This window comes from Sitophilus oryzae, unplaced genomic scaffold, assembly GCF_002938485.1.
Source record: "Sitophilus oryzae breed Bouriz unplaced genomic scaffold, Soryzae_2.0 scaffold_857_pilon_pilon, whole genome shotgun sequence".
Classification (NCBI taxonomy): Eukaryota; Metazoa; Arthropoda; class Insecta; order Coleoptera; family Curculionidae; genus Sitophilus; species Sitophilus oryzae.
This window is the reverse complement of record NW_022147480.1, coordinates 1,153,650-1,442,007: the sequence shown is the minus strand read 5'-3', so window position 1 is coordinate 1,442,007 and position 288,358 is coordinate 1,153,650. Positions and strand designations below refer to the sequence as shown.

Sequence of the window (288,358 nt, the reverse complement as noted above, 5' to 3'; positions counted from 1 at the left end):
GAGAAATCCAACTCTGAAATTGGGACTAGTTTTTAGTGGCCGTTTTTTTTGCCGGTGAGTGTATTTGAATAATGTTCTAGGTATGTGTAAATCATGTACTGTGTAAAGAAACATACTATAGGTCCAAAGTTAATTTAATTAGGTAGAAATAGTGCTAAAACAATTGATTTTATTTCTTTTGTTTATATTTTCTTACAATAAACTTAGGTCGATTTACCGTTGGTGTGGTTTCAAGATACAAACAAACAAGTACCCTTAGCCAGCAAGCACCTATAATCATAGTATGCCATGCGTCAGGTTACAAAAACCAGTTATAATTAAAATATTTTAGGAAATGCACAATCTCGCTCTTGGATCACGTTTGAAGGACATCCTGTATGTATTAACTTCGTCTTCAGCTGAACAAAGAAAGGCAGAAAAAAATGCTCAGTTTTTTTACTTAGATTTATTTTTATTTATTTTTAATTACATTAATAATTACTGATGAAGTTATTATTACTTTTTCTTTATTTCTTTCTTCGACAATATTAATTCATTTTGCAATAATTTTGTTGATAGGGCTTATTTCTTTTTTTTTCATTTTATTGAATACAAAAATCAAAGGATTATATAAAAAATCGTTATTTATTATTTCATCATGCAAAATAAAATACAATAATAATATTAAAATAAATAATTTATTTAAATTTATTAATCTTCTATCGTCAAACTTTTCAAGATAGTACTTCAACCGTTGATCGACCAATTCTGTACCCTCCCAGGTATCCTATATCGTTGAACACTAAATTGAAGGAAGTATCGTACACTCTGTCTGGTGTTCTAAACGAGTAGAATGTGTTTGAAAGGGGAGCAGTGTGTACACAGGGAACACTCGAACATAAATACAGCATCTAGAAAAATAATATACTAATTAAAATAAAGATCTAGACCATCTATCGTTATAAAATTATTTCAGAGTCATACATACATATAAATAAAAGATACATATATATGAAGATACAGAGTGACTATTTCTAAAGAATTCTATTTTCCTGTACAGGGTGTCCCATTTTTTTCGTGCATTTTACAGGGCTTCTGCATATTTATAGATACGGTTTTCACAATATTTTGCTACTTTTTTTATAAAACTAAAGATGCTACACACAGATTTGTCCTAGCCCTTTTAGTTCCTGAAATACTGGGCGAATTTGAAACTGTTGCATTTTTCGAATCCCTTGGTATCTCGGTTAGCTTATAACTATCGAAAAGGCGAACACTGAGACTCATACAGTTTTTTACGTAGAGTTCAGTGGCGTGACTAGATTTTCACTGAGAGTTGTCATTCTTGAAATATGACCCAAACATGTTTTTTTTTAATGGAAGACCCAGTATATTATTTATTTATTTTATTTGCCCTGTTATGAGATTTTTAAAAATATAATATACTCTGTCATGTGAAAACAGCATCTTTGTTACTCTGCTCATAAAGGGGAAACCTCAAAAAACATACAAAAATGGGTCACCCTGTACACAATATAAAATATTAGAATCTATCAAGAGAACTATACAAGTAAACTCTAGATTAATCACAAATAAATCTTTCAAAAAAGTTATGTGTAATGTTGAAAAAGAATAAGAAAATATATTTTAAATTCCTTTTTTCTTAAAAAAGTTGTTCTTTTAACAAAGTGGATAAATTTCTTTTATGTTTTCCAATACTTTTAAGCAAAATAAAGTTGGGTAAAAATTCAAATACACAAACGTTTAACTTTTTTTATTCAAAAATTGATCGATTGAGCTTCCATGATTTTTTTTCTAGTTTTTTTTTAGAAAATTATTTTAGATCATATTAAAATTTGAGACAAATATAAGATTCTTTGGGGGAGTTAAATAATATTCTTTTTTGTTTCTTTAAAAATTTGCCATATTTTTCACGACACTCAACCTCTAAAAAATGTTTAATTCAAATAATGTACAGTATGTCTCCGGATTTGTAAAGACTCAAGAGAAAAAAAACTTTTTTATTATCGACATTTAGGGGAAAATGCATTCTTCATAAAAATTTTTGCTTGTTTTAAAATGGTTAATTCCGTTTATACTTTTTGAAATCTCCATACCGGTTTAGAGAAAAATTGAAAAAAACTTGAAAATGTCGTTGATTTTTTTCTAAATCTAAATTTTATTTAAAAAAAATTAAATTAATTTTGATTAACGTCATATTTTTTGTTGATGTTAAACGTATTATCACCCTCTCCGTAGTATTGAACTAAATAAATTTTGTGCTTCTTTAAATATTTAAAACAGTAAAAATAACATGTTAATTAAAATTCTATCAATAACTATCTGTCAGAGAATGAAATCGAAATGATATAACCATAGAAGCGCCTTTTGATTTTTAGGAACTATTTTTCATGTTTTTTTTTTAATTTTCTCTAAAACGGTATGGAAATTTGGAGAAGTATAAACGAGATTAACCATTTTAGAACAAGCAAATTTTTTTGTCAAAAAATGTCAATAATAAAAAAGTTTTTCCTCTTGTAAAGACAATTCGGGGACATACTGTATATTACGGATATTTTTAAATAAGAAAAAGTTTAAAAAATAAAACAAATTTTGTAAAATACGTTAAAAAACAATATACTTACAATAAATAAAACAAAACGCAATACGTTAATTTTGAAACTATACATTTTAAAACTAAATTAATAATAATACTATGTAAATCAATGTTTCTTATTGTGAATAATGCGAGATACAGATTAGGACTGACTCTGGTCTTTAAAAGTTTCAAAAACAAACAACAGTTTTGATCGATTGAATAAAATAAAAAGGATTTAACAACAAACAACTACGAAGTTTATTCATGAGGATATGTTCTCTGAATGACAATTCGGTAGTAGTTTGTTAAATATCAACCACTATTGTTTAGATCAATCTTTTTTTTATCTCCTTCATTTCAATGTCAAGTTATTTGACTTGCTAAATTAGACCCATGAAAAAAGACAGTTTAGGAGCTATAAAAAGTGATCCTTAGACGAGATAAATTTTATAGTTTGCATCTTGAAGTAGGTATTTCGAAGCATTCGAGAATTGTTAAAGTTTTAAATTAAGAAATAGATAAAAGAAGTTAAGACTACCATTAAAATTGGGGTGTTTGGAACAATTGTTTGCTAAGTTTATTGTCAAATAAATTGAAGATATGTCTGGGAGATAAAATCTTCTAAATTATATTAAAAAAAGAACAAGTGCGAGTCCGTAAAAGACTCTATGTTTTATGATTTAATTACAAACGTATGTTTTTCAAATTTTTCCCTTTTCTTGTAGTACAAGATGGTATTAATTGCCAAATTTCATAGTTTTAGATCAACGGAAAATAACTACAATACTATAAATTTTGATTTCTTTGAGAGTGTCAAAATATACGTTCTCAACTTGATACCTCCACGCGTTCCCGAAATAAAGAATCTTGACAGACAGACGGACGGACTGACTGACAGACAAGAAAGTGATCCTATAAGGATTCCTTCTTTTTTCCCTTTTACACTCAGTTACGTTCCTGAAAAAACCTTGTATATCAAAACAAACATTTTATTAAATAAACTATACAGGGTGAGTCTTAAATAAGTACAAATATTTTAGGAGTTGTGTATTTTGACCCGAGAATCACGTCTATGAGGTTTTTTTTCCTGAAATTCCAGCAATTTCTTTAATTTGATCTCTGATACCATGCAGAAATGTTATATTTAGCTTTGACTCACCCTGTATATATCTACCAAGCAATGTAGCCTTTTTAATATGAAGATTTGTGAAGCGAAAATGTGATTTTTCAATTTTAAGACAATAGTATTTTTTTAATATTTGTCATTTGTGTTTCTTTTTATTATCTTGTTTATTATTTTCTCTTTTTATAATTATATTTTCTTAATAATTTTCAGATTTTTACTATGCCTCTTTTTTTGTTTGACTGGTTTCGAAAAAAAAATACTTATACAGGGTGAGTCTTCAATAAGTGCAAATATTTTTAGGGGTAGTATGTTTCGATCCTAGAAACATGTCTATGAGTTTTTTTTTGACTTTTTTTTAAATTAGTAATTTTTTTAAAAGAAAATTTAAATTTTTTTTTAACTTAAAACTAAATCAAAAAACAATAAAATACATTTTTAAAGAGTTTATTAAAGCCAATAATATTTTTTATACATTTTAAATATTTTCATTGAAAATGTACATTTTATTATCTATAATCTTATCATATTTTTGGTAGGTGGTATTGCGTAGCTGAAATCCGGTGGTATCCTCTTAGTAAACGTAAGCTGCAGGGTAAGCTCCATAAGCATAGGGAGCGCTGTAAGCTGAGACAACGGCTGGAGCTTCAGCTACAAAGCCAGAGCTGTAGGCTGAGAGCACAGGGGCGGCTACAAAATCGGGTTTGGGAGCTGCAAAAGCTACAACCAAGAGAGCGGCAAACACAAGAGCGATCTGGAAAAAAAATCGTAATTTTTATTTGTAATATACTCCCTAGTTCTTATATATTTTCTTGATTAAATATACAAAACATAGAATACTTCATAACACTTTGTATTATATCAAACATAAAATATTATTTGAGTAATAAAACTACTTACGAATTTGAACATTTTGGAGTTGTTTGGTTATTGGTACCTTGATCTGTGCAAGATGCAAATCAAACTATGCTTGAGCATTCTGTTTGTGAAGTATTTATAGTGAATCAGTTGATTGAAAATTGATGAACATTAACATACAGTGCACTGGTGTGAGTTTTTTTTCAAAATGGGTGGGACTTTTTATTTTAAAAAGTATATAGAAAAAACAGGAAGAGAATATGAAGAACTGGTTTTTGATTTATGTTAAGAATAGATTATAGACAATGCACATATCTTGTGTAATTTTCTTGTTATATTCTTCGTTAATACTAAAAAATCTTGATGAACTATTATTTTGTTTACTATTTTATGATATTAATTATATTTATTTACATTTTAATTACTTTTTCGTATTAAATTATACAGGGTTGTTACATACGACACGGAGTATTGTAGCTAAACGATTAGATTTTTACAAATTGTAAGTTTTGGGTTTGTTGAAGGACTATTAGAGCTACAATTTAAAAATATTTTTACAATATACAGAATGTCCCAAATAAATAAAAAAATATCAAAGTTGTATTTTTTTAAAGGGAACACCCTGTATATTATTACATTTTTAGTTTCTACGATTAAAATAAAGGTAAATTTGATTAAGGTTTATTACACTTAAACCTTACTGTTTTTGAAATATTTTCAATTTTGTGAAATTGCAGTAAAAATGTTAAGGCTTCATTTCTCCAAGGTATCATTGTTTTTAATACTAAATAATTACTGAAGTTTATTTATTGATCAGTTATTGTGTTGCAATAAGAAAAATAATACTACCTCATACAGAGTGTCTAAAAATTTATTTCAATTAATTTCTAGATGTGAACGCCAATAACTTGTTTAATTTAAATGGAACGCCCTGAATATTTTAGGAGAATCAGATGCACAATTTAATTGTCTATCAAATTGTATTATACCATTGTTTACCTATCTGTTCAAGTTTTCATCATAGAAAATGCATTTTCTTATAATTTAGACCTCATTTATCAATATACCTATGGAATATTGACATTTTAGATTGTTTTTAAAGCAACAAATGTACAAAATGTAGCAAACCGATAATATTACTAGCCCATTTGTATGCAAAAAGAAAACTATTTAAATCTTTATAAAAGAGTATACCATTAATTAAATATACCACCATTATTTTCGCCGAAATACTAATTAATTACATACTTAATTGTTAATTATTCTAACTAAATGTGGATTTGAGTCAGAAATCAATATAATTATTATTTTATAAGTTATAAAAATGAACGTCTCTGTTGTTATAAATAAGCATTTGTCAAAAAATGAAATATAATTTTTAAGGTGTTACTTTTTACCATACATACAAAACTCAGTTTTTTAGTATTTGGGGCAATTATTATTAATCAACTCAAACAATCAATTAATTTAGTTTGGATACTGGAATCATATTCATTGGTCCTCTTTAACAAACATCTAAACAGTTTTTGTTTATTTTTTAATGAAATAAAGGAACTATATCGACAATATTAGTATCTGTACTTTTTAAAAATTTGGTACATCTTTAAAAATAATCTAAAATGTCAGTATTCCATGGGTATATTGATAAATAAGGTCTAAATTATAAGAAAATGCATTTTCTACGGAAACTTCAAGAGATAGGTAAAAAATGGTATACTACAATAATTTAATAGACAATTAAATTGTGCATTCTAATGAAATATACAGGATGTTCCATTTATATTAAACAAGTTATTGCCGTTTAAAGCTAAGAATTATTTAAAATAAATTTTTAGACACTGTGTACAAGGTAGTATTATTTTTATTAATGCAACATAATAACTGATTAATAAATAAACTTTAGTAAATATTTAGTATTAAAAGCTTTCATACCCTTGGAGATATGAAGCCTTAACATTTTTACTGCAATTTCACAAAATTGAAAATATTTCAAAACAGTAAGGTTTAAGTGTAATAAACCTTAATCAAATTTACCTTTATTTTAATCGTAGAAACTAAAAATGTAATAATATACAGGGTGTTCCCTTTAAAAAATACAACTTTGACTATCAAAACTCTTTTATAAATTATAGCTCTAATAGTCCTTCAACGAACCCGAAACTTACAATTTGTAAAAATCTAATCGTTTAGCTACAATACTCCGTCACAAATTACCTATACTCCGTGTCGTATGTGGTGAACAACCCTGTGAAGATAAAGCAATTTTAACAAATGATATAAAAAGCTAGAACTTTTTTTACGTAAACAGGTGCTCTTCGTTTAGTTCGGAAAGGTAAATGTAAAGGTAATAAACAATTAAAATGGTATTTGTAATATTATTTGTATTATATTATTTAATTATGTAAGCTTCAATGTACCAAAAAAAAAAGAAAAACCAATACAAGAACTGCTGAAATGTCATCAGTTGTAACAAGATACTTATTAATTTCCTGATTGCCTGATTGTTGCGACGTATTAAGACAAGTTATTGTTTTCTATCGGTAAGATAGAAATGAAAAAAAAAACTGGATTATTGGGTACATTGCCACACCTCCGCAAAAATTTGATATTTTAATTTGAATTCGCTATTAGTGCTACTTGTCACTGGATAGTATAAAATAGCTGTGATTTTAATCGATTGGTATCAGTTAGATCCAAAGTCTAATACAACAAACAACCAAAATGTTCAAATTCGTAAGTAGATATACATTTCTTATTTATCTATTTATTTAATTAATAATAATCATTATACATTTATTTATTATTATATTAATATTCCCTAACATTAAGACACACAATAACTTAACACAAATTACTTCTTGAGACCGTTTTTTTTCGATCGTACATGCGTTCAGACTGTTCTATATTTACTTATTTCTTTAGAATTTTATATATTTATTTTTTATACACCTCTTGGCAAGTTATTTATCACTATTAATTTAATAAAACAAAGTAATGTTAATGAAACAAAGCAGTTTTAGTACAAAATCACGAAAATATTAAACAGAAAATTAAATTTTAAATTTATTTAGTTTTTAACTCCGCCATTTTCTGAAAATGACAGCACACGTCACGCAATCTCGGCAATCTTACAGCTTATTTGTAATAATTGATACACATTGCAAATCAGTGATATACTATATATTATAGAATAGAAACTCAATAGAAAATAGTTGGAAAACAGCTTATTCAAATCTACAAACATATTGAAAAAGACAAATCTAGATACAAATGTAAACAAAAGTATTAACAACAAATGACAACAAGTGTCAAATCGTTTGGTCTAAATCATTCCAGATCAGTTGGTCAATCAGTCATCCATAAGAAATTAAAGAGTTTTATTAATTTGATTAAATAATTAAATATTTATTTTACGTTCTTTAGTCAAGATATTAAAATATATACCGGAAGCGTCTCAAAAGCGGCTCAACCCTCTAAATTTTTATTTTTTTAGTTAAAAAAACGAAATTTGGTATTTTAGTATATGACATAAATTAGGATTGATTGACATATTCGATTGTTTTCGGTCACTTCCGGTTTCACAGGAAATGACTACAACTTTTGATTTTTAAACGGCACCCCCGGTATTTTTTTACTTTGTTCGATAGAAAATGTCACTCTAATTTGACATTTTCGCATATGGTTTATTTGAAATTATAACTTGCGGTTCGTAACGAAAATTTGACTTGAAATACCAAGTGTGTGGTTTCAAATTATTCGTAAAAAAATACTTTTTCCAAATATGCCAATGAGCCACCCTCGTTCCATTTGAAAAAATTGAGATACAATTAAAAATACGATTTGAGCAGTTTCTAACTGGCCAGGACAAGACACTAAATACATTAGACGATCAAATCTATTTTTCCAAGGCTCCTTGATGAAGAATTAGTGTTTCTAACATACACATGGCACTCTAGATTGAATTTTAAAAAACAATTTTTTATTAAGCGAGAATGTCAAAAGTTGACATGTGATATGTCATTCTATCCAGAATGTCATTTTCTATCGAATAAAGTAAAAAAATACCAAGGGTGCTATTTAAAAATCAAAAGTTGTAGTCATTTCCGGTGAAACAGGAAGTGACCAAAAACAATTGAATACACCAATCAATCCTAATTTGTGTCATATACTAACATATCAAATCTCGTTTTTTTATCTGAAAAAATAAAAGACGAGAATTTTGAAGACGCACCCGGTACCATCTGGTCAGTTAATCTGCGTGGTCTGTATTTTAATGCATGCGACTTTATACGACAGAGATAAACATAAATGATCGGTTGACAGACAGAGAGACAAAATAAAAAGCGGTATGCGGTGTTGCCGGTTTTTACGTGTGTAGGACAATGCGATAGAAAAAAACTATTTTAAAACTTTTATGTATACTACTTAAATAAAGATAATATATCCAAGCTAAATATAATCTATTACAGCTGTAGTAAAATGAGTAACCTAATTGTGTAAAATAAAGGTCCAACCCTAGATGCAACATTTTTCGTAAACACCTACTTGTGCGGTTTGAAATTTTGATGCAAAATCCGTCAATACCGCATAGAAGAAATATATCAATCCAAATTTATCTCTTTTTAATACATTTAATTTGTCATTAAGTTCTTAGTCTTACACATTAAAATCCGGAACACGCAGTTTCGATGACCAGAACGGTATAAGAGATATAAAAGTTATTATATCTAGGTTTAGTCTTATGGGCGTGCTAAATGCAGGAATATATTTATGAAAAACAAAACTATAACAAATATTTTGAAGTATTTTACGTCAATTTCGAATTTATTCGTGATCAAAGTATTGTTTACTATGGTTTATTTAAAAAGTAAAAAAATAAATATTTTTTAAAAATTTCTCTATATCGCTTTACAAATACAAATACGGACTATTTTAACAGAATGTGTTTGTTTATCTGTGTACCCCGTGCGTAATACTACGAAAAATAGTTATTTACCGTTTTAAGTCCCGTTGTTTACTAAAACCTTTTCAGTTTGCAGGAAAATTACTACATGAAAATTTTATTTCAGCTTGAAAAACCAACAATAAGGACCCAATTTACATATTTTTCGATTGAGAGAAAAACATTTTTTTAATTTTAAATTAGTTCATTAAATGCATATTTAATAAATTTATTTACTTAACATTTTCTTTGTTTTTTCAAGAAAAATCGATATAACTTTAATATTAATTTGTATTTAAATTTTTGAGGATTTGCGAAGGTTATTAATTTTTTTCAATATTTTTCACTCTTTTCTTTGCTTTATTATTTTAATCTATTTAATACCGGATGGTCGAAAAAAAAACAGCGTCCAGTTAGCTTAGAAATGACGCGATCAATGACATTTACCATATAATTTTACATGTAAGGAAGAAGCTTTAATTTATTTTTAGCTTATTTTAACACTATTTTTTATTTCTTTACAGTTCGCTATTGTCTTCGCTGCCATCTTGGCCGTAGCTTTCGCCGTTCCCACCCCTGACCCTGAAGCCAAACCAGCAGTGGTAGCTGCTTACAGCGCACCCTACGCTTACTCCGCCCCTGTTGTGTCCGCTTACGGAGCCGTACCCTACGCTGCCGCCGCCTATGGAGCTCCTGTAGTATCAGCCTACAGTGCTCCATACGCTTACTACAGATAGATGACATCTTGAGCTGGCTGTATCTTTTGGAAAATTAAACAATGACTCTATTTTATTTTTCTACTTTTTGTAAAAAAAACTCTTTTTTTTTGTAAAATTTAAATTCTTCAATTTTTTTCCGCAAATTTAAAAATGAAATAAATTAAAATTCAATAAAAAAAAATAAAAAAAAATGTGTTATTTTATTTCCGTATGCAATTTATGAAGTGTTTAGGTTTTTGATTTATTCCATTTGCTGGAATGATATCATACAGGGTGATCTAGTTTCTAGTTTTAAAACGTCAACATTAAGATTATTATTGAGATTTATGTCAACACATTGGGCAATAAGAAGCATACTGGCGTTTAAAGTAAAAAAACGCAACGGAAAATTTTTTGTCAAATTGAAAGTCTTCTATTTTGTTTATTTTTAGCCATATTTTCATAATTTTTTAGCAAATTGTATACAGGGTCGCTTTTATGTATGGCAAATGTCGATTATTAGATAAAATAGGAGCTACTGCAAAAAGTTAAATACAAAAGTATAACTTTTAACAAGACAAGGTGGTCTTTGATAGTTATATCTGATGTACAGGGTGTCCCACTAAGAATAGCTCTCGGCTGTATCTCGGAAAGTATTAGCCGTAGGGGCTGCGAAAAAAAAATATTTATAACTAAAGTGGCTATGGGAAATTGCTGGAAATTATTTTCAAGTTTGTAGAACGACCGCTAGGGGGCGCAACTGCAACAAAAAATAAGGAAACGGAGTTTTTACACAATTTTGCTTAGATAAGGTGTACTATAAGTAATAGCTTCATAATCTTCAGTAAATTTTGAATATTTTTTGTTAAAGCCATTTTCCCCTATCTACCAAATTAAAGTGGTGGGGGAAGGTTAGATCTGTTTTTATTTAAATATTAATAACTCTGGACTGGATAATCGGAACCCAACAATCGAGGGCTCGTTTGAAAGAGCGTTTCTTACTCTATATTGTACCATACAAATAATAATAATAAGCTTTTAAACCTAGACGCTAGGGGGCGTTGTCTTACAATTTAACAAACATTGCGCGTTTTTTCAAAAAAATTAAATGCAATAGTATATGTAATTTTAGCTGATAGTAAAGAGTAGTAAAAGCTTAAAAAGTCAGCGAAAAGCAGTATTCTTTCAATGCGAAGATATTAGCAAAATTATAATAAATACCAAAAAATAAGCCCTTAATTACTTTATTTTTACAACACGGTATCAGTAGCCCTCTTAATTATTCCCATTCTAACAAAAAATAAGATAAAAACAGTTAGTTTATTTTAAAATCGACGAAATACCAGAATACCATAATACCAGAGGTATTAATATCTAATAATTAAGATATTAATAACAATGAACAAGAAACGATGATTCAGTGAAGTCATGGTAGGCTTTGGAAAAAAGTTGCTTTTGACGTAATAGTATAAACGTCAAATTGTTATTAGATCAACATTTTGATAGTCTTATCAGCGTTTTTTATCTTTTGATTGCTTTTTCAAAATGCCAATAACTTCAACTATTTCAAATAATAAAGGTCATTTTGAAAAAGCAATTAAAAGATAAAAAACGCTGATAAGACTTTGTTGATCTAATATCAATTTGACGTTTATACTATTACGCCAAAAGCAACTTTTTTCCACAGCCTACTATGACTTCACTGAATCGTCGTTTCTTGTTCACTGTTATTAATATCTTAATTATTAGATGTTCTGGTATTTCGTCGATTTTAAAATAATCTAACTGATTCTATCTTATTTCTTTGTTAGAATGGGCATAATTAAGATGGCCACTGATACCGTGTTGTAAAAATAAGGTAATTAAGGCGTATTTTTTGGTATTTATTATAATTTTGCTGTTTATTAAAATATCTTCGGTTTGAAAGAAGATATCAAAATACGGTTTTCGCTAACTTTTCAAGCTTTTACTACTTTTTACTATCAGCTAAAATTACATATACTATTGCATTTAATTTTTTTGAAAAAACGCGCAATGTTTGTTAAATTGTAAGACAACGCACCCTAGCGTCTACGTTCAAAAGCTTATTATTATTGTTTATATGGTACAATATAGAGTAAGAAACGCTCTTTTAAACGAGCCCTGGCTTGTTGGATTCCGATCATCCAGTCCAGAGTTATTAATATTTAAATAAAAACAGATCTAACCTTCCCCCACCACTTTATTTTGGTTGATAGGGGAAAATGGCTTTAACAAAAAATATTCAAAATTTACTGAATATTATGAAGCTATTACCTACAGTACACCTTACCTAGGCAAAATTGTGTAAAAACTCGATTTTCTTATTTTTTGTTGCAGTTGCGGCCCCTAGCGGTCGTTCTACAAACTTGAAAATAATTTCCAACAATTTCCCATAGCCTCTTTAGTAATAAATATTTTTTTCCGTAAACCCTACGGCTAATACTTTCCGAGATACAGCCGAGAGCTTTTCTTAGTGGGACACCCGGTACATCGTTACACATCGATAGTTATATCTGAAAATCATGAAAATAGGGCTAAAAAATATAATATTTTAAATTTCAACGAGAACAAAGCATTTATTTAGTAAAAAAATAATTATTAAACAGATATCAGCGAATTATTTTAAATTAAAAGTGAAATTACCATAATAGAATGCGTTAGATTAATGAAATAAAATGTTATGGGCTGCATAAAATTGTTTAGTTAGTTTAAACCTCCTGGGGTTTAAATTTTCCATCAGGTTTTGGCATAAAATTTTCTACGAAATTTTTCCACGCCAACTTTCCCAGTAACGAATATATCTCCCACCTGGGTCGTTTACTGCAATATTTCCACCGTTCATTTTAATATAGCCCGCTAATTTTCTTTTACCCGAACGCTCAAGCCAAGTTTCTGGGATAATCTGGAAAGGCGGGAACTCCCGCAGCTGCATTAAATGTTATCTAGCCGTGCATATTCTCTCAGAAGAGTAATCAAAAAGACTGGAAAATCGTTTTATTTGTCTCCTTCGCACGAAATGGTATTTGTCGAACGTCTGATGCATGAAAATAAATCTAGTTAGGGAAACCTTTGGATTTAATGGCTTAAAATGAGTTTGTGGTAATGAAAACCAACCACTTCAAATGCAAAAAAATGCAACGGAAAAGTTTTTCGTAAAATTTTAAGTATTATATTTTTGCCCTATTTTTATGAATTTTTTACCAAAATGTATACAGGGTGGTCCGAACTGTATTCCGGAAACTTCGGCAGCATATTCTGCAGATAAAAATAAGTAAAAAAGTTCGTTTAAAGGTATGTCCCAAAACGCTTAGTTTCGGAGATACAGGGTGCAGAAGTTTAATTTTTATTTAGATTTTTTCCAAATAATTTCTGAAGTAACGTGAATATTTGGATGAAAATTGGTGTCGGGAAGTTTTTTGGCATGAGAAATTTGGTTTTGATTAGCGATGGGAACTATCGAATGAATTAGACTATCGAATGGTTACTGAATGAATGATTTCAACTATCGAATGGTTTCATTCGAATAAAATCATTCATTCATTTGTATACTAAAGCATATGTGACAACCTCGCCGTGCGACTAAATGGTTATCGTTAAGCCACGACTATCGAATGCTTTTGATAAATGAAATTTAGTATTCGTTTGATTTTTGTCTGCGTCAGTGCATTATTAGTTCTTCCAAATTTTTATAACTTGCCTTCTAAATACTGTGCTATCTTTGCGTTTATTAAAATATTTAAAATACTAAAGTAGTAGTATTTTTTTTTAATTGACAATTGTGTACGTGTGCAGTGGTCAAAATTTTTCCGAAAATTTGTGTGATTTTCCGATCTTTCAATTATTTAATTTTATACGGTATATGGTCTATTTTTTTTAATGGAAAATTTTGAGAAGTAAAAATTTTTAAGAGAGATAAGGTGAACTTACAATTAATTTTAAAAATACATATGTATTTGTATTTTAGATATTTTAGTAATATGAATTAGTTGAACTTAATAATCATATTTAAGTAATGTGGTAATGTGGTTATAAGCTTGTTATAAGTAAATGGTTATCGAACTCAAATTTTGGGATGAGAAAATTAAATTGATTGATTAAAGTTTTACACGTGCCAATTTAAAAAAAAAGTTAACGATATTTGTATTTTCTTTATGCTAATTCTCTTACATGTAGATTTTTGCGGAAAAATATTTCATTTATTTTTTAAAGTAAATGCCAGTAAAAGCAAATATTATTTTTAAATACTAATACAAAGTAATAAAAAGTAATACACATATATAATTTTGATTTCTAATTTTTTATTTATATTTTTCTTCTATTACACTGCATGCTTAGAAAATTAATAAATGTTTATATTTCATGATTTTAAAATTTGTTGTTAATATAACGAATTAGTTCTGTAATTATTATTATTTAATAAACCAACGTTGCCAAAAAAATTTAGAGACTATATTATTTTTAAATAGGATCTAATATAAATAATTTTGACTTCTAATTTGTTGTTTATATTTTGCTACTACTTAAAATAATGTTTATATTAAATGATTTTAAATTTTGGTGTTAATAGGTATAACAAATTATTACTGTTATTATTATTTATTAAACCTGTTTTGCTTAAAAACATTAAAAATCATTGTCCTATATCCAAAATAAAAAGTATTATTGCAGTGTAACAACAGAATATTAATAAAAAACATGCAAAATATATAGTTATACTATCCCTAACTAATTATAATACCAAAGAATAATATTCTTTGCTAATACCAACTAATACGAATATACGGCAACAGCGCCGTTCATAATGTATTTTCTGTGTAAATACTAGCACATCAATAAAAAAAAGGTGTCCTTATCTTTATCTGACTCAAAATCAAAGATGCCGGCTTTTTTCATAACATTGCCACCGAGCGCCGATCGCTGTCGGGTTTCTAGGAAAGAAACCTACGTCGCCGGGCGACAACTAAAATCCAGTTTATATATTTTATTATAATCGATCCTGACGAATAAATGAATTTTACAAATGAATGAATTTTATAAATGAATGGTTTTTGCTGCCGAATTAATATATTTCAAGGCAGATGACGCATCTATTCGATATTTTTATTCGAATAATTTTCGACGAATGTTTTCTTACTAGCTATCGAATTATTCGAATGAATTGCAACTATCGAATGTTTCGATAGTATTCATTCGATAGTTCCCACTACTAGTTTTGATGTCAATATGCTTCCTATTTGTCGGGGACTCCACCTACATGTGTTTCAACTGTTTTGAAGAGTAATAACTTTTCGTCCGTACCTGTATAGAACTACTGAGTTAAAAACTCTACATTTCCTTGACTTTTTACGTAAAAATGTCTCTTGGTAAAAATAGCTGCGAGCAACCGTTCTCAAGATATTTAGAATACATGTTATTATTGACGAAAAATAAACACGCTGAGTTAGATAGTTATTTCACTGAAATAATAAATTTGGGATTTTTTTTTAAATTAATCATAAATTTTTCTGCAAAAATGACGATCAAACAGTTTCTTTTGAACTATTAGCACAAAACATTTCAAATTTATGATTTCAGTCTAATAACTATTTAGTCAACATGTTTAATTTATGTCAATAATGACAGGTATTGATAATTTCGATTCTAAATATCTCGAAAACCATTACTCGTAGCGATTTTTACCAAAAAGACCTTTTTCACGCAGAAAACGTTGTAAATGTATATTTTTTACTCAGTAGTTTTATACAGGTACGGATGAACCAGTTAAAAAACTCTTCAAACCAGTTAAAAAATATGTAGGTGGCGCCCTCTACTAGTAGAAGTCATATTGACATCAAAATAAAATTTGTCATGTCAAAAACTCCCAGAGACCAATTTTCATCCAAATATTGACGTTACTTCAGAAATTATTTGGAAAAAATCGAAATAAAATGAAACTTCAACATCCCGTATCTCTAATATATCCGAAACTAAGCATTTTAGGACATACATTTATACGAATTTTTACTTATTTTTATCTGCAGAATATGCTGCCGAAGTTTCCAGAATACAGTTTGGACCACCCTGTATAAGTATATCAAGTTTAATGCGTAAACTCAGATTTTTATAAACTGTAGTATTTGGCACATTACAGTACAGGGTTAGAATTTAGGATAAGTGGGAGGGGGTTAATCTCTGCGACCTTACAGATCTATTGTGTCCCCCTTTCTTGAGTTATAACTCATCATACAGTCCCAGGACTTCCTACGGAGACCTGTGTCCTTCACAGTCGAGGAGCTACGACCCAGGCCGGGTAGACGAAACGGTAGCTTGTGTCGCCTGTTGGGTTTAGAGGTAGGATGTAGGCTCCCGACCCTTGGAGGAGGTGGTAACTTGTATGCCACTTGCGGAGGATGGTCTCACGCAAGTGTCACCCACCTCTCCTGTAGTTCTCTTTGGGTTTGGCCCCTTGGAACTTTCATTGTTACTGTTCCCAGTGTTGCTAGGGGGTTTCCCCACAGCTTCACCGGTGATGTTTTTATTACTATTATTACCAGATCTCATAGTGTTCCCATGAGTCGCTAGGGACAGTCGGTCCACTTCTACAGAGCTTTGCATGTAGAAGTAAGGGGTAAAATACAATGGGGTGTCCCCCGATGCCCCAAGGTTGAGGCTGTTCGTAGCCCCGCTCGGTGTCGTTATATGTCTTGGTGCAATTCCCTGGCCACGACACTACAGTCAGGGACAAGACGATGAGTGAGATGCTTCTTAAACCAAGCCAAGCGCTAGGGGGGATTCCCCCCAGCACCTGACCAGGAGCTTCCCCACCAACGACAAGACACAGGAAGACAGTACAGGGTTTATCGAAGGGTTGTTTTTTCTTACGGCTTTTTTTATAGCTCGAAATTATTGCACAGGGTGTTTTTAAGTTCAGGTAAAAGAACAGTCCTTCCATTGACACTGTTTAATAAGCCAAACACTAAAGTTTATAATAAACTGAGTTTACGAATTGAAAATTGATATATTTAAATACAGTTTGCTAAAAAATATATATAAAACTATTTTACAGTTACTAGATTCTCATAGAGTTTCTAGTTACACAATAAATTATCTTTTAGTGGTAGGCATATCCCAAAATTTTGAATAGCATTATGCAGTCATAGAGGAAGTTATCTAAAAATAGTGATAAATTAGAGATGTAATAATGGGTTTCAAAGCAATAATTCTGTATTGTATCCAAGGAGTCAGGAAAGATTTTGACAGACAATATCCAAGAAATGACAGAAAATACAATTTGCCTGTGAATTAGAATGATAGACACAACTGTTACTGTCACAGATTCTCTTATTGTCATGAAAAATTATATTATTTGCTAATTGGAAATATAGTTAATTTTTGAAATATTGGGGAATTCTTAGAAATTCCAAGTCTATTTTTATATCTTTTTCAATTAGTATATTTTCTTTTTAAATAATATAAAAATATACTAAACGAAAACATACATAATAATATCCTTATTAACGTAAAAAAATATCTGTCTCAATTCTTCAAGCATATGTAAAATATTATTAAGTCACTTTCAAGTCATTCCTAATTAATTAAAATAAATATAACGAGCACAAAAATATATAAATATTTATTCATCTTCTTCGCCTTTTCGGGAATTCTAAAAATAAATGCTTTAAATCAAAAATAAACTTATTTCAGTATAAGCTTATTATATAAAAAACAAGTAGGTTTAAGTACCTATATTTTTGTTGTTGAAAATGTATATTTTTATAATTTATTAAAGACACTTTATGTTAAGAAAATTAATCAATAGGAAACAGTCATTAAGCTAATTACTAGAATGCATTTCAATAATTTTACTCATATATTGGCTACTTGCTAGACCCCCTCTTACTTGTTTTAAAAATAACGAAGAAATACGCTTCAATAATAATTGATCTTTTGGTTGTCAAATTCTTATCATCTTGAGGAAAAAATTACAAACAAATCAGTTTGAGTACATTTTCCGCATTTCCTTTTTTTTTAAATTTCGCTTACTTCTAAAATATTGATAACACAACTCACAAGTACAAGTATCCAACTAAGAATAGCTCTCGGCAATATCTCTGAAAGTATAGTGCCTACGAAAAAACATCTTGATAACTAAATATGCCATGAGAAATTGCTGGAAATTATTTTCAAGTTTGTAGAACGGCCGCTAGAGGGTGCAGCTGATGCTATGGAAAATGGAATTTTTAAAAAATTTGGCCTAGATAATGGGTACTAAAAATCAAAGCTTTATAATATTCAGTAAAGTTTCTATTTTATAATACATATATATTAATAAGCTTTTCAACGTAGACACTGGTGGGCGCTTTTACAAACTTGAAAATAAATTCCAACAATTTTTCGTGGCCTCTTTACGTTTACATTTTTTTCCGTTCCCTACGGCCAATACTTTCCGAGATACAACCGAGAGCTATTCTTAGTGAGACACCTTGTACCTGCTGATACTGCTCTGTACAGGGTGGGTCAAATTCGACGCTTTTAAATGGAAACACCCTTTTTTATAGGAGATAGACAAAAGCTAATATCAGAGTCTGGAGCTCAATAATTTTTGTCAAAATTATGATAGTGAAAACCGCATATCAATATCTGTTACCGTTTCAGAGTTACGGGGTGTTTTTCAAAAATATGCATTTTTAACAAGTCGCTGTAACTTTTTTGCTATGGAAAATTTTGTATTTTTATGAAAACATTTCCAAAGCACCATTTTACGTAGATTTTAATGGTTTAAGTATAATTTTTTTAAAATTAATAATTTAAGGATTATCAACAGGAAATTTGATTTTTTTATATGGGACACCCTGTATATTTTTAATTTGTTGAAAAGAATTTAAAATTACCTTTCCAAAAATATAACACACTTGATATTTTGCTCGATTCCTCTTCGAGATATAGAGAATATAAAAATTCGCCGGCTTTAAATAAGTAGGTTTTGAACGGGGCACCGGCTAGGTAAAAATTCTAGCTGTGAGCATCAATTAAAACGAAAATAATATTTGCTACGAGAGATGCAGAATTTTATAACAATTTAAAATATATTTAACCAACATCAACACATTTAAATTCATAAACATCAACACATTTAAACTCTCATAACTGCTAAGTATTTCTAATTCTTGTCTAGATTATACGGAAGAATAAAGAACCTTTATTCTTCCGCAAATATATCCATAGGATTAGATCCATGGGCACTAAGTCAGGCGGCCTCGACGGCCAACGGCTGGGATCTTGGTTAGCTATTCAATAATTCTTGAAATTGGCTGCAAAAATTTGCTGATAACTTCAGCGTTCAGAGACGGTGCGTCGTCTTGCTGGAAAAATATGTTTTCGAATTCCATTAAGGGCATATTATTAATAACGGGTCCAAAGCCTACTAGTTAAAAGTGGCGAACTTTTAAAAATTCTGTATTTCGAAGGGGATTATAACAAAATATCAAGTGTGCTATATTTTTGGAAAGGTAATTTTAAATTCTTTTCAGTTAATTAAAAATATAGAGGGTCTCTGAAATAAAAAAATCAATTTTTCTGTTGATAACCCTTTAATTATTAATTTTAATAAAATTATACTTAAACCATTAAATTCTACGTCAAAAGGTGCTTTGGAAATGTTTTCATAGAAATACAAAATTTTCTATAGCAAAAAAGTTACAGCGATTTGTTAAAAATGCACATTTTTGAAAAACACCCCGTAACTCCGAAACGGTAACAGATATTAGTGTGCGGTTTTCACCATCATGTTTTTGATGAAAATTGAGCTCCAGACACCGATATTAGTTTTCGTCTATCTTCAATAGAAAAGGGTGTTTCCATTTAAAAGCGTCGAATTTGACACACCCTGTACAGAAAAGAAGAAATTGTAAATTTAAAACACTTAATATCCCCAATATTACCCAACATAAATTAAACAAATTTTCAAAATACACCTTTATAAACGCAAATTTCTTTCACACTAAATCCCATTAACAACCCTCAAGTCCCCGACGCGTGTTTCAAACCAAACACAACCCCCGTTTTTCACCGCTAGTTTCCCCAACAAACCCCCGTCTCACGTGTATGCCACACCAAAGCCCATGCGCCCGCATTTTCCTCCACCTTATAAATAGCGCTCGGGAACGCGCAAACCGTTTAGTTTTCCCTCGAACTTTCCACGAATTTTCCCCGATGATTGTCGCTTCGCGCCGAAACGATTTCGCCACGATGTCACCGGTTAATTCCGATAATTCTCTCCTGATACTGAGCGTTCAAGACGGTTCAGAAACGTCCGGGAATGTCTCGCCCCTAACCCCTTCACCAAGAAGCGAAGTTAAAGGAATCAGATTGTTTAGAGTGATAAGCAGAAAACTTGCCAGAAGATCGACAGAAGATTTTCAAAGCACCGACGAGAGCAGATCATCGAGTTCAGACAGTTCCTCTTGCTCAACATCTGTAGGACACACTTCACGCATCGAAAAAGAACGTTCTTTATCACCCAATCACATATCATCAAGCTCGAGTGACTCAGGCAGCGATATCCAGACGCTGAGAAGCCGACATCACCACTCTACGTCAGCAGAGAGCTTGAGGAAAGCTTTCCAGAACCTGAATTTGTACAGTAGGTCTCAAAGTTGTTCCAACACGAAAGAGTTAAAGAAGAAAAAAGAAAAAAGAGTTCAGAAAAGTATCCTGAGGACACCAACGAGTTATGCTTACTTGAAAGGAATGTCTGGGTTGCCTACTCAAAGGATTCCTCGGCATCAACTTCAAGCCTACAACAGTTGTTCGTGTAGCATGCATTATTTAGGGAGTCTGCAACGATAAACTTTGTGAAATATATCAAGTAATTTTAAGGGTAGTTTTAAACAAGAAAAAGACTGTTAATGTTATAATGTATGAGGGTTGTTGTCGACTGATTTTTAATGTACTATAAGAAAATTTCGTTCACTAGTTTTTAGGTAAACTAATCACCTTGTAAATATCTGTTTTTATAACTAACTGGTCAATCTACACCATATTCTAAATGTATATTTATAGATTATAAGGTTTAGGGACTAAATTTTTTATTACACTGGAAAATGTAGTGTGATATCACAAAACTGTTCTTTTGTTTGTTATTGTTTACTCTAAGCACTTTTATTGTTCACCTGAATTATACCACGTAAAGGATATAAACATGAAAATGTTTCAATGAAATTCTTATTAAAAATTGTATTGATTTTATGTTTCCTACTGTAAAAGTTTGGAATTATAGTGCCTTGTAGAGGTCCCAAAATAAATAATACTAAAAATATATTTGAATGGTTTTATTTAACAAACTTTGGAAAAAAAAATACCAAGGTAACATCGAGTATAATATTACATTTTTGGAAACTATACTGTCATTTTTCATAATTTTTTTGTTATACTTATACTATTCTCTACCTATCCCTAATAGTCTCCAAAAAAAACATGATTTTGAATTAAGTAAGTATTCTTAAAATGTTGAAATCATTAATTAAGCTTAAAAAATATTGCTTGAAAATATTAAGATTACTTCTAGCATTGTCCGTATCATGCTGTACGTAGCCCAAAAAGTAGATGGCTTTTTCTGCCTTGCCATGTCGCTGAAATATGCCTTCAAGATGTCTCCAAAACAATATTCTTAGCATTTCTTTCGGCACACCATTTTTCGTATACTTTCAATGCTATTTCATATCGCCCCCTGCTTTTCTCTGGAAGTAAATTGGCTTCTGCTCTTTTTGCAGCTTCTGTAAGTTCTGGCGGAGTACCAATATTAAAGTAGTCTTCATTATCAGAACTTTCCGACAACATTCTGGCTTTCTATGTTATGTAAATTCGAAAAAGCGAACGAGAAATTCAAAACTGTCACTTAGTTGTTTGTTTTGCTGTTGAAGGTTTGCGCCATAACAACCACTGGTACCGGTAACTATAGATATGGAAATGCCAAAACAGAAAACGACAAATTTTCGCATATTTATATTTTTTTCAAAATAAAATACTGTCCCTATTTTTTTTTAATTAATGGTGTGGTTGTAAATAAAATAGTATGCAAACCTCGGAGGAAAGTTTTCATTATTGTCTCGAGATTTAGTTAATCTCTCGACAGTAATGAACCACTTCCCTCCTAAAATTCCCCAATTTTCTTTAATTTTAAAAATATGCATATTATTTTATAAAAATCGATACTAATAAAATTGATATTCAATCAAATATTTTGTCCATAATTAGTTTTTTTGGCAAAGAAAAAACATTAAATTTATTCAACGGTTCACATACACCCGGGAACTTATTGAAGAACCTCACCTGGTAATAACGTAAAAAACAAAAAAAAAACTATATTATTACCAACAAACAAAAAAAAACAAATAGTAGGTCTTTGACTTTGGGGATATATCAATTTTCAGTATTCGTTTTTTCCTCTAGTCTGGTAAATGAACTTATTAATCTTGTATAAGACAAGCTATCACTTTCTTTTTTGTGTAATATGGAACTTATAAGTCCATAATATTATTTAAACCCGAAAAGAAACGTTCATAATACATTATTTTCATATTGCTTTCTATTTTTTTTCTGCTGTGTTTTTCTGTCTCATTGGTTTGGTTACTTGGCTAGTTACTAATAATTTTTAGGGATATCACGATTTTAATGTTTGTAGAAAAAATGTTGTTTGCAACTCGTGCGCGAACTACTTTGGTGATCTCGACTAATTTTTCAAAAAATTCAAGTATTGATCACCAAAGTAGAACTTCGCGCACTAGATATAAAAATAACTATTAGTTTAGCTGATTTAATTTTTTTAACCGTCTTTAAATATGCCGCCTAAAACGAGAAACTCCTGTATGTTAATAATATAAAATCTGTGGGTAGTTTTACTCTATTAAAATGGACTTTACTAAACGCTGGAGTATTATAGGAACAATACAGAGCATACAAAGTTCTTATCATGATCTTACAGCTTTCATATTACGTCCCGCTTGTTATATTTATAGAATAATACATATAATCGTAACAGATATAATCTTCTAGAGTCATTGTCTTCCACCAACCCCATTCAGACCGACTAGAGACGTAGAAAATGGCGGAATCTCAATGGTTAAGTGTTTTGTACGTCGGGTGACGTCATGCGTGTCTCTATCGTCTCTAGTTCTTTCTCAAATTTTATATAGTCTTGTTTAAGATAATTTTAAAATTATGTTAAGCAGATAGAAGTGAGAAGTAACTTGCTTATATGGTGTTTTAGAAGAAAGGGAGTAGTTGAACGCTTTATACACTTATCGGTATATTTTTTTAGCAAGAACGGTTTAAATTTTTGAGATTTTTTTGGCTTCCTTAATTTTTGAAGATACTGACTTTAACAAGAGAAAGATTTGACTCCTTGTTTTTGGGTTGTTTCAACATTCTCATATCCATCTCTCAAGACTCATATCCTAGGATTATGTAAAGTGATCTGGAAGGAAGCCAAAAATACAATAATATACAGGGTGTTTCATTTAAAATAATTCATCCCAATTCACTCACACTTTTCTGAGCCACCTTGTAGAAGTGAAAACATTTTCCTGAAATAGATCCAAACACATATAGTATTTTTAATACCCATTTAGAATAACACCATCCTTATTTATTATTAATAAATCAGTTGAAACAAAAAATTACCAACAAAAATGAACGTCGATTATTAATAATTTGTTAGATGTCACGTTTTTGAAGTTACGTTTCACGTTAATGTCATAACGCAAAATAAGATTTAAAATGCCATATTCTGATGAATCCAAAAAACTTATGCTTAATGTAGTAAACTATTTTCAAAACGATTTAGGATCTCGATTTAAGGCAATTCAAAAAGCGTCCGAAGCACTAAAAGTTCCAGAATGCACATTATATAATCTTTGAAAAACCAAACAGAGCTTCAGATTTCGAATTTAGAAGAAATATGTCTGCAAGCGTTTCCCGGAGCAAAATCCGAATTACAAAGAATACCCTACATTGTTTGAGGGAAGTAATTTACAAAATGTATGCGCGAAAGGATAAAATCACAGTAGAAACTATTTTCCGGCAATTTATCGAAGAATTTCCAGAAACTAAGATTTCCAAAAGTTCGTTATATTTGGGAATTAAAAAAATGGGTTTTCATTTCAAAAAACGGTTATTGGAAATGCCTGGAATCAGATTAAAAAGAATATTATTTTTGAACAAATACCATGCTGCTAAAAGCGAAAAGCTCCTTACACCTGATTTTCTGTAGAATTTTTACTTAAACGAGCCCTTAAATAAATATTATTACTGCTTGCTCGACTTCTTGTTATATTATTTATTATACTTTTAGTGCTTCAGACGCTTTTTGAATTGCCTTAAATCGAGATCCTAAATCGTTTTGAATATAGTTTACTACATTAAGCATAAGTATAAGTTAAGATATTCTTTGGTATAAGCCTTAAATCGAGATCTTAAATAATATAGGTATTTTTTTAAGAAAACTCGGTATCTAGTTAATAAAACAATATTTTTAAAATTAGTGCGCTTCTTCTATATTTTTTTTATTATGTCAACATCTTTAGAATTTCATAAAATTAATTTTTATTATTATAAACCGCCACTGATAATATGAAATTTCAAGTCACTCCGCCAATGCAATAAGAAATATGTCAAGCATTTGACATGACAAAGGTCATAACCTAATTTTTTCATGCGGGTGTAGATGGTGCAAGAAGCCGCATACGTTAAGTTACTAAAACGGCTGGTACCTCTAAATAGGTATTAAAAATACTTTATACTTTAGGTTCACCTTTATACAAAATTTCCAAGTTTTTAAGTTTTTTATTCTAGGAGCTACAGATGCCCGACGCACTTTTGCCAGACCCTGTATGCTATAAATGTCTAAAGTTTGACACAACTCTTAATAATCAATCAAATTTTCATTACTTACATTCTCTTCCATGAGCAAATTCAAAGATTCTTTTTCAAAGTTAAAAGAAAGTATGCAGAATGATACATTTAAAAGACGTTGTTCTAGCATACGCTCTTCAAAATATTTTTTAGATAAAGAAGATTTAGATAAACAATTTTTGACGGCTGTGCAGAGAGACGATCTTCATTTCGTTAATTATTGTATTGAAATCGGTATTGATGTTAATTGTGTCAATGAGAACCATCAGACTGCGTTGCACTTAATTGCAGAAAAAGGAAACAAATGTATAGGTACTTTCGAAATAATAACATTCTAAAACTAGGGAAATCCAAAAGATGCAAAATTTATTTGTGTTACCTATATGTGCATATTTTTTGGCATGTTTAGATTTCCTTAGTTATAAGATGCAGCTTTATATTTTAAGACAAAAAAAATGATAAAAATCATAATTAATATAAAAAAGAATTGTTTTATTTTATAGGAACTATATTATTAAAAGCACCAAATATAAACATAGATGCTAAAGATAGCATGGGAGACACTCCCTTGATGTATGCTGTTTCTAACGATCAGCTGAAGTTTGTCAAGCTTCTGTTGAAGAGCAAAGCAAATCCAAATATGCAGAATCATTTTGGTATATTTCTTTTTCTTTTTCTTTTTCTTTTTCTTTTTCTTTTTCTTTTTCTTTTTCTTTTTTTTTTTCTTTTTCTTTTTCTTTTTCTTTTTCTTTTTCTTTTTCTTTTTCTTTTCATTTTCATTTTTATTTTCTTTTTCTTTTCTTTTCTTTTCTTTTCTTTTCTTTTCTTTTTTCTTCTTTCTTTCTTTTCTTTCTTTTCTTTTCTTTTCTTTTCTTTTTCTTTTTCTTTTTCTTTTTCTTTTTCTTTTTCTTTTTCTTTTTCTTTTTCTTTTTCTTTTTCTTTTTCTTTTTCTTTTTCTTTTTCTTTTTCTTTTTTTATTTATTTTTATTTTTCCGTTTTCTTTTACTCTTTTTTTCTCAACTGATTAGATTTTATATATTTGACTCTTTTTGTAGAAAAGACTCCTCTCCATATAGCTGTATCACAAGGTGACGCCAACCTCGTCACGGCATTACTGGACTATAATGCTAATCCAAACATGCAAGATGCTTACGGAAATACACCACTATCATTAAGCACTATGGAATACCATAACGAGAATATAGCAAAGATTCTTCTGATGTCTGGTGCAAATCCGGATTTGGAAACTCAGAAACCTCAATGCTTGCTTACAGGTTACCATTTTATATAAATTTGTAATGGTGATGATAAAGCAAAGCAAGCATTTCCATTAACATACAAACTGGATAAAATTTTCTCACATTTATGTCAGCATGAGAAAAAACAATATGGCGATATTATTATATAACTTGGTAATATTTGAGGGGTAGTTTCATCTCGTTCGAATTTGACTTTCGAAGAATCAGTTTGCCAAAAATAAGCTTTTTACGTCAAGCAGTTTAAGCAGAATCGTGGTTAATCAATTGCCTAACTTTTTGGGACACCCTGTATGATTTTTTTAAAAATTTCAAAAGTATTGTTCAAGCGTTTTCCCGAAAGACCAGCCGTTTTTTAAAAAACAAATATTGTAATATTTGAGGGGCGTTTTCACCCTCTTGGAATTTGGGATTTAAGAAACCCCTCCTTATCGAACCCCTACACCCCACAGTTAATCCGTTGGCCAAAAATCAGCAGATTAAGCAGAATAGTAGTTGCAGACTCAATGGTCATATTTTATAAAACACCCTGTATAAATTTTTAAAAAATCTTAAAATATGTAAAACAACAAAACAAAATATACGTGTTTAAGAGTTTTTTCAAAAAAACTCACCGGTTTTTAAACAAAAAATATTCTAATATTTGAGGGGTGGTTTCACCCCCTAAGAATTCGAGTTTCGAATAATCGCTTCTTATCGAGAACCTTTACACCCTAAAGTCAATCCGTTTTCCAAAAATCAGCTTTTTACGTCAAGCGCTTTAAGCAGGATCGTGATTAATCAATGACCAGATTTTTCGAAACACCCTGTATATATTTTTAAAAAATCTTAAAATATGTAAAAAAACAAAATAAAATATACGTGTTTAAGCGTTTTTTTTTCGGAAACTTGACCATTTTTTAAATATAAAATATTGTAAAATTTGAGGGGTGATTTCACCCCCTTGGAACTGGAATTTCGAAAAATCCCTTCTTAACGAAACTCTACACCCTAGAATCAACCTGTATGCCAAAATTGAGCTTCTTACGTTGAGTGGTTTGAGCAGGATCGTGATTAATCAGTGAGTCAGTCACTTAAGGATTTTATATATTAGTATAGATTAGGAATATCAATAATTATCTCTGCTACAGGATAACTCTTCATTTTCTGACAAAAAAAATAAAACTGGTTGTTAATGTTGAATTAATTTGGCATCTAAAAAGAAAAAGAAAAAGAAAAAGAAAAAGAAAAAGAAAAAGAAAAAGAAAAAGAAAAAGAAAAAGAAAAAGAAAAAGAAAAAGAAAAAGAAAAAGAAAAAGAAAAAGAAAAAGAAAAAAAAAAGAAAAAGAAAAAGAAAAAGAAATACACCAAAATGAAATTCTGCACATTTGGCCAGTTTAACGCAGGTTCTCAAGTGCAAGAATTCACCGCTATACAAAAAATCCCACTTCTGATGTAAGGAATCTCTTAAATAATAATATTGTTTCCACGAAAATAAGTATTTAATAGCAACAACTGATCTCTACAACGGATTCTTATTGTATAATGAAAATTTTTCGTATTCTTACGTAACGCAGTTTTTTGGAGACTGACACAGGTTAAATCATTCTAATGTTAAGAGAACTTATAGATAACGGACGCATTGTTGCAGGACCCTGTAGATCATTCTACTTTAATTCAATTAACTTGTGTTCTTGGTGTGTACAGTTTATCTACTTTAAGTATTGGATTGGACTATAAAAAAAATGGCTGGTCTATATCGGATATCGGAATTCAATTTAATTTCTTTTGTTGTTTGTTACACAAGCCTAAATACGGCGCAGTTTACAGACAAAAATATATCATATTAAATCCGTTTGGGCGGAAACATCAATATTGTTTTGTCTGGAAAAAGCACACATTTGTTTTACCAAACAATCTGATTGTTCAAAGGAAAAACAATGGAGATTTCAGCTTTTAATTTCATATTTTATTCTTTCTCATACAGAAAATCTGTTTAATTTCCTTGACAACAAAATACGCATTATATAAATAAAAGGTTTAAATATTCCTCTAACTTGAAATATACTTTTTTCCATAGCAACTGTTAAAATTGCCTCATATCTATCAAAAATAGTAGTTAAAATAGTACTTTAACCGCAAGGGTAGATTAAATGATACTTTATCAGCGAGGATAGGTTAAAAACTTTATTTCTTCTCGCACGTTTTTTAATTGCTTCCATTTTTGAAAATTTTTAAAAAGTTATTCGGGATTTAAATGGAAGTAGTTTGGATATGGCGTTTGTCGCCTCAGCCTGAATATCTGTTGGTAATTTACTTATTTCGTTTTGAGGCATTTCTGGCTCCAATTCAATCAGCAATCGACACGAAAGAGAATTAAAAAATATTGACTCAAAACTGACAACTAAAGAGACAGCTTTATTTATTTGTCAAATTACATATAAACCAACGGCAAACCAGTACAATATTTTTGCTACTCGTAATAAATTCCTTGAAATAATAATTTCTGAATATTTTTTAAAACGTAACTCGCTATGGAAAATAATATTCGAATTTCGAATTGATTGTTACTGAGTTGATCGCTCTTAAGGCTATGACAAGCCCAATTTAGTAGCATAGCAGCGGAATACTGGGAAATTTGGCATGTGTCCATTAGCAGTGAACCAAAAAAGTATGACGTTGCGTTAGAAAGGAAAAATACTTCAAAAAATCCTTTTTAAAATATTAAAAAGTAAGAAAAACACACTTCAGTAGAATAATTAGCCAAATACTGTTAAATACAATTACTAATTTTAATCTACACCATTTTTTAATACAATAAATAATTATTTTCAATTACGTATTATAAGTTACAGTCATAATCTTGGATTGTATGAGACACTTTTCTTCATAAAAATTGTCAGGCAGCGCTTTCAAATAACAATCCATCTTACTCTGTCTTTACTCTATTGTTGCATTGTTATTTCTCTAATCAGCTAATAAAAAAGAAATATCTTTAGTTGAAAATCACAAAAATAAGAAAAAAATGTCATACAAAAATTCCACAAAATAGTTTTTAGTCAGTTTAATAAATTTAATTAAATATTCTAAATATCTTAAGAGTGACTGAAATAAACTTCTCAGCTGAATAATAGTAAGCCGAAACCCGAAATAATTGAAATAATATTAAAGTTAATTGGATACGGCACTTTATATCCGATTTTGTTTCAAACGGAGCTAAAATTAGAGAATATTTTATTAAAGCTAAAAATAAACCTTAATTACACGCGGACCCGTATTATCTTAGGACTTAAGTGTTGTTTTGGTTTCGAGTAAAGGATTTAATGAGGAGTATTAGTATGTAATCAATTTTGTATTAAAACATGATGAATTTGTTGATACAAAATTTCCATTACGGCTAAATAAACATTTAAACAAAGATATACACTATCGGACAAAAGTAGAGCAACAAAGTTCATTTTTATTCATGTTTGAATAAAAAAAATATTAGGTTGTGATTTTCGGCTATGTTTACTAACACACTATCCTTACACTATTACTATAGTACTATTTTAGTACTAGTACTATAGTAATAATAATAATGATAATAAAAATTGATGAGAATGGGGGCGATAAAAGTAGAGCAACAAATTTTATTCAACAATTTTATTGTGTCTTATTTCAACAAAAAATATTTAACACATTTAAGAACAATAATAATTGAAAGTAATACATTAGTAATTGATAGAATATCCATAATTATTAATACATTGCTGACAATGGCGCGGCATTGAAGCAATTAACTTCTGAATGACATTTTCGGGAAGATTTGTCCAAAGTTCATTAATTTTATCTATCAAGGATTGTTTATTTGGAAATATTTGGGTACAAATACGACGTTCTACTTCTTCCCAGAGATGGGGTTAAGGTCTGGGGATTTTGCTGGCCATTGCAAAACTGGAACGTCATTTTCCCTAAACCACTGTTGAACAACTTGTGAAGAGTGTTTTGGATCGTTGTCCTTTTGGAAAATAAAACGCAGTGGCATTTCCCATTCTGCATAAGGAAGCATAATATTCTGCATGATATCCCTATAAACAAATCGATCCATCGGGCCATTAATAAAGTGTATAGGGCCTATCCCATTCCATGAGAAACAACCCCATAAAAATACACTGCCTTTACCGTGTTTAATTGTAGATGTTACGTATTTAGGATTAAACCTTGTATTGATTTGTCGCCTCACACATCTCATTCCATCAGAATTGGATTTTGTAGCGCGTTTCATCACTGAAAGAACTATTTTCCAGTCATTAACGGTCCAGTTTAAATGCCGACGTGCGAATCCCAACCTCGCTGCTCTATTTCTCTTTTCTGCTCCTAAATAACTTTGCATCTACTAATCTTCTTTGTACTGTTCGTATACCAACCGTAATTTCTGGAATTTCGGCAATAATTCTAGGTGCGGACTTCCAAGGATCATTTTGAGCAATTCTTTTGATGCGTCTATCGGTCATTACTGTTGTTTTCTTTGGCCTTTCCGATTTTGGCAACTTTTCTAAGTGTCCCCTGTTATTATACGATGAAATTATTTTAGATACACTGTACCGGGGTAACACAAACTGTCTTGAAATATTGGCTTGTTTGTTACCTTCCATGAATGCATTCACAACTCTTTGCTTCAAGTCTTTGGAAATTGAAATTCCTCTTGGCATGACTAATCCAGCATAGAAATGTTTAAAAAAACATAAAATAAACCTCGCACTATTATTTTGGTCTTTACTTTTGCTAAAACCCTTCTTTGGAATGAATTATTTGAATGTTGCTCTACTTTTGACGCGTTACTATTAAGCCTTTAAAACTAAATGTCAAAATAAAATAATTTGTTTTGTTAGTAAAAATTCTTATTGTCATCGATACTCATAGCCTGCTTCGTAGTTTTTAAATTTATTGTATTTGTATACATTATCATGCATGGTATAATTAAAAAATCGCGATTTGCAAATATTTCTCGAAGTGTTGCTCTACCTTTGTCCGATGGTGTATAATAATTTCTTCAAAAAATCCTATATGGGTATTTCGCCATCGCAAGAAAATCTACAAAATGAAATAGTTATTTTTTGTAAACATTTATGCGTTAATCTGTTTGTTTTTCTGTATTCATTGGTTTAGTATGTGATAAAATGGATCTAAGTGTATTTTGTGTTTTGAAAGATGTTCGTATGTTATATTGTTTTCCTATCTTCCTATTTACCTATCTATCTTCCTATCTATCATATCTATCTTGCTATCTACCTATTCTCCTTCTTATTTTTTTTCCGAAACGCCTCGTATTTATGGAATTGTAAGTTGTATTGAAGGTAAATTAGATATAAACAAACGAAGCTACAACGGAAAATGTGATGGAATAATATTCAATATACCTAAGTATATTTTTTGTACTTTCCGGGACAGAAACGTCATTTTCCGGGGGCAATTTACCCAAATACGGAATTTTCCGGGAAATCCAACAATCAAATATTATTTATAACATCGTTTATTCCCATGCATAAATCCCTACCCAATAATAACCCTGAATTATTTTTAGACACTGGATAAACCCGGATTTCACCTGTCCAAAAAAGACATCACATTTTCAGGCTGTGTGTTTTAATGCAAAAGGGACACAATGTCGAGATACCTCTGGTCTCACAGCGGTTGTATAGAATTTATTCGTATAGGGCTAAGTTAAAACAATCCGAATGCAGAGAAAGCGGTTTATATTTAGGATCTTGTGTGTGGGGTGACAGCATGGGGTAGTCCTGTTACGATTTGCTACAAGGAAAAGCACTGGTGTTTATTTTTGTAAACGTTTTGGATAGATATATAAAAAGGAACGTGTGTTAGCTAAATTTGTACACACTGAACATACTAAAAATAAAGTATTGTTTGGAGGTTTGTTTTGAAATAAGAGTTATGTAATAGTTTTCATTCAAAAATATGAAGAATGCACTAAAAATATAGTTAAAAATACTAATAATACAAGAAGGAAATCTGTACTTTTGTGTTGAAAAATTAAAAATGTTTGAAAGAAGTGTTTCCTCATCAATCATCAATTCAACCTAAATTTATCCAACGACATTTCTTGAACATCTCTTTCAAAATTTGGAAACAATGGCACAGAAATTGATAATTCTGTTAAATAGAGTATGGTTTGGTTTGGTATGGTATACATATTAACCCTGCCTTATTTTATATCCTATTATTGCCTTATTTTATATCCAAGAATACAAAAATGAAATAAACTACTGGGTGTTCCATAAGAAGAAATATAACTTTGGTATGGATCGTAGTTCTGGCACACCCTGTACATTTCAAAATAACTTTAAATTATAGTCTGTCCAACGAGAAGATCCTTGACAGTGATAGATGTGTCTGTTATTTTAATTTCAAAGTAGTTTATTTTATTTTACAAAGAAATAAGTTGGTACAACTGGAACGCATAGCAGGAAATTAATATATTTAAAATTTGACTGACAAGTGATTACTTCAAAATATTGTGAAAAAAAACTGTATAAAACTGAAAAAATGTAATCGAGTTATCTTATTTAATAAAAAACGGTATGTGTTAATACAAAACAAACAAGAACAAGACACCACATACCAAAAAATATAAAAAAGAACTATTTCTTACTTTCAAGCTTTAAGAAACTTCCCGCATTTATGATTATATTTATCAATATAACTTATGTACAAATACAAATTTGTAATATTCCATAGGAATAAATAAAACAACATAAATAAAACAAACTATTTTATTAATAATAACACTTACCAAATTTTGTACCTTAAAGGTTGATAATTAACTTTAATCTTAATTTTTTAAACCAGTACCTTTTGACATTATTTTTCTGCAGTACTAAAATCCATTATTTACCTATCGTGTGATGTCGATATTTTACAGCTACCCCAGTTTTTAGTATGTGTTTAGTATGGCCCTTCTAGTATATTGGAGATGCACTTATCTACGACGAGATGGTATACGAACTTTAACTTTATTGGTGTATAAGACTTTCTGCCTGGGCAGCGAGTATTAACCATAAACTGTGCTCTGGGTCTACAATTAATTATCACTCGATTTTTCCTACACTTGACTTCAAAAGACACAAAACACATGTAATAACACAAATCAAAATGCATCATCTTCCAAAACGCATGGTATTTGACAAAAGTTGACACAAAATTATAACCTATAATTTGGCAAGACTTTGACAAGCGTCAAAAATCTAAAGGCGAGTTCATACGCATCGGCGCCCGTTTGTCGTTCATCGTTCCGTCAAACCAATCAAATTGAAATACGATATGTCATTTTTGAAATAAACCAATAAAACTGGTTAAAAACAACAAGAGACGACGTATGACGGATTTATATTTAGACCCATCCATAGTTAACTTAAAAATTATTAGAAACTTTTTTTTAGTAAAATAAATAGATTGGTATGGGACGTCATCTGCTTTTCTTCTGTCATTGTCTGTCGAAATCTTACCTGAGAAAAAAAACAGAGTATATGAAACTGTTTTTTTTCTCGGAAACTTCGGCCGCGTATTCTGCAGATAAAAATAAATAAAAAAGTTCATATAATTGTAGGTCCTAAAATGCTTAGTTTCAGAGATACAGGGTGTAAAAGTTTCATTATTATTTCTATTTTTTCGAAATAATTTCTGAAGTAACGTCAATATTTGGATGAAATTTGGTGTCTGGGAGTTTTTTGACATGATAAATTTGATTTTGATGTCAATATAACTCCTACTAGTAGAGGGCGCCACCTACTTGTGTTTTAACTGTTTTGAAGCGTAATAACTTTTTGTCCGTACCTGTATAAAACTACCGAGCAAAAAAATATATATCTCTGTGACTTTTTACGTAAAAAATATCTCTTTGTAAAAATCGCTGCGAGCAACCGTTCTTAAGATATTTAGAATGGAAATAGTCAATACATGTCATTATTGACGAAAAATAAACACGTTGATTAGATAGTTATTTCACTGAAATAATAAATTTGAAAATTTTTATATTTTTTTAAATTAATCATAATTTTTTCTCCAAAAAATAAAACAGTTTCTGTTGAACTTTTGGCACAAAAATATTTCAAATTTATGATTTCAGTTTAATAACTATTTAGTCAACATGTTTAATTAATGTCAATGATGACAGGTGTTAATAATTTCGATTCCAAATATCTCGAAAACTATTACTCGTAGCGATTTTTACCAAGAGACCTTTTTTACGTAAAAAACATCGTAAATGTAGATTTTTTTACTCAGTAGTTTTATACAGGTACGGACGAAAAGTTATTACTCTTCAAACCGGTTAAAAAATTTGTAGGTGGCGCCCTCTACTAGTAGGAGCCATAATGACATCAAAATCAAATTTCTCATGTCAAAAAACTCCCAGACACCAATTTTCATTCAAATATTGACTTTACTTCAGCAATTATTTGGAAAAAATCGAAATAAAAATGAAACTTCTACACCCTGTATCTTCGAAACTAAGCATTTTAGGACATACATTTATGCGAACTTTTTTACTTATTTTTATCTGCAGAATATGGTGCCAAAGATTCCGGAATACAGTTAGGACCACCCAGTATACGGTCAAAGCGAGTTTAGAAATAAGCATAGCAAACAAACTGGGCGATAATACACTTCTACGTAACTGATTAGTTGGTTAAATTAAAGTGGTCGATTTGGCGACCAACAACCTATAACGGGTTAAATAGGCTCTTTTTCTACTTGCTGCGGCATTGCCTCGTCACTGTTCATTGAAGTTTTTGCACCGGATGGTGAGACTTGCAGCATTCCGGATTGACCTGATTCGGGATACGTGGAGAGCGCGATGTGAATGTGTATGCGTAACTATTACGTATTTGGCGAACGACCCGTTTTAAGGGCATCGCCCTTACGGCCACTGGGTCGATGCAACGCGGTGAAGGGATGAAAGACGGGAGCGCGAACTTTGCCAGAGATTCGGAGAGGTGCAGAGAGATATAAAGGTTGATTCTCACCATACCTTCCATATCAGCTCCCTTCCGTTTACGTAAAATATTATACCATGTAAATGAATAGGACATTGCACAATATCCGTTCCATATCCTTTCTTTCTATACATTTTTTTGACTGAAGACGGACTGAAGCGTATCGGAAACAGCGTTGTCAAGTTTTTACATTTGTACCAGCTCTGTTAAAATTTTGCTGATATTTATTTATTCTTTTACCTCTTAATTAAATCTTTTACCCTTTTCAAAAGATGTAAATTTTTAAAATAAAACTTTCGTAATGATCTAAATTGTACAATAAAAAGTATGGAACTGATGCGGAACGGAAGCTTACGTATAGCTCAATACAATAAAAAATACGGGACGGATATGGAAAGGAAACGGAAGGTATAGTGAGAATCAACTGTAAAACTTGGAAAATAAGTTCGTTATAATAATGCTTTTATTTATTCACTATTCTAATAAAGAATATGCATTCCTTCGGAAACTCTCTATTTATTTATCTAGTAATGCTAAAAGACTCTATTTGAAAGTCGATTAGAAAAAATAGTATGATTCATTGGCAAGCGATGTAAATATTTGTGATCAGGTAAAATTGTAATGTAAGAGGAGGCTTAGCTTGCCGGCTGCGAGTCAGTAGTAGACGGGCCGGCCGGCTCGGCTGTTGTGTTGTGTTTTGTCACAGAGCTGACATTTGGGGGTTGCGAGTCTTTTGACTATAAAAGTTGCATGTCGTTTGACTGTAAGGCAACGGGTCTTTTGACCATTCCTCCCTGGTTGCAAGTCGACTGTAAGGCAATTGAGAAGAAAACCTCTTGTGACTAGCGATGGGAACTATCGAATGAATTAGACTATCGAATGGTTAATGAATGAATGATTTCAACTATCGAATGGTTTTATTCGAATAAAATCATTCATTCATTTGTATACTAAAGCATATGTGACAACCTCGCCGTGCGACTAAATGGTTATCGTTGAGCCACGACTATCGAATGCTTTTTGAAAATGAAATTTAGTATTCGTTTGATTTTTGTATGCGTCAGTGCATTATTAGTTCTTCCAAATTTTTATAACTTTGCCGTATAAATACTGTGCTATTTTTGCGTTTATTAAAATAGTTAAAATACTAAAATAGTAGTTATTTTTTAATTTTATTTATTGACGATTGTGTGCATGTGCAGGTGGTCAAAAGTTTTCCGAAAATTTGTGTGGTTTTCCGTAGTCCGATCTTTCAATTATTTAATTTTATATGGTATATGGCTATTTTTTAATGGGAAATTTTGAGAGGTAGCAATTTTTAAGAGAGATGAGATGAACTTACAATTAATTTTAAAAATACATATTTGTATTTTAGATGTTTTAATAATATTAATTAGTTGAACTTAATAATCATATTTAAGTAATGTAGTTAAGTAAATGGTTATCGAACTCAAACTATGGGGTGAGAAAATTAAAATGAAAGTTTTACACGTCCCAATTTAAAAAAAAAGTTAACGATGTTTGTATTTTGTTTATGCTATTTCTCTTACATGTAGTTTTTTGCGAAGAAATATTTCATTTATTTTTTAAAGTAAATGCCAGTAAAAGTAAATATAATTTTTAAATAGTAATATAAAGCACCTAATATAAATAATTTTGATTTCTAATTTTTTATTTATATTTTCGTTCCATTACACTGCATGCTTAGAAAATTAATAAATGTTTATATTTCATGATTTTAAAATTTGTTGTTAATATAACAAATTAGTTCTGTAATTATTATTATTTAACAAACCAACGTTGCCAAAAAATTTAAAGACTATATTATTTTTAAATAGGATCTAATATAAATAATTTTGACATCTAATTTGTTGTTTATATTTTGCTACTACTTAAAAAAATATTGATATTAAATCATTTTAAATTTTGTTGTTAATAGGTATAACAAATTATTACTGTTATTATTATTTATTAAACCAGTCTTTGCTTAAAAACATTAAAAATCACTTTCATGTTCTTACATCCAAAATAACAAGTATTATTGCAGTGTAACAACAGAATATTAATAAAAAAAAATGCAGAATATATAGACATACTATCCCTAACTAACTAAAGCCAAACAATAATATTCTTTGCTAATATCAACTAATGCCAAAATATGGCAACAGCGCCCTTCATAATGTATTTTCTGTGTAAATACTAGCACCTCAATAAAAAAAATAATGTGTCCTTATCTATATCTGACTCCGCAAAAAATCAAAGATGCCGGCTTCTTTCATAGCATTGCCACCGACTGCTGTCGGGTTTCTCGGAAAGAAACCTACGTCGCCGGGCGACAACTAAAATTCAGTTAATATTTTATTATAATCGATCCTGACGAATAAATGAATTTCATAAATGAATGAATTGTATAAATGAATGGTTTTTGCTGCCGAATTACTAGAATACAATATTTCAAGGCAGATGACGGATCTATTCGATAATTTTTATTCGAATAGTTTTCAACGAATGTTTTCTTACTAACTATCGAATTATTCGAATGAATTGCAACTATCGAATGTTTCGATAGTATTCATTCCATAGTTCCCACTACTACTTGTGACGTCTTGCCTTCGAGGTTGGTCTTGAGAGTTTGAGGTCTCCCTTGTCTTCTCGATTGACACGATGCGGCGTTGGGGTAGTGAGGTACCCCAATTAGCCTATTCGATTGGGATGCGAATCTGTTTAGCGGCAGATTTGCGTCCGGGGGAAGCCCCTATACTATTTCAGGTGACACTAGCTAGTTGTTGAAGATTATTAACCAATAAATCCGAATGATATTTGAATTAGATGGAAGATATGGAATGGAATATATTGAATAGAATGTCAGTGTTGTCAGTGGCTAGGGGGCGGAGTACCCCCGGGCGAGTTTTACTATTTAACTATCAATTTTATCCAGATCAGTATATGTTTGTTTTGTTATTAACCAACTAAATGGATATTTGAGGTGAATTTTCATTGTGAGACCCGGTTGAGTAAGCCCCAGAAATAAGCGATTTTACACAACCTTAAGACGGAGAGTTGTTTCAAACATATAAAGGTAGTCGGTGACGAAAGATTTTAATTCCATCAAAAAAATAAAACATAAAAGTTGGAAGTCTCGCATCACAATTTTTCCACTACAAAAAGTTGTAAAATCTCCTGCGAAACCATGTTAGCAATTTTAGTTAGTGTCTATGAAAGCATTTAGTCCACATCTTTATTTCTACAGGCTGGTCCGAACTGTGTTCCGGAAAGTTCGGTAGCAACAAACTTGCAAATAAAAATAAGTAAAAAGTTCGTCTAAATGTATATATCCTAAAATGCTTAGTTTTGGAGATACAGGGTGTAGAAGTTTCATTTTAATTTCGATTTTTTCCAAATAATTTCTGAAGTAACGTCAATATTTGGATGAAAATTGGTGTCTGGGAGTTTTTTGGTATAAGAAATTTGATTTTGATGTCAATCCCAACTAGCAATTATAGTGGCAGATACGTAACTGCTACTATCAAAGCCACTACAAAGTGGGCGGTGACCATCGGCGGCTAAGTCGTATATTCGTAGCTGTTAAGTAACTGCGACCAAAATGGGGAAAGATTTTGAGTAGCCGGGTAGTGTCTTGGGTAGTTTTTGCCACTAAAAGAGTTACTATGATGTATTACTATAAAGTAGCCTACTGGTGAATGCGACTTATCGGTTACGAAGCTGCCTAATCGCGGGTTCGTAGCAGCCAAGTGTTAGCCACCGACATGTGGAACTTTCGTCAAACTGTTGAACTTTATTCGCAGCGACCTCTTCATGCAATTTCACATTTCATAAAAATAAATGTCATGATGGAAAATAATTATGGAAGCCATTATTTTTTCGTTTTACCGTGCGATTTTAACGCCTTTTTTAGGTAAATTCCAGAACGCAATCAACTTTACTGAATAAAATAGTGGGTTTATATAACAAAATTTTCGAGCGCCTCTCAAAATATTTTAAATTATTATATTATTTGCAATCGAAACTCATGTTTGTAATTAAAAAATAATAATAATTTGTTTGAAACCGGGGTCAAACTTTAAAATATTACTCCACCGTCAGAAATAACAAAATAACTAAGTAAAAAAGCTTTAATCTAGGTATATTTAGCTTAAAAACGCATAATGTTTGAGCCATTTGGCTGATCGTCTAAAAATTCATGAAAAAAATATGGCCGTTTAATCCGAAAAATACTTTATAGTTCCATATGCTTCCACAAAGTACCGGGAACAATAACATATTAGGCCAACCCTACCCGTTTGGACCTTTAAAATCTTCGGATTGATAAAGTGACAATTGTAGCTATCCAAAGGCGACTTTATAGAAACAATAACTTTTTTGGAACTACATGGGCAACGATTCTTGGTAACCATAAAGTGATTTTTCCAAGAAAGTTCCCTGCGCTACCAAATTGCCACTTAATTGGAGCGCTGCTACACCAATCGCGGTGGTGGCGACTATACATTCCATTGGTGCCACTATAACCTTCCGCCTTGTCCTTTGAAGTTATTTTTTACTTATTGTGCATTTTCTATTATTAGTGTTTCTTTATTATTTCAGAGCTACATGAGGTATAGAGTATTTTAACGCCCACTCTTTTAGCTCTTGTTTTATATTGTTGGTTCTCAAATTAGTTCTCCTCTGAGATTCAGTTTCAGATGAACTAACACTACACTCATCTACAGAAACAGCTTCAAAAATGTCTCAGTCACTACCTGATTTATGATGTTCATCAGTAGGATTATAGAAAGATGTAGTTTTTTTGTTTTTTGTTTCTGATGTTGATGCATCGGCTCGCAGTGATTCCTTTTGTTTAATACTTCGGTAGAAAGTACTAGAATATCTAAATTTCTTTTTATTCACCTTAGGGATTTTACGAAATTTTAATAAAGCTTAAAAGCAAGTAAAAGAAAACTCTAAACCAGAGCAGCACACGATGCAATCTGAGGCAATTACATTTATTAGGGTATATTAAGTTACGGTCACTATAAAGTAGCCGTTTTTGACCTCCGTGTCTTTTTAGTGGCGATGGATGAGCGACGGCTACTTTATAGTGACCTAGGATGGTAGCAGTAACCATTTTGCTACTTTCAATGCTACTATAAATTAGAAGTAACTAGGTGTCGTGGCCGCGCCTACCCCGTAACTACAAAGTAACAAAAACTTAACCCCTACTTTGAAAAGTTACTATAAAGTTTTTGGTCTTTTATGGTGTCATATTCGAAGATTCGGGTTGCAGCCACTTCTTTAAATTACAAGTTTGCGACTTGCAATCGGGATGTTTATTTTCCACTTTTATGGTAAGTAGGGACTAACCGGTCACTCTCGAAATATACTTCAAAGTGACTATTCCTTATAGAGTAACATTTTAAGTGGTAGAGTGAGCCTAGGGGCTAACTATACTTTAGGGGCAGTGACATTTTAAAAAGGACTGGGAACTATATTTGCTAGTTGGGATATGACTCCTACTTTTGTAGGTGACGCCACCTACATGTGTTTTAACTGTTTTGAAGAGTAGTAACTTTTCGTCCGTACCTGTATAAAACTACTGAGTAAAAAATATACATTTCCGTGATTTTTTACGTAATAAATGTCTCTTGGTAAAAATCGCTGCGAGCAATCGTTCTCAAGATATTTAGAATGTAAATAGTCAATATCTGTCATTATTGACACAAAATAAACATGTTGAGTAGACAGTTATTTGACTGTAATGAGTAATGATAAATTCGAGAACTTTTTATTTTTTTTTAATTAATCATAAATTTTTCTTCGAAAAAATGATAAAACAGTTTCTGTTGAACTTTTGACACAAAAACATTTCAAATATATGATTTCAGTTTAATATCTATTTAGTCAACATGTTTAATTTATGTCAATGATGACAGGTGACATAAATTCGATTCCAAATATTATTCCGATTTTTACCAAAAAACCTTTTTTACGTAAAAAATATCCTAAATGTATATTTTTTTACTCAGTAGCTTAAAACCCTGTTAAAATATATGTAGGAGGCGCCCTCTACAAGTAGGAGTCATATTGACATCAAAATTAAATTCCTCATGTCAAAAAACTATTTTTATGTGAAGAATATGCCGTTGAACTTTTGGGAATACAATTCGGGCCACTTCTGTATAATATTTTAAACTTAAATACAGTCCTTTCATAACCAATCAATCAATTTTATATTTCTTTAACAATTCATTTTAGGACTTTCAAAATCTCCACTTCTATAACAAATTGTATAATAATTAATTATTGTAATTGCTTCCGGACTGGTCTATTATGCGTCGTTCATGAATGATGAACGTTATACCTGAATGAGAAGCCGAATCCCGCTTTTCTAGGGCACTAGGCCATCGTCAAGCTGCTGGGCTTCAATGATTGCTACGTCATAGTTAAGCCGGACCAATCACGAGACAGCGCCTAGAAACTGTTTTTTTTTCGAAAATAGCGAGTGACACAATTTCAACCTAAAATCAATTGGAAATGCAGTTACGGGGTCTAGAAATCTTACTGGAAAATTAAAAAATATTTTTAAAACTAACGAGAATTGTTATTTTCCCGTTTTGAAAATATTCATTTTATTCGAGAGTTGTGAATGATTGATTTTATCTAGCTTCCTTTGGCATTAACAGTCGAACCATTTCGAAGATTTTTTCGAAATAATTTGTGAAGTAACATCAATATTTGGATGAAAATTGGTATCTGAGACATTTTTGACATGAGAAATTTGATTTTAATGTCAATATGACTCCTACTTGTAGAAGGCGCCACCTACATATTTTTATCTGGTTTGAAGACTAATAATTTTTCGTTCGTACCTGTATAAAACAACTGATTAAAAAAATATACACGTTGTTTTTTACGTAAAAAAGGTCTTTTGCTAAACATCGCTACGAAGAATAGTTCTCGAGATATTCGGAATCTAAATTATCAATACCAGTCATCACTGGCACAAATTGAAGATGTTGATTAATAGTTATTAGACTGAAATCATAAATTTGAAATGTTTTTGTGCCAAAAGTTCAACAGAAATTGTTTTATCATAATTTTTTTGAAGAAAAATGTCATATATAAATCTAGTCTCGACCGTGATGATATAAATAAGGAAAATACCGTATGATCGAAAAAAAAACGGTGTCCAGTTGGCTATGAAATGAAGATCGCTGTCATTTTATATGTAAAATTATATGGAAAATGTCATCGATGTTCATTTCCAAACCAACTGGACTCCGTTTTTTTTTGATCATACGGTACTTTTGAAACAAGTAGCGGTTTATTCATTATTCCACTAATTGCGATGTTCCGAATGAAACTTTAAGCTTCATTCAGAACCTCGCAATTAGTGGTTTCAAGTACACTTTATACTTTTTAGTTATCTTCTTCTTCTTCTTCTTAAGGTGCCGACCTCTTGCGAAGGTTGGCGACCATCATGACTAAAAAACTCTTTTTGGCCACCTGTTCTCCGGCATACGCAGAACATGTCCAAACCATTTTAAGCTGGATTTTTCGATTCGATCCAGTACTGTCTCCTCCGATGCATTCATGATACGCCTGACCTCGATGTTTGTCTTTTTTTCCATCCTAGATATACCTGCACTTCTTCTAAGGTAGTCCATATGAATTAAACAATAGCGGGGAAAGTATACATCCCTGTCGTACACCACGTTTGATGTTGCTGTTTACCGTGTATTTATTGTCTATCTTGATGTTTGCTGTTTGGTCGTAATATAGGTTTTGAATAATTCTGGCATCTGTGGTATCTATTTGCTTTTCTCTCAGAATTTTGATAAGTTGTTAATGACGGACTCTGTCAAATGCTTTCTCATAGTCCACAAAGCAGGCGTACACATCCGTGTTAACTTCCAAACAGCGAGTCAACACGTTTATACTAAATAATGCTTCTCTGGTGCCAACTCCATTGCGGAAACCGAACTGTGTATCGCTTATGTCGTTATCCAGTTTTTTATACACACGGTTGTGAATTATTTTTAAATATGCTATTTCATCTGTTGTTATTTCTGGTCCGGTTTCTATATCATTTTCTGGGGGTAAAGGTCTATTTCTGTCATCCTCTTTTAGTTTATAATCATTCACAATGTCTAAAAAACACAATTAAAATTAGCAGAATATCCTAGCAACAGCTTGCGGTAGTAAATTGTATTCATAGAGAATGCCTAACATTTATCTTATAAAACAATAAACTTTTGATTTCTAACCATAATTTCTTTTGACAGATTATAATCAAAGGCCAAAATGACATTCATCCCAAACTTTGAAGTATAATTAATAAAAAATTCAAACATTTGTCAATTTTTTGTACTAATTCAAAAATACTACCACTAATTTTGACTTTCTGAATGCTTAATTGATACTTAAAATGTTTGAATGTATGTCATGGTAACGATTTTCTTTAAACGAAACAATTATAATAAAATTATTATCTTTTAAATGGCTTTACTGATGAAGCCAAAAGGCTTAAGTATGGGAATATGTACTAATATATAAAATCCTTAAGTGACTGACATACTGATTAATCACGATCCTGCTCAAACCACTCAACGTAAGAAGCTCAGTTTTGGCATACAGGTTGATTCTAGGCTGTAGAGGTTCAATAAGAAGGGATTTTTCGAAATTCCCGTTTCAAGAGGGTGAAACCACCCCTCAAATATTACAATATTTTTTATTGAAAAAACGGTCAAGTTTCCGAAAAAACGCTTAAACACGTATATTTTATTTTGTTTTTTTACATATTTTAAGATTTTTTAAAAATGTATACAGGGCGTTTCGAAAAATCTGGTGATTAATTAATCACGATCCTTAACCTTATTTTTGGCAAACGGGTTTTTCGAAAGTCAAATTCCAAAGAGATGAAACTACCCCTCAAATATTACCAAGTTATATAATAATATCGCCATATTGTTTTTTCTCGTGCTGACATAAATGTGAGAAATTTTTATCCAGTTTGTATGTTAATGGAAATTCTTGCTTTGCTTTATCATCACCATTAGAAATGATTAATTCGACGCGAACGAAGTCGCTGGTACACGCTAGTATGATATAACGTTGAAAAGCGATTTTATTTGGGTTTCGATTTTTTAATTAACATACATAGGCTTGAATTTAAAATAACAATAATTTAAACTATTTTAACAAATGGAAATAATTATTTTCCGATCTTTGATATCACTTGATTTAGACAGATCGAATGATAGCGATCTTCATTTCATAGCCGTCGCTGACGCCGTTTTTTTTTCGATCACACCCGTATTTCTTTAGAAAAATAGATGTCTAGACAATTCTCTCTATCCAATCTAAAATAATATTAATTATACAAAACGGAAAGCTTTGCCATAAGGTGCGTCTTTTTCATACAAATGAAAGTATTTTCAAATTTATCAAGATTTGTCTCCGCTTTCCGGAGATTGTAATTTACGGACATTGAAAAATATAAAAAGCCCTCTTTCATTCTTTATTGATGGTTTCCTCTTGATTATTGCATTTTTTATAGTCCCTATAATCCAGAAATTGCTAAAATGGAGGTCGTCGAACCAGTATTTTTAAGGATGCTTATTCCTTTTTTTCAATTGGAGGAAATATTTAATTTTTCTTTTTATTTATCGTTTTTATGTGCCTGTTTATGGCTTCCTTTTCATTTATTGCTTGTTTGAGAGACATTCATTAACAGACGCTTTTTTAGGATGAGTCAGTAGAGAAGAAATCACACAAGAACTTTCCATAATATAGGCAGTGAATACAAGTTTTGTTGTTGACAAAAACATTTTAATTTATAAAAAAAATTCTCCTTCTTACAGTGCAGATTCTCAAGGACCTGAAAGACTCCATGCCTAACCTGAAATATGAATCATCCAACCGTCTAAGACACTCAAAGACATTTCTGAGGACTTACTTGATTTAAGTAAGAACGATCTTCGGATTGTCACGGGGTTTCTAACAGGACACTGTCTCCTCAACGAACACCTCAGTAGGCTGAAACTGAGAAACAACGGCGAATGCAGATTCTGTGGGGAAAATGGGAAAACACCAGAACATCTCATCACTGAGTGCTTAAAGACGATACCCATTAGTGTCATAAACTTTGGTACGACTGTTATCGGAGATGGAGAACTAACTTCTATAAAACCGCATCAGATATTGGCTTTTGTTAAACCCCGAGACTGTATGATAAGTCAAGAAAGGGGGACACAATAAGGATAGATCCAAAAATAACTGCCAAATGATTTAAGGAACAGTAAAAGTTTTCCAATATTTAAAAAAAATAAAGACTTTCTACTCAGGAAATGCTACTACGATGTTGAGTCTTACATTATTGAGTAAATGGATAATACATTTGTCTGTTCCATATTCTCTTTTTTGTTTTTTCTTGAACGTGGTACGTCTTTTTTTACAATAGAATAGTCGTGTTAAACTGGGTTTATTAAGCGTAGTGTAGAGTAATTGTTATTTGTAATATTTTGTAATATATTATAATAGTTGTTTAACATGATGAACTCAATGCACTATGTGTCAATTTGTCATTAACAAGCTTTGTTGAACTCATCAATACAATTCATTATTTTTTTTAATCTACGACAATGTCATTATGACCCATTTAACATTGTCATTTGGATGTCATTATGGCTTTCATAGTGCTAACTAATGCTATTATGAATTCATAATAACACGCAAATTTTAAAATAAGAAACAAGCAAAAAAAGGTACCTAAATACGTTTATTTATTGTAAACATGAATTATAATATCAGTACAATTGGTTAAATTAATTCCAGACGATGACAGGTGAGTTGAATTTTTAGAAAGTAAATTTATTTCCTGAGTGCTTGAACTTGTTGAAGATCCATCATTGCCAGAAATGTTACCCAAAATATTACATGACACTTTTTTCTTATTTTCTTTGGAATTTTCTATATAGCTCTCTGCCACTGTGTTAGAGCGCCAACCCATGTCTTTTAACCTCGCTTTTAACAGTTAATAAATCCACTCCTGAATCTGCAAGCAACGACGCAGACGATCTACGGAAACAATGTCCAGTGTATTGTTGTGGATTTGGATGACTTAGAAACAATGCTATTTTATACGGCATTTTCCCTGAAGTATTAATGCCAACGGGTTGCTTAATACGTTTTCCATTTCTGTACCCCACAAAAAATCGAGTATGCTCTGTGTTGCTTGGCCACATAGCTGTATATCTTCGAACCATTTCCACCATATTTATTCCTTCGACATTCATTTTCGTTATAAAAAATCTCGTGATATCTTTGGTTTCGTAAATTGGAAGAATGACATGAATGCATTGTCCTTCATCTTTAACATTTTGCAGCAGCAGATTTGTCAACTCGATACGCCGGCAGGCTCCCGCAAGTTCCACTATGTAAGTTCCACTATGAATGAAACTTTTGTCGGGAAATAAGTTTTATCATCAGCTTCCAACAAAAAACGAGTTATGTCTTCTTTTCTTAAAATTCTCGTTTTTTTTGACCGAAATCCTTCCGATTTTCTTTTTAGAAATGCAATTAAATGGACGTACTTACTAATATCTGTATTTTTCTTCACTGATATAACTGAACGTAGCATGGAATAATATACCCAAAGTGATGAAGCCTTCCTATGTTTTGAAAGATGTTCAAAATATGCCAGGAGAACCTTTTAGTTACTACTATTCTTGATTCCTTTCCCTTTACACCAATCTTCAAGTTTTTCATAGGCTTGCTCGTACGTTTGTCTTCATTTTTCGGGAAGTAGGGAATCGACAACGTTTCGCGAAATGCCTTCCATATCCGAAGGGACACTTTAGAATCAGAATCATCTATATTAATATTATTTTTTGCTTTTTTCTAAAATTGAACGTTTAACACAAAATTGAACATCAATAATTGAGTTGTCAAAGTCAAAAATCAGAATTGTATATATTTACAGTAACAGATTAAATTTTCCAAAAATAATCATAATTATGTCAAAAAAGTTGAAGAATTTAGGAATTTACCGAGTGAGAGAACTTTAACCGTGAATAACTTTTGAAGGAGTAGGTTGATCGAAAAATAGTGAGAGACTTTTTTTGTAGAGCGTGAGAATAGTGAGAGGCCTTTTTTAATTTTGTACAAGAATATGTAATTGTCATGGCTGCGAGAAACAATATCGAGAGAAAAAAAATATTAGCCAAAAGTGGCAAATTCCTATGTAATTTAAATGAGAAATTAATCGTCTTTGGGGCAAGGTTTATTGTGAATTATTTAGAGTTTACAATGGTCTGTTATTTTTTTTAGACGATAAATTAAAAATTTAGAGGGCATCGTGAGAGAAATGATCAACTTAGTAAATAACGGACACCCTAGTGCTCATATTGATATTCATACTTTAATTCCTCCTAAAGCAACACGTTTTTGCTATAGCAGTAATAAGTACCACGTATTATACACTGTTCTAGAAGCTTTAATTGTTATGAAAAGCGAAAATCGATTTATTATAATTGCCTGAAACAACTGAAATAAGTCAGGTGTCGCGATTTTCGCGATGATATTTGCCACGAGAGTGTGGGTCACGTGTACGGCTGATTTGCACCTTGATTTTCGCTTTCAAGCTTTCAAACAAACGCCTTTTGCCTGACGCAGTTTGTAAATAAGACAAAGCCTACTGAGAAAAGAAGTAACAGGGTGGTATCGGCTCTTAGAAACGTTAATTAAACGTTTTCATTTTCAGTTCAGAATAATTTGATAATTAATAGTTTATTATTTAATTATAATTTAGTAGTAATAATTGGTAATAATAATTACCATAGTAATGACCTTAAAGAGTTCAAGAAGTATTGGAATGAAATAATTAGATACAAATAGACTTTTCCTTTTCTTGTTCTTCTTCTTGCGGTGCCGTGCCTGTCTTCAAGCGTTGGCGATCTCCATGACTATTTCGTTGAAGAATTCTCTACCTTCTGCTGCATGAAACAGCCTCTCCACCCCCAGACCGGTCCAGTTCCGTATATGCCGTTGCCATGACAGTTTTTTCGACCTACCTATCTTCTACTTTCGACTTTTCCTTGAATGATCAAACGGGGAATATAATATTTGGTGCCACGCATTATGTGTCCGAAGTAGCTAACCTTTCTGGCCTTGACGGTGGTTAAGAGTTCCCGATCTTTATTTAGCTGTCCAAGAACTAATTATCTTAACTTAGTTAAATAAAAGAGACTCTAAACACTTTAAATTAACTGACACACTTTTACAGGAATTATGAACATGAAAACGAGAAGTTTCAACATGTGATATACAAGTGTCCGTTCCTTGGACAATTAAAGAGGGAATTCTTGGTAAAGTCTGGATGGTTTTTTGTTGGTGACTTAGACGAATTGTGTCTCACTTGACTTGTGACCTTTTCAGATCCATTGTTATCCTCTTCTGATCCTTTTACACATTATCCAATTCTATCATTTTCACAAATTCTAGTAACGTGGAGACTGAAGCTTCCATGTCCATCTGTTGTCCGTTCTTCTTGCCAGGTGTCAAAAGTTGATATAAAATGAGTCATTTTTTTTTCAGTGTCATTTTCTATCGAATAAAGTAAAAATATAGCGAGGGTGTCATTTAAAAATGAAAAGTTGTAGTCATTTCCGGTGAAACAGGAAGTGACCAAAAACAATTGAATACGTCAATCAATCCTAATTTATGTTAAATACTAACATACCAAATCTCGTTTTTTTATCTGAAAAAATAAAAAAGTTATAGGGGGTGAGCCACTTTTGAGACGCACTCGGTACTGTGGTATAAGTGATATGATATTACGCTCATGTAACGCCAAAGGTTACAACCTTAATTACTGTATTCTTGAATGAATACTTAAAGAAGGATGACTATGGAAGTAGAAGTTAAGAACACTTAATCATTTTCCAACTTTATTGCAGAAATTTAAGGCAAATAATTTTCACTGAATACGACCCATGAAAATTATTTAACACGTTGAATTCTAAGTTAGGAAACGTGATTTGCATTTTCTAAATCAAACCTTAATTATTTCTCTGCTTTCCATTGTGTTCCAGAACGATGGGAGTAAAAGCAAATAAGAAAATAAGCCAAGCTTAGAGTAAAGGGATATACTTATTCTTTTAATGACCTTCGATTTTTTTTTATTTAAATCATTTTAATCTTTGTTTTACATTTATTTTATGTACATATTAATATCATTAATTACTCAAAAAAATATTTACTGAAGTTTATTTATTGATCAGTTGTTGTGTTTGGTTTGGTTTTTGTAATAAAAGTAATACTACCTCATACAGAGTGTCTAAAAATTAATTTTAAATAATTTCTGGTTTTAAAAGGCAAAAACTTGCTTAATTTAAATGGAACACCCTGTATATTTTAGGAGAATCGGATGCACAATTAAATTGTCTATCGAATTCTATTATACCACTTTATACCTATCCCTTCAAGTTTTCATAGAAAATTCATTTTCTTATAATTTACGAGTAGACTTCATTTATCAATATAACCGCATGGAATATTTTAGATTGTTTTTAAAGCAACAAATGTACAAAATGTACAGGTGCTAAAAACAATAATATTACTAGCCCATTTGTATACAGAAAGAAAACTATTTAAACCTTTAGAAAAGAGTATACCATTAATTAACCACCATTATTTCCGCCCAAACATTAATTAATTCCATACTTAATTGTGTTAATACCATGTATACTTTTTTAAAATTACCAAATCATTTTTACAAAAAACGAAACAAATCCATAGACCACCACTTTTTTTCTCTGTTTATTTTTACCACACCCCCTGTCTAACCTTTTCATCCCCCCATGTCTATTTTTAGAACCCGCTACCGCCGTTGCATATCTCGCCGTCGGAAGTCAACGAACCCTCCGTCCGACGACCCAGTTTCCTGCAGGGATTTGACCCATTTACCACCGCCCCTCCATATCACCAACGAACATCCCTTGTATCCCCCTCCCCCTCTGTACCTTCCCCACCCTCGCCGGGGAGACAGAAGCGGCGGCATCCCTGACGTCACTGCCGTAGTCTGACGTCACCGATCAAAACACGGTCTCCATGACGACTGCGATTCCCCCCTGCCCGCCATCTTTTATTTGACAAGTCTCGGTTTTGTATCTTTTATTTGTTCGAAATGGTTTTAAAGGATTTAGGGGGTTGATGACAGGTTACAAGAGAGATGGCCAAAGGTTAAAGAGATGGTTTTAGTCAAAAACGTCTTTCCCGAGATATTTGTTTATCCTTTATTTATTTTATTAACCCGATTTTGTTTATCCTTTATAAAAGCATTATGCCAAGAGGAACAGAAGCCAAAAATGACTTATTTACAATCAACTATCAAGGCAGCAGATACAGAAAAGGTGGTGACTAAAGATGTTTTATCATAAAACGAGGATCCAGCGCTCGACATCGATTGTCTTGTTATACATAGTACATACCCATACAGCACATCAAATCACATTTACGATGTGTTTACATTATTAGATGTAGGCAAAGGGTGACACAATTCCCCCGATGTAAATATGCTGCGTTTACACATTGTAGTTCAACACGTATGCGCAAAGGTTAGACGTCCGCCTCACAATGTAGCTACAGTATAGCATTTACGTATACACAAAGTAAGGGATACACAGTGTGCCGTAGGATACACAGTGCTTGTGTATTACGTTTAAACTCTGTTTACACATTGCAGTTGTGACTACCGCGTGTATACGTATGTATTTTGCTTCGTATATACATCTTGTGCTAGATAAAACTACTTCTTATGAACGAATTTAGGAAATAATACAATAAGTTTTGATGCCTAACTTTTCGTTCTTTTTAAGAAATATTTATTCAATGATACGAATTATATCTTCTTAGAACGAAAATTAGGAATGTAAAACTTCGTATTTTCCAAAAGTATCTCGATCGTAAGTTCAAGAGAAGTAGCCTTAAAATTGTTCCATTTTTGTTTTGTATTAAATGTACCATTTTTCTTCCATAAAATGGATTAAGTGGTTAAAAAATAAAATTCTTATATTTCTTTATATCATGGAACGTAATAGCGCACACTGCAGAAACCAGAAGTAAGAAAACACTGTAAAAGAACAGAATTTGTATCAAAATGTATTAAAAATATAAGTACCTAGTATAACAACATACTAAAATGGTAAACACTGGTATATCGCCACGATTTGGTGGACCTCGTTTAGTCATTTTTTTCTCCTCTTTTCCCTCCAAGCAGTTGATTATTAGCATACTCATTCATCGAGCACTCTGTTGGACTTTCTTGTATTTTATTTCCAGATTAACAATCTCACCGTTAAATTTTATATGAAACTGATTATTGAATATTAAACATATCCATCAATAACTTACCGAATATCAGTGTAAGAAGTTCTTTGAAGTGTTTAAATCTTTCTTTCTCTGGTCCATTTAGATTTTTATTATTTCCAAATTAAAAAAAAAAATATATTGCAGAGCTAACTCAGCTAACATCTTTATCATTATACGAGAATATTTTGAGTTTTCATTCATTGGAGTCAAAATTTGGTAAATTGGGTATCGAGTAAGGGAAGAGTCGCTGCTATAATATTAATAATACTCTTAGGAAGGTGTAACAAGGTAATTAAAAACTTGTGCTTATCTTAAAATCTCTTTTAAACTACAAACAAACAGAACATTTACATAGAGCTTCCGAATGATAAAACACTGCTGCTAACCACTCCTATAAGATACACTTGGTCGGTGTGTCTACGCTGAGGCTATCCGCGCGTGCGCACACCTTTATTTCATGCTAGAATGTAGACACAACAGTACACTATTACAAAGTGTCTATATAGATAATTATAATATGTGTATACGTCACATTTTTACAAGGTGTGTACTATAGGCACAACTATGTTACGAAGTATCATACATACATATGACTTATACATTGTATGTCTCATATACCGACGTCAGATTTCATCATTTTAATAATTATTTGTTACGTTACAAAAAACTCTTTAGAATCTTGAGTGCATACGGTATACAACTAGTAAACACTGTATCACACAATTCTATCAATATAAACCTGCGTGTATCTCATATATATATGTTAGAACTAGATGAACACTTAGGTTCACTTTAACATATTTTGTTTCTCATGTGTCTCCCTTGTAGAAACGTAATTTCATTTGGACGTGCTGTATGGGAAAGAAAACAAGGTATGATGTTGCGCAGGTTGGTCACTACGTCACAGGTGATAAACGGCACTCTTGGTCGGCAAGCTCCGCGCGCCAATTTCAAATTGTCAAACAGATGACACATGATAAACATTATTTCTTGATAATATGGCAACATAGGTAGTGAGGTAGTAGATTAAATTTACAAAGAAGAAAGCCCAGAAAAAATTCAGTGGTTCTCAAAATTTTAGCAAAAAGTATATTTTTTCGATTTTTAAAGAAAAATAACTCAGTTATTTTGGGCTTATTTAAAAAATGGCAAAGAGAAAATATGTTTCTTTTATCGAGACCTACCAACCCTATCAACCCTGAAAATATTTGCAGTTATTTAAGACTCACCCTGTATTAAAAATATTGTCATTCAAAAAAATATAAAATGTGAATCAGATACTAATATATTATGACAAATTATATATTTCTAATTTTAACCCAAGCAGCATTTGGACTTCGGGACAACGTTGTATCACGCGACCAAACGTCGGGGCGCAACGTCGGCACAACCTCGTGCCAACCCTAGTTTGCACTAGTTGGGGAATAATTTTTGGGTCGAAACGACGCCGACGTTGGATACCTACGTTGGCTAGCAGCCTAATTTAGCACAAACTGCAACGTTGTTTAAAATCCTAATTCACAGAAGTACAAAACTATAATAATATGGCGTCTAAGTTGCGTTTTATCCTAAATTGGGAAAATTGTAGTAAAAATGTTATTTTTATGATTTAGTTCGAACATATGCCAGATGGCAGGAAAGGAACACAAAACAAACCTATTTAAGTGTGGAGGATGTTTGAAGATCATAATTATTGAAACGCTTTAACCAACTCTGTAACTCGTTACCCAAGGCAAAAAAGTTAAACGCAAACAACTTTATTGATAAATGTATTGTTTCTACTTTAAAAAATACTAATGGGCCTTAAAATTAAAGAAGCTTTAAAAAATTTCGTACTTTTTTTAGTAAAATGAGAATAATTTATTCACAGTCGAAAAAAAATTGTTTCCGCGTGTTGTTTAGGGTCAAATATTTCAAGTTAATGTATTCAAAAAGCAGGAATTGCTATTTTAGGAACGAAACATTTTCTTATTCAACAACATGGCGGCTTTCGCTTTGTTGTTTTGGAGATTAAGATGGAGTAGTTCGAGTAGTCGCATACTGGACTAATAAAGTCGCAGTTAAGCCTTAACAGGTAGTATACTAGTCACAAAATTGCCTAATTTAGTCATCCTAGAGTCTAGACATGGCCATCAATTGTCAAACGTCAAAGCAAAATTTGCTTGTCCCGTCCTCTATATTCTAAATAAACGAGGGAGTGGATAAGGTATCGGTAATATGTCGATGTATATTTAAATTTAGTTTTATATGTGCCTTTCTTACGTCCCATTTTAATTAAGTTTTTTTATAAAAAGAAAAACAGCACTGAACTATCTGACTGAACAGAACGAGGTGAAAACTTAAGATTTAAGGTTATGGTTCAATACAGTTGCAAAAAGGTAGTGGCTTGACAGGCTCGACGCCCTACCAACGTAAGAAAAGGGAAATCTGAACAACGTTGGAATTAGTAAAACAGACGACGTTTGCATAACGTTGGAATAGGTCCTGAAAGTGACGTCGGAAAACTCTTTATTGCCCAACATTGTAACTACGTTGTCAGAATCACCTAAAGATCACTTAAGCAAAAAAGGTTTGAAAGCAACGTTTCTTCGACGTCGCAGAAGCATTTACTTTGTTGTTGTACTAGTTCAACGTCGGCACAACGTTACAAAAACGGTTACATTTATTCTAATACCCAAGGTACGGAGCTAACTATTTTTTGTAACTAATCCTACGTTGTGTTTAGTAAACATGTGGTGGCAAGTCGTAAAAATGCTACTTGGGTAGCATACTTATTTAGAAGATTTGCCACAGAACACAAAATAATTTGAAAAAGTTAAAATCAATAAATAAATTTTGAAAATTAATGGCCAACAATTTATGACTAGATATAGAAAAGTAGTTTAAAATGTATTTTTAAGATAATTAAATATAAATAACCTCATCGTGCATGAAACTAGAAAGATGTTGGCATCACTTATACAGAACTGGTCGCGACAAAAATGTTTGTATCAGTCTATTCGGATTTATAAAGTTATTGATGACTAAACTCGAATACAAATCAACTTTGTTTACCAAATTTAAATTGACAACCTTGAACTTCAGCAAGAACTCCAAGATTACTGAAGTGTAACTCTGCCTCCTTCAAAGAGCTACATTTTAGTTCATTGCCTTCTGTTCATTAAGAGATTGCGAAACAAAAAACATCAAAAAACAGAAAGGTAATAAGCAGTAATAATTTGATGTCTTTGCCTTAGCAAGGTCGACCGTATAAAAACGATATATTTGATATTTCGAAGATAATTTGGTGAAATAAAGACAAGGGCGATGTACCTACACGGAATAGTTTCTTATATTGTCTGATATAACTTTCGTTTTTTAGGGAGTTAATTACAGTTTATAACGACTGCATTGAAAGTTACTAATAGTTATTTATGGTACTAGTGTGTTATCTTACATATAAATTACGCTCGGAAATGTTTAATAGTTAGAATTTAGGGCTAATTTTCTCAAGTGACTTATAAATATGTTATAACACGAGAGTGCCATACAAAATTTTATCCAACAGCAGAACTGTTTCATGTCCAATCTCTAAAGAATAATTATTTTAAAAGAATCTACCAGTTCTACTTACATTGTTGCGAATTAATAAATTATATTTATATTACTATACAATATAGATGTGCGTTTTTTTTTTGTAAATAATAAATAGCACCGACATTAATATGTCATTTAGATAAATCGCGATTTTTTAACGATTAAATAGTGAGTTATCAATCAGCAAGTCAGATTTTAAAGAAAAATAATTCAGGAAGATCTTCCGCAAGAAATTATTAACCAGGCAGAGGCAACTACAGCACAAATACTGCCAGAAAAGTCTCGTGGCGTATATGATAGGGAATTCAAGGCGTTTGAAGAGTGGATGAAAGTAAAACATGTCAAAGAATAATAATAATTGAATTAGTAATCTATACTAATATATAAAATCCTTAAGTGACTGACATACTGATAAATCACGATCCTGCTCAAACCACTCAACGTAAGAAGCTCAATTTTGGCATACAGGTTGATTCTAGGGTGTAGAGGTTCGATAAGAAGGGATTTATCGAAATTCCAGTTCCAAGAGGGTGAAACCACCCCTCAAATATTACAATATTTTTTATTTAAAAAACGGTCAAGTTTCCGAAAAAACGCTTAAACACGTATAATATATTTTGTTTTTTTTACATATTTTAAGCACAAATTACCTATAACAGATGCGAAAGAAAGCGACTGCATCGGAAACCGTTCGGCAAACCCGACACGCCTATTGAGTGGTGTAAATACACCAGTCGTTTAGTCCGGAAACCCATGCTGTGTCGTATTCGCTTGCTGGAGTTACATAGTGCGTGGTTATATGTTTCTTTTTAAAAACGCGTGTAGGATTTTTGTTGAACTTTTGAACTGTTATTTCTAAGTTTTGGTCATTTGTATATCTTATTTAAAATGGGATACAAATGTGTTTTTTTATAAGGAAAAATAAGATATTTATAGTATAAAAAATTAATTTATTTAACAAAATTTAATTAACAATGTGACAAAATAGTTAATACCTTTCTATTGGTTCTATCGGACTTTTTTCGACTATATAAATCTTTATTTGTAAACTTTAATACATCAAATATTTTCAATCTAATATATCATTTAATGATGTAAATAAGAGGAAATTTCTCACATGGGGGGTCAAATGCTATAGTTTTCATTATATCAAACAGCCTCTGAGAAATGTTTTCAACTCAAAATGCCTTTAATTATGTTTGACTACATCATTAAAAAGGGTCTTCAAATACATCAATGTGATATTTGTCTAAAATTTGCAAAAGAATCCGAATCTCTGGATAACTCGAAATTATTTACCCATTTAAAAGCCTTTGATCATGAAAGTGGAAAAATTTGTTAATTTTATTTACAGGCTGGAAAAATTATTTATATTAAATTTTGATGAGTTTTGCACTGAAGAAAACATTCAGAGGCTGTTTGATATAATGAAAAATATAGAATTTGACCAACCATGTGAGAAATTTCCTCTTATTTACATCATTAAATTATTTATTACATTGAAAATATTTTATGCATTAAAGTTTACAAATAAAGATTTATATAGTCGAAAAAAGTCCGATAGAACCAATAGAAAAGTAACTATTTTGTCACATCTTTAATTAAATTTTGTTAAATAAATTATTTTTTTATACTATAAATATATTTTTTTCCTAATCTCCTACGAACTGATATGATATGACGAGTAATCTATTAAATTACTGTGAGATTATATGCCTCGATAACATATTGGTGCAGATTATTTTCACCCAAACAAGTAATAACCCAAACTATACATTGATGCGGATTGTCTATGAACTCTTTCTGAAGGTCACAGAAACCTGAACGCGGAATTCGGTGTTCTTTCGCATCTGTTATAGTTAATTTGTGTTTTAAGATTTTTTAAAAATGTATACAGGGTGTTTCGAAAAATCTGGTCATTGATTAATCACGATTCTGCTTACAGCGCTTGAGGTAAAAAAGCTGATTTTTGGAAAACAGATTGACTTTAGGGTGTAGAAATTCGATAAGAAGGGATTTTTGGAAACTCGAATTCTAAGAGGGTGAAACTATCCCTCAAATATTAAAATATTTTTTATTTAAAAACCGGTGAGTTTTTCGGAAATACTCTTAAACACGTATATTTTATTTTGTTGTTTTACATATTTTAAGATTTTTTATAAATTTATACAGGGTGTTTCATAAAATATGACCATTGGGTAATCACGATTCTGCTTAAACTGCCTGATGTTTAAAGCTGATTTTTGGCAAACGGATTGACTGTGGGGTGTAGAGGTTCGATAAGGAGGGGTTTCTCGAATCTCAAATTCCAAAAGGGTGTAAACGCCCCTCAAATATTACAATATTTGTTATTTAAAAAACGGTTAGTCTTTCGGAAAAACGCTTGGACAAGCATAGTTTATTTGATTTTTTGACATATTTTGAAATTTTTAAAAAAATCATACAGGTGTTCCAAAAAGTTGGGTAATTTCTTAAACACGATTCTGCTTAAACTGCTTGACGTAAAAGGCTGATTTTTGGCAAACGGATTTTTCGAAAGTCAAATTCCAACGAGATGAAACTACCCCTCAAATATTACCAAGTTATATAATAATATCGCCTTATTGTTTTTTCTCATGCTGACATAAATGTGAGAAAATTTTATCCAGTTTGTATGTTAATGGAAATTCTTGCTTTACTTTATCATCACCATTACAAATGATTAATTCGACGCGAACGAAGTCGCTGGTACACGCTAGTTTACGAATAAAGCTTAATAATCTCTATAAAATGGTGTCGCTTTGAAGTTATAACACACTAGTGTGTTATTATGTATTTTATATGCATGTATACATGTGAGTAATGTCTGTATAAGTAGTGGCTGTTGGATAAAAGAATTTTGACTTCCCGCATTATCTTTAATTTAATTTATCTTACCTTATAATGCTTCGTTCAGATGTATCCTGACTGTTATTAAGTGTGAACTAATTTATGTCCTAAAACTACTGAGATTAAAGTGTGCAAGTAAAATAAAACATATTTTATTGAGAATTATTTAATTTAAAATTTTAAACAAGACTTGCCTCCATAAATTATTGTCAAACTAATAAAAACCGAATTGATATTATTTCCTTCGACACATGCCAAGTATATAATGTACTCATGCGGACAAACCATGTGCATAAACATTTTTAAAAATATTTTCCGTAATATACATATGTCTGGGCTGTCCGTTTCATAAGCCCGCTACTCAGTTTCAAGAAGTTCGTGTTGCACTGACACGTGACATTCCTGAGAAAAACACAGAAACTCGATTCAGCTGGCTAAGCGAAATATTAATCTGATTAACGCTTACACAGAATAGAAGAGGCGTTGTAATCGATAAGGAGTCTCTGATTGGAACTTTTAATATCTCTATAAGGCTGTAACCTTTATTTATACTGTATTATGCATCGATGATTTGAAGATAGGAAGTCCCACGTAAATTCTAAAAATGAGAAACAAAAATTTCACTTTTTATTTTTGTATTTTAACTTGTATGAAACTTTTTAAAGGACTCATTAAAATAATAGTAAGTATTAGGTCTGTTAAAACGCGGAAACGGTAGTTTGGGCTTTTAATTCATTTAAGTGGATAAAATACAATTAAAACACGAATGTTAATACAACGTTTAATCTACAAACAAACGTATACAGGGTCCAGCAAAAGTGCGTCGGGCATCTAAAGCTCCTAGAATCAAAAATTTAAAAATTTTGTTTAAGTACAAATCTAAAGTATGTGCAAGGAAGTATTTTACGAAAATATTTTAACTTCTGTAGGGTGGCTCAAAAAAGTGTCAGTGGATCGGGATGATTTTTTTTAAATGGAACACCCTGTATATTATTGCTTTTTTGGCTTATTTTCGGATCACTTTACATAATCCTCAGATATGAGTAAATATATCTCGATAGTTTCAGAGATATTTATGAATAAATAAAAAGTATATTTTTTTAACCTTACTTAAAAAATTATTACGAATAGAAGAACCTGTCCTGAAATCAAAACTATATTAGGTATTTACTTTAGATAGTGTATACTTACTTTGTTAAAAATATCATAATCTTAAATCATACAGGGCGTTCAAAATTCTACGCCAAACTTCCTAAAAAGGCTAAAATTTAAAAGAATTTTTCTTTGATTTTTTAAACGGAACACCTTGTATATTATTTTTTTAGTAGATGTAGAGTTAAAATATGAGCATTTTTTCTATTTAAAGTATTTCAAAATTTATAATAGTTTCTCAGATACAGGTAGTATTGTTTCATATGGCTCTTTCGACGGTAAAATACGAGAGAAAAATCATTGGGTGGCTTTGATAAAAAGTTACTGTGGAAAATGCCACATGAAATATAAAACCGCAAATATCTACAAAACTATATATCTACGTTAAAAATTTTGAAATTCTCTAAAAATAAAAAATGTTTTTTTTAATTCTCGATCAATTGAAAAAATAATGTACATGGTGTTCCATTAAAAAAAACGAAGAAAAATTATTTTATATTTTAGAAAGTTTGGCATAGAATTTTGAACATCCTGTATGATTTACAATTAAAATATTTATAGTAAAGTAAGTACAGATCATCTGAAGCAAATAGCTAATATAGTTTTGATTTCAGAATAATTCTTGTAATTTTTTAAAAAGGGCGAAAAAAAAAATATATATATATTAGGATTATGTAATATGATCTGAAACGAAGCCAAAAATGCAATAATATACAGGGTGTTTTAGTAAAAATTAAAAAAAAAATAATCCCGATCCACTCACACTTTTTTGAGCCACCATATAGAAGTTAAGATATTTTCCGGAACTACATTCTAGTAGTGATGTGCCGGTATATGAGTAACGCGATTTTGGAGCGGTATTTTTTGTAACGTCGTGTCGCGCTCCACAACGAATCAGGAACCGGTTACTGAAGAACAACAATCATAATGACGACAAAATTATAAATTATTTATATTTTGCAAATAAATTATTTATAATCGCACTTGAAGTTAACTCAAACCGTAGTAACCGTATAGCGACGTGTTTAGCTCCAGCCGTCGCGATTTTGTCGGTCGCCAACAGTAGTATCTGGAACTGGTATGTCCGTAGCGCCGCGCGATCTCGATCGGGACGTGTTCGCTCCAGCCGTCGCGCTCCTAGAGTTGTAGTTCCCTGTCGCGAACAGAAGTAACTGCTGTAACTGGGCATCGACGCTCGACCTCGGCGGCGACCTACTTCGCTCCAGCCGTCGCGTCGCGCTCCTAGAGTTTTAGTTCCCTGTCGCGACCAGAAGTAACTGCTGTAACTTATTATCGACGCTCGACCTCGGCGGCCACGTACTTCGTTCCAGCAGTCACCGGAGCGCTTCTAGGGTTTCGGTTTTGCCTGTCGCGATTTGGTCGGTTACTATTGGCGTTGCGTTGATGCTCCCGTCGCTACGTTACTTTCAAAATAGCGATTTTTGGTATGTACTAGGTATGGTATAAAATAACGTTGTTTGAAAGATGAAACGCAAAAGCAAATAAAATAAAATAAAAATATTTTATTTTCTTTTATACATTTATATAGGTTTTATTGTTTATATCTATTTTTAAGATTAGATTAGACCAATATACAGTTTTTTACAGTGGTTTGGACTTTGTTCTTGATTTTAACATTAAATATATTATATTGTAATACACATAAATATGAGCCGTTCATTTTATTTAAACGAAAATTGATAAAGAAAAAAAATAACAAGGAATGTCACCGTTTTTCTAAAAATGAGATTGATTGGCTATACACAATTATAAACTCGATATTTGGAAAATGAGTGGCGGATAAAAGTTACATTAATCTACAAATATAGATAAGTTAGATATATTATTAGCGAGAACCGCAAAACTTTGGAAGTCGGAACTTCGGTTACAAAATCGCGGTATTTTGTCGCGGTATTTTTCTGGAACGGTCGCTATGGTAACGCGACTCATGTGGAACCGGTATTCCCATCACTACATCCTAGTATACACTTTAGGTTTCTACTTAAAGAAAATTGCCAAGTTTTTTTTTATTCTAGGAGCTACAGATGTCCGACGCACTATTGCCGGACCCTGTATAAACAAGTCATGAAAAAATTCCGTTACATTTTTAATCCAGACAAGGGCCATGTCTGATACTGGCCACATATAATGCGGCAACATTTGCCGGCAGATAATTGTGTTTATGTCTGTTGAGATTGAGAATAATGATCTCTGATTATAATAAGGCTCTATCTCTTCTGCGTCTTTCCATAGGTCAGTAACTCTGTTACAATTAAGCTAGGGATAATGGCAGTTTCTTTATGGAAAAAGAAATCTGGATTAAGGTCAACAAGGATAAGTGGAAAACATGTGGAAAGGGAATCTGTTTTCCCTTGTTTGTGTTGAGTTGGTAGGGGACAAAATAATTTTTTATGTAACATGTATTTCAAAATCATTCTAGATTTGAAAATGTTATTTTTCCACTGTTTCCAATTTTCCAATTCATTTTATGTATACTGGCGTGTACCAGCGACTCCGTTCGCGTCGAATTGATCATTTGTAATGGTGATGATAAAACAAAGCAAGACTTTCCATTAACATACAAAATGGATAAAATTTTCTCACATTTATGTCAGCATGAGAAAAAACAATATGGCGATATTATTACATAACTTGGTAATATTCGAGGGGTAGTTTCATATCGTTGGAATTTGACTTTCGAAAAATCCGTTTGCCAAAAATAAGCTTTTTACGTCAAGCAGTTTAAGCAGAATCGTGGTTAAGAAATTACCCAACTTTTTGGAACACCCTGTATTATCTTTTAAAAAATTTCAAAATATATAAAAAAACCAAATAAATTATGCTTGTCCAAGTGTTTTCCCGAAACACTAACGTTTTTTAAATAACAAATATTGTAATATTTGAGGGGCGTTTTCACCCTCTTGGAATTTAAGATTCGAGAAACCCCTCCTTATCGAACCTCTAGTCAATCCGTTTGCCAAAAATCAGCTTTAAATGTCAGGCAGTATAAGCAGAATCGTGATTACTCAATGGTCATATTTTATGAAACACCCTGTATAAATTTATAAGAAAATCTTAAAATATGTAAAACAACAAAAAAAATATACGTGCTTAAAAAAAATATACTACGCTTAAGAGTTTTTCCGAAAAACTCACAAGTTTTTAAATAAAAAATATTTTAATATTTGAGGGATAGTTTCACCCCCTTAGAAATTCGATTTTCGAAAAATCCCTTCTCATCGAACCTCTACACTACTCTTTTAACTAAATTTATTAAAAAACTATTCATTTATCCAATAAATTTAACTGACTGTATGACAACTGGATAAAAAATGATTCATTAGAAAACGGACTAGGTATATATCTTTTTGTTTTTGTTGCTACCACGAAGATTGACAGCTAATGGTTAAAAATTAACAATGCTTGTGAAACAGATAACTGAAAATTGGTTTACTTATGTAAAATTAAAGATAAACGACTTTTTCAAATATAGTTTTCTATTAATAAACCTATTTTTTAGCCATTTATTACTTTAAATGTAAAATTTGTTTAAGTTTGTTGGTACTTATTTATGTTCATCCTTTATACCTATAAGTTTATAAGTCTTATTCACATTATTTAAACGATTCTAAGCCATAAAAAGTAAAAATAAAAAAATACTCTCCATAAATACCTTCTTCTTAATTTATCCAGCATAGGCCTTCATAAAAATACATAAAGACGTTGAGAAACCATAAGATTAGGGGTTAACAAACCAACAAGCATTATCCTACACATTATAAATATACGTTGTTCGCTGTTAAATTGCTGAAACAAGAAAATGAAAGGCGCTAGAATAATATGGCTATTTTTCCTGGAACAAAAGCAGGAGAAGAATGAACTGAGAATAAGTCGCTATGGGGCTTTATTCCTTTCTTAAAAGGAGTATAGATTTATGACCTCTTTAAAAATGAACAGATATAAAAATAGTATAACTAAACATAAGATTATACAGTACCAATAAAATTGATACTAAATAATTCAAATTAATCGAAATAATGTGAATACCCACCGGAGATACCCACCGGATAGGCACACTATTTTTTCGACACCATGTATAATAAAAATAAACAAACTCATATCCTGTGTATATCTCAACGAATTTTACACACTTTCTTTCAAACAACTGCGCGAGAATATGTCCGCCCGTCCAAAAACGTGTCTGGACTAACGTCGCTTAACAACATTAATAAAGGTAGAACCGATTGACGTATTGACGTAACTAGACGGTTGCCAGAGATTTATTTTGCTCATCCAGATATATCTACGATTTTCCAAAGTTCACTTAATGAACAGGTACAGATGACAGATTTTCCGCCTTTTAACTGAAGTTATTCCTTAATGAGATTTAGAACAAATTGCGCAATATGGCGTGAAACTCATTAATGGAGTAATTTTTCGAATTGGCGTTCCAGAAATTTGATAGGAAGAAGAAGTATTAGGGGTTAAAGCCCTAAAAGGAAGTTTAGTCGTTTATTTTGCGTCGTGTACAAGGTTAGATGCTTAAAACAATGATCTTAAATCTCGATTGTTGTATCTCGCAATACAGTATATACAGGGTGAATCGAACTATATTCCGGAAACTTCGGCAGCATATTCTGCAGATAAAAAGGGTAAAAAAAAGTTCGTATAAATGTATGTCCTAAAATGCTTAGTTCCGGAGATACAGGGTGTAGTAAGTTTAATTTTTATTGCGATTTTGTCCAAATAATTTATAAAATGATGTCAATATTTGGATGAAAATTGGTGTCTGGCAGTTTTTTGACATGACAAATTTGATTTTGATGTCAATATGACTCCTACTTGTAGAGGGCGCCACCTACATGTTTTTTAACTGGTTTGAAGGTTGAATATATTAATTTTTTGTCAATAATGACATGTATTGACTATTTCCATTCTAAATATCTCGAGAACTGTTGCTCGTAGCCATTTTTACCAAGAGATATTTTTTACGTAAAAAGTCATGGAAATGTATATTTTTTCACTAAGTAATGTTATACAGGTACGGACGAAAAGTTATTACTCTTAGAAACAGTTTAAACACATGTAGGTGGCGCCCCCTACAAATAGGAGTCATATTGACATCAAAATCAAATTTCTCATGTCAAAAGACTCCCAGACGCCAATATCTGAATATTGACGTTACTTCAGAAATTATTTGGAAAAAATCGAAATAAAAGTGAAATTTCTACACCCTGTATCAACGAAACTAAGCATTTTAGGACATACATTTATACGAACTTTTTTACTTATTTTTATCTGCTATCTATATTTCGTTTTTATGCGGAAATGGAGTTTTCCCATCACTAGTAAACGCCTACCCAAGGTTTCGCTTGCCAGCAGGGTATACTGGATGTTTTATTGTTTTTTTATAAGTGATTTCAAGTAAAAAAAAACTTCACCTTGGACCATTAGCGTAACTAGCAATTCATCCTGGGGGGGGGCCTAGGGTTGAACCCAGGGAGGGGGCTAGAGATTTTGTGTTTTAAAAAATGAAGAATAATATCATTAAAAATTAATACATTTTTTGAACAAAACGTTTACATGAATTTCTCCATTAATAAATTTGATAGACTTGGTTATATCAGTCCGTATTCCCGTGGATTACTTAAATACCTATACAAATTTTGCAAAAAAATAAAAACTAACACACATTTCTTGAAAAATAATATTAACTAAATAAAAATGAAAAATTATTTTTACTACATCACAAGCAAATAAAAATTAATATTTAGCGTTTAGTCAAAATTCAAGATTTCTCTGGAGGGTGCCCAGCAGTACCTCTGGGGCATTCCTGTAACTACGCCAATGCCTTGGACAGGTCTAACCACTGCCGTTCTTTAAACGATCAGCCTCGGGGCCGACTTTTGTTTACTTCATTAGCTGTACATACTTAGATATTGGGTTAGATTCCGTTTGGATATTTTGTCGGTTGATTTTTGGTTTTAACTCTCTGATTTTTGGTATTATATTTATTATTGTAGTGCAAAAAACTAATTATTTTGGTGTTTAAGTGACATAAACTACTACCAGATATATGATCACTCTCGGTTTCGCATAAAAAAATAGAAAAATTACACTTGTGTAAGTGATTTAACCTAAAAGTGCCCATACATTTTTTACTTATCGTGATATTTGTGTGTGTTTTTTAAGACTCTAACAATTCATCAATAAAGCTTAAGTGGAGTGTGTTTTTGGTGCTATGCCTCATCATTGTTGTGTTCCTGGAGGAAAGGATAGTTATACTAGGCAGCCGAAAGTGTCCGGAAGAGCAAGAAAAGTGGGTACGAGTTATAAATCAAGAGAATTCTATTGAAAATATCTTTAATAAATTTAAAAATAATATTCTCCCATGATGGTTTTAATGAAAACTGGACAATTATGTTTATTCTATTCATATTGGTGGAATCTCCACTCCAAGTACGTAAAACACGTAAGTAGGTATTATGATCTAGGGAAAAATAAAGAATATACGTGTATTAAAGATCATGAAAAAGATTATTATTTTGAGTTCAAATTTTAAAAAAGATTTTTGTAAAGACAAGACTGATACAGGTTAAAAGAAGAATGTGTTTTTTCTTTATAATATATAATGTATGTCAAGCATAACATATACATTTGTTCAGTAATTTTTAATGAATAGTGTTGATTATTTATAATACCAAATTAATATCAAATATTTAAGTGATGGCTAAATACAATATGAATAAAATAACAATAAAATTGGTATATTTGCATAATACAAAATTAAGTTTTAAGAATAAAGGTGTTACTAAAAATACTAAGAAATTCATATTTCTTTGTTTTAACTGGTCTAATGTTATTTACATTTTACGTAAGAATTATACCGTATCATCGAAAAAAATCGGCGTCTAGTTGGCTTGAAAATGAACATCGATGACATTCCCTAAAAAACTGTACACATAAAATAATTAACTAGAATTTTACAATCTTGGAAAATTTGATATTCTTGAACCTTCTTTCTAAATATTCTAAATTTTTTGATTTTCTTGGGATTTAGGTTCGGGAAAATCGCTGATTAAGTTTTCATTTGGTTTTTCATTATTTTTATTTGCTTTAAAAAAACGTTTCGGCTAACATTATAGCCTTCATCAGTGTTGTGTCAAAAAAATAGTGTCGAATATAATCCAAAAAATTACATATAAAATATTCACACCACGCACATAATGTTTACTGCGTACTCCATAGTCAATGTAGATAATTTTAGTGTTAAGAATAATAATTTTAAAAAATATGTGGTCATCTTTTGATAAGTTTTTATTAGTTTATTAATTGCAGTAAACATTATGAGGTGTGAATTATATTGTATATGTAATTTTTTGGATTATATTCGACACTATTTATCTCATATGACACAACACTGATGAAGGCTATAGTTAGCCAAAACGTTTCTTAAACCAAATAAAAATAATAAAAACAAATGAAAACTTAAATCAGCGTTTTTCCCTGAACCTAAAAATCCCAAGAAAATCAAAATTTTAGAATAATTTACATATAAAATGCCAGCGATCTTCATTTCATAGCCATCGCTGACGCCTTTTTAGATAATATTGTATTATTTGTAAATATAATTTTTCGAACATTGATACTTGCAAAATATACATATAAATTTTGTGAATGCAAATAATAATACATCACTATTAGTAGATATTGAATGTTTTTGTTAAATTAGATCGATTTTCAAACCCCAAAATTTAAAATATATTTACATTTTACCCATTACCTTATGTACCTATACATTATTTGTACATTGTAAAATATTTGCTGCATTTGTATGGTAGGGTTCATAGTTTATTTGGCAAAGTATTTATTACTATAAATAGGTATATATGTTGTAGTTGTTAACTGTATATTATGTATATTTCATGTAAACTATATTATTTTTAAAATACAAACCAAAAATCTGAGGAATAATTATGTTTTCCATGTATTCTACAACATATTTATTAATCCGTTATATCTAACTAGCGTGACGTCATAAATCTCGCCCGTAGGCTGATCTTTTAATAGAAGGCACTGGTCTAACATCAATTGAACTATTCCGAGCTGTTCTAAACAAGATAGGATGGACAAGCGCGTCATCATTAGAAGAAGCAATTATTATTATTAAAGCGATTCGTAAAACAATATTGCTAACTGTTGATTCTATAACTAGGTAACAAATCTAAAAACAATCTAGTTATCTCAATTACGAAAATGTAAATTGCCAGACCTGCCCGCCTTGTTTCATACGTGTGTATCGATCATACGACACGAGTCGATCTCATTTAAATATTGGCAGATCAAAAAAGCCCGTTTCCAATAAATACAGCGGCGTAATTTCGGGGACAATCGCACCTTCTTTGAATTCATTATACCGATGTCCGGTGTTTGTTCGACGGTCCACGTGGACCCCTGGAAAACCGACACGGGTTTCCTTCTTTAGCCTTTCTCGTTTTTTGTTTACCCCTTTTCCGTGCGGGTATTTATTCCGGACTGTGTGCGACACTTTTGCGCGTCTGCTGGACCGTTTCCAGAGAACCTTATAAATTATTCATGAGATTCAAATCGGCTATGGAGAGCGTTTATCGGTAATTTTTAACAGGTTCATTTTTAGCATTAAAACTGTTTCTATTATAATAACCCAAGTAACATTTTCACGACTTGTTTACCACATGTTTACTAAACACAACGTTGGATTAGTTACAAAAAATAGTTAGCTCCCTACCTTAGGTATTAAAATCAATTTAAACGTTTTTATAACGTTGTGCCGTCGTTGGACTAGTACTACAGCAAAGTAGAAGCTTCTGCGACGTCGAATAAACGTTGTCATGTAACCTTTTTTGCTTAAGTGATTTTTAGGTGATTCGGACAACGTAGTTACAACGTTGGACAATATAGAGTTTTCCGACATCAGTTTCAGGACCTATTCCAACGTTATGCAAACCTCGTCTGTTTTACTAATTCCAACGTTGTTTAGATTTCCTTATTCTTACGTTGGTAGGACGTCGAGTCACTACCTTTTTGCAACTGTATTGAACCATAACCTTAAATCTTAAATTTTCACTTCATTGTTCTGTTCAGTCAACAGTTCAGTGCTGTTTTGTTTTTATAAAAAAAAACTTAATTAAAATGGGACATAAGAAAGGTACATATAAAACTAAATTTAAATATACATCGACATATATTACCGATAGTTTATCCACTCCCTCGTTTATTTAGATTATAGAGGGCGGCACAAGCTAGACTCTAGGATGACTAAATTAGGCAATCTTGCGACTAGTATACTACCTGTTAAGGCCGAACTGGGACTTTATTAGTCCAGTATGCGACATGCGACTACTCGAACTACTCCATCTTAATCTCCAAAACAGCAAAGTGAAAGCCGCCATGTTGTTAAATAAGAAAATGTTTCGTTCCTAAAATAGCAATTCCTGCTTTTTGAATACATTAACTTGAAATATTTGACCCTAAAAAACACGCGGAAACAATTTTTTCGACTGCGAATAAATTATTCTCATTTTACTAAAAAAAATTCAAGAAAATTTTCAAAACTTCTTTAATTTTAAGGCCCATTAGTATTTTTCAAAGTAGAAACAATACATTTATCAATAAAGTTGTTTGCGTTTAACTTTTTTGCCTTGGGTAATGAGTTACAGAGTCGGTTAAAGTGTTTCAATAATAATTATGATCTTCAAACATTCTCCACACTTAAATACTTTTGTTTTGTTTTCCTTCACTGCCATCTGACATATGTCTCTCACTAAATCATAAAAATAATATTTTTACTATAATTTAGGATAAAACGCGACTTAGACGCCATATTAGTTTTGTATTTCTGTGAATTAGGATTTTAAACAACGTTGCAGTTTGTACTAAATTAGGCTTCTAGCCAACGTCGGTATCCAACGTCGTTTCGATCCAAAAATTATTCTCCAAACTAGTGCAGACTAGGGTTGGCACGAGGTTGTGCCGACGTTGGGCCCCTTTGTTGCGCCCGACGTTTGGTCGCGTGACACAACGTTGTCCCGACGTCCAAATGCTGCTTGGGAATATGGAGTTCTAAACCGTAAAAAAAGGTTATGCAATATTATTTCATACTAGATTCTTCGACGTGTGATTTTCAATCGAATAATGTAAAAAAATTCCGAGGGTGTCATTAAAAAGTCAAAAGTTGTAATTTCCGGTGAAACAGGAAGTGATGAAAAACAATTGAATACGTCAGTCAGTCCTAATTTATGCTCGAATTTATGTCCTATACTATAATATACCAAATCTGTTTTTTTTATCTAAAAAAATAAGAAGTTATAGGTGTGAGCCATTTTTGAAACGCACCCGGTATACACATATCAAGATATTTTCAAGAAATAATGCACCACATAAACTCAGTGTTTTAGATTTATTATTCATTTTAATATTCATAATATTTTAAATAATTTTTTGTGTATGATGTAAAATTTATTTTAATGGACTTCTTTCAGGTTTTACACTTAGACGCCTGAAGTCAAATCAAAGCAGAGAAGAAACCCAACCCAACGATTGTTCTTCTCTGATCAAAGTCTAAATAAACAAAAGGTTTGTTTGTATACCGGGTGCGTCTCAAAAGTGGCCCACCCCTATAACTTTTTTATTTTTTCACATAAAAAATCGAGATTTGGTAAGTTAGTATATGACATAAATTAGGTTTGATTGACCTATTCAATCGTTTTCGGCCACTTCCTGTTTCACCGGAAATGACTACAACTTTCGATTTTTAAATGGCACCCTCGGTATTTTGTTAGTTTATTCGATAGAAAATAAAACTCGGAATAGAATGATATACCATATGTCAACTTTTGACATTTTCGATTTTTTTTTGAAATTGCAACACGCGATACATAACGACAATTTGTCTCGAAATACCAAGAATGTGGTACCAAATTATTCGTAAAAAAATGCTTTTTCCAAATATGGTAATGAGCCACCCTCGTTCCATTTGAAAAAAACTGAGATATGATTAAAAATACGATTTGAGCATTTTCTCTAACTGGCCAGCACAAGATACAAGATACTAAAAACATTAGACGATCAAATCTGTTTTCCAAGGCTCCTTGATTAAAAATTAATGTTTTTAACACAGACATATGGCACTCTAGATTGAAATTTAAAATAAAATTTTGTTTTAAGCGAAAATGCCAAAAGTTGACATAATATGATATGTCATTCTATTCTGAGTGTCATTTTCTACCGAATGAAGTAAAAAAATACCGAGGGTGCCATTTAAAAAACAAAAGTTGTAGTAATTTCCGGTGAAACAGGAAGTAACCGAAAAGAATTGAATACGTCAATCAGTCCTAATTTATGTCATATACTAATATACCAAATCTAATTTTTTAGTTGAAAAAATAAACAAATTATAGGGGTGAGCCACTTTTGAGACTCTATTCTATCTGTCTCTTGTAAAAAGACACCATGGTACCCATATAACCTTAAAAAATGGTGTCAGAGTTGACTTGTAAATGAAGACTGCTATCATTTTATAACTAAATTTATATGGTGAATGTAATCGATCGTCATTTCCAAGCCAACTTGATGCTAATTTTTCGATTATACCTACGGTATTTTTATCCAATATTTTTGTCTTATATCGCCACATTTTGCACAAGAGTACGCATTTCATATCCAGAACATTAGACCGACTGTCAACCAAAATAAACCAGTCATACCTTAATCCGTAGTTACTTTAGGTATATTTCGAGAACCACAGATGGACTGCAAAAACTCATCGTCGAAGGACAAATTAATGGCAAACGACCAAAAGGAAGGACTCCGACGCGCTGGGTGGACCAAACTAAAAAATTACTGGTCATGGTATACAAGAGGCTTCTGTAGCGCACAAGTAAAACAGGGATGGGAACAACATTTCGCGCAATTGAGAAAGAAGATCTTGTAATTTTATTTAATAATTTTATTTTGTTTTAGGATAAAATAAGGACTAAGAAAAAAACACAATTTCTTAAAAGATTTCATTCTTTATTTGCAATAAAACATAGATTGTCTAAATGTACGTGAGACAAAAAGTATAAAATAATAAATAAATAAACATTTTATACAGGACCGCCATAAATTAATTCAACAAAAAACATCTTTTTTTTCTCTTCTTGTATAGCAATAACAATATAATGGTATATTTAACAGTGACTATATTATCGTAATTATTACTCTTAGCCATATTCAACTTTTTTTTTCTTCAAAAATCGACGAATTTTAAAACTGTGCGTGATTAAGTCACTTAAGGAGAATCTAAGTAGCGCGAAAACCCAGAGAAATACTTAAACGTAGATGAGTGATTTTAGAGCTCCTCTATGATTACTTATTTTTCTGGGCCTAATAACGAAATCTAATTAATATGGCTAATGTTCTATTCGTAACTGGAGAGTTTCTTGGCACCTTCTGAAGAAATTCGCGTTCACAATCAAAGTAGTACCTCTGCGCATCTTAGGTCTGCGCAGAACCGTAAGTACCGGGTGGGGGTTTGTAGTATTTCGGAAACGTCAAAAGCTGCACAGAATTGAAGGCGAATTTTCGCAATCCTATGTTTTTCATGGTGTTTTCTATCCTACATCCCTCACTGAGAAGAAAAGAAAAAAAATATTTTAAATCACTCGCATATTTCCTCATAAATAACCTTAGATCTTATAAACTTCGCGGATAAAGCTATGCCATTATTATTATTTATATTTATATTATTGTATAAGCCTATCCTTCTCTCTGAATACGGTAATGAGCATGCGCAGAACGATATTAGACGCGAATGGTAACTTGGAGCGTTTTTTCGTTGCGTTGACAACAATCCGGTGTTTAACCATAATTTCAATACAAATTTCACTGGTTTGAAATGACGCGTAGAAAATTGTGACGTCACCTATCAGCATTTGACTGAATAGTTGACAGAGTGCGCGAGCCTCTGAAGAATAATATATATAATATCTTAAAATCACGTTAGAGTTTTTTATTTTTATTAAGATCGTTAAAAAATACGTTTTTATGTGGGATTATTCTTTATTACCCCAATCTTAAATTTACTTTTATATTTTTTACTACTAGAAATTAAAACTTTTTATAATTAACAGGTTACTGCCATTTTTATCGAAGCACTAAACACCTACCAAAGTTGTTCGGATGGTGGAGGCGTTCGAGGGTTCGAGGATAGATTTGTATTTTGTGGATTTTACGTTTGGTGTTAAATACTTTGAGTTTTCAATTTTGTTTTATTATACCTCTTTATTATTTTTGTAATGAAGGGTGTTAAAGTTTGTTTTGTTAAGGGCTGTCTAAATAACTATAAAATGTCTCAAGAAAAAGTTTTTATAACTGTTCCTTGGGATGAAAGCCGTCAAAGAGCCTGGTTTGAAGCGGCAAGACAACAATATGTCAGCAAAAGTATGAGATTTTGCTGTGAATATCATTTTAACGTAAGTTTCTTACGTTTTATTTTACAATGAATTTTATATATTTATGTTAGAAAAATGGTTTTTATTTACCTTCGTATCTGGTGGCAAACCGTGACACTTTTGATAGGTGATTATTTTTTTTAAAATGGGATGAAATTGAAGTAAAATAAAAAAATACGGAGCATTATATGTACAAATTATTTAATAAAAAAAATTAAATAAAAATAATTTTGTCATATTACTTTTATTTTTAAGAACTCAAAGTGATGGAACTTCAAAAAAAAAAGAAAAAATCTTGTCTAAACAAAGTTGAACTAAATGGAATTCAAAGGACCACAATACAGATGTTTTAGCAAGGTTTAGCTAGAGAGTTACTTAAAAAAACAGCATGGAGAAGAGATGTACCGTATGATCGAAAAAAAACGGCGTCAGCAATGGCTATGAAATAAAGATTGCTGTCATTTCATATGTAAATTTATATGGGAAATATCATCAATCATCATTTCCCAGCCAACTAGACGTCGTTTTTTTTCGATCATACGGTATAAGGTACATAGTGTAAGAAATTAAACTAAAATTGTAACACAAAAGAAATAAAAGCAAATGTGAGTTGAATAACAGGTTTTATAAGGTCCCTGTTATAATATTAATGAATTAAGATATGCGAATTAAAAATGAAATAAATAGTTTGATTTAAAAAGTTTTATTTATTTTTTACCTACTTTAGAGCTTTATTAAAAACTAGTTGAAGCCTGGCGCATCCACCACATCAGGAAAAAAAAAACTTTTTTTTTAATTAAATGAAAAACAAAAAATTCGGCGACTACAGTTTTTAGAAGAGCCATTTAGCTATCTTTTAGTAAAAAAAGCAACTTTCTAGAGCAAGTCGTTACTTCAGTAGAGACGACACAGATAAACATTAGCATTTTATATAATATGTAGTAATGGTTTATAATTGAAAGGATTTAAATAAAATAATTTATAAATTACTGTTTTATCACTATTATCCTAACTTAATGCATTCTCTTCGTTCTGATGCTCTAACAGAACAGAGACTCTCTTTATTTTGTAACAGTCCTTATAAAGTCCGGCACTAGCAACAATAGTTTTTTGCACCATTTCAATGTGTTTATTGGTGTTTATACCCCATACGTTCTAAAATGATTATAGCCTACATACTCAGAATAGGTAAGTCTTTTCCAAATAATCTAAAATCGAATTTATTGGAATAAACGAAATCTTCAATAATAACAATGTCTTGGTTATGTTAAGCAATTTTGTCAAATATCAAATAAAATCAATATCTCCTCATGCCTTTGCTCATGCGTCAAATTTTTATCCGACATATAAAGCACTATTTGGCAGTTCGGGCGCCAGATAGGATATCTGGAAGATAAGTTTAATTTATATAATAGATACTGTTATCTACAGGTGAAGATACGCGTTTTTCTGCTATCCGTCAAATAAAATATATCTGGCAGATTATAACACGCTATCCGTACCTGAAAACACCGGGGGTAAAGATTATTAGGTAATTTACCATTGAATCTTTTTTCTTTAAATAATTAATATACTAGTAAACATAATCCAATAAATAATTAATATCCCAATAACAATATTTATTTTCTGTAATTTATATATTTATATTTTCTATTTTATGACATAAAAATGACATATACACAAAAGAAAGACAGACCATTGGTCAGTCAGTGTCAAAGACAAAGATAATCAGATACTCGAAAGTCTCTGATGTGTCTTCAACAGAAATGAAGCGAATTTACTTATCCACGAAGTTTATAAGATCTAAGTAAATAACCATGTATATTATGAAAAAAATACCTTCTCATACAGTCCAAAGCTTTCTGGAATTCGTGTTCTGCCAAATGATATTCATCAGAAAGAATCCGGCACTGTTCCAAGGTAATTGACATCCCTGTCCTGTCTTTGGCACTCTTACAACTCGTAAAACGTATACCTGTAAATTAAAAACGTTATTATCTAGCTACTAATAAAAGCTGTCAATTATACCTTTCATTTGTCTACATATCTGCGCGGAGAGCCTCAACACTTCGACGTTTTTGGATTTGCCGCTGTCCACTTCGGTCCTCAAGGCCATCAGCTGTTCTTGTAGAGGAAGCCCCTGCGCTCCGCCACTGGCAGTGCGTGCGTTATCACAATTATTATTTATTTTTCTGTATCGGAGAAAGTATTCGTAGAGTCTGACGTAGTTGTCGATGTTGGATCGCTCCTGAGGTCTGGTGGCGCCGATACTTTCAGCTATGGAAGCCATTTCGTTTATACCTAAAACAGGTTTTTAAGTCTGACAGTATACTCTGTTTTTTTTTCTCATGTAAGATTTCGACAGACGATAACAGAAAAAAAGCAGATGACATGGAGTTTCTAATATTTCTTAAGTTAACTATGAATGGGTGTATATATAAATCCGTCATGCGTCATCTCTTGTTGTTTTTAACCAATTTTATTGATTTATTTCAAAAATGACAGATCATATTTCAATATTATTGGTTTGAAGGAACGATGAACGACAAACGGACGCCGATGCGTATGAACTCGACTTAAGATTTTTGAGAGTTGTCAAACTCTTGCCAAATTATAGGTTATAATTTCGTGCCAAATTATGTCAACTAGAAATGATAAGTATTTTGAATTTTGGACTGTATTATTACGTGTGTTGCGGGTTTTTTAAAATTAAATGGAAGAAAACTCGAGGGAAAATTAAGTGGTGACCCAGACCACCAGTTTACAGTTAATATTCGATGCCCAGAGACCGCCAGAGACAGTTTGCCAGAGAGTTATATTAGCCACAAATATAGTTTGTATACCATCTCGTATATGGTACTAAAAACTGTAGTAGTACTGCAGAGAGATAATGTCAAAAGGTACTGGTCTACAAAAATTAAAATTAAAGTTAATTAACCAACTTTTAAGGTATAAAATTCAGTAAGTGCTATTATTAATAAAATATTTAGTTTTATGTTGTGTTTTATTTATTCTTTTGCAATATTTTTTTTTTATTTTTACATAAGTTATATTGATAAATGTAACAATAAATGCAGGAAGTTGCTTGAGCTTGAAACACAGGAAACACAGAAAGCAGGAAATCTTTTTTATATCTTTTTTTGGTATGTGGTGTTTTTTTAAAATACACCCTTGCTTGTTTTGTATTAACACATTCTGTAATTGTTTTTAATAAAACAACTCGATTCGATTTTTTCAATTTTATACATTTTTTTTCACAATATTAGTCACTTGTTACTCAAATTTTAAATATATTAATTTTCTGCTATGCGTTCCAATTGTACCAACTTATTTCTTTGTAAAATAAAATAAACTGCTTTGAAAAAAAATGACAAACACTCATCACTGTCAAGGATCTGGTCGTTGGACAGACTATAATATCTGAGATTCTGCAAATAAAGCTGTATCGAATACGGTATTACACACAACTTTGCTTCTATGAGCACGACATGCATTTTTTTCTGTTTACTTCTTTCTAAAACGAGGTTAACGAGCTATTTGAGCTTGCGCAAAACGATATTAAATACGAATGTCAACTTATAGCGAATTTTGGCCGCGTCGACAAATTTGATAAAAATAGGGATCATTAAAAATATTTTATCACAATATAACTGATATGTGTATACAATATTCTAGCAGGTATTTTTTATATTATTTGAATTTGCTTTAAATACAAATTTCAAATAGAAATAAAATCATATAATGATAATTTTGTGTTTTAAAAATGTTTTAAAATAATTCTTGGAACAACAAATTGCAACATAAAAATATGTTTGCCATTTAATGCTCTATACCATCGCAGTAAATATATCCAATAAATAACTAAATTAACTATAATTTGTTCCATATAACTGTAATTGACATTTCATATTGTCATTCATATAGCTATGAATGACGTACACAAAAGAAAGATGGATGATTGATCAAGTATCAAAGACAATTAATTGTAAACGGGTATAGTCTGTACAACGATCGTTCAACGTTGCGTCATCATCTTAGTTACTCAATACTATTTTCCCTTCCTTTGTTGCAAATTTTGGGAATACTTTGTATATTCTCTCGTTGAAGAGGTATATACACTATGTCACTATATCAAAAGAGTATATAATAAAAATTGTTTCTTACCTATATTAAAAAATACAGGGGTAACATGGAAGCTAAACGGTTGCTTGGATGGCAACAAACTATACAGATTATCAGGTATAGGTAGCGATACTACAAGACTATTTCTGCACCCTGAGACCCTGTAATAAAAAAATATAATAGCATCTTTATTTTTTATTAAAAGAATTTCGAACTTGGTCTTTATTTAACTTTTTTCAAGTGTAATCTTTACTTTTTACTTCATATCAGCATTTACGAGCCCTAACAACTAAATGTTCGGACAAACAAAAATTTATTAAAAACCTTTATTTTAATTAACTGAATTATTTACATTTAAGAAATACATTAAAAATATATTAAAATCTAACATTTCTAATGAGTATTTAAATAGTTTAATTTCTATAAACATTAAAATAAACTGTAGGCCAATAAATAAACAAAAAGATTGCACAATATCGTGACAACTAAATGTTCGGACACTTTAAAAAATATCTGTTCTAATATGGCGTTACATTGGCATGAATTTTTGCAACCACTTCAAGCCTGTTTGGCATTGTTTTTATTAATGATTGACATTCCACCAATTGCCGTGCATGTATACCATATTAAAATATGACCTCTGGAAAAAAATGTCATGTCTCTTTCGCGTTGTCTGCCGGCAGTTTAGCGACGAGAAAAGTGTCTGCCAACATTTTTCCACGTTTCTTAATAATAAATAAAAGCTATTTTCGCAATTATAACTCGTGTACCGTATAATATTTTCAGTGTCAAAATTTCACCCTTTCGATTTGCCGCCCCCGCTTTAAGCCCCGGGATTGCGCTGGCAGACATGGCTATGTCACAAAGGCTACACAAAAGGATACTTCGCAAGAAAAATTAGCCATGTAACGATGATAAGGTTTTTTTATGTAGCCAGCTTTTAGACTAGAATGATAATGTCAGGAAATAAATAAATAAATGGCAACTTGACATTTTTTACAGCAGAGCTACAACCCGAATCCCAGCGGGAAATTTAAATTCCAGTTAGTCAGCTCGGCGCCGAACATGTTTTGGTTAGCATCAATGAAAAATCGATAAAAATCGCTAACTAAAAGTTTACTTGGTATCGCTCATAGTTAACTAATATACTTCTAGGCAAGTTCTAAACACACTATCACACAACCACTTACTTTGGTGAAGGCACAGGTTCGACGGAAGGGCTAGCCCCCCTGACTAAAACGAAAAGTACTGTCCTTAAGTCTTCTATGGCCACTGACATGTCGCCCCACATGTCCACTTCGTTGCCGTGGTAACTGAGCAGGCCCTCGAAGTGGGCCAAGGGTCCCAGCTGGCCCAATGTGGTGACGTAGGCTGGGTCGGGTTTGTGACACCAGAGTTTCGTCATTAGACCCGTCACCAAAGCCGTGAGCTGTTTAAATGTTTATAAAAGAAGTTAGCTTCAAACATCTGCTATTTGCAAAATAACAATTTTATAGGTATCAAGTTTGAACAAATTTTCCAAAAGTAGCTATTATTGTTCTAAAATTAATTTGTCTATTACTCATCTTAGAGGCCATGTCCGCGGACTAAAATGCAAAAAAATTGTTTAAAAATTTAAAATTATTAAAAATACTATAGATAAAATACTATTTTTTGTAAAAATATTATGCTATTTGGACTCAAAAATAAACAATCACTGTACAAACGTATTTATAGAGAAGGTTTTCTTTTGTGCTCATTCATGTTCCTATTAAGGGAACGTACCGCCGAAACACCAACGCCCTCTCGTCACGAATAGGAATATTTTCTCTATTACAACACTATACCGGTGTTTCTAAAAAGTCGCTAACCCCTATAACTTTTTTTTATTTTTACAGATAAATAAATGAGATTTGGTACGTTAGTGTATGACAAAAATCAAGACTGATTGACGTATTCAACTATTTTCGGTCACTTCCTGTTTCACCGGAAATGACTACAACTTTTGTTTTTTAAATGGCACCGACGGATTTATTTTTACTTTTTTCCTTTGAATAAGAAGACTAAGGAAGGAGCATATCAAAAATCTTAGGTACACCGCGATGGGCCTCAAATATGGCCGACTTAAATTCCGGTTTATCAGTGCCGTTCTAATTTTAAAATGTAAAACGATGATGTAGGGTAGACGTGCGGTAGACTCAATAATTTGTTATTTTATTTTACGTTGTGAATAAATGTTGGTAGTTATTAAAATTGTTATAAAAATATATAATTCTAATAAAAATAGATAAGTTATAATAAGTATTTATTAACACAAACATCTGATACGCTACTGAAGCAGGTAAGTCAAATTAACGTATCAAAATTCTTTGACATCTGATCTTTGACAAGTAGTAAATAAAAGCTAAAATGGCAAGAAAATATATAATTTAGTTAATTTAAGTAAATTTCATAAATGATCGGTTTACTACACGTATGTATATTATATAGTCACTTACTAGCGAAAAGTTGTTCCATTATTTCACTCAATTTTTGCCGAGATCTAACGCGCGCTACACAACCAACTATTTTAGAGTCTTTTTCGATAAATCGCGATAATGTCACTGTTAATTTAAGTTCTGCCACAATTTCCATCTAGATTTACTACCTTTATACAACTATTAATAGTAGAATAAATAATAAATAACATAAAATAAGCTCCGTAAAGACTGACAAATCCACAAAATTTCAAATCAAATTCAAATGTGTCAAATGAATCGTCAAACAAAACTGTCAAGGATCCCCACCCTAGAGAGCTTTTTCCGCCCACCATGCATGAATACATGGATAGCATTATGCTCCTTCCTTAGTCTTCTTATTCAAAGCTTTTTTCAATAGAAAATGACACCCAAAGAATATACCAAGAAAAAAAAAAGAAAAATGCCTTACTAAAAATTGGTTCCATGTTAGTGACGCCATCTATTGCGAGGGTCTGAATTTAAATACGCTCATTTATATAATTTCACTTGAAACTATCATTTTAAATATAAAAACCTTCTTAAAAGTTATTTTTTAAAAAATACTAACAAATCTAATGCAAAGCGTTACTACGTGTTGTGTAAAAAATCAAATTTAATAGAAAAATGTATACATACAAAAAATAGTTAAATATATAAACATCGTTAATTATAATAAAACCAGACTAACGTAATACGCCCTACGTTTTGTAAATGGAGTTCAAAATATACACTCTTACCGCTTGTGAAAAACAAACATCCCTCCTATACCGCACATTGCAAGCCCTCTGCGCCGCCTTAGGGTCCTCCTGCACCCTAAACACCGAGTGCGTCAATCTGGCCGTCTTCAACAGTCCGTCCATCGCTTGACGCAGTTTGCGCATGCTCGGCCGCAACTCGGCCGCCCAATCGTTGATCTTCGTCAGGTCCAGGCCGTCGGTGAACTTGTTGCCGTTCCTCACCACTTTGTTAACGGGTTTCGTAACGTCATCCGTTTGATTTATCACGTTTTTGCCTACCGGCTGCGGGACGGGGACGATTTTTTTACGGTTGTTGGCGTTCTGTTTGAGTCTGACGGCTGGGCTACCGCATCTTCCACAGAGAAACTGAGAAATATCGTATTATTTTAGTATTTTAACATTAACACAGCTCGTTCGGAACCAGCTGGTTATCTTTGCTTGTTTTGTCTCGGCGCTCTGATTGGTCATAACGCCACTTTTCATCCGTAAATTTTTTACTCCAGTCCGTCAACGGTGAAAGATCGTACGATAACGGACGTTTTGTTTTGACACTTTTTGACAAATTTAATCTAACTTTAATAAAAATATAATAGTAAAAGAGCTAGCAACGTCGGGAAAACAAAAGAATTTTTTTTAAGAAAGCTAGTTCTTTAATATATCTTTTGCTGTGCTCTCCTGACCAAAGTACGGGCCGTCTGGCTGCCGGTAGACTACTGCGGTTCACTACTGCGCATCAAATCTGTACAGGGTCTCCTATTTTCATGTGATTTATGATTTCTCGTTTGTGAGTAGAGACACTGATGCGACATACAATGATGCGATTTTCACATTACTTTCCTACTTTTTTATGAAACTAAATATACTATACATAAGTTTGTCCTAGCCTCCTTAGTAGTGAACAGATGTTGAATACAAATATGATGCGCAGTAGTAAATGCAACGTCTACCGGCAGCCAGACGGTCCGCACTCTGTTCAGGAGAGCATAGCAAAAGATATATTAAAGAACCAGCTGTCTTAAAATTCTCTCTCGAAAACGTTGTTAGCTCTTAGACTATTAGTAAAACAGCGAAATCGTTATGGTAATGAAAATATAAAATGACATCAATCACAAGCAAATCGTATATTAAATGAACGGAGGCATGAAAATGCATTAAATTTAAAAATTGCGTAATTTTCTAACCAATCTAAGTCTTTAAATTCAACCAATAAAATTAATATTGTATCATCGTATCGTCGAACAACGGATGCATGAAAATCAAGCTTAAAGGATAGTATATGATAAAGTGTGTCCAATGAATCAGGAAGGATTTTGACAGACGACTGCCAAAAAAGGACACGAAATACCATTTACCTGTAAATTTAAATGACAGACACAATTTTCACTGTCATGGGTCCTCTAATTGGACAGACTATAGAGTGATTTTATTTGAATTCAACTGTAAACCCTAACCTACCTTAACTTTACTGACTAAACACATAACACTGGCCTCTATATTCAGTTGGGTGATGTCCCAAGGTTCCGGTTCATCCGTTGGCTTGTAGTAATTTGCCGAAGGTGAATTGCACATGGCGTTCGTGTCTAAAAACAATCTGGTACCCGTATCTTGATCAACAGCCTTTGATTCTTCGTTGTTGTAAATGGTAGGAACCTCAAGTTGAATACTGTCCATGGATGTCTTCAAATATAGATTAAGTTAGTTAATATTCGTTGATCCAAATATAATAATAATTAGTTAAGACTCCTGCAGACGTCGTTCTTTTCTTATCACCCTCGTATATTTTAAACTAATAACTTTTTAACCACCCTCGTAAATTCAGGTATTACAGGCTGAAAGCTAGCTCAAATATGAGTGGAATTATTGTAATACTTTTGTATTTTTTTTTAATTTCTTACAGAATCACGAAAAAAAAATTAAAACGAAAGCAATCACACCATATTCATTAGTCAGTTCCCAGACTATTAGCTGGGCGGACAAATCTGCCCAAAAAGAACGACGTCCAGGGGTACCTTTATATTCACCTCCAAATTCGAATCTTCCACATCGGGAAATATTACAAAATTGGTTTCATCAGGAGTGACCATGTTGGAACACAACGACTTTAACCCATCGCTAGTATTCAACAAATTCTCAGTTCTTTTTTCTGGAACCTTCCACAAATCCTCCATGGTTTTGTGGACGCATGGAGTGGCAAAATCTTCCAGTTCTGGACTTTTTAGGTCCAGAGATGTTAGTTGTTGAGTTATTCTTTTGAAAGGTGACAGAAGCAGACTTGGTCGACCACCTACTGCAGAGAACAAGTGATTTTATTTACAATTTATACAGAAAATAACTATTTTGTATGAGTATAAATGTCCTAAAATTAAGATTAATATTTTATTGTATAATATAAATAAAATATTAACTGATTAATAATATCTAATAATCTTACTGCTATCCAGACTGAAGTCATCGCAAACCCCTGAATCGTCTGTCACAACCAGTTTGTGTTCTTCAATGAAATTAAGAGCTTCTTCAACTAATCCTGGATCCCAGAGACTGAGGAGTATCCTAGTTTTGTTGATCATGTCTTCGCAAATTGGTAACATGCCGTTGGTTTGTTTTTCTTTAGCTAATCGCATCAGAGTCTTCATGGCTTCTACAACTTCTTTGCGCAACTGCTTTATTGCCTGCGATAGAGTAAGAGACACTCAAATGGGTGAAGGAATGAGATAAACCATATAATATTTATTCTAATTTAGAAATTAAAAAATGCTTTAAATGCGAACTCGAAAAGAACAGCGCTATATCTATTAAAAGGCACAAAACAGAGAGCGCTTATAGGGACTAAGGGGAAGAGTCAGAACCTATTCATTTTATGAACCTTGGTGCCAAATAACCTTATTTTTGAGAATAGACTTATGTACAAAATATGGTACGTAAGTTTTTCTAGTGTTCACCCTCTTCCAGAACTTCCAAGCCGCCAATGAAGCTACTCCTCTACAGCTATCTACGGTTTGTTTTTCGATCCTTGGCAGTTACGTCATCATTTTCGACGCCATATTGGTTTTCACGTATTTCCTGAATTGGTACGTAAGTTTTAAGCTGTTAATACTAGCGTCTTTTTCTATTCGTGCACATTAGACAAGGAGGCACGATATTTTTTCCGTAAATTTGGTGATCAGTATATAAAAAGAAAAAATAATCATACAATCTAACAAATAAAAGGGACTCACGTTTACGATGAAGAATTTCTGTTTCATGTGATAAACATGGACAAGAGAGAGAGACAATCTGTGACTTATCAGCTAAGAATCGAAAAATAAAGCGTAAGACGTTAAGTATGATGTCTAACCAAATTGCTTTTCTTCTAATTTTTACACGTCTTCTGAATAGGACAGCGTATTAATACTGCCGGAGATCTTTGTTTTTGGTTCACACTATATATATTATTATCACGATAGTCGTGAGTAGTAAAACCTTACCTGTATTGCATCATTGGCCATTGATATCTTTGTAGCGATTTGGTAGTTTGTACTTGACTTAATTGGAGATTCCTTCAATTGCTGAACTAACCTAATAATGGAGAAATATATATTTTAATTATAATATCTCTTTTGATAATATCTTTTGTATAATTATCTGTTTTCTTAAAAATAAAACACACTCAAAAAATTCAGTTGGAACAGTGGACGATCCTATATACAAGGTGCTTAAAAAGTAATGTGAACGAAGCGTTACCTAATAAGACCTCCATTCTTGGATCTGTGCGAGTGCGCAGTGAAAGCACCAACTGTTATCCAATCGTAGAAGCCGGATTTATTCAATGTGTCATTGTGCACCCACATCCTTTGCAAATGCATGTTGATAGGTGCGAATTCTAAGCTCCTGTCCGTTTTTCTTGAGCTTTTTTTGAAGTAAGCCCCTTTGTGCGCTTGTAAATTCTCCCTGGCCTAATTAGAGACAAAGAAATATGATTTATAAAATATTTACCTTAAAGATAAACCAATTAATATTAAAGTAGAAAATTACGAGAAGTAACTATGTATGTAATTGCTTTAGATGTAGTTGAACATTGTGTTAAATAAAATATTACAGAAAAGGTTTTAAAAGGACCGAACTTGAAACTTTACCTGTGAATAAAGTCGTAACAGGTGTAAATGCCTGTCTAACAGTTCCACCTGTCTTGAATGCCACGGTTCTCTTAGTTCACCCATCCCTGCGACTTCTTGAAGAAGTTCTTTTTCTTGATGAATCCATACATCCCTATAATTACATTATAAAGGAAATGTTTCTATGCCCTTTATCCTAAAACTTATTACACTATAATTACACTATAGCTTGTACAACGAGAAAATACATATACGACAGTTTTTTCAGAAAACTTTTGGTTAGAAATCAAAAGTTTATTGTTATATAAGCTATATATTATTACAGAGGTCAAATTTATAAAATTTTGTAAATTTGACCTCTGTAATTGTTTTAGCTTTTGGGCCTGATGATGGGAATAGTTTAAATTCCCGAAACATGTCGCCTCCCTTGCTTTTTTGAAGCATTAAAATTTAAATTAAACAACTTAAAGATTGTGAGTTATTTGTCCTTTTACCCGCCTTCAAAGATTTTGCTTTGATAATATGTACTCACACTGGGTTAGAGAACGTTTAGTTTTATATATTATGTTTTCTCTATGGATACAACAGGCTACCGCAAGCTGTTGCTAGGATATTTTATTAATTTTAATTGTGTTTTTTAGACATTGTGAATGATCGTAAAGTATAAAGTGTAATTGAAACCGCTAATTTATTCCACTAATTGGGAGGTTCTGAATGAAGCTTTAAAATGAAATTGGTCCTATCTTTTAGCATGTCACACTGTCACAACAAAACGCTTTTTGCATTTGTAATGAAGGTTTTGTGGTATCAAGCTTTAAGAAATGGACTATAAAATGACACAACTGTCAGCTAACATTTAATAAATTTAAATGTGAACTCAGGAAGAATGTATTACTATCGTACCCAAGCAGCATTTGGACGTCGGGACAACGTTGTGTCACGCGACCAAACGTCGGGGCGCAACGTCGGCACAACCTCGTGCCAACCCTAGTCTGCACTAGTTTGGAAAATAATTTTTGGGTCGAAACGACGTTGGATACCGACGTTGGCTAGAAGCCTAATTTAGTACAAACTGCAACGTTGTTTAAAATCCTAATTCACAGAAATACAAAACTAATATGGCGTCTAAGTCGCGTTTTATCCTAAATTGGGATAATTTTAGTAAAAATATTATTTTTATGATTTAGTTAGAGACATATGTCAGATGGCAGTGAAGGAAAACAAAACAAAAGTATTTAAGTGTGGAGGATGTTTGAAGATCATAATTATTGAAACACTTTAACCGACTCTGTAACTCGTTACCCAAGGCAAAAAAGATAAACGCAAACAACTTTATTGATAAATGTATTGTTTCTACTTTGAAAAATACTAATGGGCCTTAAAATTAAAGAAGTTTTAAAAATTTTCTTAAATTTTTTTTTTAGTAAAATGAGAATAATTTATTCGCAGTCGAAAAAATTGTTTCCGCGTGTTTTTTAGGGTCAAATATTTCAAGTTAATGTATTCAAAAAGCAGGAATTGCTATTTTAGGAACGAAACATTTTCTTATTTAACAACATGGCGGCTTTCACTTTGTTGTTTTGGAGATTAAGATGGAGTAGTTAGAGTAGTCGCATACTGGACTAATAAAGTCGCAGTTCGGCCTTAACAGGTAGTATACTAGTCGCAAGATTGCCTAATTTAGTCATCCTAGAGTCTAGCTTGTGCCGCCCTCTATAATATAAATAAACGAGGGAGTGGATAAACTATCGGTAATATATGTCGATGTATATTTAAATTTAGTTTTATATGTATCTTTCTTATGTCCCATTTTAATTAAGTTTTTTTTTATAAAAACAAAAGCAGCACTGAACTGTCTGACTGAACAGAACAATGAAATGAAAATTTAAAATTTAAGGTTATGGTTCAATACAGTTGCAAAAAGGTAGTGACTCGACGTCCTACCCACGTAAGAATAAGGAAATCTAAACAACGTTGGAATTAGTAAAACAGACGACGTTTGCATAACGTTGGAATAGGTCCTGAAACTGACGTCGGAAAACTCTATATTGTCCAACGTTGTAACTACGTTGTCCGAATCACCTAAAGATCACTTAAGCAAAAAAGGTTACAAGACAACGTTTATTCGACGTCGCAGAAGCTTCCTACTTAGCTGTAGTACTAGTCCAACGTCGGCACAACGTTATAAAAACGTTTAAATTTATTTTAATACCCAAGGTAGGGAGCTAACTATTTTTTGTAATTAATCCAACGTTGTGATTTAGTAAACATGTGGTCGCAAGTCGTGAAAATGCTACTTGGGTACTAAGTACACAGTTGTAGTTTCTAAGACTAGATTAATTAACTGTCTAATGTATGAATATTGATCTACTTGGCATAAATAATAATTTGTTAGGCACATTTATATAGCAAAAACACTGGATGTAAATGCATTTTAAAAAAAAATGTGACTAAAAAATTACTAAATGTTTATGATTACTAATTACTAAATAGGTAAAATTAATAGGAAAAAAAAAAGGTTTAATTGACGTAAAAATAAATAAAAATCTTACAAAATCTGATGTGGAAACGAAAAACAGAGCTTGCTCTCGGCCATGTACTCGTGCACGCAAATGTCTCCACCCAATCCCGAATGAAACCTGTAAGTGTGCAAATATGGCGAAGAAAACAGTAGTTTCAGTTCCGACTGGGATGGTAGACGCATTTTTACACCCAGACGTGGAGGTAGCGATTGTGATCTTCTGTGTGACCAAATCTGTAAAATAGAAAATAAAAAATCATCCTGTATACTTGACTTGAAAAAAAAAATCAATGTGATTGGAGTTAAAATGGCGTAGAAGATTTTAATTTTAATCAAACAAGACACCTGCTTGGTCTCACTCTTTGAATAAGAAGACTAAGGAAGGAGCATATCAAAAATCTTAGGTACACCGCGATGGGCCACAAATATGGCCGACTTAAATTCCGGTTTATCAGTGTCGTTCTAATTTTATTTAAAAAATGTAAAACTATGATGTAGGGTAGACGTGGGGTGGACTCAATAATTTGCTGTTTTATTTTACGTTGTGAATAAATGTTGGTAGTTATTAAAATTGTTGAAAAAATATATAATTCTAATAAAAATAGATAAGTTATAATAAGTATTTATTAACACAAACATCCGATACGCTACTGAAGCAGGTAAGTCAAATTAACGTATCTAAATTCTTTGACATCTAATCTTTGACAAGTAATAAATAAAAGCTAAAAATGCAAGAAAAATATATAATTTTGTTAATTTAAGTGAATTTCATAAATGATCGGTTTACTACACGTATGTATATTATATAGTCACTTACTAGCGAAAAGTTGTTCCATTATTTCACTCAATTTTTGCCGAGATCTACCGCACGCTACACAACCAACTATTTTAGAGTCTTTTTTCGATAAATCGCGATAGTGTCACTGTTAATTTAAGTTCTGCCACAATTTCCATCTAGATTTACTACCTTTATACAACTATCAGTAGTAGAATAAATAATAAATAACATAAAATAAGCTCCGTAAAGACTGACAAATCCACAAAATTTCAAATCAAATTCAAATGTGTCAAATGAATCGTCAAACAGAACTGTCAAGGATCCCCACCCTAGAGAGCTTTTATGGTGGCTTTTCCGCCCACCATGCATGAATACATGGATAGCATTATGCTCCTTCCTTAGTCTTCTTATTCAAAGGTCTCACTAAATAAAAAAATCTATGGAAGGAGATCAATATATCTACGTCTTTTCTCTTGACAGTTCAATTTGACAGACAAATTTGAATTGTTGGAAATATCCTTTGAATAAACAAATTAGGAAAGGCTGACTTCTTACGTTGTCAATAAAGGTTGGTAGTTATTACAATTGTTATAAAAATATACAACTCTAATAAAAATAGATAAGTTATAATTATTTATTAACACAAACATCCGATACGCTACTGAAGCAGGTAAGTCAAATTGACGTATCTAAATTCTTTGACATCTAATCATTGACAAGTAGTAAATAAAAGCAGAAATGCAAAAAAAAAATATAATTAGTTAATTTTAAGTGAATTTCATAAATGATCGGTTTACTACATGTATGTATATTATATAGTCACTTACTAGCGAAGTTTTTCATTATTTCCCTCGATTTTTGACCGAGATCTACCGCACGCTACACAATCAACTATTTTACAGTCCTTTTCGATAAATCGCAATAGTATCACTGTTAATTTAAGTTTTTGGAGATAGCGTCCAGTGCATGAACGAATTGGGGTAGTTTCATAATTTTTGTTTAGTTTCACAAATTTACCAACTTAAAGGTGTTCATATTAAAATTACAAGCAAACTCCACAATTTCAGCAACATTCAATAATTTCTTGCAAATAAAACACGAATCCATTTTCCAATAGCACTTGTAAATTTCCTGAAAAAAAAGACATTTAAAGCTACCACCGCTTGTTCATGATCTGGGCGCTATCTCCAAAAATAGTCAAGTTACAAAAAAAGTTCATAAGGCAAAGGTATATGTACTCTTATTTTGAACGAGTTTCCTAAGGTGAATTTGCTGAAAAAAGAGTAACATTGAAAACTACCCTAATTTGTTCATGAACTGGACGCTATCTCCAAAAATAATCAAGCTACAAAAAAAATTCATGAGGAAAAGTTGCTTGGCCATTTATTATGAAAAACCATACAGGTCAATATGCTGTAAAACACTTTTTGAAAACCACCCCAAAGGGCTCATGAAACGGCCGCTAAGTCGGGAAATATTAAAGTTATAAAAAAATCATTAGGCGAACTTATAGAGAATGTTCTTATGTACAATTTGCGTCTAATTATTTTGTTGTAGTAGTTTAAAAAAAAACACCCCTATTGCTCAAAAACTGCAAGGGGAAAATTTCCGATGTTGTTAATTTTACACTCAGAAGACAGTGACAAACTCTGAAAAAATCAGCTTGCCGTAATTTTTTTTTCACTCTCTATACGGCGATACAATTTTACTGGATTATAGTTTTATGCAAAGTATATACATCTGGCAATACATCGTGTCTGAACTTGAATGACAGTGACATTATTGTAATTCTTAGGAAGATAATTAAAAAATTGTATAGCTTGAGATAGTAAGTTATTAAATAATATACAGGGTATCCAGAAATGCATAGTTTTAAAGATATGGGATGTTAAAACTTTTGAGCGTGTACACAGGGGTTACAAAAAAAATGATCAACGAAGAAAAAAAAACAGTCACAAAGAAATGAATTGGATACATATAAAAATATCCCCTGTATTATCCTCTTATTAAAAAAACCCTGTATACATATTAAAATTATCAACGAAAAAAAAACGTTATCTAATCTTTTTCCATTTCTTAATTATCAAACACAAAAAAGTAGTATTAAAAAAATAAAATTAGGTGACCTAATTTTATTGCTGTTGTTTATTGTTATTTTATTATCCACTTAATTTCAATTAATTTCTTACTTTCTCTGTAGAACCAAAAAGCCAGAAAATTTCTCTAACATATTTAACAACAACGAATTTTCAGTTTAATGATCAAAATATCTTTAAACGCCCCAACGCACAGCCGTCAAACCATGTAACGACAATTTTAAATTATCTTCGTTACATTTAGGTCGAAGTACTCATCGGTACTCATCGACCATATGCTACTTGCGGAGGTAATGGCACAGATACTCGACACCGGCGTTTTATTATCATAACTGTGTTTATACCACGTTCTTCATTGATTGGTACGACCAAAAACAATTAAAAAATAACAAGAGAGAGAAGATTGGATATTATTAAATCCACATTCTTAATGATTTGTTCTCGATACGTACGCGTATGCTGTTAGGTTTTTGACTTTGATTTTTTCCTTTGTAATTATTTTTTTCAAAAGTGAAAACGTTTTGGACAATTATTGTTGTTTAAAGACGAGGTATGAGTGTTAGTATACTGCAAGAAGTTGATGAGGTCGAAACGATGGGTCACAAGTCGGTGATTTTTGTTGTTATTCTACTACTTTTTCATGTAAGTACCTAGAAATATACAGGGTGGGGCTGTTTACCGAAACAACATTCATATAACGCTTTCATTTTCAGTGGGATTTAGTTTGTACAAAATATACGAACAATGGTATAAGAAATTTTAAAAACATTTATATTTTTTTTTCAAATCCCGGTGTATAAAATGATTATCCCCAAAATATATAAAAATTTGAACGCACAATCTAAAATATTTCGACTTTATACACTTTAGTCTTTTTAAGATCATATTTTATTTATATTAAGTAGAACGTCAATATTTAAACAAAAATTGTATTTTTTTTTAATTACTAAATATGAATGTTACTTTGAGCTATTTTAATCAAACTTTTTTTTAATTTTCTTTCATATTTTTTCATATGTACAGGGTGGGTCAAATTCGACGCTTTTAAATGGAAACACCCTTTAGGAGATAGACAAAAACTAATATCGGTGTCTGGAGCTCAATTTTTGTCAAAAACATGATGGTGAAAACTGCATATCGATATCTGTTACCGTTTCGGAAAAATATCATATCTGTTACCGTTTTTCAAAAATATCGATATCTGTTACCGTTTTTTAAAAATATGCATTTTTAACAAATCGCTGTAACTTTTTTGCTATGGAAAATGTTGTATTTTTATGGAAACATTTCCAAAGCACCTTTTTACGTAGAATTTAATGGTTTAAGTATTTTTTTTTAAATTAATAATTTAAGAATTATCAACAGAAAATTTTATTTTTTATATGGGACACTTTGTATATTTTTAATTTACTGAAAAGAATTTAAAATTACCTTTCCAAAAATATAACACACTTGATATTTTGCTCGATTCCTCTTCGAGATATAGAATATATAAAAATTCGCCCGCTGTAAATAAGTAGGCTTTGAACGGCTTCTACCTGTGAGCATCAATTAAAACGAAAATAATATTTGCTATGAGAGATGCAGAATTGTATAACAATTTAAAATATATTTAACCAACATTAACACATTTAAACTATATCTAATAACAATAGAAATAAATAGCAAACAAAGACATGAGATTTTGCTACAGGTGTTCGACATATCGATCGTCTTCTGTTATGGACAGACAGGGCAGTTCTTGAATATTTCTCGCGGAATTCATTAACTCAGTGGGGGTGAAAGATACTCTCTCATAACTGCTAAGTATTTCTAATTTTTGTCTAGATTATACGGAAGCATAAGGAACCTTTATTCTTCCGCAAATATATCAGTAGGATTAGATCCATGGGCACTAAGTCAGGCGGCCTCGACGGCCAACGGCTGGGATCTTGGTTAGCTATACAATTATTTTTGAAATTGGCTGCAAAAATTTGCTGATAACTTCAGCGTTCAGAGGTGGTGCGTCGCCTTGCTGAAAAAATATGTTTTCGAGTTCCATTAAAGGCATATCATCAATAAGGGGTCCAAAGCCTACTAGTTAAAAGTGGCGAACTTTTAAAAATTCTGTATTTCGAAGGGGATTATAACAAAATATCAAGTGTGCTATATTTTTGGAAAGGTAATTTTAAATTCTTTTCAAATATAGAGTGTATCCCAAATAAAAATCAATTTTTCTGTTGATAACTCTTAAATTATTAATTTTAAAAAAATTATACTTAAACCATTCAATTCTACGTAAAAAGGTGCGTTGGAAATGTTTTCATAGAAATAGAAAATTTTCCATAGCAAAAAAGTTACAGCGATTTATTAAAAATGCACATTTTTGAAAAACACCTCGTAACTCCGAAACGGTAACAGATGTTGATGTGCGGTTTTTACCATCATGTTTTTGGTGAAAATTGAGCTCCAGACCCCGATATTAGTTTTCTTCTATCTCCTATAGAAAAGGGTGTTTCCATTTAAAAGCGTCGAATTTGACCCACCCTGTACATACAGGATGGTCGCAATTGGTCTGTTTTAACAGAGAAAACCTATTTCCTGACTAGATAGAGCAAAACCGACGTAGATCTCATGGGCTCGATTTCTGAGACACGTTTAATGTCATAAACCGCCTGTTGATATTTTCACTGCCAACTGAGATACGAGGTCTTTTTTAATTTTTACCATTTTGAAAATTACCCATAATTTTTTCATTTCGCGGAATAATAAAATTCTGTAAAGACGTTCTTAAGGCACTTTTTTAAGCACAATCCAGTGGCGTAGTCAGTTGTTTTCTATACTTGCTCTTTTTGTCAGAAATAATAAAAAATATAATTATTTAAATAGAATTCATAGTTAACCCTTTCAAACGATATAAAGTTATGGGTATTTATTTCTAAGAATGGAAGAAATATTAGAGTTTTTTATCTTTGTATCGAAGCGGGCTTTGATTTTGTGTTGACCTTATACCCAGTGGTAATTTACCCACCGCCCATCACTGCTCTAAATAGACAGATATATTTAATCTATGCAGACAGATACAAAAACAATGATTATTCAAAGTTTTTCTTTAATTTTCAGTCACTCGAAGCAAAAAAGAAGAAACAAAAACCTTCCTTTGTTAAAAATGTCACCACCTTTTTTACCGACATAGCAGAGCACTTAGGCGACGCTTGGGAAGCCCTAGTTGACTTTCTACCATCATACACTTCACAGAAACCATCAAAAAAGACAAAGAAAAAGAAGAAAGACACTTGGAGTGTTGATTCGGTCCTAAAACTGACCAAGGACAACTTCAAGTATCTTTATAATTCAGTGTTTGATACATGGAAATTATTTCCTGTTACAAGAACAAGGTCGATAGGGTATAGTGATGAAGAAGAGTTCAGGAAGAAAATCGAAGAGAATTATTACAGATGGCTGGACAAAAATTTGGTGGAAATGGAGCAAAATCAATCTAGAAAAAGAAGACAACATGAAATATAGAGTATATCTTAAAAACGTATATATTTTTTTTATTTTTTTTTACCCCAAAGTACCTTGGACAAAAATATAAGTACAAGTATAGTAAATAGTAGGTATATAAAACATAGATAAATGCAACAAGTTTAGATTGGAAAGCCCGTAAAAATGTTAGGTCGCGAAATTATTTTGGGTCGCGACCGTTATATGCGATCTGGCGCTGCTACAGCGGTCGCTAAGAACAACGGCAAACAAAAACAGAAGTAATTTTCTCTTGTCAAAGTCAGAATCTTCAAAAATCATAATAAGCTTTCAAAATCTAAACCGCTCTCATTAAAGAAATTCCGAAAAGTGTTTATAGTGTCCATTTTCAAAGTAATTATTGCTATCTTGTGAGTTTAATTCAAGTTTTATTTACTCCAACCGGTGATAATTGTGAAAAAGTGGCATTAATAACTTAAAAAGCTGTGCTGTGAACTGTGAACTGCAAAAACCATCGTGGATCGTGGCATAACGTCAGTTTGCAATGTTTCATAGGTATTTCATACATGCGTCCTTATATAAAATAAAGTTTGTTGTACGCAACACACTGTATTTTATTTATAAAATTAAACGAAAATAATAGTAAATTTGAATAAACAATATTTGGCGATATAATTCCGGAAAAAGCCGAACCGCTCCGAAATTTTCAAAAGTTTTGGGTCGCGACCGTTGCAAGAATAGCGCCAAATAGTGTTTATATTGTCCTTATGGGCACTTTCCAATCTAAACTTGTTTCATTTATCTATGATATAAAACTTTTGTGAAGACAATTTTCTTACCTGTGCGTGATTGGCATTGATACTTGGAATTCTAGATGGCGTGTGCTCTGTGGAACTACCACGATCCTCGGCCTCTAAAGACCATGCGCTGATGGTCAGAAAACCGGCAGTTGTGTTTTGTCTGGACATCAGGGGAATTCTTAACCTAAAACATCAGAAATTATTAAATTAATTAAAAAATAGTAAACTGTTTTATCAGGAGTAAAATGACACTTTTTCTGGCGAGGCTGTACGTTTGACTTGGAGACAACTTGACACAATGTCATTTTATTTAATGACATACAGGCGAGCCACAAAATGTCATTTTTACTCCGAATAGAACATGCTATTTTTTTTCAAACGTTCCAAGTAATAAGTAATTAATTATATATCGAGAAACTATGGTTACACTCGTTGAATTTGACACTTTATGTCAGTTTAATAATATATTTTCGTACTTTTGAGCTTAGGGGTAAAAGTGCTTTATTTTTATGCCTAGGCGTTAAAATTGCATTTTTATATTGTCAATCATGTCGCAAAATTTAATACTTCAGTGACGTTTGAAAAAAAAATCATTTTTTGAAAATTTTTCAAAATATTTAAACTTGGTGTGTAGACGTAGATCTTTTTCACTTTTTTTGGATATTTTGTCATCTAACCCTACTTTTTGCAGATGTAAAAAGGACGTTTTTAATTATCGTACACATCCCTAATCTAAGGTTAATTTCTTACCTAGTGGAATCTTGTATGGCGCTCAAAAGAACACAGGAAGAGCCTAAGGGTATGGCCGTGTGTGACACTCGTTCCTGCACGTCAAAAACCGTGAACCTCACACGCGATTCACCTGACAAACCATCGGATGATCTAAAACTCACTGTCCTCAAAAATTGAGGATTACTGCTTTTCTGAAAAAAATAAAAAAAAAACGTATTTTTCTGCGTGATTAAAATTCACCACATAAAAAATACAAATGTACTAAAAAAATAAATCAAGTACTTAAATAACCTAATTTCAATTTTTACATACTTTGGATAGCTTACAATCAGTTGTTACTGTCAAAAAAGTCAATAATACACTAAACAAAGAGAGTAGTTCAAATCAACCACCTAATGTATTGACGCAAAATCTATGAATAGCAGCATAAATACGTCGATAACACATTATAAATTCAAAGAATGTGCATTCGTTGATAATATATAAGTATGGAAATGGATTCAGACACGTAAAAATATACAGGGTGACACAGTGTTCTGAAAAAATAATATATCAGATTCAATATTTAATATTTTCAATAATCTTCTTTTTTTTATAAATAAAAGTAAGTTTTAGTAAGTAAGTAGTAAGGTCATGATAGTAAAGTTGAGCATTTTTATAAAATATAATCAGAGATATACAGGGTCACTGAAATATATTTTTCCACTGAAGTTGTAGTTTTTTAAATTTGATGCTGTATATCTTTTGCTCAGTGAATTTATTATAAAATTTCCGTTTCTAAAATACCATACAATCGAAAAAAAAAAACGGCGTCAAAAACAGCTGGGGAATGACAATCGATAATAATTTTGGTGAGGTCAAGCCCTAGACGTCTTAACGCCTTTTCTATCACACGGTACTATGTTATAATACTTAATAAATAGGAATCCTGATACATAGTATTTTTCGGGGTCGCCCTGTGGATAAATATATGAAAAAAACTTCTATATGGATTTTATAAAATGTACCTCAATAATTTCGGTTCTTCCGTATTGAACCCACAACTTCTGCTCTGGCATATAAATATCTACAGCTAACGAAGGATTTGGGGGTCTACCATGGCCGTCGCAAAGCAAATTATCGCAGGACATCGAAATCTCATACAGAGGTACTTCATTAACATCTGTAAATAATAATATATTGATTATTTACATCATTCTGATAAACATCAAATTTTTGATCATATTTCTTACAAAAATATCGTTCCATTTACGTAAAAAAAAACGTCGTAAATGTATATTTTTTACTCAGTAGTTTTATACAGGTACGGACGAAAAGCTATTAGTCTTCAAACCAGTTAAAAAATATGTAGGTGGCGCCCTCTACAAGTAGGAGTCATATTGACAACAAAATCAAATTTCTCATGCCAAAAAACTCCCAGACACCAATTTTCATCCAAATATTGACGTTACCTCAGAAATGAATTAGAAAAAATCGAAATAAAAATGATACTTCTACACCCTGTATCTCCGAAACTAAGCATTTTAGGACATACATTTATAGGAACTTTTTTACTTATTTTTATCGGCAGAATATATGTTGCCGAAGTTTCCGGAATACAGTTCGGGCCACCCTGTATAATAAACAAATAAAACTAGATGATGTAAATTACGTTGGATTTTCCAAATCAATATAAAATATTTTTTACCGTTTTTACGTACCTAGAGTGCAATTCTGTTGTAATCTCCACGTTGCCAAATCTACATTCGGCTTAGAATTCCTCTTCCTCTCTATGCACTGTCTTAAAGCGTTCAATTCCGCCCTAACCCCTTCGTAACTGGCACATTTTATCGCGTCTATCCAGCTGGACCGTTCCATTTCCGACGTAGAAGCCAATGCCTGGCACAGACCACCGTCAAACACTAGCAAAAATAAACGAAAGTTTAGTTACTTTAATATATAAAGACTTACATATACGTCGATCGATTTCGGAAAGTTTTGCCCGCCCGTGTAAAAAATTAACAGCGAAAAATTGACAGAAAAAACAACTTAGCTTGGAACCTGAACCTTGTTTTCCCTGTCAAAATTCTAACGATAAACAGACTATACGTCCACACACTAGAGATTTTTTCCGCGCAAAACTTACAAAAAAGAACGCCGTCTAGGAGATACTTTATACGCGCCAATAATAATTTTAAACACACATGTTGACGTTCAAAAAATCGGTGAAAAGGCTTGAGAATAGTGAGAAAAATGTGTTTTATGTGTATATTTTTATAGAAAACGAAGTAGAGTGAGAAATATTTATTAGTTTTGGAGTCACGAACGCGTCATTACAATTTCAAATAAGCTGGAGAGATTAACCGCAAAACGCGTCTACTTTATATCCTTGTTTATTGTTTGTTTATAAATTTAAGATATGGCGCAACAAAATATATGATTTTTATGATTAATTATTTAAAATTATGTAACGTAAGATTATAGCTAATGTTTTTTTTGTAGTTAATTAGCATATTTGTAAATTTAAAACTTCTGTTACTACAAATAAACAAAATAAAAATAAATAAAACTCTTTATTTTGATAAACATTTAGATTAGAGAAAAAATGGTAATTTTTAACCAAAGATTTTTTGAAAAACACCAAAGTCAAATTTTAAACAAAACAAATAGTTCAGTCATTGGGGATCAAAAAAGGAGCCTGCTTGGAAAAAAGTCCGGAAGTTTTGAAACTTTGCAGGTTTATAGGTTTTGGGGTCCCTAACTAAAACCCTTGTATATGAATTTTTAAAGTAGCTCAACCTAAGATGTTTATGGATGTAAAGCACCAGATGGCGGGGCGTATTTCACAGTCTTTTACTACAGAAAAATATTTTTTGTTACTCTGAATTTTGAAGCGACCAATAAAAACAGAGAAAATAAAAATCGATAATTTTCGGACTGTGCCAATTGGTTACTAATCGACCAGATACTTTTTGTCTATTAGATATGCTATAAGAGCTGGTAATTATACAATTCGACCATTGTAAATACCCGAAAAATTTCGCAAGGCCGACGAGGCCGATGCTTTTCACTGATAAGAATAAAAAATGTTTGTTTAGATAATTTTCGAGATATTTTTTCTTTCTGAATGCACATTTTTAAAGTATTTTATATTCTTTGTCCGCTTGATCTATTATACTGGTTGCACGTATCGAGGTTCAGTTTCTTCTAGTTTTAAAAAATGTTCTTATTTCTTTGTAGTTGTAGTGGTTGTAGTGTAAAATTAGATTAATTTTATTAAGTTTAATTATAATGTTTAGTGTAGAATACCAGAAATAGTTTAGTAGTGTTTTTATAGTTTATTATTTTGCAATTAAGTAGTAGGTGAAAGGATAATTTGGTTATTTTTGTTTGATTAATTAGTAAGTTTGATACTTTTTTCAGTGTAGAAGTGGTTGAAGTAGTGAAGAAGTAGTTGTGTAGTATATTATATTAGTTTACTTTGTAGATGAGTAGTAGGTGAAGGTATTTGGGTATTTTTTCTTTTTGTTTTTCTTCTAATTGTAGTAATTCTATTAAGTATTGTGATAGATATACTATATCTTCCTTCAACTTCGTTGAAAAGTGCGTTATCATATAATTTTGGTTTTCTGGTAGTAGAATATACGAAGAAAAAATCTGATCAAATTTATTTTAAATTAAATTAATCGAGTTTTATTAATCAAATTAATCTAGTCAAATAATAATAATAGTTAGTTTCTAAATACTAAACAGGGTGAGTTTCCTACGATGTTCTTTATGGGTATCTCGGAAACTACTGGAGATAGAGTCGGTTAAATGGGGAAAAAATTGCAGTTTTGTGGGGTCATAAATATGCGCCTTTCGGATTTTCGGAGAAATTCAAGGCTTACTAGATATTTGGAAAAAAACAAATTTTTGCTATTTTAAAACTTTGTCTCTAATTCCATTATAATCTACCGTATGATCGAATAAAAACGCCAACGATGGCTATGAAATGGAGATCGCTGTCATTTTATACCTATGTAAAATTATATGGGAAATATCATAGATCGTCATTTCATAGCCATCGCTGAAGCCGTTTTTATTCGATCATACGGTACTTTAGACAAAAACTTTTCAGATAAAAGTTGTAGATAATCACATACCTAATGAGTTTGTGTTTTCTGTTTTTTTTTTCTAAAGCCTGTCATTTTTGACATATGACACAAACATTATGTTTTTTTTTAAATGGAAACCATAGTTGGCCATGACTTCATAAAAAGCGCCATTTTTTAAGCTTTTCAGCGATATAGGTATAATATTTTTTTCGAAAAATTACAAGTTATAGCCAATTCTTTTCTTTCTTGGCTAATTTCCATACCAATAATACCATGCCAATTAGTTGGCATCAAAAATGTAAAAGTTTCATGTTTTCAAAAAAATATCATAAAATTCGTAAAGCACTCAATTTAGAATAAAATAATCTAAGAATGAAATGGTTCTTTTATAAACCTGCATTAAATCAAATTAAAATAGGTATGTAACTTTTTTTAAATATTAATTAACAGCAATTAGCATTATCATAAATTATAAATAATGTACCAACATATCGAAATAATAATTTCTTTGTTAATACGGTTTAGAATTCTTAAAATAACAGGCAAAAATAATCCACAATTTACAATAAAATAAAAGTTTCGTTTAAATTTCTTAATCAGCTGATCACTATTAAAGTTCGCAGAAACCCGGGGCTATATTATTACATTACTCTGAGGAAAATAACGAAAATAATCGATATTTTTGACTCCGCCCCGATAGGTTCACGATTTGTCCTCCTGTTGGCAGCACATTTTGTCTAGTCGGTTGGGCAACTTTAAGAATATATAAACAAGACTAAAACCCATAAAATGTACATTTCCAGACTTGCCGCCGGCGCCGCCACCTTACCAAGATGGCGCCCAAAATCGGTATTTTGTGAATATCTCGAAAACTATGCGTTTTTCGCAATAATTTGAGGAGAGCAAAATTAAAGAGAATAAAATTTCCTATAAAAAAGGTTTTATGAAGATTTTCGCTAAAGTCAACCGTTTAGGCACAAAATCCCTGGAAATTTTACAATTTTGCGTAAAATATGATATATTATGTATAGTCGATTTTCCGAAATCGAATATCGATTAGGGTTCACTAAAACTAGTTTTAGTTTAGTTTCTTCAATTTTGTCATGAAACAGTGGCGCGAGGGGTAAACCGCAGAGGAATTATGGTGTACACTATGAAGGAATTCTACAGGAATTCCAAGGAATTACCAGGAATTCCAAGGAATTCCATAGAAATTACTAGGAATTCCAATTATTTCCGTAAGAATTCCAATGAATTCCAAGGAATTCCTTAGAAATTTAGAGGAATTCCACAGGAATTAAGAGGAATTACAAGCAACTTTATAAAAAATTAACGAACATTAGTAAACCATGAATACTATAATAGGTAGTACTAAATTTAAAGAAAAACGTTTTGCAGGCGATTTTTTACTATCCGTTTTTCGTTTTCGCTTCCAAAATTTCCCAATATCAAATATCTACAGGTTAGATATTCTTTTAATTTAATATTGTACCCTCGATTATATATCTAAAATATTTTCCAATAGTACGGCCGAACCACCCCCGAGAGATCTACTTATAACGTTCCCTGATTTCGCCATTTTAAAGAAACCCTCATAAGATTTTTTTATTCAGTACTCCAGAAAGTGTAAAGTTGATTTTTTCATTTCCTCGGAATAATACCTAGGTATATACTATAGGGAAATTAATACAACTTTAGGTGCACTTCATCAATGATACCATGCGTAATCTTATGGAATTTACTGGTGATCGTATTATGACGTGCAACTGAAGTTTTATTAATTTCCTTTCCTATAGATACGAGTATAACTAGGTACCTATCATTTTCAAAAAATCCCGAGAAAAATAATTTTAATAAGTAAGTGCCGACATATTTCCAGTATTTTATCTCATGATCCCCTATTAGTCCTAAAATTTAACTAAAAAACGTAAATCTCGTAATAGTACTTTTTATTGTTAATCTAGTACTTATAGAGACATTACACATTTATAAAAATCACCAGAAAATTCATAGCGGAACTGCGAAACCGAGGTGGCAACGCTGGTTCAGACTGAAAGAGTTACCGAGTTCGTACCAATGAATTCCAAGGAAGACCTTGAATGATTGACCTTGACCCTGAAGACCAGGAATTCCAAGGAATTCCGAAGGAATTACGAGGAATTCTGAGGAATTATTTGAGTAAAAGGAATTACGGTGTACACTTTTCCCTCTGCGGTTTACCCCTCGCAGTGGCGTATCATTAATACGCTCATTAATTTATGAATAAAATTGTCGTGCTGGACAGCATTCATTGCGAACTTACCACCAGGTTCAGCATTGGTCTGGTTGTACCAAAGATGCTGAAGAATGGGGTCGGAAGAAAACAAAAACAGGCATTACTCCAGTCACAACGTTGAAAGATCCAGCTCCAAAATCCCTGTTGGCATTTTTATCCTGTAAATGCAAAACCAACAACTATGGTAAAGCCTGCGGATGCAGAAAAGCACGATTAAAATGTTCAATGATTTGTGCATACTGAAATGGAAAATCCTGTGACAACGTCACTGAAGTGTCACTCGACGAATCCGATGAAGAGGAGTTGGACTTGCCTGTAGATATCCCTCTGGTGGGTGAAGATGAAGAGTTGGACGTATTGAGAGACCACCCTGATGAGCCCAGCACAGCAGACACGATCGACTTTGACATCAATGGGCTTGTGCAGATAAGTTAAAGTTTTAAATTTATCTAGTGGAGTAGGCCTCCGGGGAGACCACGTTAAAATAAACGCGCCATATACTTTACCTCTTGGGTGGTGTGGAAACAAGTACGCATTATCAATAATCAAAATTAATTATTCATAAATTAATGGGCGAATTAATGATACGCCACTGTTTTATGACAAAATTAAAGAAACTAAACTAAAACTAGTTTTAGTGAACCCTAATCGACATTTGATTTCGGAAAACCGACTATACATAATATATCATATTTTACGCAAAATTGTAAAATTTCCAGTGATTTTGTGCCTAAACGGTTGACTTTAGCGAAAATTTTCATAAAACCTTTTTTATAGGAAATTTTATTCTCTTTAATTTTGTTCTTCTCAAATTTTTGCGAAAAATGCATAGTTTTCGAGATATTCACAAAATACCGATTTTGGGCGCCATCTTGGCCGGCGGCAAGTCTGGAAATGTGCATTTTATGGATTTTAGTTAGGGACCTCAAAACCTATAAACCTGCAAAGTTGCAACACTTCCGGACTTTTTTCCAAGCAAATATCCCCAACGACTGAACTAAAAGTAATAAAAAAAACTCTGAGACTATAAATGAAAACATATATATGAAAACGAATACATTATATTGATATTTTTGACCTTACCTAAATAAAATGGATAATGCCCATCGTTAGTCAGTGGCGGCGAGGCCATGGGCGGATCTATCCTCACCTGGCATTGTTCCAGAACAACCACCCCCAACGGTTCCGACCATGGGTCCTTACTTTTAAAATAAAATAACAAATTGCCCCTCAGCCGACACCAGCGTTCCAAATTTACTAAAAAAATAAGGACATATGCTTTGCAAAAAATTATTCACCGTATAAAATAAGCTATAAATGGGTAAAATAAGCAATAAAGCCGGTGATTGCATACGTACAAGTTATTTAAACATAATATTTGAAAAACGTACTATAGTTACACAGAAATCTCTCCTAGACTGAAGATTATTTTTAGAAATTACTGCTTTTTTTAAGTAACGGTTCAAGGAAATTCTATAGAATTCAATGAAATTGAAATATGATATTATTATTTTTCTTGAACCAAAAATATTAAACGTTTTAAAAAGGATTTACATTTTTGTTCAAAATAAGATTAGTTCTTAACTTTGAACTATAATGGTTCAAAAATTTATGATTCAAACTATCTTGAATACCCTGTATATAAGTACACGTACAGAAATGTGTGATCAAATAAAAATGACGTCGTACTAAGCGCACAAATATCATTTCTCTGTTCAAACCTTACTATATCTATCGCAAGTTTTTGAAAATGGCATTCGGCGATCTTAATGTTTGACAAGTTTTATGTCAATTTTTAGTAAACGACGTCTAGAGATTGATCTCGCCAAAATTACTATCGATTGTCATTACTCAGCCGTTTTTTTTCAATCATACGATATATTTTTAAACTAAATTTAGTATTTCTTTATTAATTAATTAGTTATACCATATGATCGGAAAAAACGGCCGTCCAGTTGGCTTGGAAATGACGATCGATGACATTCCCCATATAATTTTACATATAAAATGACAGCGAACTTCATTTGTCAAAAATTGACATATGATATGTCATTCAGGGTGTTATTTTCTATCGAATAAAGTAGAAGTATACCGAGGGTGCCATTTAAAAATCAAAAGTTGTAGTCATTTCCGGCGAAACAGGAAGTGACCAAAAACAATTGAATACGTCAATCAATCCTAATTTATGTCATATATTAACATACCAAATCTCGTTTTTTTTATCTTAAAAAATAAAAAAGTTATAGACGTGAGCCCCTTTTGGGACGCACCCGGTATATCTATAAAAATATACTTATTTTTTTAAATAAACCATGATTTGTCTTTTCAAATTTATTTCACTATAGTATGCGTTTTTTGTAAAAAAGTGACATACCTACTGCACAAAATTTATTAAAACAGGATATCTGATTTTCTTTATTTTAGGCACATTGGGCCACCCTGTATAGAAATGATAGTTCCCACACAAACAGCAAATATTTTAAATATTATTTATATTTATTATACTAAATATTGAACCAGGTTTACAAAAAAAATTACTAGCTGTCACTGCCATTGTCAAAAATTTACATAATGACAGGAAAGCTTGAATGTAAATGTGTAAATGCCATTATTAAGCTTACTATAACATCGTTTTCACTCAATCACACGGTGTATTATTAAAAAAAATATATTTAGTTGAAACTTTATATATTTCATCTTATTATTTACTAAATTAATGAAATAATAATATAAATACATTTATTTTCAGTGACACAGTGTAACAAATGTGCAAACTATTAAAACCAATTAAAACCCTTGAGCTGATTTAACAATAAACAATAAGCAACAATAATTGTTAGTATTGTTAGGTGTTAAAGAAATTATTAAGTTAGTGTGTGATTGTGTTAGAATGGTTAAATTTTACCAGTATACTTAGAGGTAACTAAATTTTAGCATAATGATCAAGCTGGACCTTATAATTTTTGATCGCATTGTATTTCTGGATAAAGCTGGATAATATCTAAGTAAACCGGTAAATTTTGTTGTTAAGTGCCTTTTGATTTAATACCTCTAGTTATTCCCCCCACACAACTCAAGTTTCTAAGTCTTTTTTCGTGTTTCTCCATTTTGCTTCGCTTGCCTCCTGTAATAACACATTGAAAACAAAAAGAAAAAAAAAATCATAGGAAAATAAATAAATAAACAAAAGAATATATACAATAAATACAAAAGATTATATTAAAGTGGTGACATAATAAGTTAAATATGTAATAGATCTATGTGTGGCTTAAATCAGTATATTATAAACGAATATCAAATATTTAAACAGATGTCTCGTTAAACCACGAAGTTTGTTAAAAAAATAGATGACATGAGCATGCAGGAGAAGATTATAAAGTTAGAAAACATATTTTCTACATGCTCCACAGATGAAATCAAATATGACACCTGGGTAAAAACAAAGCCAAGTTGATATATTTACATACAACACAAATCTTAGCTCATGATTTATTTAAGTGGCTTGAATAAAACAATTGACAACTAACATAAATCATCTAAGGTGACTAACACTCTACTTACTTTCAGACTTTCGAAAAAACCCTTCCTGTCGTTCTCTTATGTACAAGATGCCTTCTTTCTCGAATTTTGTGGAAGGCTGCATAGCTAATGTGACCAGTTCTTGTTTGTTGAAACGCATCGTAATTTGAAGCACGTATACACATATAATAGCAATCCACAATTACTAAAAATTATAATCTTTAAGCAAGTGATTTTGAAATATCTCAGATAAGAAAATTTGTGTGGGTTAAGTTCAAGTAGGCTGAGGAATCATATAGCTTAGCATAATCTCTTATATTGCTAATGAACAGTTATGTAATTTTCGTAAACAAAAGTTTTATGTTAATGAATACTTAATAATTCCTGTATTGTCTGGGACAGCCGTTATTTTTTTATTAACTGTAAAATGTTTTCTCACACACGTTGCTCACCTTCAATAACACTAAAAATAACAATGGCACGCATAAAATACACAAATATAATTTAGAATCACATTATAATCAACTTAAAGATTATTAAAATATAAAATAAATATAAAGATCACCATAATTTACTTTTTGACATAGAAAACAGACGGTGAAACGTCAACAAATGACCTAATTATCGCGATTTATATCAAAACTTTTTTCTTTTTATCCTCTGAAGTTAGCTGGATATAACTGAAAATCAATCAAAATCAATCTGTGGTGAAATTATTATCACTATTATTATTACAAGAAATGTCAAAAGAAAACAACAAACATCTGCATCGGTATTTTTAAAATATTAAATATTCGAAGAACAATTTTTTTATACGTTTATAATATGTAAAAAAGTGTTTTAAAATTGCACAAAATGTCAGACCATCAAAACGAAAGTTCTGGCCAAGATACAGGTTTGATATTAAAGATTTATTTAATTAGGGTGTATCAGTCTTAAAATAATTGTGATCCAATTATGCTTTTTAAGTCAGGAAGCTTAAGAAATGCATGTTGTTCTAAATCAGGGAATGTAATGTACATTATAAGTTCTTTGTGTGTCTTTGTAGTTGCTGAACGAACAGAAATTCTAAAAAAAATAGTAAAATTGTTCAATTTTAGATCTTGTATCCAATGATTCGGATGTGGAAGGTTCACAAAGTGTATGCTCTGATACACATTCTGATAACACATCAACGTCAGCACATACTGAAAAAAGTACACTATCCGAATCCACTATTCATGCACTGAGTGGAGGCAGTGATGCTGAACATATTGCTGCCTTGCCAAATCTATCGTTAGGTAAGTGATGATACTATGAAGTAATCAATTGTAAATATTTACTTTAAACAAACATGGTTGCTTATGTCCCTAACTGAACAAATTTTAATGTCTTTTTTTGTATTTAATGTCATTTAATCAGATCTTGTGAAGTACCAACATATTTATTTATTTCCTGTAATTTATAACTTTTTATTTGATGTAATCTTATCTTTCTGATATAGTAGCAAAACATTTTTAGTTTTCTGCTAGTTTTTTATCTTGTCTAATTAAAAAAGATAAGCTATCTTTAATCGTGATTTTAACACAGGCACAATTACTTGTAAATCTAATTTGACTTAATCTTTTGATCAATTTATATTGGCTGACAGTTATATTTCTGCAACAGGCTTCAGTACATTTATTGTTTTGTTCAAAATGTTTATTATTGCTTTGTTAGTTGTGTTGTTTTTGTAATTTTGTGGTGATTTTAATGAATTTAAAAAATGTTTGGGAGAACATTGTGGGGTAATTTTTTACCAAGAACTTATAATATTGCTCAGACTGAACACAAAGGTATTTATGATTGTCATTTATATATAAATAAACTGATTAATATATGGTCTATAGTTTTATATAAGTTTAGTATCTCTATTACATACCAATCATGTGTTTACTGTTTTCAAATAAGAATATGTTGTTGTTATGTTATTGATATCTTAATTTTGATATTGTCATCATTTTCAGCTTATTCAACCATTTCCCATTATGGTGTAGCCTCTCTTATCCTTATAATTTTTCCCATTATTGGCTATCGAGGCTCCAAGTTATCCCTGCTAATTTCCTAATATCATGGCCCCATTTTATGTTTGGCTTCTTCATGCATAGGTCATGAGTGGTAGTATACATTGATTCAATGTTTGCTTCTTTAGATAAAGTGGCTTTCTACATACTAACTGATTTCTTCTGTTGATTTTTGGTAGTAGAGATCCTGAGGTTTGTATTAGATGTCCCAATAATATATACTCTACTATCCCAGTGTTTTGTTACTTATTAGAATGTCTTTTCTGTCTCCCAGTTTGTTGTACATTACTTTAGTTTTTGCTAAATTCATTTTGAGACTGACTTCATTGCTGGTTGTATTTAAGCTTGTAGTTTTTCTGGACTATTAGTTGAAAGAAAATTTATTCTAGTATTGCTGTAAACAGCTTTTGGGGTACCGCGTCTCCCTGTCGTACTCCTTTGCCAGTTGTGAATTCTGGGGTTGTTTTATATATCATTACTTTTGCTGTGATAGTGTATACATATATTAATGTTTTTTAGAGAAAAAAATTACAAACATCTCTGCTATAAATCGGAGCATGTTCTTACCATGGGGCGCCCAGAAAGACAGGGTTGTGGCACATTTAATTTTCGTACAGAACACAGAAGGCGAAACAAGACCTGGCGAGTTTGTTATGAGAAATTTGTTTCAAGAATTTACTATTTTGGCTGAAAAGAAAATAGAAAATGTCATGTTAGAATCTCAAGTATGCTATCAAGCTTGTGTCTAGGTTAATTTTGATAAATAAAAATGATTTTTATAGGAAAAACCACTTTCTAAGACACTACAGAGGGGCGAAGATGCACAATTTGATCAGCTTTTAAGTGCTTTTGGTTCTGTAGCTGAGCATTGTTTGCCTTCATTGCTGAGAGCGTTGTTCTCGTGGTATGAGAGACAAATGGCAGAAGCATCAAATCCAGAGCAAAAAAAAAGTGACATCAAGCAAAAAAGGTAGCAATTATGTGACTGCCTCAAATATACAGGGTTATTCACCTCATTTGACTCGGAATATTGTAGCCCAAAGGTTATTTTCACAAATTGTAAGTTTTGGATTCCTTGAAGGACTATTAGAGCTACAATTTAAAAATATTTTTACGAGATACAGAGTGTCCCAAATAAATCGAAAATATCAAAGATGTATTTTTTTAAATTGAACCCTGTATATTATTACATTTTTAGTTTCTACAATTAAAATAAAGATGAATTTGATTAAGATTTATCTTAGCTACATCTTACCGTTTTTGAAATATTCACGATTTTGTGAAAATGCAGTAAAAAATTAATTGCTTTATTTCTCTAGGCGTGTTTAGGTTTTTAAAACCAAATATTGTACTGAAGTTTTTCTATTTTCTAAACTTTGTGTTGCAATAATAAAAATAATACTACCTTATACAGGGTGTTTAAAAATGTATTTTAAATAATTACTAGTTTTAAACGGCAATAACTTCTTTAATTTAAATAGAACACCCTCTATATTTTACGTGAATCAGATGCACAATTTAATTTTCTGTCAAATTGTTTTATACCATTTTGTACCTATATCTTGAAGTATTCGTAGAATATGCATTTTCTTATAATTTAGAACCTCGTTTATCAATATACCCATGGAATATTGACATTTTAGATATTTTTTAAAAAGTAACAAATATACAAATGTACAGATGCTAAAAACGATAATATTGCTAGGCCATTTGTTTGTAAAATAACTATTTAAATCTTTGTAAAAGAGTATACCATTAATAATTAAATATAGTACCAATATTTCTGCCCAAATATTGATTAATTACATACTTAATTGTGAACGTGAACGTCTCTGTTGTTATAAATAAGCATTCGTCATAAAATGACATAAAATTTATGTGTTACTTTTTATTACATTGTCTAATACACATACAAAATTCATTTTTTTTAGTATTTGGAACAATTATTTATCAAGGCAAATAGTCAATTAATGTACCTAGTGTTTGAAAATTTGTTACATGTTTAAAAGTTATATAAAATGTAAATATTCCATGGTACCTTAATCAAATTTATCTTTATTTTAATCGCAGGAACCAAAAATGTAGTAATATACAGGGTGTTCCATTTAAAAAAATACAACTTTGATATTTTTATTTATTTAGGACAATACCCTTTGCAAATACCTTTAAATTGTGGCTCTAATAGCCCTATAAGGAACCCAAAATTTACAATGTGTAAAAATCTAATCGTTTGACTACAATACTCCGTGAAAAATGAAGTGAATAACCCTATATTTACTAACACTTCTTTGCAGTATAATAAACATTGTGGCTGGTAATACAACAGAAACACCAGAAAGATCCGAGGCAGACATACAGAAAGAGAAGAGGGACCTAGCTGTGGAATTTATTTTTTGTTTAGTATTAATAGAGGTTCTTAAACAACTCTCATTCCATCCTGGTCACGAAGATCTAGTCCAGTACATCGAGAATTTAGCCCTAAAGCATTTTAAACATCAGGAAGGGTCAGAGAGTTTAATAACGAAGAAATAACTTAAAAGTTACGAATCTTTTATTAATTTTCAGGATTCAAAACAATCCAAACAGCGCAAACATCCATATGATATGCGATCTGTATGCTGAGGTGATTGGTGCTTTAGCACAAAGTCGTTTTATGTCGGTTCGTACGAGGTTTATGGCAGAATTAAAAGAATTGAGGTCAAGGGAATCCAGTCCTGCTACTACTCAGAGTATTATAAGTCTTCTGATGGGGATGAAGTTCTTCAGGGTGAAGATGGTGCCCATTGAAGAGTTTGAGGCTTCTTTCCAGTTCATGCAGGAGTGTGCTCAGTATTTTCTGGAGGTGAAGGAGAAGGATATCAAGCATGCTTTGGCCGGCTTGTTTGTGGAGATTTTGGTACCTGTAGCAGCGGTAAGTGCTAGGTTAGGAAGGAAAAATGAATATTAAATGAATTTATTCTAGTAAATTTGATATCTGATGAAATATGCGCAATCTGAATTTGTTTTTTAAGTATATTTATACTTACTTTCGCAATTTTCAAACTGAAAAATGGTTCAATACATAGTATACCTTTTTCTATGTGTCATTAGTAGTATATTTTATATTTTATTTGTCAATCTTCCAGCTGATAAAATTATATAAATAAAATATTTATTTTAGAGAAACTTAGGTCATATAACATCTAGATACGCTCGTTTGGCAGGTATTTTGTTGCCAATATATTGCTATGACATCATTTCGGGGCAAAATAGTTTTTCAGATAGCTATTTTTGATGGTTTGTAATAAATATAATAAAATATGTGTTATGTTTTAGTAAAAATAGTCTTTCATTGGTAGTAAATATTTTTTTAGTGGATATTTTTTAAATTTTTGCTTTTTAAAAGAAGTTAGATCATAAAATGTATAGATGCTCTCTTTCAGCAGGTTTTTTTGTTGCCAACATATTGCTATGACGTCATTTCAGGGCAAGATTATTTTTGTTATTGTTTTATTAAATAGTTAGATAGCTATTTTTGATGGTTTGTTATAAATATAATAAATATGTGTTCTATTTTAGTAAAAATCATTTTAGTGGATATTTTTTAAATTTCTGCTTTTTAAAAGAAGTTAGATCAAAAAATGTATAGATGCTCTCTCAGCAGGTCTTTTGTTGCCAACATGATAATATGACGTCATATCAAAATAATAAATTCATATTTTTTCTTAAAAAATAAATAGCTATGTTTGATGATTTAATTTCAAGTTAAATAAAATATGTACTACATCACTCTGGGTACAAACTATATTTTTTTTCTGTGGGTTATTATCGGTAAATTAATAATTTTGCTTGCGATAAAGAAAACTTTGATCATAAAACACCTAGATATGTTTCTTCGTCGAGTATTTTCTTGTCGAAATAATATTGTGACGTCATTTCAAGGCAAAATCAAGTATTAAGATTTGGTACAAATATCTATATTTTATATCATAAAATTCTGAAAACAAAAAAACCTAGATGTCATGTGACAACTGTCAAATTATAAATTTGCATTTCAGATATTTAAAAATGGGATTATATAACAAGATATTGCAAAATATAAAAGATAAAACTTGTTTAGAACTGTTTAATAATTTTTAATATTTTACGATGACTTTAAAAGTCAGTTTTTATTCATTTTGCTGAATGATTAACACATAAAAATAAGTTTCTCTGCGATTTTTCTGTATATCTTGTCATGTAACCTCACGTTTTACATTTTAATCAGTTTTAAGAAGGGTTAGAGGTACTCCTACAATTTTATTTTTAACTTTAGGCTGTGAAAAACGAGGTAAACGTTCCCTGCTTGAAAAACTTTGTAGAAATGCTGTACTCCCAAACGGTAGATGCCAGTACTAAGGCTAAACATCGTCTAGCTTTATTCCCTTTGGTCACCTGTTTACTTTGTGTCAGTCAAAAAACGTTTTTTCTACAAAACTGGCACTATTTCCTAGCTATGTGCCTATCCCACTTGAAAAATAGGGACCCTAAAATGTGCAGAGTTGCATTAGGTGAGATTATGGTACTATACCCTAGATCAATATAATATACTTTGTGGATACTGCTATACCTCAAAATTTCTATAATAACTATGTTGCTACATGTTTATATCAGTTATTAAAAATGTGTTATTTCTGTATTGTATTTTTGTATCTAACAAAAAATATTTTTACAGCTTTATCCATGAAAGTATATATATTTTGAGGTTAATATTCTCTCAGAACACTAAAGTTTTTAACATCCTGTCTTTTAGAATCACTCTATCGACTGCTGTGGGTCTACATGATCCGAATAAAATGCGAAAGCAACTCTGCCACCCAGTCTCGTCTTCAAAGCATCGTAAACTCTTTATTTCCCAAAGGATCCAAAGGCGTAGTCCCTCGGGACACTCCTTTGAACATTTTCGTCAAAATAATCCAGTTTATAGCGCAAGAAAGACTGGACTTTGCCATGAGAGAGATAGTTTTTGATCTACTCTCAGTAGGGAGACCAATAAAAATGATTTTGACCCCTGAACGAATGAGCATTGGACTAAGAGCTTTCTTGGTGGTGGCTGACAGTTTACAGCAAAAAGAGGGTGACCCTCCGATGCCTAGATCCGTTGGGGTGCTCCCTAGTGGTAATACACTGAGAGTACGAAAAACTTTCTTGAATAAAATGCTCACTGAAGATACGGCGAAGAGTATAGGAATGAACGCTTATTTTCCGCATGTTAGGAGGGTATTTGTGGACATTTTGAGGGCTCTGGATACGCAATATGGACGGCCCTTGATGATGACGAACACGCAGAACGTAAATAAAGAGCCCGATGAGATGATTACTGGCGAGAGGAAGCCTAGGATCGAGTTGTTCAGGACTTGTGTAGCTGCAGTGCCAAGGTAGGTATACTAATTTCTTTGTAACTTTCTCAGTAATAGTAGTTAAAGTTTTTTTTAAATAAAAATATAAAGTACAGCGCGGTAAAATACAAGTATGGCGCAGTCGGTAGGATTACTTGAATTTATAATGTTATTTAAATTTCTCAACATATATATTTTACAATTTAAGAGATTTTATCAATTTAAACCATTTTTTTATTCTTTCACTTTCACACGCTGTATAATAACGGTTTGGAGTACATTATAATTTACAATTTTTAACAAAATAGGTTGATACCAGATGGCATGACTAGTAGCGAACTAGTAGACCTTCTTAGTCGTTTGACGGTACATATGGACGAGGAACTAAGAGGTTTATCATGCTGCAGTCTACAAAGCTTAGTGGTAGACTTTCCAGAATGGCGACAGGATGTGCTATGGGGTTTAACACAATTTGTCGCCAAAGATATCTTAGACACCTTCCCTCAGCTCATGGACCATGGTTTAAAAATGATTTTGACACTTCTATGTGCCTGGAAGTCTGCCCTAACCAACACGCCTTTGAACAACACACTTCGCGTCGGTAAGTCTTGAAATTTGGGGTTATTTAGTCTTTGACTTGAAAGGGTTTTCAGCTAAAGATTATTCTGACATGAAGAGCTCCACTCCTGATCCAAATTTGACCAAGAAGACTGACGTGGGTAAATCTGAGCCACTCTCATCCGTCCTACACTATGCCGAGGCTTTGGCTTTGGTTGTTTTGTGTAATTACCGACAAACTTCGCGTAGATTGTCTGTGCTGATCCTCAAAGAAGTGAAAAGTCTTCTGAAAATACTGAATTGTTCGGATAATGTTCCTGTGATCGATGTGCTGGATCAGAATTGTGGAGCTGTGCTGGAAAGGTGTCTTTCTTTGGTGCCTGTTGCTGAAAAGACTGCTATTCAGGCTGTGACTAATATAGACTTCCAGTGGTATGTGTTTAGTAGTTATTGAGCATAGGATTTTGATTGATTTGTGAATTTTTGACATAGGTTAGCTGATAGAAACTCGTCAACCTGGACTGTAGGCTTGGTGGACGAGGGCTCTAATAAAAGCCAAGGAACCTACAATTTTAACGTAATAGATCCTTGGAGCGTATGCTTATTCGGATTTCTAGAAAAAGATAAACTAATAAATTCATGTCCTATGATGACTATACATTCCTGGCCAATAGTTTTCAATAGGTTAAATGCCTTGTATTCTGTGGTTGATCCTACGTAAGAATAACTTTTTTAAAGGCATTTATCTTGTGTATAATGGGGTATTTTTTTGTTTAGGCCATTAAATGATAATAGAGCATCTTTGTTAAGGAGTGCTACAGCTGTGAAGAAACCTCCAACTGAAAGAGATGCCTACATGCACCTTTGGAAGAACTACATAACCTTTGCATTTAAGGTCGTACCTTTGATATCAAATCCGATTATTAGATGTGCCAGTCCTGATCTGAGTTTGAGGTAATAATACAGTGTGATCGAAAAAAAACACCTCACAATGAGCATAGAAATAATATTTCAGTTCGGCTCTGTCACTCTCCTTCAATTAAGCCATACATTTTTGATCTGTACCATGAAAATTATGACTTTTGTCTTGTTTATTAAAATAACTCCATACTGTTATATATTTTTGAACAGCTAGTAAAAAGGAAATGATATACATTGGTCAACGGCTCAAAATTAAAATTAACAAAAAAAGTTCTATAAGTATCAGTTTTAAAAACATTTCCAAAACCACCCTGTATCATGGAACCTATGGAGGCCATACAAAACACATTTTTAGAGTTTTTGTGTCTCTATACACGTAGGATAAGTAATATTAAATATGGCGCAGTCGGTAGGATGCACTCCAATTAGTGATGTGTTGGTATTTGAGTAACGCGATTTTGGAGCGGTATTTTTTTGTATCGTCGTGTCGCGCTCCACAACGAATCAGGAACCTGTTACTGAAGAACGACGATTATAATGACAAAATTATAAATTATTTATAATTTGCAAATAAATTATTTATAACCGCTCTTGAAGTTAGCTGGACCCGTAGTAACTGCATAGCGACGTGTTTAGCTCCAGTCGTCGCCGTCGCGCTCCTAGAGCCGTACATCCGCCTGTCGCGAACAGAAGTAACTGGTCCCTGGTCCCTGCTGTAACTAGCTATCGACGCTCGACCTTCGTTCCAGCAGTCGCTGGAGCGCTTCTAGTGTTCCGGTTTTGCCTGTCGCGATGGTAACATCGTGGGGCATTTTGTACATCCGCGTTCTCTAACAAATTTATATTTATCTTTAACATATAATTTTAACATAGCATTTTAAATAATTCATGATCAGCTGTTCAGAATTTTATTAGTATAATGGGCTCTTTCGCAAAAAATAAAATACCCAATTCAATGCCAAAATCTGAAATAGAAGACTATTTTCAGTATATTTATCCAAAAAAATAGTTCCATGACATTGAATAATTTTTTTATAGGCTCTCAAAATTGCTTTAATTTGAAATAATTTTAAAGTGCCAATTGATGATGTATGAAAAATAGGCCTAATCACATTGCAGAACCGTGCTCGTGCGCCAGCCAACAACTGGTAACATTGCGATTTGATTTGACCAGCACCACCTCAACTCAAGGCCAATCAACATGATATGGGCAAGGCAAATATGGCGGCGAAGGCAGCGCATTATTAAATTGTTTACCTTTAACCTGAAAAGCCGGTAGTGGTTTCTCGTTCCGATTGCATACCAGAAATAATTAATTATCTCTAGTTTGTTGTGCTTCTGGAACACGTTTGTTTAGTTCTTAGTGTTCAGTGCATGGTGTGATCAGAAAATTGTGATAACAGTCTAATAAAAATCCAAACCAGACATTCCACATAGGGAACTTCAAACTTTTGTGCTTGTCGTACTCCTCTATTATTAATTATTTATCAAGATATTACACCTAAATGAGTAAAAAGCCTTCGCCGCCAGTCTGCATAGTACTTTATAATGGTTACTTACAATAATCAAATGATAGGTATTAAAGGGTAGGTATTAACATTTTATTGTAGCATGCCTTTTACATGCTCTGTTCCAAATTGTCACGGGAATTATAGAGGGGGTCCCAAGGTTTCTGCTTTTATATTCCCCAAAAATGACGAGCTTTGTAAAAAATGGTTGACAGCTATTAAAAGAGATAATTTCACTCCTACTAGTAGTTCTCGGGTATGAAGTGCATTAAATATGCCTCAAGAAGGCCAAAGGCCAAAGCCTCTGTTACCCTAGTGAGGATGTAGTTATGGCTACTGCTTACAGTTACCTCACTATAAGTAAAATATTGGAAGAAGAATCAAGCTTTTTACATCAAAAAGATCACAGAAAGATATTGACCACATTGACATTTGAAAATATAAATGGCCTGGAAGTAAGTCTTTTTTTATGTTACAAATGCCCCCCACATACGTCAGAATTTATTATTAAATCCATCTTGTTCAGAATATCCAATATTTTATTGAAGAACTACGCAAAAAAAAGGAATGACGTCTTTACCACAAAGATGTATAAATGTATAATAGATATGTAAAGAGAAAAAGTAAAGAAAACTAAGCTAAGCGTAAGTTTTACTTACGAACCCCCCAAAAAGGTATTTAGTTTTTTTTCTATATAAAATCTTGAAACACATATTATATTTTTTATTTATAGTATAGTTTAAATTTATTCCCATTTGTGTAATGCTGCAAAACATAGAAAAAATATTCCATATTTTTTGACCCAAGCCAGTGTAGTTTATAATTCCAAGAGCATTTACCAAGGCTTTTACCAAGACAAGTAACTTCCTATACTGTCCATAATAGTATATATTTATCAAACGTTCAGTAAATTCTAAACTATGGTAGTTAAGTGCTTGCAATTGAATATTTAGGTTATTATAATTATTTGTGGTTATTTCTTTTTCCGATGATTTTGAACACCCTATATATGCTACCTCAAGTTTGAATATTTTAACACTACCTATTTTCTGAGAAAGGAGACCTTTTTATAAACAGTAACTAACTGATGTTTTCATAAGAGTAATAATACAAAAAATTCCATACTTATGTGGAGAACTTTAAACTCCCTGTATATTAAAAAATTAGTGAAATATTACGTAATCTAACCCGACATTTGTGTGAAAAACGTCTATTTGGAAATGAAACAGGTTTTAAAATACGCGCCAAATAAAGCACTTCTGTCTCCGCCATATTGGAAAAGGTTGAATAGCGTTGTGTGGAGGTGGTGATGGGTCAGCATGGAGGCACAGAACAGTTACAAATTTATATATTTTTATTTGTTATATTTTATTAATACACAGAACAGATACGATTGTAAACACAATGTTAAAAATAAAGTGCGGATTTTTATTCTGGGCTTTTTTGTTTTTATTTATTTACTTAAGAACGACTTCAAATTTTTCGAAAGTGAGATAGCAGAAAATTCTAGAATTAATTGCTTTATTGAATTATGCTAATTCCAAAATATAGTAAAAGAGCCCATTTTGAACTGAAATGTACTTTCTTTCTTTATTGCGGGTAGTTTTCATGATGATAGATAAATATTAGATGATTGGTGGTTCTTATCATGATATATTTTAGTTCTTCGCCTGACAGTCTTAGTCAAGAAAAGAACGATCCGAAGTTTGCGGCAAATGTATCTCCTACTGCGCTTTATAAGTTGGTAGTACCTCATTTAAGATGCGAGGTGACTGATATTAGAGACTCTGCAGTTTATGCAGCTGGACATATTAATGACACAGCCCTAAGGTATGTACATCACTTTAAATTGTTGAATATGATTATGAATACATTTTTCTATTGGCATATTCTTATTGTACGGTAACTTTGTCTCACTAGGGACTTACTTGAAGAATTGACAGTTTATATAAGAGAGGCAGTCGATAAAAAGCAAGAGAATGTCAGAAGAAGACGCAGAAGAGATGCGTTAAGGCTACAGATTATGAGGTTATTGGAATATATCGCTGAAAATGAAACTTATGGTGTTAGGTAAAATATTTTTTTTAAATCTTGACGAAATTAGATGCTCATAGTTTTAATTTTCTTTTAGTTCATGCGCAATTGATAAAGATTCGCAAGGACTACATCCTCTTTTAGTTGAATTTATCGAAGGTGTAAGATATTATTTGGAAAATGAGCCTGACAAAAATTCCAGCACTGTTAGAGACCTAACTTATCATTTTTGTTACTTTTTACGGAAAATGATTAAAAACTTTAGCCGTAAGTATATGACATACATAAATAAAAGGATTAAATGAACCCGTTCACATTTAACGTTCAAATGAATGTTAAATGTAAAAGTAATGTTTTTACATTTTGTGCCGATTACTTGATCAACATATTTCTGATAATTTTTGTCCCCCTATACAAGTAGAATAAATAATATTACATATGGCGCAGTCCGTAGGATACACTCTAATCCCTTTGGTGTTTCTTTAATAATAAATAAAGGGGTGATTCTTGAACCTATTTAAGAAAATAGCTTCATATGAATGTATGCCCTAAACAAGTTTGGAGATACAGAGTGGTAATATTTTCTAAAAAAATATTCCCTTTAGAATAATTCAATATAAAATCCGTAAGGACACCACTGGTTGAATTAAATAAAACTGTACATCAAAAAAGCAATTTTAATGCATAAAAAACTTGTACCCCTCCAAAAAAATTCTTTATGGGTATTTCGCCACTGCATTGCAAGAAAAATCTACAAAATAAAATTGTTATTTTTTGTAAACACTTCTGCGTTAAACCTAAACGGACACTGCTTGTCATAACTTATGTTTACAGTAATAAAAATTTGCCTAACAAAGAAAAAAAATGCTTAACGTTCGGATATTTTTTAAAAAACTTGTAGTAGGATTCATAAAGATATCTATATGGAAACCGTTATTATGGAAAAAAATATAGAAAAATTACTACTAAACATCTTAAAAGTTAAGACATTTAGTACAGTATTTTTTTTTTTCTTAGATTAGATTCAACAATCACTCCCTTAAATATTAGCATGTCATTATGGAACACCCTGTGTGGCGCAGTCGGTAGGATACACCCGAATACCTTGTGAATTTACAATTATTGAGAGAGACATATAATTTCCCAGTCCAAAATAATTTGTATTAAATATATTTGTATTTGTTTGATATTTGAAATACTTATAAATCTGTACAACATTTATATTTATTCCTTTTTAGTTGACATTCGTCGTAGTTTGTTAAAACGCGACTTAAGAAAAAACTTGTTTGTCCTATTCACTTACTGGGTAGGCAAGTATACACTGCCCAACACAAAAATATCGCAACCTGAAGGCGACATGTCTAACAAAAAACACGCAGAACTACAGTTTGCTTCGCTACAAGCTATGAGCTCTCTATTATGTTGCGGGCCATGCTTTGACGGACTGACTGAAGAAAGTCCTTATTATTTATGGTTGGATGGTCTGCTAAACAGTACCGATGAAAAAGTAGGTGTTATTTTTGTCATATTTTTGTCTATAAAGATATAACCCTCCAACTGAAAAATAATAAAAAATTTATAGGTATATAAACTAGCTCAAGAAACAGTTATTTTGTTGCTCGAATCAAACTCCGATGTGCCTCAACTATTGGATTGGTTGGTTGATAAATGTTACACCGGAAACTCCAAGGTTGCTGATTGTTGTTTCCTTGCCCTAGCCACTATTTTCAGCGCTAGGTATAGCCTTAAATATTAACACAGATTATAAGCTTTGTTTTTTCTTTATTGTTTTTCGTGGTTCCAATTTTCGAAATCGGGCACTAGTTAGGTTACTAGTTTGCGCACATAGCACGCCCACTTATGGCTTATAAAATTGTGCATAGCGCCTGACCGGCACAGTTATTAGAGAGATATCGAAAAACCGAATAGCGTCATGCAGTATTTACGCGTACCTTATCATGGTTACGATATGCGCGAGTCAGTTTTTAACGCAACACCCGCTAATAACGTTACCGCCTGACGTAATTTGCGGATCAATTACACCAAGCGCTATTTCTAAATAACGTTTAAAAATTGCTTAAATGGGCATGTGCGGGTATTTGACAACCGGGGCCGGCCGGCGAGATCTTTTATTTTAGGTTATGTTTGAATTGTTTTGAATTATTACTTTAGTTTTATTAGGTAATTTGATATTTAAGTAGCTGGGAATAGTTTTAATTAAATAAATATGGCCCAAAATATGGATTCCACCTCTTCCAATATTAAAGAACCTATAAAGAGGCTTAGGTTTACAGCAGATGACGACTTAGCCCTTCTTAGAGAATTTGTTGCTTATTGCCCTAAACCATAGACAAACTAACAAAAGCAAGACGCGTCAACGCTGTACTGCAAAACGGTAACAAGTTTGATAAGAGTTTATTACCGCGCTTGCGTCAACTGGCCTTTTAGACGAGGACGGTTTACTTATGGATTGTGTATTTTGTAGTAACCTTTTAGACAAGGATGTTTAATTAAAAGCGTTTATTAAAAATCAAATAAATTTATTTCCATCGGTAAAATATACAATAATTTCTGGACATAACAGATATAAAACAAATGTTAAATAAACGAAAACGTATTCCTCTTAATAAAATAACAAAAAGATGATAAAAAAAAACAACAGTTATGGTAAACGAAATAAAAGCATTATTCTTCAAAAGGTACAAAAAAAATAATTATGTATATTATAATATTAATAATAGGAACAACAAGAAACATCTTAAAAATATACAACTTTTTCAAATATAAAACAAAAACATAAACTTCACATTTTCACAAGAATTTGCAAAAATATTAACATTTCGAGTCTATTATAAAATATAAAGCACGAAAATTCAAATCATAAAACGATTAAATAGATAAAGATTCTTATAACTTACAGTCAATTTGTAGGACCTTCGTTTTGTCTACGTTAGCGATGTAATCACAATAATATGTATAATCACAGTAATTATTATGTTCTTCATAAATGTAAAATATATTAAATTATTTGTTTTCGTTTTGTACGCTAATAAAATAATAGTAATAACCAAACAAAACGCAAAATCAGGAATTCAACAGTTCGTTCAAGGATGGTTCAAGGCAAAAACGTTTTTCGTTTTATTTAGGTTAGGTTTGACGAGTGCGACTGCGCGATGATTTCTGACTCAACTGGCCAGCGCAAAAACAATAATTCGACTTCCTCAATCCTTTGAAAAGTCTTGCTTTTGTTAGTTTGTCTATGCCCTAAACCCACTGGCAGACGTTGAACAGTAAAGCACTGGAAATAAGCACTTTAGCCGAGGGGTGTCTCACTATTGGAATTACATGTACATTTCCCTTGCAGTCGCTGGCAGTCATTAGCAGTCTTATGGCAGTCACCTATAATAATTACATGGCAGTCATAGGCAGTCTTCTTCATAGTCATTGGCAGTCGCTTAGCAGTGGAAGGATATTTTGGCAGTGCGTGTACATTTTTTACCCGAGTGAGACACCCCTCGACTTTAGCCCTTTGGTTTTAAAATACCTAGTAAACAAAACAATTTCAAAGTTTTAAATTCAAAGTTAGGTTAAGTTTAAATAGCGGACGCGACGCGAATAGAATTCTTTCCGATCCGATAACTATAAATGAAGAGAGTTAATACCACCTCACGTAAAGGAAATAACACCTGGCCTTATTAACGTCCATGCACGCTATTCGGTTTAGCGATATCTCTCTATTACGCTGTTTATTGTTATTTTACGCGAGTTTATTTTTGCGCACAGAAAATTTTACTCGTTTGCACATCGTCATAAAAAACAATTTTCGTACCACGAATTAGGGACAAGATTTCTATCTGTATACTTATAGGATACCTAATCTGTGATATTAATTTCACGATATTTTTTTATAACACTGTGTTTTTGTAGGGAATATCCTTGCGATCATTACATAGCGATCATAAACGTCACCTTAATGAATACAGGGTGTCCCAGACAAAACGTCAGAGACACAGCTTTACAGTTATTGCAGCTGTTGGATAAGAGGTTTTTCGGTAGTGTTCCATTACCCGAAAATGATTTAGGTAAAAGTTTTTTTTTCAAAAATGTTACAGATGTTACAATTATTTTTAAATTAAATTTTAGCTGAAGGTGATAGAGGCAGAGGTACACTTGACGCCATTTTGGCAACCTCTTATTGCAGATCACAAATTCATTTGTCTAGGCAACTTGCCTTATTACATCCTGAACTTACTATGCCTATGTTTTCAGGTAATGCTTGATTTTTGATATTTTAACTAGTCTATTCTTATTTTATTTTTATTTTTGCCCAAAGAAATAACATATAGGTTCCAAACTGCACGTCCAGAAGTTAGACAGCTGCTTCTACAGTACCTTCTTCCGTGGTTACACAATATGGAGTTGGTTGATCCAAATATTCCACCAACTAACGCACACATGTACCAGTTTTACGCCAATGACATGGGAGCTGAGAGAAAAGAGGGCTGGGGATCCGCAGAAGCCACAGAAATGGTGTTGAACAATATATTTTATATCACAGCAAAGGTATATCAATTTTCTTTATATTTATAGAGTATTTCTTAAAATTATTTTTTTTGTTAGTTTGGTGATAGTCATCCAAAAGAAGTAGAAGAAGTGTGGGGTATGCTGTGTACTTCATGGCCCAATAATATGAAAGTTATCATAAGATATCTGATTATTATATCTGGAATGGCTCCTTGTAAACTTTTGACATATGTAAGTTATAGATTTTTTAAATAAATAATTTTAAAAACCTGAAAATTATTTTAAATTACGCATAGTTAATTTGAAATTAGTAATTATAGTTTAAAATTGTCTAAATATACATTTTAAATTGTTTTTACCGTACAAGTAGGATAAGTAATATTAAACATGGCGCAGTTGGTAGGATCAGCTAAGATAATTTGGCTGAAACGGTGTTATTTGTGCTTATACTTTTAAAACTAAGATTTTTCTTAAGTAGAACTTTTTTACGCGTGCTAGGAGTAAAAATTCAAGGTCGTGACACACGAGCTAGCGAGATGAAAAGTGGTAAGGACCGCTGATTGCGCGATTGCGCAAACACATTTGGTTTAAAGCTAAGAAAATCATTTTAATGAACTTGATACTATACTTGTGCAAAGACTGTATATATTCTAAAGGACTGTTCGATCGCGTCAAATCGCCGCTGTCGTAGTCGCCGTGGAATGCTACGTCACGCGCTGACCAGCGCTCCACAGTGCGGCGGATGGCTATTCTAGCGGGACAAAATGTTTGGGACTTAAAATCTAAGATCGTAGCAAATGGTCTAATATATAGCAACTATATGGTTAAATTTATTTATTTATTAACAACTTAATTTATTAATAAATAAATACAAGATAATAAAACTATGATATTATTCGTACATGACACACAAAAACCGTATTATAAACTATTGCCAAATACATAAAATTATGATATCAAAAAACTCTTTAGCAGTTTTTTTTTTAATTAATTTGTAATCTTGTGACACCCTCTATAATTTATTTTAAAAAAATATATTTTATTTTGAAAACAATAAATAAGATAGATATTTTAATTTTAATTTTAACACTCGGTAATTGTAAATTCATATATAGTAAGTATCTAAGACAATTTTAAACTCAGTGCCTTTTGATGGAGTTGTTTTGTTTTTATACTATCCGATTGAAATGAATCTTTTTGGGCATTCACCTGTTAAGCTTGAACTCCCTGTGACTGTGACTACCTGTGTTGGTAACTATTGGTAACTCAAAAGATCTACATCATTCAATATCGATATTTGAAAAAAAAGTGAAAGTTTGATATCTGCAGAACAAAGGCACGAAGGATTTTAACAAATAATATACGTACAGTAGAAAAGTACATACCTTTGGTAATCTTCAACATAATTTGGCTTTCTAATAAAATGTATAAGCACTTGTAAATATTTTGTTTTCGTATGATCTCTGCCTTGCTGAGCAGAAAATGACCAAATTTGGTTGATAAAAATGTATCGAAATACAAAGAATATTCATGCATTTTTGTATCAATTGGAATGTCTACTATTTATTATCACTACACATTTTTTGTCTTATTTCTAACCAAACGCTTTTGTCCCGCTAAATTTATCTTCCAACGCACTGTGCGCTCGTCCGTCAAATGCAAAAATAACTGTCACTGTCTAAAATCTTTAGCGCCAACTTCAACTCGGTCAGTAGATGACGTAAAAAAACTGACAGTGCAGGAAGATAGGAATCGAACTATCCTGATACTTCTGTACCAATGTCCTCTGGTTGTGCTAGGAAGTAAATTTTCATGCATATTTTCATGGATAGGTTTGTAGCTTCTGAATAACGGTCTAGGTAAAGCATCTAGCTCGTTTGCTAGCTCAGAATTAGAAATATTAGAGTTAAGCAACTTACATTTTTATTGGAGGACATTGTCATATTTATTTTAAACCAATAATCGACTAGAATGTTCGTATAATTTAACTAAATTACTGTAAATCACTATAAATAATGAACAAAACATGTAAACAAAAACAGACCACACGAATTGTTGGTTAGGTTCAAAATTTCTTCTTTTCTTAAATAAACTTTAAGGGGCGTTAACATCATAAGTTAACATCATTAGGCATTTGCATAAAAGTTTGTATTTTGGGAGGTATTCTACAAAATTTGCAGGATATTGAGGAAACAGAAAATGTACATATTACAGAAATAAATTGAAAATAATATTTATATTAAAACAGCATTATATGTCACTTTTTCAAACGTGTCCTTCAATTTAATAACCGTTAGTAAGGAATTTCACTTTAAATATGCGCACATAGTGCACACACTTTTTTTTTAATAAATTAATAAAACAAATTTTTAAAATAGGCAAAGCGTGTTGTTCTATATTTGGCTCGTGTCCAACCTGTTAGACTGTTGGACGAAATGATGTTGGAACTGCAAACAGTGGAGACTTTAAACTGTCTTATAGAAAGGACAGAAACCCCTCCTTTCTATAGGTTGACAGTTATGCGGAAAGCGTCAAGTCACTCGGACGGTACCAATGGTGTAGCTGGACAGAGCGACAGTAGTAGCAGAAATGATCTGAGTTAGTACATATAATAAATTATTGCATGACCGTAGTGTATTTAAATGACACTATCTCAAATACTAGATAGATAATTTTTTCGAGATAATAAATAGAACATTATTTTGCTAGGTATAGAAAAAGGTACAATCCATACAAAAAGACATAGCGGAGAGGATCCTTCAAAATCTTTGGCTAAATCCGAATCAGCGTCAAACATGTTTGCTGATTTCAACAACAAATCGAGAAACCAAGACGATTTGAGTAACTCAATTGAAGAAGTACGTTGGGATATATGAACTACTACTGGGCTTTGTATGTTTATTAAAATATAATTTTGATATATTTCAGGCTTCTGGTGGGGACGAAGTTATTTTAAGAGAAAAACTAGACATTCCACAGCCTCATCCATTGCCTATGCCTGAATTTGGAGGGTATTTTGCCCCTTTAACTGAGTATTTACCCGATAGTTCCCAGCCGATTTCTGGGTTCCATAGGTAAATACTTATGAACGATCTTAATCATATAAACTATCATATCCATATTATTTTATTTTACTTCTAGATGTAATGTCGGGGTTATGTTACTATGTGACATAGTTGTCGACGGTATAGAGCTAGATTGGGCTATCCATGTTCCATTGATGCTACACATTCTATTCTTGGGCCTAGACCATACCAGAACTATAGTGTACCAACATTGTAAGCGGTTATTACTGAATTTACTTACAGTGTTAGCTCAGCATAATGATCACCTGACTGTAGCCCATATTCTGCTAAACAGCCAATCAGTTCAGCTTGAATTAGGGTTATCTACACCATCATTATCTGTGGTTAGACATGTATTCACGGGTAAAAAACATTAATATTTTATATCATTTTTTTTAACTATTCTAATTTTTTTTAGAATCGGATTCAACATTTGATGAATTTCTTTATAACCAGATAACATCAGCTGTTACTACCGAAGCTACCAACAAAGTTAGTTTGCAAAGTATTTCTTCTAAAGAGGAAGAAATTCCAGGTAATTGTACTTAAGTTTTTTTGTTATTTTATTTAAAATTAATTAGATTTTTCAGCTGAAGATAAGGATAGTTCTATAACTCCCGTTATAGTACTTCCGGAAAATGCCGAGCCTGTGGTTCCAATAAAAATTGAACTTACAACATCCACGGTTATAAAGTCTTTGGTTGATTTCTTGGCTACTAGACAGACGCCTCTTTGGAACTATGAGGATATAACAGCAAAAGTGTTTACTGTGAAAAGTGCTGAACAAATTGACGTTTTTCTTCAGTATATTTTGAGAATCTTTAGAGATTCGATTCCTAACGCTCACATAAATGAGAGGTGGGCTCAGACAGCTTTACAGTTGGGTAAGTAAAGTAGGGTTAGAGGTAATATACTGCAAGTGATATTTGTGCTTAATACTGCTTTTATATAGTCTGTCCATCAAGAGAATATAGGATTTTGACAGACGTCATTGTAACGGATCTTAAAATGACAGAAAACTATCAGTCGTTTATTCTTTTGGTAAACAAACTATATAAATTCAAGTATATCATTGTTTTTTTACTTTTTAGGTTTAAGTTGTTCATCTAGGCATTACGCTGGAAGATCTCTACAGATATTTAGAGCTCTCAGAGTACCGATAACTTCGAGAATGCTGTCTGATATTCTCAGTAGATTGGTCGAAACTGTTGCAGAACAAGGAGAAGACATGCAAGGTAACTGATCGATATTTTAACTACTTTATTTAATGTTAACTTTATTTTTTATTTTTTTTAGGTTATGTAACTGAACTATTACTTACTTTGGAAGCAGCCGTCGAGGCGCTGGAGTCAGATTTTCGACCTCTGGACCTTACTAAGGAAATTTTTAAATCAACGCCTAATTTGAATAATAGAGATGTTATAACGTACAAGAAGAACCCTGACGGTACTACAAATGTCACACCTGTGTTTAATCATTCCATTTCAGGTTAGTGAATTCAGCTAATAATCTTATGGCTAGATTCTTGTTATCATTGAATAAAAAGGCTAAGTTAAAAAAGAAGAAAAAAGGCTAAAAAAAGCGATTGTTTTTTTTATCATTTTTTTTTTCTTTTTTATTTTTTTATTTATTTTTATTTTTTCTTTCTTCTTTTTTTATCTTTTTCTTTTTTTTAATTTATAAATCGGGTCACAAAAGATATAAGAGTTCAGTTTTATTATACACTGTATATATTATTTTTTTTATATTGTTTGTTTAATTTCTTTGCAGTCGGACATGCAAGAAGTACTAGTTATTCAGTGTCTTACGGACTAAAGAAAAACGGGCAGTCCAGTAACGAGATGGAACGGAGAAACAGAAACAGTGCAAACGATGTAGAGCAAAATAGAGCTAAATTTTCATCAAACTTGTCCCGTTCCAGGTCGGCTCAAAGCTTAAAAATGTTAGGTAAACAATTTACTTTTTTTATCATATTTTTAAACTTACAATGAAAAAAATATTTTCCCTAGGTGATTCGGCAACGCAGGATGACAAATTGACTATTCTAGCTCAGCTGTTTTGGCTGGCAGTGTCGCTGCTTGAATCGGACTACGAGCACGAGTTTTCATTAGCCGTAAGACTGTTGACCAGGGTCATGCATAGGCTGCCTTTGGACAGGCCCGATGCCAGAGATAAGGTTGAAAAATTGCAGCAACAGCTGAGGTGGAACAGTTTTCCAGGTGTCCACGCTTTGTTGCTTAAGGTAAGTTTCTAACATACTCGTATATCCTTATAACGTGCTTTATTAATATTTGTCACTTTTAATGATCGTCTACTACCGCTTACCTGTTCAAAATATTCTAATAAGGTTGCGATGAGTTTTTTGCAACGGCTATTAAGTTATTTTGTACACTTTGTACTAAAAGAGGTTCTACAAAGAACACTGTTCGACTGCAACGTATAATTTTTAAGCTTAAAGTATCACAGCACAATTTATTTAAACCAAAACTCGTAATACAAAACTAAACCGTCAAAACGAATGACAATGTCATGAAATATGTAAATAAATATGACAACTTGACGTTTTTTGCAGCAGAGCTTTGACGTTTTTTACGGCAAGACTGCTTAAAAACAACAAGAGACCGACGCATGACGGATTTATATTAAACCCATCTATAATAGTTAACTTAATAGTTATTAATGATACAAGTTCGATACGAACATCATAATGAAACGCGTGTGAACAGTTACACAAGTTTCATTAAAAAGTTCGTATCGAACGTGTATCATTCAAAATTTAATCTACGACGCGACACGAGGGACGATCCAAAGAGATTTGATTTAATTTAAAATATCAGAGATATCCTCATAAAAATTAAAATTCAAAATTATCATGTGCCCATATTAGTCGACGCCGTGGTAACCGTGCTTGTTGATTGTTTCAATTTTGACTTTGACAACTTAATTATTGATGTTCAATTTTGTGTTAAACGTTCAGTTCATAGACAAACAAATAAAAAGAGACTGACAAATCCCATGGTAAAGAGTGGGACCGCGTTCTCGTAGCGCAACTCAGAATAACAATTTTGAAACCAATTAGCAGGACCATGGCAGGACGTACGTCTTTATTGCTATCTTTCTTTATTATGTGTGCTTTATATGAAAAAGAAAGAGATAGGTATAAAACGTATCGTAAGACGTTATCGCACATTCTGGCTGGCGGAAAATTTAAATTAGCCATTAGTAGTATTCTTTCATTCTGAAACTGAAAATTTTCACTTAAACTGATTTACTCTTTTACTCTATTGTAGGGAATAAATCAGTTTAAATGAAAATTTGCAGTTTCTTTTAGAATGAAAGAATACTACTATTATAAGGGAAATTATAAAAAAGCAAAAATTGTACTGTTTTATAAACATATTTATTTATACATAAAAATAAATAAACTTTTTATAATGTAATAACAAAAAATAACAGTGTTTATTCCACCCACCTACCAATTTTAAATGCAGAAGAACTGACTGTTGCAGGAAACGATTGGCCAATTTTTTTAAAGGGCATTAAAAATCTCATTTTCCAACCAAACCAAACCATTTTCAAGTCCAGTTTTAATCCTAAAACATAAGTAAAATAGATATATTAATTATTATTTCTGGTTACTATAAACCAGCTATAAACTACCTACCCAAAAAATGAAAAAAATTAATTGTATTAATTTGTTATGTTAAGAGAGGTTCTAAATATTTTTGACACTACTACTTCTACTTTTTTCTTAATAAGATGATAAATATAACTACTTACTTTTATTTTACCGGGTGTCTTTAACATATCTATCAGAGAAAGGGGGCACCAATACATTTAAAAAATAAATGATACTGGCTCCTGCAGCAAATAAAATAACAAATAGTATAAACGAAAATTATAAGTAACAAGATATAAATACCTATATGGAACAAAGGAATTTGTTTCCTATCCATATTCATAAGTCAATAAAATGGAGAGTTTAGAAAAAAAGGTAAATCACCAAAAGAAAAATTAACAAACATGACGAATTGTCATGATGTTGTCATCTTGGTTGTCATGACGAAAACGAAAGGCTATTGTTCTAATTTCTATTTAGAAATTACGTTTTATATGGCTGCTTCTTTCTCTCTTGTTATATTAGATTGAGATAGTGGGCCCAATAGACGCAATGCGCAGATCAACATAAATAGAACGAAATTTTGCGTTCTGAGTTGCGCTACGGGAACGTTGTCCCTCTCTTTGCCAGTCTCTTTTTATTTGTTTGTCTATGGTTCAGTTTTAGCAAAAAGCAAAAAATAATATGAATATGGGTATTTCTGATTCTGAAAGTGTCCCTTCGGATATTGAAGGCATTGCGCAAAACGTTGTCGATTCCCTACTTCCCGAAAAATCAAGACAAAAGTACGAGCAGGCCTATGTAAAACTTGAAGATTGGTGTAAAAGGAAAGGAATCAAGAATAGTAGTAACGAAAAGGTTCTCCTGGCATATTTTGAACATCTTTCAAAACATAGGAAGGCTTCATCACTTTGGGTATATTATTCCATGCTACGTTCAGTTATATCAGTGAAGAAAAATACAGATATTAGTAAGTACGTCCATTTAATTGCATTTCTAAAAAGAAAATCGGAAGGATTTCGGTCAAAAAAATCGAGAATTTTAAGAAAAGGAGACATAACTCGTTTTTTGTTGGAAGCTGATGATAAAACTTATTTCCTGACAAAAGTTTCATTGATAGTGGGACTTGCGGGAGCCTGCCGGCGTATCGAGTTGACATATTTGCAGCTGCAAAATGTTAAAGATGAAGGACAACGCATTCATGTCATTATTCCATTTACGAAAACAAAGATATCACGAGATTTTTTTATAACGAAAGGGAATGTTGAAGGAATAAATATGGTGGAAATGGTTCGAAAATATATAGCTATGCGGCCAAGCAACACAGAGCATACTCAATTTTTTGTGGGGTACAGAAATGGAAAATGTATTAAGCAACCCGTTGGCATTAATACTTTAGGGAAAATGCCGTATAAAATAGCATTGTTCCTAAGTCTTCCAAATCCACAACAATACACTGGACATTGTTTCCGTAGATGGTCTGCGTCGTTGCTTGCAGATTCAGGAGTGGATTTATTAACTGTTAAAAGACATGGTTGTTGAGGCTCTAACACAGTGGCAGAGAGCTCTATAGAAACTTCCAAAGAAAATAAGAAAAAAGTGTCATGTAATATTTTGGGTAACATTTCTGGCAATGATGGGTCTTCAACAAGTTCAAGCACTCAGGAAATAAATTTACTTTCTAAAAATTCAACTCACCTGTCATCGTCTGGAATTAATTTAACCAATTGTACTGATATTATAATTAATGTTTACAATAAATAAACGTATTTAGGTACCTTTTTTGCTTGTTTCTTATTTTAAAATTTGCGTGTTATTATGAATTCATAATAGCACTAGTGCTATTATGAAGGCCATAATGACATCCAAATGACTATGTTAAATGTGTCATAATGACATTGTCGTAGATTAAAAAATATTAGGAACATTTTTTAGTAAAATAAATGGATTGGTATGGACGTTATCTGCCTTTTTTCTGTCAAGCTGTTTGTCGAAATCTTTCCTGAATCGTAAATCAGAGTATAGCTGAGTTATTTAATTTTAAAAAACTTACATTTTGATACATTTTTAAACTCGTCTTTTGTTGGACTTTTTTTTTGAAAAAAAACTATCGTACGTAGGAACAGCAACTCTTTGTGTCTCTTTCTATTAACCTTGCCAACTGTCGTTACGACTATAGAATTACAAGATCTGTATAGATAATATTTATTTTTTGTTTATAGGGTTGTACACATCCAAATATCTACGAACCAGCTGTAGAACTACTGTCTCATTTTACACCATTACTGAATTTTGTAGTAGTTGATCCGTCACAGAGTGTCGCCTTTCCAATGAACGTCATAGCTCTTCTGCCTTACATGCTATTGAATTATGAGGATGCCAATGAGTTGTGTATCAGAGCAGCAGAAAACATCGCTCAAGTAAGATTTTTTATACAAATTATTTTTTTTTACTATATAGAGTTACTTATTTTATAAAAATAAATCATAATAAGGTATTTAAGACATATTTTTGAAATTTAAATTGAATTTCAGTGATTTCTGTTAATTGTTCCAAAGGTTTGTTCCAACATAGCATTTTCTCTACTGCGCATAAGCGTAGCCATGCTAAGAAAGAGTTCTTTGTTGTGTTGGAACGAACCTTTTGTTACACAAATTCAAAGAAACAAACATGAAATTCATAATAAGGTATTTAAGACATATTTTTGAAATTTAAATTGAATTTCAGTGATTTCTGTTAATTGTTCCAAAGGTTTGTTACAACATAGCATTTTCTCTACTGCGCGTAGCCATGCTAAGAAAGAGTTCTTTGTTGTGTTGGAACGAACCTTTTGTTACACAAATTCGAAGAAACAAACATGAAATTCATAATAAGGTATTTAAGACATATTTTTGAAATTTAAATTGAATTTCAGTGATTTCTGTTAATTGTTCCAAAGGTTTGTTACAACATAGCATTTTCTCTACTGCGCATAAGCGTAGCCATGCTAAGAAAGAGTTCTTTGTTGTGTTGGAACGAACCTTTTGTTACACAAATTCGAAGAAACAAACATGAAATTCAAAATTAACAAAATTTACTTATGTTTTACTTGTTTTGACGGTTAGCACGTCAGTTGACCATTGTATTTTTGTAATTTTAATTCCATAGGTTAGCATCGAAAAAAGCAAGAAACTGGAACATTTAGGTACGGTAATGACTTTATACAGCAGAAAAACCTTCAGCAAAGAAAGCTTCCAATGGACTAAGTGCGTTATCAAATACCTTCACGACACATATTCACATTTAGGACTCAATATGCTGTCATTCTTGGTAGAAATCTTAGAAAAAGGTCCAAGTAATCTACAGCTGCCGATTTTAAACATTATACATTGCGTCTTGCACTATGTGGATCTCGCCACGCCTGCTGCTCAACCAATCAACGCAGACCTTCTAAGAATCATCATTAAATATGTTGAAAGTAAGTATAAGTGAGATAAAAAAAAACATGTTTGTGTTCTTTTTGAGGCCACAGAAAGTATATATTAATATTTTTAACAAAGGTCCACATTGGAAGGAAGCTTTGAAGATTCTAAAATTAGTGGTGAGTCGATCTAGTACTCTGGTGGCGCCACCTACCACTCTAACCACGCACTGGGAAAGTAATCTCACTTCGATACCCCATCCTTCATTTTCTGATGATGTATTTGCCAAAAAAGAACTACCAGGTAAGTTTGAGCATGTCAAATAACCTTAAAAATATTTTGTTTTTTTGATAATTTTGTTAAAATTTGATATTCCTAATTTTTTAACCATTCAAATCTCAACTGGTAAATATATTCTTTTAAAGTGTATATTAAATATTTTACAAGATTTTTAAAATTTGCTAAGAAATAGACTATGGAACAAATAAATTTAAACCTAAATTCAATTTCCTTACGCTTTTTAAAAAATTTACAGTTTTTTTTCAATGAAAAAAATATATGTGGTAGTGACAGTCCTCTGTCATGTTAATTGTTCAAAATTAGATTATTTTTCTGTCATTTTTAAAGATGTTGTCTATAGAAATCATGTATTTTCTCGTCTATATATGACTTTTTTTACAGGTAGAACTATGGAATTTACATTTGACATGTCTCAAACGCCTGTCATCGGTAGAAGATTCTTTAATAAACCTGACGACGTAGATAAAGCTAAAACGTCTACAACACCCAGAAGATCGTGTTCTATCAGTCCAGCAGATGTCACCACGCAGAGTGGTTGGAAACGACCTTGGATGTGTCAGGTTAATTTTTTTATTATATTTTTAATTGTTTTTAATTTTTTTTTAATTTTATTTTTGATTTTTTCTGTTTTATTTTTAATTATTTTTTCTTAATTTATTTTTATTTTTTTATTTTTTTTAATTTTATTTTTTTAGTTTTATTTTTATTTTTTTTATTTTATGTTTTTATAAATCTAGAGAAATAAGTAAATCTAAAGAGGTTTTAAAATTGAAGATATTCTGAACAGACCATTTTTTTCTTAAAATTTTGACATCCTGTATCTTGAAAACGAAGGCTTTTAGAACACATGTTTATATGAAGTTTTTACCTTAAAAATATTTGTAATATCGTTCTGCGAAATATCGTAGACTTATTCAGAAACACCCGGTATAGTGTCGTCTTTAATAGAATTTGACTTGTTTTTTTATAGAATGATATGGGAACAGTAAAAAATATAGCATCATATTTTTTAATCAATATAATTATTAAGAATAATGTTTTTTTTTTCTCAGGGTCGTGTGCGTGAATGTTTGGTTAATCTTCTAACAACCTGTGGACAAAGAGTTGGACTACCCAAGAGTCCATCAGTAAGTCTCTCATTCATATATCTGTTTGATAAAAATATTAATAATATCACAAACATTATTCCAAAGGTGATATTCAGTCAAACGTCTGACCTGATCGAAAGACAGTCCAGCATGGCGTCCAGCACTGAAGAAGTGTCAGCCGGAAACAACGACATGAGTGGAGGTTCACGACGTGATGACGCAGCTACGGAATTTGGCGTTTTCAAAGACTTCGATTTCTTAGAGTACGAAAGCGAGAGCATAGAGGTTTGTTTTGTCTTTTATTTTGAGTGTCATTGAACTAAAAAAGATTGTCTGTTAACTTTTGAAATAATTAGAATACTTTATTTCAGAGTGTTTGGTCAAATCAAATAATTAAGAACTATATACCATTTCTCTTTTTTCACTTATAACCTAGGTTGTATTAGGGCTCCCATAGACGCTCAGGTCTGTAAACTGAGCAGGCCAATTTGCGCAGTTTGACCTGTACTACTGCCTGTCGCAGACACATGCAGTTTTATAGCACATATTTGTCTACAGTCTTTCACAGGCGGCCTGTGCGAAAAAACTGAACGTCTGTGGGTGTCTTTTAGGAATTAATTGAACTTTTTATGAATCTCACTTAAAATGACAACCGTAGAAGTGAAAAAAGAAATTCAAGAACCTAATCGTTGTTTTTCTCTTAATATTAATAGGGCGAAAGTACGGATAATTTCAACTGGGGTGTGAGGAGGAGACCTTTCAGTCAGGGCGAAGAAGATCTAGCAGGAGTGAAACTAGAAGATAGTCTGAGCGAGAAGACGCCAGTTTTGACTGTCAGAAAGGTACACGTCTGTCCCTTTAATCATAATGTGAGTGAGCGTCCTAGTTATATATGCTTGACATGTTTTGCGTGCTTTATTGTTTGTTATTATTATTTAATTGTAGGTTATATCTATGTTTCTTATTTTTTTTTGAAAAATATAGAAAACACTATTTTTTTCATTGATTAATTTTTCGGTTTTTGTTGATTTTTTACTGTAAACAAGACAATAAGTTACTATTTTCATTGCAAAATATCACGAATTATACTTTCATGACTTGATACTTTAGCGTCTTTTGACGGAAGAGTCATCCGATGACGACATAGAATCCGAATCTCCTCTGGATGAAATCGCCAATGCTCCTGACTTTGACAACAGCAACGCAGAAAGCAGTACCGTATTTCCCCCGTCCTCTCTGGCCCTTAGAGAACAACAGGCCAGCCCTACCGCCAGATCTGACACCAGGTGAGTTTAGAATTTTTTTCCCTTTACGTTAATATTTTTTTTTATAAAAATATACATACTATAAAATATTCATTAAAAAACGTTAATTTTCTTTACAGCGGATCAAGCGCTGGTGATCTTGGTGACGTCACTCCGTGTAATGCTTCACCAAACATTCCCGGAAATGTCAGCATTCGAATAACTAAGAGCGATGTCCTGGATACATGGAATACTTTTGTGCAGTCTTGCAGTGTACAAACACCTGCAAGTTCATTACAGTTTTTCCATCAGTTACAGAGACTTGTAGCTGTAAGTTATTTGTTATTCTGTCTTAGGCTTGATTTTCATGCGTCCGTTATCCGTTGATACGATCACAGATTATACAGATTATAAACTTTGTTTTTTCTTTATTGTTTTTGTGGTTCCAATTTTCGGAATCGGGCACTAGTTAGGTTACTAGTTTGCGCACATATCATGCCCACTTATGGCCTGTAAAATTGTGCACAGCGCCTGACCGGCACAGTTATTAGAGAGATATCGGAAAACCGAATAGCGTCATGCAGTATTTACGCATACCTTATCATGGTTACGATATGCGCGAGTCAATTTTTAACGCAACACCCGCTAATAACGTTACCGCCTGACGTAATTTGCGGATCAATTACACCAAGCGCTATTTCTAAATAACGTTTAAAAATTACTTAAATGCGCATGTGCGGGTATTTGACAACCGGGGCCGGCCTGCGAGATCTTTTATTTTAGGTTATGTTTGAATTGTTTTGAATTATTGCTTTAGTTTTATTAGGTAATTTGATATTTAAGCAGCTGGGATTAGTTTTAATCACGGGGGTGTCACTTGTATGGGAAAACAGGCAACAGTCAAATTTAAACGTGCCAGGATAAACGACAAAGAAAGCAACATTGGCCAGGCATTGGCTTTCTTTGTCACTCACATTGCTTAAATCATGATACCGCGGCCATTTTGCCAACAAAGAAGCTGGCCGGCTGTTCTGGCAAGTGATTTAAAACAATTTTGCTTTTTTACAATATTAAATTACCATTTGGATGTATTTAATGCGATTATTCAGTTAACTGGTAAGTCAGAAATTACACACAAATACTTTATTCGTAAATACAACTAAGATGTAAACGTATTTTTTGTATTTTAGATTTCAACTTTTGCAAAGACCCGCCAATAGAACTTGCCTGGCAGCGTACCTGTTTAACTAAACGTATTATTTCCTGATAATAATATCAAAACACGTAAGTACCTCTATAATTTATGATGAAAAATGATTTTGATTATGTTTTATGTTATTTAAATACTTTCTGACCTCAAATAATAGTAAGATCCTTGTTTATATCGCACAGCCCGTTCAAAACTGTATTGTCTTCAAAAAATGTTTACAAAACAAACAATTATTACAAAAACAATGTCCTTTTAATCTGATTCATACCTCAGAAGGATGCCAGTAAAATTTTATTAAATCAACATTATATTATTTGGCCATTAATATGCAAAAATGAGCATATTGCCTTAACTTAAATTTTCTTTTACTTCTCTTGACAATGTTCTCTACATTCTCTATTTTGAGTTAGTAAACTTTTGAACGGGATGTGCGATATATAAAATACATAATATATCCAAGGGTATGATCTGATAAAAGTATATTTTGATGCATTTTTTGGTTGTTTATGCACGTTGGCTTGGTTTATGTTTTATTCAGCTTATATTTATTTAGTATAATAGTTTTTTTTTGCCTTTGGAATGGCATGCATTGAGGCTAGATAGTGTTTCATTAGATCATTAAAGGAATTTAAATTAGCACATGTTTTTTGTGATATTAGTGTGTTATTATGATACAACTACTAGGTAGTTGTATCATAGTGCCTTATGCATGTTATTTACCTATTATATACTTATGTATTATCAGTAAATAGATGACAACATACTACTAAAATGTATTTTTAATAGTATGTTTATCTTTCCCATTCACTAGTTATTTGCAAAATGTATTTTGAACTAATTTAAGTCATTAATTGATCATCTTTCTTTTTCAGGTTCCGGGATATTCTTTTTTCATTGTTAAAAAATATATATATTTCAATATTATTGTAATATAAATCGCAGCTCTAAAAAATAAATGATATTGTTTACTAAATGTGTAATTTATTTACTATGAATTTTCTCTGAAAATAATAAGTCTTTAACAATATCATTGATTTGCTGTGTAAAGTTAATAGACATATTTTTTAATACTTCAAATTATATTAAAGTAATAAAAAATATGTTTATTAACTTTAAACAGTAAATCAGTGATACTTATAAAAATATTTCTTTAAAAATTTCCCCTCTTTTAAGCCCCGCCCCTCCAATTCCCCTCAATTTAGCTAGTACTGCCAGGCTACACCAGGTGGCGTCGGTTTCCATTTTTTAACATGAAGTTAGCATTTCTTTAATGTACCTATTCTCTGGTTTTAATTAAATAAATATGGCCCAAAATATAGATTCCACCTCTTCCAATATTAAAGAACCTATAAAGAGGCCTACAAAAAAAGACGTTAAACAATAAAGCACTGGAAATAAGCACTTTAGCCCTTTAGTTTTAAAATACCTAGTAAACAAAACAATTTCAAAGTTTTAAATTCAAAGTTAGGTTAAGTTTAAATAGCGGACGCGACGCGAACAGAATTCTTTCCGATCCGATAAATATAAATGAAGAGAGTTAATACCACCTCACGTAAAGGAAATAACACCTGGCCTTATTAACGTCCATGCACGCTATTCGGTTTAGCGATATCTCTCTATTGCGCTGTTTATTGTTATTTTACGCGAGTTTATTTTTGCGCACAGGAAATTTTACTCGTTTCCATATCGTCATAAAAAACAATTTTTGTACCACGAATTAGGGACAAGATTTTTATCTGTATACTTATAGGATACCTAATCTGTGATACGATGGTCTGACGGTGCGGCGCTCTGATTGGTCATAGCGTTTTTGCGCAGCTTTTCATCCCTAAATTTTTTACTCCAGCCCGTCAACGGAGAAAGATCGTACGATAACGTTTTGATACTTTTTTGATAAATTTAATCTAACCTTAATAAAAATATAATAGTTCAAGAGCTAGCAACGTCGGGAAAACGAGAATTTTATGAAAGCTGGGTCTTTAATATATTTTCTATGTTCTTCTGTGCTCTCCTGATCAAAGTCTGACTGCCGGTAGACTACTGCGCATCACATCTGTACAGGCTATTCCATTTTCGTATGTTTTATGGGATTTCTCGTTTATGAATAGAGATACAATGATGCGATTTTCACATTACTTTGCTACTTTTTTATGAAACTAAATATGCTACACATATATTTGTCCTAGCCTCCTTAGTTCCTGAAATACAGGGCGGATTTGTGATGCGCAGTAGTGAACAGATGTTGAATACAGATATGATGCGCAGAAGTGAATGCAACGTCTACAGGCGGCTAGACGGTATGAAAATGCAATACATTTAAAAACTGCATAATTTTCTAACCAATCGAAGTCTTCAGAAATTCAACCAATAAAATTAATATCGTATCGTCGGATAATGGATGCATAAAAATCAAGCTTTAAGCTTAACCTAGATGATTTATTTATTTCGATTTTTGACAGGATATCTGTCAGTCTGCAATAGAAATCACCAGGGAATCGTGCACTAATATGTTGTCATCTACTGTGGCAAGTCAGGCAACTATTAAACTGTTGATAACAAGACTACATTCTGTCATTGACATAATAAACTATAGGTAATATTTGTTTAATTTATCCTTACTTTGCGTAAAACAATAACTAAACAACTGTGCTTGGCGTTTAATAAGAAACTTTATTATTTTCATATCTCTTTATACAGGATTCTGCCTTTCAATTTGATATGGTTTAACACGATGGCAATAAGCAATTCGCGCTTTTTGGAATCTTTGAAGTATGGCATGTTGGAAGTTCAGGAACATTTGGAAACTTTCTGTGATAAAAGAGATCAAGCTATAATGGTACGGAAACATTTTCTATTGTTTTTGTGCCATAATGAATTTTTTTTTTCAGTATTGTGACGCAGTGAAAACAACTTTAAAACTAGAAATCCTCAGCGGACAACAACCCGATTTTCAGCACGAACAGTATTTAATTGATTTAGGAAAAGCTCTCTACAAATTATATTTCCAGTTGATTTTACTAGTTGAATCGGGAAACAAGATGGTTTCCTCGTTGCATAGCAGTTTGAAAAATGGAAACGTAATATCATTTTAAAGATTATTCCTCTTAAATAACGTATTATCAAAAAAAAACGACGTCATAGTGGGATTTGAAATCATTGCTTGTTTCAAAGGCTACCATGACGCTGTTTTTTTTCGACTGTATTAACTGGTCGTATATTTCAGTTTAAAGATGTCAGTGCTGACATAACAAGCGTAAAATCAGCAGTGAGCAGGGCGTTGGAAGATATGGAGGCTGATGGAGGTTTGACGTTGTCAGGTAGTGGGTTGGTGACAACTGACAATTTGGTGGAGAGTCTCTGTATGTTGATTGACAACGAGAAATGGACTTCAGTTATATTGTTCTACAAGTGCAACAAAGAGCAGTTTTTGAAGGAAAACGACGAGATTTGCGATAGAAACAATGATGTTGTGTCTATATTGAACGTGTTCTGTAGAAAACTAGTAAACGACAAACCAGGTAAAGGGGAATAACCTAAAAATGTATATATATACATATACAGGGTCCGGCAATAGTGCGTCGGGCATCTGTAGCTCCTAGAATAAAAATCTTGAGAATTTTGTTTAAGTGCCAACCTAAAGTATGTACCAGGATGTATTTCAGGAAAATATTTTAACTTCTATAGGGTGGCTCAAAAAAGTGTGAGTGGACCTGGATGATTTTTTTTAAATGGAACACCCTGTATATTATTGTATTTTCGGCTTCCTTTGAGATCACTTTACATAACCCTAAGATATGAATAAATATATTTCGATAGTTTCAGTGATAATAAAAAATAAATCCAAAATATATATTTTTCAGCCCTTCTTTAAAAAAATATTAAAAATACAGGAACTGTTCTAAAATGAAATCTATATTAGGTATTTACTTTAGATGGTCTGTTCTTACTTTGCAATAAATATGGTAATCGTAAATCATACAGGATGTTCAATATTCTACGCCAAACTTTCTAAAATATAAAATATTTTTTCTTTGTTTTTATAAATGGAACACCCTGTATATTATTTTTTTTATTAGATGGAGAGTTAAAAAATGAACATTTTTTGTATTTAGAGTATTTCAGGGTGTTCCATTTAAAAAACATCATCCAGGTCCACCCACACTTTTTTGAGCTACCCTATAGAAGTTAAAATATTTTCCTGAAATACATCCTGGTACATACTTTAGGTTTGCACTTTAACAAAATCTTCAAGTTTTTTATTCTAGGAGCTACAGATGCCCGACGCACTATTGCCGGACCCTGTATAGATGTTTTTCTACTAATAACGACTTTTTTTAATTTATCGAATTATTGAAAAATATTGTGAACAAATTCTGTTTTAACTTTTTCAATAATTCAGTGTTTATTGCTAACTTTTTTGAACATCCTGTATATTAAAAAAAAAATGAAGAAGAGTCTCGAATAAGAAACTTCATATACAGGGTGTCCCAGAAATAAGTGCAAGTATTTGAAGGGGTGGTAGATCTCGATAAAAGAAACATATTTTCTCTCTATCGTTTTTCAAATAAGTCCCAAATAACGGAGTTATTTTTCTTTGAAAATTTCCAAAAAAAAAGTGATTTTTTGCTAAAATTTTGAGAACCACTTGATCTTTTCTGGATTTTCTTTCTTGTAAATTTAATCTAATACCTATGTTGCCATATTGTCAAGAAATTATGCTTTTTAACTAAAAACATTTCCAAAAAATTTCGAATTTTCAAATTTTTTTTTGCGATAAAAGCCTTATAGGGGTGTTTCTAGGGTTGAACTATACTACCAGTTAAAATACTTGCACTTATTTCTGGGACACCCTGTATAGCTTTTTTAACAATCTGCTTATCTTCATAATATTTTTGTTCAATTATTTTTATGAATATTTTTTTAATTTTTAGAATGTTATGTGATATCTAACCAAGATCTTGAACTGCCCGGAGTGTATTCCAGAGTGTACCAAGTGTCAGCTGCCGTGTCTGACCTATCAGAAAGCCTAGAAAAGGATGGTGCCCAATGTAGCAAATCTCTAGGAGAACCGAGTAGTAAATAAGGTTTAAGACATGTAGATAATTGTGACAGGCAATATTATTATTCCAAATTTCATAAAGGAAAAACTTTTTTTTTCACTATTAAGCTGTCTTGTACACTTCGCTCTAAAAGCGGTTCTAAAAAGAACAATTTTCGTCTGCGTTTTAAAATGCCAGTCACTATATCATTATTAATAAATTTTTAGATAATAAAAATTAAAACATACGTACTTTTAGCTGACTAAATTATAGTATACGCTTAATGTTATAGTTTATTATTGTGGATTTTCAGGAATATTCACGAAAACTAGTGTATTTTTAAGTAGTTTAATTTCTATATTCTCATATACTAGTTAAAAAGTGTTTAAAAACCAAAATATACTATTTTTTAATTGCTGTGATAGTTTTTATGGAATTATATTTGATTTTTATGAATATTCTAATACCCCACTCATTTTTTTTAGATTTTTTTATCTTTTTAGTATATATCGTGACATTTACTCTCTGACGAACTGATTATATATTTTGTGTATGTAATTTTTATGTAGTAAAATAAGACTTACATATGTAATAATATGGAAGAAATGTAATCATTCCCAATAAAAATATAAATATAGAAATCGTTTTTTATTTATTTAAATAATAAAACACCCTTTTTTCGTTTGTTATATCTTTATTTTTTATTGTTAACACTAAATACTAAAAAGAATTTAAATAAATACTACACAGTAGGGTCTTAAATTCTAGTAAATCATAAATATGGCCTTTGTTTTCCTTCATTGTTCGATTCTCAAAGCTTAAGTACTAAATATATCACATAGGAAATCACTTAAATTATTTAAAAAAAAACAGGGATGGGCGTATGAAAAATTGTAACGTAAAAACTGTTTTACGTGTAAAAATTGGTTTTTAATGATCGCGGTAAAGAAGGTATTTTAATTTATTTCACTGTTGCTCATGAGGTGTTCCATTCTTCTCATTTTTATTAATTTTTTACGTTTTTTTACGCGTAAAAACACCCATCCCTGAAATAACCTTTTTTAATTGCACTAATTCGTTCATCTGGTGATTTACCACATGGGTATTTGGCTTTTTTCTTTGTGACTGTCGTACCTGAAACCAATAAATAATTACATTTTATTAAAAATTTTATAAAAGTCTATTTATTATCAAAACTTTTTTCTACCAGTGTATATCTGGTTGCCTGCTTTATATATTTTTCTATTAGACGCATTCCGTTAGATGTCGCTGCAGTAGGAATTATTGTTATTTTTTAAGAAATCAAGTTAGCTGATGCCACATTTGTTTATTCAATTGATCCTATTTTTTTTCTAAACAACCACAGTGCATTTTGAGGCGTCTTATTATTTTATTGGAACTTTTAGTATTTAAAATAGTAAAATAATTTTAAATTGTGATATAATACGGGTAAAGTAATACTTAAGTAACGTAACTTTTTATAAAATTAATATACAGGGTGTCCGGTAGTAGTGAAATATAAGACCAACAATTGAAAGAAGCCATATTACCTGTTTAAAATGGTAAGTTTATAGACAATATATTTTCTACAGTTTATAGCTATGTAGTTTTATAATTTCCAATAATAAATTACTAGTTAACGCACATAATTTCATAAACAGGCTTTTTAAAAATTAGTTAGTAGCCATTCTATAGACTTACAGCTGATTTATATAACAGCAAATTCTAAATAATAATAAAGTACTTTCAATCAAGAACAATCAAGAAACTTACCTATATAAATTTTTATTTGGAGGCGTATCATTCAACGAGTACGATGTTACTATTGAATCATCATCTTTATCATCATCCTGTTTGGTAGGATGGTCGTTTTTGCTCGTTTGAGAGTGTGAGTACCTCCAAGGTACTGCTGTGAGCTCGAAATTGTACTTTTCTATCATACTGCTACTTGCTTTTGATGATTCTGGTTTTTCTTCTTTCTGTTTCGATGATAATCGTCTGAAAATGTTTTAATATGACGTCAGAATTATTGTTTAATTATTTTATATATTATAATTTTATACAGTGTGTTTCTAGATATTTGGACAAAAATGGAAAAAGTTTTTTTTAATAAGTTTCTACATATAAAGTAAAATTATAATAATAGACATTTTATTTTCAAACGTCAAAGAAGTATTAATTTTTGCGACATGAATGACAATATAAAAAAGTCATTTTAACGCCTAGGCATAAATAAAGTTAATAATTAATAAGCACTCTACGCCTAAGCATAAAAGTACGAAAATATACATATTATTAAACTGACATAAACTGTCAAATTCAAGGAGCGTAACCATATTTTTTCGACATAATTACTTAAAATGTTTTTTTTAAATATTTTTATATTATTCGGAGTAAAAATGATATTTTGTGCTTCGCCTGTATGTCCAACGTACAGCCTTGCCACAAAAATAAAACAATATACCGTATGATCGAAAAAAAAAACAGCGTCTGGTTGGTTGGGAAATGACGATCGATGACATTTCCCATATAAATTGACATATAAAATGACAGCGATCTTCATTTCATTGCCATCGCTGACGCCGTTTTTTTTTCGATCGCACGGTACTATTAAATGCAAATTTTTATACGGGGTGATTTCTCATCAAAAAATATGATCCTATAAACATAGGTCCGGAAATGCATAGTTTTAAAGATACAGCTAGAGGATGTTAAAACTTTAAAAAATATATTTTTTTTGTAATTATCTTTTCTTAAGTAGGTAATTATCTTTTTAATAAGGGTATTTACAAAAATTAAAAAAAAATAAGCTTTAAGATCCTGTATGTTTAAGATTATGCTAAACTCATGTATACTTTTTTCCATATTTTTTATGAATCCTCGATATTTTGCTAACCCTGTATATGCGATTATTAAGGCCAAAGTTAAAAAGTTTGCAAAGTTTACCTTAAAATTTTGTGTCCAAGCCCAATATTATCGGGTTCCTCCAACTTGCTATTGCTTGTTTTCTTCTTTTGATACTTCCTGCCTCTGCTGTCTTCAATTATTATGTGTCGGTCATAAGGAGTGTCATAATCTACTTCTAGAATCGTCGAAAAACTGTGAGGATTTACGATTTCGATGGTTGTTATTATTACTCCAGCTGTGAGACAAATTCCACCTGAAATATTAAATGATATTGTATCTACAGGGTGTCCCAGGCTGTGCGTGCATTAGAAGTTTCTATAGAACTATAGTTATACAATATCTAGATAGGAGATTTTTTGCAGATCATTTTGTTTCACAATGAGATCTATCAGTTAAAAATGTTTTCAATATGGCGGCACAAGTTGACAACAATTTTCTTATAAGTGTATATTTAAGTTGAAGAAAATGAAAACAAAAATTTTAAATCTATAATAATATGAGGTCTTTATGCACGAAAAAAAATTACGAACAAATTCAAATTATCTAGATTATAAAAAATACAAATTTGAATACTAACCTGCTATAAGTACCAGCCAATAGCACCATCCGAACCTAAAATCCAACGTTTTTCCTTCTATATGAATCACTAGAGGAGTCTCTGGCAACATGCCGAAGTACCCGCACACTGTTGCCAATAGTAGGAACCCACATATCGTCATCAGTAAGGCACCGTACCTGGGTACCACTATCAGCATCAGGTTCATTAGTAACCATATGGCGAAAGACGTCCTAAAAATTGATAAAAAAATTATGTAGTTATATTTTTTTGTTATCTATTTTTTTAGAGAATTTTATTTACCACAAAACTAGTCTTGTTAATATAACGGGTGCTTCTCAAAAGTGGCTCAACCCCCTATAACTTTTTTATTTTTTCAGATAAAAAAACGAAATTTGGTATGTTAGTATATGACATAAATTAGGATTGACTGACGTATTCAATTGTTTTTGGTCACTTCCTGTTTCATGAAAAATTACTACAACTTCTGATTTTTAATTGGTATTTTTTTACTTTATTCGATAGACAATGACACTATGAATAGAATGTCATATCATATATCAACTTTTGACATTTTTGCATATGGTTTATTTGAAATTGAAACATGCGGTTCATAACGACAATTTGACTCGAAATACCAAGTGTGTGGTACCAAATTATTCGTAAAAAAATGCTTTTTCGAAATATGCTAATGAGCCACCCTTGTTCCATTTGAAAAAATTGAGATATGATTAAAAATACGATTTGGGCATCTTTCAACCGGCCAGGACAAGACTGGCTTGGAAAAATAGATCAAATCTATTTTTCCAAGCCTCCTTGATTATAAATTAGTATTTTTAACACAGCCATGGCACTCAAGATTGAAATTTAATACCATTTTTTTAAAGCGAAAATGTCAAAAGTTGACATATGATATGTCATTCTGTTCAAAGTGTCATTTTTTTATGAAATAAATTAAAAATATACCGAGGGTGCCATTTAAAAATCAAAATTTCTAGTCATTTCCGGTGAAACAAGAAGTGATCAAAAACAATTGAATACGTCAATCAATCCTAATTTATCTCATATACTAACATACCAAATCTCGTTTTTTTATCGGAAAAAATAAAAAAAGTTATAGAGGTGAGCCACTTTCGAGACGCACCCGGTATAGTGTGCTTCTCTACAGGGTTGTTCACCACATACGACACGGAGTACTGTAGCTAAACGATTAGATTTTTACAAATTGTAAGTTTTGGGTTCGTTGAAGGACTATTAGAGCTACAATTTAAAAATATTTTTTCAAGATACAGAGTGTCCCAAATAAATAAAAAATATCAAAGTTGTATTTTTTTAAATGGAACACCCTGTATATTATTACATTTTTAGTTTCTACGATTAAAATTAAGGTAAATTTGATTAAGGTTTATTACACTTAAACCTTACCGTTTTTGAAATATTTTCAATTTTGTGAAATTGCAGTATAAATTTTAAGGCTTCATTTCTCCGAGGGTATCAAAGTTTTTAATACTAAATATTTACTGAAGTTTATTTATTGATCAGTTATTGTGTTGCAATAATAAAAATACTACTACCTTATACAGATAATATATCTAAAAATTTATTTTAAATAATTACTAGCTTTAAACGACAATAACTTGTTTAATTTAAATGGAACATCCTATATATTTTATGAGAATCAGATGCACAATTTAATTGTCTATCAAATTGTGTTATATCACTTTTTACCTATCCCTTCAAGTTTCCGTAGAAAATGCATTTTCTTATAATTTAGACCTCATTTATCAATATACCCATGGAATATTGACATTTTAGGTTGTTTTTAAAACAACAAATGTACAAAATGTACAGGCTAGTAATATTATCGTTTTTAGTAAAAACTAGTTCATTTGTATGCAAAAAAAACTATTAAAATCTTTATAAAAGAGTATACCATTAATTAAATATACCACGAGTATTTCCGCCCAAATACTAATTAATTACATACTTAATTGTGTTCGTTAATAAATTATTCTAAATAAATTTGGATTTGAATCAGAAATCAATACAATAATAAGTTATGAAAATGAACGCCTCTGCTGTTATAAATAAGCATTTGTCAAAAAATGAAATATCATTTTTAAGGTGTTAGTTTTTTAGCAATTATTATTAATCAACGCAAACAGTCAATTAATGTAGTTTGAATACTGGAATCATATTAATTGGTCCTCTTTAACAAATATTTAAACAGTTTTTTTTTTATTTTTTAATGAAATAAACGAACTATATCGACAATATTAGTACCTGTACTCTTTAAAAATTTGGTACATCTTTAAAAATAATCTAAAATGTCAGTATTCCATGGGTATATTGATAAATGAGTTTTAAATTACAAGAAAATGCATTTTCTACGGAAGATAGGTAAAAAATGGTATAATACAATTTGATAGACAATTAAATTGTGCATCTAATTCTCATAAAATATACAGGGTGTTCTATTTAAATTAAACAAGTTATTGCCGTTTAAAGGTAATAATTATTTAAAATAAATATTTAGACACTCTGTATAAGGTAGTACAATTCTTATTATTGCAACACAATAACTGATCAATGAATAAACTTCAGTAAAGATTTAGTATTAAAAACTTTGATACCCTCGGAGAAATGAAGTCTTAAAATTTATACTGCAATTTCACAAAATTGAAAATATTTCAAAAACGGTAAGGTTTAAGTGTAATAAACCTTAATCAAATTTACCTTAATTTTAATCGTAGAAACTAAAAATGTAATAATATACAGGGTGTTCCATTTAAAAAAATACAACTTTGATATTTTTTATTTATTTGGAACACTCTGATTCTTGTAAAAATATTTTTAAATTGTAGGTCTAATAGTCCTTCAACGAACCCAAAACTTACAATTTGTAAAAATCTAATCGTTTAGCTACAATATTCCGTGTCGTATCTGGTGAACAACCCTGTATATGGAACACTGTGTATATAATTTTTTGTTTACCATAACATAATAATGGCAAAATATCCAGCTGCTCTGTACTGGCCTCCCCAAGCCAGGCCTTCCTGGCCCAATGTGAAGTATTCGGCAACGCTCAGTATAGGAAAAGGCAGCCCCCTCACTAGGGCTTCCCTGAAAATAACTGTCATCTGTTGGGAGTTCTCCCAATTGAACTGTTCGTTGTAGTCGATGTCGACAGTCGAATTATTAAAAGCCATAGCTGAAAATAGTTGTCTATCACTGAACTTGCTGATTTATTCAGTAAATTATTTATATTAATTAATACTAAATAATTAAGTATGAGTGTTTTAAGGAGGTGGTAGAGATCTTATTTTTTATCTGTTACCTTGTAAAGTAATATTAACATGTCTTAGTCCAACGTAAGCACCCAAATGTGCTGAAATTTTCTCATTGGAAAATGCTTTGTACGTGCTCACTATCGAGGTTTCGGCTATATGCCAACAGGAACCATATAATGAAACTAAAAAGAAAAAAATGTTTTTAATGGGCATATTAATCTGTTTTGTATTCATTGCCAAAGTGTGATTGTTCTTAAGTTAATTTTAAAATAATAATATGTAAATTTACCTAAGATTGTAGCTCCTACTAATAGAGATAATGACACAGCCCAGAATGTGGTGAATCTCTGTAAAAAATATAAAAATTAAATAAATTTTATAATAACTTAGTGAAGCCTATATGGATGAGCGAGGATGCAAATAATTTCAAAATCCACTTAATTGCAATTTGTGCAATAACAAAGAGAAACAAGCAACTTTATATAGTAATTTACAGTTTACAGATAAGTGGCTAAGATATTTATGTGTTTCAAGGTTCGGATATTACATATTCGCGAGTTAATTTTGGGAAATATAATGGTAGAATAAATTATATCAAATTAATTATTAGGATCCGTCCTCTGTTCTGTTGGCTACCTTGAATATTTTTATAAATACAAGGTGAGTCTTACATAAGTGCAAATATATTTAGGGGTAGTATAGTTCAACCCCAGAAGCACGTCTATGAGGTTTTTTCCGGAAAATTTGGAATTTTTTGAAATTTTAATTAATTTTTTTTAGCTGTTAGTTATTTATTATCTCTAGGTTGCATTATTCAGATATAATATTCCATTTAATAATATACTACTTGTATGTAAACAAAAAAATTACTACTTAAATACTACCTGTATGTTGACAAAAAAAAATTCCTCCATATTATATAAAAATTATAGAGGGTGAGTTTCCTACAACGTTCTCTATGGGTATCTCGGAAACTACTGGAGATAGAGAGTCAGTTAAATGGGGAAAGAATTGCAGTTTTGTGGGGTCATAAATATGCGCTTTTCAGATTTTCGAAAAAGTTCATGGCTTACTAGATATTTCGAAAAAAACAAATTTTGGATATTTTAAAAATTGTCCCTAATTCCATTATAATCTATTTTAGACAAAAAGTTTTCAGATAAAAGTTGTAGATAATCACATCCCTAATGAGACTGTGTTCCCCGATTTTTTCTAAAGCCTGTCATTTTTGACATATGACACAAACATATGTTTTTTTAAATGGAAACCATAGTTGGCCATGACTTCATAAAAAGCGCCATTTTTTAAGCTTTTCAGTGATATAAGCTATAATATGTTTCTTTCGCCAAATTACTGAGTTATAGCCAATCCTTATCTTTCTTGACTAATTTCACTTAGTTAGCCATGGAAACAAGTTCAATCGTTATTGCTCTCAGAAATGTGAAATTGTCACATCCAATCTTTGTAAATTAACATAAACAAAAATTATAAATAAGAGTTTTTTAAATGGAGAAAAGCGTGTAGGATTATTGGTTCAACTTTTCTTGGCCATACAGTTTCGAGGATACGTTGACCGGTGAACGTCACGTTTTTTAGAGAACGGTTTTCAAGACATGTTAGAAAAGTTAAATTTAGATACTCGCGCATTAAAAAGTTCCAACATGACTTTCATTATGACACACCAAACCCCCCCCCACGAAGATGCATTTATGTACTCAAAATAATTGCGGATTTTTTGAACATTTTCTAAAATAACTTAAAGTGTACGTAGTGATATTATTTTTTTAAGTTTTAGTTTGTGTAGTATAAATTGTAAAGAGCCGTTTAATAATATATTTTGTCTTTTTATAAGGTATTAATCACAACAAAATTTGAACACCATTGAAAACCGTTCTCTAAAAAACGTAAGTAACTTTCACCGGTCAACGTATCCTGTATGAAAAGTTGAACCAATAACCAATCATCCAATAATTTACAAAGATTGGATGTGACATAATTTCACATTTCTGAGAGCAACGACGATTGAACTTGTTCATGGCCAACTATGGTTTCCATTTAAAAAAACATATGTTTGTGTCATATGTCAAAAATGACAGGCTTTAGAAAAAATCGGGGGACACAGTCTCATTAGGAATGTGATTATCTACAACTTTTATCTGAACACTTTTTGTCTAAAATAGATTATAATGGAATTATGGGCAATTTTTAAAATAGCCAAAATTTATTTTTTTCGAAATATCTAGTAAGCCATGAACTTTTTCAAAAATCTGAAAGGCGCATATTTATGACCCCACAAAACTGCAATTCTTTCCCCATTTAACGGACTCTCTATCTCCAGTAGTTTCCGAGATGCCCATAGAGAACATCGTAGGAAACTCACCCTGTATAAAAAAACACTAATACAGAGCTTTTTCGGAAGCCTGAATCACCCTGTATGAGTGGATAAAAATATAAATAGCATTCACAATGTTTTGTTTGTTATATTTTTACTGAGATTGAGTATACATGCATATTGTATGATCGTGCGAAATATCAATATTCGATTCTCTTTGTTGCATATTTATGATACCTTTTGCTTGAAGGCCTGAGCGTTTTGTTTTCTAATGGGATATGATTAATGATACTAGCAAGCCTTGTGGGTCTAGAGAAGCAAAAATTCTTTGAATTATGATCTATGTGATTTCGTGGCCGATCCTCGACTCATTTGCGTGTCTAGGCTTGGGCTGATATATGTATAGTAGAAGTGGCAAGATTTTTCTATATTTTGGCATTTGACATCGTGTGTGGTAATACAAGGACGTAAAATATGTATTTCGATATATTTGTTATTTCAAAAATAAAAACAATATGTTTCCAACAATCCTGATTTTCTTATTTTTTAGCTATTCGAAAAAAAAATGCATTTAAATATAATTTTTTAAGCGTTTTTTTCCTAAATATTAATATTTCTTTTTCATTAATATTAAAAATTGTATTTCAGGCTTTGCTGCTTTTAAGTGTTTAAAATATGTCCTTCATAGTGTTTGATTGTATCAAAGATATTTTTTATAGATTCGTATGGAATAGAGTTGTTGTTTAATATTAATTAAGGCAATTTATTATTGTTTAATTTTTAATTGCAATCATATTTCGCAAAAGGAACAATACCGAATTTTTGTTATTGTTTTAATTATATTTGGTAGAAACTCTTACCAAATAATACAAAATAATTTAAGTACTTAATAATTGTATGCGAAAAACAATGGAGAATGCTAATTTGTTAATTGAATTAAGTTAATTTGCGACTGTTTAATAATTCTTTTTTGACAGCAAAAAATGCCTGCTTTAGAAATTAAGAAAAAAGAATTTTTCATTATTTTTAGAAAAAAAACAAATTCAAACATTTTTCGGTCAAAAAAATTAAGTAATGTTACCACTGTTACCGCACGCAACGCAATCATGTTAATTTCAATATATATCTTATTTTTGTCGGTATCTTTCTCATCGTGAGTTGGCAGGAATTACATTTCAATTCGACAAATAATATTTCCATTACCGCTAATTTAGGCGACGTCCAATCGTTTGAAAAAAATCTTGATCCGCCGCTGTGATAACACATTTTATGTCTTAATTAACTCTCCCTTGCCAACTGGCTCCTTTCCTCTTTACCTCCTGTGGTGTTGGTTACCTACCTACCTCCTATGGTTACCTTCTTGCCTTATCAAACATGTCCATTTACTAGTAGTGGGAACTATCGAATGAATACTATCGAAACATTCGATAGTTGCAATTCATTCGAATAATTCGATAGTTAGTAAGAAAACATTCGTTGAAAACTATTCGAATAAAAATTATCGAATAGATCCGTCATCTGCCTTGAAATATTGTATTCTAGTAATTCGGCAGCAAAAACCATTCATTTATAAAATTCATTCATTTATGAAATTCATTTATTCGTCAGGATCGATTATAATAAAATATTAACTGAATTTTAGTTTCTTTCCGAGAAACCCGACAGCGGTCGGTGGCAATGCTATGAAAGAAGCCGGCATCTTTGATTTTTTGCAGTCAGATATAGATAAGGACACATTATTTTTTTTATTGAGGTGCTAGTATTTACACAGAAAATACATTATGAAGGGCGCTGTTGCCATATTTTGGTATTAGTTGATATTACCAAAGAATATTATTGTTTGGCTTTAGTTAGTTAGGGATAGTATGTCTATATATTCTGCATTTTTTTTATTAATATTCTGTTGTTACATTGCAATAATACTTGTTATTTTGGATGTAGGAAAATGATTTTTAATGTTTTTAAGCAAATACTGGTTTAATAAATAATAATAACAGTAATAATTTGTTATACCTATTAACAACAAAATTTAAAATCATTTAATATAAATATTTTTTTTAAGTAGTAGCAAAATATAAACAACAAATTAGTTGTCAAAATTATTTATATTAGATCCTATTTAAAAATAATATAGTCTCTAAATTTTTTGGCAACGTTGGTTTATTAAATAATAATAATTACAGAACTAATTTGTTATATTAACAACAAATTTTAAAATCATGAAATATAAACATTTATTAATTTTCTAAGCATGCGGTGTAATGGAAGGAAAATATAAATAAAACATTAGAAATCAAAATTATTTATATTAGGTGCTTTATATTACTATTTAAAAATTATATTTACTTTTACTGGCATTTACTTTAAAAAATAAATGAAATATTTCTTCGCAAAAAACTACATGTAAGAGAATTACCTTAAACAAAATACACAACATCGTTAACTTTTTTTTTAAATTGGCACGTGTAAAACTTTCATTTTAATTTTCTCACCCCATAGTTTGAGTTCGATAACCATTTATTTAACCACATTACTTATATATAATTATTAAGTTCAACTAATTCATATTATTAAAACATCTAAAATACAAATATGTATTTTTAAAATTAATTGTAAGTTCATCTCCTCTCTCTTAAAAATTGCTACTTCCCAAAATTTCCCATTAAAAAATAGACCATATACCATATAAAATTAAATAATTGAAAGATCGGACTACGGAAAACCACACAAATTATCGAAAAAATTTTGACCACCTGCACATGCACACAATCGTCAATAAATAAAATTAAAAAATAACTACTATTTTAGTATTTTAACTATTTTAATAAACGCAAAAATAGCACAGTATTTATACGGCGAAGTTATAAAATTTGGAAGAACCAATAATGCACTGACGCATACAAAAAAATCAAACGAATACTAAATTTCATTTATCAAAAGCATTCGATAGTCGTGGCTCAACGATAACCATTTAGTCGCACGGCGAGGTTGTCACATATGCTTTAGTTTACAAATGAATGAATGATTTTATTCGAATAAAACCATTCGATAGTTGAAATCATTCATTCATTAACCATTCGATAGTCTAATTCATTCGATAGTTCCCATCGCTACCATTTACAACTAATTTTGGCGAATATTTGGATTCAACTAAGCGCGAAAATTAAACATATGGCAATCTGCACGATCGATTGCTCAAAAAATAGCAGAAAAAAACGTTTTTTACGAAAAGAATAGATTACATTGCAGGCGCGATCCATGTAGAAAAAGCGCGTTGCAAAACAGCATAATGGAAAGCTTTGTGCCACCATAAATTACCTATCAAAGCAAATTTATCAATTTTGCGCAAGGCTGCAGCCTGCTTAACTCGCTAATACATCCACGCATAAATTTAAGAGAGCACTTAATTGCTTTTTTAATCAAATTCGTTACGATATTATACAAAAATGACACAATTTGATGTGTATGACAACAGCAATTTCGCATTTTTCTAGGTATAAGCACGAGATAAATAAATCTTTTGGGTTTCATTAAAAAACTTTTTGGAATCACAAATACATGGACTGTTGATGTTATTAACGTTTCATTATAATTGTGACTGTGTCAGCTATAAATATAGTCTGTGAAACGATTAACTTTGAATTTGACAGTTCCCGCGGGCTTTCCTAGTGCTAATTTTATTAAGTTAGCAACTTGCGGCCATGCTGATGCAATGCCGTCTCTAATAGAACAGCCACGAATTTTATGACGTCACTCTAGTTGGATACTATGGATTAATAAATATGTTGTAGAATACATGGAAAACATAATTATTCCTCGTATATGTAATTTTATGGATTATATGACTAATAAAATAAATAAACATATGACACAACACTGATGAAGGCTATAAACGTTAATTATAACGTTTTTTTTAAACCAAAAAAAATTATGAAAATTTAATCAGCGTTTTTCCCGAACCTAAATCCCAAGAAAATCAAAAATTTTAGAATAATTTTACATATAAAATGACAGCGATCTTTATTTCATAGCCATCGCTGACGCCTTTTTTGCTATGATATTGTATTATTTGCAAATATAAATTTTTCAAACATTGATGCTTTCAAAATATACATATAAATTTTGTGAATGCAAATAATAATATATCACTATTAGTAGATATTGAATGTTTTTTTGTTGAATTAGATCGATTTTCAAATCCCAAAATTTAAAATATATTTTACATTTTACCCATTATCTGTACTTATTATGTACCTATTCATTATTTGTATATTGTAAAACATTTGCTCCATTTGTATGGTTCATAGTTTATTTGCCAAAGTATTTATTACTATAAATAGGTATATATATATATATATATATATATATATATATATATATATATATATATATATATATATATATATATATATATATATATATATATTTATATATATATATATATATATATATATATATATATATATATATATATATATATATATATATATATATATATATATATATATATATATATATATATATATATATATATTGGGCAAGTCCACAGAAAGATTAGTCATGATACATGACTAAAACATGACTACCCGTAGACACTCAGTGTTTCTGCCTTCCGGCTTCATCAATACGGGAGGAATCAGCAACGATGAACTAGCGATCCTGAAAAAAGAAAGAAAAGGAGAAGCAAACGAGGCACAAAGGCGCCATTTGCAGCTGGTCCGGCAGTAGCTTACAATTTGAAGCGTTACTACCGAAAAACCGCCGCGGAGGCGTTCCAACACACCTCGCCGCTATCACCCTGGCCCTTCGTTTTTATAGTTTCCACGATATCATCCTTTGTTTATATATATATATATATATATATATATATATATATATATATATATATATATATATATATATATATATATATATATATATATATATATATATATATATATATATATATATATATATATATATATATATATATATATATTGTATTTATTAACTGTATATTATGTATATTTCATGTAAACTATATCATTTTTAAAATACAAACCAAAAATACGAGGAATAATTATGTTTTCCATGGATTCTACAACATATTTATTAATCCGTGATATCTAACTAGCGTGACGAATCTCGCTCCGAGGCTGTTCTATTAGAGACGGCATTGGGCTGATATTTAGAAATGTCAAAAGCTGATGACATTTTACTTTTGTCAGTTATGACATTTCGCGTCGATTTTTGCAAGAAGAGGAAGAACTGTCACTTGTTTTATTATTTTCCTTTTCTATTTCATGAAAGTAAAAAGAGTTACCTATCTGATTCGTTCAGGCACTCATTTTAAAGAATATCAGTAACTTTTTGGATAGAGGGATTTGATATTTGCCATGTTGGTAAAAAATAACGGTCAAAATTCAAAGTTATTCATTTTATAGACTATAGTAATAGATATAGATATATATCTCATCTCAATATAGATAGATAATGTCTATCTTTACTTTCCTCTTCCATTTCTCTAATACGTCTTCTCTCATTTTTCTAGCTTCTCACATAAAAATCTATTTTTATGTAAAAAAAAATGTCGTCAAAAAGCTATTTATTAAATTGGTACTCACTTCTTTTCTTATACCCGGAAATATGATCAAGAAGGCCACGTAAAGCGTGGCGAATATGGCCAAGAACGTGATGACGGTCACGTCACCGGTCACAGCCGTTCGATTGCTGAAACTGTAAAGTGTGGGTCCTCCATCGGTTCGAAACGCATCGAACCAGCCCTTCATGTCCTTGGGATTTGATCTGCAACAGAACAAAAATAATTATAAATACACAAATCACAAAAATAAAGACTAAAAAAAATTCAATAGTACGAAAAAGTAGCAAAATAGCTTTCGGCATTTAACGTTTTATGTAAAACTGTCTAGATATTTTTACACAAATGAAGAAGAAAATTAAAGATAAAGGATTATACTATATCCGTATTGTGGCACATTTTTAGACAACTTCTTTATTTTTAAGATTTTGATGGTCAAACATCAACAAAATATTCCTTATGTTTGGACTAAATTTTCTCGAAAATAAAGACGTAATTTAAAATTCTGTTACAATACGGAAATAAACTGAAGTTTTGTGATTACAGTGATATACAGAGAAGACCAGGCTACTAGTAACATAGCAAGTTGCCGGACGAATTTACGTTTACCCGATTTGCGTTCGTACTAGAGATTCACTGCCGGCTAGTCGGCTGGTCAGGTAGTACGCAGTTGCAGTTGTGCTTGGACGGGTCGGTCGTGAGCAGGGTTCGGAAAACTACATGTTACTTTTAAAAACTACATAAACTACATGACATGTAGTTTATGTAGAGGGTGTAGTTTATGTAACTTATGTATGTAACTTTCAAATATCAAAGGTTTGAGGTGAGGTTTTAATAAGTTGAAGCTTTAAAAACACATAATGTATTTAAGAAAACAGAAGGAATATGGTTTTAAATATAATATTTACATCATATTATCTCTATTACACCTCATACAAAGGAAATTTATTCATAATATCAATACATAGTTTATTAACGTAGTTTTCATGTAGTTAATGAACGGGAAAAGACGTAGTTTTTGAAGAAAAACTACACGTAGTTAATCAGGTAAATTACGTCTTAATTAACTACTTCCGAACCCTGGTCGTGAGACTAGGAATACGACGCGAGGAGTGCCGAGTATCTATTATTTTTATTTTAAGTGTTTACCTTCACTTAAGGTAACATTTAAAATAAAAATACTTAAATATTTATTATTTGAGTGTGTTTACAAGCAAAAATTAAAAATAAATAAATTCTCTAAACCCGAAAAAAACTAAAATATTACTCTAAATAAAAAAAAGTTATAACTAGTGTTCAAAAAGACCACCTTCTTGTGCTAGACAGAAGCCTAGGCGGTCGTAAAATCCCCGTCTGACATTGGCTAACATATTAGGGCTAATAGTTTGGAAAGCCTCTCACTGTTAATAATTTAAGAATTATTAACAGAAAATTTGATTTTTTATATGGGACACCCTGTATATTTTTAATTTATGGAAAAGAATTTTAAATTACCTTTCCAAAAATATAACACACTTGATATTTTGTTCGGTTCCCCTTCGAGATATCGAGTATATAAAAATTCGCCCGCTTTAATTAAGTAGGCTTTGAACGGCACCGGCTGTAATGCAAAAAAATTCTAGCTGTGAGCATCAGTTAAAACGAAAATAATATTTGCTATGAGAGATGCAAAATTTTATAACAATTTAAAATATATTTAACCAACATCAACACATTTAAACTATATCTAATAACTATAAAAATAAATAACAAACCAAGACAGGAGATTTTGCTACAGGTGTTCGACATATCGACCGTCTTCTGTTATGGACAGACGGGGCAGTTTCTCGCGGAATTCATTAACTCAGAAGGGGTGAAAGATACCCTCTCATAACTGCTAAGTATTTCTAATTCTTGTCTAGATTATACGGAAGAATAAGGAACCTTTATTCTTCCGCAAATATATCCATAGGATTAGATCCATGGGCACTAAGTCAGGTGGCCTCGACGGCCAACGGCTGGGATCTTGGTTAGCTATTCAATTATTCTTGAAACTGGCTGCAAAAATTTGCTGATAACTTCAGCGTTCAGAGGCGGTGCGTCGTGTTGCTGGAAAAATATGTTTTCGAGTTCCATTAAGGGCATATCATCAATAAGGGGTCCAAAGCCTACTAGTTAAAAGTGGCGAACTTTTAAAATTCTGTATTTCGAAGGGGATTATAACAAAATATCAAGTGTGCTATATTTTGGAAAGGTAATTTTAAATTCTTTTTAGTTAATTAAAAATATAGAGGGTGTCCCAAATATAAAAACTATTTTTCTGTTGATAACTCTTAAATTATTAATTTTAAAAAAATTATACTTAAACCATTAAATTCTACGTAAAAAGGTGCTTTGGAAATGTTTTCATAGAAATACAAAATTTTCCATAGTAAAAAACTTACAGCGATTTGTTAAAAATGCAAATTTTTGAAAACCACCCCGTAACTCCGAAACGGTAACAGATATTGATATGCAGTTTTCACCATGATGAAAATTGAGCTCCAGACACCGATATTAGTTTTTCTCTATCTCCTATAGAAAAGGGTATTTCCATTTAAAAGCGTCGAATTTGACTCACCCTGTACAGCGTAATAGACTCTTAAATCGTTCCGTCAGAATAAAACTAATAATTATTCCCCCTACAATATTATGCAATTAATCATACATAATTCAGACTTTCAACACGCGCATATTTCTACCCATTTATATTAATTTTCTTAATTAAGAAATAAAGCTAGCAGAAGAGAAAAAACGCCAAACCGAACGAAATATCCCCTATCGCATTCCTCGCTAACAAAATATTATTTATGACAAATGTACCAATTAAATCTAGCACAGCTTCAGCATAAAAACACCCCCTAACTGTTCTATTATCGAAAATCAATTACAAGTTTATGATTATTTTAATATATACGGATTAAAACGATCGAATCGGTAAAAATTCGGTTCAAGTAACGACATTGTCTAATTAAATCCTCGACGGGTGGCCGTTTTTTCCTGTCGTAAATTAATATTTCTCGAAATTTTGCATTATTTTCCATTTATAACTTACCGTAAGAGGTAGGTAAAATTGGTGGATTGCGAAATGCGAATTATTTTATTCCCTGTCCATGGTTTTCGACTAGTATCTACAGTTGAGCACATTTCAAAAATATTGCAACATTTTACAACTAAAAAGTAGTTAAATATAAACGAGAAATATAAATAATTGGACAACTAATTGAGTGAACTGAAAAAATGCGTTGAAAAAAAAATAACAAATAGAAACCAATAGAAACTAATATGAAACTAAAAAAAACATGGAATCATAATTGAACTGAAAAAAAAAGATTTTTATCCAACAGCCACTACTTATACAGACATTACTCACATGTACAGGGTGGGTCAAATTCGACGCTTTTAAATGGAAACACCCTTTTCTATAGGAGATACACGAAAACTAATAGCGGTGTCTGGAGCTCAATTTTTGTCAAAAACATGATGGTGAAAACCGCACATCAATATCTGTTACCGTTTCGGAGTTACGGGGTGTTTTTCAAAAATGTGCATTTTTAACAAATCGCTGTAACTTTTTTGCTATGGAAAATTTTGTATTTCTATGAAAACATTTCCAAACCACCTTTTTACGTAGAATTTAATGATTTAAGTATAATTTTTTTAAAATTAATAATTTAAGAGTTATCAGTAGAAAAATAGATTTTTTTATTTGGGACACCCTCTATATTTTTAATTAACTGAAAAGAATTTAAAATTACCTTTCCAAAAATATAGCACGCTTGATATTTTGTTATAATCCTCTTCAAAATACAGAATTTTTAAAAGTTCGCCACTTTTAACTAGTAGGCTTTGGACCCCTTATTGATGAAATGCCCTTAATGGAACCCGAAAAACATCTGAAAGCTGAAGTTATCAGCAAATTTTTGCAGCCAATTTCAAGAATAATTGAATAGCTAACCAAGATCCCAGCCGTTGGCCGTCGAGGCCGCTTGACTTAGTGCCCATGGATCTAATCCTATGTATATATTTGCGGAAGAATAAAGGTTCCTTATTCTTCCGTATAATCTAGACCAAGAATTAGAAATACTTAGCAGTTATGAGAGGATAACTTTCACCTCCACTGAGTTAATGAATTCCGCGAGAAATATTCAAAAACTGCCCCATCTGTCCATAACAGAAGACGGTTGATATGTTGAACACCTGTAGCAAAATCTCATGTCTTGGTTTGCTATTTATTTTTATTGTTATTAGATAGTTTAAATGTGTTGATGTTGGTTAAATATATTTTAAATTGTTATAAAATTCTGCATCTCTCATAGAAAGTATTATTTTCGTTTTAATTGATGCTCACAGCTAAATTTTTTTACATTACAGCCGGTGCCGTTCAAATCCTACTTATTTAAAGCGGGCGAATTTTTATATACTCTATATCTCGAAGAGGAATCGAGCAAAATATCAAGTGTGTTATATTTTTGAAAAGGTAATTTTAAATTCTTTTCAATAAATTAAAAATATACAGGGTATCCCATATAAAAAATCAAATTTTCTGTTGATAAATCTTAAATTATTAATTTTAAAAAAATTATACTTAAACCATTAAATTTTACTTAAAAAGGTGCTTTGGAAATATTTTCATAAAAATACAAAATTTTCCATAGCAAAAAAGTTACAGCGATTTGTTAAAAATGCATATTTTTGAAAAACACCCCGTAACTCCGAAACGGTACCAGATATCGATATGCGGTTTTCACCATCATGGTTTTGACAAAAATTGAGCTCCAGACACCGATATTAGTTTTTGTCTATCTCCTATAGAAAAGGGTGTTTCCATATAAAAGCGTCGAATTTGACCCACCCTGTACAGGGTGGTGCCTCTCATACCCCGGGAAGCTCCAAGGAGAACGGTAGTTTATATCTAAATGAAATTTTGGTAGCATATGTAGGTTAACTGAAAGCATTTTATAAAAATATGTAGAATTATACATGGTGGCCCCAAAAAAAGTTACACATCAAAGTTGTGCTTTTTCTAACGAAATACCCTATATATTAATTGATTTTCGGATTCTAGAAAAAAAATAAAGATGAGTTTTATTAAAGAAGCATATACCAAAAATCTAAGGATTTTGATATATTTCACATTTTGTGAAAAGGAAGAGTAAATTTTAAATTTCGATAACAGCTACCTAAATTTTAGTTGACCTTGTATAGCCTGATATTTAATTACAGTAACCATTGTATGTTACACCAAATTGAAATTTCACCCGAAAGGTTATATGGGATGAGAAAAAATTAATATGGGACATTAGTCACTTATAAAAGCAAGTTACTCCATTATTATAAATTAAACACCCAGTATATTTTTCCGGTGTTCGATGGGGAATTTATATGTCTTCAAAATATTATTAAGGTTGCCTACCCATCAGACAAAGATTTTCCTAGATATTTTAATTTTTATGATTTTGCATCTGTAGATCTTTGTTATTTGAAAAAATCTGGGGCGGCTGTGTGATATACCTTTTGTTAATTTAACAAAAATTAAAGATTGTAGAGTAAAATACTCAACGGTAATAAAAAGATAAGAGTTTAAAACAAACTTTAATTATTAGAGAATTAAAACTAAATATAACTCTATAATTATGTGACAAAAATTAGCTAAATGAAATCAAATGCTCAAAATGACATTTAAGGAAAAATATAATAACTTTGCTCTATCAACGGAATTAAGCATTTTAAAACATGGCCCTGTTATTTTTTAATAGCTCTTATTGCCAGTTGACCGTAAGAAGGTTGTAATTTACTTTTATATTGAGTAAAAATGATTTTTGAATGGCGTAGTTTAAAATTCAAGAAAAATATTTTTTTCGAAATAGATTTGTGCGTCTGAAAACGTTCTACCCTTTGTTAATTTTTCTATAATTACAGTTATAAATTTAAATTTAACGACATCTAGAGATTGACGTCGCCATAATTCATCTTTGACGCCGTTTCTTTTAGATCACAGAGTACTTCTAAACATTTAAATAATTTTTGTATTGACTTTTCTAACATTTTAGTAAATATTTTGGGCTTTTGTAAATAAACAACCTGTTTAAAGTATCTTATATACCATAGCTACGTAATGCAAATTAACTAATTATAAACATCTAATTTGTTTAATATCCTTGAAATGCAACGCGACGGACGACTCCACGACATAAAACGGATGTGGAATAATTGATCGTTTCTTACTAATGTTATTGTTGACCTAGCTTAAGGTTGCGGCCTTGGTTCTCTCAATTCCGGAATAAACACTCCATGTCAATTGATTGCTTTGAATCATTTCTTGCCTTGTCATCGGTAGTTCCATGCTAGAATGCCAACGAGGAGTACCTACGATACTTAGTATTCTTTGTGATGCTTTGATTTAAATCGTATTATAAATCCTATTCTAATGCTAGTATAATTATAGCAAAATGAATAAAACATTCAGAAATATACGTCTTAAAGTTCTATATTTAGAAATACCATACGACAAAAAAAAACGGCGTCAAAGAAGGCGGCTAGAGAATAACAATGGATGATAATTTTGACCCGTACTCTTCTTTGTTTTTTAATGCCGCTTACTGCCAGTTGGCTTTTTTTTTAATCTTTCTACAGGCTGGTCCAAACTATGTTCCGGAAACTTCGGCAGCATATTCTGCAGATAAAAATAAGTGAAAAAGTTCGTATAAATGTATGTCCTAAAATGGCTTAGTTTCGTAGATACAGGGTGTAAAACTTTCATTTTTATTTCGATTTTTTCCAAATAATTTCTGAAGGAACGGCAATATTTGCGTGAAAATTGGTGTATGAGAGTTTTTTCACTTGAGAAATTTGATTTTGATGTCAATATGATTCCTATTTGTAGGGGGCGCCATCTACACGTGTTTCAATTGTTTTGAAGAGTAATAACTTTTCGTTCGTACCTGTATAAAACTACTGAGTGAAAAATATACATTTCCGTGATTTTTTACGTAAAAAATGTCTCTTGGTAAAAATCGCTACGAGCAACCGTTTTCAAGATATGTAGAATGGAAATAGTCAATACGTGTCATTACTGACAAAACATAAACCTGTTGAGTGGATAGTTATTTGACAGGAATAATAAATTTGGAAATTTTTTATTTTTTTAAATTAATCATAAATTGTGCTTCAAAAAATGTTGATAAAACAGTTTCTATTGAACCTTTGACAGAAAAATATTTAAAATTTATGATTTCAGTCTAATAACTATTTAATCAACACGTTTAATTTATGTCAATGATGACAGGTATTGATAAATTCGATTCCAAATATCTCGAGAACCATTACTTATAGGAATTTTTACCAAGAGATATTTTTTACGTAAAAAAAGTCGTAAATGTAGATTTTTTTACTCAGCACTTTTATACAGGTATAGACGAAAATTTATTATTCTTCAAACAAATAAAAAAAAAATATGTAGGTGACGCCCTCTACAATTAGGAGTCATATTGACATCAAAATCAAATTTCTCATGTTAAAAAACTCCCAGACACCAATTTTCATCCAAATATTGACGTTACTTCAGAAATTATTGGGAACATCGAAAATCTCGAAATAAAAATAAAACTTCTACACCCTGTATCTCCGAAACTAAGTATTTTAGGACATATATTTTTTATGCGAACTTTTTCACTTATTTTCATCTGCAGAATATGCTGCCGAAGTTTCCGGAATACAGTTCGGACCACCCTGTAGAAATACTGTAAATTTTTGTCGAGTTTTATGTCAATTTATAGTAAATGATGTCAGAGACTGATCTCGCCGTCATTATCATCGAGAGTCATTCCCAGCTGTCTATGCCGCCGATTTTTTTTCGATAAGTTATGTTATCTTTGATTTTGAAAATACTGTGTTGATATATTTATTCGCGTGAAAGAAATTTGGCTAAAACATGCAAAATTTACAAGATTTAATTAAATTATGAAATGTGAACGATGTTACGTTTTTTTTTATTTAATTTTCTTTTTCTATTCTTTATATTTTATGTCTGTAAATAATAATTGTTTGCTTTATTCTGGTTTATTATTTTATTTTATTATTTTATTTCGGCAGCAGTAGAATTTTCTTAAAATGAACAATTTGAAGAAAAAAAAAACAGATACACTAAACAAACCATTCTGAATGATTCTGTTGCGTTACATAGTAGATTCCTAGCGTTGAAAACGAGCAAAAAACGTATTATACAGGATATAACCTTGCGAATATTTTTAAAACTCTCCTTTCAGATTACGGTAGTAAGTACTGTCTATCAGTACCGGCATCCCATAGACTCGCCACATTTTATTACCCGGCTAACCTTTATACGTTTCTTTTTCCGCATATCTACCATCAGCCACAATTGCTACGATCCTTTTTTTTTGCAACTGCATGAAAACTCGTTTATATCTATAAGAGGAATTTTATGTAAGCAGCGTTGAGCTTCCTTAATTGTATCTTTTACTATATCTTCTATGTTTATATAAAGAAAAAGAAGATGAGATGAGAAAAAACACAGTTTCTTCTGCTTTTTTATATTGTTTACGTAATTGGAATCGTAACTGTACAATTTAAAAGATATATTGAATATTTTCCTTCATTTTGTTCCTTGTTGTTTTCTAATGTAATACCATCTTAGATTATGGGTACCATTTTGGTCTTTTTACGTCTCTTGGTAACCACTGCGTAATTTTGATAGTGTATTTTTTGACAAGTCTGTTAATTGGATCTTGCGTCATATCCGCTAAATCTTCTTCTGGTCATACTACACATCACAATTTACCTGTTCAGTCAAAACGTATCAAGTAACACCTTGTGTGTAGTCGGAAAAACGGTCCGTTTTTACTTGAACTGAATTGAGACGGAGGACCGTCTAGGAAACTGATGGGTACAATAAAATTGTCGTTTTACCCATAGTAAAAAAATTGAGTGGTATCTCACTGTAGGAATCGCATGTAATTTTCTTGGTAGTCTTCTTCGCAGCCATTGGCAGCAGCTCGGCAGTAAAACGATATTTTGGCAGTACATGTATATTTTTTTACCCAAGTGAGAAAAAAATATAGATAAATTTACAAAAAATAATATGAATATACTGATATTGCTTTGATTTTTATTACGAATTCTTGTTTGAAAAAAATCTCAGTAATGATACGGACATAAGAGAATGGTAATCTAGCCTTATTATTGTTGTTTCATTGTGGGAAATAATCACTGTATAGGTGTTTAAGTTAATTATTTAACACTAGTGAAATAATAGTTTTAATATTAAAGAAGGTCATTAATTAATTTTATAATTCATGTAATTAAAATTCAATTAATTAATTAAGATATTTTATTAGCATAATTATTAAACATGAACTTTATGCTCATCAATCTCATTAATTCGTTTTTCATTTTATTTGTTTTTTCAATGATGCATTAATTTTAACTATTTCATTGTATATTATTTTTGATTTTAGTTGACTTCAAATTAGTTATATTATTTGTTTTTATAATGTGGTTTCTCTTAATATTTCTTTCCTTTCGTTTGATGGAAGATATGCTAAAATATAATATTTAAATTAATTGTTTACTATTGTTCAAATAATGATAGAATTTTAAAGAAGGTCGCTAATTATTATATTAAGAAAGGTCAGTAATTATTGTTATGTATCTAGTATGATTATTATTATTATTAAGCTATTATGTCTATCCAAATAAATTAATGTAGATATGCAGTGTCCTTACATTAAAAATTAAATTGTACTGATATTACTTTAATGATACCTTTGGCCTTTCATTAAAATTTTTATATTATTCCAATTTATTTTGTGCCCTTCTCAAATTTTAGTTTTTTAAATGGTGTGATTTTTAACTGTGTATTAATGATGGATAATTTGTGATTATAAAATTTATGATGGCCTATAGTTAGTTTAGATTATTTTAGACAAATTTGTTTAAGAGTCAGAATTCACTTGACACACAAGTGCTAAAATGCTTAGTTTCGGAGATAAAGGGTTAATAATTTCTGAAGTAAAGTCAACATTTGAATGAAAACTGGTGTCTGGGAGTTTTTTGACATGAGAAATTTGATTTTGATGTCAATATGGCTCCTACTAGTAGAGGGCGCCACCTACATATTTTTTAACCGGTTTGAAGAGTAATAACTTTTCGTCCGTACCTGTATAAAATTACTGAGTAAAAAACTATACATTTACGACATTTTTTACGTAAAAAAGGTCTCTTGGTAAAAATCGCTACGAGTAATGGTTCTCGAGATATTTGGAATCAAAATTATCAATACCTGTCATCATTGACATAAATTAAACATGTTGACTACATAGTTATCAGACTGAAATCATAAATTTGCAATTGTTTTGTGTCAAAAGTTCAACAGAAACTGTTTTATCATCATTTTTTCGCCGAAAAATTTATGATTAATTTAGAAAAAAAAATAAAAATTTCCCAAATTTATTATTTTAGTCAAATAATTATCTACTCAACGTGTTTATTTTTTGTCAATATTGACATATATTATCTATTTCCATTCTAAATATCTTGAGAACGGTTGCTCGTAGTGATTTTTACCAAGAGACTTTTTTACGTACCAAAATCAAGAAAATGTACATTTTTTTACTCAGTAGTTAGTTTTTTACTCAGTAGTTAGTACAGGTACGGATGAAAAGTTATAACTCTTCAAACCTGTTAAAACACATGTAGGTGGCGCTCTCTACAAGTAGGAGTCATATTGACATCAAAATCAAATTTCTCATGTCAAAAAACTCTCAAACATTTTTCATCCTAATATTTGCTTTATTTCAGAAATTATTAGGAAAAAATCGAAATAAAAATGAAACTTCTACACTCTGTATCTCCGAAACCAAGCATTTTAGGACATACATTTATACGAACTTTTTCACTTATTTTTATCTAAAGAATATGCTCCTGAAGTTTCCGGAATACAGTTTGGACCACCCTGTATATTTTTTCATTGTGAATCTGGACAAATTGCGGGCCATTTGTGGGCCATTCATTAATAAACTTATTAGATATTTAATTTATATTAACACTTACCACATACTGACAGAAACTTCAACTCTTGAATACCAATAAAAATTTACTCAGTAGTTTGTGTTCGTGGTATTTAGACAAAAATAAATACTCGGCATTTCCAATTATGAACTAGGTACAAAGGTACAAACATTAGATTCCTTATAAATATCACGGGTACATAACATCAATTGCTGTCTTTAAAAGTCTACTAATGTATTTGTTTTTTTTACAATTCACAAACATTAAGTCTGATTCTATTTTTCTAAGGCGATCGAAAACTATAAATACATGTCCACATCGAGGTGTAATTTCTTTTATGACCAAGAAATATAGCTGCTAATATCCAATAATCGATTTTAGCTCTATATCATAACCTAATAAAGCTTTTTTATCGTCACGACAATAATTACAAACTGGAAAGTGCGAAAAAATCGCCTTGAAATCGATCAGGCTCAAGAAAGCTGTTCCATTAAGCTTTAAAAAGAAATAGGCAAATTAGTGATGTGCCAAAATATCGATTTTTTAAAATGTCGATATTCAAAAATATCGATAGTTTTTATTTATCGATAATTCCACCGATATTTTTATTCTCAGTAGTTAAACTTAAGTATCAACTACTAAATATGAAAAGATATATTTGGATAATATACAAAATTGTCTTTTTGAATTTCTGTCGATACTATCATGTAAGTATCGATAATTTTTCTTTGGCTAGCCATTCCTAGGCAATCAGGAATTGCAAAGTGGTTCTTGTGCGTTTATCAATGTTGTCGATTGTCGATTTTCTAAATACCAAAAACGGCCTGGTTTCGAAAAATTTACGATTATAGGATTTCTCCCACGATTTCTTATCTCGGTATGTAGATAGTTATTAAATACTAAATAAATTATTTTGAATAAACAAGAGCGTTAATAGCAGAAAGTCTTGTTAAGTCTACATAGTTCCATATTTTCGCTTTCTACATGTAACAACTTATCGTATACTACTTGTTTTACTACTTACAAAGTCTAATACTAGTATGAGACAAAAAAAGTAAAAGGTACACTATACCTTCTTTATTTTTTCAGATAAAAAACGATATTGGTATGTATTCAATTATTTTCGGTCACTTCCTGTTTTACCGGAAATAACTACAGCTTTTGATTTTTAAATGGTAGCATCGGTATTTTTTCACTTTATTTGATAGAAAATATCATTCTGAATACGAGGCATGTTTTTTAAGTAAGTACCGTTTTGGAATTAAAAAAAAAACGTGCAAAGATATCGCAATAATTTTATTTTTACATGAAAGCCTGTACCTTAATCTACTTTTCTACATAATTTCCGTGAATATTGAGGCACTTGTCATAACGTGGCACCAGTTTTTCAATACCCTCCTCATAAAATTCTGCCGCCTGACTGGTTAACCACTGTATCACAACTGTTTTGACTTCGTTATCGTCTTGAAGACGCTGACCGCCCAGGTGTTTCTTCAAGTGCAGGAATAAATGGTAGTCACTGGGCGCCAGATCAGGGCTGTATGGAGGATGATCTAGAGTTTCCCATTTAAAAGATTTGATGAGATCTTTGGTCCGATTAGCCACATGTGGACGGGCATTGTCATGCAGCAAAACAATACCCTTACTCAACTTGCCACGTCTTTTGTTTTGGATTGCACGGCGCAGATTGTTCAATGTCTCAAATAAGATGCTGCATTGATCGTCTCATTACGAGGCAGAAACTCCACTAGCAATACTCCTTTTCTGTCCCAAAAAACTGTGCACATGATTTTCCGGGCAGAAATTGTTTGCTTAAACTTCACTGTTTTGGGTGATGATGAATGTCGCCATTCCATGGACTGTTGTTTCGATTCTGGTTTGACGTAGGCCACCCATGTTTCGTCACCAGTAACAATTTTGTCTAAAAATCTTCACCTTCATTGTGGTACTGCTCAAGGAAAGTCAATGCACTGCCTAAACGTTGGGTTTTGTGCAAATCCGTCAACATTTTCGGAACCCAACGTGAACACAATTTCCGGTAATTCAAGTTCTCGGTCACAATGCGATACAAAACACTACGAGAACATTGAGGAAAGTAGTCGCACAATGATGAAATTGTAAAGCGTCTGTTTTCTTTCACCTTTTCGTCCACTTTCTGCACCAAATCTTCATTAACAACCGAAGGACGCCCACCTGTTCTTCATCATGCACATTTGTGCGGCCATCTTTAAATGCTCTCACCCATTTCCTTACCATTCCATCACTCATAATGTTTTGTCCGTAAACTTCACAGAGCTCACGATGAATATCGATCGGTTTTACGCCTTTAGCACTAAGAAATTGTATGACAGCCCGTACTTCACAATCGGCGGGGCTCACGATTGTCGGAGGTATCTTAAACACTCAATAAACAACGTATACAATGAAGAATCAGACTGTACTGGCGTCTGTGCATAGACAAGAGATGTAGGTAACCAGCGCGCATGCGCGGAACGCCGACAGTAGCGCTGCGGCGGCGGAATCGCAAAACGGTACTTTCTTAAAAAACATGCCTCGTAGAATGACATACCAAATGTTTAATTAAAAAAATAGTATTTTAAATTTCAGTCTAGAGATTCATGGCTGTGTAAAAACCACTAATTTTTAATGAAGGAGCCTTGGAAAAACAGGTTTGATCATTTAGTATTTTTTTTTTAGTATATTTGGAAAAAGCATTTTTCTTTTAATAATTTGAAGAATAATAGTAAACCACGTCATACCACAGTCATACCACGAGTATATGTTCTTATAAACAAATGTATTCCTTTACAGTTAGTTATTTTTCTTCTTTTATCAATTAAGGATTCAAAAATCGAAGGAAGTTTACTGGTATTTGCCTTCCCTGCAGCCAAATTATTCTCAACGTTTCAATTGCCCTTGACACTAACCTTTTCAATACCTCCTTTCTTATATATGTGCGTGTGTGTCTACATATACACACACATAGGTAGACCATGAGTCAAGACAAGCAGGTATTATATGGCAAGGGCGTGGCAAAGGCATTTTAAATTACCTTCTGCTGGCTGGTTCCTTTAAAGTCTATTTCCGCTTTTACGTTGACTTTCTATGGACGTTTCAACAGGAAATCACATTTAAAACGATTTTTTTATCTGGGTTTATTTTATTAAAAAAACTGCAAAAAGAAAATTAGAATTCTTTAAATGTAGACAGTATAGTCATTTTTAAAATTTTAAGTTGTTTTCGGCTAAAGACTAAAATGTTTAATTTCAAGCGAATTTTGGAACTTTTTTTCGTTTATTATACAGGGTGAGTCTTAAATAATTGCAAAATTTTTTAGTATATTTCAACCCCAGGAACACGTTTATGAGGTTTTTTTCGCGAACATTTTGTTCAAAATATAAAAATTTTTGAAAAAAAATTGTCAAACTGTTTTCAAAAAATTCCTTGTTTGAAAGGGAGTCTTGGTCTTAGTTTTGCATTTACATACATACATACATACTGCCATTACTCGCTGACGAGTATTTGACACGCATCAGAAGATGGTCACGCAAGGCGTTTTCTTTCATGAGCCTTTCTGTGACTGAAAAGCCCAATACGTGATGTTATTTGTCTACCGCACTCCGGACATTCAAAAATCTCATTGCTTTGTTGCCTCTTAACTTTTTGGTTCTCGCTGTTAACTGAGTTTACAATTCTTCTCCATTGAGTTCTATTGTGAGCTGCTACTTCCCACTCATTCTGCAGATTAATCCCCTTTAAGTTTTCGTGGAAAATGTCCTTGTACCTTTTGAGTTGTCCACCTGGCCTCCTCTTACCGTCTACAAGCTCACCGTAAAGCAGTGATTTTGGTATGCGGTTTTCTTGCATTCTGCATACGTGACCAGCCCATCTTAGTCGGGATTTTGTAACCATGACTTCTATACTCTCGCAGTTAGCTTTTTCAAGAACCGATACGTTTGAGACGTGATGGAACCATTTCATTCTTAAGAGTTGTCTAAGGTGTCTCTGTCGCAACTTGTTTAATGCGTTCATGTGTCGGCGGTACGGCACCCAGGTTTCGCTCCCATATAACATGGTGGGGATTATTATTGCTCGGTACACTGCAAGTTTCATTTTTGTGCTCAGGTCATGGTTGTATAAAACCCTGTCTTTTAATTTCCAGAATGCTCTTGAAGCGCTGCTAATCCTGTGCTGAATTTCAGAGTCGATATTGGCCTTTTCCGAAATCAAACTGCCGAGATAATTGAATTCCGCTACATATTCCAGTAGCTCTTCTCCGATTTTTATAGCATTGTTGTGATCTTCCGGGGGAGTGCACATGATTTTAGTTTTGTCGATGTTTAGCTTAAGGTCCAAAGCCTTGTATGCCCAGGTATATGTGTTCAACCTTTCTTGTAATTGCTGTACAGTTTTTGCAACTAGAGCGCAATCGTCAGCGTATTGAAGTTCTGTGATGAATTTTGTACGTGTTTTTGCCCTGAGTCTTTTTATGTTGAACAGACCGCCATCATATCTGTATCTAATGCCCAATCCTCTCTCCTGCAGTTTGCTGTCCACTATAATGGAGAGCGCTGCCATGAATATGTTGAATAAGAGAGGCGCTAAGACACATCCCTGCCTAACTCCTCTATTTGTCAGAAAGGGATCGCTTAGTGATCCATGATGTGACACTCTTGACTGGTTGTTGTTATGGAGGCTTTTACACACTGTAAGAAATTTGTTGGGTACTCCGAACTTTTTCATAATTGCCTAAAGTGCATCTTTGTTCACAAAGTCGAAGGCTTTTGTTAGGTCGATGAAGGCAACATAAAGTTTAGACTGCTGTTCTTTTACTTTTTCCTGTAGTTGGCGGATGGAAAATATGGAATCGACGGTGCCGCGGTTAGTGCGAAAACCCGTTTGCGATTCCGGAAGGATTTTTTCTATATGTGGGTGCAGGCGGTTTGACATAATTTTTGCAAGAATTTTTCCGCCGATAGCCAAGAGTGAAATTCCCCGGTAGTTTCCACAGTCTGATGCACTTCCTTTGTTCTTAAATATATTCACTATATTTGCGTTGTAAAAGTCCTGAGGTACCTCTCCGCTTTCCCATATGACATCGAAGAGAGCCTTGAGATGACCAATAAGTTCTTTACTTGCACACTTATAGATTTCCGCCGGAATAGCGTCACAGCCAGCTGATTTGTTGTTTTAAGCTGTTTTATGGAGGCCTTTATTTCCTGTTCTGTTATTGGGATATCTAATACATCGAGGCTGTTATACTGAGGTATTGTGTTTAGCGCTTCAATATTGGGGTTATTTTCTTGGTTAAGGATATGGCTGTAATGCTCTTTCCAGCGGTTTCTGATTTGCTCTTCCTCTTTAGAAGTTCGCCATTTTGTGCCATGATTGGGCAGCTCGCCTTCTTGGTTGGGCCGTACACTTTTTACAGCCTCGAAGAATTTACGGTAATCGTGATGCGTGGCGTACTCTTGAATCTGATTAGCTTTCTGTGACCACCAGTTATCTTTTAGTTGACGTAGTTTTCTCCGAAGCGTGTTGTTGGCTGCTTTAAAGTTATCTACCAGCCTTGGGTTGTGTGGATTTGCAGTAACTGCTTGATGTGCTCTATACTTTTTTAGTTTTGCATTTGCCCATCACTACACGTAATCTAGACGTAAAGTTACTGATAAAGAACAGGTTACGTAATGTGGGACAACCTGTATATGGAGTAGTCAGAATTAAAATGGATCAAATCCAATTGCCTACAATTTTAAAATAATCGTCTTTATACCTTTATAAAATATCGTTTTTTCGAGTAGAGAAAGGAATCAAGTCATACTTCACGCATTGAGCAGTGTGCGATTTTAACAAACGTGCTAAAATTTAAAGCTAAAAATTATTTTTTTGATAAAATGGATGACAATGAAACAAATCTGAACCATTAGCACCAAGTGAATCAGATAATCAGCCATCTGAAAGGTCTGATCGTCTTCTATCGATTCTGAAAGTATAGTTTGATTTATCATTATTTTCACTATTATTACATCGATAAGTTAGGCTGTTTTTCTTACAAATATTTAGATATCTGTCATGTTGTTGATCTGAATAAAACTGCACGAGGAAGAAAAATTTTATCATTTCATATAGACGTAACGTAACATTCTCTAAAAGGCCAAACATTAAAGATCTTTTTCCCTTTATCCCGTCTATATACCATAATTTTTATAAAAATTGAAGAAAGCACTATTAATAGACAATGTAGAATCAACTTCAACAATCCCTTAATGACGAAGAAGAATATACCGATGAACAAATTTATATCTAAAATTTCAAACATTTTCAGAGATAAAATGGTTCAAGTCCAAAAAAGTATAAACAAACGTTCTTAAAAATGACCACAGTTGAATTTTGAGTTACTTTAGTTTGCAATTATACAATTTAAAATACACTAAAGCATTGTGTCAAGTTTTCTTCTCCAGCTTGTTTTATTTTAATTAAGTAACATTAAAAAACTTTAACTCTTATTTTCTCCATAATTATCATCTAGGATTTGAACATCGAGTTCACTTCTGAACCCCTCATATATCGAAACCACTTAAAATCGAAAAAATTCTCATGCGACCTTGCTACTGAAAGGAAAAAATAATAAAAACCGAAGCACTTGCGAAACTTGTAAAATCTTCCGGATTTTTTTCTGTTAGACGTTCTAGCACGGTGCTAAACTTAATTATTTTAACATTAACATGTCGACGACCTTTTTAGCTCTGCCCGCTTGACATTTCGCACTTTATTTACATTCGAGTTTACTTTTAAATGTATCGCACATATTTTATATACCGCGAATATCACGAATATTTGCTTAAGATGTGTGTAAACCTTGGGCCGGAATTTATTTCAAAATAAATAAATATGTATCCTTATTAAAATTGGCATAGTATATATACAGGGTGGCGCCTCTCATACACCGCGGAAGCTCCAAGGAGAACAATATAGTTTATATCAAAATGAAATTGTTAATATTATATATATATATATATATATATATATATATATATATATATATATATATATATATATATATATATATATATATATATATATATATATATATATACATACAAACTAATTTAAAATTTTTAAATTTAACTAGTCGGCCAAGACTACCCTTTCCACTGCTATATATATATATATATATATATATATATATATATATATATATATATATATATATATATATATATAATTAGGTTAAGTGAAAGCATTTTATAAAAATATATAGAATTATACAGGGTGTCCCCAAAAAAAATTACACATCAAAGTTGTGTTTTTTCTTATGGAACACCCTATATATTAATTGATTTTCGGATTCTAGGAAAAAAATAAAGGTGAGTTTAATTAAAGAAGCATATACCTAAAATCTAAGGATTTTGACATATTTCACATTTTGTGAAAATGAAGAGTAAATTTTAAATTTCGATAAGAGGTACCTAAATTTTAATTGACCTTGTGTAGCCTGATATTTAATTACAGCAACCATTGTATGTTGCACCAAATTGAAATTTGACCCGAAAAGTTATACAGGGTGAGACAAAATTAACATGGAACATTAGTCACTTTTAGAAGTTACTCCTTTATTTTAAATGGTAAAAACACCCAGTATATTATACCGATGTTCAATGGGTAGTTTATATATCTTCAAAATATTATTAAGGTTGCCTACCCCTCAGACAAATATATTCCTAGATATTTAATTTTTTATGATTTTGCTTCAGTAGATCTTTATTATTTGAAAAAAATCTAAGTGGCTGTCATATACTTTTTGTTATTTTCACAAAAATTAAAGATTGTAGAGTAAAATACTCAACGGTTATAAAAAGATACACGTTTAAAACATATTTTAATTATTACAGAATTAAAACTAGATATAAACCTATAATTATGTGACAAAAATTAGCTAGATGAAATCAAATGCTCAAAATGCTTTCTTTCCTGTTAACTGCATAAAATGTTTGTCTTTTCAAAAAGATCGTTTCGTTTTAAAAGGTATTTATGTGGAGTTCTACCTCGAAAAGCAGTTACAATAATAATTTATCTGATGTTATCGACAATAGTTGGTCGAGTTTTGTGAACACTGTTTTTAACATATCCTCATAAAAAAAACAGACTGGATAAAATCAGGAGCATTTAAGTATTCTATTAATTGGTGAATGTGTGTGGTGTTAGAAATTATACCTGTATCCTGTGTGCTAACTTTGATGTAAACTGTTGCTGCTAGACATAAACTGCTAGACTCCATAAAATTAAAAATATTTTCAGCCTAATTATAATAACAACAACAAATAAAAACAAATAGAGAAACCTTCGTAAAAATTCCACATTCAATGTCGGATTTCACAATTTCGTATGTTTTTAGATGCTCGTGTATAACATGAAACTATTTAAATTATTAACATGAGTTAGCACCTGTTTGAATTCTGAATTATTAGTGATAACAAGTCCTTGATTTTGCAGCAGGTTCTTTAAGAGTTTTTTTAATTTGACATTGCCTGCTTTTTTTATATACTAGCACCATATCAGTGGCAAGTCATATATTAGGGGAGAGATCTACATTTCTCCAAATAAATCCTATATGGGTATTTCGCCACTGCAAGAAATTCTACAAAATAAAATAGTTATTTTTTGTAAACACTTCTGCGTTAATGCAAACGGAAACTACTTGTCAGAAGTTAGGTTTACAGATATACAAATTTGCCTAACGAACAAAAAAATGCTTAACGTTTCGGAAAGTTTATCTCTTTCCGTCGTCGGAAGCAAAAAAAAATACAAAGAATAAAGTAAAAAAAACTATTTAAAATATTTAAATTTAACTATTCTAGAACACTTGACGACACACAAAAACCGTTGACGTTCTGTTAAAATGATATTATATCCCCAAGTTAAACTTCAAAATTAACAATTACTACCTGATAACAATTACTTAATAAGGTAAAACCAAAAAGCCCCAAACTTTCTGTATGATTATTTTTAATTTTTACGTATGTTAATTTTATTTATGTTATGTTCTTTAAAATCAAATTGCCATACGATTACTAACATCTACAGATGCATGAGAAATACATTTATTTTTATTAGATTGTATTAAAAAAGCCTCTTTTATTTTTTCTTTTAGAGGCTATCGCTTCTTTATTATAATTTTGGCGTTATTAAAATTTATTTTGTGCTTTTGTAAATTACATTTTTTGTTTGTTGTTCTGTATTCATTGGTTTAGTATGTGATTCGAGATCTACGTTAATTTATTTCTTTGATTTGTTTATAGTTTACAGTTTACTATTGTCAAATTTTATAAGAAATTAAAATGTTATTGTGTAAACTTTGGATTTTCTCGATTATCTGATGGATTGAATCTAAAACTCATTTTCTTGCATTATAATATTAAAGTTTTTTATTTGGTTTTACTCGAGGTTTTACCAGAGGTTAGTCTCCTACATGCTTATTATGTCAATAAATCATAAAGTTTATAACTATCATTAAAGAATGCCCGCTGGTTTGGTTTTAAAAATGACGGCTAATGAACATAATTGGTGTTTTTATTAATGTTATATGTTCTTTTATCTTCATGATGTAGTATACTCGCTGTATAATAAAAAAGTTGAAATTGTAATTATGCTGTAAATAAAAGAATACAGATAGCTGTGATTATCATTCATTTGATTCTTATGGCAAACATATCTACAATGTAAAGTAATAAAATGTTTCCAAAAGGAAATATAATGTTTTAAGTCATTTTATGCATCCTACTGACCTTTCCAAGTAAGATGGTCTTTAAGAAGTTCATTTTCGGTTGGTTCTTGGTTTTATATATATACAGGGTGATTCTTAAATAATTGTAAATATTTTTAAAGGGGTATATTTCGACCCCAGACACGATTATTTACACGAGGTTTCTTTGCGAAGAAAAATTGAAAAATGTTGTGGACTTTTTTTAGTTATATTTAATATATATTATCGTTATATTTCGATACTCCCAAGAGAATCAAAATGTATAGGGTATTTTCCGTTGACCTAAAACTATGAAATTTGGTAAATAATAACGTCTTATACGTAGATTGTCTTTTAAATTTTTACAATAATTGCTTGTTTCCTCGGTTGTACTGGACGCGTCGCAACTATTCCATGAGGATCGAAGAACTGTTAATGCCGAATGGTATACAACAATTTGTTTCCCAACGGTATTCGATAAAATAAGGAAAAAGAACATAAAGTGTCGTATCATTCTACATCACGACAATACCAGCTCGCACAAAGTACGTCAAATAACTGATATTTGAAGCAGAAAAATCAAATTAATGTCTCAATGCCCGTATTCACCCGATTTATCGCCTAATGACTTTTTCTTGTTCCACACTGTCTAACAAAAGATGCGCGGAGAGTGATTTTCATCACCTCCAGAAGCTATTGAAGACTTTCAAAACCATGTCTCTACGATATCAGATTCAGTGTGGAAAAAATGTTTCCAGAATTGGTTTGAGCGTATGCAAAAATGTATAGACCTTAAGGGCAAATATTTCGAAAAGCAGTAAAACAATTTGTTTCGAACTTGTTCGTTTCTGTTTTACTTTTTGTAAAAACTTAAAAGGCAACCTACGTACAAGTATAGGGAAATAATGTGAAAACTATACTATTCAGCCTTATTCGGTCCATCGGATGATCTTTATAAGTGGAAAAACTTTTTTATTATATCATTCGTTCTTCATCACTTTTTGCTTGTCTATAATGTCAATAATGGTTAATCCAGTTTATATTTGGCAGATTTCCATAGCATTTTAGAGAAAATTACAAAAAAAGCATGAATATAATTAATTTTTGCTAAAAATCAAAACGCGTTTCTATGGCAATATAATTTCGTTTTCATTTTTTGATAAATTGTCATTGATCAAATTTTAATTAACGTCATATTTTTTGCTGTTTTAAAATTTTTAAATAATAAAAAAGTTTTTCCTCTTGTCAATCCGGGAACATACTGTAGTATTTATTTATAGTCTGTATCTATGTATCTATAAATGTATGTATAAATCTGTACAGAACCCTCGGTGCACTTAACCTAACTGATCTTTCATTAATTTATTTGTCCCTAAAAAAGATTCGACAAAGACTTAAACGGTCCACAGACGATCTGTTGTACAACAAGTTGGACGATTTGGTTTGATCCAACTGTTTGAACGATTTTAGAATTTTAGAATGAGTGGGAGGGGGGTTAATCACTTCGACCTTACAGATCCATTGTGTCCCCCTTTCTTGAATCATAACTCATCATACAGTCCCAGGGCTTTGACAAAAGCCAGTATCTGGGACGGTTTTATAGAGGGTAGTTCTCCATCTCCAATATCAGTCGTACCAAAATTCATGGCACGAATGGTTGTCGTCTCGGCGCACTCAGTGATGAGGTGTACTGGTGTTTCGCCATCTTCCCCACAGAATCTGCATTCGCCGTTTCTTCTTAGTTTCAATCTACTGAGGTGTTCATTGAGGAGACAGTGTCCTGTTAAAAACCCCGTGACAATCCGAAGATTGTTCTTACTCAGACCCAGGAAGATCTGTGATTTTTCTTGATCATAAGCCCTCAGAAGTTTGAACGATAATCATAACGGCTGTGGGCTTGTCGTCCAACTTGTCGTTAAGACGCGGTTAGATTGGTAGTTCAGCATGTTTAAAAATTTGTCGTACAACTTGGTTGGATCAACGACAAGTTTGAACGTCTGTGGCTTTTTCACCGACTTGTTGCTACTATGTTAATACAGAAATACATCGTGTAGTGAGATTGTGGCGTTTCATCATGGAGGAAAATAGGTAGGCAGTTTTGGACAGAATTTATTGAAATTTATAGAGAACATTCATGCTTATGGAATGTTAAAAGTGAGGAATATTCCAATAAACACAAACGGAACTCCAGCTACGAAGTGTTGCTGAGAAAAATGAAAGAAATAAATCCAGATGCAACACTAACTAATAAGTTTATACTCAAAAACACAGTAAATTTCATATCTGGCGTTGTAGTAGATAATATTAAAATGATCCAAACTAGCGTCTTCTCGTTCACTCCATAAATAAGAACCGACTGAACTAGATCAGAAACCTGATGACGCAAGCGGGATTTTATTCGAAACAACCGAATCGAACAGCGTGCGTTCGATCTCCATTTGCCATATGGCGGTGCAAAATCTCGAAAAAAAACTTTCGAGCAAAACGACAGACGGACGCTGCAACGGTCGTTATGAAATTTGACTTTTAATAATATCGGGGCACTAAAAGTTGAAAAAGAAAAAAAGCCGGAATTCATATTTACGACTGTAGTAAATTAATTTCTCGGTGCGTGCGGTTGCGAAACAAATTGGCGAGTTTTAATTTGAGTTGTAAAATGTTAAAGAGAGAAGAATCAGTAGATTAACAATAATTGTTAACAAGAAGAGTCTTTGTATCTCATTTCCTATATATTTGTATTTCCGTGCTTGTTAAAACTGGTTCTACACGATGCGTGCAACGTTAGTTCCAACGTTGTAATTAGGGTTCAGAACCGGGAAATCCCGGTACCGAAAGTACCGGGAATTCCCTGTTCTTTTTAGGCATCAAAGAACCGGGACTCGAAATTATCAATTCTTGGTACTTTCGGGACTCGGTAATAATAATTAAAAACATATTTTTTGTTACGTGCGAAATATTTTGATACTTTCTAGCGGTCGAAATCAAACTCTTCTAAATAAGTACTGTTCTTACTTCTAAAGTTATTTTGAAGTTTCTATAATGTTTATTAGCAGTTATTGAAGTTTAAATATTTATGTTATTTTGTTATTTAGTATAATATTGTTGAATGTATTAGTTATATTTTTTGTGTTATGTTTTTATAGGCATTTGCATCTTTAATTGAAAATGTTAAGTTTTTTTCAAATTTAGTTACAGTCAAAGTTGGTTTCGAGGTTGTTTGATGTAATTTTTAAGCTACCTATGTGTTTTTTTCGCTTGTGTTGATTATTTGTGTTCATGTTTACTTTCTCATGACTTCATAATTTGATATTATTTTCATTTGAAACTCAATTTTTATCGGTTTTATTTTTGAGAACCATCCCTTGCTTGCTAATTGACGAACTCCACAACCATCGAACGAAAATATTTTAGTACGATTCCGAAAACTCTAATTAATACTACCAATTAGGGTTCAGATCTTTTTGGCCATCACAGAACCGGGACTCGGTAACAATAATAATTAAAAAATTATTTTTTTTGTTACGTTGGAAAGTCCTTTGATACTTTCTAGTGGTCGAAATTAAACTCTTCTAAATAAATAATGATACTATTTCTTATTGTTCTTACTTCTTTTCTCTTTTGATGTTCCTATAATATTTATTATGTTATGTTTTAATAGATATTTACATTTTTAATTCAATATTTTAGGGCTTTTGTCTCAAATTCAGTTAAGTTGGTTTATTTTGTTTAATGTGAAATTTAAATTACCTATACTTTTTTGTTTACTTGTTAATTTTACTTGTTTTTTTTTACTTGTTTACGTTGTTAATTTTTTCATGATTGATTACTTCATAATTTGATATTATTTTCATTAAGAATCTCAATTTTTTATCCATTCTACTTTGAAAAACCATCCCTTGCTTTCTGATTGATGAAGTACCGAAAGTAGCAAAAAAAACGGAAAATCTCGGTTCCTAAGAGGCGCGGTACCGAAATTTCCGGTTCCGAAAAAGAGCTCCGGTTCCGGAAACCCTAGTTGTAACTAGTGATGGGAATACCGGTTCCACATGACTCTCGTTACAATAGCGACCGTTCCAGAAAAATACAATATGTATATAAATACAAATAAATACAAAGTGTTGCGGTCCTCGCTAAAAATATATCTAACTTATCTATATTTGTAGATTAATGTAACTTTTATCCGCCACTCATTGTCCAAATATCGAGTTTATAATTGTGTATAGCCAATCTATCTCATTTTTAGAAAAATGATGACGTTTCTTGTTATTTTTTTCTTTATCAATTTTCGTTTAAATAAAATGAACGGCTCCAACAATATAATATATTTAATGTTAAAATCAAGAACAAAGTCCAAACCACTGTAAAAAAACTGTTTATTGGTCTAACCTAATCTTAAAAATAGATATAAACAATAAAACCTATATAAATGTATAAAAGAAAATAAAATATTTTTATTTTATTTTATTTGCTTTTGCGTTTCATCTTACAAACAACACTATTTTATACCATGCCTAGTACATACCAAAAATCGCTATTTCGAAAGTAACGTAGCGACGGGAGCACCAACGCCAATAGTAACCGACCAAATCACGACAGGCAAAACCGAAACCCTAGAAGCGCTCCAGCGACTGCTGGAACGAAGTACGTGGCCGCTGAGGTCGAGCGTCGATAATCAGTTATAGCAGTTATTTCTGTTCGCGACAGGGATCTAAAATTCTAGGAGCGCGACAGCTGAAGCGAAGTAGGTCGCTGCCGAGGTCGAGCGTCGATGCCCAGTTACAGCAGTTACTTCTGTTCGCGACAGGGAAGTACAACTCTAGGAGCGCGACGGCTGGAGCGAACACGTCTCGATCGAGATCGCGCGGCGCTACGGACATACCAGTTCCAACTACTACTGTTGGCGGCCGACGAAATCGCGACGGCTGGAGCTAAACACGTCGCTATGCGGTTACTACGGTTCGAGCTAACTTCAAGTGCGATTATAAATAATTTATTTGCAAATTATAAATAATTTATAATTTTGTCGTCATTATGATCGTCGTTCTTCAGTAACAGGTTCCTGATTCGTTGTGGAGCGCGACATAATACGTTACAAAAAAATACCGCTCCAAAATCGCGTTATTCAAATACCGACACATCACTAGTTGTAACTAACATTTTGCACAGTTTGCAACAATAATGCATTTGACAAGTGTGGTCTCCTAGACGATGTAGCAAATGTCTGTGTGTTCCACTTTTGAAGGCGTTTGCCACATCGTGTGGGACCGGCTTAAGCCAAAGCGTCCACCTAAGGTTTCTGCTTTCTTGACTTTTTTATTTCTGGAGCTACGAGTATTCGCCACTAGAACTTCTCGAGTTTCTCGAATATCTCGAGAAATTTTGAAAACTAAACATGATGTTATTTTTAAATGTCTGCTTTATTTCAAATTGGACTGATAGATGAGATAAATTAAATGAGATGGTAAATTCTTAGATATGTATCAACAAACAAAACAAAGATCAATTAATACAATGCATATTAATATTTATAATGAACCTCTAATAACCAAGGCATTTTTTTCTAAATTTTTCTCTTCGTTTCAATGTCAAATATGAGCATATCAAATTCGCAGATCTTTTTTCTGACATTTCCAGCGCAATTTATTTGATTGACAGGCGAGGCGACTGATCAAAGCTAATGTCTAATTAAGACACGCCGCGAGAATACCAATCTTACACAAATTAGGGTTAATCGTCGATCGGATTTCGTTCGAAACGTTTTTTTCGCTTGTTTATTAGCGAAAAAAACGTCCATTTCCAACATGTTTACAGCAATTAATCATAAATTTTGATGATATACCTGACGATGGCGTAATTCGCAATATATTAATAGTTGTGGATTGGTATAAAAAACGTTTTAATCGACACAGTAGGTTAGTTGATGTAAACAATGATCTAATATCTATAATTTTGTAATTTTAGCTATATATGGTAAAATACTTATCAATCAATGATATACATAGACATATATGCAGAAGAATTAAGTTAGCTTGGAGTACTTATGGAAGAAACTAGAGATGGGCAAAAGTAACCGGTTTTTTGAATAACCAGTATTTTCCTCTAAAATAACCGGTTATTTAAAGGTAGTTTTTTTTTCACCAGTTAACCTAATAACCTTGCATTACGTTCAATAACCTATAGCCGGTTATTTTTTAAAAAATCGTACTTGTTTAAAACAAGTAACAATTAAATATTAGCTCTTTGAATCGTAAATTTCGAAGAAGCGAACGGCAGATCGAAGATTTCGAAGAAGCGAACGGCGGATCTTCCAGATATTACGACGATAACGGGAGATCCCGCTCCCGCTCCCAAAACGAAAATATATGACATCAAACATCAAATGTCAAAATTAAATCAGGCATCAGGCGAACCCCTCATGATAATAATCAAAACAACGGCCGAATGGTCCTACAGGTCAGGCCGTAAAACAAAGTACTAATGGCATAGACTACTACTAGCCACCAGCTAGCCAAGTGATACGAACCTAACTACAAATAGATTCTCTAAATTCTATATTTAAATTTTAACCGACTTTAACGGATTTTCAACAGTTCTTCAAAAGTTTTCCATGGTTTCGCCCAGTTTCACCCACGTTTCACCGTAAATATATTTTATAGTATGTAGTTTGAAGTCTCTCTTGAAGCTTAGACTAAAGAATACAAAATTAAAGTTCAAGTAATGAATGAAGATAATCTTTCATTATCTATTCATTCAGTCTCCTTATTTTTCTTTGGTATTTGATTAAAATAACTTGGTTGTAGATTGTAGAACTTGTGAGTTGTGTGGTTTGTTTGAACGTTAAGTAATTACTAGTTTTAATATCATATCCATGTCTACTCAAAAAGTGAGATTAGCATTTTATTTAAATTCATTTTGTACATATACATACTTACATTGCTACAATCTCTATTTAATCATGCGATTTAACTAAGTTTATTATCTAAATTTGAAGTAGACCTATGGAGTGTAGAGGTAAGTAAACCTATAGGAAAACTAAATATTTAGTTTTGCTAGGTTAGGTTATTTGAATAACCGGTTAATTTGTGTCGGTTAATTTTGTCAAGTTATTATTTTTGAAAGATAATTCCGGTTAACCTATAACCGGTTTTTTACCAATAACCGCCCATCTCTAGAAGAAACTTAATCACATTGAAATCTAGAATGCGACTGTATCTAAAGAAGATAACATTCGATCAATGCAGTCATGATCTATGCATGCGAAACCTGGATACTTAAAACGGACATTATAAGGAAACTGCAGGTCGCACAACGCTCAGTGGAGTGAAATATGTTGGGAATAACCAAAAAAAAACGTAAAATAATACAGTGGATACGACAAAAGATCCAGATAATAGATGCCATCCACAGAATCAAATCCCTCAAGTGGCAATGGACAGGACACTTGGCAAGAAGGACGGACAAGAGATGGAACACAAAAATTACAGCATGGTAGCCACGAGGAATTAAGGGACCTGGAGGAAGACCAAATCTGAGATGTAACCATGATATTAAGAAATTAGCAGGGATAACTTGGGCCCGCTTAGCTAAGGATAGACAACAATGGACCCAACTAGAGTATCTAAATCCAAAGAGAGTATCTAAATATGTGAAGGAGGCTACACCATAATTGGAAACGGTTGAATAAGCTGAGAGTGATGATGATACAGGGTGAGTCTTAAATGAAACAACTGCAAATATTTTAGGGATGTTATATTTCGATCACAGAAACACGTCTATAAGTCTATAAAATGAATAACTTTGAATTTTGACCGTTATTTTTTACCAACATGGCAAATATAAAATACCTCTGTCAAAAAATTTACTGATATTCTTTAAATTGAGTGCCTGAACGAATCAGATAGGTAACTCTTTTTACTTTCGTGAAATAGAAAAGGAAAATAATAAAAGAAGTGACAGTTCTTCCTCTTTTTGCAAAAATCAACACGAAATGTTATAATTGTCAAAAGTAAAATGTCATCAGCTTTTGACATTTCTAAATATCAGACCAATGCCGTCTCTAATAGAACAGCCTCGGAGCGAGATTTATGACGTCATGCTAGTTAGATACTACGGATTAATAAATATGTTGTAGAATACATGGAAAACATAATTATTCCTCGTATGTTTGGTTTGCATTTTAAATAATGATATAGTTTACATGAAATATACATAGTATACAGTTAATAAATACAATATATATACCTATTTATAGTAATAAATACTTTGGCAAATAAACTATGAACCATACAAATGCAGCAAATGTTTTACAATATACAAAGAATGAATAGGTACCTACATAAGATAATGGGTAAAATGTAAAATATATTTTAAATTTTGGGGTTTGAAAATCGATCTAATTTAACAAAAAACATTCAATATCTACTAATAGTGATGTATTATTATTTGCATTCACAAAATTTATATGTATATTTTGCAAGTATCAATGTTCGAAAAATTATATTTGCAGATAATACAATATCATAGAAAAAAAGGCGTCTATGTGTGAATATTTTATATGTAATTTTTTGGATTATATTCGACACTATTTTTTTCAATATATTTATTAATCCGTAATATCTAACTAGCGTGACGTCATAAATCTCGCTCCGAGGCTGTTCTATTAGAGACGGTATCGTCAGCATGGCCGCAAGTTGCTAACCTAATAAAATTAACACTAGAAAAGCCCGCGGGAACTGCCAAATTAAAAGTTATTCGTTTCACAGACTATATGAGGTTTTTAGCGAAAATGTTTAGGATTTTATTTTTTTTTAGTTAAAACATAATACCTTGATAATATGGCATCATAGAGATGCATATAGAAGTTATGACACGCATAAGTTATGATGCATATAGAAGTTATGACACGCATAAGTTATGACATGCATATAGAAGTTATGACAGTATTAACTGATATGTTTAAAGAACAAATAATCACGGTCAGTAACAATTGCAATAAAATCATTGATCCGTGGATAATTTGTCGAACGTATTTCGATTTCAGTTAAAATATGCGAAACGCAAATATTAAAGCTTAACATAGCCACTAAATTTATGGACACGGTACTAAACGTGTAGTATAAATATATTATATTGTCTATAGAATCGATTTGTTAGAGATATTTTTTAATATTTTGAGTGTCATATATGTCTTTACATTCAATTAAATAAAATCTAGAAGCTTGTATTTTTTAAGGTAGGAAACAAACTTAAAATAGTGTGAAAATAGTATATTTATATCTAGAAAGATGTCAACAACTGCCAACAGCAACTGTCAATTCATTCGGTCTTAATCGTCTATCAGACAAAAACACTCTTACTACTTACTAGTATTAAAAATAATGAAAATTTCAAAATACTAATACTAGATAATACAGGGTGGGCCACTGAAAATTTACAATGGCAATCCTTTTTAAACCAAAAAAGATATCAAAAAAATAAAAAATACCGTTTCTATAATATCGAGAGGGAATACATATGACGTATTTTTTGAACCACCCCGACCTACCCCTTAGGAGGCACCCCTACTCACTTGAAAATCTTAAATGGCAACACCCCACTTGTGGCGTCTTTTTCGAAAGCTCATGAAAAATGCTAAATGATGATCATAAAGTTTTTAGGGTGAAATTGAAAAACTACCCTTACACAAACAATTAGGTGAACATTAATGAAAAAGGTGATTTTTTCAGCATAAGTTACAAATTGGGACCCAGCTAAATGAAGTTTTTTTCAAACCACCCCAACCCACCCCTAGGTGGCACCCCCTCACTCCTAATCTCAAGATAGCGATACCCCACTTGTGACACTTCTTTGGAAAGCTAATTGAAATTGCTAAACGATGGTCATACAGACTTCAACTTAATTACTGGTTAGTGACAAGAAATGTAGGTGTGACAATTTGAAAGAAATTTAAAATGATAATTTATTTTAATAATTGCTCAAAATGACAGCCGTTTTGTTCCATACAAAAATACAAACGATTTTCAAATTCTTCTCTCACTTTTTGGAAAGTCTCTCTCGGAATATATCGACATGCTTCAGTTCTCCTCTGCCGCAATTCTTGCAATGAACCTGGTTTTGTCTTTTAGACTATGGATTTAGTGTAACCCCACAAGGAAAAGTCTAAAGGAGTGAGATCAGGTGACCTTGGCGGCCACCCTTCTGCCAATCCATTGCTTTGGATAATAGTTATCCAACCACCGCCTTGTGACAATAGAACAATGCGAAGGGGCTCCATCTTGCTGAAAGTGTATGAGGTCTTCATTAAGAGTTATAATAAATTTCTTTGTGCCAGTTTTTTTTTCGCAAAGGTTCATGGATACAAAAATAATTCATTCTATTGATTTTGACACGTTTTGACATTTTTTTTTATTTTTAGGCTCTATTTTTTTCGTTCTTTTTTATGACAGTCGTTCAGCATTTTTTATACGCTTTCCAAAGAGGTGTCACAAGTGGGGTATCGCTATCTTGAGGTTAGAAGTGAGCAGGTGGGTCGGGGTAGTTTGAAAAAAACCTCATAATGTCAATAATGACATGTATTGACTATTTCCATGTTGCTTGTAGCGATTTTTACCGACATTTTTTATGTAATAAATTACGAAAATGTATATTTTTTTACTCGGTAGTTTTATACAGGTACGGACGAAAAGTTATTATTTTTCAAAATAGTTAAAACACATGTAGGTGGCGCTTCCTACAAATAGAAGTGATATTGACATCAAAATAAAATTTCTCATATCAAAAAAAAAACTCCCAGACACCAATTTTCATCCAAATATTGACGTTACTTCAGAAATTATTTGGAAAAAATCGAAAACAAATGAAACTTCTACACCCTGTATCTCCGAAACTAAGCATTTTAGGACATACATTTATACGAACTTTTTTACTGAACCACCCTGTACATTTTATACATATAATTTAAGTACCTACCAGAAATTAACTATAATTTGTATATAACAAAATCAAGTTATACATAAACATATACATTTGCATTTTAGATTGCAATGTCTAGTCAAGCGAAACTTCTATATCCTTACGAATGCAGTCAAGTATAAATACAGCCCAGCAACGAAACATTTTATATATTTGCAATCCCTATGTTACCTTGCATCCGAGCATATTGCATCATTCACATGGTCATCCCTGATCAATTAAATAAATATCAACAATTAAAATCATCTGTGATAACAAAGAACTCAAAGACGTTTTGATAGTATCTTTGTTCTATATGAAGGATTATTCATTAACGTTGTGTAAATGTATGGTAGATTTAGAAAATGTAATGAATAATAGGCCAGTCGGCAAGTGCATCGATGGTGGGAGCAAATCCAGACAAGCTGGAATAAGTTTTATTTTGTACAGTTTGGTGTCGAGAAGCACGTATTAAATTTGCACTCCCCGTAAAGCCCGGATTTGGCCGCCATCTTGGAAAAATTGGCTAAAATTCGGTTTATTTTTCATTATTTGTCTATAACTCGATTTCTATCAACTTTAATGCAAAATATGTAGAGACCAAAATTAAAGAAGAGGAAAAACTATGTAAAAAACGTTGTATGGGTTTTTTTCGTGCGACTACCCAAAGTATCGAATTTTACGAAAACAAAATTAAAGTTTGATATAATGTACGTGTTCAATATATCCGGGGTTAACTGTACTTGTTTCCACACCACCTTGAGCGGCACCCCCGAGCCATAAAGCCTAAAAACTTGTTTGCTACAGGTGGGCAGTAGCCTGCTGTCGCGGTCATAATGGAAGAACACAATTTGCATTATGACCGCAATAACGGACTAAATTTTTATTGTTGCGCGACTGGTGGAAAATCAAGTTTAACCGCCTTATCTCTCAAGGAACTGCCTGGAGGTAAAGTATCCGGCGCGTTTTTTTTTGAGTGGTCTCCCCCATAAAATAATAAATACAAGAAGAAGTGTCAAGTCAATGTTAAATTATGGAAACAGCGTGGCTGCCTGGGTAACTAATTTTCAGATATGGCGGCTGGGACATTTGACATGACATAGACATGACAATTTCAATTTTATGAAATTTATTTCCGTTTACGGTTTTTAATGGCGGGCTGCTCAGGAGGTTTAAATGAGGGTTAATATACTTTTTACCCTTTCTAATAGTAAATAATACAACAATATTACTCAAAAATATTTATTTGGAATTTAAAACAATGTAAATATGCAAATCAATACAACTAAAGAGCTATAATCCAATAAACTACTGTATCAGTATCAAATATTTAAATAATATCAGAGATGCTGTGTTAAAGTGAATTAGTAAAGTAACAGTGCATTGACTTACAGAAACTTGAAGATAAATAAATGTTTTCACAGCTTCACGGGCATAAAACTAAATAACTGGAAGCAGGAAAAAGGCAACCGGAACCCACACAAAACCTGAAATCAAAAAAAATATGTAAAAAACATAAATATAGGTACATAAGACTTTTGTGAATTAAATCAAACAGGACTTGAATGAAAATAAAATGAATAAAAAATATGATACATATACATCTACCTCATTTGTATTTTAAAAATAATCTACATACATAGATTTATAGCATTATTGCTATGAAAATACATAATAGGTACCTATGTGATATGTAATTACGCATTTCTGTTCATCTTGTAGAAAATTAATGTAGGTTAATAATAGTTCAATAATCATAATTTACCTTGTATAACTTGCTTTCAATTGCTCAAAATCACCGATCAGTCTTTAAAGTAGAGATACGGAAAAATCCTTGGCAAAGAATATCCCAAGATCCTTGGGTTTAAAGCTAAAAAATATAAAAACAGTTAATATATTACCTATTTTTACATATAATATGGCCCATACCTACTACACGCAGAAACGTCGATTTCATCATTTTCTTCATGTAATTAATATCATATATACTTTATTAAAGTGTTAATAAGGAACTTTATATCAAAAAACATCTTTGTACTTATAAATTTCAGCCGAAATATCGGAAACAAACTTCCAATCAAATCTAAACGGCAAAAATTAAAATGGCACCCGACCTTGCCAGAGGCCTCGGGAGCTGACGCTGACACACAGACAAAAGACAAAAGAACAGGACGCCGACGTGCATAAAAATGTTCCGTAGCAGAAATTGACAGAAATCATATAGAAATATTCAGATTTTTGTCTAGGACAGTCTAGAAGGCCATGCTTTCTGCCTGGGTAGAACCGCGCCACAACTGTTTCTAATTTTCCGGTTTACTGTCACCCCCCTGGTCTCCCCATTTCCAATAGGCCTAATCCACATATCGTCAACTTAGGTTTCTTTTGAGGTGAAAGGTTCATCAGAGTTTCTTCGTTTTTTTATGTTATTGGCTGTTCAATATAATCTTCCTGAATGTCTTCCACATCTGTATCATATTCCGGATCTGGTTCATAAGATGCAGAATATTCTTTTCGTTGATCTTTATCGAGAGGAAAATTGTCCTTGTACTCGTCTTCGTCTAATTTTACCACCTCCAAACTATTCGAACATGATTTGTCCTGACAAAGTGCACACATTACCGAGCAACGCAAACCTGCTTTGCGGCAACTACAAGATGTATTACAACCTTTGGCACTGTGACGACTTTTCTGTCGATACCCGAATAGAATGAAAAAAGAATCCGTTGCTCAGGGTTAGAGGAAAGCTGGGTTCGTAGGTAAGGCTTCTGACTCACAGTGACTTTCTAATGTTGTTAAATATTAAAATAAAAAATGATAATATATAGGCTGCAGAGATTTTAATATTGATGTTAAGAATTCAAATAGGTATGGTCAAAGACAGTGAAAAGGGCGCCACTTACTTTGTTTATGAGAGTGGAAAGTAAGAAACCAAAAAGAAAAATACGATATCACAACATAGCTAAAATAAAGTAATCAACAGCATTAAGGGACTATTATGTTTATCAGGAATAAAAGTCAGAAATAACTATCCTACATTAAACATTTATTGAAAACGAACACAAGCATCATGAATTAGTCACAGTGATCCCAATAAAACCGCAAGTTATTTTAAATAGATTCGAATTTAGTAACTGTACTCTTTGAACTAAGTAAGCTACTTAATATAAAAACAGGTGAAATTTATGTATGTCTCAATACGATGATGTTTCGAAACATGTCGTGTACAAAAACCTTTAAAATGAATACGTGTTAGTAATTTTCATATAAAAATAGCATAGCTAAGTAAGAGTGTACTGTACGAATCAAATTATAACTTATAACTTTAAAATAAAAAATAATTTTGACTACAATATGTGGGATAAATAGTGATAATTTACCAGGTTATTAAATCTGTTGTCTCAAAAATTATAAAATAAAAGCGTACCTTGTGTATCAAACTTAAGAGACTTATCTGTATATAGTTTCTTATGATGTAAACAGGTAGTTAGGTATTCTCCATACTAACAGAAGTGGATGCAGATGACTATGGCAGGAGAAGTCTTCGATATTAGCCAAAAGAACGATTGTAATGTCAGGAACACTGACTTAAGGTCTGCATAGGTCCACACAAAACGAAAGTGGGTGAAACATACAATAATTACGGCATTATTACTGCATACCATGTGGTAATTACTGAGTACCATGTGGTAGTTACTGAGTACCATGTGGTAGTTACTGAGTACAATGTGGTAGTTACTAAGTACCATGTGGTAGTTACTGAGTACAATGTGGTAGTTACTGAGTACCAGGTGGTAGTTACTGTGTACCATGTGGTAGTTACTGAGTACCATGTGGTAGTTACAGAGTACCATGTGGTAGTTACTCTATAAATAAAAAAAAATAGTTCTCAGGACAGATACTCAATAAAAGAAACAACTTACGGTCTGAAAATCAGCTTTACATAAATATATTCAAACCATATGCCGATCCAAACCAGTAATTAAATACTCAAGTAAACGAAATAACAAACGGAAATAACTGAAATAGAATTTAGTTAGATAGGGCTATATAAAATGGCGAATAAACTTACGGTGATCATTCCAAGAAGAAACCAAACAAATACGATCCATACTCTGGATTGCATACTTTACAAGGTTTTCAAATCTCCAAATCGGATACCCATGCAATCGAAATCGAAAAGTGGATGCAGAGTGCTTTTCACTGGAAAATTTGTTGGACGCCGAAACACGCGTCTCCTTCAGATCCAAATTCCCAGAAAAAAAGAAAAAATACCTTCTTCTCAATTCTCAGTTTCAGAACCCAACTGTCATAAATGAAGTTTGACATCTAGCGAATAGATGCGCTAATAAAAATTAAATATCGGGAGAAGTGAAATGCAATTAAGGAAGTTTGGCATATAGCGAATAGATGGCGCTAATAAACAAGACAAGTAAACTGTAAGAAATGGAGTTTGGTATCTTTGGCATCTAGCAAATAGATGGCACCAATACTAAGAAATTTAAATAAAAATAGATTTTTAAATTCAATTTTATTAAAGGGAATAAAAAATGCTACAGCACATTTACATGAAATCAGATTTAATAATTCTTCGGGAGCTACATCTTGGGAGTAGCAATCAAACTCAATCAAAGTAGCAATCAAACTCCCTATGGGCATCAACCCATTCTTTGAATTTTTCCAGAGGTGATTTTCCATTCCCATACCATAGCTGTACCTGACTGTACGTATACGGAAGGAGTGCAAGCGAGCTGCGTCTTTGGCCGGTGGTAATGATGCTAGGTTTGGTAAGCTTTTGGTAATAGATTTTACGAAACACTGGTATCTGTACTTATCTAATGAGTCGCATTTTTTGGATCCATATAGATGAAGAAGAAATCGTTCTCCAGCTTCTTCTAAATCTTCTGGGAATGCGTTTGGGTATTTGAAAGTTTGTGCAGCTGTCTGTAATAATTCTTTTTATTTCTGTAAAACTTTAACGAATTTCATTTTTTCTTTTCTGTATAATGCGGATGAAAAAGAGTAAGGTTCTTGGAAAGAAAAAAACTGCCTAGAATAGAGAAAATAATATCTGCTTATAATATATTTAGCGTGTTTAAACCGAGATAACTTGGAAACGAGTCATCGCACGGAAAAAGTACATAGAACGTTTTTTATAACCTTTCCTCTTCTTTAATTTTTAATTAACTTTAATTTTGGTCTCTACATTTTTTGCACTAAAGTTGATAGAAATCGAGTTATTGACAAATAATGAAAAATAAACCGAATTTTAGCCACTTTTTCTAAGATGGCGGCCAAATCCGGGCTTTGGGGGTGGTGCAAATTTAATACGTAGTTCCTTACACTAAACTAAACAAAATAAAACTTATTCTAGCTTGTCCGGATTTGCTCCCGCCATAAGCTATTTTTTAATACTTGGCGACTGGCCTATAAATAGTTATTTTTTATACAAGACGATAAAATGGTATTTTATCGTCGACCGAAAAGATTAATTCACGAGCGATGAAATCGCGAGTGAATTAATTTCAGGAAACGATAATGCAAATTTATCGTCATGTATAAAACAATATTTTTTTTCCATAGCGAGTTACGTTTTAAAAAATATTCAGAAATTAATTTCAAGGAATTTATTACGAGTAGAAAAATTATAGTGCTGGATAGGAGCCAGAAATGGCTCAAAACGAAATAAGTAAATTACCAACAGATATTCAGGCTGAGGCGACAAACGCCATATCCAAACTACTTCTATTTAAATCCCGAATAACTTATGAAAAGGAATACAAAAATTTTCAAAAATGGAAGCAATTAAAAAACGTACGAGAAGAAATAAAGTTTTTAACCTATCCTCGCTGTTAAAGTATCATTTAATCTACCCTTGCGGTTAAAGTACTATTTTATCTACTATTTTTGATAGATATAAGGCAATTTTAACAGTTGCTATGGAAAAAATAAATTTTGTCAGTTTCTTTAAACAAATTTCTCTTTAAACGATTTTAAAATCAACCTGTTAAAAAATCAACGTACGTCTTCTCAAACAATCAACGCAACAATATGAATTCAACAAATTAGTAAGTCTCATTCTTTGCCAATCACAATACCATTAAATTATATCATTTTCAATTGTTTCCCAATTTTGGAAAGTCGTATGTTTATCAGTCCTTGATATCATTTACTTCCTTTTTGTTATAATTTTACTGCGATTGAACAAAAAAATGTCCATCAAAAATATGAATTTTTGAGTCATATACAGTTCATGTCGTTGTGAATTTTCAGAATACGAATTTGGAATATTTACTTACAAAAAAGTCACACATGTATACAGGGTTGTTCACTGCATACGACACGGAGTATTAGAGCTAAACGATTAGATTTTTACAAATTGTAAGATTTGGGTTCGTTGAGGCTACAATTTAAAAATATTTTTACAATATAATATAGGGTGTACCAAAAAAGTAAAAAATATTATCGTTCTATTTTTTTAAATGGAACACCCTGTATATTATTTTATTTTTAGATTCTACGATTGAAATAAAGGTAAATTTGATTAAGGTTTATTGCACTTAAACTTTACCATTTTTGTAATATTCTCAATTTTATGAAATTGCAGTAAAAATTTTAAGGCTTTATTTCTCAAAGGTTATCAATTTTTTAACTAACTAAATATTTACTGAGGTTGATATATTGATCAGATATCGCGTTGAAATAGTAAAAATAATACTCCTTAATACAAAGTGTCTAAAAATTTATTTACAATAATTACTAGCTTTAAACGGCAATAACTTGTTTAATTTAAATGGAACACCCTGTATATTTTAACAGTATTTACCCTGTATATTTTCAAATGCTCCATTTAATTGTCTAATGATGAAATGAAAAACTTCAGTACGATATTTCGTTTTAAAAACTTAAATAGGCCTAGAGAAATGAAGCATTAAAATTGTTACTGTATTTTGACGAAAATATTTCAAAAACGGTAATATTAAAATGCCGTATGGTCGAAAAAAACGGCATCCAGTTGGCTGGGAAATGACGAATTAACATACAAATTTCCATATAAAATGACAGCGATCTTCATTTCATAGCCATCGCTGACAGCGATTTTTTTCGATCATATGGTACCACTATAATATTTTTTATTTATTTGGGACAATTTGTATCTTGTAAGAATATTTTTAAATTGTAGCTCTAATAGTCCTTCAACGAACCCAAAACTTAAAATTTGTAAAAATCTAACCCAAGTAGCATTTTAACGACTTGCGACCACATATTTACTAAACACAACGTTGGATTAGTTACAAAAAATAGTTAGCTCCCTACCTTGGGTATTAAAATAAATTTAAACGTTTTTATAACGTTGTGCCGACGTTGGACTAGTACTACAGCAAAGTAGAAGCTTCTGCGATGTCGAATAAACGTTGTCTTGTAACCTTTTTTGCTTAAGTGATCTTTAGGTGATTCGGACAACGTAGTTACAACGTTGGACAATATAGAGTTTTCCGACGTCAGTTTCAGGACCTATTCCAACGTTATGTAAACGTCGTCTGTTTTACTAATTCCAACGTTGTTTAGATTTCTTTATTCTTACGTTGGTAGGACGTCGAGTCACTACCTTTTTGCAACTGTATTGAACCATAACCTTAAATCTTAAATTTTCACTTCATTGTTCTGTTCAGTCAGACAGTTCAGTGCTGTTTTTGTTTTTATAAAAAAACTTAATTAAAATGGGACATAAGAAAGGTACATATAAAACTAAATTTAAATATACATCGACATATATTACCGATGTTTATCCACTCCCTCGTTTATTTAGATTATAGAGGGCGGCACAAGCTAGACTCTAGGATGACTAAATTAGGCAATCTTGCGACTAGTATACTACCTGTTAAGGCCGAACTGCGACTTTATTAGTCCAGTATGCGACTACTCGAACTACTCCATCTTAATCTCCCAAAACAACAAAGTGAAAGCCGCCATGTTGTTAAATAAGAAAATGTTTCGTTCCTAAAATAGCAATTCCTGCTTTTTGAATACATTAACTTGAAATATTTGACCCTAAAAATCACGCGGAAACAATTTTTTCGACTGCGAATAAATTATTCTCATTTTACTAAAAAAAAATTCAAGAAAATTTTTAAAACTTTTTTAATTTTAAGGCCCATTAGTATTTTTCAAAGTAGAAACAATACATTTATCAATAAAGTTGTTTGCGTTTAACTTTTTTCCTTTGGGTAATGAGTTACAGAGTCGGTTAAAGTGTTTCAATAATTATGATCTTCAAACATCCTCCACACTTAAATACTTTTGTTTTGTTTTCCTTCACTGCCATCTGACATATGTCTCTAACTAAATCATAAAAATAATATTTTTACAATAATTATCCCAATTTAGGATAAAACGCGACTTAGACGCCATATTAGTTTTGTATTTCTGTGAATTAGGATTTTAAACAACGTTGCAGTTTGTTCTAAATTAGGCTTCTAGCCAACGTCGGTATCCAACGTCGTTTCGACCCAAAAATTATTCTCCAAACTAGTGCAGACTAGGGTTGGTACGAGGTTGTGCCGACGTTGCGCCCCGACGTTTGGTCGCGTGACACAACGTTGTCCCGACGTCCAAATGCTGCTTGGGAATCGTTTAGCTACAATACTCCGTGTCGTATGTGGTGAACAACCCTGTATACACCAAATCTGCCAGATGAATATTGAAGACATTAGTAGACCAAAATGCCCTGTATATCTCGTTAAAATTATAAGAAATATACAGGGTGTCCCAGAAATAAGTGCAAGTATATTAAGGGGCGGTAGATCTCGATAAAAGAAACATATTTTCTCTTTATCGTTTTTCAAATAACGGAGTTATTTTACTTTGAAAATTCCCAAAAAAAATATTTTTTGCTAAAATTTTGAGAACCACAGGATCTTTTCTGGATTTTCTTTGTTGTAAATTTAATCTACTACCTATGTTGCCATATTATCAAGAAATTATTATTTTTTAAATAAAAACTAAAAAGATTTCGAAAAAAAATTTCAAAAAATTCCGAATTTCCAAAAAAATGTTTTCGCGAAAAAAACCTCATAGGCGTGTTTCTGGGGTTGAACTATACTACCAGTTAAAATACTTGCTTCTGGGACACCGTGTATAGAAAAAATTAGAAAAAGAAGCATTACTTTTAAAAATCAAACCAAAGACAGCGCTTTTTGTGGTATCATTGTGAATAAAAATTATTATTCAGTTATTTTAGGTACACTGTAAATATGCTGTTTTTCCATTGTTTATTAAAACTAAAATAAAACAACTATAATGGTCATTTTTAATTACTTTAATCGTTTTTTTTTTACTTTAATATCAAAAGGTCGCCTAGACTTTGTATCGCCTTGTTAAAAATCTATTTCATGGACTATCCGAGACCTTTGTGAATGCAAAACATCAACTTTGGACCGGGTTTAGTGAAGGAACGCTTCAAAAATGCAAATGTATGACCTAGTCGGGTATTTTTTACGTTAAATTAGTTAAAAAAATAACGAACTCGGCTTTTTCTCGCATATGTGTAGCGATAATGGAGCTTCTACCTTCAAAACGTATAATAGAAACATAAAGAGGAAGTTGACGTAACAATGCAGACGGTAGAGTGCTAATTGGATGAAGAAATTAACATTAAAAGGCAGTTTACCTTTATTTTTCTTAGCAAAATTATGGAATGTAGTAATTGGGTTATTTATTGCAGTATGTTGTTATACTGGTAGACAGAGAAGAGAAGAAATATTAGAAGCATATATTAGTGGGGTGCCTTAAGCCCTTGTGGTATACAAACTTCGAAATTAAATTACTTTGAAGAAATTTTAACTTTGAAGAAAATCTAAAGACCAGTCTAAATACCTTATAAACTACCAGTCATGACCTATGCATGCGAAACCTGGACACCTAAAACGGACATCATAAGGAAACTGCAGGTAGCATAACGCTCAATGGAACGAAATACATATGCTGGGTATAACCAAAAAAGACCGTAAAATAATACAGTGGATACGACAAAAGATCCTGATAATAGAAGTCACTCACAATGTGACAAAACTTTCAAGATTTGTCCGTTATCATGGTAGTATGGCCTTTATATAATTATAATTAAAATAATTTATTGAGCGGTAGGCAGAACTTGGATTAATGAGCTGATATCTTTTCAGAGCCTAAATATAGTATATCGTTTTTATATAAAAATGAAATATAACCATGGTAAGGGTTCTTTCTAAATTCAGTTAACATAAAACTGTACTGCCACTTACCTTAAAAGTGCGATGCCTTAATTTCTGTTTTTAGCTGGTTATATTTTGTTTTTTTTTATATAAAAACGATAAACTATATTTACGCTCTGAAAAGACGGTGTTCTCATTAATCCAAGTTCTGCCTACCGCTCAATAAATTATTCTAATCTATACTAATATATAAAATCTTTAAGTGATTGACATACTGATTAATCACCATCCTGCTCAAACCACTCAACGTAAGAATTTCCAGTTCCGAAATTCCAGTTCCAAGAGGGTGAAACCACCCCTCAAATATTACAATATTTTTTATTTAAAAAACGGCCAAGTTTCCGAAAAAACGCTTAAACACGTATATTTTGTTTTGTTTTTTTACATATTTTAAGATTTTTTTAAAAATGTATACAGGGTGTTTCGAAAAATCTGGTCATTGGTTAATCACGATCCTACTTAAAGCGCTTGACGTAAAAAGCTGAATTTTGGAAAACAGATTGACTTTAGGGTGTAGAGGTTCGATAAGAAGGGATTTTTCGAAACTCGAATTCTAAGGGGGTGAAACTATCCCTCAAATATTAAAATATTTTTTATTTAAAAACCGGTGAGTTTTTCGGAAAAACTCTTAAACACGTATATTTTCTTTTGTTGTTTTACATATTTTAAGATTTTTTATAAATTTATACTAAATGTTTCATAAAATATGACCATTGAGTAATCACGATTCTGCTTAAATTGCTTGACGTTTAAAACTGATTTTTGGCAAACGGATTGACTGTGGGGTGTAGAGGTTCGATAACGAGGGGTTTCTCGAATCTCAAATTCCAAGAGGGTGAAAACGCCCCTCAAATATTACAATATTTGTTATTTAAAAAACGGTTAGTCTTTCGGGAAAACGCTTGGACAAGCATAATTTATTTGGTTTTTTTACATATTTTGAAATTTTTTAAAAAATTATACAGGGTGTTCCAAAAACGTGGGTAATTTCTTTACCACGATTCTGCTTAAACTGCTTGACGTAAAAAGCTTATTTTTGGCAAACGGATTTTTCAAAAGTCAAATTCCAACGAGATGAAGCTATCCCTCAAATATTACCAAGTTATATAATAATATCGCCATATTCTTTTTTCTCATGCTGACATAAATGTGAGAAAATTTTATCCAGTTTTTAAGTTAATGGAAATTCTTGGTTTGCTTTATTATCACCATTACAAATGATTAATTCGACGCGAACAAAGTCGCTGGTACACGCTAGTAATATTATATTGTTATATAAGATATCCCATTCAATAAAATTGAGAGGCCTCACCCTGTATATTTATTGAAGTGTATTATAGCATCTATATTATCAGCTGTATCTATAAAGACAGTATTTGTAACACATACAATCAAATATTCCACTTAAGTTTTTGATTGACTTTGTATTAATGAAAAACGTCTCACACGTGAGGTGAAAGTCAAATAAGTAATTAGTATATTAATTTTCATCAGCAATGGAACTTTCTTTGTTACAATGTCGAATATCTTTAGTAGATTTTTTAATAACTTTTTGTATGCATAAAAAAGTAAGGTGGATCTACCTACCACACCTCATTCTTTTTTTTTATATGTGTAAAAAAATCTTAATGAAGTATTAAAATATTTAAGATAGGAGCATAGAAGATAAAATCAAATAAAGAGGCGGTAAAAATACAAAAAAAAAAAATAAAATATTCTTTCAATAAATCATAAAAAAATTATTGATTAATAACAGAAAATAACTGAGGATTTCAAAAATTCGTCTAATAAATGATCTATTCAAACGTCATGTTCTAATAAAACACATCAAAATATTATTAATTGTCATTAATATTAATGAAATAGGAAGAAAATCAATCTTAATTATGGCGAGTTTTGCAATTTTCATTTTAAAATTATGTTACACAGTGAATTTTAAATGATAAAAAATACTACTTGGAAAAAGTGATATAAATTAAAATAGTTCTAGATTATAGTCCAAGAGCCGGAGTGCAAAAACATGCAAGAGTTTTCTGAAGGCTCATAATATATTCAAAACAGAGTAGTGTACGGACACAAAGCGTCAACGCTACCTCAAACGCGTTGTCAAAAAATGTTGTCACTCAAAGTTATTTCTGAAAGATGAAATATTGCAAGGTAATAGTGAAAACAATATATTTATTAATAAAAAAAACAGTCAGTTATGTCGATAATAGAACTTCGTCAGTCAGTAGCTGATGGAAATGAGAATAGTGACGACGCGCGTAAACAAAATAATGTAAATAAATTAATGTAAAAAATTGGTAAAAACTGCTTTGTGCAAAAAAGCTGTGTCTTTTTTTATTTGGGACCGTTTTCCTCCGAAATTTACAAACTACATGTTTTAAAATATATTTTTCTTATACACTACTTACATATGTTTAAATATCAATAACAGATAGTCAAAAATCCAAACAAAAATAATTATTCTGACTGCTTTTATTAATAGATATATTGTTTTCACAATTACCTTGCAATATTTCAGCCTTCAGAAATCACTCTGATTGACAACATTTTTTTGACAGCGCGTTTGAGGAAGCGCTGACGCTTTTTGTCAACATAAGCACAAGAGACAAGCCAAAGAGATAATATAGAAGATCATGCGCAGATCACTTACAAGCAAGTAGAAGAGACAATAAGGAAACTTAAAACTAGAAAATCTCCTAATCAAGATAAAGTACCAAACAAGCTAATAAAAAACGCAGGCACGGCTATCATAGAGGAATACACAAAACTGTTTAACATTATATTACAATATAAGAAAATACCAGAAAAATGGAAACAAAGTATAACAATACTCATTTTTAAAAAGGGAGATAAAACAGACCCAGCAAACTATAGAGGAATAACATTACTGAGCACCTCGCTAAAAATTCTGACTAAGATCATTGCGGACAAAATCTCCTCAATAGTGCCAATAAGCGAGGAACAACAAGGATTCCGAAGAAACCGATCAACTACCGATGCACTATTCATACTCAGGCAACTAGCTGAAAAATCCTTAGAATATAACTCTCCAGCCTATCTATGTTTTATAGATTTAACAAAGGCCTTTGATAGAGTCCAACTAAAAGACATCATCACCATCTTGGAAAGCAGTCATGTCTCGAAAGAACTCACAGGACTTATCAAGGACTTAAACACAAACACAACAACCCAAATAAGAATAAACTTTACCTTAACGCAGCATCTTCGAACTACAACTGGTATTCGCCAAGGCGACAGTCTCAACCCTCTATATTCAACACAATCACGGATCAAGTAATAAAAACCGTCAAGGATTAGGATATCGAATGGGAATGCATAAAGTAAACATATTATGCTATGCCGATGACGCAGTACTTATTGCAGAGTCAGAGGACGACCTCCAAAGAATGCTACAAGCTTTTAACAGACAGGCAGAAAAACTTAACATGCAAATTTCCACAAATAAGACCAAATGCATGACCATTACAAAGGAGCCTCTACGGTGCAAATTGGTAATAAAAAACAAAACTATTGATCAGATAATGTCATTCGAATACCTCGGATGCAAAATTACAAGCTCAGGATTCCTGGAAGAAGAAGTAAGGAAACAAGCCAATAAAGCTGCCGCAATATCAGGACATCTTAAATATCCCATATGGAAAAACAAACATTTGAGTACAGAATGTAAGTCAAGAATATACAAAACCTGCATACGACCAGTGATGACATATGGTGCGGAAACCAGAGCTGAAACATCAGTAACAAAGAGAATCCTACGAACTACTGAAATGAAGACCTTAAGAATGATAACTGGATACACATTGAGGGACAGACAGAGAAATGTAGACATAAGAGAAAAGTGCCAAACAAACGATGTTGTCAGATGGATAAGGCAGAGAAGAAGAGAATGGAACCAGCATGTCAATAGAATGGGCCCCGACAGAATGGCCATAATAATTCGCAACAACGTACCCCATGGCAGAAGACCTACTGGACGACCACCTAAACGTTGGCAAGACAGTTGGCAGTCAACCTCGCAAGAGTTTCTTAAACGAGGAGGAACTAAACAGGCGATACGCCTTCTAAAAGAAGGCATATAGATACTGCTCTGTCTGATTTTTATATTTTTGTTTTACATTGCATTCGAATGTTATCTACACATTTTCAGCCTTCGGAAAACACTTTGGAGGTGTTAATTAAAATTACACCTTTGCGCTCTTCTCAGCGCCAGGTGGCCAGGAACTGGAACTGCTGGACAGTACCAGACTGTACCGTACTACTCCGGACTGTACCTTTGCTTTTTAACTCTAAAATACAATCGGTTTTGAAAATATGAGCCTTCAGAAAACTCTTGCATGTTTTTGTACCCGGTTCATGGACAATTAGTTAAAACAGTATTAAAATTCGACTCTATTAAATACAGGATGTCTCAGAAAGAAAGCGAAACACCCGTTTTAGTGGATAAATCGTTAGATATTTTTATAAAAAAAGGTTCATATAAATATGAAAAATATATAATAAATTGGTGGCTATCCAATCTAATTAATACCACAAAAGGGTTGCGATAAGGATGCAGCTTATCTCCTCTGGTCTTCAACGCTTACGTCGAAGTAGTCCTTAGGGAATGGAAGACGAAATGTCAAGATATGGGAATACCCATTGAGAACAACACACTATTTACCCGGAGCTTTGCAGACGGTCAGGTCGTGATTGCGCAGGACTCATACGATCTGGAGTTCATGACTAAGAGGCTTTATCAAGAATATAAAAAATGGGGACTTCAGGTTAGTCTAAAAAAGACGGAATACTTACCTGTCAATTCCAACGCTTGTTTTGAAGTCTTCATTAATGATAACGTCCAGATTCAACAAGTAGATAAATTTAAATACCTGAGTGCTACTATCAACAACGAGGGTTTGGGCAAAGAAGAAATACAAACCCGAATTCAGAAGAGCAAACAAGTTATTGGATGTCTTAATAGCCTCTGGGGTGACCGAAACTTGTCTACAACAACTAAAAAGAGATTTGGAAGAACATTGGTGGAGTTAGTTCTTTGCTATGGTTCAGAGCTATGGACTCTGAGTGCAGACGCGAAGTTGTAGAAATGGACCACCTTAGAAGAAGCGCAAGTATATCTAGGTTGAAAAAAATGACAAACATCGAGGTCAGACGTATCATGAATGCATCGGAGGAAACGGTACTAGATCGGATTGAAAAATCCAGCTTAAAGTGGTTTGGACCACATGTTCTGCGTATGCCAGAGAAGTAGTAGTGGCCAAAAAAAGTTTTTCAATGGTCTCTCCAGGGCAGAAGAAAGAGAGATAGACCTAGAAAATCCTAGAACGCTAGACGATGTGAGTATTTGGACGAGTGAACGTTTGGAAACCTCAAGAGTTGATTGGCATATTTAGAAAAAGCCTTTTTTACGAATAATTTGGTTTGGTAAATATTGAAATCGCAATCGTAGGTAACAGTCGCTGCGATTTAAAAATCGTAATAGCAGTTTTGCTCATCTGTAGACCAAATAGTAACCATCAATCATCTATATGATGTGTGTATCTAGGCGACTCGAATGTTGTTACATTTCCATCATAAAAATTCAAAACATACTCTCGACACAAATCTAAATGCATCGACTCAAAGTGCATTCGAAATGCTCTATTTAACTTTATGGTCGTTGTTCCTTTCTCTGGACATTACACTATCATATCACGTTAACGTTACATACGTTTATAAGCGCAGCTATTATGCAAAACCATAATGCATTCGGGTTAATTATGCTTAAAGAGCGGGTAAGTTTGTGCAACGAGCCATTTGATTCAATTTATTAAAAAATTGTTTGTTTTAATGGTTATTTTTATTTGGTGGAGCTCCAGTGGCGGCGTCAAGCACTGATTAAAATTTAATCTCTAAATAGCCATTCCTGAGAGATATATTATTATCTTCTAATATACAGAGTGGCTCGAACTGTATTCCGGAAACTTCGGGAGCATATTCTGCATATAAAAATTAGTAAAAAAGTTCTTATAAATGTATGTCCTAAATTGCTTAGTTTCGGAGATGTTTTCCATAAAATCAATAAAATGAAAAATATACGAAATAATATACATGTACTGGTTTCTTTCGAAAATCGACAACTATGAAACTAATATGATCCCTTCCCCGACACAAACGGTACATTGTGAGACAGGAAATTATAGAGAGACACAAGCCCTATTACATAGGATACAACATTTTAATGAACAGTGCTTTCCATAAAATCAATAGAATGAAAAATATACGAAATAATATATATGTACTGATTTCTTTCGAAAATCGACAACTATGAAACTATGATCCCTTCCCGGACACAAACGGTACATTGCGAGACAGGAAATTGTAGAGAGAAACAAGTCTTATAACATAGGATACCACATTTTAATGAACCGTGCTTTCCATAAAATCAATAAAATGAAAAATATACGAAATAATATACATGTACTGGTTTCTTTCGAAAATCGACAACTATGAAACTAATATGATCCCTTCCCCGACACAAACGGTACATTGTGAGACAGGAAATTATAGAGAGACACAAGCCCTATTACATAGGATACAACATTTTAATGAACAGTGCTTTCCATAAAATGAAAAATAAATAGATGAGATCAATGTGTTGCCGACAGATTGCCCAAGACTTGTTTATTTGGTGCGGCTAACGCAAAAAAGGACAGAGTGTAGATGTTTCATTTTTATTTCGATTTTTTCCAAATAATTCCTGAAGTAACGTCAATATTTGGATGAAAATTGGTGTGTGGGAGTTTTTTGACATGAGAAATTTGATTTTGATGCAATATGTTAAAATTAATAGAGCGGTTTAAACATCTAAAATGCCTTAATTACTATTATATTTTTTAATTATTCATTTGGTAATTAACGGCTATGATATAACTAATTTAATTGTTGCAACATATAGTATAATTTTATCTTTGTTCATTACCAAATACATTTTGTATAGTCTTTTGGTTTTATAATTTAATTTTACACATTATGTCAAATATGTCACAATATGAATAGATGCTATAAAATATTCTCAAAAACTCAATGATACACATCATTCATGTCTTCGGCAAAATCTAAGTCTCTATTCAACTGCCAATCATTAAATTAATCGAAGATGTCTGTCTATTGTTTTGTAATTGTTTAGGAAAAGCAAAAATAATAGTTTCAAGCCCGTTTGACATGTTGTAAAAGACCATAAAGTTTGAAAATTAACTATTTTTTGACACACTCTTTATTTATTAATTATAATACTTACTTATAGGTAATAAAGACCAAATCGGTAGAGGTTTACGATACTTTAATTGAATATGAAAAATTTAACTGCAATTATTCTCAGAATATTTCAGTAATACTTAACATTATTAGCTAGTACAAACTCCAAAAACTATTGTTTAATTATTTATTTTATTGCCTTTAAAAACAAACAAAACCTTAATTAATTTTTTGTAATTGATTTAATTCGGAAAAACCATGAAATTAATTACAATTTTAAAACAAGCAATTACAATAATAACGAACTGAAAACATTCCGATCAATCAAAAATTGTTTTTCAAGAAATAGTAATGTCGTAACAAAAACCAAACAAAATGAATGTTGGTTTAGTTCTAAAACCTATCACTTTGATTTGAATAAATTCGTTTTTTTTTTCATACTTTTATTATAGATGTTGTTCTTATGAGTGCTTCTACCTCTTTAGGAGCATTTTTTCTAAATATCCTCGTTTGTAATAATCTTCTCTGTAACATCTGTAACCTCTCTCTTCATATCGAAGAATATCTTACTTTCTTCTCAATTTTTAGTATAAAAAGACAGAGAACTTTCAGTCCGTTCCAATTCTGTTGGAAAGCATTGCAATTTTATACCTTGATCTTAAATTGTAACTAATCTGATAAAACATTTTATTTCTTCTCGCACGTTTTTTTATTGCTTCTATTTTTGAACATTTTTGTATTCCTTTTCATAAGTTATTCGGGATTTAAATGGAAGTAGTTTGGATATGGCGTGTGTCGCCTCAGCCTGAATATCTGTTGGTAATTTACTTATTTCGTTTAGAGTTATTTCGGGCTCCAATTCAATCAGCAATCGACACGAAAGAGAATTAAAAAATGTTGACTCAAAACTGACAACTAAATAGACAGCTTTATTTATTTGTCAAATTACATAGAAACCAACGCCCACCCAGCACAATATTTTTTCTACTTGTAATAAATTTCTTGAAATAATAATTTCTCAATATTTTTGAAAACATAACTCGCTATGGAAAAAAAATATTGTTTTATACACGACAATAAAATTGCATTATTGTCTCCCAAAAGCACTCTTTCCATTCCTCTTATTTCAATAATGTTTCTGAGCATTTTGATTACAATTGGGACCCAATTTATTTTACCAATTTACATCTTATGTGATATTTTTAAGAAGAAGAATCATGGAACAGGAAGAATTGTATACTAAGTGTTTCAAATTCCAGTCTCATCTTTTGGAAGACGAAGTCGCAAAACGTTAAGATCTGTCTTGCGCAGATAGGAAGGCTTCCATAGAGGAGAGCTCAAATTAGAGCATACTAAAGTTGCATTTCAATGAGCCCTATAATAAGCTATTTAATGATTGAACTTATCAATAGTATTGTGGGAAATATGACAGAAAACTTAAATTTTCGAGTTTTGCTGTTATTTTTGAAGAGTTTACTTTAATAGACTTATAGCTAGGCCACATATACGAGCCCTAACAACTATATGTTGGGACAAGGTCATATTTTGGAATTATTGCCCTGGTTTTTCAAAATGACTGAAAAATATATGTTTAATTTTTTAAATATAAACATAGCCATATATCCTAAACAACTTGACAATATTTTTATGAATTTGTAAATCAATCCATATTTACAGTAGCGGATTTTGTTCATAAAAGGACAAATTTGCCTGACAACTAAATGTTGGGACAAGTATTTTTAAATAATTAATATCATAGGCGGTTTTGCTATAAACGTCACAAATGTCGCAAACTGTTTATTTCAGCATTGACAGCTTGTAAGTGACTCAAATACTTTGAGTAGTGAGACTTACTGTAAGTAATTTAAATTTTTTTAATTTTCAATTTTGTTAATTTAATCCAAAGTAATGGTCCGTGGAAAAGCTACAAATCAAAAACTACGCGAAATGATCATTCGTTAATACAGTACGGGAAAAACAATTCGAAAAATTTCTGATGATTTAAGTATTCCAAAAACCATGGTCTTTAATATAATAAAAAAATACGGCGAATCTGACAGTGTAGGCGTTGGAGGTAAAAGTTCGGTAAGGCCAAAAGTTCAGGAAGTTCGGGAAGGCCAAAGTTATCTCAGAGAGATTTACGAAATTTAGTAAAAATTTGCAAATCTGTGAGAAGAAGTACTCTTCGCGAAGTAAAAGTAAATGGAATACTGTAACTGGATTAAATATATCAAGAGAATGTTGCCGAAAATATATCCATAAATGCGGTCTGGGGTTTTACAAGGTAAACTTTATTTTGTGTGGATAATCAATTACCTGAAGATTATTGATACAAATTCTTATTTAGGCCAAAGAAAAACGGCTACTGACAGAAATTCAAAAGAAAAATCGCTACAATTGGGCAAAATCTAAATTATCGTGGACACAAAATGATTGGAATAAAGTCATATTTAGCGATGAGTCTAAATTTGATGTTTGCGTTGGAGATCATCGAAAAAGAATAATACGAAATAAAGCAGAAGCCTTTCATAAAGATTGCTTAAAGAGGGTTGTTAAATTTCCTAAGGGGATTATGGTTTGGTAACCTCTTGCATGTCAGCAAGAGGTTTGAGCAAATTAAATTTTATAGGTGGCACTGTTAACGCCCAAAAATATCAATATATACTTGAGACCTCACTTTTGCCTAGTGCTCAAGAATTGTTTCCGAACGAAGACTATATTTTTCAACAAGATGGAGCATCGTGCCATTCAGCAAAATCAACTAAAAATTGGTTCGGTAATAATAATATAAAAGTTCTATCCTATCCTGCAAGTAGTCCGGACCTCAATGTTATAGAAACTGTGTGGTATAAAATGAAGCAATATTTAAGAAACCATCCTCAACGAACAATTTTTGATTTGCAGATAAAACTCCAGGAAATTTGGGATAATTTTTCTCCTCAATCCAATCTTTGGTAAATACAATGCCATTAAGAGTTCAGGCAGTTGTTAAGGCAAAAAGGTGATGTAACTCCGTATTAAACAAATTTCTTGTTGTGCTGTCCCAATATATAGTTGTCAGCAAATTTGGTTTGATTTTGGCAAAATAAGCTATTATCAAAAGCGATTTGTTTGCAAAGTTATAAAAATATAGTAAAATTGTCTATATCATATTGTAATGTTTGAATTTAGAATAATAAACAAAATAAATTGAGTCGTTTTAACAAATTACTATTTTTATTGCAAAAAATGACCTTTTCCCAACATATAGTTGTTAGGGCTCGTAGAGAAGATTATTTGAATACTGTGTTGCTCACTAATTTCCTGTGTGAAGATGTTGAAAAATCGTTTCTTCGGTAAATGGAAAAGAATGAAGTCTTGATGTGACTACAATGAGGAAGATTGAAGCCTTTGAATTATGGTTATATTGGCGGATGCTAAAGATACCTTTGACGAAGACAAGTTAAATGACTCCGTATTACAATGCATGAACCAATGATAATAAAGAGTAGGAAATCCGCATATTTTGGACATATTTTCAGGAACGACAAATACCATCTACTACATCTTATCACCAAAGGTAAAATTGTAGGGAAGAGAGGCCGAGCACAAGACCGATGTCGTGGATAAGAAACATAAAGGATTGGAGAGGAAGTACGAGAACTAGATTTTTTTTTCAAATTGCTTCCAGTACACACTGGAAGCAATTTGAGAAATAGAAATAGAAAGAAATACACATTTCTTTCTACTTAATCTCCAATGGTATTTAATAAATTATTATTAATTAATTTATTTATTTATGGTAGGTATTATTTGAATGTAATCATATTTTTATTGAAACAAAACTAACCTCTATCCAAAATTAATAAAAATCATCCAAGCTCACTGCATTTTTTCCTGAAATAATCCAGTTTAACGACCATGCACTAAAAATTGTTATTACCGCGTCAGTCAAACAGGAAACGACAATGTAAACAACTTTTAATACACCGTACTACACTTAGGAAAAGTTTCTAGATATTAAACACACTAAAAACCGAGTTGTACCGGAGGTAGTACTGCCTGAAAAAGTTTGACGTGAGAACGAAAATCGGTACCGGATCACGACGTGAAACCGCACCACACACAGCCTACTTAAAAACGGTGCCGCGCTCGTAGCAGGAACAGCCAACAAAAACAATCGAGATTCGCTTCTTGAGTCTCTCAGCTGGTCATGATTGGCCTGCAGGAAGGGGCAACGTCGATTCAAGGCCACGGAACTGGCGTTGCCGGTTTTATTGTACCGTCGACTTGCGGTAGCAGGAAATGTATAGTAGTACCAGGGATGGTTATTTAGTGATAGGAGTATTTGGGCCGAAAACTAAATACACCGAATCAATGAGCACCTACTTCGGCGTCCTTCAGGCAGAAATTTACGCTATCTAAAGATGCCTACAACTTATCTTAAGTAGGAACTATCGGAAACAAGAAATAGTATTCTTATCCGATGGTCAAGCAGCCTTAAGAGCGATCAACTCAGTAACCGTCACTTCGAAGTTGATCAAAAAATGCCTAGGGAAACTGAACAAATTATGGAAAGAAAATAAAGTCCTCCTATTCTGAATGCCAGTCCACAAATGGATAGAAGGTATTAAAAAAGCAAACGATATAGCTAAGGAAGAAGTGAACACTCCATTAACTGGACCAGAGCCGTTCTGCTTCCCAAGTGAAAACCAAAGTAAAGCAGAACTCATTTCTAGCTTGGAATGGGAATTTTCCAACGGTCTAAGACACTCGAAGAAATTTCTCAGGACTTACGACCGAGAAAAATCAAAGTTTTTCTTTGATTTATGTAAAAGCAACCTGCATGTCTAAGCAAAATCTGTTCCATTCTCGTCTTTCCTTACTGCATTCCAATTGTTTCCATCGATACTCTAGGGTCAGGGGTACTACAAGATGAGGACGGTATAAAAACAATCTGAAAGATCTTATTTGATGATACGAGACGGTCCTCATTGACATTGTCGGTCCTATACAACATCAAAACCATTAGTTCCCAATTGCCCTTTTGGAGGAAAATCGGTCGATAGTAGTGTTTGTAGCTTTGCATTTGTAGATGCATTGCTGAGTAGAGGATTAAAACGATGTCTCTAGAGCTCATAAATAGTATTAAAGAGCATAGAGCTTATGAAAATAAGATAGTCTTAGTCTCTTCTAATTGTAAATTTTAATGTAAAAGGCCAGAAGCTGGACGGCCGGTACCGAATTAGCAGCTAAATCATCATCACAGCTTATTCACTACCAGCTGGTCTTCTTTGCTTGTTTATGAGTTTATTCGAGTTTTACCTTCTTAAACACGTGTGTATTAGACAGGGTGGTCCGAACTGTATTTCGGAAACTTCGGCAGCATATTCAACAGATAAAAATAAGTAAAAAAGTTCTTATTAAAAATGGTTAGTCTCGGAAATACAGGGTGTAGAAGTTTAATTTTTATTACGATTTTTTCCAAATCATTTCTGAAGTAACGTCAATATTTGAATAAAAATTGGTGTCTGGCAGTTTTTTGATATGATAAATTTGATTTTGATGTCAGTATGACTCCTATTTGTAGAGGACGCCACCTACATGTGTTTTAACTGTTTTGAAGAGTAATAACTTTTTTTTACGTAAAAAGACACAGAGATGTATATTTTTTGCTCTGTAGTTTTTATACAGGTACGAACAAAATTTATTACACTTCAAACCAGTTAAAAAACATGTAGGTGGTGCCCTCTACTAGTAGGAGTCATATTGGCATCAAAATCAAATTTCTCATATCAAAAAACTCCTAGATACCAATTTTGATCCAAATATTGACGTTACTTTAGAAATTATTTGGAAAAAATCGAAATAAAAATGAAACTTCTACACCCTGTATCTTCGAAACTAAGCATTTCAGGACACATTTATATGAACTTTTTTACTTATTATCCTAGGCCAATTAATACCGTATGATCGAATAAAAACGGCGTCAGCAATGGCTATGAAATGAAGATCGCTGTCATTTTATATGTAAAATTATATGGGAAATGTCATCGATCGTCATTTCCAAGCCAACTGGACGCCTTTTTTTTAATTACTATCATACGGTATATAACCAACATAAAATATTGTATCATATCTTGTTATATTAAATTTATAGAACCTTTCTTATTACTTTTAAACAATGTGGCAGCGTTGGTTTCAGGTCTTCACTGTAGCTCGACCTTGCATATGGATAAGTAACCGGAATCAATTGATAATTGCATTTGTATTTTTAAATTTTAATTAATTTGCTCTTTGTTTTTAGAATGAACGGCATCAAAAGTACTTTGTGTAGCTTTTTCTACATCCTGTGTCTTGTTTAAAAAAACAAGAAAATAATTAAATATAAAGTGGACGTGGGTAGATATTTTTTGATTAAAATTCAAATTACGTATAGTGCGTGAGTCATTTTGTAACCTACTCAGTAGAATTCCCTGTCAGTGATTTTGATTGATTTTATAGCCTCCGTACTGGCCAGATTTGTCACTACTTGGCCTTACACCGGCACCAGTGAAAATAAGAATAATAAAAAATGGTATGGGGTTGGTAGTTTGTAGTTCAAATATGGAATAAACATAATTAAACATTATTTTAAACAATATGTATGTTATATTTTCAAAAATGTCTATATCTATGTCCTAAAAAATCCTATATGGGTATTTTGCCACTGCAACAATGTGTTATATTTTATTCAAATACAGTGAGTTCGGCATTTTAAAAGGAATATTTTATATCAACAATTGTGACATTTGATAAAGATGCCATTAAATAAATGCTAACAGTTTGCACTATACAGGCTGTCCGAAATTTGGGGATGTCTACCCATATATCGGTAACTGAGATATGAATAAGAGCTATTTGATCATCGTTACATTTTCCTTTATATAAGATGGCGAATTTTCAAATAAATCCAGGAAAAATTAAAACAATTTCACAATATTCGTTTTTTTTTCAAATTTTTGATTTGTAAAATGCATGTTATTAATCAAACCGCATCTTGATATCTTCTTTCAAACCAAAGATATTAGCAAAATTATAATAAATACCAAAAAATAAGCCCTTAATTACCTTATTGTTACAGTACGGTATCAGTAGCCCTCTTGATTATGCCCATTCTAACAAAAAATAAGATAGAAACAGTTAGTTTAAAATTTTAAAATCGACGAAATACCAGAATACCATAATATCAGAAGTATTAATATGTAATAATTAAGATATTAATAACAGTGAACAAGAAACGATGATTCAGTGAAGTCATGGTAGGCTTTGGAAAAAAGTTGCTTTTCGCGTAATAGTATAAACGTCAAATTGTAATTAAATCAACATTTTTCTTTTTCAGTTTTAGCAGCGTTTTTTTATCTTTTAATTGCTTTTTCAAAATGCCTTTATTATTTGAAGTAGTTGAAGTTGTTGGCATGCAAAAGCAATCAAAAGATAAAAACGCTGCTAAGACTATCAAAATGTTGTGAACTCTGTATAATAACAATTTGACGTTACGAGATACAACCGAGAGCTATTCTTAGTGGGACACCCTGTACAGGGTGGGTCAAATTCGACGCTTTTAAATGGAAACACCCTTTTCTATAGGAGATAGACGAAAACTAATATCGGTATCTGGAGCTCAATTTTCATTAAAAACATGATTGTGAAAACCGCACATCAATATCTGTTACCGTTTCGGAGTTACGGGGTGTTTTTCAAAAATGTGCATTTTTAACAAGTCGCTGTAACTTTTTTGCTATGGAAAATTTTGTATTTTTATGAAAACATTTCCAAAGCACCTTTTTATGTAGAATTTAATGGTTTAAGTATAATTTTTTTAAAATTAATAATTTAAGAGTAATCAACAGTAAATTTGATTTTTTATTTGGGACACCCTCTATATTTTTAATTAACTGAAAAGAATTTAAAATTACCTTTCCAAAAATATAGCACACTTGATATTTTGTTATAACTCCCTTCAAAATATAGAATATTTAAAAGTTCGCCACTTTTAACTAGTAGGCTTAGGACCCTTTATTGATGATATACTCTTAATGGAATTCGAAAACATAGTTTTCCAGCAAGACAACGCACCGCCTCAGGACGCTGAAGTTATCAGCAAATTTTTGCAGCCAATTTCAAGAATAATTGAATAGCTAACCAAGATCCCAGCCGTTGGCCGTCGAGGACGCCTGACTTAGTGCCCATGGATCTAATCCTATGGATATATTTGCGGAAGAATAAAGGTTGCTTATTCTTCCGCAAGAATTAGAAAAATATTCTAGACAAGAATTAGAAATACTTAGCAGTTATGAGAGGGTATCTTTCACCCCAACTGAGTTAATGAATTCCGCGAGAAATGTTCAAAAACGGCCCCGTCGCGTCGGTCCATAACAGCAGACGGTCGATATGTCGAACACCTGTAGCAAAATCTCATGTCTTGGTTTGCTATTTATTTGTATTGTTATTAGATATAGTTTAAATGTGTTGATGTTGGTTAAATATATTTTAAATTGTTATAAAATTCTGCATCTCTCATAGCAAATATTATTTTCGTTTTAATTGATGCTCACAGCTAGAATTTTTTTTGCATTACAGCCGGTGCCGTTCAAAGCCTACTTATTTAAAGCGGGCGAATTTTTATATACTCTATATCTCGAAGAGGAATCGAGCAAAATATCAAGCATGTTATACTTTTGGAAAGGTAATTTTAAATTCTTTTCAATAAATTAAAATATACAGGGTGTCCCATATAAGAAATCAAATATTATGTTGATAATTCTTAAATTATTAATTTTAAAAAATTATACTTAAACCATTAAATTCTACGTAAAAGGTGTTTTGGAAAAGTTTTCATAAAATTCAAAATTTTCCATAGCAAAAAAGTTACAGCGATTTGTTAAAAATGCATATTTTTGATAAACACCCCGTAACTCTGAAACGGTAACAGATACCGATATGCGGTTTTCACTATCATGTTTTTGGCAAAATTAAGCTCCAGACACCGATATTAGTTTTGTCTATTTCCTATAGAAAAGGGTGTTTCCATTTAAAAGCGTCGAATTTGACCCACCCTGTACAATAATACAGAAGCAATGATAATAGTTTTATATACATAGATTTAATTAGATGACTAGTAATGATTCAAACAATCATATTTTCTTCGAATCTTGCACAGTCAGTGACATATTAGCGCTTGTTAAAATATCTTGAAGGCAAACTTAAAAATTACACCGCTAATTTAAACGTCTACACGTACTTAGCCTGTCATAATTTTGAGAATATTTGCAATAATTATTATAATAACGTCGCTGTCACCTTACAGCCATTATACGTTTCTCGCGCCAGCGATTTAAATGACAGACATTCACTCTAGTTGGTCCTATCCGCACTTATCCGCAGGCATAATTATACGAAAATAATTCTTCTTTTTTAATTATTCTGCTCAAGGTTTAATTGTTTTATGAATAACCGTTGTGGTATATTAAATTTAATTTTAGAGATTTGTTATATTACTAGCGTGTACCAGCGACTTCGTTCGCGTCGAATTAATCATTTGTAATGGTGATGATTAAAGCTCGGATTTTAGGACGTTAAAAACTTGAAAAAAGGCAATACTTTAAGGCTGTAAAATTTTAGTTTCAGGCAAGTTTAGGCAAATAGCTAAAAATGCTTCATTTTGACAAACTAACATGTACATAGTAGTAAATTATTTTATTAATTCAAAATAACTCTTAAATCAAAACAAATGTGAAGAGCCTAAAACATACAAAGTTTCATGGAAATTCAATTTTGTTGTTGAAACACTGAATTTGCATAACAAACCAAGTGTTTTTCCAAATCTTCTATCGGTTAAAATCAGTTTATATGACGAGAAGGACCTTTCCACGTCGCAACTTGTTGTAGGGCAGTACTTGAAAATAGACAAGTCACCGGGTTAATCGATGTTAGCTGGATCCCCATCCAAGGCTTTTGAAATTGTACGTACCTTAGAAGCACCTGGATTTTTTTGGCAAATATTTTTGCATTTTTCGTATTAGGGCCACTGCTCCTGGAGCTTTCTTCAAGCACTTTTCAACTTCATCAAGTATTTTAATTGATTCAGTCAGTGGTAAGCCGAATGTTTCCAGTTTTATATACTATCCGTCAGCACCTTGAAATGAGCTTTGATATAACACAAATCCGAATATAGCACTCCCGAAATTAATACATTCGCGATTTCATCGCTCCTGAATCTTTTCAGTCGTCGATAATGCAATTTTATTGTCGTGTATAAAACAATTTTTTTTCATAGCGAGTTACGTTTTAAAAAATATACAGAAATTATTATTTCAAGGAATATATTAAGAGTAGAAAAAATAATGTGCTGGGTTGGCGTTGGTTTCTATGTAATTTGACAAATATATAAATAAAGCTGCCTCTTTAGTTGTCAGTTTTGAGTCAATATTTTTTAATTCTCTTTCGTGTCGATTGCTGATTGAATTAGAGCCAGAAATGGTTCAAAACGAAATAAGTAAGTTACCAACAGATATTCAGGCTGAGGCGACAAACGCCATATCCAAACTACTTCCATTTAAATCCCGAATAACTTATGAAAAGGAATACAAAAATTTTCAAAATGGAAGCATTTAAAAAACGTGCGAGAAGAAATAAAGTTTTTAACCTATCCTCGCTCTTAAAGTGTCATTTAATCTACCCTTGCGGATAAAGTACTATTTTATCTACTATTTTTGATAGATATAAGGCAATTTTATCAGTTGCTATGGTAAAGTATTTTTTTGACTATATTATTTTTTATATAAGTATTTAAAATAACGTTAATATCAAAATTACGAGTAACATCAACCTATTTTTTCTTTCTCAAATAAAGGAATTTTCTTACATTTGTAAACTAAATAGGTAGGTATTTAAAACTTTAAAGGTTTTTGTTTAAATTAAATAATCCTATTTTTCATAATATTATAACCTGTCTGTAATGTTTTATTTTTTGATTTATTATACATATATTTGAACGTTATAAACGCGTGTATTAATATTAATACAATTATGTTAAATATTGGATTTTTGGGAAAACATCGATTCATATTTCATATTGGCGAGTATTTTTTCATTAAAAATGCGCACCTGCTCTTTCGATATCGATATCGACGTAATACTCACAGTGCTTGCCTATTTTAGGTATTTTTTTAAAAATTTATAGGCGCTAAAATTCGGTTTAGGCGTATGAAGTCAGCTTAGGCATTTAGGCAAAAGCAAATAGATCTCAAAATACTTAGTTTTTTCTAAAACGCATTTTTGTAAAAGTTTTTTTTATTTGCCTGGACCCAACTAAAAAAGCATTTTGCCTAGAATCCGCGCCATAGTGATGATAAAGCAAAGCAAGAATTTCCATTAACATACGAACTAGATAAAATTTTCTCACATTTATGTCAGCATGAGAAAAAACAATATGGCGATATTATTATATTGGTAATATTTGAGGGGTAGCTTCATCTCGTTGGAATTTGACTTTCGAAAAATCCGTTTGCCAAAAATAAGCTTCTTATGTCAAGCAGTTTAAGCAGAATCGTGGTTAAGAAATTACCCAACTCTTTGGAACACCCTGTATGATTTTTTAAAAAATTTCAAAATATGTAAAAAACCCAAATAAATTATGCTTGTCCAAGCGTTTTCCCGAAAGACTAACCGTTTTTTAAATAACAAATATTGTAATATTTGAGGGGCGTTTTCACCCTCTTGGAATTTGAGATTCGAGAAACCCCTCCTTATTGAACCTCTACACCCCACAGTCAATCCGTTTGCCAAAAATCAGCTTTAAACGTCAAGCAGTTTAAGCAGAATCGTGATTACTCAATGGTCATATTTTATGAAACACCCTGTATAAATTTATAAAAAATCTTAAAATATGTCAAACAACAAAATAAAATATATGTGTTTAAGAGTTTTTCCGAAAAACTCACTGGTTTTTAAATAAAAAATATTTTAATATTTGAGGGATAGTTTCACCCCTTTAGAATTCGAGTTTCGAAAAATCCCTTCTTATCGAACCTCTATACATCCTAAAGTCAATCTGTGTTCCAAAAATCAGCTTTTTACGTCAAGCGCTTTAAGCAGGATCGTGATTAATCAATGACCAGATTTTTCGAAACACCCTGTATACATTTTTATAAAATCTTAAAATATGTAAAAAAACAAAATAAAATATACGTGGTTAAGCGTTTTTTCGGAAACTTGGCCGTTTTTAAATAAAAAATATTGTAATATTTGAGGGGCGGTTTCACCCTCTTGGAACTGGAATTTCGAAAAAATCCTTCTTATCGAACCTCTACACCCTAGAATCAACCTGTATGCCAAAATTGAGCTTCTTACGTTGAGTGGTTTGAGCAGGATCGTGATTAATCAGTATGTCAGTCACTTAAGGATTTTATATATTAGTATAGATGTTGAAAATGGATGCCTTTCTTTGAGGGAAATAGAGGAGTTCCTCGTTTTACGCGGTATATTTACAGGGTGGCCCATCGAAAACGTTCCGCAAGGCATAACAGCCAGGGTATTTTTTTCGAAAATCCAAAAAAACGTCAATTTTGTTTGTGAGGGGGACAACTTTTGCTCCAAAATGATTGCAAAATCTTCAACCCTCTAAGCGGGGGGTGTCATCCCTCAACTTTTTTTCAAATGGGAAGGGGGGGTCAAGTGGCGTCGCAATGAAAAGAGCTTTCTATTCTTTATATTTCCCCGCTTCGTTTTTAAAAATCGGTCGAGTCATTTTGAAAATATGAAAGACTGAAATTTGAAAAGTACTTTTTTTGCAAAAAACGCATAAATTGAATTAATTAAACTTATCTTATTAATGAAGAAAATGCTGAAAATGTTGCCCGTCAACCTCCATACAGTAATACAAATTATTTTCAACCCGTTCTAGAACATTCTGAAGAACTTGCGGGGTCACTTCGCAACAAACATCAATAATTCGTCTCCGCAGGTCTTCTAATGAGGCGGGTGGAGTGTTATACACTTTACTTTTTATGTGTCCCAATAGAAAAAAGTTTAAAGGAGTCAAGTCGGGTGACGGGGAGGCCACTCAATTGCACCCCTTCGTCCTATCCACCGAACGGGAAAGTTATTGTTTAAATAATTACGCACATTTTGAGAGTAATGTGGAGGTGCACCGTCATGTTGAAATATTAGTTCCGCTTCAACGTATCCAGGATTGTTCTCTATGATGTCAGTTAGGGCTGGGTCGATGGTATTTTCTAGTAAATCCAAGTACATATCATCTGTTAGATTTCCAGGAAGAAAAAAAGGACTCACAATAGAATTTCTATAAATACGAGCCCACACGTTTAATTTCTTAGGGTTTTGTGTGTGCACTCCGTGAAAAACCCTGCGGTTGTCCTCAGACCAGTACCGACAGTTGTGCCGATTAACTACACCTTTCAAAAAGAAAGTACACTCTACCTAACCTGATCGTTCATCCTTGTGGCAAGTGAAAAAATGCGTAAATATCTAGAAATAATAAGAAAAAACCAGCAAATTGGTCGAAGGAATTTATCCTTATCATTTACTCTGATAAATGTTTAAATAAACTTTTCAAATTTCAATCCTTCATATTTTCTCAATGCCTCGACCGATTTTCAAAAACGAAGCGGGAAAGTATAGAGAATAGAAAGCCCTTCTCAATGCGGTACCACTTGACCCCCCTTCCCATTTGAAAAAAATTGGGGGATGACACCCCCGCTTAGAGGGTTGAGGATTCTGCAATCATTTTTGTGACAAAAATTGTCCCCCTCACAAACAAAATTGACGTGTTTTTGAATTTTCTGAAAAAAAAAAATACCCTGGCCGTTATGCCTTGCGGAACGTTTTCGATGGGCCACCCTGTATACGCGGTTTTATTAATTCAGGTTACGAATGGAGTCTTCCAGGTTCTTGAGTTCTGCTTTAAGTCGGATTCCACTGGGGAAGCAGAACAATTTCAAACGCTACTGTGACGTCGCTTTTGTACCGTATGGTATTATGAAAATAATACAAATGAAATGAAAACATGAAAATCCTACGAACATTAATAAACAAAATTTCAAAAAAATAACGGAGGAAATTCCTATGGCGACGTTTCTAATCTTGAGGACGGCTAACTAACAATTTACCGCGAAACCTTCAGACCTTCTTGCTATCAGTCTAAAGGCTAACACAATTAAGGTAATACGAGAAAAATAATATAATTATATGGCCTTAGGTAGGTACCTACGTTGCCGGCAAATCATACGCTTTAATATTAATTGTGTTCGAGCTCATCGCAGGCAGCGTTTTACTTGATTGCGCTTCTAGGTGAACGGTGACCATGGGATTTTATAACGCTCAGTGATAATCGTATCTTTCTGCTTATTTTTATCATTATTCTCATAAAAAAATTGTTTTATATTAAAACTAGCGTGTACCCGCCACTTCGTTCGCATCGAATTAATCATTTGTAATGGTGATGATAAAGCAAAGCAAGAATTTCCATTAACACACAAACTGGATAAAATTTTCTCATATTCATGTCAGCATGAAAAAAAAAACAATATGGCGATATTATTATATAACTTAGTAATATTTGTGGGGTAGTTTCATCTTGTTGCAATTTTACTTTCGAAAAATCCGTTTGCCAAAAATAAGCTTTTTACGTCAAGCAGTTTAAGCAGAATCGTGGTTAATCAATTACCCAATTTTTTGGAACATCCTGTATAATTTTTTAAAAAATTTCAAAATATGTAAAAAACAAAATAAATTATGCGTGTCCAAGCGTTTTCCCGAAAGACTAACCATTTTTTAAATAACAAATATTGTAATATTTGAGGGGCGTTTTCACCCTCTTGGAATTTGATATTCGAGAAACCCCTCCTTATCGAACCTCTATACCCCACAATCAATCCGTTTGCCAACAATCAGCTTTAAACGTCAAGCAGTTTAAGCAGAATCATGATTACTCAATTGTCATATTTTATGAAACACCCTGTATAAGTTTTTAAAAAATCTTAGAATATGTAAAACAAAATAACAAATAAAATATACGTGTTTAAGAGTTTTTCCAAAAAACTCACCGGTTTTTAAATAAAAAATACTCTAATATTTGAGGGGTGGTTTCACCCCCTTAGAATTCGAATTTCGAAAAATCCCTTCTTATCGAACCTCTACACCCTAAAGTCAATCCGTTTTCCAAAAATCATTTTACGTCAATATCGTTAAACGAGTCAAGAAGTCTATTACTTCGAAATAGATATCTTCATCTTTTTCCATTTCTGTCTCAGCAGCTTCTACCATTTTTGGATGTTCTTCTCCATTTAGTAAATTATAATTATGGACAATATAACTATGTTTTCCGGTCCTTTCCACGGTAAGTCTGTTTCTTCTTGACCGATGAACAAATCCATCGATGTAATAGGTTCTTTCGGTTGTGGCCCTTGATGATGGTAAATTTAAAATATGTCCAGAGCCAACATAGCCATTTTAGAGCTGGGCAAATGAAAAAGAATAGAGCGGAAAAAAGCAATATTTCCGATGATACCAATCTTGCAGTAATATTACGTAATAGTACCAGAATTACCGGTAATATTACCGCGGTAATATTACCCTTTACATCACTATTCGTGCCATAAACTTTGGTACGAGTGATATTGGAGATGGAGAACTAACGTCTGTAAAACCGTCTAAGGTACAAACAAACAAACAAACAAACAAACAAACAAACAAACAAACAAACAAACAAACAAACAAACAAACAAACAAACAAACAAACAAACAAACAAACAAACAAACAAACAAACAAACAAACAAACAAACAAACAAACAAACAAACAAACAAACAAACAAACAAACAAACAAACAAACAAACAAACAAACAAACAAACAAACAAACAAACAAACAAACAAACAAACAAACAAACAAACAAACAAACAAACAAACAAACAAACAAACAAACAAACAAACAACAAACAAACAAACAAACAAACAAACAAACAAACAAACAAACAAACAAACAAACAAACAAACAAACAAACAAACAAACAAACAAACAAACAAACAAACAAACAAACAAACAAACAAACAAACAAACAAACAACAAACAAACAAACAAACAAACAAACAAACAAACAAACAAACAAACAAACAACAAACAAACAAACAAACAAACAAACAAACAAACAAACGCAAACAAACAAAAAACAAACGGCTTCATCAAACAAACAAACTCACAAAACAAACACAAACAAACGAAACGGGAAAGAACAAAGACTTGATAAACAGGCAAATGATAACAGAGATAATACTAAACAAACAAACAAACAAACTAACAAACAAACAAACAATCAAACAAACAAATAAACAAACAAACAAACAAACAAACAAACACACATTACAAATAAACAAACAGGTTAACAAACATATTAACAAACAAAAAACAATGTTCTTAATTAAAATCAGCAAAAAGCGGTTTACGACATATAGTACTCTCCAGTAAGTATGCTTTCAGAGCTTTGCGAAATGCGGGAAAGAATAAAAGCGACTTGATATTCAGGCAGATGATTGTGCATTTTTTGGCATTGTACAATATTGAAGCATTAACTAGTTCTGAGCTCGGGGTTGGCAGATAAAGATCGTGCTCCGCATTCCTAAGTGGATAGTTATGAGATGGCCTTTCGGGAATAGCAGATATTTGCTTGCGGATTAAGCAAACGGATTCAAAAATGAATAAAGAAGGAAGAGTCAGTATTTTGAAATTTATAAAGAAATTCTGGCAGTGAGTTCTACTGTTCAGTCCCAATAAATATCGAACTGCTCTCTTTTGAAGTCTGAAAATACGATCAAATTTTGTTGCGCAGCAAGTACCCCAGAACGGAAGGGCATAACGAAGATGTGACACAAAAAGGGCATAATAGGCTATTCTAGAGGTTGAAAAGTTAAGTTCCTTAGAACTGATCTTAGCGTAAAACAGGCAGCGCTTAGTTTCTTTGATAGAGCTTCGATGTGAAAGTCCCATTTTAACGAGTTGTCTACAACAAGTCCTAAGAATTTCACAGAGCCCACGACGTAAATAGTGGTGTTATTAAGTACAAAAGGTTGTATAGTACTTTTATACGACAAAACTTTAGTTTTTGATAGGTTGAGGCATAGGAGATTAGAATCGCACCAAGATTTAATGGTGCGTAAGACACTGGATATAGTATCATATAGTGCCGCAACATCTGGGCCACTCCAAGTGAAACTAGTATCGTCCGCAAAGAGGCAGATTTTACCGCTAATGTCTAGATTTGCAATGTCGTTGATAAACACCAGAAACAAAATAGGGCCAAGTACTGAACCCTGAGGGACACCACATTCTATAGGCTTACAAGAAGACATAGACGTATCAATCCTCACAAGCTGCCTTCTGTTGCCAAGATATGACTTAATAATAATTTATTGACTAAAAAAATGAAACTAAATTATAATGACTTATACTATATGACTAAATTATAATGACTTATACTGGCTTTTATCGAAGCCCTGACTCTGTATAAAGAGTTATAACTCAAACCAGGGGACACAATGCCAAATCAGTCGTTTTAGACGCTGATTCTTAGACTGTGTCACAAGTTTTGTAATATTACGTTATTCATATTGAATACAAAGAAAGTGTGCGCTTGAAGACATGTCTTGATATCGTCGCCCAGTCACGAGTATGAGGTATAATCACTTAGAATTTATATACCAAGTCATACTTGGTTTCGTTGTCAGTTAGAAGCAAATTTCCATAAAATAACTGTCGACCGTAGCCTTCCATGATTGCTCAAGCATTAAGACGCCCACCCTGACACTATCCGAGTGATTTTTTCACGTTCTTGACGTGACTGGTGTCCGGCAGAGCGTGAACAATCCCGCTCGGACTTTATGTAATAAAGTACTGTTTATTCAAACGTCGTACCACATTTGCTTCGTTTATTTTAGTAATTAGGTTAATTTATTAAAGTAGGCTTTATAAGGTTGTTATTACGGGAAATGCAGTACACAGGCTTGGTTCTTTACAGGTGGAATACTATTTAGTTGATAGTGCGAAGATTTTTTACTATTTCCAATACAGTATTATTTGTTTGTTATCTTTTGATTTCAATATAGTCTATCGGGTGGTACATCGTCGTTGGGAACATAGAAAATCCCATGTAAATTTTGAACTGTTCAAATATTGGTTCCCCTGTTGAGCCAAGTCGTACAAAGGTCTTTTAAATGTCTGCATATACTGAATACACATGTCAAATTTGAACAATTTTGGAAAAGACAATTTTAAGTAATTTAAGAAAAACTTCATCTATTTTTAAATTAAAACTAAATAGGTAACAATGCAACACTAGGGTATTTTGCCAATAGAAGAGAACCTACAAAATAAAATTGTTACTTTTTTAAACACCATTCAACAGAAACCAATTTGTCAGCGGTATTTTACTAACAAATCAAATTTGCTTTACTGACAAAAAAGCAATGGTTGTAAAGCCCCATACTCACACTTCGCTACTTCGTCCCTTCGCTTCGTTACTTCACTTCGTCCCTTCACTTCGTTCCTTCGTCCCTTCGTTTTCTTCCTTCGTCCATTCGTTTCGTCGATGCGATGGTTCGTCTACGCGATTTTGGAAATTCGTCGATTATGCAACAACACACCACAAAATAGTTACGTCACTGCATTCTACGTGAAAAACTGTACGGGACACCGTTTTCACCTTTTTGATAAGTTATTAGATAACTTATCAAAAACAATAACTTCCCCTGTCTGTTTCTCCAATGGACATTGTGCTTTTCCCTGACCCAGAGTTTTAGTGCACTACGGGCCATACATTTGGGTATTCCCAGTATTGGCTCTGGACCAAGATAGGATGCCGATGATCCCTGCCTAGCTAGCTCATCGGCTTTTTCGATGCCTTGGATGCCGCTGTGGCCCGGTACCCAGAATAATTTAATTCTGTTCCTTCGTGCCAGAGCTCCCAGTTCACCTAGGCATTCCCAGACGAGTCTCGACAATACCTTTGGGCTCATAAGCGCCCCAAGTGCCGCCTGACTGCCTGAGCATATATTGATGAGCTTACCTGAATAAGCTCTTCTATTGTTTTCTTATCTTATAGGTATCATTATAGGTACTCTGTATTTACGAATTATATATGATAGTAGGTTTAGTAGGTATATTATTTATTATTAACAAAATGTTGTTCTGTCAGTTGATGGCTCCTTGAAAGCAGGAATCGAGACCTAAAGAAATAATAGCGGGAGGTAGCCTTAAGCACTGAATTTAGTACTGCCATTAGACGAATTAAAGGTCAGCGAATCTGACCGGCCACAGAACAACAACAAGCGGCCGCGCTTTGCGGACGTAGAGTACTACAGCAGTACCGACCGTTGGCCTTGGACGTTCCTTTTTAAATTAGCTGCCGGCGCTGGAGGTCGATCGAGATCCGATTGTGCAACCACCAACGAACACTACTTAAACTTGATCGCGATTCCTTTATTTTGTTCGATTTTTTTATAATTCCATTGAATGATTTGAGAAAATATACGAAAATTCCGTTTTTTAGTATTTGGAGGAATTATTAATCAATGTAAACGGTCAATGTAGTTTGAATACAGGGATCATATTAATTGGTTCTCTTTAACAAAAAATATTTAAACTTTTTTTTTATTTTTTAATGAAATAAGCGAACTATATCGACATTATTAGTATCTGCGCTCTTTGAAAATTTGTTACATCTTTAAGAATTCAAGTTATTTGAGAAAATCTACAAAAGAAATATTTTTTCTGTTTTTCGAAACATTTAACACCAAATATCTCTGGAACAAAAGGTGTGAATCTCAAAAACGATACCGTTTTTGTAAAGTACACATTCAGCGCTACAACATATTACGAAATAAGCAAAATCGATTTTCCAATTTTTTTCGAAAACATTCCTCGGTACCCCCCTGTCGATTTTATCAAAAACCGTAGAATTGAATGCTGAAAACCGTTTTCCGATATCTCTAACAGATTTCGAGTTATTTGAGAAAATCTACAAAAGAAATATTTTTTTCTGTTTTTCGAAGAGAGATAGGTAAAAGATGATATAATACAATTTGATAGACAATTAAATTGTGCGTCTGATTCGCATTAAATATACAAGGTGTTCCATTTAAATTAAAGAAGTTATTGCCGTTTAAAGCTAGTAATTATTTAATATAAATTTTTGACACTCTGTATAATGTAGTATAATTTTTATTATTGCAACATATCATCTGATCAATAGATAATCTTCAGTAAATATTTAGTATTAAAATCTTTGATACCCTTGGAGAAATGGAGCCTTAAATTTTTTACTGCAATTTCACAAAATTGAAAATATTTCAAAAACGGTAAGGTTTAAATGTGATAAACCTTAATAATTAATTTACCTTTATTTCTATCGTAGAATCTAAAAATAGAATAATATACAGGGTATTCTATTTAAAAAAATTCAACTATAATATTATTTACTTATTTGGGACACTCTGTATCTTGTAAAATTATTTTTAAATTGTAGCTCTAATAATCCTTCAAACGAATCCAAAACTTGTACAACAATTTGTAGAAATCTAATCGTTTAGCTACAATACTCTGTGTCGTATGTGGTGAACAACCCTGTATAAAAAAGATTGATTTTTATGACAGGTCCTTGACAGGACATATGGCTGTCAAGTGCTACCTGATCAAACTCAACCTGTGTCAAAGAAGACTTTACTGCAAAGTCTGCGATAAAAGAGGATTCGACACAAAAGAGCCTCTGAATAATGATAAAAAAATGAAACACATTGCTGTATAAAAACATTAGACAAAATATAAAATAAAAAGATGAAAGAACTAAGACACTTATAGTATAAATTAAAATAAAAAATAATTGAAATTAATAAAATTGATGGCATAACTTAAAAAATGTAAAATCTCCGATTTAATGTTAAATATTTGTTAATTTTAGCGACGGGTATATTATTTCAATCTCTCGGCATTTCCCCATGACTAAATTCATTACATGCTTATTGTCATAAATATCACCTAAATTGTTGTTTGCTCTTTAGATAGCGTGACAACGGTCACGACTCGAAACCGCAAATTACTTACGCTCAGTTGAGATTTTTCCCAAACAGGTCGCTTTTTCTTAAACAAATCTCCTCAACTTTCTTTATTTGCATATTGCTTGTTGGTCGTCGTTGTACGCTTTCTTCTCTGTTATACGCGCACTATCTTCAATTTCTTCTAAGTGTCGATTTAACTGCGTCAAAACACCGATTCCGGTTAAATTACAAGAGTGAAGCGACGTTTACTGAAGTAAGCGTTTGGACGAGTGACCGTCTGGTAAGTCCGTTGGTCGGACTTACCAGAGTCCCTTAAGGGATAAGAGTCCCTTAAGGAATAGAGCAAAATGTATTCATATAGTATGGTATTCTATATTGGTCATTTGTTGCAACAAAACCATTTTATACAGGGTGGAATCCGAATTCCGGAAACTTAAACTCCAACATCAAATTTCTCATGTCAAAAATCACCCAGACACAAATTTTCATCCAAATATTGACGTTACTACTTGACGTTATTACTACAGAAATAAAAATCGAAATATAAATAAAACTTCTACACCCTGTATCTCCGAAACTAAGCATTAGGACATACATTTATACGAACATTTCTACTTATTTTTCTCTGTAGAATATGCTGCCGAAGATTCCAGAATACAGTTCAGACCACCTTGTATACAAATAAAAACCTTATTATACAGTGTGTCCCAGAAATAAGTATTTTAAGGGGTGGTAGATCGCAAGTGCAAGTATTTTAAGAGATAAAAGAAACACATTTTCTCTCTATCGTTTTTCAAATATGTCCAAAATAACGGAGTTATTTTACTTTGAAAACTTCCAAAAAAAAGGTTTTTTTGATAAAATTTTGAGAACCATCCACTGGATCTTTTCTGGGTTTTCTTACTTGTAAATTCAATCTAATACCTATGTAGCCATATTATCAAGAAATTATGGTTTTTAACTAAAAACCAAAAAAAAAATTCAAAAAAATTTTCAAAAAATTCAAAAAAATTTTCAAAAAATTTTTTTCACGTAAGAAACCTCATAGGCGTGCGTCTGGGGTTGAACTATACTACCAGTTAAAAAACTTGCACTTATTTCTGGGACACCCTTTATAAAACAAAAGTAGATACCAAAGATTAACAAACCAAATGTAAATAGATAAATATGTTAGCCCGACACTTATTTATTAAAAAGTTTGGTGTCTTCAAAATTGAATGGTGTCTTCAAAATTGTAAAAAAAGGATTATATTTCTATTTATTCTATTTTGCTTGTATATGTCGGTCCAAAACAAAGTAAAAAAACATACTTTAAATTAAGGCTGTACTTAAACTGCCGTTAATAGGTATGACGTCGTTGATGTGACGCACTTGACGGCTTTATGAAATATAGGAATTATATAAGGACCAACCAAAGTTATCCAACCCACCAAATAACCAACTTAACCAACGCAACTAACCTCGACACTGATAAAAATTTTTAAAAAACAAATATAAATTAGTAAAAACCAACCAACCCCACCAAATAGCCAACTAACCAATGAATTAACACCCTCCAAATAACCACGCTAACCGACCCGTCAAATAACTAAACCAATCCAACCAAAAAGAGTGAAACCAATACAATAAGAATACGCTATAAGCAAAAAAAAATATAAAAAAGTGTTGGTCAGCGTGAGATTTGAACCCCGGACCATTCGCTCACGAACCTATAGCCTCAGCCACGGAGCCACAGGTGCTCTTGCAAAATGCTTATGGCTAGGCATTACTTTCCGCCGACATGAACGACGTCACAATATCTATTAATGGCATTTTAGTAGGCTACCGTTTAACGGCTGTTTAAGTACATCCTTAAATTAACGTATCCTTTACGGCTGCTAAGGCTAATCTGGACGAAGCCTACTTTATTTACGAGGAATCCGAACCGCGGTCTTCAGCCATATCATTTTCAATGGCCTACCAACTTGGCGAGTGTCTAAATCGGCTCTTACTCACGAGATATTCGACCTCGAACCGGTGGGCGTGAATCAGACCGACAGCACGATAAAATTTCCAGACGTTCACCCATCCATCCACTCGCATCGTCTAACGTCGCTTAACATCTGAGCTGGGTCCTTGTTCTGGATCAAAAGAGCCTAATATACAGTAGTATACGGTTAGTCCACCTTTCCTTGAATGTCTATTGTTCATACCGTTGTCAAGCGTCGACAATCTTGGCTTTCTTTTAATTTTCCTTCTTATTGATCAACTTACACACTCGCGTCACTGAGATCAACGCCCATCAATGTTCTTGTCTTCGCGCATTCCTCGCGGTGTCACAGATGACGTCAAAGATGACGCGACAAGGTCACCGAACAATCGAACACAGATCGACGGCAGAGACAAAAGAACGTCGAACGTCGCGTGTCTTCTGTCACACTTCTTCGCGTTCGTTCATCGAGTGGGCGACGCGATTTCGATTTCGAAATTGGACCCGGCCTACTGCGATAAAACCATTAAAGTTATAGACGTTCAAAGAAATAGACTTCTCGATTGCAGGATTCTGTGCAATCTGAAAGTCCTGATTTCCGTAGAATCCTACAATTTTCTGTCTCACAATGTATCGTATATGTCGGGGAAGGGATCATAGTTTCATAGTTGTCGATTTTCGAAAGAAATCAGTACATGTATATTATTTCGTATATTTTTCATTTTATTGATTTTATGGAAAGCACTGTTCATTAAAATGTTGTATCCAATGTTATAGGGCTTGTTTCTCTCTACAATTTTCTATCTCACAATGTATCGTATATGTCGGGGAAGGGATCATAGTTTCATAGTTGTCGATTTTCGAAAGAAATCAGTATATGTATATTATTTCGTATATTTTTCATTTTATTGATTTTATGGAAAGCACTGTTCATTAAAATGTTGTATCCAATGTTATAGGGCTTGTTTCTCTCTACAATTTTCTATCTCACAATGTATCGTATATGTCGGGGAAGGGATCATAGTTTCATAGTTGTCGATTTTCGAAAGAAATCAGTACATGTATATTATTTCGTATATTTTTCATTTTATGAAAGAGATAAAATGGAAATAAAAAGATTTTCAGAGATAAAATGGTTCAAGTCCAAAAAAGTATAAATAAACATTCTTAAAAAAAGCCACAGTTGTATTTTGTGTTACTTTAGCTTGAAATTATACAATTTAAACTATAATAAAGCATTTTGTCAAGTTTTCTTTTCCAGCTTGTTTTATTATAATTAAGTAGCATTAAAAAACTTTAACGCTCATTTTCTCCATAATTATCTTCTAGGACTTGATCCAGTTCACTTCTGAACTCCTCATATGTCAAAAAAAGTCTTGAAACTTGGTCAGAAAATTTTTTTGCAGCAAATGCAGATTCTGTAGGGAAAATGAGGAAACAGCAGAAAAAAACTCCTTAATTTTCTAATGTGACGTTATGGATTCGAGGGACACCATCATCAACTTTGCTTACACAGAAGCAATTGGAAATCTAAATATTTTAAAGTCTCTGGGATTAAACATTAGTACCTGGTGGCATGCAGGTGAAAATGTGTCTCTCGCAGTGTACTGCGGTCAGAGAAAGTGATTCTCCATCGTCAAAACTGTCGTTTTTAGGGATGTCTACCTGAAGAAATAATATCGATATAAGATATTATTTTGATTTCTTATTTAATTTAAAAATATTTTTTTTCTGTGAAAAAGAGCAATTATTGCAACAAGACGTCATACTAGTCAAATTTTTCGTGTGTCGATTTTTAAGCTAATGAAAATATTATAGTATGTAGTTTGCGAACGTAAAGTAACAAATTGGCATGCAAGAAAATTAATATCTTGCATTTAAAACTGTTTCAGAACCAGTATAGCCGGTTAATTGGCGTTAAACGAATTTATAAGTATCTTAATTTGTTAACTTTAATTATTATTAATGTGTTTCTTATTCACTGGCAGCAACTTTGGTTAAAAAATTATTCCTTATAAATTTAACTGATTTTTTGATAAAATTTCATCAAAAATTAATTTTTTGTTGTTTTCTTTTCACAGTTTATTTTACAAAATCTTTATGTACAGGGTGGGTCAAATTCGACGCTTTTAAATGAAAACGCCCTTTTCTATAGGAAATAGAAATAACCTAATAAAATAGAGAAAAACTAATATCGGTGTCTGGAGCTCAATTTTTGTCAAAAACATGATGGAGAAAACGGAATATCAATATCTGTTACCGTTTCGGAGTTACGGGGTGTTTTTCAAAAATATGCATTTTTAACAAATCGCTGTAACTTTTTTGCTATGGAAAATTTTGTATTTTTATGAAAACATTTCTAAAGCATCTTTTTACGTAGAATTTAATGGTTTAAGTATATTTTTTTAAAAATTAATAATTTAAGAATTATCAACAGAAAATTTTATTTTTTATATGAGACACCCTGTATATTTTAAATTTATTGAAAAAAATTTAAAATTACCTTACCAAAAATATAACACACTTAATATTTTGCTCGATTCCTCTTCGAGATATAGAGTATATAAAAATTCGCCCGCTTTAAATAAGTAGGCTTTGAACGGCACCGGCTGTAATGCAAAAAAATTCTAGCTGTGAGCATCAATTAAAACGAAAATAATATTTGCTATGAGAGATGCAAGATTTTATAAAAATTTAAAATATATTTATTCAACATCAACACATTTAAACTATATCTAATAACAATAACAATAAATAGCAAACCAAGACATGAGATTTTGCTACAGGTGTTCGACATATTAACTGTATTCTGTTATGGAGAGACGGGGCCGTTTTTGAACATTTCTCGCGGAATTCATTAACTCAGTGGGGGTCAAAGATACCCTCTAATAACTGCTAAGTATTTTTAATTCTTGTCTATATTATACGGAAGAATAAGAAACTTTTATTCTTCCGCAAATATATCCATAGGATTAGATCCATGGGCACTAAGTCAGGCGGTCTCGACGGCCAACGGCTGGGATATTGGTTAGGTATTCAATTATTTTTGAAATTGGCTACAAAAATTTGCTGATAACTTCAGCGTTCTGAGGCGTCTTGCTGGAAATATATATTTTCGAGTTCCATTAAGGGCATGTCATCAATAAGGGGTCCAAAGCCTACTAGTTAAAAGTGGCGAACTTTTAAATATTCTGTATTTCGAAGGGGATTATAACATAATATCAAGTGTGCTATATTTTTGGAAAGGTAATTTTAAATTGTTTTCAGTTAATTAAAAATATAGAGGGTGTCTCAAATAAAAAATCAATTTTTCTATTGATAACTCTTAAAATAAGAAAAACTTTAATTTTTTAATTAAAGAATTAATAATTCTAAAAAAATTAAAAATGCACATTTTTGAAAAACACTCCGAAACGGTAACAGATATTGATATGCAGTTTTTACCATCATGTTTTTGATAAAAATTGAGCTCCAGACACCGATATTAGTTTTTGTCTATCTATCTCCTATAGAAAAGGGTGTTTCCATTTAAAAGCGTCGAATTTGACCCATCCTGTACATTTTGCAAATCCATAAATATTTTCATAATTAAATCAAAATTTAGCTATTGCAAATAGTACCATTGATCAAAAAAATAGGGTTGGCTTATTTCCTCAATCAAGGATAATACTATTCGATCGAAAAAAACGGCGTCAAAGAGGGCTGGGGAATGACAATTGATGATAATTTTAGCTGGCGAGGTCAAGCTCTATTTTCGAGGTCTCGTCTTTGAGGCCGTTTTTTTCTGATCATACGAAATTTATTTTCTGCAATTTGGGAATATTTGGAAGAAATAAAACAACGCTATAAAAATAAAGCCATTATATTTTTTAAAATCTATTCAGAAGATATCAACAGGATACATAAATCATTATCTTAAACTCCGAGAAACATTAAAAGTTTTTACAGACTATTAAACATTTGAGTTTGCAACACTATTACAAGAAGATTTTTCACCCAAAAATATTACTTTTCTGTTTTCTTTGTATTATTTTGAACAATGATCACAATTTTTCTGTAAAATATATCCTTGTAATCACAGGAAGAAACCATAATAGTTCCATATAGCGTCTGAATTTTATATTGCTGCCAAAACTTCTTTTATAATGTACAGAGTGTTTGTACTAAACCCACTTATAAACTTTTTTATGAAAAAAGTGCTATAGTTGTGTTAAAATTAAAATTAAAGAATTGAAAGTGACTATATACAAAAACATCTCTTGACTAGTCCTTTTTGGACTGCCTCTGTCAATTTTTCAGTTTTATTTACCATTTTTCACCCTGTAAACACTGATTTGTTAAAATTTTGATTAGTACTGAGTGATTACTAGTTGAAACAATAAAAATAAATAATACGAAAAAAAATAAAATTTTCTATATCTTATTTCAATATTATTTTGGAGGGTTTCGATTTCATTGTCAGTTTTCTTCGTCAGATTCTGTCAGTAGATTTTCGTCATCCAGGAAATCCTGATGTCATCTGGCCAAAATTATGTTTTCTGGCATGGTCTCTTTGTATTCGTAGAAGACTGCCTGGGGTTCGATTTTGGCTGTGGTTCTGGCAACCAGAGGTTCCAGAATTTCGCACTGGCAGCACTCGCAACGCCAGTACAACAGTAAACCTGAAAAGGGGAAAATGTACAGGGTGTCCCATTTTCGTGAGTTTTAGAGTTATATATTATATATAAATTATTTATATACAGGGTGGTCCGAACTGTATTCCGAAAAAAAATAAGTAAAAAAGTTTGTATAAATGTATGTCCTAAAAAGCTTAGTTTCGGAGATACAGGGTGTAGAAGTTTCATTTTTATTTCGAGATTTTTTCCAAATAATTTCTGAAGTAACGTCATTATTTGGATGAAAATTGGTGTCTGGAAGTTTTAAAATCGTATAATTTAAAAATAAAATTCTTTTTTATGGTCGAACATATTCTTGACATTTTGATGAATGTATTTTATTTTCATGAATCGTAATACAAACTATATAAAAACTAAATAATTTCTATTACTCAGTTATTGTTTATTGAAGCTTTTTTCTCAAAAGTAAATGAAAAATGATGGTTCTTTCTATTTCTCTTCATTGCATTACGTAACTTTGTCGCTTTTCTTAACATTAGAGAGAAAATAAAGGTGCACCGTAGCGAACTCTTTGCTCAAACTTTGATTGGAGTTTATGTTGTACTTTTTTTGCTTTCTTCCGACTGTAATTTGAAGGAAGAGTCTGCGGTCGTATAAGACACGTTATGAGAATGTGTGTTTGTTGTTGGAAAAGCGGTTTTTCTTTTTCGTTTTAAATTGCTCCTGAAAGTTTCAGCGATATTTTCACATCAGGGCGTTGACTTTATAGTGTGATATATATTCAGTTAGAAGTTTTATTTATTTATGTTTTATTGAATCAGTTGATTTATGACACAGGGTGTACGTTAAAAAGTTAAAACAATTTTTACAAATTTTAATAAGTTTTGGGTTCGTTGAAGGACTATTAGAGGTACAATTTACAAATATCTTTACAAGAGGTAGAGCGTCAGTATAAAAAATATCAAAGTTGTAGTTTTTTAAATGGAACGCCCTGTTATACACACAAATTGTTACATTTTTAGTTTGTTCGATTAAAATAATCGTAAAAATTTGATTAAGTTTTATCACACTTAAACCTTACCGTTTTTGAAATATTTTCAATTTTGTGAAATTGCAATAAAAATTTTAAGGCTTCATTTCTCCGAGGATATCAAAGTTTTTAATACTAAATATTTACTGAAGTTTATTTATTGATCAGTTATTGTGTTGCAATAATAAAAACTATACTATCTTATACAGAGTGTCTAAAAATTATTTTAAATAATTACTAGCTTTAAAAATGGCATAATACAATTTGAAAGACAATTAAATTGTGCATCTGATTCACGTAAAATATACAGGGTGTTCCGTTTAAATTAGAGAAGTTACTGCCGTTTACACATAGTAATTATTCAAAATAAATTTTTTGACACTCTGTATGAGATAGTATAGTTTTCATTATTGCAACACAAAATTTAGTAAATAGAAATACTTCATTACAATATTTGGTTTTAAAAACATAAATATACCTAGAGAAATAAAGCATTAAAATTTATTACTGTATTTTGACAAGAACCTAAATATTTCAAAAACGGTAAGATTAAAATGGGGTAAACCTTAATCAAATTTACCTTTATGTTAATCGTAAAAACTAAAAATGTAATAATATACACGGTGTTCCATTTAAAAAATACAACTTTGATATTTTTTATTTATTTGGGACACTCTGTATCTCGTAAAAAAATTAAATTGTAGCTCTAATAGTCCTTCAACGAACCCAAAACTTATATAATATATAACCATTATTTCAAAGAACTATATAAAAAATATAAAAAACAATATGACATATTATTAAAGCAATGTAGAGCTATGTCATATCAGGGCAGAGTTGAAAAATCAGATAATAAAGTGAAGTGTATGTGGAGCATACGTAAGGAAATAATCGGTAATAATAAAGATGCATCTCCAAATAATCTTAATCAAAATGGACAACAAATGGTTGAAACATTTAATGAGCATTTATTATCAATTGTTCCCAATCTACTACAAAATTTACCAAGCGGCTATAGCATTAACACTGAAATTAATAATAAATCAATGTTTTTAAGACCAATAACGCCTCAAGAATTAATTGATATAAATGCAAAAATAAAAAATAAACATAGTAGTGGTAATGATGAAATTCCTACAAGCTTGATCAAATTGTCAACTGGTGCTTGTCAAGATGTATTGTGTTATTTAATAAACAGCTCCTTTAAGTCAGGCATATTTCCACAAGAGCTAAAAACCGCACTAATAAAACCTATACATAAAAAAGGCGATCCCAAGTTAATAGATAATTACAGGCCAATTAGTCTTCTTCCGGGTTTTTCAAAGCTCTTTGAGTTAGCAATGTTAAGTAGAATGATGTTTTTTATTAAAGAATGTAACTTGATACGCCAAAACCAACACGGGTATTTAAAAGGGAAATCTACTCAAACAGCAATTTTTGAATTTGTTCGGAGAGTTTTGGAACACATGGAGGTGGGGGAATTGGCACTAGGGATGTTTTTGGATCTCTCTAAAGCCTACGACTGTCTTGACCGAGAATTGCTCTTAAGAAAATTGGAACGATACGGATTTAGAGGGAAGTCTCTCGAGTGGCTACAGTCATATCTTAATAACAGAAAACAACAAGTTTCTATTACCAATGAAGGTAAAATATATAAATCCCAGATACGCACAAATAACATCGGTATAGCTCAGGGTAGTATATTGGGTCCAGTTTTGTTTTTATTATTCCTAAATGACTTAAATCTGGCAGTAAATGGACAAAACCAAAACATAATTAATTATGCTGATGATACCAATCTGTTAATTGGAAAAAAACACCTACCCGAATTAATTGACGAGAGCAAAATTTTATTAGATAATGTATCTAGATGGTTCAATGAAAATAATTTAATTCTGAATTCCGATAAAACAAATGTCATCATTTTTCGAACAAAATTGTCACGAACAAATAGACCACTTATATATGATTCGACTAAAAATATATTAATATCTGACCACACGAAATTTTTAGGAATAATAATTGATGAGCATTTAGATTGGAGTAATCATATAGAATATCTTTTGAAAAAGCTGGGTTCAGTGTGCTATGCAATTAGGGTAATAAGCAAATATATGGATGAGAGAACACTAAAAACACTGTATTATTCCAATTTTCAGTCCGTCATGAGCTATGGGATAATATTTTGGGGCAGCAACAGCAAAATACAACGACTGTTTGTAACACAAAAAAGGGTAATACGCACTGTAAGAAAAATGAATTTCAACGAATCGTGTAGAGGGATCTTTAAGAGTGAAAAAATTATGACAGTATATGCATTATATATTTATGAATGTTTAGTATATTTTTACATGAATAGAGAATGTTTTGAGAGTAACATAATACATCAGTACAATACTAGAAAGAATTTACTAAACTATCCCGCTCATAAACTTGCGATTACGGAAAAAAAGCCCTTTGTATATGTGTTTAAAGTTTTATAATGAACTGCCCTTAACACTTAGACTCTGTGGAAAGTTAAGCGAATTTAAATTTAAGTTAAAAATTATTTATTAAATATAGAGCCTTATAGCTTGCCAGAATTTTTAACTTCAATGGTTAATTAGGATTAAGGAAATATTATTGTGTGAATTATATCCAATATTGTAAATTTTAGGTTTATTTTTTTTTCTATATATTTTCCCGTTTATGTAAGTAGACTTATCTAATTTTTGTAAAATATGTGTAATATGCTTTGGAATATTTATTTTGATGTTTGACGATATTTCTCTTTATGTTTTTTTTGTAACATAATTTGGAAATAAATAAATATTATTATTATTATTATTATTATTATTATAATTTGCAAAAATCTAATCGTTTAACTACAATATTCCGTATGGTATGTGGTGAACAACCCTGTATACTTTGGTACGACTGATAACGGAGATGGAGTTCTACCTTCTGTAAAACCGCCTCAAATACTGGCATTTCTCAAACGTCCTGTATGTTGTATGATTTTTTTACCTGATAGTGTCCAAAAGACTACCCCTTGCCACACGTTCCCAACAATCATGGCTGACAAAATCGTATTTACAGCTATCGATGTTGAATGGGAAAGTGCAAATATCCACGATGGTAGCAAGCAAGGTTTTGATTTTTCTGCTGTGTTTTCAGGCAAGCCCATTATAACTAAAGCGCTACCTACAATTGCTGAAATAGACAATAAAAATAATAAAAATAAATGTTTTTTTAACAGATTTTGTGGTTGAAATACCTAAAATATCCGGCCAGTAAAAACGAATGATATGAAAAATATACAGGGCTATACTTATCGATGCCAGTATGATTAAAACTATGCACATTATCACTACGATGGACGTTGTTTTTGTTGAAGGCCTCCTTTCGTTGAATTTTCCTACGGCTGCTACCTAAAAGATGATCATAATGATAAACCATTTATTTAACCTTATACAGGGTGTTTCAAAACAAATGCGAAAAACTTCAGGGGGTGATTCCTTGTTCAAAATAAAGGGTAGTTTGCTTCATAAACATTGGGTCAAAAGTCTACCATTAGGGAGATATTGCGGTACAAAGATGGCGGAAAAATAATGTTTTTTTATTTTTTATCTTGAAAACGAAAAGAGATAGACTAATAAAATTTTATGGAAGCATTACTGTTATGAAAACACACTTTCTGGTAATTTTTTCACTTTTTTAAAATGAGTGGAAGGGATTGAAATAAACTACCCCTATCATTCTTGTTAACGAAATTTAAAGAAACATTATCAAACACATGCAAAAAAATTAATTTGGATAGTTTAGTTTGTTTAGAAATTTTTTTATCTCTTGTATTTTTTTGATAAAACTCGCCGATTTGAAATTAAAAAATAAAATGTAAAGCATTACATGTCAGGACAAAAAACATTTTCTGATAAAGAATCTAGTGAGCTGCTGTAATTTTTTAGGAAAATCTAGTCGGCCGCTGTTACTTTTTAGGATGTTCCTAATATTTTTTCATTCGACATTACTCTACTGCAATACGTTATTATCTAGATGATTATTATTATCGTTATTATCACTAGATTCTTAATCTAAAAATGTTTTTTGTCCTGACATGTAATGCTTTACATTTTATTTTTTAATTTCCAATCGGTGAGTTTTATCAAAAAAACAAAAGAGGTAAAAAAGTTTCTAAACAAACTAAACTACCCAAATTAAAGCATTTGCATGTGTTTGATAAGATTTTTCTTTAAATTTCGTTAACAAGAATGATAGGGGTAGTTTATTTCAACCCCTTCCACTCATTTTAAAAAAGTAAAAAAATTACCTGAAAGTGTGTTTTCATAACAGTAATGCTTCCATAAAATTTCATTAGTCTATCTCTATTCGTTTTCAAGATAAAAAATAAAAACATTATTTTTCCGCCATCTTTGTACCGCGATATCTCCCTAATGGTTGACTTTTGACCCAACGTTTATAAAGCAAACTACCCTTTATTTTGAACAAGGAATCACCCCCTAAAGTTTTTCGCATTTGTTTTGAAACACCCTGTATAAACCATTTATAATTAGTTAACTAAATATGTTTAGAGAGAGACAAGTTTTTAGTATTTTTTTCTATATGATACTTTAACAGCGAGGATAGGTTAAAAACTTTATTTCTTCTCGCACGTTTTTTAATTGCTTCCATTTTTGAAAATGTCTGTATTCATTAGTTATTCGGGATTTCAAACGAAGTAGTTTGGATATGGCGTTTGTCGCCTCAGCCTGAATATCTGTTGGTAATTTACTTATTTCGTTTTGAGCCATTTCTGGCTCCATTTCAATCAGCAATTGACACGAAAGAGAATTAAAAAATATTGACTCAAAACTGACAACTAAAGAGACAGCTTTATTTATTTGTCAAATTACATAGAAACCAACGCCAACCCAGCACAATATTTTTTCTATTAGTAATAAATTCCTTGAAATAATAATTTCTGAATATTTTTTAACGTAACTCGCTATGGAAAAAAAAATATTGTTTTATACACGACGATAAAATCGCATTATCGTCTCCCGAAATTAATTCACTCGCGATTTGATCGCTCGTGAATTAATCTTTTCGGTCAACTATAAAATACCATTTTATCGTCTTGTATAAAAAATAACTATTTTTTCCTTTTTGTACCTACATGTGTATACGTAAAGTATCACAACAATGTCAATGGCTCAACGAGGCATGGTGGAGTAATTTTGAAGAACAGTTGCCTTAAAAGTGGGGGTAAGTTCAGAGTAAAAATGTTGAACATAGATAATGAGACAAGTTTAGATTGGAAAGTGCCCATCTAAATTTATTTCTTTTATCTATGATGTTGCTGAGAGATGGTGCAGGACTGTCGGGCTGAGTATTAACTCAGATAAAACCGCAGTAGTGCCATTCACCAGAAAGCGAAGTTTGAAAAACTTGAAAAGAATCCATCTAGATGGAAAGGAAATACTGCCATCACAGGAAGTGAAATATCTGGGAATAACCCTGGATAGTAAACTTCTCTGGAACAGGCATATTAAGAACATTACCAGCAAAGCCACAAAGGCTCTCATGATATGCAGAAGACTGGCGGGAAATAGGTGGGGCTGCGCCCCTAACATTTTGCGCTGGATGTATACCATGATAGTAAGACCCATGATTACTTATGGAGCAGTTGCTTGGTATACAAAACTAGAGCAACGTACAGCAAGGCAAACCCTGTGCAAAGTACAGAGACTGGCATGTATCTGCATCACAGGTGCCATGAGAACATGTCCAACAGCAGCAATGGAGGTCATTCTAGACCTAACACCACTGCATATTGTCGTCGGTAGTTATGCCAATGCGACAATGATTAGAATGGTCATTGACGGAAACAGTACTGGGAGAATTTTCAGGTCAGGGGCTTGGAACACCCTCAAAAAGAAAATTCCACTTCTCCAACTCCCAGTGGATGACATACCAAGAATTTACAACTTTGAGAAACACCTCACTGTAGTATTGAGTAATAAAAAGGATTGGAAGAAAGAAACGCTTACTCAGCATATAAAAGACCATACCATCACGTGGTATACTGATGCTTCCAAAACCAAAGCAGGGACAGGGATAGGAGTATTTGGGCCGAAAACTGAATACTCCGAACCAATGGGCACCTACCCCAGTATCCTTCAGGCAGAAATTTGCGCTATCGAAAGATGCGTACAATTTATCTTGGATAGGAACTATCGAAAACAGGAAATTGCCATCCTATCCGATAGTCAAGCAGCACTTAACGCGATCAACTCAGTAACCATCAATTCGAAGTTGGTCAAAGAATGCCTAGAGAAGCTCAACAAATTAGGCAAAGAAAATAAAGTCCTCCTACTCTGGGTGCCTGCTCACCAAGGGATAGAAGGCAATGAAAAAGCAAATGATCTAGCTAGAAAAGGAGCGAACACTCCACTAACTGGACCAGAACCGTTCTGTTTTCCAAACGGGAACCAACTGAAAGCGGAACTGAAGAATCTAGAAGACTCCATCCGTAACTTGGAATGGGTGTCCTCCAACGGTCTAAGACACTCGAAAATGTTCCTTAGAACTTATGACCGAGAAAAATCAAAGGTTTTCCTTGATTTAAGTAAAAACAATCTTCGGATTGTCACGGGGTTTCTAACAGGACACTGTCTCCTCAACGAACACCTCAGTAGGCTGAAACTAAGAAACAACGGCGAATGCAGATTTTGTGGTGAAAATGAGGAAACACGAGAACACCTTATCACTGAGTGCGCCGAGACGACGACCATTCGTGCCATGAACCTCGGTACGTCTGATGTCGATGATGGAGAGCTGGCCTCTGTGGAGCCGCCTCAGATACTGGCTTTTCTTAAAGCCCTGAGACTGTATGATGAGTTATAACTCGTTATAACTCAAGAAAGGGGAACACACAATAGATCTATGAGGTCGCGGTGATTAACTCCCCTCCTAAACATTCTACATCTATGATGTTGAAATGCCATTGTTTGGCAGCCTTCTTTGACGGGTTACAATATACATTGGAATTTTATTTGCTTTTTTGCCGATTTGTTGATCCTTTCTGAGTTTATTTTATATTTTATACTGTTCATTTTATTTATTACTGGTTCTATGTAATTTACAAATTTGGAAATAAGTCTTTTAGAATGACTTTAAAAGACTTATGTTTAAACTACGAACAAGAACGGTAAGTAATATATTAAAGCTTACTCTTAGACCTTCTTTATATTCCTCGACTATAACGTCGATGTCAGTGGAACTATCAGAATTTTCTCCATCACTACAAGAAAGAATTTCCATCTCGTTCTCCTCATTTTCTGAATTACTGTCATCAGCAGCCATATCTAAATTTGCTGTATCATCAAACAACAAAAATTCTCTTTCTTCTCCTAAAATAATATTTTTTACTGATAAATCCAACTAATTTTTTGTTTATATTTAACCATGTTCCTTTGTGTTTTGGCGTAATTTTCTTGCATTACACATTGCAGTTTTTGGAGAACTTAATTTATGAATATACTGGGGTTTCTTTGTAAAAATATTCTTTAGGCGTTCTTTCAGAGAATGGTTGTGATTTTTTGAAGATGTTCTGTTTGTACCCTGGGCTAGTTTGCTGTACTGTATGTTCGAACTACAGCCTGAAATTGACAATATTTTTTTTTGGAAAATAAAAAAAATAGAACTGACTGGTTAATTTTATATTAGTTCTTTAATTTTTTTTGAGATTTATTTCATAAAGAATTCCAATCTTACCTTGTAAGTCGTTGTACATATTTTCAGGTTTGTACCTGTTGTAGAGTATTTGACAAGAGTTTAGTACACATTTGATTAAACATGCAGCGTTTAGAAGTTTAATCAGATGACTTAAGGGACATGCAAATGCCAAAATGGCGGCCAAACTACCTAAAATAAATAGTGTATATTTATTATTCTTTAGAAATATCAAGTTACTGGAAATTAGTGATATTGCAGTACTAAATTTTTTAAAAAGTTTTGATGTTGATATGTTTAAATTATAGATAATAATAGTAAAAATAAAAGCATATGCAGACAACCACCGATGAACATAAAGAAGAAATAAAAGTAAATAAAGAAGAGAAGAAAAAAATTAAATCAATAAAAAAAATATGAAAAAAAAAGGAAACATTTCCGGGAAGCCTCATAGTTTTTATTTTTTTCTTTACGTTTCAATCTTTTTCTTCATCTATTTTATTTTTTTGTTGCTTTCATATATTTTTTCTGTATTCTTAGTATCATTTCATGTATTAAATGGTTTAATAAAAAGTATATACCTGCTGCAAATATTGCTAATACAGGAGCTCCAGTTACTGGACTTTGATACTGGATAGAACTGACAAATACCCTCCATTCTCTGCTTGCCAACCGTACAAAGGAGTTAAAAACACTTGGCAATACTTCGGGCAACAGTAAACATACTACACAAATTGTAAAAACAGCTATTACAGGCCTGGCCCAATCAACATCTCGGTTTTCGAAAACTTGTATCAGAGGAATAGCAGTACCTATAAGTTCCCTAAAAATATAAATTACGTATACAGAGTGTTTCAAAACAAAGGCGAAAAACTTCAGGGGGTGATTCCTTGTTCAAAATAAAGGGTAGTTTGCTACATAAACGTCGGGTCAAAAGTCAACCATTAGGGAGATATTGCGGTACAAAGATGGCGGAAAAATAATGTTTTTATTTTTTATCTTGAAAACGAAAAGAGATAGACTAATAAAATTTTATGGAAGCATTACTGTTATGAAAACACACTTTCTGGTAATTTTTTCACTTTTTTAAAACGAGTGGAAGGGGTCGAAATAAACTACCCCTATCATTCTTGTTAACGACATTTAAAGAAAAATCTTATCAAACACATGCAAAAAAATTAATTTGGATAGTTTAGTTTGTTTAGAAACTTTTTATCTCTTGTATTTTTTGATAAAACTCACCGATTTGAAATTAAAAAATAAAATGTAAAGCATTACATGTCAGGACAAAAAACATTTTCTGATAAAGAATCTAGTGGGCTGCTGTAATTTTTTAGGAAAAAATCTAGTCGGCCGCTGTTACTTTTAGGATGTTCCTAATATTATTTTATTTGACATTACTCTACTGCAATACGTTATTATCTAGATGATTATTATTATCGTTATTATCACTAGATTCTTAATCTAAAAATGTTTTTTGTCCTGACATGTAATGCTTTACATTTTATTTTTTAATTTCCAATCGGTGAGTTTTATCAAAAAACACAAGGGGTAAAAAAGTTTCTAAACAAACTAAACTATCCAAATTAAAGCATTTGCATGTGTTTGATAAGATTTTTCTTTAAATTTCGTTAACAAGAATGATAGGGGTAGTTTATTTCAACTCCTTCCACTCATTTTAAAAAAGTAAAAAAATTACCTGAAAGTGTGTTTTCATAACAGTAATGCTTCCATAAAATTTCATTAGACTATCTCTTTTCGTTTTCAAGATAAAAAATAAAAACATTATTTTTCCGTCATCTTTGTACCGCGATATCTCCCTAATGGTTGACTTTTGACCCAACGTTTATAAAGCAAACTACCCTTTATTTTGAACAAGAAATCACCCCCTAAAGTTTTTCGCATTTGTTTTGAAACACCCTGTATATAGGGTGACCAAACAAATATAAGTAAATATAAACTTGTTATAGTTTTGGTTATACAAACATATTTTTAATTATTTCATTGGTGGAAATATGTAAAACTTACCGGTAGTGCGTCATTAGAGAAAATATAATAGCAATCACAGAGTAGAACAGGACCGGATTGAAAAACAAAGTTAATATTTTTAAGCAGTTGTTTTTCGAGGTTAGAGGCAACTTGTGAACGAAAGCGTAGTAACATATTGCAGATGCTTTTAGTACCTAAAATAAATACAACAAAAAGCTAGTTAGGTGAAGTAGGTCTTTACTACATTAAGTTAGCTATACAAGAGGAAAATATTTAGGTATTTTGCCTATTGAAATATCGAAGAAAAAATATTAATATAAAAGAGTATTAAATTGAAAAATCTTTTAAAAATAATTTAAAAAGGAATTTTAGTTTTAATCCATTATTATTTTTAGAAAATGGAATTGAGATATTTCCAAACCTATTATTATGTGGAAAACTTTTCTGTAATCGATATTTCTGTAACAAGATCGCTTTTGTGTTTGAGCAAGTACTTACCGTTCTTGGAGAATGTATTTTGAAGGAATCGATCCACGTCTGAAATTTGTTGACTGTGTGGAAACTGCCAATCATCGTGAAAAAGCCGAAATTGCACAGTAGCACCACGAAAAGTAAAATTGAAATGGTTGACGATTTCTAAAATAACAGAATTTTTTTTTTACTTAATTATCAAGAAATATTTTTTTCTGGATAAATAAATTTTCTAAAAAGTTCTCAAATTTATCATTTCAATCAAATAACTATCTACTCAACATGTTTATTTTTGTCAATAATGACATGTATTGATTATTTTTATTCTAAATATCTTGAAAACGGTTGTTTGTAGCGATTTTTACAGAGTCCTTTTTTACGTAAAAAACGTCGTAAATGTATATTTTTTTACTCAGTAGTTTTATACAGGTATGGACAAAAAAGTTATTACTCTTCAAACGAGTTAAAAAATATGTAGGTGGCGCCATCTACAAGTAGGAGTCATACTGACATCAAAATCAAATTTTTCATGTAAAAAAACTCCCAAACCCCCATTTTCATCCAAATATTGACTTTAGTTCAGAAATTATTTGGAAAAAATCGAACAAAAATGAAATTTCAACACCCTGTATCTCCGAAACTAAGAATTTTAAGACATACATTTATTCGAACTTTTTTACTTATTTTTATCTGCTGAATTCGCTGCCGAAGTGACCGGAATACAATTCGGACCACCCTGTATACTACCCCTAAAAATATTTGCACTTATTTAAGACTCGCTTTGTATAAGGAAGTAATTTTTTTTGCATTATTGGGACTTTGGTATTGGGATTAAGTTTTACTTAATGGTATAATTTGAAATTAAACCAACAGTAAGTACCTACGACCAAAATCTCAATAATACAAAAAATATATTCATATTCAAAAGAAGGTTCAAGAAAATACACAAACATATACATATAAGGCAGCCAATACCATAATTGGAAATGGTTGAATAACCTAGAAAAGACGATGATGATGATAATACCTAAAAATAAAAAGTTTTGTAATATTCCAATTTATTTTAAAAAAATTGATCAGCTCATTTTTTTCAGACTTTGGGAAATAATAGATCCTTTTTTCATATTCCGGTGTGACAAAATTGCACACACACGTTTTACTGGCCAATAAAGTCGTTTTTATTGGCAATTTCCAAATTGAGAATCGGAAAAGAACGATGCTACTGAAATGCGAATCTAATATTTTATAGAATGCGGAATGTTCGTCGCTTAGCTGTCCCATTTGTCCGAATTACATTATTTCTATTTTATGTAAGTTATCATTTCATCCTTAATACATAATGCATGTGGTTCAGTTTTATTTCAGTTCGTGCAGAACACTTAAGCAAAACGTAATGTGGATATTTCAGTTTTATGCAATTAAAAGTTTTGGAGTGGTTTGTAGTAGTTGCCAAAGTGTTAGACTGTTGCTTTTTTACTTTTTCCTGTAGTTGGCGGATGGAGAATATGGAATCGACGGTACCGCGATTGGTGCGAAAACCCGTTTGCGATTCTGGGAGGATTTTTTCTATATGTGGGTGCAGGCGGTTTGACATAATTTTTGTAAGAATTTTTCCTCCGATGCAGTCTGATGCACTTCCTTTGTTCTTAAATATATTCACTATATTCGCGTTGCAAAAGTCCTGTGGTACCTCTCCGCTTTCTCAAATGGCATCGAAGAGAGCCTTAAGATGACCAATAAGTTCTTTATTTGCACACTTATAGATTTCCGCCGGAATCGCGTCACAGCCAGCTGATTTGTTGTTTTTAAGCTGTTTTGTGGAGTCCTTTATTTCCTGTTCTGTTATTGGAATGTCTAATACATCGAGGCTGTTATACTGAGGTATTATGTTCAATGCTTCCATATTGGGGTTGTTTTCTCGGTTAAGGATATGGCTGTAATGCTCTTTCAAGCGGTTTCTGATTTGCTCTTTCTTTTTAGAAGTTTACCATTTTGTGCCATGATTGGGCATCTTGCCTTCTTTGTTGGGCCGTATGCTTCTTTTACGGCCTCGAAGAATTTACGATAGTCGTGATGCGTGGCATACTCTTGAATCTGATTGAAAGATCTTTACACAGCAAACTGTGTTTGTGCTTCTTATAATCGAAAATGCATCATTTTGTGTAAAAAATGCAATCAAGCTTTTCTGTTGGAATAAAAAGAATTTCAGTGTTTATTATTATCTATTATTAAGAATAACAATTTTTTTATTTTCCCTTTTTTTTATTATTGACAGAAAAACAACCTGTCAAAATAGTTTTATATTTGTATTTCATTCTTTAGTCCAAAACAAAGGTAATGATTTTTACTTGACAAAAATCGGTTAATAAATAAGAAAGTTAGGATTTTTTTTATAGAATAGGATCAGACGCCATCTTTAATTCAACATGGCGGAGGAAGCGAGCGCTCTAGGAGATGTAACTTTTTTCTACAGAGTACTGTTAATGAGTACTATCATCTGTAAAGAAATCAGCTTGATTGCAAAAACTTCCCCTATTTTTGCTAACTGCCCTGACGTATTATTTTCTTAGCTTTAAATCAATGTTTTTTGGTGTTTGCGCGATCGTGCGATCCTTACCACTTTTCATCTCGCTAGCTCGTGTATCACAACCTTTAATTTCTACTCCGATCATTCGTAAAGAAGTTTCACTTCAAAAAATTGAGTATTTCATCTGCATTTATGCATTCTACAACATTTTTTTTTGAAATTATACAGGGTTGTTCACCACATACGACACGGAGTATTATAGCTAAACGAAGAGATTTTTACAAATTGTAAGTCTTGGGTTCGATGAAGGACTATTAGAGGTACAATTTAAAAATAATTTTACAAGATACAGAGTGTCCCAAATAAGTAAAAAATATCAAAGTTGTATTTTTTTAAACGGAACACCCTGTATATTATTGCATTTTTAGTTTCTACGATTAAAATAAAGGTAAATTTGATTAAGGTTTATTATACTTAAACCTTACCGTTTTTGAAATATTTTCAATTTTGTGAAATTGCAGTAAAAATTTTAAGGCTTCATTCCTCCAAAGTTTTTAATACTAAATATTTACTGAAGTTTATTTATTGATCAGTTATTGTGTTGCAATAATAAAAATAATACTACCTTATACAGAGTATCTAAAAATTTATTTTAAATAATTATTACCTTCAAACGGCAATAACTTGTTTAATTTAAAAGGAACACCCTGTATATTTTACGAGAATCAGATGCACAATTTAATTGTCTGTCAAATTATATTATACCATTTTTTACCTATCTCTTTAAGTTTCCGTAGAAAATGCATTTTTTTGTAATTTAGAATTTATTTATCAATATACCCATGGAATATTGACATTTTAGATTATTTTTAAAGATGTACCAAATTTTTAAAGAGTACAGATACTAATATTGTGGATATAATTCGTTTATTTCATTAAAAAATAAAAAAAACTGTTTAAATATTTGTTAAAAAGGACCAATTAATATGATTTCAGTATTCAAACGAGACATTAACTGACTGCATTGATTAATCCCGGAATTAGCAAATACTAAAAGAACTCCTAAAGGCCGGTAGGAATGGAACGCGTGTGCTCACTGCAGTGTACACGGGCCACTGCCGGCTGAGATCTCACCTGCAGAGGACGGGACTGGTGGAAGACGCCGAATGCCGACTCTGTATGGAAGATGATGAAACAATGAAGCACGTTATGTGTACCTGCCCGCTGGGAGCAGGACCAGGTTTAAGATGTTTGGCAAACCCATGCTAGACCTATCAGACCTAGGAGACATATCGCCCTCAGACATAACGGCCTATATTAAGAGGCTGGGTCTTGAGGATGAACTTTGACGCTCTTGTAAATTAGAGCTTGTAGAAACTGAGCCACAATAGGCCCTCGCGGCCTCAGTGGAGAGGTCCCCCTTGGGACCCACTTTTAGCAAAACGATAATATTACTAGAATGTCAATATATGATGTCAATATTCCATGGGTGTCAATAATAAAATGTCAATATTCCATGGGTATATTGATGAATGAGGTCTAAATTATAAGAAAATGCATTTTCTACGAAAACTTGAAGGGATAGGTAAAAATGGGTACAATTTGATAGACAATCAAATTGTGCATCTGATTCTCCTAAAATATACAGGGCGTTCCATTTAAATTAAACAAGTTATTGGCGCTTAAAGCTATAAATTATTTAAAATAAATTTTTAGACGCTCTGTATAAGGTAGTATTATTTTTATTATTGTAACACAATAACGGATCAATAAATAAACTTTAGTAAATATTTAGTATTATAAACTTTGATACCCTTGGAGAAATGAAGCCTTAAAATTTTTACTGCAATTTCACAAAATTGAAAATATTTCAAAAACGGTAAGGTTTAAGTGTAATAAACCTTAATCAAACTTACCTTTATTTTAATCGTAGAAACTAAAAATGTAATAATATACAGGGCGTTCCATTTAAAAAAATACAACTTTGATATTTTTTACTTATTTGGGACACTCTGTATCTTGTAAATTATTTTTAAATTGTACCTCTAATAGTCCTTCATCGAACCCAAAACTTGAAATTTGTAAAAATATAATCGTTTAGCTACAATACTCCGTGTCGTATGTGGTGAACAACCCTGTATATTATACAGAATATTTTAAACACTAATGCACTACTTCATCGCTTTTTTCCACTATTGTTTCATCGATTTGTGCAATGAAGGGCTTAAATATTATCCTTTACCTCCAATCCCATCATGAAGAGGACCGTAACAACCAAAATTATCGTTACTCCTAACACATCTGGCCATGGTTCTCCCAGCGAATGCTGTTCCAGGCCAAATAGAAACTCCCTAAAGTGCCCTTTGCTGATGTAATCTACCGTGGCACTGGCTAATCTGGCACAAGTAGCAGCCGCTACCAAATTGGTTAGAATGTCCAGCCATATGATGAGGAAATTGACCAAGTTGCTTAGGCGTTTGCGTTTGAATTGTTCTTCGTTGCTTGTCGTTGTACAACTACAGATAGCTGCAAAATATACAAAAAAAAACATTTTTACCCTCTTTATAAAATAAATAAATAAATAAATGCCTTTATTGTCAAAAATTTTTACAATTTGTAGACAAAGGTAAAGTAAACAAACAAAAGAGAATACAAAACAAGTATACAAATTACATTGTCAGTCTTATTGTTTGAAATAAACATTTATAAATGTTTACAATGTCAAAGAATAAAAAAAATAAAATTAAGATTCAAAAATATTTAGTAAGGTTATAGTAAATATAGTAATAGCAATAGACCAGTGTTTACAATATCAATTATCAAAATATAAGTCATTTACGGCGTGGAAAGCCTTATCTAGTAAATAAGATTTCAATGCATTGTGAAATGAAGAAAATGATGTTACGGATTTGATTTCAAATGGCAGGTGATTGTGCATTTTCTTCTAGTTGTATAATTGAACTTTTAACTAACTCTGAGCGTGGGGTAGGTAGATAGAGATCTTGCTCCGCGTTCCTGAGTGGATAAGTGTGAGATGGCCTTTCTTGAGAAGCTGATACATGCATACGTATAACGGATTCAAATATAGATAAGGAAGGAAGAGTTAATATTTTTAATTTTTTAAAAAAGCCCTGGCAATGAGTTCTCCTGTTTAGTCCCAGTGAATATCGAACAGATCTCTTCTGAAGCTTGAAAATGCGGTCAAATTGAGTCCCACAACACGTACCCCAGAATGGAAGGGAATATTTGAGGTACGACTCAAAAAGTGCATAATAAATATCAGATATCAGATACCACACAAGGGTCCATGGATATCAGATACCTTTCCATGCTGTTGTCGAATTGTATGTTATAAATTAACTTTACTGACATAATAAGATATATAATACCGGATTTATTGTTTATAGGGTGATATTATTAACCGTTACCTTCATATAATTTTAATAAACAGTTTATTAAGACTTCGCAGCATGCTGAGCGGGTTATAATTAACTAATTTATAGAGAAACAAAAAGAAGACCGGCTAATAGAGTTAAAATTGCTTCGCTAATGTAGCTGCATCTGATAATCTGACAACTTAGGTCTTGATATGGCATGGCGGAAGTTTAGAACAGGATATCAGAATTAACTACTTGCAATTTAGGTTTAGTTTTTCAAGAATATAAAATAAACTTTGCTATTGTGGTGTATAGTTGAGGAGTCAATGGAAACCATTGAATACGACAATATGTTGGAAAAATAACAGCGTCAGCGATGGCTATGAAATAAAGATAACTATAATTTTATATGTAAAATTATATAGGGAATGTCATCGATCGTCAGTTGGTCAAGCCATTTCCATTTCCAAGCCAAGCCGTTTTTTTTTCATACGCTATTTATACAGAGACAATGGGCTATTTTTACAAAAGGCTTGAGGCAGAATTTTATATATTTTTATGGAAATTCCACACCTGTAATTTTTAACCAATCAAAACGTGTTTTTTTTGACAAATCACCATGGCAACGGATAAATTTTAGTGAAAATGTTTTCCTTGTGGGCGCCCAACAGCGAATTATACTGGAAATTGTTTGACGTTTATAATGACAGAATATCTTTTTGAGAGTCTGGTTTTTATGATAATTTTGATACATTTCTATTACAAAGCTGGAATGTTTTCTATAGTCTTTGGACACCTCCTTTCTTCTTAATGGCGAAAATGTAGGACGGAATTAAATGTCTATGTCTAATGAAATATATATAATATTTAGACACTATTTTATTCACCTTTTTTCCATTTAGCAATTTGAATTTTAAGTAGTTTAGATGCAAATATTCGTGAACAATTCGAAACAAATTTTCTTTCTTCAAGTAAGAGCCACAATCCTCTATTAATGACAATTTCACGCATATTTTGCATGTAGTATGATTTTCAAACCAATTCATTTTTAAAACAAAGAATTTTGTTGGTTTTTCAAGCTGCATAATATTCTTTATTACAACAAAACGCGAGTTTTTCTGGTATTTTGAACTGTCAAAATACGATGATCACAGCCTCTTATGATTGACGCTTGCTGACGCTGCACGCTAGTTATGGATTTCATACCAATAAAGCGTTTATGAAAAGTTAATAAAAATGCAAAAAAGCAATTTTCTACCACTTGTAGTTACTCAAAACTTATGTAAAATTAAAGAATATACTGTGTTATGTCTTGAGATGGTATTTTCGTGCAACTACGACGAGTAGAAGTCAACAATTTAAAGGTCTAAATGGCTGCCAAAACCGTGACGCGCTGTAAATCTGTTCATGCAGCGTTCCGAAAAACCTTTTAAATTATGATTTTCTACTACTTGTAGTAAGCCCAAGTAATTATAAAATGAAAGAATATAATATTTTTGGTCTTAAAATGGCACTTTTGTACTACTACAATCAGTAGAAATCAACAGTTTATAGGCTAAGAATAACGATAGTAACTAAATAATCAAGTCGACCAAAAATCGAAAAATATATTTTAATTATTTGATTTTGAAACTCAATTTGGTGCGGAATTTCCTTACCGAATACCACACGTGGTCAAATTAAATCCGGAAATTTTTTGATCTCTAGTGGTATTACTAGTGATAAATTTTTAACAGCAGTATTTTTTACTGTTAATAAAAAACAATACTCACTGGCCCAATACAACTAGCAAATAAAATTTTAGTTTTTCGGAAACTTAACCGAATTAACCGTTTTATTTTATGTAGTTTTACTTTCATCTGTATCTACAATAAATTAATATGATACTTAGTATGAAAACCGCCTAAGTATAATTGGTAATAAAAGAAAATTAATATTAACATTAAAAAAAAACTACTTAAATTGAATTTTAGTTGTCTTGACTTGATAATAATTATATTGATTTAAGTCATTTTACTGACTTAACTTGCAGATCATCACGATTAAAATAAGTCAAAAATATAGACTTAAGTCATGAAAACGACTTAAATAACGTTATATTGAGTTAAGTCTTTACAATGACTTGACTTGAAATAAAATGACTTAAGTCAAAGATTTAAGTCTTTTTAAAACTGACTTGTTGCAGCTCTGTTGACAGTTTTGTTTGACTTTTTACATGAAGAGTTTGAATTTATTGTATCATTTCTGTCAAATCTAAAGTATCTAATCAATATGTTTATTTTTTGTCAATGATGACATGTATTGACTATTTCGATTCCAAATATAAATATCATCACAGCAGTTGCTCGTAGCGATTTTTACCAAGATATTTTTTTAATACAAAAAAAAAACGGCGGAAATATATATTTTTCCATCGGTAGTGTAATACAGGTGCGTACGAAAAGTTATTACCTTACAAGTAGGAGTTATATTGACATCGAAATCAAATTTATTATTTCAAAAAATACCCAGCCACCAATTTTCAAATAAAAATTAAACTTTTACATCCTGTATCTGCGAAAACTATTTTTTAGATATTTTAGTTATTTTTATCTGCAAAATATTTATATTACTAATTACTACCAATTCTGAATTATTATATATATTCTATATTATTGTGAATTATCGCCATATTCTGAAATATTGAAATAAAAATCTAAATAGATAATCTAAAAAAAATAGTCAAAATTCAAAACAAAACAGGAGAAGCCCAGAGATGTTCAATTAATTAAAGGTTGTATAAAACCTAAATCTAAACTATTATTTTTTTTGTTAAAAATTTATATTTAAGTAGGTTTTTATTACAATACATAAAGTTATAACCATATTGATAACGAAAAAAATATTCCGTATATACGTACATAAATTAATTACGTATGTGTATACCTTTAAGATTGTTACATAAGGATCCTCAATGAACACCTCTAGATTGAAACTAAGAAGAAACGGCGAATGCAGATTCTGTGGGGAAGATGGTGAAACACCAGTACACCTCATCACTGAGTGCGCCGAGACGACAACCATTCGTGCCATGAATTTTGGTACGACTGATATTGGAGATGGAGAACTACCCTCTATAAAACCGTCCCAGATACTGGCTTTTGTCAAAGCCCTGGGACTGTATGATGAGTTATGATTCAAGAAAGGGGGACACAATGGATCTGTAAGGTCGAAGTGATTAACCCCCCTCCCACTCATTCTAAATTCTAAAATTCTATCTGCAGAATAAGCTGTCAAAGTTACCCGATTCCAATTCAGACCAACTTATATACAACTTAATATTGTATTGGTTGAAATTTATTACAGTGCAAGAGGCCATGAAGATTAAACAGTTTTCTTTTTTACCTGACAATGTTGCGGAACTGCCGGCGATGAAAATTGCCAACAGAGTTTCCGCCCCGGTGAATTCCGAGGACACCAGGCCGATTAGAACAGCTACTCCAAAAGACCAGTGGCTCAAAGCGGGAGCGAAGCTTTGTAGGCTGCTCATTCCTGAAATTCCTAAAAGCGCATTATAGTTACAGCCTTTATTCGCTTACATAGAGCATCACTATTTATAAGACGCGTTAATAAAATAACTTTACTTTTTGCAGGGTTTTACTTGGTAGAGGTTGAAACATTACTTAGAACTCAGTAATGTTTAATAATTGTTGATAGAATAATAAACAGGCAAATTTATTAGGGTGAGTCAACGATAGAGCAAAGTCCATTATCCCATATGTTTCGACGTTTAAATAAAAATATTAAATGTAAAAGAGATAGGTTAAGATACACATTTTAAAATTATTATGGAGCATACAGTGTGCTTCAAAAAAGTGTGGCGGATATATCATGTTTTTTTTTTAAATGCAACACCCTATTTTTTTTATTTTTAATTTGAATTTATCTTTAGATTCTGCGCAAAAATCTGTAACGTTCTTATATGTAATAATAAAATTATATAAGGATTCTTGCCACTTAACTGCTGATATAGAAATTTAATTCCATCACAACCTGCTCTCACTGCCGCACGGTGGAAAGACCCAATATAAAATGTTGGACATTGACTTAAAAATAAAATTTTAAATTAAATAATTTTTTGTAGAAGATTTGAATTACTTAAAGTCCAGACCGTTATATTTTATCCAACTCAAAAAAATATTTTTAATTATATGTCTGTTTGAAAAGTTTCAAATGAAGATATTACACTGACTTAATTATGGTATTCATTTCTTGTGAAACAACCTAGTTTTATAAAAACTGGCAAAGACATTAATAATTTTTTTTAACTATACATATTAGTGCAAACGATTGTTTTCACTTTAAAATAAAAGATATATATAGTCACAAAAGTTTGGGAGAACAATTGTATATAAGAGACACATAAACATTTTTTTGCTGCTAAATACTATATTTAGTAGCAAAAAAATGTGTATGTAGAAAAATAAAAAAATGGCCAAAGTTGGCCAAGACTTTATATATATCACAAGGTAGATTAAGCCTTTCTAATAACGAAACTAATTTAACATCTTGCCCCAGCTTGCCCCCCTCTAAAAATTTCCATTTAATATATTACTAATACATGCTATACTAAAATCAAAAACCTTTTCAATTCCAATAAATTAATTTAAAATTTTTAGAGTCAAATTATCTTTATTTTTTTATAAATTTATTAATATTTAATTATTAATTGGATAAATACAAAATGACGCTAAAATCAAAAACAGATACAGGGTGCTACAAATATATGGAAAACTTATAAACTATTGGAAAAAGAAAGAGGGTTAAAGTGCGTATTGAGGTTTTTGTTATACATACATATAATAAAAATATTCTAGTGCGTTGATTTACTGTTATATTCTTTGCTTATAATAAAGTTATTGTACAGGGTATCCCACTAAGAATAGCTCTCGGCTATATCTCGGAAAGTATTAGCCGTGAGGCTTGCGGAAAAAATATTCATAACTAAAGAGACCATGAGAAAATGCTGGAAATTATTTTCAAATTTGTAGAATGGCCGCTAGAGGGCGCAACTGCTATAAAAAATAAGAAAATAGAGTTTTTACACAACTTTGCCTAGATAAGGGGTACTATAAATAATAGCTTCATAATCTTCAGTAAATTCTGAATATTTTTTGTTAGAACCATTTTCCCCTATCTGCCAAAATAAAGTGGTGGGGAAAGGTTAGATCTGTTTTTATTTAAATATTAATAATTCCGGACTGGATGGACGGAATCCAACTAACTGGAGCTCGTTTAAAATACCGTTTCTTACTCTATATTATACCATATAAACAATAACTGTAAGCTTTTGAACGTAGATGCTAGGGGGCGCTGTCTTACAAATTAACAAACATTGTGCGTTTTTTCAAAAAAAAATGCGATGGTATATGTCATTTTAGCTGATAATAAAGAGTAATGAAAGCTTAAAAAGTCAGTGAAAACCGCATCTTGATATCTTCTTTCAAATCGAAGATATTAGCAAAGTTATATTAAATAGGAAAATATATGTAAGCCCTTAATTACCATATTTTTATAACACGGTATCAGTAGTTTTAGATTTCAGTGGTAAAATCTAAAGCTATTTCTTTTTAAAAGGATCAAAACTAAAACATTCCACGACAGTTTGGCAAAGTTTATAAGCATTTAAAACTTGTAAGATTTTTCCAAAACATACTATATTTTTAGGTCACCCTGTAGATGATTTGTAATGAGCCAACCACTTTCTTTCATTAAAATTTAAAATTGTTCTGTTTATACATTATTACGGTATATAAAAATCATTTTTTCGTCTTTTGGATTAAAAGTGTTGAGAAGAAAACCTCATGTCCAACAGTTCCCATAAGCTCGTTCCACTGTGTGCCGGTTTCGGAGCCCTACTCCATCATCAGGTGAGCTTGGGCCAGATACAACGAAATGACAACCACAGCGCAATGGTATCTGCCCAAGCTCACCTGATGATGGCTGTGATGATGGAGTAGGGCTCCGAAACCGGTAGTGCGAGCAGGTTGATCCACATTATGACAAACACAGCGTGGAATTAAATTTCTATATCAGCAGTTAAGTGGCAAGAATCCTTATATAATTTTATTATATACCTATACTGAAAGAAATTTGTTTTCCATTCTTATATGTAATGTTATATATCCAAAATGAATAGTTTTTGTAATATTTCAGTTTGTGTAAATAAATATTAGATTTCAATGTGGTAAAAAATTGTCAGTGATGCCATTGTTTCTATAGTTGGACTACTAAAATTTGGTATGAGAGTTTTATAGCGATGAAGAAAAATATATACGTAAAGATATTTTAGTTAGATGCTACAGGGTATTCAAAATAAATTTATTAATTTCGACTATTTCAATTTAAAAAAACTCAAATGTTTTAAATGGGACACCCTATACTATAATTTTTTTTAAAAATTGAAAAGTTTAGAATAAGTCGCCCACTATTAAAAATAAGTATATGACATACTTAATAAAAGTACCGTATGATCGAATGAAAACGGCGTCAGCGATGGCTGTGAAATGAAGATCGTTGTCATTTTGTATGTAAATTTATATTGGAAATGTCATCGATTGTCATTTCGTAGCCATCGCTGACGCCGTTTTTATTCGATCATACGGTAGAAGAGTTTTGTAAAATCTATCACGAAAAAAATTGATAATAAAATATATAGACAATAAAATATATTATTCCTAGGCTCCTTTGAACTCCAACTCTAGATTGAAATTTAAAATACGATTTTTTAAGCAAAAATGTCAAAAATTGCCATATCATATATTATTCAAGTCAAAATGTTATTTTCTGTCAAATAAAGTTAAAAAATATTGAGGGTACCATTTAAAAATCAAAAGTTGTTGGCATTTCCGCTGAAACGGGAAGTGACCGAAACTAACTGATTACGTATATCCGAGGGGTGTCTCACTCGGGTAAAAAATGTACACGTACTGCCAAAATATCCTTCCACTGCTAAGCGACTGCCAATGACTATGAAGAAGACTGCCTATGACTGCCATGTAATTATTATAGGTGACTGCCATAAGACTGCCAATGACTGCCAGCGACTGCCAAGAAAATGTACAGGTAATTCCATTAGTGAGACACCCCTCGCGTATATCATTCCTGATTTATGTCATATACTAACATACCAAATCTCGTTTTTCTATGTAAAAAAATAAATAAGTTATTATAGGGGTAAACCATTTTGAAAAACACCCGGTAATTGTTTAAATTTCAATTGTAAACACTCAAAGCTAATTGGGAAAATAATGTCCGTTTGGAAATGATCATAAAATATTTAAATAATTTTGTGAAATTACAGTATTTTGTAAAACTTTATCCACTTTATTTTTTGTAAATTTAAAATATTTATTTCAGTGTAGAAAAAGCGACAAACAAAAACTGATATTATGTGCTTTTGGCAAAATCTGGATTTTTTTCGAATTTTGGACAATGCTACATTTGGGAATAGCAGTTTATTTGTAATTACCTACTGCTTTTGCTAAGATGGTTAGCAAAATTCAAAAAAGGGTTTTAGTATCTTGTAGTAAACAGCATTAAATTTTTAATGAAGTACGTGAAAAATACAGTTGAGAATTTTAAAAGCTATTTTACCTTATTTTTAATATAATATTAGTTTGTTTCCATAAAATAGTGTTAGTTTTAAATAATCTAGAACATTTCTAACACACTCACCTAAATAAAATCGATTTGGACGAAAAAAACTATCCAGATATCCAGTGGTTAGGGAAAACCATGAAAAAATTCTTACACATTATGCGCGGATGGCGGTAAATTTTGATTTGGTCTGCACTAGTTCTACTCGCAAACTACATTAAACCGGATTATAATATGAAACTATGGGTTCGTGGGAAACCTTAAAAAACTACATTATATGATGACGTAGGGCCGGAAAAGTCCTACCGTGCACGCTGCTGCATTTTACCAAGGAAAACCGCGGAAAATCGATATGGATCTTGCGCGTTGAGGCATATTAGATTTTACATTGTTATTGTTTTGAGTGTACAACCCAATTCGCAACTTCGGTCTAAAATGAACAGGGGATAAATATTTGGAGAGTTTAAAATTTGCATGGGATGTCCTGTTTCCAACGGCGATGTATCACCCGGTATACAGGGTGCTACAAATTCGGGAACGAGCATTGAAATTTCGGAAACCATAATATATACAACATGGTTAAATTGGGGCAAAGTTGCTAACAAAAAAGTTTCAAAAATTTGAAGTTTGCTGACTTATTTGAAAAAAACGTATTTTTTGAAAATCATTTTTATTTTTTCCTGTCCTTATAGCCACTTTATCATATAGAAAGGATACCGAGATACCATTCCTCGTACCCAGAATTTGTAGCACCCGTTTACAGGGTGCGTCTCAAAAGTGGCTGACTCCTATATTATATATATGATTTTTTCAGGTAAAATAACGAGATTTGGTATGTTAGTGTATGACATAAAATAGGATTGACTGACGTATTCAATTGTTTTTGGTTACTTCCTGTTTCACCGGAAATGACTACATGTTCCGTATATTTTTACTTTATTCGATAGAAAATGGCGCTTTGAGTAGAATGACATGGCATATGTCAACTTTTGACATTTTCGCTTTAAAAAATCGTATTTTATATTTCAATTCACAGTAGACTTCCATGGCTGTGTTAAAAACACTAATTTTTAATAAAGGACCCTCGAAGAAATATATTTGATCGTCTAATAACCGTTAACCCAAATCGTATTTTTAATCATATCTTCATTTCTTCAAATGGAACAAGGGTGCCTCATTAGCATATTTGGAAAAAAGCATTTTTACGAATAATTTGGTACCACACACTAGGTATTTCGATTAAAATTGTTGTTATGAACCGCATGTTTCAATTTCAAATAAAACATATGCCATATGATAATATGTCATTTGACATATGATATTCTATTCAGAGTGTCATTTTCTATCAAATAAAATACGAAAATAAAAAAAAATACCGAGAGTGCCATTTAAAAATCAAAGGTTGTAGTAATTTCTGGTGAAACAAGAAGTAACCAAAAACATTTCAATTCGTTAATAAATCCTAATTTATGTCATATACTAACATACCAAATATCGTTTTTTTATCTGAAAAAAAAAAAGTTATAGGGGTGAGTCACTTTTGAGACGCACCCGGTATATACCATCTCCCTATTTTTTCCACTATCCATGGTTTATTTTGAAATGTAGGAAATTTATTATTATTTATATTTATTTATCTATTTTTTTTTTATTTCATTATACAAACGGCCAGTCTTAAATTAGTGCACATATTTTAAGGGTATTATATTTATATATAAGTTTTTTCGCGAAAATTGTTTTTGTTTTAAAATTTTTTGAAAAAAAAATTTAAAACTGGAAATTTTAAAACTTTGGAAACTTTTAAAGTAAATAACTCGGTTATTTTGGACTTATTTGAAAAAGGGTAAAGAGAAAATAGTTTTCTGTTATCGAGATCTACCACTCCTGAAAATATTTTTACTTATTTACGACACACACTGTATAAATTTAAATTTTTATTTTTGTGGTATGTAACCAGTAATACAAAAATATTAGAGGTCCTTGGTAAAGGACTTTGTTTATTTTATATGATGTAAAGGGCCATTAAATACACAATACACACTTATAGAAATGTTTCTAAAATTTTATATTTTTTTATTTCAGAATACAAATATTTCTTTTTTATTAAATCAAAAAGTTACATTTTTTTTAAATACAGTCAATGGTTCTGTCTTTACGCCTGTGTTGCCAAGTTACTTGAGAACTCGGCAAACTAATTTATACATATAAGTAATAGTTCTTGAGTAATAATATGAACCTATATCAATTTTTTTGTAAGTATAAAACAAATTGAACCGTTATAAAATCACAATAAATCTAGTAAACATATAATATAACTATTGTTTCAGTAGAAAACATATTTTTTCTTGTTTTAGACACATCATAATTTATACAGCTTTAAATAGATAATAGCTTTTTTCGTTTTCCTGTTATTACCGATTCTGCATCGTCCTAGAACTCTGCAGCGCATGCGCAAATGAAATAATGTCTTCATATTTCCTTCTGCGCATACGCATCACAATTCTAGGACGGTTCAGAATCGGTAATAACAGGAAAACGAAAAAAGCTAATAAACATGCGTCCAATCTGACAACATTGACAGTGCGAGATTTTCAGTTGTTAGCTTGTCGTTATGTCGCTCTTTTCTCTCAATTTTTCTGATTTTTGGTGGAAAAAGTTACTTTTTTGAGTTTAATCTGTTGTTTAAGGCCTGTTTAACCGTTTGAAAATGTAAGTACTCTAGTAACTTTATCTGTACTTTCAAGTACAAGCAATTTCAATTACATCATCATTGAAAACTGATACACTTTCCCTATTTTCAAGATTTTCTCTTTCAAAATCTAGTGTATGGAAATATGAATATATTCCTTCATGCCTCTATTGTACATAAAGATGCTTTGAATAATAATATTTGTTAATGCTCCATATTTAGAGATATTGTTTTTTTTACCTTTTTTTGGGAAGAGTTTAAAGATGTTTTTATTCCTAAATTTTTACATTTTTTTTATTCGTACAGACAAATAAGTATTTTCTACGTCTTTAGAACGAGTCAGTGTTGATATACCTAAATGGGGCTCTCATTCTCAATAATTATATAATACTTTCAGATAAAATAAAATACGTTTAAACGGTTGTTTATTACTATACACAATTTTGCTTTGTTTTAATGTCTAATGCTTAATTTTCTTTTTTAGCAGCGTTATTAGTAATACCCTTGTATAGAATATATAAACAAGGGTAATACGGGGGCACCAGTACATAAAGACCATCCAAAAGAAGAAGCCTGTGTCATCTCTTACATAATCCTTCTTTTTTTCGCCATCATTCTGGTGTACGAGATTGGTTTTGCATTATCTGATTAAAAGTATAAGTTTAATTTGTTATTTCAAAATAATTTTAGTAAATTTATCAAATGTTTTTTAACAGGCTAACCATATTTTTTATATATTTAATTTTAATATGAATCAAACAAAAAAATAAACACAATTATAGCATAATTAATAATATGTAATATTATTTATCTCTTTTTTTACAGATTTCCTACATCAAATCAATGGATGTATACAGTTCCAAGGCAGTACATTTATTCTTTTCTTGAATATCACCATCCAAACGAAGAGACTTGGGAATCACTTATATAATTCTGATGTTTGGCCATCATTCTGGTTTACGAGATTGATCTTACATTTTCTGACTAAAAGTGAGTTTAATTTGTCAATTCAAAATAATTCTAATACATTTATTAAATGTTAAATGTTTATTAACACGCTAACCATATCTTTTATATCTTTAACCTTAATATGAAACAAAAAATCTTAAAATAAAATGTAAAATTATTTTTTATACAGATTTTCTACAACAAATCCATGAATGTATACAGTTCCAAGGCAGTACATTTATCCTTTTCACGAATATTACCAACTATGCATCAGGACTTATAAGTATATCTAAAATTTTATTTATTATGGGTAAATATATTTATATTGGTTTTAATTTTTATCAATGGATTTCATGGTTTCTAAGTTTGATTAAGCAAGAAAAAAATTCCACTAAGTTACATTTTTATGGTTCTTTATTATCATAGCAAAATTCAGACTATCTGTTTTTAATTTTAGTCAAATTTTGTCTTTTGGTCACAGAAGTTTATGTCGTTTTTTAGTTTACTATCATTATTTTATAATAGCTTGCATTCTATATTTTCTTGATTGTGGTTAGAATTAGAATTAGAATAAGTGGGAGGGGGGTTAATCTCTGCGACCTTAGAGATCTATTGTGTCCCCCTTTCTTGATTTCTTGAGTTATAACTCATCATACAGTCCCAGGACTTCCTACGGAGACCCGTGTCCCTCACAGTCGAGGAGCTACGACCCAGGCCGGGTAGACGAAACGGTAGCTTGTGTCGCCTGTTGGGTTTAGAGGTAGAAGGTAGGCTCCCGACCCTTGGAGGAGGTGGTAGCTTGTATGCCACTTGCGGAGGATGGTCTCACGCAAGTGTCAGCCACCTCTCCTGTAGTTCTCTTTGAGTTTGGCCCCTTGGAACTTTCATTGTTACTGTTCCCAGTGTCGCTAGGGGGTTTCCCCACAGCTTCACCGGTGACGTTTTTATTACTATTATTATCAGATCTCATAGTGTTCCTATGAGTCGCTAGGGACAGTCGGTCCACTTCTACAGAGCCCCGCATGTAGAATTAAGGGGTAAAATACAATGGGGTGCCCCAAGGTTGAGGCTGTCCGTAGCCCCGCCCGGTATCGTTATATGTCTTGGTGCAATTCCCTGGCCACGACACTACAGTCAGGGACAAGACGATGAGTGAGATGCTTCTTAGACGAAGCCAAGTGCTAGAGGGGATTCTCCCCAGCACCTGACCAGGAGCTTCCCCACCAACGACAGGGTCTTGCATCTCCTAGGGGAAGTTGATTGTGGTTATATCATCGTTTTTCAATTCTAAAAATTATTCATCAACTGTATTTCTATAGTTCTTATTTATACTATGTACTTAGAATTTTACTTCAATTTGTTTATGGTTAATTATATTTTCTATAAAATATTCTCTTGACTGCATTTCTACAGGTGTTATTTGTGTTTGGTAAAATATACCATCTACTTAGAATTTTACTTAATTTTTTATGGTTAACGTTCATTTTTCTATAAAAGTCTGACTGAACATCATTAATCGATTCTATAAAATATTCTATTGACTGTATTTCTATTAGTATTCATTTATTTGTATTATTTTTCTTATGGTGTCATTCTTCTATTACTTTTTTGCTTGTGCAATTCTACGTACAATTTTAGTTTTGATGGATTCATTTCCGTGCTATTTTCTCGGATCATATGTCATGAATTTCTGTAATTTTCCGTATCTGGTTGCTTTAGTTTGAGTGTGTTTAAATATGATTAAACATATTTAAAAATTGTAAAATATGGTCTAACTTTATTAACTAACAATTCCTGGCAGATCTGCCATTTAGTTAAAAAAACCTGACATCCCACAGGATGTCACTTCTGGCATTCCTAGCATTTATTTTCCTGAGTATTATCGACTCCAGAGCATCATAACTAGCCTCTCCTAAGAGGAGGAGACCCGGGTCACCCCCTAACCCTGATGTTCGGCCATCGACGACCTATGTAGCATGCATAGGTACCCAAGGGAGTTACCACCCTCTGGTTTACGAGCTAGGTGTTCTAACGCTAGAGGCTTCGGCCGGATACGACCTGGCACCCAAGCTACGAGACTTCTTCGTGCACGTATCCCGTGACGTCTCGACAGTAGAGGGGGCGGGATATCGGACACATTGAAGATGATGAGGGGGGTCCGCCTGTAGGGGGTCCCGGTGGATGTCCGCTCGATGGGTGACGAGGGTGACCCGAGACGAAGCTGCTTAGCTGGGATGGGAACTGACTGGTGAGGCTTAATCGTCGCCCAAGGGTTAAATCTGATGAAGGGAGGCGAACTTATATGCTCTGGAGGATTTTTCTTTCTATAGGTATTCGCTAGAGGTGGTTTAGCATAACTTATACCATATCATATACCTCCTTATTTTTTTAATGTCATCCAAAATTTTTCGCTCCATTTTGCTTTTGGCCTACCTCTATTTCGCTGTTTTTGTCTGCCGTATTTTCTTATTATTGGAATATTGTCTTTCAACAATTCTCCCAATGATTGTTATATATATTTTTATGTAATTTTTGTCATTCTTTTGAGATGTTTCTAAGACATATTTCATTAATTCCATTCTGTTTTATTATTTGTATTGTTTGTGTAATTTTTTTGTGTCAGACTTTGTATCCTTTTCTATGTCAGACTTTTATATTAAGACATCGTATTTCCATATTTCTATTGCTTGTATTAAATTGTAGCTTTTTTATTCTTGTCATTTCAGTTGATCTCTCATTTCCATGCTAGTTTTTTGAATGCATTATATCTCTGTTTTACTATTTGTCCCTTATACATTCTTCCTTATGGGAATGTCATCATTCATCAATTCTATAAACTTCATTATTTGTATTAAGTTTTCTTATAGTATATAATTGTATTTGTGTCATTATTCTTTGACTTCTCTAAGTTTTATTATTTTGCTTTTATGTTCATTGTTTTCTTTAACCTCTTTTTTATTCATATTATTGACTATATTACTGCCATTCTTCTAAGACTCCCAAGTCTTTGATTTTATTTCCATCGATGCCTACATAGAATTGTATATTCTGTTTAAAATTGAGATTTTAAATGGGGTATTGTACTGCTTTGGAACAAGGATTTTTCCGGAAGGAACAGCTGCTCTTCAACGCGACCATCCTCTTCAAGATACCATTATTCAACAGTTGATTCATAATGAAATACATCATTGAAGAGGAAGCTTAATAATCTTAGGTAAATTATACTAAAAGGTGTATTTTTTAAATCAAATACCTACCTAACATTGTTTTTTTTGTAAAATGTGTAGATATAAATGATTAATTTCAAATAAAACATTTTGGCGCACAATTTACTTTAACATAGGTAACTAAAAATACAGGAAAAATATAAATTGTATTTAAATATATTTTAATAACAAATACAGCTAATTTTACTATGTTTTTTCATTGTATTACTATCAAAAAGTTCTCTATGTTACGAAGATTTCTATGTAACTTAAAATACCGTACGATCGAAAAAAAACCGCGTCAGTTGGCTTGGAAACGACGATCGATGACATTAAAAAAAATGTTACATATAAAATGACACCGATCTTCATTTCATAGCCATCTTTTCGATCATAAGGTATTTTATCTACAGTGTGACCCATTTTGGTTGAAATCATAGGGTATCTCCGTTATTAGTGAAGATAGAAGGGTGCGGTTTGCACAAACCTGTCCCACTTTTTCGTCAAACGGAAGATGCTGCAAACAAAATTTTCATAGCCCTCTTCATTTCTCAGCTACAGGGTCTTTTCAAAAATTTTGCAATTTGGGACACCCCCTGTATCTCTGTTATTGTTAAAGGTATGGAGAAGGCGAAAACTGCTTATTGTAGAACTTTTTACGTAGAATACAGTGGCGTAGTCTGTTTTTCTCCCAAAAAAATATTTTTGAAAATGTGAACTAAAGTTATGTTTTTTCAGGAACACCCTGTATATTTATAAATCATATGATCTGTCTTGCTACGAGCTTCTCAAAAATATATATCACTCTATATTTATTTTCACTATTTACTGCAATATTTAAAATATATCATTTTCTTATTAGTAGGCCGTGATAAATAAAAAAAAAATCAAAATGGTATTTACTAAAATAGTCATACACATATTAAAATTTATTTGGGATTGATATATTTCACTTTTGAAATAACTTACCACTGAAACTGTGAATATATTTTCCTTTTTTTTATAACGGGATGGGTTTGCAAATATCTAAATCTTGAATTATTAAAGCATTTTTCAGGTGTTCGACATTGTTGTAGTGCCCACGATATATTTCGTATTTCAAAAATCCCCAAAATCAGAAATCGAGAACGGCGAAATCCGGAAATCGGGGAGGCTATCAATATGCGTTCATTGGTTCCAATTTAATGATTTGAAAAATAATAATTTAACAGTATTCTAATATTTCCATAGTTATGAGGGGAATGTTCCCCATCTTGCTGAAAGTATATTTCACGTAAATTAGCTAAAGGAATATCTAAAATTTCCGATACGATAGATTATTCTTACGTATACACATATTCCACGATTTATAAATAGCGGTAGAGAGTTAAGTTTCCCTAATATATAAAGAATTTATTAGCGGCTCCCAAAATAAAACAAGAGACAGATGCAGTATACTTTTAATAATTCTTTAGTTTCTTTTATTATCAATCATGGCCTACTAATAAATATGATCTTTTAATAAAAACTTTTAAATATTGCAGTAAATAGTGAAAATAAAAATAGAGTGATATATATTTTTAAGAAGCTTATGGCAAGACAGATCATATGATTTATAAATATACAGGATGTTCTATTTAAAAAAACATAACTTTAGTTCATATTTTCAAAAATATTTTTTTTTAGAAAAACAGACTACGCCACTGTATTCTACGTAAAAAGTTCTACAATAAACAGTTTTCACCTTCTCGATAGCTTTAACAATAACAGAGATACAGGAGGTGTCCCAAATTGCAAAATTTTCAAAAAGACCCTGTAGCTCGGAAACGAAGAGGGCTATGAAAATTTTGTTTACGGCATCTTCCGTTTGACAAAAAAGTGAGACAGGTTTGTGCAAACCGCACCCTTCTATCTTCACTAATAACGGGGATACCGTATGATTTCAACCAAAATGGGACACCCTGTACTCGATCAATTTACTGAATAATTATTAAAGTTATAGAAGTATATACCGGATGATCGAAAAAAAAACGTTGGCTCTCTAGTTGGCTGGGAAATGACCATCGATGACATTTCCCATATAAATTTACATATAAAATGTCTGCGATCTTCATTTCATGGCCATCGCTGACGCCGTTTTTTTCAATAATACGGTAGTTTTTAATCAAGCTTGTTAGTGAACAAATAATTAATTATTTTTTTTACTTTTCTTATAGAATAAAAACATTCCAGAGGGTTGCCAGAAGCTTTATTTACCTCTTCATAGACATCAGCATTTCCATCAAGACCTTGGATTTTAATATGCTTTTTATATTACTCTTGTTAATAAAATATAATATGTAAATAAATACTAATTAATAACAAATGAGTTTTATTGAACCAAAAATTAGAAATACTGTCTAATCCTGAACAAAAAGAAAAAATCATTTTTTAATTACCATAAAAGTAGGTACTATATCCTAATAACAAGTTGTTCTGGAATAGACAGTATTTTATATAAAAATAATACCTACCTTTTCCTCCTCGCTCTTATGTACTCCTGATACAAATCTGAGATTCAAATTCAGCTTTTAACAAAAATTAAATGAACATTTTTAATCCCAGTCCAAAATCACCGATTTCTATAAGGAGCACATAAGTGTGAAGATATAGGTAAATAGTAAATTAAGTACCAATATCTACCTAGTCGCTCTTATGCACTCCTGATACATATCCGAGAAAATTCAATTTTTGTCAAAGACTGCAGGAAAATTTTTAAACCTCGTCCAAAATCGCCGATTTCTATCAGGATCGCATAAGCGTGAAGAGGTAAGGAGCAAATTTAGTACTACATGTAAATATAGCATTAATCAACGATATTTCTGCTATCTCTAGCAATTCGACCTCGTTGGAAAACTTCAACCCCTAATATCTCGGAAACTATAAGGGTTAGAGAGGAACGGAACATCGCAATCGATAGGCATTTCAACCCTCTATAAGGGCGCAAAACAAGGGCGCGATCGGAGACAAAAAAAATTTTTGGCGAAAAATGAGGTAAGGGGTTAACCTTCCTTCATTTTTCGGCAAAATTTTTTTTTTGCTCCGATCATCCCCTAAATTTACACCCTTATAGAGAATTGAATTTCCTATCGATTGCCGACTTCCGTTCCTCGATATCTCGTTTAGTTTGGAAGTTATGGCCGTTTTTCCAAAAAAATCTAACTGTTTGAGCTCGTTGGTCAAGTTCTCTGATTTTTACCAGGTGGAATAAATTTTGACTACCTTTTATTAAAAACTGATGCTTGGATTTTCGATCATGAGCGAGGAGGTAAAATATTAAGACCAGAATTTATTTTTCGTTTAACGTTAAATATTATTTTTAGCAACCTTCTCGCTTTTATATCCTCCTGATACAAATCTGAGAATTTCAACATTAAGCAAATATCATCAGGAATAGATAAGAGTGAAGAGGTAAGGATTATATTTACTGTGGTAAATATGTCTGTATTTTTTTGCCTGCTTTTTTCATAGTATTTCTATACTTTTCTTTCTCTATATTTCTATACTATTGATTTATATATTATTTTGTTATATTGTGATCTATATAGGGGATGCGGTAATAAATTAAACCATATAATTTAGTATATTTTTTTAATATTTATTTATTTATCTTTAATGCATAATATTACATATAATTTTTTGTTAGAAATAAACACATTAGCAATTAGTATCTAGAAAATTAATAATTCTTCTTCTTTCTGCGGTGATCTGCGTATAGTATCTCTGTGTGAAGAGCTGGGTGAATGCTGTCTGGACTTGGGAATTTCAGCCTTTCCACAGAAGAAGTCGAAGAAGAAGAAGATCTTTGTTCTCGTGTGACCTGTAACAAAATATAATATAATTAGTTTATACAAAATTTTACAGAGTATCAACAAAAATTAGGTTCTTTAAATTCGCAAAATAATTACTGATATCGATAAGGTTTTACCCGGTCCAGATTACCCGGAGATGTCCGGATTTTTGACAACAATATACAAATTTTGACACAATATAACCGTCAAAAAAACTTCCTTTAGTAGATGCGAGCATAGATAAATGAAACAAGTTTAGATTAGAAAGTGTCCATAAGGACACTGTAAACACTCTTTGGCGCTATTCTTGCAACCCAAAGCTTTTCATAATTTCGGATCGGTTCGGCTTATTTCGGAATTTTGTCGGCAAATATTGTTTATTCAAATTTATTATTATTTCCTTATAATTTTATAAATAAAATACAGTGTGTTGCATACATGAAACTTTATTTTTTATGAGGACATGTATGTGAAATACCTATGAAACATTGGAAACCGACGTTAGGCCACGATTCACGATGGTTTTTTGCAGTTCACAATTCACTACACAGTTTTTTAGTTTTTAATGCCACTTTTTCACAATTATCACGGGTTTGAGTAAGTAAAATTTAAATAGAACTCACAAGATAGCAATAATTACTTTGGGAATGGACGTTTTGTACACTTTTCGGTATTTTTTCAATGAGGGCGGGTTAAGTTTTGAAAAATTTTATAATTTTTGAAGATTCTGACTTTGACAACTGAAAATCAAAGAATATACCTAGCTAGAAAAAGAATGGACTCTGCCATAGTGAAAAATGGTCCTACAGAAGTGGCGCCATCTATTGAGTAGGGCTTGTTTTAGATGGATCGAAGCGCGGGCTTTTTGAGCGTATTTATTGAATTTTACTCTAAAATAATTAAATTTGATTATTCAATCTTATTTTTGACACAAATTCAACAATACTAATAACAAGTATCGTTGTGATGTGTAAAAAATAAGATTTAACAGTATAATTTATAGAATTATTTAATAAAATTAAAGCCAAACATGTGAAATATAATTTATTATTTAAAGTTTTTATTTATAAGTCAAATATTTAAATATCGTTTATTATAATAAAACAAGACCAACGTAATACGCCCAAAGTTTTGTAAATGGAGTAAATATAAGTAGGTACTTAAATGATGGCAAAAATAAAAGACTCACATTATATTTTTAGGGCCACAAACAAAAGGAATTGTCTAATTAAAACACATATAACAAATTATAGTTTGAAAAACATTTTGATAATCATTTATTTGATAATATTATGATTGGCGCTATGACAACGACTATATTTTTTGAGAATTTGACAATAATATGACAATGGCCGTTGGAAACTATGGAAACTACAAAAAAATTCTGATTTAACGCCATCTGGCAACAACTAGTAGCAACTTCTTAACCTAAAAATGAATTGCACCACCACCTAGTGGCTAGGGCTGGAACTATTTTATTTGAGATTTCTGTGGAAACGGTGGAACTGCTTTTGCTATTTCACTTTCCCGGCCCTGGTGAAAATTATTTCTGTTATTGTTTGGCGGTTGATCTTAGCAACCTCTATAGCAGCGCCAGATCGCGTACAACATGCGTACAACGGTCGCGACCCAAAACAATTATTATATATTTTGACGGGCTTTCCAATCTAAATTTATTTCCTTTATCTATGGATGCGAGACCTTGTCTTTGGTGGGGAAGCTCCTAGTCAGGTGATAAGGGGAATCCCTTCTGGCGCTTAGGCTGGGTCTAAGGAGAATTTTACTGACTTATTCCTGGCTGTAGCGTCGTAGCCAGGGAAAGGCGTATAACGATGCCGGATTGAACTATACTCTGCTGTCCGTCATACCAGGCACCTTTTACTGTCTGTGGTCATGTATCACGTGCAGAGGGTATAGGGGTCTTAGACTGACCGCTTAGCTTAATCCTAGCTCATCAAAAACCTAAATCCCAGGACTGGCGGGACCAGGACACAGGAAGGTGTTGCTAGATAGAAGACTAGTCTTTACTGGTCTCGTTCTTAGAGCACCAGAGGGCAACCCATTGTATTATCATCTCCGTTAATTCTACATATGTAGAAGAGGACCTACTAATCCTTACGGTGTATCACCAGCTTTGCCATAACTCCAATGTATGGATATCGACTTGGCGAGTCATAAATTCGAGAAAGGAGGGTCATAGTCAGTTCCTCACAATAGGAATTGACCTCAAATCCAAGGAAGCAATGGAGAAAGGGAGATATATCCTCTATTATACATAGATCCGGGATAAACACTGGTATCAGGTCTAAGGAGAAACCAAGTTAAAGAGGTGGAGAAAATGGAGATTGATCCTCTAGCATCCACTTCAAGGGTACCTCAGCTGGAGACAAGCTCCTGGACTGTGAAAGGCACGGAGGGCGAAACTCCAACCGTGGAAGGGTCCCACGGTTGAAAGGGAACCTCCACGGTTGGAAGGAAACCTCGTCGGAGGTAGATGTCCACACCTCGGAGGAAGAGCATCTGTTGTCAGAGGAGGATGGGAAATACTCAGTCCCCTCTCATAACAGGAGAGTCCCTATGTGTGATGAGTTATAGACTGTGCGATGAGTAATAATTCAAGAAAGGGGGACACAAAAGATCTTTAAGGTCGCGGTGATTAACTCATTTCACTACTGACACGCCTTTTTTTGTCGATCATACAATATATTAATTTCTTTCAACTTACATAGTTATCAAAACTTTATAAACTTCTTCTTTATGCTTCCTCTGATTTATCTCTATCTCCAATATGTTCTTCCAATTGCCATTTGGTGACCGGATGTAACTCATCACCACACAAATTCTGCAAAGAACAAAACTTATTTGAAAAATTGTATAGAAAGAACTCAACAATAATTTCATACCAATTAAATAAGTGTCTCCCGTGTATCCATTACAGTATAATGGACTCTATGATTTGCGACAGGACAGGGTAGTCGAATAGCATATGTTGAATTTGTGAAGGTGTCAATTAAGCTTGAAAATATCTGGTGAAAAGTCCAAATTTAGTTTAAAGAGTTCTTCTGGATGTGGACTAAAATATAATTTTTGCTTCCTTATTAAGGTACCGAAATCTTCTTTAGCCTTAGTTTCATACTAGTAGTTCTTGCTCAATGATTTGGTGGATTTTATGGTCTCTGTTATCCCCTTCTGTAAACATCAACAACAAAAAATCTTTAAAATATGTTATTAAAATAGTCATCAAAGTAATACCTGTTTAAAAATTTAGGCCTATTATTGTGCAGTAGTTTTGGATATTTCTTGATTGTACTTTTGCATTTCTCTGGTTTGGATGTATCTCTTAAGACAGTATATCTGTAACCAATAGAAAACGAGAATCTTAAAAATGATTGCATTAAATTGAAGTAAGATGTTATACCTAACTCAAGTTCGATTTTTTATTCTTCTTCTATGGTTCTTCAGTGTAGATTTCTTCTATGGCCTCTCGTGTCTTGTTGGTCTGTTATTTGTTCAGTTGTTATGCATTTCTGGGTTGCATGTTTGGATAGTTCATTTTTTCTGTAAAATAAAACACAACGTTATGAAACGACAGATATGAAACAGAAAAAAGTTAGCTGATGCAATAGTTATTTTCCTTCATTACCATTATATACATGTTCAAATTACTGGCAATTCGATGTTTATGATAGAAAGAAAATAAATAAATGTATAGACAATCTGAACAGAGGGTAAAAGTCTCATTCCTTCTAGTTCTCTGTTCCCAGAGCTGCAAGCTCACAGAAAACTTACGTCTTTTTTTGATTTAAGTCTTTTTAATGACTTAAGTCATTTGATATTAAGTCATTTTTTTATAAAAAGCTTAAGTCAGATTTTTATATATTTGTATGATACATTTTTAACAGCAGTATTTCTTTTTAAACTCTGGCGGCAGCCAAGCAGCAGCGTTCAATTTGTAGATATTAGTTTAGTTTTACAATTCTGCTGATGATGCTAACATGGTTATTAAGGTTATTTAGTAATAGATCCATAGTAAAATTATTTTTTTCTACGCTTAATGTAATTACCCTTCCACACACTGGGGCTCCTAGTTTAGTATGCATCGCTTTAAGTGAAATTACATTTTTGGCTTGAAAACAACCATTTTTCTTCCGAAACTATTATCGAATTGGGTCAAGATAATCGTGAATTTCGTACTAAAATCTTTTCGGTCAGATGGAACGCAATTTGTGGCAGTGTAAAGCCGGGAACAAAGAGCCTGAAAATATCTCAGTGTGCAGCGCAGAATAAGACTAAGGTTTAAAGGTGTCGTAGATTAGGACTTTTTTCAGATAAGAACCGCGCACTAATGTTTTCTACCGAAGATATATTTTAAAGTAGTTTCCTCTAGTAACTTAGTTAATTTTCAAGTTTCTTGAACTTTTATTTTTTGAGCTATTTTTGTAGGATTTGTTCAAAAATATCTCAAGATTAGTTGAAAATTCTCCTTGTTCGTAAAACTACCGTATGATCGAATAAAAATGGCACCAATTTGTAGACGCCGTTTACTAAAAATTGACGTAAAAATTGTAACACAATACCGGGTGCGTCTCAAAAGTGGCTCACCTCTATAATTGTTTTTTATTTTTTCAGATGAAAAAACGAGATTTGGTATGTTTGTATAAGACATAAATCAGGATTGATTGACGTATTCAGTTAGTTTTGGCCACTTCCTGTTTTACCGTAAATATGACTACAAGTATAATTTTTAAATGGCATCCTCGGTATATTATTAATTTATTCAATAGAAAATGGCATTCTGAATAGAATGACATTGCTTAAAATTTTCGCTTAAAAAATCGTATTTTAAATTTCAATCTAGAGTGCCATGGCTATGTTAAAAACTCTAATTTTTAATCAAGGAGCCTTGGAAAAATAGATTTGATCGTCTAATGTTCTTCATGCATTGTCCTGGCTGGTTAAAAAATGCCCAAATCGTGTTTTTAAAGTCGCAAAATACTTAATAGGACTTTTTTGAAGAGTTTGTTTTATTTGTTTAGATATACATTCGAAAAAATTCCACAAGGAGTTTAAGATAGTATAAGTTTGCTAATTAGTGTCATAATTTCATGCATTTCTAATAGGACCAATAAATATTTATTTAAAGTGATCTATTAAAATTTTAATTGAATCTGGACATCAAAATCGATATACATGCACGTTGACGCTAACCGGAACGATGTCTGAATTTGCCGATATTCGAACTAATTGGATACTCCTAATATGTACAATAGGCCATAAACGATGATATATCCTAGATGTATACGTCCACATATATTATCATTATCCGGTTAAAATTAAGTTAGACAGATATATGCTACTCTGTGGAAATATTGCTGGTAAAATAGAGACAATCATAACAGCTTAAAATATTTCAAGCACTCAATTCTCAGATTGTTTTTTAAAAAAAGTAAAAATATAAATTAATCGTTATTTTTTATACAAGCCGAAATGATTATCGTTGTGTATAAAACAATATTTTTTTCCATGGCGAGTTACGTTTTAAAAAATATTCAGAAATTATTATTTCAAGGTATTTATTACGAGTAGAAAAAATATTGTGCTGGGTTGGCGTTGGTTTCTATGTAATTTGACAAATAAATAAAGCTGTCTCTTTAGTAGTCAGTTTTGAGTCAATATTTTTTAATTCTCTTTCGTGTCGATTGCTGATTAAATTGGAGCCAGAAATGGCTCAAAACAAAATAAGTAAATTACCAACAGATATTCAGGCTGAGGCGACAAACGCCATGTCCAAACTACTTCCCTTTAAATCCCGAATAACTTATGAAAAGGAATACAAAAATTTTCAAAAATGGAAGCAATTAAAAAACGTGCGAAAAGAACTAAGACTTAACAATTTTAACAATTGCTATGGGAAAAAATTAAATATATGTCAAAGTGTTTTGTTTACTAGATTGTAAAATATCCATACTAGACTAATAAAATTTTTAATTTTCCTCTAACTGGCTTAGAGCCAGAAAACCTACACGTTAGAGTTTGGTCTACAATATTCCTTGCCAAATTGTGTCTCTACTGCTAAACGTCTCGGACGCCAACGGGTCGAGACACTGAGCTTTGAAGTTTATGCTTGCGGTAAAAGCTTGTCTCTTCAGAACAACATTGTGTGAGTTTTTCGATAAATCCATTTAGTAGGAAAGATTTTAAAAGAAAAATGTTTTTTTTTTGAAAATGCTTATATTTAATTTCATTTGTAGAACAATTCTGTTATAATATAGATTTTACTGAATATTTGTTTTGTTTATGGAAAACGGTATAACATACCCAAAGACATTATAAATATAGACCGAACATCTCATTCATAAATACTCGTTGGTAGTGTATCAAACATTCCAATGTGTCAAACAAGGACAGAAGAGACAGAGAAGTCTAAAATTTCCGACCTCGGCAACTAGGCGCATTTGGATTGTTCTAATGGCCAGTGGCGTATCGTTTTTTGGAACGAATTTAATTAGTAAAGTAAAAGTAAAGTAATTAGTAAAATGTTTACTCCATATTAATATACTACATTAACACTTTTTCGTCAGATGAGTTTTGTTATAAGGTCTAATATAATAATATAATTAATATCCCACATATACTTATGTTGAAACGTTAGTAGGTAGTTTTCGAAAATCGCTCCAACGTCGATTTTCAATTTAAACTTTCAGTTAATTCTATATAAAGTTTCAGCTACTTTTGAATATTTACAGGGTGACTCAGGCTTCCGAAACAGTTCTATATTAGGTTTGTGGTTGGTGACTTTTCTTTCGATTTTTTTTTCAGAATATGGCAATGGTAAAGCACATTTTAGACATTTTTGTAAACATAGGTGGCCGCAACATATTTTCAAACTAAAGTTGTAGGTTTGCATTAAATTTCCATTCCAGAAATACCTAGGGTTGCCACCTGTCCTTTTTTGAAAAGGACAGTCCTTTTTTGGAATAACTTGTCCTTTTGACTTTTTTTGACTTAAAAAGTCATTTTTATTTTCGTATTTTCCCTGAGAAAATTACCTACAGCAAACAGAAATCTTATTTTCGTCCAAATTTAATTAGAGATGTTATAAAACTTATAAATAAATTTTTCTTGTTTAGAATAGGCAACATTATTTAGAACTTCCCGTTTAATCTCAAATGATAATTTAGGTTTTAGTTTTACCTTTTTTGATCTTAAAAAGAACTTTTTAAAATTAGTAATTAGTAACGATTTAGTTAGTTCGCAATCGATAGCTTCCTGTAAAGTAATGTGTAATAGTTGTTTAATCTTGTATTATTAATAACTTCCTATACCTAAAATCAATATTTAATGAGAAAATTGTGTTTTTTTGAAAATATAAGACAAGATTTGACTTTCGGTCTTCTTCTTGTATTAAGATGGCTCTGATACGAGGCAATTACCCTTTAGTCTCTCAATAGAAGGCATTTATCATTAAAAATATCAAATCTGTGTGCTACAGTATGGGATTTCTGTCGCATAATAATGAATATTAGGTTTATTTACAAATCCATTACTTTTAAAGGTAGCTTCATGAGACAATCAAATTTTAGTTAAATGTCCCAATCTTCATGAACTGTATTAAGCATATGTATTAAAGGCGTTAAAGTTGTACTTCTGAGTTTCGTTGATTTGTAATGGGAATTTAAATTTTATTTGCAAAAATCTACATTCAAATTACTAAAATTTTATAATACTGCGGCTAATAAGAGCCGACCATACCAACAGGTATGGTAGGCTATTAAGATTGGCAAAAAAAAGTTTTTTTAAATTCACTCAAAATTAGTTATTTGGGTAATAAATGACCTCAATACAAAATATTTTCACAGTGTCTGTCTGTGTTTGTCTGTCTGTCCGTCTGTAACACGATAACTCAAAAACCGCTAAACCGATTTTAACCAAATTTGACATAAAAATACTGTGGCACCCGAGAATCTGGCCATTAGTTTTTGGTGGGGGTGCGGGATTGGAAAGGGGGTATGGAAGGGGGTTAAAAAATTTAAAAAAACGTAACTCCAAAATTACAGTAGCTAGCGAAACGCGGTTTTCGATTTAAGATTAGGAATAATATTTGCAACAAAATTTGTAATAACATCAAAATCAGTCAAAGTCGCAGTTTTTGAGATATTCCGTGTTTTCGTAGTCCGTTTTTGAGAAAATCCGTGTGGAGAACTCCGAACTCCAATCGGACGCGACCCCAGGTGGCGGATAGGGGAAATAACCGCGGACCAAAATTGGAAAAATTCCTTTTGAAACTAAAAAAACTGCCTACCAACTTTTTATTAACATATTTTAGTATGGGTGGCTATATACGTGCCTCCCGGTGCCAATTTTTTTTGAATTGGAATGATCATCTACAAAATAATTAGTTGAACTGGGAATAGTATTTACGGTGAATGACTTGTTTGCTGTTCATTACTCGGTCATTACGATTATCAAACACCTATACTAATTAATAATATATCCACATAATGTTCGGCGAAAGATCAGGAATCCTGGCAGGCCAATTAATAGTGCGATTTGGACCTAATTATAAAGGAATTGTTTGCAGGACAATTATACATTTAAAACCAAATCTTCTAATCTTCTAAAGCCAGCCAAATTTCTTCTTTTAATAGCTAATTAATGGTCATAAGAGTCCATTTCACTGGTCCAAAAAAGTAGCAAAATAAGCGTTCGGCATTTAACGTTTTATGTAAAACTGCCCAAGTAACAAAATTCCGACTTCCGACTAGTTTTGACTACGCGCAACGTTGAAACTGGTACTTTTCCCTACCCTATGCATACCCAAACCTCAAATTACGTAGCCAAAATGTCGCTACGACGTTGCACTTAAACAGTTGTATATTTTGACCCTTAACAACGTTGGTAAACGTTGTTAAGGGTTACCAAGAATACATAAAAACCTAACCAAACTACCTAATTACAAATGGATTGATAATCACTCCTCGAATATAACGATAAGTGCCTACCTAATTTCATATTATAATAATTCTGAATCATTAATCCAGTGACATCAGTTTTGTCAACGGAAGTCACTTTTTTGATATATCTGATTAAAATACTCCGGAAAACAACGAGCGCCTTCAAAATTAGGTAGATTTATGAAATAAAAATATCTATAAAAAAGTAACTCGCAAAATATTTTTTTTATTTTCTAGCTGGTTTAATCATAAAACTGTACTGTGGTTCCCCCCAAACTCAACCTTATCAATATTATTCTACTAGAAATCGGAATGTGAATATAAATATTAAAAACAAAAAACGATTTTAAAATGGCTGACAATCGGATATTTGTTAAGAATGGTGGATTCCTGTGTCCGACTTAATATGAACTACCAATATACCAATTACGACCGGGTCTCCAATATTAGTCGTCTCACACGACCGAAGTCATCAAACCGGACGGCCGGCAATCGTATTATGACGTATATAATTCCAACGTACGCCACGTAACCTCACTTTGCGTATCAGTGATTTGTGGATTTGTGCAACTATATTTTAGTTTTTGTTTTCTCCTTAAAAAAATGGGCAGCCACTTTTTTAAGATAGTATATATACAAAATTTAAAAGAATTGGAACCAGTACCTCACATGTGGGAGGAGGATGAGGTCTGCTGGTTTCCTATGCTAAAAATGAAATTAAGATGCACCAGTGTAATGCAGCATCTCTTCCGGATAAAAAGCATTCGTGGGTGGAGGCAAGACATCATTACTACTATTATTATTTTATTTATTAGCTTTCTGTAAAATGTAGATGACTGTCTAAATGCCTTTTTGGTGTTTTTTAAGGCATAATAAAAAAATTAAGTTTGTTTACAAAAACTTTTTATTAGGTTATGTTCATGATGTTCATTAGGCCGCAGATGCTACTTAATTGGTTGTATTTACGGACGTAAACAGAGATACGTAAATTAGGTTATAAATATGAACATAAAATACAACAAAATATAATTGGACGTTACTTTAGGGATTATCAGTGGGACGTATCCTATTCGGACAACGGGTAGACGTCGGGCTAGTTCAAGTATATGTACGTCGTGCAAGCCAACGTGGGAACGACATTGGGAAATTAATAAAAATGGCACGTTGTTATTTTGTACGTCGACAGATCGTTGGATTTACCGACTCGGATCCAACGACGTCGCTTTTAATAGGAAAGCGACGTCACCGGTCGTATCACCAGCACCCGACCTAAATTTGCACAAAGTCTGACGTCGCTTCAGGTCAGATTTACTTCGAAGTCAGATAGATGCTACTTGGGACGGTATATGACATCCATAATTTTATGAAGCATGATACACCTTTTTTATAAAAAAAACAAATATTCAAAAAACCAAACTAATACTATAGTATTAATCTACCAGTACTTAATAATAACCAAACCAAACCAAATAAATCTTCTAAATCCTGTAATATTCCTAAATATTCCGAATAAATGCACCAATTGAGCCCTAGCCTGTATTATTTACGTTTTCATTTAACCGTATTTCAGTTACAAGTACACGCATACATATTTAATTGGCACAAATTAGATTTTTACCAGAGCTTTGTGCTACTAAAAGCTTTCGATTTCAAGCGGAATTATACATGGCGCATTGTAATGGAGTTATTTTCGTTGATGAGCCTTTAGTTTGTTTTCATTTATTATGTATTGGCAGCTATTAAAATGGATATAGCATATACGAGATAAAGGACGTCCCCGGATTGTTTAAAAAAAAGGAAAACTATTTTATTATTGACATTGTGAAAAAAATGTATTCTTCATAAAATGTTTTGCTTGTTTTAAAGTGGTTTATACTTTTTCAAATTTCCATGCCATTTTAGAGAAAACTTAAAAGACATGAAAATGTGGATATATTTATTCTAAGGAAGATATTTCTATGGTAATATCATTTTGATTTAATTCTTTGATAGATGGTTATTATTACTTTTTTATTAACCTGATATTTTTAGGGGTTGTTAAAGTATCACGTTTTGCGACAACAATTGTCACCCTTTCCGTAGCATTAAAATAAATATTGTGCGGAAAACATACCGTTTTAGAACATTTTCTGTAATGGCAATGACTGGAAGTAAAAGATATACTGTGCGAACAAACACTAGAGGCGCTACGAACTAGTCATTAAAAAGTTAACAAATATTTATTTGTTTTTTTAAATATGTCAATATTTTTTATTTTGTTGTGTTTTGTGAATATTCGTTGTGTGATTTTGGCAATTTCCTTAAAATTAGCGGTGTATTTGTACTTATTTTACCAAGTATATTTTATTTTAATTATTCATATTTAATTGTAATGATTTTTTTCGACCGAGAACGCAAACCTGGGAAGAAGAACTGTAGCGTTGCTAATTGCGACAACAAAAATTACAGCTTTTTCCGTTTCCCAAATCCCCGGAAAGATTCGAATTGTTTTGTATCTTTTTGTCTTTCAGTTTATAGATATATGTTTCAATCATTTCTAAATGCACTATACCTCCCGTATATTTTCATTATTTCAGTCTCCTCTATGAAATATATCCCTGATTAAAGTTTTATTTAGTTAAAATTATGGCAAATTTGCCAGAAATAATACGCGCGTACGCCACATTAAACAAATCATTAGAGTCAATAAATTATTCGTGGATATTCAATTATCTCAATGTTTAAATTAGTTCTGTGAAAAGATTAAATTATTAAAGCTCCATAATGTCGCAGATTATACCGGAGTATAAATATTATAAATGATCCAACTTCGAAAATCTGTTTAATCCCAAGCCGATAAAATATGTCGGTATTATATAGGGTGGTCTGAAGTGTAATCGGGAAACTTCGACAACATATTCTGCAGATACAAATAAGTAAAAAAAATCATGTTTAAAATAAAAACAGGTATAAAGTCATGTTCTAAAATGCTTCATTTTGAAGATACAGGGTGTAGAAATTTCATTTTTACTTTGATTTTTTTTTCTAAACAATTTCTGAATTAACGTCCACATTTGTATTAAGCCAAACCAACCTAACCTTACCTAACCCTGTATAATAATTTCAAATTTCAGAAATATGAAGCGGGGGAAGTTTTTTTTTGTCGCATGGCTTTAAATGTGAATAACAAATATTACAATTTTTTTTTAAATATCATATTTATCTAATTTAGACTCTTTGGTTGACGACAAAAGCGGGCAGTCGAATAGCTCATGTTGAACTGTATCGTCTTCTTGTTTATATCTTCTTAAGATTTAAAAAATAAATCCGAAATATGTTTTTAACAAATTTTTTTTATGGATTTTTCAAGTTGCTTTAAAAAAAACTAGAACAGAGCTAGAGAAAAATGGTATATAAATATTCATTTTATAAAAAAATTATAAATTTCCAATTAAAATTTTTTATTGTATAATAAATTTATCGTTTCAATTCAACTGTGGCCTTAAAAATTTATTTCAAAAGCCTGTTTTTTATTTTATTAATAAAAAAGGCATTTTATTATTTATTTAATTAAAATTTATCATTGTGATTTTAACCGGTAAAAAGCAACTTTTGTATGTATTTTTAAATCAATATGTTTGAAATATACATTGACAAATAAAAAACGAGAACTTTAAAATGATCATGTATTTGAAAATTACACATTTTTTGTTCTAGTGGTCCTATTTTAATTATTTTTAAATCGATTTGTAGCTATATTATTTGCCTTTCTATAATCTTTTTTTTAATTAAAATTAAAGTTCCTGTCTGTCTATTATACGACGGAAAACAAAGGATATTTTAGCGAAAATGAAATTATTCATACCCTGTAAAATATTGTTTAACAAACAAAAAAATTATAAACCACATTTTTATAAAAGTGCTTATTTTACCGATAGTTTATTTTTTTATTCGTCTAGCTTTTTTGTTGTTGGGGATATGCCCTATTGAAAATGCCAGCAACAATAAAAATAGCATATAAAACATGTCTTTGTTAACAAACAATAATAATACGACTTTGTTATGACAGTGGCATTACAAAAATATTAAACAATATTTCATAGGTGTGTTAATATACTATAGGCTTGGTAGCATTCTTCGCCGGTGCTGCCACCATCGGAGAATATCGTAAACAACTAGTATATACAAATACACGAGTTTAAATAGCAAGTATACAAAAAAAAATTATTATGTAATTTATTCCAAAAGTGTTAGGAAGTATAATTTGCAGAAATTCAAAAAATGAAAATAAAAAAATAAATATGTTGATATCTTCAGAAGGTTTAACTTGTATTATAATTTATTATTCACGCTAATAAAACTTTTTAGATGAGTTCAACTATGGTAGCTAGCATGTTTTTAACTAAAAATTATAAAAAGTCCCAAATTTTTTTTCAAAAAAATTACAAATTTTCAAAAAAAAATATTCGCGAGAAAAAAACTCAAAGAGGTACTTGTATGATCGAAATATGCTACTCCTAAAAATATTTGCACTTATTTAAGACTCACCCTGTATAAAGTTCATAAACAAAACTTAAATTTAAAAAAGTCATTGGTCTTAAAATAATATAAAATAAATGTGATAATTATAAAAATGGAACTTAATATAGAGAGTCTGACCTTGTTGAATGAATTGCTTCTGTCTCCGATCTATTTTGAGAACTTGGATGAATAATTCATCAGTTCAATCAATAATACTTTTCTTAATTGCAAGAACCAGACAAACAAACAAGAAATAAGACCAAGCAACTTAAATAAATAATTTTGTTTAGAGAATATACATATACAGGGTGTTCCTTAATGACATGCTAATATTTAAGGAGGTGATTATTGAACCCGTTCTAAGAAAAAATCTTCATATGAATATATATCCTAAACATTTTAAATTTTTAGATACAGGGTGGTAAAATATTCTAATTTTTAAGTATTGTTTATGATATATTTGCTACACATCTTCCATGCATCAAAATTCTTATTTTGACATACAAAAAAATATATAATAAGGTTGAAAAGATAAATAAATTATTATTTGGAGCCTATAAGGCTTATTACTCTTTTCTGTAGTGGAGAATATATTAACTATTGTAATAATTATCCATTACTGTCCAACATTCTCAACGAAAACTGTAACTTGATATCATTTTCCAAACCCACGATAGCAGCAAAAATATAATTAATACGGAAAAATAAGCCCTTATTTTTATAATACGGCAAAAGAAAAGAAAGTTATGAATTTAATTCTAAAACTTTTTATCATATAACAAAAAACTGTAAAAAGTAATTATTATACAAAACATTCTTTAATATTGAAGAAAAAAATACAAAAACAAACTTGCTAACAAAGAAAACCGACTAATTTCTGATCAAAATAAGCACAATTTTTTTTTAATAAGAAATGCGAATCATAACCAGAAAAGTAATGTAAGTCCGAACTGAATTTTATTTTTCGAAATATCATAAAGTTCCGAAATGAAGAAAGCCTCGGGCGGTGAAAAAGAAGTTTTCTAAAACTTTCACGGATGAACAGAAATGAAATGCTACTGTTTTTCAAGTTTTTCCACAAAAATATTCTGGACTGGAGTTTAAAAATATTTGTAGGGAAAAAAACAAAACAAAAAAATTCTTGGAATTTAAATGATGTTGTTGGACAGAATTCTAGAACCTTTTCAAAAAAAGAGAATAATTTTTATTTAATAACCAAAATCTATAGGTATTTTGTTATTACATACTACACTTACCTGCACGAAAAACGAGCACCTTAAAATTTTGATGTATTTTAAAGTTTAATAAATGTTGTTCTAGTGGGCCGATTTTGATAGTTTTTAGGTAATTTAAAGTTCTTGTCAGTGAATTAAAAATATGCACTGTGTCCCAAATAAAAGATCAATTTTTCTGTTGATAACTCTTAAATCGTTAATTTAAAAAAAATATACTTAAACCATTAAATTTATACTAATATATAAAATCCTTAAGTGACTGACTAAATGATTAATCACGATCCTGCTCAAACCACTCAACGTAAGAAGCTCAATTTTGGCATACAGGTTGATTCTAGGGTGTAGAGGTTCGATAAGAAGGGATTTTTCGAAATTCCAGTTCCAAGGGGGTGAAACCACCCCTCAGATATTACAATATATTTTATTTAAAAAACGGTCAAGTTTCCGAAAAAACGCTTATACACGTATATTTTATTTTGTTTTTTTACATATATTTTAAGATTTTTTACAGGGTGTTTCAAAAATTTAGTCATTGATTAATCACGATCCTGTTTAAAGCGCTTGACGTAAAAAGTTGTTTTTTGGAAAACGGATTGACTTTAGGGTGTAGAGGTTCGATAAGAAGGGATTTTTTGAAACTCGAATTTTAAGGGGGCGAAACAACCCCTCAAATAGTAGAATTTTTTTTATTTAAAAACCAGTGAGATTTTTGGAAAAACTCTTAAACACGTATATTTTATTTTGTTGTTTTACATATTTTAAGATTTTTTAAAAATTTACACAGGGTGTTTCAAATATATGACCATAAAATGACAATAAATATGACCATTAAGTAATCACGATTCTGCTTAAACTGCTTGACGTTTAAAGCTGATTTTTGGCAAACGGATTGACTGTGGAGTGTAGGGGTTCGATAAGGAGGGGTTTCTCAAATCTCAAAATCCAAGACGGTGAAAACGCCATTCTAATATTACAATATTTGTTATTTTTCATTTTATTGATTTTATGGAAAGCACTGTTTATTAAAATGTTGCATCCTATGTTATAGTGCTTGTTTCTCTCTACAATTTCCTATCTCATAATGTACCGTTTGTGTCCAGCAAGGGTTCATATTTTCATAGATGTCGATTTTCGAAAGAAATCGGTACCTACATTTATTTTATTTCGTATATTTTTCATTTTATTGATTTTATGGAAAGCACTGTTCATTAAAATGTTGTATCCTATGTTATAGGGCTTGTTATAGAAATCAGAACATGTATATTATTTCGTATATTTTTCATTTTATTGATTTTATGGAAAAAACGGTTAATCTTTCGGGAAAACGCTGGGACACGCATAATTTATTTTGTTTTTATACATATTTTGAAATTTTTTAAAAAATCATACAGGGTGTTCCAAAAAGTTGGGTAATTGATTAACCACGATTCTGCTTAAATTCGCGTAATAGCTTGGCTATTTTACAGCCAGAAAATGCAACAAAAAACGTGGTTTACAAAGAGGTACTTAAATAAGGCTATTTAAGTACCTTTTTATATATCTTTTGTTATCGCAGTACTTTTTTCAAATCTACCCCTAAGAAGGTGAACATGGAAAATGATTTTTATCTTTCATATTTAGTAACTGTCAAAATATAATAATATGGCCATATTGTTTTTTCTCATGCTGACATAAATGTGAGAAAATTTTATCCATTTTGAATGTTAATGGAAACTCTTGTTTTGCTTTATCATCACTATTACAAATAATAATTAATTCGACGCGAACGAAGTCGCGGGTACACCCTAGTTCTATATAAAAAGGTACTTTGGAAGTGGTTTTATAAAAATACAACATTTTCCATATTAAAAAAGTTACAGAGATTTGTTAAAAATTAACATTTTTTTAAAAAACACCCTGTAACACCGAAACGGTAACAGATATCGATGTGGGGTTTTTACCATCATGTTTTTGATAAAAATTACAAAGAATAAAGTTTAAAATATGTTTTACAGAAAAAAAAGGTAAAAAATTAGTAAAGACAATAAATAAGCAAATTAATAAAAGAAATAGTTGAAAAGTAATAACAAAATTCCATTTAACCTCTTTAGTTCGACAAAGACGATTACGTAACCTTAACTTCTTGTCCTGAGCATTTATACTCTAAAACTTCATCGAAATCCCATACAGAGTGATCCCTTTACAATATCCAGTTTCCACCGACAAACAAGACGCCCGTCTTGTCAACAAATTACCGTCAAAAAACATTAACAATTTGCCTTTGATCGTGTCGCGCATGCATTCTGCGACAGGGCGTCGTTTCGCCCTTATCTTTCCTCCTCTATGCGGAACTCTCGGCGCCCGACGTTCAGTTGTTTTCGGGCGATCCACGTCGCAACACGTCACGACCGACGCCGCAGCCAGGGGCGTCCCGACGTCACGAGACCGACGACGACGACGTCAAAGGAGAGCGCCGGCACCACTCCCACTTGGCGCGCTCAGAGGTCGCGTTTTTTTTTCGAGTCGCGAGACTTTCGACGCTGTTTTTTTTATGAAATTAGTATATAGACACAAAATAATTTTTTTTTGTAGTTGTTTTCAAAAAATAAATGTTATAAAACAAAGACACAATAATAAGGAATAAACACACACAAACTAATCGAAAGATAAATAAAATAAATAAATTTTAATTAAAGGCACTTAACAAAAGAAGTTTTCGGGATTAAAAAATTAATGATAAATGTGACAATCAAAACTAAATAAAACAAACTTAAATTAGTTCTTTTGTAACTGAAGTGTACGTAACAATTTATTATTAATTTATTGTTTCATGTTAAACAAAAATTATGATAAAAAATGTCTATACCTCTGTGGCGGATTTGTCTCTCCAAAAAAGTCCTATGGGTATTTCCCCACTGTTATAAAAATTATGATTTTGCCTAGAGAGTAAAGGAAAATAAAAAGAAAGTAATGTTTTAAATTCTTCTTCGTCTTAATTTTAACACATTGGTTTTTAAACTAAATTGGTAACACTAAAATTGATGAAAGTTGATGAAACAATAAAGATACATTAAAAGAATGTTTTAATGCTTTATTATTAATTAATTATTGTTATTAAATTAACAACACAATTCTAGTTTTTCATTAAGTAGTAAAGGAAAATATAAAAATGTTGTTTTATATTTTTATTTTTTTTTAATTTTATTTTTTTGATTACTTTTCATACATTTTTATTAATATTTGGATCATTAGCATTATTTTAGTGTATAAATATTACATTAATATAATAATTTAGGTCTATACCAAAACCACAATATGATCGAAAAAAAAACGGCGTCAGCGATGGCTATGAAATGAAGATCGGTGTCATTTTATATGTAAAACTAGCGTGTACCAGCGACTTCGTTCGCGTCGAATTAATCATTTCTAATGGTGATGATAAAGCAAAGCAAGAATTTCCATTAACATACAAACTGGATAAAATTTTCTCACATTTATGTCAGCATAAAAAAAACAATATGGCGATATTATTATATAACTTGGTAATATTTGAAGGGTAGTTTCATCTAGTTGGAATTTGACTTTCGAAAAATCTGTTTGCCAAAAATAAGCTTTTTACGTCAAGCAGTTTAAGCAGAATCGTGGTAAAGAAATTATCCAACTTTTTGGAACACTCTGTATAATTTCTTAAAAAAATTTAAAATATGTAAAAAAAACAAATAAATTATGCTTGTCCAAGCGTTTTCCCAAAAGACTAATCGTTTTTTAAATAACAAATATTGTAATATTTGAGGGGCGTTTTCACCCTCTTGAAATTTGAGATTCGAGAAACCCCTCCTTATCGAACCTCTACACCCCACAGTCAATCCGTTTGCCAAAAATCAACGTCAAGCAGTTTAAGCAGAATCGTGATTACTCGATGGTCATATTTTATGAAACACCCTGTATAAATTTATAGAAAAATCTTAAAATATGTAAAACAACAAAATAAAATATACTTGTTTAAGAGTTTTTCCGAAAAAAATCTCCGGTTTTTAAATAAAAAATATTTTAATATTTGAGGGATAGTTTCACCCCCTTAGAATTCGAGTTTCGAAAAATCCCTTCTTATCGAACCGCTACACCCTAAAATCAATCTGTTTTCCAAAAATGAGCTTTTTACGTCAATCGCTTTAAGCAGCATCGTAATTAATCAATGACCAGATTTTTCGAAACACCCTGTATACATTTTTAAAAAATCTCAAAATATGTAAAAAAACAAAATAAAATATACGTGTTTAAGCGTTTTTTCGGAAACTTGACCGTTTTTTAAATAAAAAATATTGTAATATTTGAGGGGTGGTTTCACCCTCTTGGAACTGGAATTTCGAAAAATCCCTTCTTATCGAACCTCTACACCCTAGAATCAACCTGTATGCCAAAATTGAGCTTTTTCCGTTGAGTGGTTTGAGCAGGATCGTGATTAATCAGTATGTCAGTCACTTAAGGGTTTTATATATACTAATATAGATATATATAGATTATTATGGGAAATGTCATCGATGTTCATTTCTAAGCCAACTGAATGCCGTTTTTTCAATCATACGGTATTAAATTTATTATGTTTAAACATAATCCCATCTATAGACATAACAAAGTTTTTTAGGGACAAAAAATATAAAAAAAATCTACTGTTTTTTTAAAGACAGAGATGACCAATCAACATTTAACAAGATTAGAATTTTTTAGAATTTAGAATGAGTGGGAGGGGGGTTAATCACTTCGACCTTACAGATCCATTGTGTCCCCCTTTCTTGAATCATAACTCATCATACAGTCCCAGGGCTTTGACAAAAGCCAGTATCTGGGACGGTTTTATAGAGGGTAGTTCTCCATCTCCAATATCAGTCGTACCAAAATTCATGGCACGAATGGTTGTCGTCTCGGCGCACTCAGTGATGAGGTGTACTGGTGTTTCACCATCTTCCCCACAGAATCTGCATTCGCCGTTTCTTCTTAGTTTCAATCTACTGAGGTGTTCATTGAGGAGACAGTGTCCTGTTAAAAACCCCGTGACAATCCGAAGATAGTTCTTACTCAGACCCAGGAAGATCTGTGATTTTTCTTGATCATAAGCCCTCAGAAATTTCTTCGAGTGTCTTAGACCATTGCAAGATTTCCATTCCAGGTTGCGGATGGAATCTTCCAAGTTCTTGAGTTCCGCCTTGAGTTGGTTACCACTTGGAAAGCAGAACGGTTCTGGTCCAGTTAGTGGAGTGTTCGCTCCTTTCCTAGCTAGATTATTTGCTTTTTCATTGCCTTCTATCCCTTGGTTAGCAGGCACCCAGTGTAGGAGGACTCTGTTTTCTTTGCCTAATTTATTCAACTTCTCTATGCATTCTTTGACCAATTTCGAATTGATTGATACTGATTTAACAAGATACAAACTCTAAAAGTTAATTTCTTGTAACTTTGTGAATCTAAAATATATTTTTAAGTTGATGTTTTAGATAATTCAAATCGTAAAAAATATAAGTATCTGCTCAGAAAGAAATATGGATTTAAAAAATGTCTTTTAAATTTCTTTTTGGCAAATTAATTTCAATGTTAATTATTGACAAATAATGTTAATTATGTATAATTAAATGCAGTAACAAATGAAATGCTAGGAATTAGATATAAAATATTAAATTATTGCTACTAGCTTAAATACTCTTTAATAATTAATATATAATTATACAGGGTTGTTCACCACATACGACACGGAGTATTGTAGCTAAACGATTTGATTTTTACAAATTGTAAAGTTTTGGGTTCGATGAAGGACTATTAGAGGTACAATTTAAAAATAATTTTACAAGATACAGAGTGTCACAAATAAGTAAAAAATATCAAAGTTGTATTTTTTTAAATGGAACACCCTGTATATTATTACATTTATAGTTTCTATGATTAAAATAAAGGTAAATTTGATTAAGGTTTATTATACTTAAACCTTACCGTTTTTGAAATATTTTCAATTTTGTGAAATTGCAGTAAAAATTTTAAGGCTTCATTTCTCCAAGGGTATCAAAGTTTTTAATACTAAATATTTACTGAAGTTTATTTATTGATCAGTTATTTTGCTACAATAATAAAAATAATACTACCTTATACAGAGTGTCTAAAAATTTATTTTAAATAATTTCTAGCTTTAAACGCCAATAACTTCTTTAATTTAAATGGAACGCCCTGTATATTTTAGGAGAATCAGATGCACAATTTAATTGTCTGTCAAATTGTATTATACCATTTTTTACCTATCCCTTCAAGTTTTCGTAGAAAATGCATTTTCTTATAATTTAGACCTCATTTATCAATATACCCA

General features: G+C 31.8%; 7 protein-coding genes and 1 long non-coding RNA gene across 15 annotated transcripts; 4 read left to right on the top strand and 4 right to left on the bottom strand.

The window, feature by feature from the left end:
- Nucleotides 1-7,218: 7,218 nt before the first annotated feature.
- Nucleotides 7,219-10,350, top strand: LOC115889954 (vitelline membrane protein Vm26Ab-like). The gene is made up of 2 exons (XM_030910054.1): nt 7,219-7,292; nt 10,026-10,350. The coding sequence occupies exons 1-2, from the start codon at nt 7,281-7,283 to the stop codon at nt 10,236-10,238; spliced, it is 225 nt and encodes a 74-aa protein (XP_030765914.1). The 5' UTR covers nt 7,219-7,280; the 3' UTR covers nt 10,239-10,350.
- Nucleotides 10,351-20,399: 10,049 nt separating this feature from the next.
- LOC115889976 lies at nt 20,400-21,362 on the top strand. The gene has a single exon (XM_030910073.1). The coding sequence runs from the start codon at nt 20,412-20,414 to the stop codon at nt 21,045-21,047; it is 636 nt and encodes a 211-aa protein (XP_030765933.1). The 5' UTR covers nt 20,400-20,411; the 3' UTR covers nt 21,048-21,362.
- Nucleotides 21,363-25,111: 3,749 nt separating this feature from the next.
- On the top strand, nt 25,112-26,400 carry LOC115889825 (26S proteasome non-ATPase regulatory subunit 10-like). The gene is made up of 4 exons (XM_030909901.1): nt 25,112-25,199; nt 25,263-25,421; nt 25,613-25,765; nt 26,165-26,400. Exons 1-4 carry the CDS (start codon nt 25,160-25,162, stop codon nt 26,398-26,400), a joined length of 588 nt encoding a protein of 195 aa, XP_030765761.1. The 5' UTR covers nt 25,112-25,159.
- Nucleotides 26,401-71,328: 44,928 nt separating this feature from the next.
- On the bottom strand, nt 71,329-105,068 carry LOC115889869 (inositol polyphosphate-4-phosphatase type I A). Of its 2 annotated transcripts, XM_030909950.1 has the most exons (21): nt 104,912-105,068; nt 104,502-104,664; nt 103,990-104,064; nt 102,024-102,197; nt 96,290-96,490; nt 95,597-95,751; nt 94,608-94,780; nt 93,897-94,041; nt 86,750-86,952; nt 84,219-84,351; nt 83,827-84,038; nt 83,571-83,661; nt 82,538-82,775; nt 82,128-82,393; nt 81,562-81,783; nt 80,107-80,472; nt 78,083-78,321; nt 76,935-77,053; nt 74,799-75,071; nt 74,610-74,745; nt 71,329-71,947 (listed from the first exon to the last, which is right to left on the bottom strand). In XM_030909950.1, the coding sequence occupies exons 2-21, from the start codon at nt 104,617-104,619 to the stop codon at nt 71,815-71,817; spliced, it is 3,672 nt and encodes a 1,223-aa protein (XP_030765810.1). In that variant the 5' UTR covers nt 104,620-104,664; nt 104,912-105,068; the 3' UTR covers nt 71,329-71,814. The 2 variants fall into 2 exon arrangements, with proteins under 2 accessions (XP_030765810.1, XP_030765811.1); XM_030909951.1 differs by lacking the exon at nt 103,990-104,064.
- A 106-nt stretch (nt 105,069-105,174) lies between these two features.
- LOC115889988 (protein furry) lies at nt 105,175-141,004 on the top strand. 6 transcript variants are annotated; one of them, XM_030910094.1, is made up of 45 exons: nt 105,175-105,354; nt 105,560-105,739; nt 107,021-107,226; nt 107,284-107,471; nt 108,796-109,005; nt 109,067-109,412; nt 110,796-111,030; nt 111,273-111,897; nt 112,167-112,459; nt 112,512-112,848; nt 112,909-113,133; nt 113,194-113,370; nt 116,508-116,675; nt 116,766-116,915; nt 116,977-117,146; nt 118,118-118,386; nt 118,462-118,616; nt 120,807-120,961; nt 121,023-121,148; nt 121,213-121,442; nt 121,500-121,634; nt 123,782-124,001; nt 124,113-124,261; nt 124,332-124,477; nt 124,545-124,831; nt 124,887-125,003; nt 125,050-125,352; nt 125,560-125,703; nt 125,765-125,956; nt 126,239-126,415; nt 126,478-126,710; nt 130,310-130,507; nt 131,235-131,544; nt 131,627-131,791; nt 132,170-132,348; nt 132,841-132,915; nt 132,982-133,161; nt 133,590-133,718; nt 133,987-134,162; nt 134,261-134,450; nt 137,790-137,923; nt 138,028-138,166; nt 138,219-138,407; nt 138,554-138,848; nt 140,262-141,004. In XM_030910094.1, exons 1-45 carry the CDS (start codon nt 105,315-105,317, stop codon nt 140,411-140,413), a joined length of 9,099 nt encoding a protein of 3,032 aa, XP_030765954.1. In that variant the 5' UTR covers nt 105,175-105,314; the 3' UTR covers nt 140,414-141,004. The 6 variants fall into 6 exon arrangements, with proteins under 6 accessions (XP_030765954.1, XP_030765953.1, XP_030765952.1 ...); XM_030910093.1 differs by having other exon boundaries at nt 133,590-133,745; XM_030910092.1 differs by having other exon boundaries at nt 125,059-125,352; nt 132,841-133,161.
- A 45-nt stretch (nt 141,005-141,049) lies between these two features.
- LOC115889888 (dual oxidase maturation factor 1) lies at nt 141,050-225,542 on the bottom strand. 2 transcript variants are annotated; one of them, XM_030909979.1, is made up of 9 exons: nt 225,409-225,542; nt 155,058-155,238; nt 147,412-147,469; nt 147,170-147,304; nt 146,827-147,043; nt 143,854-144,065; nt 143,316-143,529; nt 142,143-142,367; nt 141,050-141,503 (listed from the first exon to the last, which is right to left on the bottom strand). In XM_030909979.1, exons 2-9 carry the CDS (start codon nt 155,220-155,222, stop codon nt 141,461-141,463), a joined length of 1,269 nt encoding a protein of 422 aa, XP_030765839.1. In that variant the 5' UTR covers nt 155,223-155,238; nt 225,409-225,542; the 3' UTR covers nt 141,050-141,460. The 2 variants fall into 2 exon arrangements, with proteins under 2 accessions (XP_030765839.1, XP_030765838.1); XM_030909978.1 differs by lacking the exon at nt 225,409-225,542 and adding an exon at nt 208,107-208,442.
- Nucleotides 225,543-231,814: 6,272 nt separating this feature from the next.
- Nucleotides 231,815-256,998, bottom strand: LOC115889887 (probable cationic amino acid transporter). The gene is made up of 12 exons (XM_030909977.1): nt 256,771-256,998; nt 252,439-252,594; nt 247,920-248,203; nt 243,178-243,315; nt 242,719-242,873; nt 241,272-241,513; nt 240,733-240,882; nt 240,423-240,617; nt 240,190-240,368; nt 236,234-236,387; nt 235,984-236,169; nt 231,815-231,992 (listed from the first exon to the last, which is right to left on the bottom strand). The coding sequence occupies exons 2-12, from the start codon at nt 252,581-252,583 to the stop codon at nt 231,847-231,849; spliced, it is 1,974 nt and encodes a 657-aa protein (XP_030765837.1). The 5' UTR covers nt 252,584-252,594; nt 256,771-256,998; the 3' UTR covers nt 231,815-231,846.
- Nucleotides 256,999-270,077: 13,079 nt separating this feature from the next.
- On the bottom strand, nt 270,078-270,771 carry LOC115889968. The gene is made up of 3 exons (XR_004051541.1): nt 270,597-270,771; nt 270,248-270,533; nt 270,078-270,186 (listed from the first exon to the last, which is right to left on the bottom strand). It is a non-coding gene; the product is annotated as an uncharacterized LOC115889968 (long non-coding RNA).
- Between the last annotated feature and the right edge of the window lie 17,587 nt (nt 270,772-288,358).

Coding starts and splice junctions, on each gene's coding strand:
- LOC115889976 (XM_030910073.1), top strand. CDS start 20,412: ATGATTGTCGCTTCGCGCCGAAACGATTTCGCCACGATGTCACCGGTT.
- LOC115889825 (XM_030909901.1), top strand. CDS start 25,160: ATGAGCAAATTCAAAGATTCTTTTTCAAAGTTAAAAGAAA. Junction 25,200..25,262: donor TTTTTCAAAGTTAAAAGAAA/GTATGCAGAATG, acceptor AATATTTTTTAG/ATAAAGAAGATTTAGATAAA. Junction 25,766..26,164: donor AAATATGCAGAATCATTTTG/GTATATTTCTTT, acceptor CTCTTTTTGTAG/AAAAGACTCCTCTCCATATA.
- LOC115889869 (XM_030909950.1), bottom strand. CDS start 104,619: ATGCGTTTCAACAAACAAGAACTGGTCACATTAGCTATGCAGCCTTCC. Junction 94,781..95,596: donor GAAGAACCGAAATTATTGAG/GTACATTTTATA, acceptor TATTTTTTTCAG/AAAAGCAGTAATCCTCAATT. Junction 83,662..83,826: donor AAGAATGGAGGTCTTATTAG/GTAACGCTTCGT, acceptor CTCCATTATTAG/GTTAGTTCAGCAATTGAAGG.
- LOC115889988 (XM_030910091.1), top strand. CDS start 105,315: ATGTCAGACCATCAAAACGAAAGTTCTGGCCAAGATACAG. Junction 125,004..125,049: donor TAAAGAGGAAGAAATTCCAG/GTAATTGTACTT, acceptor AAAATTAATTAG/ATTTTTCAGCTGAAGATAAG. Junction 131,792..132,169: donor TGCCAAAAAAGAACTACCAG/GTAAGTTTGAGC, acceptor CTTTTTTTACAG/GTAGAACTATGGAATTTACA.
- LOC115889888 (XM_030909979.1), bottom strand. CDS start 155,222: ATGAAGGGCTGGTTCGATGCGTTTCGAACCGATGGAGGACCCACACTT. Junction 147,470..155,057: donor TTCCGGGTATAAGAAAAGAA/GTGAGTACCAAT, acceptor TATTTTTTACAG/AGATTCACCACATTCTGGGC. Junction 141,504..142,142: donor CCAAATAAAAATTTATATAG/GTAAGTTTCTTG, acceptor TATTGGTTTCAG/GTACGACAGTCACAAAGAAA.
- LOC115889887 (XM_030909977.1), bottom strand. CDS start 252,583: ATGAGCAGCCTACAAAGCTTCGCTCCCGCTTTGAGCCACTGGTCTTTT. Junction 243,316..247,919: donor TCTTCATGATGGGATTGGAG/GTAAAGGATAAT, acceptor CTGTTATTTTAG/AAATCGTCAACCATTTCAAT. Junction 241,514..242,718: donor TCTCTAATGACGCACTACCG/GTAAGTTTTACA, acceptor TTATATTTTTAG/GGAACTTATAGGTACTGCTA.